General features: G+C 39.7%; 1 protein-coding gene across 1 annotated transcript; it reads left to right on the top strand.

Moving 5' to 3' along the window:
- Positions 1-75,145: 75,145 nt before the first annotated feature.
- Positions 75,146-277,805, top strand: LOC146316127 (polypeptide N-acetylgalactosaminyltransferase 18-like). The gene is made up of 11 exons (XM_084734930.1): positions 75,146-75,641; positions 180,159-180,366; positions 180,485-180,651; positions 194,676-194,862; positions 213,413-213,610; positions 218,954-219,068; positions 226,986-227,171; positions 230,303-230,440; positions 241,219-241,314; positions 257,074-257,238; positions 275,330-277,805. The coding sequence occupies exons 1-11, from the start codon at positions 75,398-75,400 to the stop codon at positions 275,474-275,476; spliced, it is 1,851 nt and encodes a 616-aa protein (XP_084591056.1). The 5' UTR covers positions 75,146-75,397; the 3' UTR covers positions 275,477-277,805.
- Positions 277,806-284,728: the final 6,923 nt, after the last annotated feature.

Below are 284,728 nucleotides of genomic sequence, written 5' to 3'. Positions count from 1 at the left end.
GAGGACTGAAACACCTTGTTTGCCTCATCTTGAATATATCTTATACTCATGTATTAGGCCTGTGTGGGACCAGTGATATTTGAAAACTGGTCTGTGACAAATATTGTGAATTTTATAATAGTGGCAGACACTGTCTCTTTCAAATCAGCTGTTCCAAGAGACAGTTAACGAAAGACACTAGTGGTCCATAGACTACCTGCAACTGAACTAAATATGCAAGAGTTGTCTTACCTGTCACTGTTCATGACACAGGGCGTTTATTCTCTGCTGGACGTGCTCCTTTAAAACAAAACTAGGGGAATAAATTAAGAGTATAGCCACTTTTCCTGGCACCACTACTCCACTGTTCATGCTGGAGAAAAAGAGGCTGTCTGACTTGATTAAAGCTTCCTGCCATAGCAGATGGCCACTGACTGTCATCTCTACAGGTATTATAGAGAATATTATAGGAAAGAATAAAGTGAGCCCTTTTCTGGAAGTTTTTATTTTCCCATCATAGCAAGTTTCACAATGAAAAATGATATTTTAAAGCTGATATGTAAGATGATGGAGAAATGTTAAAGATAAACAAAAATGATCAAACTTTGAATGAAGTGGGCCTAGGAATAATGATCATATCAACACAAAGTCTAACTTGTTTGTTTGTTTTTTTGAGATTTTAACTACATTTTGTGACCTTCCTCAGCAGCTGCAGTTGTTCAGTTCTCATGGCATGTCCTTGTCCTGTGGCATAATCCATATCTCAAAAAAAAATATATACTGGTCAGCTTCTCTTCGGTTCATTTTCTTCCCTTGTAATCAGCTTAGTTTATCAGTGATGATGGTTTTTAGTGTCTATAGTGTAGTTTACATTCACCTACACCAGACATATGATTCTGAGCTAGGATTTCTTTGTTCAAAACCTCTGTGTGAAGCTCACTGTTCATCACATCTGCCTTATATTGTCACTTTTGCTTCATTTGCATGCATGCAGACTGTTTTGTACACCGGTCCAACAGGGCGAGCCAGTGGAGCATTAGAGATTGAACCCCGGCCTTGATCGTGCTTTCTGCTGCAGTGAGCTGCGGACCACGTGCTCCGGCCTAATGGTGATGGATCTCCTCAAGGTGTTCACTTGTTTATTATTATTTTTTATTTATTTATTTATTTGTCTGTTTATTTACTCCCAAGGGTGTGAGGCGGTGTGTGGGACTGACTTTTTGCTAAATTAATGAGATTGATTTTAACAGGCACAGCATCATCTGCATGGCTGCAGGTGAAACTTAAAGTACAGTCCCCTCTGCATAATAAAATAACAAATAGAGAAACTACAGAAGTGTATTTTGATAGACTTGACTTCTTTCCTCCCAACAGTGTCACTGCATTTCCTCACACCAATTACACTGTCTTATAAAGGTTGAGAAAGTGAAATCAGTCGAAAAGAAAATAGATTATGTGACGCAAAATAAAAGATACTCAGTGAGTCAAATGTATAAGATAGATACCAAGTCAAAAATATGAAAGTAAATTGAAATTTTGACATTATGAGATACTAATTAAAATGACTGGGATGTCTGAGTAAGATGACGGAATAAATCCCAAATCAAAATCAGTCAAGTTGCAACTCTGTCTCAAAGGCATTATGTTTATAAAGCAGTGATTTCTTCTCCAAATGACCTTATACTAAGAAAGATATTTGCTGCCTGCTTCATACACTTTGTATATTAAAACCACAATATCTTTTCCTAACCTTGGATTAGGTCTATTTGAAGTGAGGTCGTATGAGGTACCTCAGCAGCAAAACATTTTAGCCACATAAAAAAGGCTCTCTTCAAAAAAAAAAAAAAAAAAAAAAAATCAACATTAGTTTAAGTGTATGCTGTATTTAGAATATTTTCATTGATTTCTCTTGCTGTCAGACAGCCTTTTCTGGTGGGAAACCACCATTACATAACCCAAATATCTCTCTCTCTCAACCAAACTCCAGTGGCAAAATCACTAAGTCTACCTCACAGAACATGGGAGTTGCTGGTCTATCGCTGCCTTGTTTTGTTAGTTTATTGTGTTGTTGTGTGACTTTGGTGTTTTAAAAGGTTTGTTCAGACCCATAGAAGTCACACAAGAACACAAATCTAGGCAGCGATAGACCAGCACCCCCTGTGTTCTGTGAGGTAAAATTACTAATTTTGCCAATGGAGTCTGGTTGAGACTATAACTATAAAAAAGTTTAATCATGCTTTAGTTGTCATGCATGAATATTGTATTGCGAGAGTAGATTTTCGAGGAAATGGAAACAGGAGATACTTAATTAACATTATTTTAGAACTTTGGGATACTACAGTACAATAAGTAAAAAGTTTAATTAGTCAAATTAAGTCAATTCATGAGATTCTAAGTCAAAATTCTGACTTTGTTTCTATTTCATGATGTAAATCAGTCAGTTTACTGACCATTTTTAAACTGGACTCTTGGAATTAGCAGCAAGATATTTAGATATATTATAGATGCATCAGGAAATATATTTTGAGTATTATTTAAAGTAAGGAGATGTAATCTACAAATGTTTTCTGCTATAAGAATATGACTATCACCACACAACTGAATCATCATTTTGTTACATCTTATATCCCCAGACTCTACAGTCTGGTAGGGGATCAATATGGTCTTTATAACTCTATATAACTTTATATTTTACCAAAGAATCTATCATTTTGAGTCCAATGGGACGTTGTGCTGGTCAAAGAGTTCTTGAGTTACTGTGTTCACTGGAACACAACAACCCGAAAACATGGCCTCCACCCGTGCGGAGGCATAAAAATATGAGATAGTGAGTCATAATTCTGACTTAGCAGTTTGTTTGTCTTTTCTTGGCACAGATGGGCATTCATATAAAGATAATAGAAATGCAGGGGTGTAACAAAGCTTTAAAAATAGAGAGCTGACTCCATGAATCACATCCAACTGTTCATTTAAATCTCAACAGAGACAATTCAGACCTCAATGCAGTGCAGCGGAGCTCTTGTTGTTACTCACTTTATCTCACCATCAATATTGGTTTAGTTTAGTAATGCTCCACAGTCATTTGTTTGGCCTTTGCTCTACCTATACGTATTCTCCCCTCCTGATTGATTCCTCTGTGCTTTGTGTCATCCCTCTGTAGATGAATGATGTTGTTTGCCTCACTGACAACCAGTCAATACCTCATTTTGTTCCATTTTCATGTGCCTCATGCTGTGCGTGTATGTGATTGTGTGCTTTTGTGTATTTTCTGTTTCGATTTGTGTACATATTTCGGAGAGAGGGCTCATTGACACTTGCTAATTGCTCCACTGATTAGGACCTCATCCTCACACTCACTGTGTTGATTTAAACAATCTACTTGTGTGCGTATGTGCTTACGTCTGCTCCAGTACTCTTGCCTTTATGTATGTGCAGAGTTGTAGCGAGCAGCGACGCAGCACAGTGAGCGGGGCTGAGTGGGTGTTACGCTGGAATAATGATGACAAAGAGCCACCTGTCAGAGCTCAGCCTCGTTCAGAATGTCATTTCACACTGAATGGCTAATCAGGTCGACGGTGTGTGAATTGGAAAGCTGCAGAATTAAAGGCCTTTCAAACTTTTTAATGTCAAGTATTCTCTCGTAGAGGTGGGGAAGGCAGGAAAACTCACATGGGGAAAATAATATGGTATGGGACACCTGTCTGAGACAGGGAGACTTTCGAATTATTAGATTTAGTGCAGCACAAGAGGTGTGTGTTATGGAAATGAGGAAAGGAGACCAGAGTTCTGTTCTTTTGCAGATAAATGATAGGGGAAGTGCTCACTGGACCATCTTAACCAAATAACAATCAACCAGCCAGGCTGATTGGAGGGTGAAATGCCTCAAAGGATAACTTCAGCATTCTGGGAAATCTGTTTATTTTCTTTCTAAAAGCGAGCACAGAGCTAAGCACAGAGCTGGAGACAAACATGTTCACCCCATCGCATGCAGCATGTGATTTCCTGCAGCTTCCTGAAGAGCTCATCTGAGACATCATCCCAGGCACTGCAGAGCTCAAGGACGGCTTCTCAGTACGACCTGTCTGAACTCAACTTTCCAACATCCTGCAAAAGCTCTGACTGCGTCACAGCCAGTGATGCATGCATGTCAATCAATGTACGAGCAACACTATTGATGATTTACCACACAACTAGGCTTGTGAATTAACCTCTGACGGATGGAATGGCTTCAAGGACATCAGTGCAAAGGAAACATGGTCCACATACTTTTGTCTATTTATCAGTTGTATGTCTTTTGAAGAAGAAGCAGTGTAGGTGTTTTGTCCTGCCTCCTTATGTGGTGTACTTTCTGCCAGAAGGGAGATGTTGAAAAAGGTCTTGTTTGCTTGTGAGAAGGTGCAGTGTGTATACAGAGTTTTGGTACACTAGATGGATAGAGAAATGAATATTGTTTGACATGAAATTACCAGCCTCAAAAGACTAAAATTTTTATCAACTAATAAATGGATTTCGGTAGTGTCATCAGGAGGGAATGACTTATACTGTAACTGAAATTCAGAGTTCATTTTTTTAGAAGTTGTTTCAAAAACAGAAGATGTGTATGATGGTTGCTTTTATTACAATCAACAACCTTTACCTAATTGGTTAAGTTGCCTTAGGTTCAAGATTGCATCACTGTTAATACTATGATATTAGCTGTTTGTGTGGTTTTTGGAAATTGTGCAAAGGTGCTGACAGGGGAAAATAACAAAGTGTCCAGTAAATATGAAAAGTTACTCCTGTGGAAAGGCTATCATGTATTAACTTACATATATTGACTGTATAAAAAAATGACTATAGGTAAGGTTCAGGTGGAGCCTATCCATATCAACTACAAGTGCACTGCTGGTTAAAATCTATCCGCTGTTCCAGTTCCACTCATCTGATTTTTACAGAATCAACCCCATCACCGGTCATGTGTGGGGGTCGATGCAGAACCCCATCGAAAGGATGACGCAGGAGCAAAAGCAATACGAAGCCAAGAACCTTCTGAATATGTTTGACAGGTTGTCAAGTTAATTAAACTCAACTTGAAATAACCCAGAAAGAAAATAACTTTGCTAAGGCCTGCGGAATTCCCTCATTTTATTTTAGTAGTAATACCATAAATGTTTTTTTAAAAGTTCCTCTTTATGGAGCTCCCTATTATCTACTGTGGACAGTAGAGACAGATAGGTGACAAGGAATGAGTGGAATAAGAAGAAGGATAAAATTCAACAAAGGCCCCAACCTGGATTTGAACCAGGGATGTTTTGGTCCATGTCTTAAACCCGTTTTGTTTATGCAGACCAAAGTTTATTTAAATTTTTAATTGCTTGTAATGAAAGTTTTTTATTAAATTTTACTATCTACATATATATCCAAAATGTGGTCTGGCCCATGGACTATTAAGGTTTATGCAGCCTCTTGAGAACTGGATTACAGAAAAGATGCAGCTTGATATGTTAGTCTCTCCATTTTGCCTTTTATTTTGCTGTCTTGAACTGTTTTATATCCTCTGTGTGACTTGCTGTTTCAGATAGCAGCCACTAGGAGGCAGAGGCTCAACACTGCTGAGACATGTTCCTCAGCTCTGTAGTCCAGGGCCAAAAGTGTTCAGGTTTTTCTCTCCAGCTTGAACAACAACAGTACATTTCACTAACAAGTCCCTTGCACCCTCTTTGATTTCAGCTGTTGTATTGTTTGTTGGGCCACATGATGGAGTACCGCTGCTGCAATGGATTCCAATTTTCACACCCTTTACACTTCTTATGCTATTGATTTGATCAAATTAAAGCTGTGTCTCTCAAATAACGGTCCAAGGCACTCTGCCAGGGAGGTCTGTGAAAAGTTTTCTAATTTGTTTTATTCCATTTAAATTATCATTATATAAAAAAATACTGTTTTCCCAAAATACTTTACAATTGAACAAATAATATTAAATTTTTTAAATCTATTTCATAGGTTATGTTCTAATCTAAAAATCTGTAACACTCAATAAATAAATAAATATAAAATATATACACACACACACAAATGCACAAAGCTGGAATTATCAGCACCATCAATATCAGTTTGTACTTTACAAACAAATTTAGAACTGCTTCAGACCATGCATATGCACAAAATGATGACAGCCTGCCTGTGTGAGAAGATGTTGAAATGCAACTTCAACTAAATGCAGAGCATCTCAAAAATGCATTCATTTAAAAAAAAAAAAAAAAAAAAGATTTAATAGAAGTCCTGGAAGTGTTTCATGGATGATTTATCTTTCTCTATTTTCCTTGTTTTTAGGGTTTTATCATAAATGTCATGATTATCTGTTTTTATGTTAAACACTGTGTTGCATTTTATGAATTTTATGATTATGATGATTATTATTATTGGATGAAAGTCCTTGCTGGATCACTTTCCCTCATTTCTTCTCCCATTCATGGATGGATTTCCAATAATTGCGGTTAGTCTCTTGTCTTAGGCTGAGAGATCAGGTGTTTCTTCTTCTCCACCTGTTTCCTTATTTTTCTTTTGGTTGTTTTTTTTTATTTTAGCATCAAATTTAATGTCAAACCACTTCTTTTTCACCTGAGACACAGTATGTTTGTTCATGGAAACCACATGCATCACCCCGGCTGCTGCAGCCCGAGGAATTATTTTTATGAGTCGCAGTGTGCCCTTCCTGGCAGTACAGACCGAATGGGGCGAGGCAGCGCTCAGCGCTGGTAGAAACTGGTGAATCAGAGAAAAAATAAATGTTATTTCCTGGTTGTTTCACAGCGGTTGTGATCTAAACACAAATAAACACCCCCACACGCTGCAGCAACGCCTGATTCTGCCTGAATGTGAAGTTACAACGGGTTCACCGCTTTCTCCGTGATACTTTTCTATGCAAACATATTTCTTTATATAGAGAAATGGTGGTGTGGCAGCATGCCGAGTGCAGACAGCGGGCACAAGCCTGTCTTGATATCTCAAGAATGACTTGAGGGAGTTTCTTCAAACTTGGCATAAGTCCCACTTGCTCTCATGGTTAAACGATTACATTTTGATGGCCAAAGATTAAGGTCACTGTGACCACATGTTGGCCGATTGTGATATTTCAAGAATGCCTTGAGAGATTTTCTTCAAATTTGGACTAAAGGATGAACTGATTAGATTCTGGTGGTCAAACATCACAGATCAAGGTCAAGGTGACCTCGCTGAACATTTTTGGCCAGAATTCTGCACAAAATGAAGAGGCGATGACACTCAATATCCAAAAGGTTAAAAGTCAACCTCACTGTGACATCATCAGCTCTATCAGTCCTCTGTAAAAAATAGTCTCTAAAGTGAAGACAGCACGTTTCTGCATGGACAGCCTTGACAAAATGTCTTCAAACTTGGCTCAAATCACCGCTTGGACTCAAGGATGGTCTGATTACATTTTGGAGGTCAAACATCAAGGTCACTGTGACCTCATGCCTGTCCCATTATTGTGAATGCAAAATCTCAGCAACACCTGAACAAAATTTCTTCGGAGTTGGCACAAATATCCACATGGACTTATGAGTGAACTGGTCGAGGTCACAGCAACCTGAGAAAACACGTTTTTGGCTCTAACTCAATAATTCATACGCCAATTATGACAATATTGTAGGATAGGAGATAAGAGATAATTATGTGATGATGACATCCTCCTTTGTAAAAATAGTCTCCAAGTGCACGTTTCTCACTGGAAATTATTTGCTAGAATGCCTACAGTTATAACTTCTATTTTCCCAAAAAGTATGTTTAATAAAACTTATAAATTCATTCAAAATCTTCACTACATACATTATAGGAATCTAGACAGACATGGATGCAAACTGTAACTTGACTGGTTGCTGGAGACATATGAATGCCATTCTAGTTGAAGTCTGTCTCAAAACAATGTTCTCATATGCTCATTGAAACAGTTTTTGCTCGCTGTGGTCATTCCTCGTGTTCATACCAGAAATTAAAGGGAAACTTTGCTGATTTTCAACCAGATATTTACCATTACAATGTGGATAATATGCAAATGAACAATGTTTAACTTCCTCCCACGCCTGCACCCAGAGCTCCCGGCTTGTTTGCCAGTGAAATGCATCATCTGGTGGACTTTTGCCAGCTCTGAGGCTGTTGTTTGATCTACAGATTGTGCTTCCGCATCAGCGTGATCCATGGACAGTCAGATCGAGAGAGGGTCTGATCCGCACAACACCAAAACCAAAACATCATATCGAAATCAATCAAATGGCTAGATCCGCCACTGAAATACTGTCAAAAATCATACTGAAAGTTAGTGGAATCAAATAATCTTGTCTCATTAACTTTACAAGTTTTTTTTTTTCAAATGAATTAAACAAAATATTTCTAGTACTAACTTTCAAAAGGCTTCCAAACTTATAAACTACGTTCTTCAAACTTTGTTAACTTGAAATGATGAGTTGAATGAATGCGATGTGCAGACTTCAATCAGCTCTGAATGAATGGACAAGAAAAGATGGGCGTTCAGTTTTAGCATTGATGAGTCAGAGGAATTAATTGTTTCTTGGAGGAGAGGAAACACCACCTTTCGGGGGAGTTTTCATGCCAGTTAGCGACTCACGATAAGGATTTGAACAGAATGAGCACATCGATCAAATTCAAACTTAATCCTGGCAGTCGATATATATATATACCCAGTTAAACATGGTACAGGAAATTTAAAGCACCATCAAAGAATCTGAGGAGCTTTTGATGTTTAGTGTTCATGTTGTTCCCCAACTTCACTGTCATTTCCATACAGACCTATCAACAATAGTACTTCCATTTTTGACAGTTATTTTGAATTTAGGACAGGGTCTATGCCATCCTAACTTAGGAAATTCTTTAGTTTGGACGCTTCTGGAATAGCTTCATTCCTATCCTACATTAAGATGCGATATTTTCCTAAATGTAGTTAGGAAACAGGTTTCTGTAATACCAACAATCCTTAAGTATCACCCCTTTATAGTTTCTGTAATGAGCTGCCTGGTTTCCTAAAATGTACTTCCAATATAAGTTTCTCTTTCAACCTCCTGCCCTGGCAGCAGCAACAGCAGCAGCAGCAGAAGAAGAAGAAGAAGTAGAATGACCTAATGTACCTTTTTGTTTCTTTTAATTTCTCTTTTCCTGGTAGTCTTGTTTTGGTGGCTTTGTTTCTGTTTGTTAGGGATTAGTTTGGGGGTTGCTTTAGGGTAGAGGAGAGCACCCTCACCAGCCTTATCTGGGCTGAACAGAGGTGCCTTCCCTTTTCTTGTTCATTTTGGGTTATTTAGGCTCTTTTTAGGTTTTGTTCTTTTTGAATCATGGTCATCTTTTTCAGTGCATGTTTCAGTAAAATGAAATGTTTTTTTTTTTTTTTGGAATTCTTGACTTGTCTGAATACTTTTTTTTCTGTGCAAAAATTGACAAAATTCTAAGTTAATATAAGGCTCCTGCAGTCTGAGCTTTGACTATTGTTTCAATGTATATATATGGTCATGTCAGTAGAACCTAACCTTTAATGTGTGATTTCTGTGTGAATTTACACTCACACACACAAACCCATACTGCACTTCCAGTCTAGACTTAGTTATGTGCTTTAATGAGCAGCGAGGAAGATTTTTAAATCCCATTTTCCCAATCAACAAACGCGTGCATTTTCCTGAGACCAAGACGTTCACCTGTTGGCCTGTGTGTGAAATGAACTCATTCACTTTGAATCACTAATTAACCAGCCTCTTTTCACTCACTGAAGTAGAACCAGGACTTAATATCGATGGCCTCCTCTTATCCAGCTAATCAACAGTCACTTAGTGATGAAAGTGGGGAGAAATACATTCACCGACTTTGTCATTAGCAACAGCTCTAACCTTCTCACTTGTTTTATTTAACCCCTTCCTGCAATTCTCCTCTTCAAAATAAGGAGCCAATTAGCAAAGACCTTGTGTCATGACAACAAATGTGTAGCAATGGCTGGAAAATATGACTTTAAATTCATATATGACTTCAATTACTGAACAGCAGGCGCTGGTAATTAAGTCATCCATCTATTTTGGAATGACATGTCAATGGCTCTTTCTGCAGAGGAAAGAATAATGACATTACAAGATTTGCTCCACTTTAAGGATCAGATAGAAATCACTTTGTCACCCTTCCAAACATGCTGGAGAAATTACAGTGACTGTGAAAAACATGGGGGCCCGTATCTAGAGCTGATGTTTGGTTTATCCATTCTGGGCTACTGTAGAAACTAGAAACTAGTAGTGGCAGTAGTGTGAAGATGATATACTGTATAAATTGAAAGCGTCACAGGTTGCCATGACAGTGTGATACCTACAGTTTGTGCTGCTGTTATATTACAATATGTCACAGTTGTACCTTATACGGCTATGTTCATTGGTATTTCGAACACACAGCTCAGCAACTTTTCATTTTTAACACGTTGCCTCAGTTTATAATCTATATCATTCATAAAGAACTTTGTTAGGAAAAGAAAAGGTGCTTTTTTATGGCCGATTTAATCTGAAACTCAGAACATATCTTGCTCCCGCCCAGGTCATGAGTTCAGCACAAGTTACCATGGTGATCTAGCCAGGTTTAAAAGCAAGCCACCTTTGTGACACTGAAAACCCTGGTTTTGGACTCAGCATAGCTTGCTAACCCATAAATCTCACTTCGTAGTACACCCTTCAGTCACTCGTGTACAAGTCTTAAGCAAGTTCTATGTTACTGTAGTGAGAATCAAGCAAGTCAAGTCATTACTGAGGTCGAGCACATCACAAGTCAAGTCATATAAAATTTTGATGATCCTCTTCAGTGTACACACTTAAATCAGTTAAAGTTTCATGAAAGGTAAGTTTTACATCCAACGTTAATGGAAACTGTGGCCTGCTTACACCTTACAAACCTTACTGATATGTGACATTTTGTGGGAATCAATAACAAGCCTCCACAATCAACAGCAATGGAGGGTGGGATAACAAGAGTTGAGCTAGCAGCTGTGAGCTGTGTTAGCAGTAATGTGTCTGCACAGTTTCAGTTTGTAGTAATGAATGAAGTTGATGTTGTGATGTCAGAGTTCCTGATTTTTGAGCTGTCATGTGACTCAACCCCATCTCTGGCCTAAACATGGTGGTGCAGCATAGTGGTCACCTTGGAAGAGGAATGGTAGGTTCGAAAGGTAACAAAAAAGACAATTGAAAACATACTTATGAATATTATATTCAATTTCTGTAATATTCTGCCCCTAAACCAGCCTAAATCTTACACACAGGACCTTTAACATTGCTTTTCCCTTTACACTTTCATATGTTAAAATGATGTTATTTACAAGCAGCTGATGCCATCTGACTCAAATTAATGTCAAAACTTGCTGAGTCAATAGGTCAACCCGTCTCCCACATATATAAACAACATCACAAAGAATTCAAAGACATGAAAAGTAGCTTTATTGTAGATAAGCTGGCAAATATCCAGTGTAATTTCAGACTGACTGTAGGGCTTGATGCAATATTGCCTCCGTCTGAACCCTGACAGAGCACAGAGTCAAAAAGTGGTGTTGAGCTTCAAGAACAAGGTGCATTCAGCTGCCAAAAGTAGGTCAAAGTAAGAAGAAACACAAAGGACCAGAAACTGTACATGCGTGAGATTAGTGGTGGAGCAAAGCTGTAAAAGCTGGCAGGAAAGCAAATGTAGCCTTGATGCTGATTAAAGAAAGAAAATAGAAGTCGCAGACAGAGTTGTGACCAAAGAAAACTGAGTGGAGATCATTGGACAGATGGAAAATCTGACAGCGGTGCCAAAGTCTTGAAAAATTGATATATTTCTTTGCACAAGATAAAAATACATACATCTTTTGAGACTTCTGAGGCTGCATAGAGATCTGTGGCTTTCTGGGTTGACTTTCTGCACAGGGACCAAATTATAAACCAAGGATTTAATGTGTGCGTCTGAAGCATCCCACTTCCCCTCCAATATTGATGACATCCTCTCTGATCTGTCAAAAGCCAAGTGTGCAGTCTGTGATGTTAAATATTGTTTCTGGCATGTTAAATTAGCGGAGAAATCAAGCCATCTAATCACCTTCTCCACACTGTCTGGCATTCTGCGAATCAGCTTTACACCTGAGATTTATCAAAAGAAGTCGACTCAAGCGTCTGAGGGCTTACCTGACAAACTCGTATGTAATTGCAGATGACATGGTCGGCTCCAGATGATGGTGGAACATTGATGTAGTCAAGCAGGAATGATGGGAAACATTTTTTTGAAAACGCGCAGGGATAGAGCACTGAGGGCTGAGCAGTTCATGATGTGTCAGCAGGAAGTGCCCTGCATTGGACACCTGCTGACAGCACAGCACACGGCTGAGAACCAACCCCAGAAATCCTCGGCCGGCGGATGTGAAGGGAATGCAGAGAGCTGCTTGTCGAATTTGTCAAAGTTGTATGATAGATGTCTTGACAGAAGAACACTGAGAAAGCACAAAAACAAAGAGATGTTGGACTGGACTGAGATGACTGACGACAGATGACTGCTGAAGCAACAACTCTGTGGCGAGCTCGCCTGCAGCTGCTGTGGCATCTGTCACAACCTTTGGCTGTAATAACATCACACAAGGCCTGAGCAAAAGAATCACTAAATGTAATGTTTGCGGGGATAATGTATGTTGATTGATCTCAAACATCCTCATCCTGGACGGTCAGTCACTTTGTAAGTTAATGAGCATCATGCAATAACTTTTTCTATATGAAGGCCTCCTACGAACACGACACATCAGCTTCAGCAAATGCTCATAACTTAAGAAAACTGTGAAAATTATCCCCCTGTGCAGATTTGAGTGCACGTGCCTGAGACTTGTAAATTAGCATAATTTATTCCCAATAATACCATATAAGGCTATACTTCCTGCTCCATATGGAAGGAAGTGTTCATTCATGAAAATGGCATCAAAGAGAAAAAAGAAGAGTTTGATGTTCTACTTTCAGATCAATAAAGGAAAATCCATCATTTTAACAGCGTCAGCAGTGGAATTAAAAGACCTGCTAAAGCAAAGAAATGGGAAAAGTGAGTGCTGTTAATGTCGTATTACCGGAGGGTCGGACTGTCACCGAGATAAAGAAGAAATGTATGAAAATGACTTAAGAGGGGGAAAAAAATGACTTGCCACAGTCACAGTGAGGGGCGATCGATGACTGCAGCGGGAGGAGAGGGTTAAGGAGAAGTTTTCATCACGGAGAAAGACGACAGAATAAGTGAGGATGTTCGCTTGGACAGAAACTTCATAAACCTGCATGTGCAGATATATGGCCAACACACCTGAAAGCAGGTAATAATAGATCATTAAATGAATGATGAGAGGCTTTATATGTAAATTTACAATTATACTATCATTGGAAATGTAGTCAAACAGGATAATGTGGACATATTTATGAAGTGGAATTTACTTTTCAAGCTCAAAATGTCTGTAACTAATGAAATATACAGTCATTAGTGAAAAACTTTGGTTTGAATACCAGCAGACTGACTGCACACGACTCTACGACAGGTCTGGACCACTCGTAAATTGTGTTCCTATCTCAAAGGAAATTCAAAATATGAGAAAATTGGGAATGGGGAATGTTCTCTTAAATCACTTGTGGGCACCACTTAAGAGCAAATCTGTTCGTACGAGTGGTTCTTGCATGAGGCCCAATGTAAGTGCCTGTGGATGGCTGGCAAACATGTTTGGCTCAGTATGATCAGATATATACGATGTTAGCTTGCTATTTCATGTGTTTGCTTGTGCAGCACACCTGTGTGCAGAGAGCGCTGCTTTGCTGCGACTGTAAAATAATTGAATCTTCTGCACGGAGGACTGACGGCAGCTTTTTTGTCTTCTCCTGCTCTTTCATTTTATTTCATTTCTATCTGTCTCAGTTTTTCTGTGACTCAATCTGCACTGAGTGTTTGGCGATATGAGGTCATTTGGTTGCGTGCTCCTCTGTTTTTTGTTTTTTTTTTCACTCTGCGCTTCACTGGACTGTTACAGTGCGTAACCTTCGTCTGTGCTTTCTGAGCAGCTTTATTTATTCCCTGCCTTCATGCCCTCATCAAGAATGTCAGACATTCTGTTGCGTGATCGTGGCGCACAGGAAGTTCTGTAATGCATCTTTTTGTTTTTTTGTTTTTTTACAAAAGGGTTTCATTATAGCCTGCCTTTATTTAATGATTAGACTAATATTTATAAGTCTATTATTTCTATTTTCTATATATTTTTGATTTTTAAAGTCATATATTAATTAAAATAATCAGAATCTGCTATTTATTTTATTCATGCACTAAGAGTGTGTTTTGGGTATTCTTTCATATGTTCATGGGGTCCCAGTATATCTTTTAGGGGGTTCTTGACTGACAAAACATTGAGAACCTCAGCTGTATATCATACAATACTCTAAAAGCTCCAACGAAAACTTGCAAGTTGACATGGAATTGGGACTGGTCTGTCAAATCAAACAATGTGAAGGGGAAGACAAGTTAAGTACAGCCAGAGAAAATGCAGGGAGCCTCACGTGGTTTGACATGTCAAGCTGAAACAGTTTCAACTCAGATGAGCGGCTTTGGTGACTCACAGCACAATGCAAACATCAAATGTGGCCACATGGCTGCGATGCTGAACCACCTGAGTGACGCAGTGCGCACGGTCAGTGTGTAGCGACTGACACTGACAAGGTCACTGCACAATGAGTGATTTATCTGTGGTAAACAGAAACCACGTGGGTACACTGACATGTAGTTAAGGAGGGACAAAGCTCAGAGGCCTCACATTATGAGACTGTTATGTAATGCTTATGACAGCCTAAACTCTTGCTTTATTTCCTCATAAAATCAGCATTATTTCCAACTGAGCTTGCAGCCTTATATGATACATTTTTCATTTTGGGTGTTTGGTGGATTATTCTACTGACTTTTTGTTCAAAAAGCTGATAACCTATTTGCAAATTCCTGTTGTGCATTTTTTCTTCAGATCAAACAAACAAACACTGACTAATATACAGCAATTTCTTTCTGTGTTCATCAGTGTTAAGTGGTAATCATTTGGAACTGTCAGCTCATGATTAAAGAGTTGTTTGCAGAATCAGAGCTGATAATGCTCTGGGGCATAAGGTCAAGACTTAAGTGTTGAATTAACTCTGAAGAACTTTAATTAACTGTATTTAAACACTGTGCAGTGGTGGACTCAGGCTCTCTGATGGGCAGTAGCAAAAAAAAAAAAAAAAATCAAAAGGGCACCACCCGCACGTGGTGGGGCACCGGGGCAAATTGTTTTGCACTTGAGGTTAAGGTGTTCAAAGTCCTTATTTAGATGAACATTCTTTTATTGCACAAGAACTACTACAACAACTCTAACAAAAACACGAAGGGAACTTCTTTACCATGTCCACTAGAAGGGAACCATAAAGGGCACTTTAACACTGTTCTTCCACTAGAGGGACACTTCAGAGGGCATTTTACCACATTTTGTCAATTGGAAGGACATCCAAGAAGGCAATGCACCAGGTTTTAGCCACTGGAAGGGCACCAAAGAGGACACTTTACCACATTTTGCCCCCCCCCCCCCCCCCCTTTGAGTCCACCAGTGAACGAGACACAGTGACTGTCCTAATGTTGTATTCAAATGGCTGTGGGTCAAACTGGAAGACATAAATCCAAAGATCCCTGCCACCCAGCGATAGTCACACTCGACTGGGGCGTCACGGCTCAGAAACACCACTCTTTCTCGGCTGAAGTGGCGATTCGTCTATTTAATCAAAAAAACATGTGCCTCTGTAATAAATTACAATCTCCTAGCGAGGTTTAAGGGATTTGAGGCTGAGCGGCGCAGAGGCCTAACTCACACAGAGGGAGCACCCAGCGCTAAAACGAAGTGAAATGAAACGGACTGTGGCGAGCACCCAGGGCAGGCGAGGCTAAGGACATGAAGAGCGGAAGTAAGGCGAAACTCCACTCCGAAATGGAATGATTTACATCTTTGCTGACAAAAGCCTGATGGTGAAAAGGTGAGGCAAGAATAAACCCCTACCTGAAATCCTGGAGTCACAGAAAAACACTTTTTTGTCTTTTTTTTTTACTCCCACTCGCCTCTTTGCTGCTTTCCTCCTCCAACTCCTCAGTTTCACCTGCACAGACAGCACCACACATACTCTTTGCTCAAGTGACATCTCAACATAAAACGACTCCCTCCATCTGTTTCTGATTTATTTATTTATTCCCCCTCTCAGCCTCACTATTACTTTCCAATCTCTTATTTGCCGTTGTCTCTCTCCAGTTTTTCATCTCTCACCCTTTTACAAGTTGGAGTGCATGACACATAGTGCAGCTAGCAAACATTTCCTGATGGTCTCATTCTGCGTGAATGGAGCCTCATGCATTTGCAATCTGAATATTTACCATTTATGAGCATTTAGTCTACTTTGGCCCAGACGTGCTGCTATCCACCAAAATAACACGTTCGCAATGTGACAGCAGCCTATTACACCTGATGGTGCTGCTTTCTTTCCAAAGTGAAAATATTCAACATTCATTTTAAACAGTTTGCTGTGCTGTGACAAAAACAGGAATGCTGTGGGAAGTTGTAAAAGATTTATGTAGCACTTAGAGTCTTTTTTTTTGGCCCACTATGATTTTTCATCATAGCCAAGACACATTTCTTGAAGCATTTCATCCTTTTGTCAGAACTGTAAATACAAAAGCAGATGTTTAAACTATATTCACAAAACCTCAGAGTCTTCTATCAAAGCAAACTCATTTTTATCCATGCTCAAAATCAAACAGTGCTTTAAGACCATACACATAGCCAGTCAGTATATAAACACTGCTGAGCAGTTATCACACACTACATCAAAAAATGGAAAACAGTTTCCAGGGCACGTAGCTACAGAAAATACTGTGTGATTATGTGATGTGTGATGTGAAAACCCCTTTTTTAAAGGATCAAATAACTAATTAAGACACTGGAAGACACATCAGCGTGATAAGAGCTATCTAAAATGACAGAAACCACGTAAGAGAACATTTATTCGTATTCAACATGTACTTTGATGTTTTAGTTTGGCCCATGACCGATCTATTAACACAGAGGAGGAAAGATTTACGACCTATACTGCAGCCAGCCACAAAGGGGCGATCAAGATGATTTGGTTTCACTTGGAGCTCTTTTTTAACCATTTATATTCAACTTGCACTTTTGAATATGGTGATCTCAAATGGCATTTAGACTAAACCACAGGTGTGATTCAATACAGTGTTTCCCAGACCTGGTTCTAAGGGTCCATTTGCCCTGCATGTTTTAGAGCAGGCATGTCCAGGCTGTGCGGCTGTGGGTTGTTGTTCTAACCAATCAACGGCACACCTGATTCGACTAATCAGATGTTTGAAGACTGAAATCAGTCGATTAAATGAGTCGAGCCTGGTGTGCTCCAGCTTGGTAGGAATGAAAACCTGCAGCCACATGGCCGTTTATGGAATAGTTTAGACCAGGCACGGCGTTATGGGTGGGCCTAACGGGCCTGGGCCCACCCACTTGTACAACTGCCCCACTTTAAATGACTGTGAGAACATTTCTTAACTTGTATTTTTAATTATTAAAATCAGCATTTTAATGCACCCTTCAGACAAAAAAAGTTTCCATTTGAAAAAAGATAACATTTATGTAATTATTATCACATGTCAGGTCTGGACCAATCACAACGGGCCATTATTCGTCTCCCCAGATATGTTACGCTCATGCACGCACGTCACACTATGGCGGTTTTTCAGCAGAAAATGATGACCAGTGTACTGAGGAAAGCATATCATTGTTTTATTTTATACCTGCAAAGACATTTCTCATCGAAACTAGAACTTCTGGAAAATGTAGGCGATACAGGAGGTAGAGCTAAATATTCCTGCCTGACTTGATTGTCTTCAAATTACCTTCACAGCATAGACAGTTAGGTTTATGAATAAACAGTGCAGCGCACTGCACCGCACCGCACTCTCTCTTGTTAAAAGTCATTTTAGCTCACACAGTAGTCTGATCGCCAGGTCAATCAGACCAAACGAAAATGGATAAAAAGGAATTAAAATGTCAGTTTTCATAATGACTTGATCGACTTGACCCATAGCGAAAATATAGATAACAAGATATCCTGTGCCACTTGAAATAAATACAAACTTCCACTGTGAAATAATAAGCTGTCTCAGTATTGAAAATGTTTTTTAAAAATATTTTGAAAGTGTCATAATCAACTGGAAGTGCTAGTCATTTTTGTTCAAGTGAGACTACCAGTTGGAAACAGTTAACCTTTAGGTACTGTGGCCCATCCAAAACTGAAATCCTGGCACCGTGCCTGGTTTGGACATGCCTGTTTTAGAGGTTTCCCTGCTCCAACACACCTGATTCAAATGATCAACTCATCATCAAGCCACTGCAGAAGTCTCATAACAACCTTTTCATTTGATTCAGGTGTGTAGCAGCAGACAAACACCTAAAACATTTTTAAATAGCTTTTCTTTGCTGAAGAAGTTTTACAAATATAAAAACATTCATAATAGAGAGAGTCATAATTGACCTTGTTTTCAGTTTGAGGTGTCCTGGCTTATGGGGGAAAATAGAGGTATTTTTCACTGCAACATTGTGGCCACTGAGAAAAAATTGGATGCAATGCTGAGTGGCGCTGCACTATCAAGGTTCATATATTACATCTATGTTTGAACCTCAGCTTCACAGGACACGCACAGTAATGGAATATATGAGACTGTGGGTTTTTTTCAGAAGCTATTGACAGAGCTACAGCTTCAACATTTCTATGTGGAAAGGCTAGACCTCATCTTAGAGTTGACTCTAAAAAAAAAAAAAAAAAAACTGTGTGTGGGAGAGTTCTGGGGTCCTGCTCTGAGGTCTGAGTATCAGATCGGGATGATAACTCGAAGTAATTTTGAGATGCCTGATAAATCTGAGTCCAGAATCTCTTGTGCAGGCTGCTCCAGGCTGGCTGGAAGAAATTACTTTGCTTTACCTTTGTGAATAAAACATTAGTACCACTGCAGAAGAGGCTCTGTCCCTCCCTGACTGTGCCCCCCACTGCCATCATTATGTCTAATTATTATATAGGGATTGTTATAAGGCCGGTTTCTTTGCTAAGACATTCTTTCTCACATGAGGGAGATTCAAGCTGTGCATCGTGATCAGACAAAAGAAGAAGTGCAGACAAACTTTATGTTATCTCTGTGCAGGGTTTTCTAACAGAAGAGAAGTTTTTGGTCAAGTGAGTTTCAGTGCAGTTATGCAAAAGAAACTCTTGAAGTCTCGGTTTATTTAAAGCTCATACAGACTTCTTCTTAAGGTTTAACAAATCAAGAGGTCGAATTCTAAGTTTCAAATCTACCTGGGAGATTTGATTTTACAGCTGACTAAACAGTTCATCTTCATGGTTATAGTCCAAAAGATACAAGTTATACAAACACACACACAGCAAAATCTACCATCCAAAGATTCAAAGGTCATGAATATGTAGAGCTTTCTATTTCTGTGTGCAGAAAATGCCAAAAACCAGAAGAGTGCACTCAGTAGAATGCAGATCCCCACTAGCAACAGATGGTGAAGCACCTACTGCAATGCTAGATGCAACCAGCAGAGATTTGGAAACTTCTGCTAACATTATCCACGTTGTCCCAAGCTGAAACAAGATTTTGAACTGAAGCAGTTCTTGATCACTTGTGGCCCCTAGCAGAGAGTGAGAAGTCAGCTGGCAGCGGTCGTGGCAGCTGGTTTCGCGAGATCACGTGAAAATCCATCTTGTTAGGCTTCAAGTTTTTTGTTTGTGTCTGCATCAAAACTGTTGCAACCAATCAAGAAATGACTCATCTTGAACAAACAATAGCAGCTCCTGAAGAGGTTAGCATAGATACTGCTATAGCATCAGCTATGTTAGAACAGGTGAGCTTTTCTTCATTGAAAGAAGAGCAAAGATGTCTGCCTGTTTTCTGTCAAGCAAAGGACACGGCCAATATATCAAGAAGAATGATGTTGATTGATGTTTCAAAAGAGACTGAACAATTAAACAATTATTAATTAAGTTTAATTAATAAATTTGACCTTCGAGTCCAGTGAATAATTTCCAGTGAGAAACATGCTTTCTTCACTTAGAAGCTACTTTTACAGAGGAGAACAGAGGACTGATAGAGAGCTGAACACTATGATGTCACAGTGAAATTGACCTTTGACCTTTCAGATATGACATGTCATCACTCATCATTTTATCCTATTAGATTGTCACAGTTAATTGAATTATTGAGTTATGTCCAGAAAAGTGTGTAGTAAGGTCATGTGACCTTGTCCTCTGACCTTCAAAGTCTAACCAGTTTATCCATGAATCCAGGTAAACATTTGTACAGTTTGAAGAAACTCCCTCACAAGAACGAAATGACCTGGAAACATTGCATTTCTGGCCACAGCTGTTGCCAAAAAATGTGCACCAAAAAAATTAGGCTGATCAGTAAAGTAGTATTTGAGACGAGCTGCAGATCCCTTGATCACGCATGCACACACACACTCATGCACACACACATGCAAGCAACTGCATGATCCCCACCAGGCATAGTGCACCTAGTGAGCAATCTCAGGGGAGCAGATTATGTTGGGATTTGTTGCCACACTTACACACTTTGGAGGGGAATGTGGAACCAAACTTCCCCTCATCCAAATCAAATGTTTCGTACTGGAAAACTGGAACACTTCATAAAAGCTTGTCTGCATCCACCACAGTCAATCTAAAAAAAGAAGCTGTGTGTTTCAGGCTCAGGTCTGGAAAAAATATTTTGCCTTTGACATCATTGTTACCATGGTTACAGGTGCCTGTAATGACCTGTCAGGTGGAATTTACACAAAGAAGTTAAGTTGAAGGAGGGTATATTAGTTGCCTGACTGTAATTGCGTTCTTAAGCTTTAGAGCGGGGAAAGGAAACACTGGTGTAAATGGATGTGGCTAATCGTTGGACAGCACATCAAGATAAATAGTTTGGAGATCCTTCAGTTGTCATAGAGGGCAGACAGAGGGAACAGCATCTGCCTCTCTGTTCCACACCAAACACTGTGTGACCCAGTTATGAAGAGTTTTCCATATCAAGCTTGAAATGAAGAGATCAGGTATTTCTAGATGCAGGATTGTGTTATAATAACTTTCAAAAGGATCAGAAATATAACTTTTACAGAGAAGCGCCTTAGGGAAACAATTAGAGAAATATTTTGATAGAATTTTGCTTCCGGCGCTGCACTTTATTCATTTCACTGCTTGTAATATATTTTTGAGTGCAACCATGTTTTATCATACGGTAGATTAAATCTGGAGTTCATTTGCAGGTGTCATTTAATTTCTGAATATAATCACACAGTACAATCAGGGTGGGTGGGGGTCCTCCAATTGATTGTTTTTTCATTGTTTGAAAATGATCAATTTTATGTTCAAAAATGATGTCTGAAACTACACATTAACAAGACCCCAACAAATAATTAGCAAAGATAAATCTGATCTGTAATAATAAAAAAAACATATACTGACAAATGGCTACCCATGAATCTTTGTGCAAGGACTTTTGAGCTAGCTAACCTACTAAATCACTGTGCTGCACCTATCTGTAACAGTAAACTAGTTAGCTATGCATTATTGATACACAGTGACAAATTATCTGTATTATTAATGGAGCTAACTTTAGCTGTGCTATAACTGTTGCTAACTTAAAAGCTATGGGAAAGTACAACAACATCCAATGCAATATATGTAGTGGGGGTCCCTGCTCCGTTTCTATGAGCTAAGAGATGAAAACATGAAAGACCCCTGTTACAGGATGTTCCCACAAGGTCTCTACATTACGCCTACAACCGCATCATTTAACATCATGCTCAATGAAAGGAGTTTTAGGGTTGAAAGAAGAGTCGAATGACTCACCAGACGCCCCTTTTTATGTGAGTGAGCACAGAGCCTGAAGAAGAAAGCCTGGGTTAACAAAGCAAGTTGTTAACCCCCGTCATGATACCTGTTATCTCTGATCAGGGTTTTAAGTTTTGCAAAGCCAGCTCATACAAATAAAGCTTGGCTGTATTGAGCTTCCTTCATGGTACAGCTCTCTGGACTTCACCCATCTGTGTATAAAACCTTTGTTATACTCTTCTGTCTAACATCATTTGGTTCTTTTGATGCATAGTTTTAAACATGCGTCTCTTGTTTATCTCGGGCAATATGCAAATGCTTAATCCACAATTTCCTGTAGTCCATGTTTATGTGTGGCAGGTTTATACATTAATGTCCTGTTTAAACCGATGTGACCAAACCTCATCCTTGATATAATGTCCTCCTCCTCCTTTCTACTTCTATTCATTTCTCTCATTTCTCCTACTTTTCTTTAAATCAGCCCTCATTTCCTCTGTCCCATTGTTCCGTGAGATGAATATCATGTCACTATTCAACACAGGGAACAAAAAGGCTTTAAAGGTTGAAACTCAATGTTTGAAACTTTGAAATCTAATAAATTAAAGTTTTGCAAGATTGAAACTAAGTTTAGAAGGCTTGTATAATATTTTGCTAGGCTGAAAAAACAAAAACAAAAAAATCTCTGCAAACATTTTGGATTTGAGTTTCTCTTCTTCGCAGCTGCAGCACTCTTTACAGTGTTTCTCCAACACACAAATTTGTCACTGTTCTCCCACTGTATTTTCTTGCAGATGGTGATCTGAAAACTGGCGCGCATATGTTGGGGGAAAAAAAAAAAAATTGGAAACTTCTGCTGATGTACATTCACACCCACATTGCAGGCTGTTCTTTGACAGTGGAGTTTAGAACACCCATTTTCCACCGATCTGCACACACAAGCTTGCGAGTCACATGATTTTTGGCAGTGTTGTCTCGCAGAGCTGATGTAAATCTCTGAAACAGATGGTTTGGAGAAAAAAAAAAAGTTAGGCCTAGCCTTGAATTATGTTACTGCTGATCAAATATTTCCTACTGTTGCAGCTTCATATTAATATTATCATAATACTATTCATTATTTCAAAGTAGTCAGAGGAAATAAAAGGATTTTGTTAGTAAACTTAGCTTTACATATACTGTAAATACATAGTTTATAGTTTCTGTACAGTGTACAAAGACAAACCAAAACATTCTAGTGTTTAAATGTTATGAAACAGTCCTGAAAATGTACTAAGATAGTCACATCAACAATGTCTAACTGTGCTGGTGACGTTTCCTTGTCCTTGTTGTCATGTAACCTGCTGCTACATTAGTTGTAGCACTCCCCAGCTGAAAGCTTTGGTTTCCTGTTCCTGTGTAGTTCTCAGCGTCCGCCTCAAGTTGTCACATTATCAATGTGGAAATTGCCTCACACCGCAGAAGCAGTAATTATGCCTGCAGTCCACAGCAGCCCTGTTCTTCTAATGAATTAGCTCTTTTCAGGTAAATTGGGTTGTCAAAGTTAATATGAAGCAGGAGAATGGAGAGAAGCATGGTAGACAAAGAGATAAAAAGAGAGAAAGGTCCCACAGTCCCATAGGTGCATGGTTTTGGCATTGAGCCTCTGTTACCATATGTGTTTTTAAGAGTGGTGCCAGGTACAATTAGCTCAGACCTGATAGGAAAGTATTCATAAATAAAAAGTGTTCTGGGGGATTAAATTCAGTCTTAAATCTATTCATGCTCTTTTCAACAAATGCAGATTTATTCTACATATTTTATCACATCCTTTCTGTCTTAAGTGATGTTAGTATTGGACCATGAGTGAAGGCATACTGATGTTCAAAATGAAAAATAACATAAATCCAACAAATTCTGATGAAACTGGCTGTTGTGCTTTCCATAATATTGGCATATAATAGTATTAAAGCAGCGATGAACGGGATATCGCGCCCCCGTCAGTCATGTGGTGGCTGCTGCCTCATTGTGGGACACCGACTGGATTGACAAGGCTCTGAATTTTCACGTGTTTTGGACACCACAAGAAGGAGTTCAGTATCACTTCTTGTCTCCACTTGGTAATGCTACAGAACAGCCAATAATTACACATTACTTTCCTGCATATCAAGTGTAAACCATACCATTAAAGTGTCATGTAAATCAAATTATTGTTGTCACACAAGGCTTACTTCCTGTTGCCAGTATGTGGCGCTACGACTCCTAATTGGTACATGGATGTCTAGGACCAGGACTCTGATCTGACGTGAAATTTTGGGCAGTTTGGATGGACACTGATGTTACAGCGACTTGCTTTTTCATAGTGAAAAATTGAAATTTGAAGCCAGACAGCACACAATAGAAGCCCGGCAATAATTCCATCATTTTGTGAGCAACCTTGATGTGATTTTACGCTTCACACAGCATGAGGCTGTGAACAGCAGAGTACAGTGAAAGGAGTTGGTTACCTGAATAGTTGTGTGCAATGTGTGTGAGGTGTGCAACCCGTCACCTGCAGCTCTTTATGTAACAGCTCACTGTGGCTGCTCCTGACTGTTCCATTACTGCCTGCAATATTTCAAAGTGAGCCGCTGTCAGCAAATGCCGAAAACATTCGTCTCATTTCGTATGAATGATGAATGAGCGGTAAAGATAAGCTCACTGACAAAATCGTTATATTTCCTGTGACTGCTTTGAAATATAAGTCGAGTCTTATTTTTCCCCAGTTACACACTTTTAATGTGAGGCTGCAGCAGTTGCAAATATTTGGTTTGCATGAGTAGTAATGTAACACAACGCAGACCAGCTCTGTGAGACTACGCTGCCAGAAATCATGTGACTTGCAAGCTCGCAACTGAGATTTGAGCTTTCAAACTTTCAAAACTTTTTCCCCCAACATACGCAAACCGGTTTTCAGTTTTCTGAGACCATTTATAAGGTCTCAAACCTGGAAATACACTGGGAGAATGGTGACAAATCTGAAGCCAAGTTTTGTTGGAGAAAAACTTTAAAAAGAGTGCTGCAGTTACAAAGAGGGAAACTCAAATACAAAATGTTTGCAGAGATGTGACTTTTTTTTTTCAGCACAGAAAGACATTATACACATCTTCAAAACTTGGTTTCAACTTTGCACATCCTTTTTTAAAAAATGATATTCAAGCTTTTAGCCACAGCTTTTTTTTCCCCCCAGTTTGACATGGTGACATGATATTTATCCCACAGAAGAATGGGAAAGAAGAAATCAGAGAAATCAATAGCAGAAAGGAAGAAGACATTATGTCAAGGATGAGGTTTGGCTACACCAGTTTAAACAGTACATTAATGTATAAACCTGCTAGATGTAGATGTGAACGTTGTGAACTATAAGAAACAATGAAGCATTTATTTTTATATTGCCGTAGGTAAACAATTAACATCCTTAAAACTACACATCTGGACATCACAGGAATGATGAAGTCTATTTGTGCATTAATGCTCAAAAACATTTCATGCAATTAATTAACTCTTGAACATACCTGTGACTCCACTCCTCTTTCATCAAACAACTTCCTCTGAAGCCAAGGGAAGTGAATTTTTCTGTCTTCTTCTTTTTTCCATTGTATGGCAGGTGGCAACCAGCTTTAAGATGCATTACTGCCTACTACTACAGTGTATTGGAGTGTGGACCAGAGTTAACAAAACAAGACAAAAAAAAATGAATCACTCTGGAGCCAACAGTGAACATATACAGTGGCTTAGCCAAACCAAATAACACACAAGGGGAACACAAGATGGACACCAACTACAACTAATACAAGGCAGAAACTAACTAAAGCCAAATCCCCCTCTGACTTGGCAGCACATGGTTTGATCTGATGAGATGTCTTTGGGATTTAAGACTCCTCAGCCCTCAGCCACACCTTTTGCTCAACCAGGAAGAGGACCGCCCCCAACGACCATGGTAATTCAAAGAAACAAATGACTCATATAACAGAAAAGTGCTTTTCTAACCCTCCAGTGTGAGAATATGTGCGCTCCATTTAAACAGAGCAAAGCTAAAAATAAAAAAAAGCAAGTTAAAGACACAGTGTAATGTGAATTGTTTGGCGTGGTTGACTGCAAATGAAATGAACCTGTGTAGGTAACAAAGTAATGAGGTGAGAGTGTGGGTGGCTCTCACCGTGTGTGGCAGTGGTCATCACAACACTTGGCACTCTTTTTAAAGACAGATACACCTCTCACACAGAGAATGTGCATCTCCAACTGATTACAGAAATGTACACCAAAAATGGTAAAAGTGCTGGTGTTAAAATGTTTAAAGGGTCATTAATCCCCAAATCCAAAATCCATATTTTTCCTCTTATCTGATGTGGTATTTATCCTTCTGGTTTTGGTGTGAGTTGCAGAGTTTCAAAACTACTGTTCTTCTCTTGAATGTAATGAAACTAAATGCCACTTGTGGTGCTCAAAATGCCAAAAATTAAGTTTTTACAGAAATCATGACCTGATTTCTCAAGATATTCTCATTGTGCTCCCCATCAGTAACTATTAACTGTACCTGCCAGGCAAATGTAGTGGAGAAAATGTTGAGTAGAACTGTGAAGAAGCATAAAATGGATGTAATTCAAAATTCTACTGAAGTAAAGTGTTTGAGTAAATGCACTTAGTTACATGCTGGAGATGGCAGAAGCTGAATGTGTGGTGTTGGTCTTTTACACACTTAAATAGTGTCACATTGTGCAGAAAAGTGGGCAACACACCTTAAAGTACTTTATACAAACTCTTAAAGACATTTAACAACAGTCACATTTGCATCTCTTAAGGAGAAGTAATGCACAAAAAGTTTTAAGCCATAAGATGGCAATTTTCAAATTTCAAATGTAATACCATATTTTTATTAATTTTTTTCTTAAATCTTATTTTCTAATAGGTTTTAGTATTCATATTTTTCTCCTATTGTTTGAAGGTTTGGTATCAAATTTCTTTCACACTTATTGAGGTATGTTTTTTCTTTTACTTTAGTCTTTCAGCATAACAAATTGCAGCATAAAAGATAATTATCACAAAGGATTTGCACTAATTGATGTATCTTAACTCACCTTAAGTAAGAAATTTCCTTTAGGCTACAAAAAATGTTCATTCACTTCAGCAAATACAAATAAAGGCCTTTTAAAACATTAAAATGTACTGGTGTGACACCTTAACAATTTTCAATTTTCAGAAAAATTTGCATGCTGCCACTGCCGTATCAAAAGAATCTGGTACTTGCTCGTCAAATGTATTTGAATAAAATTCTGTCACAGAAAATGTATGCAATTAAAATACAAGTAATTTGAAAATACCCAAACAGAATTTATACAAGCTGATTTCATCACAACTCAGGTAGTCTCAACAAGCGTCTGATCTTATAACCTTCCTTCAACATCGTAGACTTGAAGTTGCTAATCAGTATATCTTGCAGGTGGGAGGCTGCGACTTCAGGGGTGCATGATGGGTGATTTAAGGTATTAAGTATATTAACCAGTTCTACAGCACAGGTGTTCGCTAATTGCTCTCTTCTTCTGTTATATTTTAGTGTCATTCAGTAAACTGGCCTTGGAATCCTGTAGCTTGAGAGCAGAAGCCAAAGATAAAGGTATGTAATCAAAATATGATCAGATATCGCACATGTTGTTTCTCGACATGGGAAACGTCACAATACAGCGTTTTATCGAGGTCATAAAGTTTCCTGGTCGCAGCAGAAAACATGTCATTTCCTGTTGCCAGAAGATGGTGCTGTGAGAATGACTGAATATTGTGATGTAGATGTGTTCAGGCCAGGACTCTTATGAAATGTGAAGTATGGGGCAGTAGACAGTGGACTGTACACTGAAGGTGCAGAAACTTCCTGTCTCAATGAAATTCAATGTCACGGACGCACCCTTTAACGGATGCTAAATCTTTTAGTAACTTCTGATCACAAAGTAGTGTAGATAGCACACAGCAATTTTGAAGTCAATCTGATTAAGTCTAGGTTTCAAAATGTCTGACTTCCTGTTGGGTTTCCTGTTTTGTACGTCATGATTCACACGTCTACCTGTTTTCATGCATGTTGGTGAAATGTTCTGTCGTGGCTGCTGTTTAAGGAGTGTGACCAAGTCATTTACATACCCCAATAAAATGTGGTGAGTTTTGTGAAAGTTTCTGCTCACATCCACATTTTGGTCTAAGTTTCAAATTTGTAGCACATAAGGATGATTTGTTATGAATTTAGATGATTGCTGTAGCGCCACTACCAGGAATATTACCCTGCAAAGCCAGTTGAGGAAGTTTGGCAGAGGACTGGACCTATGTGCAAAGTTTGGTTTATTTTCATGCATGAGAAGGCAGATTAACTAGGAATAATAATAGGGACTGGCAGCCTTGCCAGTATTCAAAAGCAAGGAAATGTCTGTTTTTTTTCTTTGTGTGTGTGTGTAAATGTTGTGCAGACATCCTGACATGACATTTAAGAGTGAAGGACCATACATGCAATTAATAAAGCAACTCCAGTCCTATAGCTCAGTTTCCAAAATGGCAAATTCAGTTTTCTGATGCTTATATTTAGCTCCTCCAAATTTGCTTAAAAACCTGTATTGTTCAACAGAAAGGTGAGTGCATTGTGCAATAAGGGTTCAAAAACAGTATATGGCAGAGTCACAGAATTCAAAAGCTCATTATAAAACTCAGCTTTTCCAGGTTGCGTTAAAGATGCTATCTTGCACCCTGTTGCCCTAAACCAGGTAATCCTCTCTGTCTGTGGACAATCTCTGTTAATCTCTGCACTGCTGTATGGATGTGTGTACCCAAAGCTTTTCTTAAGCTTCCCACTGCAGATAAGTCCAGAGAGAAAACTTGGTGGAATGAAAATCGTGTCGGTTCTATTATCATATTTTTATCACATCCTCCAGGTTTAAATCCCAGCACTGCTCAAGTCTTGGCTCACGGGAAACTTCACAGCAACAGTTGGAAACATGGAGAACAAGAGCTGAACTGGGCTGCTGAAGATTGCCTCTGACAAGCTGGAGTCAGTGCAGGGAGAGACTAGAAAGTACTCTGTGTGCTCACCTCTGTAGAGGCTGCAGTACCCTCTGAATTTATTTCTGCAAATAGAAAATGCTTTAAAGTTCAATTCAGCATCAAAACATGTAATGATAATCATGCTCACATTTTAGGGAATACTTCAATCCTGATCATATTAGAGATTTGTCCACAGAGGAAATGTACCCTGTTTCAAGTGAATCACAATTATTGCCATTTTATTTAGTTATCTATTTTTTTGTAATTAGTATTTTATTGAATTTTTTATTGAATAAACATTGTCACATTTTGGTCAACAATTTAAACAACTGCAGTATGTATAAAATAAGGAACTAAAACACTAATACCAAACTGAATTTATAGAAGCATTCAATAAGATAAATAAATGTGTAATAAATAAATGAAATTGAAAAAAAGTGTATATAAAAAATAAATCAAAAACCAAATATCAGATAAATAAAATCCTTCCTACATTTGTATGCACCATGATCTAATTCACAATCGTCAGAGTAATTCTCAGAGCCATTAAAGCGATAGTTCACCCAAAAATTAAATTTCACTCAATATCTCCTCACCCCTGTGCTGATGTGAGGATGGGTGAAGATCTCTGGTTCACAAAACACTCCCGGAGCTTCAGTGGAAAACAGCATCGCAGCCAAATCCAGTAAAATTGAAGTGAATGGTGACCAGCTATAAAATGTAAAAAAAGATCACAAAACCCCCACAAAATGTCTCCATACTGCTCGTGTGGTGTAATCCAAGTGTCTGTAAGCCACCACATTAAAATCTGATGCAAAAAGACACAATTTATTCCATGTTTTAATTTCATTTTTGGGTGAACTATGGCTTTAAGTGTGTTAATATTTGCATGGTGTGGTTGCTACTTCAAGGTGTGTCCACATTCACAGCATACTCCAAGTAGTCTCTCCACTTTTCCATTTATTTCTCAGTCCTGTCCTTACAGCTGAAAGATATTTGTTCAAATGCTGACACTTTTGCCAACTCTGGAACCGTTCCTGAGAGGAGGGCTCATCTGGGTTCCTCCAGCGTCTCATTAGAATTTGCTTTCCCACCATGATGCTGGTCTGAATAAAGGCCTTGGCTCCATGGTTAGATGTTATTTGTGGGCCACTGAGAACATAAAGTCTTGGACAGAAGTCAAAGTTGGTTCGAGTAATGTTTTTTTTTTTTTTATACGATCATGAACCTTTCACCAACAGCTCTGAATCATGGGACATTCCCAAAGTAGATGAATAAGTGTTCCTTCAGAGCATTTGATTTTAAATCATCATGAATATCACTTTAGCATCACCTTTAAGTAAAATGTTGTTGACATGTGCTTATGTCATTTATATTTGGTTACAATTGCACATTTAAGTTCATATTTTATAGTCAAGATGAAATGAAAAATCCTGTTTTAACAGTTTGAGCTCAAACCTCAGTATATGCCCCAAAAAAAAAACAAAAAACATTCCTTGTATTTTTATATCAAAATCATGAAAAATACGATAATTTCTTCTCTCTGTACAACAATATAATACAGGTGGATACGTAAGCAACTAACCAATTTCAACCAATCATATCATGACACCCACCTGTCAATCAATCTCCAGCTTTCAGTGGAGCAGAGCACCAAAGTGGATTCAGTAGTTAGTTAACATGCAACAGGTCCCTCTCCTCACCAAGATACCTTGGTTACCAACCTGCTGGATAGAATTTATTCACCTTGGTGAACGTGATGTCTGTGATATCAGATTATGATCAAGGTATTTTACAGTGGACTGCTTCAGCAGCTAGCTAATATTTGCTACATGCAGCATATGATGGCCTTGGTTAGTTACGGATTAAAATTAAAGTTACTGTACAAAAGGACATCTTTATTCACTGATTTGAGTGAAACTGAATCATATTTTATACAGCAAGTGCTTTCTGGTTTTCACCCTGATGTCCTTTGGCTGCTCAGCTTCAACTCTGAGTCAGAGTTTCTGAAATCATTTGCTGAGTTTCCTGGGGCCGGTTGCACCAACAGGTGTAATGCTGGTCTTAATTTGGGTCTTAAACTTGGCATTCTAGGCCTAACCTCTCAGTCACGCCAGTTGCACCATCCAGGCTTAAGCTGCCTTCTTGCAGACTTTTTGAGTCTAGGCTGATTAACACAGAAAGCAATGCAGGTGGGAAATTAATCACATTCAGTCAGACATAACATCAGACCAGAGAATTAAACACCATTTGCAGAAGTTACATGAATGCCCAAATAATTAAGGCTTTGTCACGGACAGCATTTCACAAAGTTCAGAAAGTTTCTCCTCACTTTTTTCTCCTCTAATTTTTGAAGTTAGTCTGGGGATATTGCAATTTTACTACTTATTACACTTCTGTGCAAAATAATGTTTTATTTGCGCAAGATGGCAGTGCTCGTATTTGCAATATTTTGGCTTCAGTTTTGTTCAGTGGGAGGAAGTGGAGCCGCAGCATCCGTCTTTTATTTATGCCAATAGTCCAGACCAGATAACATGCAATATGAGATAAGTTAATATAACTTTGTACTGTAGCCAGAAATGTGAATCATGTTGCTTTGGGTGTGCCTGATGGAGCTCTCCAAGTCTGTTTATGTATATGAGAGTGTGTTTTGAGCATTTTGATGTTTAATTAATTAGTTGCTCAGCAGACAGCTGTTATCAGAGAACTGCTCATGTTTTCTATATTCAATATAATAACCAGACTGCACACATTCATTTTAGATACAACTGTCTAAACACCTGAAGGATACTGAGCTGTGACTGCAGTGTAGTGTGACTGTAAGGATGATTGATTGAATGACTGGTGATGAAGATAGTGTACGCTTGGTAATCTGATAAAAAAAAAAAAAAGAACATCAGCAGAGCAAGCTGTCATTTCAAATAAAGACAGCAAGTGACAGAATTATCATGTATTATTTCCAGCACCAATATCCAGCGTTATATTAAGCCTGGTGATGCTTGTTTCCAATCTCAGCTCAGCCAGTGACATTTTGTCGGTCCATTAATGAGGCAATGTGGAAACTGACAACACAACTGTCAGTGTTAACTGAACTCTGATAATGATGGGTGTAAAAACCACCAGTGTGTTGATGGGAGACGATATGAGTTAGAGCTTTCTCACCAGCCCCAGAACACATCAGCTCCATGAGTTGTCAAACAACTTTCCTATCAACGCATGTCTGCTGAAAATAATTATGTCTGTATATCAACATGAATCAGCATTGCAACATTTGCTATGTATGACCTGTAGGTATCTTTAAAATCTAATTAAAAGTGTGTCGTGCTGAAGCTCAGAGCTAATGTCAGTGTGCTAACATGCTCCCAATGATGATGTTAATATCCTGATGTTTGGCAGGTGTGATTTATCATGTTCACCATCTTAGTTTAACACAGGACTTTCACCAAGGACTTGCATCATGTGACCTGCAACTTGCAACCCAAAACTTTTCCTAAACCTAACTAGGTTTGGTGCCAAAATCTAACTGAACGGCGACTTTTTTATAGTATAGTCGGTAGCTATAGATATTTCAGTCTGGACAAAAGTGACTTGACTTATTCTTGTAGGCTACTAGGTGGAGCAGAGGGTCACAACCACACTACGCCAATGCTGGGGCAGCGATTTTGCGGTTTCTGTAGCCTGTGGGTTTTACAGGGTGGAGTTGCTAACACAATGCCCAACCCTCCTCCTTTATCTGGGCTTGGGACCAGCAAGTTGGCCCAAAAGGGACACATTGGTGGAGTTAACTGGACAAAAGTGGTACACTTTGAATCTTATTTTATCTGAAAAGCTGGTCATCTGTTCCATGGTTTTTATCCTCATGCGTTATCCTCCATATCCTCATGGGTCAGTCTGGATACTAGTAACCAAGATCCAGGGCCTTTCATCTTGGTTGGATTCAAATTAAATGACTAGTACTGCTACTCCTTATGATCGCTGGAGTTTGATAATTGGTGGAGCATCGTGCTGCTGTCAGTGTTCTGTTAAGTAGTTCTGTTCAGGATGACTGCATTTTGAAGCAGGTCTATTTGAATCTTGGGCTATTTTTTGGATCTCTTCTCTTTTTCAGAATTAATTGACTCACATTGGGTTTTCCACAGGTTGGTTTTAGATCGGGTCCAAAATTGTGAAAGAACATAAGAACTCTATAATTCTTAAAGTGATATCCCAGTCTTGGGCTATACTGGTTGGTTTCTGTAGCCTGGAACCTCTCTGTTCATTTTCGTTTTCTAAGGAGCATTTTCTACAATATGTGCAGGCCAAAATGTCTCTGGATTGCATGGACCTAGAATCAATCAGAGCAGTAAGATGTGTGACCTAGCAGTGTTTGGTCTGTTTCCAGGAGGGTCACATTATGGCTGCCACCTGATTACAACCTTTCTTGTTTTGCAGCTGAAAAATACACAAAAATATGCTTCTGAAAATGTTTTACATGTGAATTAGGTAATGTAGTAACAGAATCTTAAACAATAGAGATTAGAAATCGAAGCTGAAATAGCCTGCAGTTCTTCCTTACATACAGTCACATCACCAGATGCAGGAAGAACAAAAAAAATTGCAGCATTAGAACTTTATTGTTTCAGTTGACTGCATTTATCATCAACACTGACTGGACATCCACATGAAAAGTGTCATAGTTTCCCTTTAAAGATCCAATGAGGTTGGCTATTGTAGCCTTCTCTGCATTGGATGGATACAGGAACAGGAGACATTTACAATGCAGATAAAGTTTAAGGGCTCCTCAGTAATCCCTCCAGAGGGTTAACCTTCAAGAATTCAACTTGACTATAATTAACAAGGGAAAACAAGGTGAAAAGTATGGCTATAAAGAAAAAAACACCAATTTCCAAGCCAGACATGACTGTTGATTGTCTAAGACAGAAACTTCAGCAGAATGAGATATCACTAGAGCCTAAAATAGAAAAGCTTTGAAGATGATCAATACAATTTTAAACTGAATTCTACTGCTAACAGGTCACCAGGGTGGAGATGTTAACACAGGATGATGTGTTCTCTGCTTTTTAGCATCACTTAAAATCCCACTTTAGCTGCTGAATTTAGTAAAAGCTGGAGGCGTTAGAGGCACATTCGAGTGAGGCAGGAATAGAAAGCAGCGAGGAGATCAAATCCAGATGACCTTCTCCAGATCAGCAGAGGGTAGAAGCGCCTTCATTTTAGGGATGTTTCTCAGTTGAAGGGAGGCTGAAGGAGACAGCCCAACCCTTCTGAACCATCTGTCAGAAAGGAGCCTCACTGTCAAAACTCCTGACATCCCGTGTGGCTCAGCAGCTGAAGATGAAATGAATGACATGACAATGTTTTTATATATATATAAGTAGAAAAACTTTTTGAGAGATAACATTTTTTTTTCACTTGAATTTTAAAGAGTGACACCTCTTACAGCTCATACTTCCATCGCAGTGGGTTCCTGTCACGATGCAGTGATTACATCTGTCCTGCAGGAGCGTCTAAAGCTGAGGATCCAGTTTGCTGTGTGTGTGGGTGTGTGTGTGTGTGTGACTGTGCAAACACACCCTGTGTGAGAGGCCATTTATTAATTACTAAGTGGCCTCAAATAGGAACTCCTGCCAAATTCTGGATCCACGGGAGCAAATTAGCAGCTCTGACAGCAACACAGTCAATTCCTGACCTAACAAAGGCGTCTTTTATTCTTCCTGTTGTGATGGCAGTGTCCTATGGCTTTCGTTTTTCCTCTCCATAAACTGCAAGTGCCTCGGGATTTGAGCACACATTGGATGGGCTTCCATGCCTTTCTCTATTAAAAGCCAGACCAGATTGTCAGCAATCAAAGCCTTTACTGTTTTGCAGCTTTGTTAGCTACAATGTATTCCAAGATGTTCACAGAGATTTGTATCCTGCCTTTGTTATTAGGCTTCATCATGAGAGGCTCAGAATTAGACAAAGTAAACTTTGTGCAATGCATGAAAACAGACTGACAGAGCCTTGTTTGCATTAGGCACAAGAATCAGACATGTTAGCAACATGCCTCTATAGATGGTGATGCAGCCTGTCAGTTCACTATTTTAGTCCAGACTGAAATACCTCAACTATAGAATGGATTGCCATGAAATTTTGCACAAATGTTCATCTCCAGAGGATGAATCCTACCGACTTTGATCACTCCCGGGTTTTTCGCAGTGTCTGTCAGTCTGTCCCATTCTTGTGAGTGTCAAGAGCGCCTTAAGGGAATTTCTTCAAGCTTGGCGCAAATGTCTCCTTGAATTAATGCAATAGCCCAGGAAGACGTACATGAAATTTCTTCAAACCAGTTTCTATGTGAAGACAGCATGTTTCTCACTGGAAACTATTCACTAGAACCATACATGACAATATAGTGATAACTTCCATTTTACCAAAAAATATACATAATATTTATTGTTAATAAATTATTAAATTGGATCTAAACTCCAACTTGGCTGGCAGAGGCATACAAACATGAGGCACTAATTCTAGTAATATCTTGAAAAGTGTTGGGGGGGGGGTTCCTGTCAAAATTCCCTAAGATATTCAATTTACAATAAGATGAATTTTGATGATTTTGAACCACTGACATTATGGTCTGGTCAAATGCACAACATGCTACTGTGATTACTGCAAGGTCAAACAGTCACTGACCCCCTCTGAGCCGAACCACACAGATTATACTGAATCTTCTGCCAGTAAATGAAGTTATGTACTAGATGACATTGCTAACAGTTGCCTCATTAAACCCTCACTGGGTGACACATCACCTCTGCTCCTTCTCCCAGGAACATTGGAGAAAGGGACGGAGGAGAAATATGTAAAACCATTAAAAGCATAAAAAAATGAGCACTGCAGTCCAAATAGCAGGTTGAAGCCATATTAAATAGGTTGAATTACTATTTAATGTGAATTTATGGTTGAAGTGAGTTGTTTCGCACCACCCCTCCTCCTCCACAGATTTACTCAGGCACGTTGCCTGCAGGCTACAGGGACACTGAACCTACACAAGTGCATGACAAGCACATTATACTTTGACAATGACAAGTGACAACGAGTCCTACTCTGTAAGTTAATCAGCTGTTTACAACTGTCAGTCAATGTAATGTTACGTCTGTTATCCTGAAAACAAAAGCTCACTGCTCTGAGTGACTGCCTGTCTTACTGTGTCCCAGACTCCATTAGCATATTGCTCAATTTAACTGTTACAAACATCTACTTCTTTTAAAAGATAATTGCTGACTTGTTTCGATCCATAAACAGACACGTACTCATTCAGCAAACATTCAGCATTAATTTTAACTCTCACAAATTTGAAACGGGCAAACAAAAACAGTTGCTCTGCAACAACATGCTGGCTGGCTGTAGAGAAGCTACTTAGCATGTCTCCTTAATTTCTGATGACCTATGGTCATTTTATGATTTAGTGCAGTAAATATGACATATTTCTCCTTTAATGTTAAATAAAAATTCAATAATTTCTGCATTGTACTGCAGTTCAGGAGGTGTGAAGTTATGAACTCAAAATGAGAAGTGACACATGTCTAGCCTTCATATATCTAGTTTTAAGTAGTTTTAAGTTTGTCTCACAGGGATAACTCTTACCTAGCCCTACAATAGTATCGTTCTGTTGGGTAGATGTGTTTTTTAATGTCAAAGAAAAGTATCTTTTATGTCTTGGCTGTATGGTAGAGATTTACTGTGTATGATAGTATATATAGTGAGGTTAAACCTTTACTGTTGACTCCAGGACATTAGCTTTTAACTGCGCCCTGTTTCCTGGCTCTTCTCAGTCCATTAAGCTGGTCACTGTGACTGAAGTGGCCATTTCAGAGAGACGGTTCAGATCCATTATCTCCGTGGCAGGTAACCCTACTGCAGATAGATAAACATCCAAATGAAACTGGGGTTACAACCTGCAAATACAATAAGTTGTAGAATATACTATGGTGGCAGGGCAGGGTGTAATGACAGTTGTTTTCCTTTTGCGCTGCTGTCTTGTTTGGACTCATTTTCTCCTGCTTTAAAAACGGTAAGCAGGGTCTTTTGTATCCTCGAAAGCAACGGACATGACTGAAATATTACTACAGTCCAAACCAGACCCATTTTAGACAGCTACAGGCCGACAGCCCAAATCACTGCAATATTCTGCATATTCTGCATTCATATAATTAATTACTTGGTCTTTTCGATGTGAGCTGGTGGACTGAACAGTCTTTAAAAACTTATTAAACAAACTCATTGAATATAAATATATTAATATGAATAAACACTTCTCTAGGGCTGCACGATTTTGTAAAACAGTTGAATTGTGATTATTTTGACTGAAATTGCAATATGATGAGTGGAAAATTTTCATATTCAGTTAAAAAAAAATCTATTCAAATCATGATGATGTGACATTTATTGAGGTCTGTACCAAACATGTTTTGTTTTTTCATTTGAAGAAGAGGATTTTTAGGCCAGGTCATGTATGCAGCACTATAGTACCTTTTTATAATGCTGTTTTCTCATACATTTTTGTGATCTGGATATTGTGCATGGCCATATTGTGATCAATTGTGCAGCCCTACACTCTTCACAACAAAGAGGATGGGGATGCCATTATTCTTGTGAGTATTCTTAAATAAAAAACAAGCGGTGTTGTGGTCTTTAAATGTAAAGGTTATTTGAGAAAGGAGCTGCTTCACCCATGAGAGGATTTGTCTTGATTGGGAGAAACACTTTAGTTTTCTCTCTTCAGGAGGAAGCCACAAATATCGTGGTGCATAATTTTGCGGTTTAAGATTACAACATAATGATTTTGCAACAAAATTAGGGACATCTACACAACACATTTATTTCAGCTTTCCCTGGCTTTGCCATACAGGTTTTGTGACGGATGTGTAAAGCATGACATATTCAGTCCGCACCTACATTAATACATGTGTCAGCTTTATCGACCTCAGACTGATATATAGCCTGAGGATAAATAGAACCCAATAGCAGCACAGGGGGACAAAACTTGACGGTAAACTTAACTGATAACTCAGAAATTGCTGAATGCATTGTGGGTGCAGTGCTACAACTAAAACACAATGGAGCTTTAACTCGGGGCACGGTTATCTTTTTTCATTTATTCTTGAACATGGCACCTGCTCCAAGTCAAGGAGGCCATGTGCTCTTCCGCTCCTTTTAAACCTGAAATATATTTCTGACATATAGCATCTGGAAGGGCTCCAGATGTGGATGGATTCAGATGGAGTGCTTCCTCCTCTCATCTTTCTCTCTCTGCTCAACAACTCTGAGTCAGGATCACGCCCTGACTATAAATCCTCACTCAAGTCAAGGACGGCGCTGTAATTAACACAAAGATTGGAAATGTGCGGGGAAAAAACAAGAGGGCCTGCGTGCTTGTGTGCGCGCGTGTGCGTCGAAGCATCACAGCAAAATAAGAACTGTCACATAAATAGTCTCTGAGGATGAATAGATTGTCGTAAAATGTGACGTACGAAGAATAAACACTCTGCTCAATGCCAGAGGTTGGATGCTGCGGCGGCTGGAAAATCCTTCACGCTGGTTTATGGTGTTTTGTTCTGCGGGATAATTCTTCCGACATATTGTCATCATTTCTGAAACTCGTCGGCTCATATGTATTTACCAGGCATCGCCCCGCAGCTATTAGAACTAAAGACTGATGTCCTTTTGGAAAAATGGTGAGCAGAAAAAAGCGGCAATGTCCTTAAATGGGGTCGTCTGCCTCGAGAAATAAAGGGAGCGGTCTTGCCAGGCTGCGTCAGGTTCTTGAACATTTCATTTTGATCTATTGTTTATGGTTTTTAGTAATTGCATTGACACGGCATGCTTACAATGACAGAATAAATGGCTCTTACCCTGCTGAATTGGCAGCAAAGGCCATTTCAAGTTTTACTAATAGTTTCCAGAGAGCCTGGTTATATTTCACTGAGGATTCCCTACTGCTTTACAAAGTTTATCCAGAACACTCAACAGCCATCTCCCATGTTACGATCTTTCCATATTAGATACACACATACATACAGTATACACATACTGATCAATATGTATACCGTATAGTGTATTCAAGGAGTAATTCAGCATATAACAGGTTGTTGTAATCTCTGCTGAAGGTGGGTCGAGCCATAATGAGAATTTTCAGAGGTCACCAGACTCCATTTACCATAGGTGGCAAAAGTACACACATTCTGTACTCTAATAGCCAAGTACAGATATGTTTGTAAGTAACTTCTTTACTCAAGTAAAAGTGAAAAAGTACAGATTCTGAAATGTACTCAAAGTATAAAAGTCAAAAGTAGTCCTCTGAAGTCTTTTTATGTATTGTTGCATTGTTTTCATCTCATGTCTTTTATGTCATTTATGCAGGGGTGAAAGTAACTAATTACAAATACTCGAGTCACTGTAACTAAGTAGTCCGTTTGGGAACTTGTACTTTTATGAGTAGATTTTCATGTCTGTACTTGTACTTAAGCATTAATTACATCATGTAATCTACTTAGTTCATTTTAAAATCATAACTGAGTACTGAGCACAAGTTGAATTAATGTGCAAACCTTTCATCTGCATTTTTGTAGTTTTTCATCTTCATGTAGTTGGTGGGAATTGCAAAGCAACATGTTTGAAATTTCTCTTGAATTTTTCTGCAAATTACCCCCAAATTTTAAGGTAAGAATAATTTGCAAGTATTGTTTTTATGCTAGTAGGTGGTAATTACCATTTCATATTTTTGAACTTTATTTGAAATTAACAGCAAATATAATATGTTACTTGATAATTATAACATTATTACCGTGAAATTTGGGGTTGTCTGAGCATAATTTCTAAGAAATTTCAAATATATTACTGGGTAATTACCACCTATTTACCATGAAACTGTGTGACCAAAGTGGCTAATACTAGTTTTTGAGACAAGTACTTTGCACTTTCACTTAAGTATTTTTCTAAAAACGAGCACTTGAGTACAGATTTTCAGTACTCTTTCCACCACTGCATTTATGCCATTTCTGTCTTGTTGCATCTTTTACATTGATTTCATCTTGTTATGTCTTTTACACTTTTCTTCTTAAATTAAAACTAAAGTAATGAGCCCGTTTTGAAAATGTAGCCATTCAAACTATAGACATTTGTGTTAAAATGTAGGAAGTAAAAGTAAAAACTTGTCAGAAAAAGAAATACTTGAGTAAAGTACAGACACCTGAAAAACCTACAGCAAGAGTATTTGTACTCAGTTACTTTTCATCTCTGCAATTTACTAATGAGAATAGAGAGCATGCACTGATGTCACTTTCCAAACCAGAACATGCCTCCTCAGGTACAAAACATCTTGCAACATGGATGCCTTTAGTAGGGAAAACAGCAAATATGGAAGTAAAATAAATGATTATTTGCTTAAATTAAAGGCAACTGAACTCAACAATGTTTCTCAAATCTTGATGTCCAGAAAATACACAAAGCAAAACCTGAAAGCATACAGAAGCCTTGGAAAAGTGGGATTTGTTGGTGAATAAATTGAAGTGTCATCACTTCACCGACACCTAAAGATATTCTGGTTGTATGGTGACTGGTCAGTAAAATTATTTTTAAGTTTCATGTGGAAAACTGTAAGCTAAGCCTGCTTTCTTCATAGCTAACACTGAACTTAAGAATGTTATATTTATGCAGGTAAAACACAGCCAGAGAATGAATGAGCTCCTACTGTACATGTATGGCAGGACTTGGAGAGACATGTTTGCATGCAGCAGTTTCTCAGCATGGTAGGTTTCTGTGTAAACTTCAGATGATTTGCATTTAATGAGGACAAACATTCGTAAACCCTTTCCATTTTTTAACAAGCAGAGAACATAATTTAATACCTATTATCACCAATGTGTAAAACTGTATGCAAACAAGTATTCTGACATGGAAATATTTGGTAATGAATGCATTAATGAGTTTCATTAATGACCTCATTAGCATGGCTGGTTATGCTGAATATATCATGTTGATTACTCAGGCAGCTCAGGTGACTCTTTACAGTTCTTGTTGCTAAATGTCAGATTATTGTCATTTTTGGCAATATGAACAGCATGAGGCTGCTTGTATTAACTTAATATGATATGAATTGAAATAGCTTATTTTCCTCACACTCAACACAGAGATGAACCTGGCTCACTTTGGCTGCAACGTGATGTCATCTGGCACGGCGCCGCATGGGACATTCACCTCTATGAAAGCCATCATTTTTGGTATATTACTTCGTAGAATGAACTCTGCAGTTTACCTCACGATCATTATGACAAAAGATAAAATAGTTGCCACCACGATAACTTTCCAGAACAGTAAAATCCTGTCTCTAGCTAGTCCAACCTGATCTGATGAGCCTTTAAAGGTACAGTGCAGCACTCCAGAGCCACATGCAGCTCTTTTGCCCCTTTCCAGTGGCTCCCTGTGGCTTTAAAAGCAATGAAAAACTTTTGTTTTTAACATTTTAAATTTTTCTCCAGTTGTAAAAATATGTAGCTAATACACAGAGTTAAGATTTTTTCTTCTAAATTGTGCCTGTGGCTAGTCTTGAGCCTCTTGATATGTAGCTATGGATGCCCAATCCAATTTAAAAAAATAAAAGAAATAACCAAAATAAAACAGAATTTAATAGTTGCAGCTCCAGACAGATTTCTTTTTCTTTTTGGACAAATATGGCTCTTTTGAGAGTAAAGTGGTAAAGTGTGTAAAATCATGAGCTCTATTAGCAGAATGTGTCAGAAATTGAATATATTATTCATAAGCATGTTTTCATTTGTGTATGACCACCTGGAAATAAGAACTGTGTTTTCATTAACTTCTAAAGCTTTATATCCAGAGACCGCAATTGCTCTGTTCACTGGAGGCTGCCATTTTGTACCACCATATTCCTACAGTAGCCCAGAATGGACAAACGCTGGCTCAAGAAACGGCCTTTCATGTTGTGAGTTCAGTGGCCACCACAAGGTGTTTGCAAGATATAGACTACAATTTATTTAACACGTATTATTTGGCTGCAAATTACACACAAAAAACTGTCAAGTGGTCTTTGGTGCTGATGGAGTCTGAAGTTTGTTTGGTCCTTATTGATGTCCTCTTTGAGAAACCAACAAAATGATGTTGACTCATTTGAAAGTATGAAGAAAATTTGTCCTCAAAAGACAACGACTCTCATAACAAAGCGCTGGACTCTCCTTACTCATATTCTCCTGGTTTTGTTTTTGTTTCTCTGCACAGTGTACAGCAGTAACAGGTCAAATCTGGGACAGACACAGCTGGAGTGTGCAGCGTGAGCTTGCTGCTACTGTTTACAGCCTGTTTTTGCGGTCATCAGGGTGGATGGTGACATTGTTATTGTTATAGTTATTGTTGCTGATGTGGATGGCCCTTAAAACTGTACTTAATTAAAGTAAGAGTTTTTGTGTTTGTACAGAAGGTTCAGCTTAAACATTTTTTTTACTAAGTTCTCCAAAATGTTATTTGAAAGATTATCCACCCACAGTCAAACAATTTCTTTTGTAGGTCACTTGCTCAGTTAACTCTTCGTTAAGCCCCACTTCCAAACAGCAACTGTCCAATTACAGCTTAGCAACTGTAACTTGGGCGCTGCAGACTTTGCATTTCTGTACATGTTGAAGCGGTGCGCATGAGGCTGTGAGAAGTGTGGAGAAAGGATTAAACTTTGTCTTTGTCTGCATAGTGAATGTATGCTAGTTTACTAGCTGCAGTAACCTCACCTACAGCCAAATGTGTTCCATTACACTGTATTTGCATTTGTTATGTGCTGGGTTTTGAGGATGATGATGCAGGCTGGTGCAGAATGAAAGCGGGCTGACAATGATGTCTCTCACTATGGCTTTGCTGTCTCAGGACTAAGCTAGGTTAGCTTAGCTCTTATCCCGGCTCTCTTCCTGGAGTGATCACAGTATGGCTGGTCTGGCTGGTATGCTACACTAGTCCCTGCACTTCCTTCTCCCACGTTAATGAGTGTATTTCTGTCATCGGTCATGTCTATACCTGTCGTATTTCACCATTCAACCAAGTTTGCTGAGATAAGTATGCTAGCCTCAGCCTCAGTCTTTTAGGAGAAATGTTATATCATGTGCAGTTTTTTCTTACTTCTCTAAAGAATCACAAACAGGCAAAACATTATTCCCAGTTTCGATATATCTACTATTATCACTGTAAACTGCATATGTGCAGTGTGGGAATGGAGAGCTTGTTTTTCTTGCATTAAATGCCAGATCTAGATCAGTAAGAGCTTATTGTGACACCTGAAAAGTGGCTTGTAGATTTGATAATGTCAATGACTGAGAAAAAGCTAATGGATATAGTCTCATCTGCATAAAAATGATATGTAGAGTGCTTTGCATGTTTTTGTCTGCACATGAATGTATGACCATTTGTTCTTAGTTTTAATTCTTCCCTGACGCAGTATAAAATTAAAACTTGCGATGTAGAAATAACGGCACAACCTTAAGGCAATGCCTGACATTCTGAGACCCCACGAGGACAGCAAATTTAGGAGGACTGAAACACTAAATACCTATAAAGTGTGTCCTCCTCCAGTGTCTTGGTCAAGCCTTTGGCCTCTGAAGAGTGTATCCCACCCATCCAGCCCTCCTGCTTCAAACCACTGACCCCTGCAGTGTCCTTGTAGTAGTCAATATGTCTGACTGAGCTGTCTTTTTGCCTTGTTTGTCCCCTGCAGACCTATTTTAATCCACTGGCTGTTCTCTCAGTGCTTACAGTGGAGAGGACACGATGCTGACACACTGATGAAGTACGTGCGCACAATCAGGGAGAGTTTAAACTGTAAAGAAACACACATTGTCGCACATTCAGATCCCGTCAGACGCTACATGGGAGGAGGACAGGAGGAAACAATGTGGACGCTTCATATTGATGTCACTGCGTCATTTCTGAAAAAGCAAAACTTTTTTGCAAAAGCAAACATTTTGGTGAAACCACTTCCCTTCAACATGGCTTGTAGTTCTCCAGAACGCCTTCAATCAAACTTAATTTTGGCAATATTATATTAGTTTTTGCAGGAGTTCATGCAAAATAAACTATTTACATGACAAAAATCACCTCCAAAGAAACAGCTGGTAATAGGCGCAGCTAGTTGCTGATATATTTGTCCAGTAGCTAAATCTGCAATTGTGGAAAGATCATCCTCCACTGAGTAAGCATGTATGGGTCTGCCAGCCTGGTTTCAACTTTTTCAAGTAACACTTGTGGTCCTACAGAGTGAGTGACTGCACATATTCAGAAGAACTCATATTTACTTCGGTCATTGGTAGCTAGTGTTAGCTAATGTGTTTGGGGAATTGTTTTGCCTCTATCTAAGCTCTGCCCACAAAAATAATCATACTTTTTTATCAACACAACAGGGGTACAAAGGTACAAATCTGATAAGTGTCTTACAAGTATGATAATTACACCTGGCAGGACAGTGAGTCACAGAAAGTTGTGCTGTTGCATAATGTAACTTTTCAAATGTGTGATAAGTGATAAGATTTTACATTATTTGCCTCGGTACTAAGTACAAACAGCCAGTACAGAATATTTGGCCACAATTGTCAAACCTGCATATATTTAATTGTGTGTGTATGAGATTCGTAAGTGAAACTTTCTCTCCTGCTCTCTCCTTGTAATTAAATAGAAGTCTTCTAATTACAGAACCAGCAGCTCATGATCCCATGTGCATGAGTGCAGCCCACAGATGCACCCGCCTGCACACACACACACACACACACACACAAAGATTTTTCACTGCCATGGGTTACAACACACTCATTTGAAGGACTCAGTCGATAAAATCAGCGACCTTCAAATTTTATTGTGTGTGTGTGTGTGTGTGTGTGTGTGTGTGTGTGTGTGTGTGTGTGTGTGTGTGTGTGTGTGTGTGTGTGTGTGTGTGTACACATGCGTGCTCTGACAGATTTCAGGATCTGAGTGCCAGAATTGGTTGAAGTGGCTCTCTCTGTCTCTTTGGCTCTGAATGTGCCAGGATGAAATCTACTACACAGAGCTTGCATGGTGCCTGGGCATCTCCATCAGGTCACGGTACATTCTGGGTATTTCAGAGGCTAATTCTGTATAATTGCTGGCAGCTGGTGTTTGTGTAGGTATGGGAGCAAATGATACAGGTGTTCTTTTTGGTCACACTTTTCTGCAGGTGTTCAAATGAAACTGCAGGACTTAAAAGAGGAGGTCATATTGAAGAAGGATGTTTGCTGAAATAACTCAACATTAATGCTGTATTTACAAGAATTTACTATCAATAATGAATTGCTAACAGTGTTTAACAAACTATATAATATTTGTACAGATTTCATATTTGTTTCAGTGTTGTGATTTTCTGATGGTATGACTTAACATAAAATTTAAGCCTGTTATGACTCCCAATCATTGACATAAGTAAAGATGGACACTGTGTCTCCAGTTCCTCCCACTGTGCAAAAACTAAGCCAAAATATCCCAGATATGAGTGCACCAATCTTGCACTGGAGCACAGGGCTGGGTTGGGCTGTGGTATCGAGGTCCCACCCATACACGCGGCAGACTGTGTCACAAGCAGGGACCAGCGTTCAATCAGGCATTTTATGGCATCAAATAACTAATTAAAAGCAAACTGACTGAAAAAAAAATTAACACATGAATAAACATCAGCATGATAAGAACTACTTTAAATGACAGAAACTGTCTTTGGAAAAAACTGTTTTAGTTTGCCCCATGATCTATCTACTAAAATTGAGGGGGTGGATTTATGACCTTTACTGCATCCAGCCACCAGGGGGCAATCAAGATGTTTTTGCTTTGGGGAGTTGTCACATTGTCTATCACCTCCATCAAACACTTACTTTTTCGCCATTTATACTAAGCCACCCAACTTGACGACACAGGTCAGGTGGCGTAGTATAAATAGTGAAAAAGTCAGCGTATGATGGAGGTGGGGTGGGTAAAGCAAACCCTGGGCTTTCACTTAGGAGATCACTCGAGTGCAGTTTAGCATTTTTTCTTGGTTACGTTTTGGGAATATAAACTGAATGCTGATAAAAAGCACTAATCAGATTTGCTACAGCCACAGACAGAGAGTTATAATCCAACATAGGATGAAATGCACAAATGCACATTGGCTAATAAGCTTTAAAGATTGCAATAATGTTGCTTTTCAAAATTCATGGTACACTCGAAACATAAACAAGGGAAAGAGAGGAAATAATCCAGAGGATAATGCTGCTGATTACAAGACTTCACAGGTTATCAGAATTGTGTTACATCACATTTAGACCTCAGCCGTCTCCATCCTGCTGGCGCTCTCAAATTAATTTAGCTTCTCCCTTCTTTTCTTTTTACATCAAGTGTCATTTACCAAATCAGATGTGGCTTCTTCCTCTTCCTTCTTTCATACTTTCATTCTTTGATTGATTGTCTGTCTCACTGTTGCAACATCTACTCTCACTTTGAGTTTCCGACAAGATGGGTACTGGATTTTCCTTTTATTCTTTGGCAGCACCAATTTTCCTCTCAGATGAGATGATGTGAGAGTAATTGCACATTTTCTTCTTCTCTGTATGTGAATGTAATGCTTCGTTGGAATAGGTGGCAAGAAGGCTTGATTGCCTTAAATCTCTTCAAACAAGTCCCTCTTATATAAAAAGTTACCCTGATTAACATTCAGAGAAACTTAATTTCTAGCACAACCCCGAACAACAGACACACAGAGGGAAATTAGGAATGAACTGTCCATTCTGAAGCCCATTAGTTACAAATCCTGTACACTTTAATTGAATGTCATTGACCATTTTCGAAAGCATAGAAGCATTGAAACTGACTGCCTGTGAGGTGGGTAAAATGCTTCTCCATTTATCCTCCGCTAAACCCCTGATCACTGTTGTTGCCTTAATTTCTTGTTCAGACTGTTTATTCAGTGATGTGTTAACACGTTCAAATTTAGCTAGGCTAAAAATCCTGCCCTGTCCTGCCCCCTGCGCTCATGGTATAGAGTGGGTTACACATATCAGCTGGGCACAAATGCAGCATAATGACAGAATTGCCAGGGGCAAAACAAACAGAAAAGATTCTCAAGTGTGGAGGCAGATCTCCTGGTTTGAGAAGTGAAAGCACGAGAGCACACAAAATATGAAGGGTGGCCAATCAGCAGCTCCTGAGACAGGTTGAACTTCCTGAGCTGGCGCAGGAGGTACAACCTTTGCTGGGCATTTTTGATGATTGTGTCAATGTTTGACATCCACTTTAGGTCCCGTGAGTTTGTGGCGGTGTTGCCAGGATGTAGTGCAGTCCCATGTTGACTTCATCATCCTCTGACCTTTTGCCAAATAAGCAAACTGCAGGGGTCCAGCAGGGGGATGGTATGTGATGTCTTTAAAGGTAAATTAGTGAACTGAAGCAATAAAATCCTGAGTGTGTGCTATAGTGAGTAAGAAACTTGAGTTGTGCAGCAGTGTCTACTTGTGCCAGGGTGGACTGCGGTTGAGCTTGTGACTCCCATGCCCATGTTTCCGTGTTATCATCACGCTAGCCTATTACTTTGTTGGCATAGCATTAAATGACAAAAATACTTACAAGCCCTGGCCAACTTGTAGTTCTTTCTTACATCCAGTGACATCACTTAATGTAAGAAAGAACATAAGGATTTTGCAGCAGAAGAACTGTTTTCTTTTTTTAATATAGCACACACTTAAACTGACGACATTTACCAATAAAATTTACGGGACATCACATAAAAAGTGGCTAATTCTCCCTTTAAAGTTGGCTAGCACCAGTGTCTTGATGGATGCCATGACTACAGACCTCAGGCCAACAGGTCTCTGGTCATTTAATCCTGTGATAGAGGGTTTCTTGGGGACCAGGAAGAATGTGGAGTGTTTAAAGCAGGAGGGGATTTGACACGGCTTCGGTGATCTGTGGACGATGTGGGTGAAGGTGGGGGCCAACTGGTCAGCACAGACTTTCAGACAGGAGTTTGACAGACTGTCAGGGCCTGGTGCCTACCTGATCTTCTGAGCTGACACACATCATCGTAACAGGTCCTGAGTGAAGGTGGGGGGAGGGGGAGGTTTCTTGTGATCTCTGAGTCGATGCTGGTGTGTATGAAGGATGGCTTGTCAAGCCTACAGTGAAACACATGGATGTCATCAGCCAGTTGATGAGTGTCCACACTGATGCAGGGCCATCGGCTGAAAACTTGTTTTCCAGCTTTTCAACATTTATACTACTACGTTTTCATTTTAGAAAGCCATTTTAAAACAAAGACGCTCTGACCAGGTGAGTGTGGCCACATAATAACTCTTAAATCATACAACCATTCATTTACACTGGTTATGTGTATCCCTTTGGACAAAAATGATGAAGCAGGATAACGTATCTGCACTCTAAAAAAGAATACACTAGCTTAACTTTAAAAAATTAAGGTAACAATTTGCATGGACCATTTTAAGTAATTCCAACTCAGCCACAATTGAGTAAATCCCATGAGACTTTTATAGTTAGACCAACTCAATTTAGTTTAGTATGACCAATGCGATTTGCTTTGTCTTCTACAAGCGTAGTTAAGTTGAATCAACTTTGGCGCCATCAACTGCTCATATTACTTCATTTAAATTTTTCAAGGTTATGCAAATTGTTACCTTCTTTTATTTGAATGTTAGTTACTTATTTCAAGTCAGTAAGAATAAATTACACTTAACAATTCCAGTTTTATGTTTATTTCAAAACCAGTGATCCACTTCCAAAATGTTTATACCATCATCTGTGCACAAAACAAACATATCAATGCTTAAAAATAAATAAATATAACTATAATGTTTTTAGTGCAGGATTTTATTTTTTAAAGACCTCTGGGCTCGCTTTCAGCTTAAGGAATATCTTTTGAAGCACTTCAAAAGTCTTCTCTTGAGTAGCTTCTCTTTTAGTAATCCTCCTGGTTAATGTTAATGTTGTAACATTGTTAATAGCATTGTGTCTTTTTTTTCTCCTCCATCATTATATTTTCAGTGTCCATTTGTGTCTACAGACAGTGGCTGAACACACAAACAGCAGGTTCACCAAAGCCAGCAGCTAACATATACTAGCAAAGTTTCAAACATTGGTGCAACAAAACAAATTTACTATTTACATACACTTGCACATTTATGACTGAAACAGCTTGTCAGGAGAGTCCAGATGCATTAGTAGTTTTGCGGAGATCTCCCTTGTCACTCAGGTGAGACAACACGCATGCTAACTTTGTAAGTAGCAGTTAGCAAGCTCCATTAGCCATGTCATAATGTCTGCACAGCAGCTGTCAGTGGCTCAGAACAGCTAGAATCAGACCCAGTAAGTCCAAGAGTAAGGACAAACTGTAGATCAGTTGTTGGTCAGTTGTCCACCTTTAGCACAAAATGGGTGAATGTCTCTTTTCTTAGTAAAACACCAGAAGCGGTAATGTTAGATGATGGTCACTGGATGCCTTGGCTGTTGAATCCATAAAGTCCTGTATGGGGTACTCGAGGAACAATTCAAAAGGCAGGTGAAGATCAGTTACGAACTTGACATCCAGAGACTTAAACTTTTAGAGCAACAGCCAACCTCCCAGAGTGTGTGAGGACCGCAGTGTGATGTGTGGATGTGGTTGACATGTTGTGAGTGGGTGCCTGCCTTATCGTTTCCAAAAGTCTCCTTTTCTGCTCTTCCAGACTGAAACGCCGCATTAGAGTTTTCAAAACTGAAACGGGGCCAGCGGCTTTTCCAAACATCTCTGTTTTAGGTGTCCTAAAATACTGGGTTAGCGTGGACACGGGGTGGAAATGTAGCAAAACTGATTTAAAATGAAAATGTAGTAGTGTAGAAGTAGCCACAGTGTGTTTCTGGCCAAGTTGTACAGTCGACTCTTAATGATTCTCAACATTTATTATGTCCAACACTCAACGTTTTAGTGAATGTTGCTGCAGACGTCTGTATTTTATGGAGTGGAATGGCAGCTGAATGGTCATGCAACATGGCTGTGTGGCTGAAATGCCCCCTCTATTTCCCCTTTTCCTGTCTTCCTCTTCATTCTCAAGCTGTCCAATAAAGGTGTGCCAAATGCCCCAAAACAAATTGATAGTATTGTGCATTGTAATCTTAATCCAGTGGTAAAATGGGGGTCTTCCTGGCAAGCTGAGTAAAAGGTGAAAAAACTGCTGCAAATCAGCGAGCTTTCTCACGGGCTACTGACGGGGCTGAGAATGTGGTTTCTCGCAGCTCACACTTGTCCAATTCCCATTACAGTCAGGTTGACGGGAGATGATAGCTAACATTTTCCACTTGTCAGGTTAATGACACATGTGAGTGTGCAGGTGCATTCCAATTAGAAATAGGCTACAACCAGAACAAGCAAGGGAAAGACTTGACAGAGTTCTTACAAGATGGTGTCATTTTTTTTGTGTATTGTCTCTGGTGGAACTATGAAAAAGCACAAACAAGCAGTTTAAAAATCACTACAACAAAGCAACTGCTAATGGTAGCTAATTAGCAGAGCTTGAAAATGTTCATTGTTTTAACTTTTTGTACCCATCAGCCTACAATAAAAGGTAGTCCTTGGTCAAACAATGTACCCTAGCCACCTGTTTACATTTTGTATTTGTTCCTATGATACTTTTTATTTTTTGGTTACATTTCTTTGCACTAAATAATAATAATAATAATAATAATAATAATAATAATAATAATAATAATAATAAGTTTCAAAGTAGTGTTTTTAAGTGTCCGTGAAAAATTAGCTCATGTACAATAAAGTAAGAACCCTGCTATGAAACAAGTTTCTGTGCTCCCAAAATGAATATTCAATAGTCAGTCTTTTATTATGATCATCCAGTTAAATTTTTATAAGGAAAGTTGCAAAAAGGTTTGTGAATGCTGTTAATTATAATTCTTAAAAAGGCTGAAAATCAGAATCAAAATCATTATTGGCAGGTCACACCCTTAAAAAATCGGAAATCGGAATCGGCCTAGAAAATTAGAATTGGTGCACCTCTAGTGGTTTGGAGTCTAGCTGCTCTTCTGCATCGCTGCCTATTTAACATTTCATGTTCATGTTTAGTGATATAGGAGTCATGTCAAATTATGGCTAATGAAAACCCAACACTTCCTGATTTTGCTGCTTCATAATAAATTCTAAATAAATCTCTATTGTGAAGAATTTATAGGAAATAATGTGTTTATCCACTGTTTTACAGCCGCTTGGCACAAGATAAGTTTGTTCTCAGTTAAAAGACACTGTCAATCCAAGTCAAGCCCAGTCAGCTTGTGTGTATGGAAAAGAAATCTTGGTGGTTCTTGACAAGATTGAGGAATGCCTGGATTTGGCTTCAAAAGGGTCCGAAAATTTGCCAAATCAAGCAAGAAAGTCGCTAAGTTGTTATGCTCGCAGGTTGCTAAAAATACACCACCATGACTTCAGTGAGAAAGTGTTACTACTTTTTCATTTTGAAAGTTGTTGGTTTTTCAATGGAAACAGATGTTAAAAAAATCTGGAGTGGTATTTTGAATTTACTGAGCTTACTGTACTCTAGTGAACTCTGTAATTACATCGTTGAAGATTGTGCACAAACCCACACTTGAATAAACAGATAAGCATCTTCAGGATGGTCAGTTTGGCTGCTTATTAATAGACTTTTTGGCACCTGGGGGCTAGTGGAACAACCTCTAACTGCAACATTTACACATTACCACCTTGTAAACTTGTTATGGTGTTAGCCAACATTTGCATTTATTTGCAGTTATGTTCTGCCTGATCAGTAGCAAAGTCAGGCTGTCTGACAGGCAGGGCGAAAATACATTTAAATGCATGGATGCATTTGTAGTGAAACATTTATATCCCTGGTTTAGATTAAAATTGTTCTGTTTTGTGAATTAAAGTGCAAGAACTACCACACCTATAATAAAAACAACAGGGAACCACTGACTATTTAATCATTTAGAGGCACGTAGATAAAAACTAATTTTCTAGCATGTAGTCCAGTCTATAGGACACTGTATGGTGTTTTCTCCACTGGAAGGAAACTACATTTTGTTGAAAGGCCCTTAAGATGGCAGCTTATCATGTTTTCTCCTCTAGAAGAGCACCCTAAAGGACACTTCGCCATGTTTTCATGCTAGTTTGTATGCACAGTAAATAAAGACTATCATACCATCGCTGTGAATCTAATGGTTTTATTAATTAGCATTCAGTGTGTGCTCTGTAGATTAATTACTGTAATCCTCATTGTCATTGTCTTAATGTAAACACTCACCTCTACGCTTCAGCTGTAGGATGTGCAGGATTTAGAGGAGTTTTTTGGTCTGATTCCGTTGTTTCAGTGCATGTGTATCTGTGCGTTTGTGATAGTTTCCTGACGGTGATGTGACAGAACAATAAAAGAGGCAAAGAAGAGTTTTAGGGGGCTAGAAAAGACAGATGGGATGAGAGAGAAAGAGAGTTATACAGTTAACTCAGTCAACCTTTGTATGAGGCTCTAAAGTGCGTCTCCTCTGACTCATAACAGCTGCCAGAGTCAGAGCCGAGGGGACCAAACAAAGGACTCTCAGGTGTCTGGCTGAGAATGAAGATGGAAAAAGAAAAGAGTTGCGTATTCATGGGTATGTGAGTGACACAGCGATAGAGAGGTACAGTAGAGAGACAGGAAAAGGAGTCCCATGGGCAACATTTCTCACAAAGCGTGAGGGCAGTAAGGAGGAGGTTGGGGTTGGGTGAGACAGTTGGTCTGCAGGGAGAGTGTGAGCAGAGGAAAGGCAAAGCCAGAGGGACTTACAGCGAGCTCAGCCAATTGTGACACATTCAGAATGAAATTCATTATCCTGAATACCGTCATGCAAATGAAGGACAGGTCACCTGGGGCTCTCGGCAGCGTACATTTGAGATTCTGCACTCGAGAGACATGACTCGACATTCCCGACGGGTCTGCTCTGAGCATAATTTACTGAAGGGTATGTTAACATGGGGCCGTGACCACTTTCCCCTACATTTTTCACTCTGACTACATAATGTATATGTGAGGCTTTTTGTGAATATTTCTTGACCTGGTATGATGTTACGAGGGCTGCCCCCGACTTTCCTATAGGTGACCAGTAGATGTCAGTTAAAGCCAGTAGTCAACTAATCATCACATATTTATGATATTAATTTAATTATCTAAATATATCACCCATTCTTGAGAATTGCGACAAAACATGTCCTACCAAAAAACACTTATAAATTAAATTAAAATAGGGATAGTGCATATTAATGGTGAAAATGTATTTATGGATTTAAGGATTTATATAAACATAATATATGTAATTGATGAAATGTTTTGGTCTGCTTTATTTTTATTTTATGTTTTTTTTTTATGTAAGAACTTCCTCTGGGCCTGAACACACTCCTGTCCCTGTCAAGAATTTACAACTTTTTGTCGAATGTGTTAAAAATCTAAAACTAACAATACCTACTGATAACATAGGTATAATAATGTGCTATCATAATCATAAAGTTGTCTCCCAGATTATCATCAACTCTGACAGATCTTTTTTACAAAAAGATTATTTAATCAACTACTAGCTATACCCTAAGGACCTTTCATTCAGTTCATTTAATAATATTCTGATAAGCTGTGTCTCAACCATAATGTCTGTAGCCCTTAAATCTAAGCTAAATAAGAATTGTGGTTTAAAACTTTTAATTTTGATTAGCATTAAGAAAACTCTTTCCATCTGAGAGAGTTAACATCTACATTTAATGAAAAATTAAGTCAGTGGGAGGTTGCAAGGTTTAAGTGACAGTTTTTTAAAATATATTGTATTTTCCCAGCATAATTGAAGGGTAAAAACCTAAAATACAGCTTTGAAAGTTTCTGAACAACCAGCAAAGAAACTGAATACTTCATCATCATTTATTTCAACACACTATATAATCTCACATAAGTCTTGTTGTTTAAAACGTGAATAAATAATTTCCAACTTCACTAAAACATATACTGGCAGCCCCGCTTCACTCCTGTCCCTGTCTGAACCTGCCGCTGTCCCTGGAGTCAGGATCCAGTCAGAGTCACTGTGAGGTTAAATCACCTCCGGTGCAGAATTCCCAGTCGCAGTCTCCAATTTTTCTTATGAGCTCCGGTGAGCAAAATTCTGTTCCTGGGTGGGAACCACTGAGGGATTGTGTTCACAGTCAAAGATGAAAATGAGGGGAGTGTGAACTTCTGACATGTACATCCTCCTGCTGCAGCGCATGGCTGGCAGGCGGTGTCACAGTGCATCGTGGAGGTAGCACATTTCTGTTTGCAGCCCCTCCAGGTTAGTGGTGAAGCTGGCAATGACGATGCTCATCAGTGTGATATTCAAGACCATCCAAACCGAGGCCAGATCATGACCAAAACCAGAGTATATCAAGATGAAGACTTTGAGCGATTAAGACCAAGTCAAGATAAAGTTCTGCATGTGCTTACGTTGCTCTCTGCTGCTAAACTGTGACCTTGAAACATTATTTGTTTTTATGTTTTTGTGACAAAATTAAAATGCTCAGCTTCAGTGGATATCAAAATTTAGTCAAGCTTGACACTCTATTACAATAAAGGGCTACCCAGAAGGCAGCAGTGTATTTTAAAATCTAAAAAAAATCATTTATTTATTTTCTGTTTTAATTTACCTCCAAAAACTGATTCAGTATCAGACTTTGACTAGAGTTCTAAACTAGTTCAGTTCCAAAATACATATTTGACCAGTTTTTGATGCACATTACAGAAAAAGTGTCAACATTTGTTCTGATCACAGACGTCCACTGTTGGCAGGATCATAATGACACAAGTTCCCTCTTGGATTGCAGGAAGGGATTATCACAGTCAAGCATGGATGAATAAAAGAAAGAAGCAAAGTTATAACTACTTGAGGGAAAAAAATAAGCAGTAAAGAAAATAATAAAAATAAGTTAAGATTTTATTGAATCGTGATTTGTTTGTTTTTTATTTCCAGTTACTTTTTGACATAAGGATAATAAGATGTACACTGTTACTGAAGCAGCTTTGTCTTCTTGTTTTCACAACACAAATCTCTCCGGACTCATGGAAAAGATGGAAGAGACAATCCATTGTGGGTTTTTATAGACCATGTTGGTTTTTGTTGGTGATAGATGTGCAGGGTGGGAGGATACTTCACTGTATCTAATTAAAATGACATACAGTAAAAAGAGGCCTTGAATCATGCCTTTTCCTTCTGTGTTTTGACAGCTGAATAGAGAACAAGATTAAAATTTCCCAACAATATATTTTGAAATTCCCTCTTTTTTGTCACAGATTTGTCTGCGTATGCGGCTCTATCTACAATAGCAGGCACCATATTTTTCCTTGCACAAAAGCTTCTCTGAATCAGAATGAGAGAATGACTTATTTTACTGCCAAGTGAGAAATATTATAATTGCGAAGGGGATTCAGGTATAGAATTTTTGCAGGGTGGTGGTATCAGCAAATGTAAAGAGGCAGAACACACCAGCATAGAGTATTTGCCAACAAACTATTTTACATAAACACCAACAGAAATTCAGGAGGACTGTGGACATTAATAGCGATGCCATGAAACAACAGCATTCTGAGCAATATAGAGTCGCTTTGATATTATAAGCATTGACAAACTTTGCCACTTAAAATAAATTGGATGGACTGTCAGGAATGCAGCAACAGTTGTGGGTTTCCCCTCAGTCCCTCGGCTGGGCTGTGGATGCATCGTGGCAGAGTCTTAGCAGGACTGCTCGAGTATGTTGACAGCTCTTGGGAGGAAGTGGATTATGGTCCTGTTGCATCTCCCACGGAGATGTTTCTTGAACAGGATCCCTAGGTGTGCTGTGACGGCAATCCTGCCAGTCATCAGTATTTCGCCACCCCTTCATGGAGAGCATTTGACAGCCAATCACCTGCTCAGTGGTGCAGACAATATGCTTTGGCTTGTGAAGAAGCAGAAAACCAGCCTTTGATGGAAGATGCTGCTGCTTTTGTTGATGGACTATGAGAAGTTGGATTCTTACTGCCTGGTATATTTTTAGCTTCAGCCACCTCAGGGTGAAGATGCTATGCTGAGCTGCTTCTTGAATAAAAAGGTCATCGTGTTAAATGGCATTCAGCAACTTCTTATACTTAAAGGACAAAATATGTTACTTATCTTGACCTTTTGGCAAGACATGCCCAACTTACTCTGTAGTTCCCCTCAGCTCACTGTGGTATTTTAGAGTCCTTTAGCTCTTTGTTTTAGTGTAAAACTTGAAAGTTTTTGTTCATTCCCATAGCATTATTTTAAGCAACAAGTAGGTTTTTTTTAAAGTGAAAAAGCTCTTTTAAAAAACCTGACTGTACGCTACCTTCCCAGCGCCAACAGCAACAAGCTCCTACACTAGCTGGTGAGCATAATGGATAATTTAGGTTTACATTTGCTTCCCCATGAGATCACATGTGATTGTGTTCCCTCAGGCACGACAATCTTGATAACATCCTGTAGTGTGTGATGTTCTAATCTTGTAGTGTGCATGTTTTAGACTTGAGAGAAAGACCAGTAAAGTGTCTCCCAATGTGCGTGATGCAACCCGATTTCAAAATCAGCTAGGATTTTAAAACTTCTGTAGTAAGCAGTGCTGGGCAAGTTACTTAAATCTAGTAATGAGTTACAATTAGTAGTTACTTTTCTCAAAAGTTAATTTAATTATTTTACTAATTACTGCATTATAAGAGCAATTAGTTACTTGAGAAAGAAAGTTTTGTGTCAATTTTAAATGTCTGCTTTAATTCTCTTATTAATTCACACATAACTATATTATTTTAGTGAAGTTATAGTAATTTAGTGACAACTGTCATTGTACCAATTATCACTCACAGTAGTTATTAATACTCCTGACCACCAGAGGGCAGCAACAACTAATGTCTACCTTTAAGCAACACCTAGGATTTAGTTGAAGAAGACCAACAGGACGCTGGATATGTTAACCAAGCGTTGTCACAGTAGTTATTACATAATTATACGATGAACAGTTTTTTTTATACTATGATGAAAAACAAGCTCACATTGCCTGAACTGACTTATGCTACTATATGGTCAGGTGGTGTTACATCATATTGCAGGGAATAGGCAACTATGTCTGCTGTCCTCTGCAGTTTCAGATAAGACAAAAGTAACAAATAATGAGCCCATTTAAATTTCAAAAACTTTAATTGCGTAATTATTTTGAGAAGAATATTGAGTTACATGTCTAGCTACTACCAAAACTAGTGGTTTGAGAAATGTCATTCCCAGCCCCGGTAGTGAGCTCAGCGTTAATTAGAAGCCAAAAAGATTTGACTTATTTTAGAAATTAGCAGAGTTTAGGAAATCTGGGGCTAAGCCCAGCACTGCAACCAATTTTTTTTTTTACCTCCATGTGCAGCGAAATAACAATTTGTTTTTGCTTCAGTGCACACCAAAATTTTTTGTGCCTCTATTGAAATGTCTTAATTACTGAAATCGGACAAATGGCACTGGAGAACACGTTAACACACATAAATTAACACTTATTAATGATGCAAACTAAATACATTTACAACAAGTTCTGTACTTATTTTGTACTTTACTGGTAGTTTATGCTTCTACACTATATCCCAGAGGCAAATACTGATTTTTTTAATCCACAAAACCAAAACATGCTGTTTTCTGACTTTTTAGAGACACTTGGTTCTCACAGGACACTGATGCTACAGACATCTGATGGTCCTATAGACTATGATGCATTGTTTTAGATTAAACTAGCCAACAGTGGTCTGTAATGTAGTTAAAATGAGCTCCACCTGAAACATCTACAGCAGTAAATAGCAGTAACATTAATGTCCAGAAACATTAATCCAGACATAATAACACTGATAGGGAAATTTTCCTGCAATATGAATGACTTTAAGTAGATTTATCTGATAATATTTCCTTACTTTAGCTTCAGTAAGGTTTTGTGAATGCAGGACTTTTACTTGTAGTAAAGTATTTTTATAGTGTGATATTAGTAGTTTTGCTTAAGCAAAGGATCTGAATACTTTTTACACTCCTGGCCACCTCGGAGGAGCAACATCATGTCCATATATTGTCTGGACAGAAAGACAAACTGGTCTCCACAGAGGCTGCTGCAGGAAAGTGTGCACGCGCATGTGAACTCATGTTCACGCACGACACGGTTATCTTCTCTGAGCTACAGATTATAAACGCCGCTGCACGTTGATGCTCATCAAATCTGATAAACAGTTGTATTTCATTTTCACTTCTGTCAGACACAAAGTCACAGAGCAGCCCTGGATGTGTCTGTAAGCAGGACACAGACAGACAGACTGCAGCTCATCTAACATCAGACAGACAGAGGGAGGAGCGTCATGCACTGCAAACTATCACATCCAATTAATGTTACTGTGAATGAACAATATCAAACTTGGAGCTGAGGAAACAAGTTTACCTGATTCACTCTCGGGATGTTATTTTGTCTTTAGTTCTCCTTCATCCTCTCATCAGTGTTATGAACACTGACACCTGCTTTGATATAAGGGGGAACGGGGCCCTTGGGTACCGTGCGGGTCTTACGTAACTTGCATACTGTGCATATAGAGCCGACTGGCTCTGATTATGTGTTATATTAAGTGTTACACCTGCAGTTTCACTTGAAATATCACCTGTCTGCGGTTCACTGGCGGCTCCTGCTGCTCCTGATGTACCACTTTCTGTGGAAGTTGGTGCCAGTGGATTTTTGACAGAAGTGCAGATGTCCATACTTGATGAAAGGTGCGGAGTGAGAATGAAACACTTCTTCTTCAGGGCAGGCTACGTGCTACATGCCCATTGGCAGCATATTACTGCCTCTCTGTTAGACTCCAGTACTGCACATTGACACGCGCAGAGAGACGACACGCGGGTGAAGTCAGAGAGCGACTGAGAGAAAGTACTCATATTTTCAAAACATAAATGATATGTGAATTTTGAGAAAACATTCAGGGCTGGATCCTCAGTAGCCACCCCTTCAATCTGCCTCTGGTCATCAGATGTCATCATATCTGTAGTATGGAGCATGTTTAAATGTTAAATGTTATTTTTTTTGTGATGAGAGCTTAGAGCATGTTGAGGTGTTAAGCAAGCAAAATCAAAGGAAGTTGGAAAAGAAGTCCCTGTGGTGCTCTGCCCTAAAGCATCCTATTTCAAAAACTCTATTTTTGCTCTCAGCTGTCAAAGGGTGCAGGAATGATGTGGCAGCCGGTTAATGGAGAGCTACGAAGCTGGTCTTACAGTCTGTCTGTTCGGGTGCATTGTACAGCAGTTGAGAAAAAGTGGTGACGACAGCAGTACTAATGGAGGCCTGATTCATAATAGGTGAAAGGCGATGATGGCCACCACTGTGCCGCTAGTCACATTACATCCACTGCAGCCAGCACATCAGAGCAGATTTAGAGGCGAGGATGAATGGGCAGAGGAGGGGGACAGGTAAGCAGGCTTTAGCTTTAGTGGGGAGAAGCATGAAGGATGACACACACATACTAATGCACATTCAGAAAGCTATAATTCCCTGCTCGCCACACACCACCGCAGCACATACACTCAGATAAATGTATACGGGTACACATTCATGGTGTGACAGGCGTGAAAGCCAGCTGTCTCTAATGGGTTCTAGTGGAATAAACCTTTTCTGCACAACAGTGCCGGGGGGGAAAAGAGAAGAGATACAAATGCTCGAGTTACTGTAAGTATTTGCTATGGGTACTTGTACTTTTATGAGTCTGCAACTTTACTTGTACTATGCATTACACTATGTAATCTTCTTAGTCAGTCCCTCCAGGATTTCGCAGGCCTTTTGGGGGGATTGTTGTTCCCTAAAATGCCTGATTACATGGCAGCTTTACTAAAAACTTGGTGCAATGCTTTTAGGCTTTTTTTTCAGAGAAATTGCAGGACCAAGAGAAGTTTTGGAGCTTGGGAGACCCCTAGTGGGGTCAGAACCCTCACGTTGGGAACCAGTGATATAGCATCTTTAGCCTGTATAGATACACATTAAAGGAGATCAACCAAGACTGCATTAACCAGCACACCTGAAGAGAACAGCACAGGCTGACACAGCATCAACTCTATTTTATATTAAGTGCAAGCACATGTTAGCATTTTAGTACTGAAGATGATGACCATGTGAAACAGTAGCACACCTGCGAATTGTCAATATGCTAGCATTTTTATTGTGGGCATGTCTGCATGCTGACTTTAGCATTTAGCTGAAAACACCACTGTGTCTTAAGTACAGCTTTTCAGAATCACCATCCTGGCTGTACACTTTGTTAGGATGTGTGTCTGTTTTCTGCACCTTTGTGTTTGCATGTGCATAAGAATGTAGTGAAACAAAAACATTTACATAAGAGTGGCATCAATGTTCTCGTCTAAACACAAAGTTCTGCTGTCAGGGCCTCTGTCTCACATTAAAGCAAAAACAAAAGACCTTGTTTTATGACCTCCTGAGGTAGTGTGGGGTCAGGGAAGATGTTGTCTTCAATGTTAAACAAGTACCGTTGCCAATTAAAATCTATTTGATGTAACTCAGGCAGATGTCATGATCATGGATGGCAGTGGCGGACTGAAGGGCGAGGGCGAAAGTTGTGATGCATTTTTGTCACATTTTGTCCACTGGAAGGGAATCCTACAGGGCACTTTATCATGCTGTCTTGGACAATGAGCCACTCTCGATGGCACTTTATCACATTTTGTCCACTGGAAGGGCACCCTGAAGGGAACTTTATCATATTTTCTTGCACATTAGGCCACCACCAGTGAGTGACTGAAAACGAGCAGGTGTCTGTATCATACATGCAAGCCTCCATCACAAAAATGTGGTGCAGAGATGCATTTGGATCATGTGGAGCAATAAGAGCAGAAGATGCACAAATATTACTTTAAAATGTCCTTGAACAATATCCCCATTACTCAAAACGCATAAACAACTGGATGTAATCATCCATGAAATGGTTGCATGCGGTGGAATCTATTTCCATGCCACTGCACAATTACTTCAGTTCAAGTCTATAAAAACATCACCTCAACAAATGGGCTTTGACTTTTAAAATAACACATTATATTAATATATTATTATATAAAATAATAATTCACTGAAGTTCCTTTTCTAAAACTCCCAGTTTAATGGGTAAACAAGTTCTATATTCTGGAAAAGTAATACATTTAAAGCTTTGAGAAAATCATTTGAATGAGGGGCATTAGTCTATTGAATAAACAACTATAAAATCATATCAGTTAATTATGAAACAGTGGGCTCCTGAACACAAAAATGTAAAAGTTCTCTGTTGTCACTGTTGGGTTGTTATGTCTCTTTGTGGTCTCTTTGTGGTTGTATTGCATCTCTGAAGTTGTTTTACATTTCTATGTGGTCTTTTTGTATTTCTTTGTGGTCATTTTGCCTTACTTCATAGTCATTTTGTGTCTCTTTGTGGTTGTATTGCATCTCTTTGAAGTTGCTTTATATCACTATGTGGTCTTTTTGTATTTCTTTGTGGTCATTTTGCGTTAGTTTATAGTCATTTTGGGTCACTGTGATTGTTTTGTCTGTGATCATTTTGTGTCTCTGTGTGGCTGTGTTGCATCTCCTGTCGGGTTTGAGCACAGATCTCAAGCTCTTGTGGGTGGGGGGCACCTCTCTGACACTCGTCTGATTTCAGTAAGAAGAATCTGGATCAATGCAAAAGATACAAAGAGAATTATATATATCATTTAGGCAATATGATTATGTTTTCAATGAGATGAAAAAAATTCCACTTTTCACGACTGCTTTCTCTCTGTCTCTCTGCCAAGACGTCAAATATAGCAAAAGATCAACATCATTCAGCACCAATACAAATCAAGAGCTCTCCATTTCATCAGACCCCCTGACTGACTGTAGAACTTTCAGCTCCACAAATTACTCGATGGTATCTGGCAGAGGCTCAGCGCTTATAAAACAAAGTTCCCTGCAATTCCTGAGGGTCCAATTTTTGGAAAGGCCTCCACATTAACAAAGTACAGCTGTCATCACTTATGATAAATGTGCTTTGGCAGATTCTCTTCGATTTATTGAAAGATATTTCAATTTGAAGTTGAAATTGTGAAAAAAAAAAATAGGCAGATTATTTCAGCGCTGAATTTAATTTGGGAGTCGTTAATCACCCGAACAGGACTCAGAACATTTCATTTAATATATTTAACATCAAGCAGTAACCGTTTAAAAGATTTATGGAAAAACTTGGCTGTATCTCTCTGACTGTTTGGAAATGACGATGTACTGAGATGAACAGACTGATTAATTATTAATAAATTCAAGCCCTAATGGTCATGGACCCCTTATCTCTGTGGCTGGCTGACACTCATTAGCATAGGTCGTCATGTCGACTAGTTTTAATCAGGGTTAAAAGCTTATATATTTGTTCTGCAGCCTTTTTATTGAAGCATAATGAGCTACCCTCCCTGCATTCTCCTTTAATCAGACATCAACATGGTCAAATGATTAAAATGGCTTCAGCCTTCTAGACAGACAGCTCCTCTACACGTATTACTGTGTTTTACTGTACTGATAAACCACAACTCGGCAGGCGTCCACAGCACTACATTCCACATTCACTCATGAGAAGGAGAATACCTGATAACACATATCAAAGCACTGACCACTTGGGGCTGCCTTCATGAGCAGCACAGTGCAATCCTGTCTCATGAAACATCAGAACATCAAAAAGATCAGGCTCAACTCTTTGTACAGCCAGTGGTCATCTCACAGCTGGACTACGGTAACCTTAAACCTCAGCTCGCACCACTTCTTAATATCCTCATCCTTCTCCACTGCTCACATAAAATTCAAGTTACTTTGTTTATTCTGCTGTCCAGTGGCGCCGCCATTACTGTGGTGGCACGTCATGCCTGTCACTCTCGGTGTCTGCTGGTCGTGCATTAGAAGGGAACCCAAAATTTGCAAGATTTTTCATGGCTTGAACTAAAATGATCATGACCGCTGTTACCTGCTGACAGTGACAAAATGGAAAATTGGACTGAAGGTGTGAGACAGTGGCCCTCAGTAAGTGATGAATAATGGCATCTTTAATTTCAGTAGTTACACGTTGGTTGTGACAATACCTAAGAATGGATAATGGTGAAATGGAGGGGAAAAAAGAACAAACCACGTCTACCACATTAATTAAATTAAAAAATATTTGAATTCATATTTTTTATAGGTATTCAAGTATTTGGGTTTTCAAGATTTTCAGTCCTTTCAAGTCCTTTCTGTTCATACTCTTGATCCACTTTTGAGTGTATGTGTCTGGTGTAGGACTGCGGCACTCATAACCGCTTGATTCCACCAAGCACGGCACGTCTGCGCCACAAATGTAATCTGTCCTCCACACGGCTGTAATAAATATTTTGTTTCAGTAAACTGGCCAGCGCCACCAAAATTAAAAGTTGTTTTGCCACTGTGTGAGCTGTACTGGTCAAAATGTTAAGACGTGTTCACCACGGTTGTTCAGCTGATCTAAAAACATTCAGCCTCATTTCAAAAGGGTAATAAACTGAGTTTACTTGTGTTTACCCTCAGCTACGCCTGTGGTTACATGAACTGTGAACAGAAAATTTACCTTTGATCTTCATATACAGAAAACTTGCCACAAAGTGACGTCCATGTGGTTCCTCATTCATTAGTGTCATTAGGGACATCGTTTGCTAATTTAGGTATAGATATTTATGGAATATACATGTATGTATGACAGGTTTTGATAGTTGAATGGATCATTTTGCATGTGATAGCTCAAACAATGAAAGAATGTTTAGACGTGATAAGTTTGACAATTTCACTGAGAATCTACTCAGGGGTTTTGATCAGCAAGCCATGTGCAAGTGGGTAGTGTGAAAAATTGTAGTCTTAGTGGTCTTAATCTTTTACACACACGTGCCAAGACATGTGCAATTTGCTTGAATGACTGAGAAGTTCCAATCTGTTGTGAGCAACAAACTAACTGTTCAGAAATTTGAACCAAATCTTTTAAAAAAAAACAAAAAAACAGAATTCTCATTTCAGAGTTGAGCCAAAGTGAAAGCTGCCATTTTTACAGTAATGAAGAATAATGTATCACATCAACCCCATGCAACAAAACATGAGATTTGTATGTTTTTTACATGTGTAATTCAAGCCTAATTTAACAAGTGCTTTTTTATATCCATCATGCAGGAATCACTGATCTGTTCTCAATGACATTTTCTTCTGAATGGATAGAAAGGTGACTCAGGATCAATCTGGAGTAAACAGTCTTTATCTGAAACTCTGAAGCAGGACTCTAAGATCACCTCCTCTATTCAGCTTGACTTTCCAGAAATAATGATGTAAACAAGCTGTTTCAATCTTCTTCACTCTTACAGACAGCCTCAATAAACCTGTGCCAGCCAAAGGACTCTATCAAATATTACTTGACATCTGGTGCTGCCCTGAGGCCTTTGACAACTTGGCCCTGAGACCTCCACTTTCATTCCAGCGTCTTCTAGCCTCGTCCTCCTCCACAGGTAGCGACACTGTCATTTAGAAGCAAAAGCTTCTTTATCTCCGCTAAATGTAAAGTGCAGTAGGTTACAAAGAAAAAAGAGTCTTGTTAGTGCAGTGGTGCTGCAGGTGATGAAAGATCTTTTTTCTAAAAGTGCTTTTTGATAAAACAGCTGCTTCATTAAAAACTCAAAGATGTGCTCGTGCTGTGTAAAACACTCCTGCTTTTATCTTCATTTAACATTAAGCCTGCTTTGCACAGCAAGTCTTAAAAGATAAGCCAAAAAAGAAAAAGTTAAGTACCGCTACTTAAAATAAGTATTGGCATATCCGACTATCCTCCAACCTTACGCCATTCATCTGAGCTGATTGTGCTATTAGCTTGCAGTGCAGGGGGCTGCGGCTCTCATCCTTTCTGTCAGAGCAAACACTTGTCAACACAGAGGGCTTTTCAATTGATCCACCCACAAACTGATTTAATGAAGCCCTTGTTGCAGCCAGGCATGGCCCCACATAATCAGCGTTGTCTGAGGAACTTGGGAGAGATGGCGTCCGCCGATATCAGACTGAGATGTTACGCTAAAATGACAAGGATATTTTGGCAGCGCTCCCCTGGCGGCCTTCTTAAAGTCTTCTCGTGCTGAAGTGTGTCATGTCACCAGAGATCCACATGTAAGCTGCACTTGCCGTGAGCTTAGTTTCAGAATGCTTTAGCAGTCATTTCTTCTCTTACAAATTACAGCTTAAAACACAATCCTATTAGACGGGAGATACTGAATCCACATGAATCAAATTCCCCAGGTAGGTGGGAGGATCTGCATGATTTTTCTCGAAAAGCTAATTTGAAATCTCTTAACTGCTGCATAATCAACCGACAGAGCTCAAGGGCACTAACACATATAGGAATGCACCCAGAAAAGCACCCTCTCTCATGAGTCTGAACTTTGCAGGCATGTTTAGCACTATGCTAGTAATTTACATACTCCAATCAAGTAGTCCATTTCCTAAGTGAAGTGTTTCCATGCATATTTTTTGTATTCAAGTATTGGTAACTTGTAGAGGTTGAACCATAGAACAGTGTTTTTTTTTACTTTATCTGAGACTAACATATCAGATTAATGATGGGTGGGAATGTGAACACATTTTAAGCTTAATTTTTTGACAGGCAGACACTAAGGAGCAGAGTAGACTCATTGCGGCTGTTGCGGGATCCTTTCTCGCCACTTTTAATTCATGTATGCGCCCTTTCACCACCGTCTGTGATGTGAAAACATCACATTTTCACACAGTCAGAGAAAGCAAAAGCATGCATCAGCTTGTAGTTCAGTTATAAAATCAGCTGATCTACGGAGGTTGCTGCAGCCGCTGTCCGGCACCCCCTGGTCTGGATGGTACGCGCTCTGTTGCACCATGAATTAAAGGATTATTCCATCCAAAACAGGGTTGGTAATTGTTGGAACAGTGAAAAGATAAACCAAGACATTTTGTTTATTTTGTTTCTGCCAAGTCTGAATGAAGCTGATGAAGTCTGATTATGGAGTTTGGTGAGAATAATTACACAGCTGTTTCTGGTTAAACAAAACGAATGTTACTCTTGAAAAATAGCTCTCTCACTGCTGTGATCCTTTCCATAACGTTGTCAGACACTTAAAATGATAATAATTTCCTAATTTCCTTGTCGATTAAACACAAAATATAATTTAGACTAGTTGACTTGTCTGACACTAAGAATACAGCTTTAAAAAAACAGTTAAAATTTAGCATGATTTAGTAAAATATAATGTTAAACACTGCCTGAAAAAATACTGTGCGTATTGAGAGCCATTTGAAGTTGTTAATCACAGTCTATACTCACCAAATCTTGTTTTAAATGCCACAGAAACTTGTGCCACTTTGCATTATGCAATTCAAACCTTACACATTAACATACAAAACATGACAACTACTCACTAAATGATTCCCCTTTTCAGCAGCAGCTGCTCTGCTTGCAGGTTAATGTCCGTGTCTGTGCTTAATGTGGTCACATTGCTCCAGTCGAGTGATTACATATCACTTTATTCTGTCATTTTTTAGATTAAAATGCTGCCAAATCATGCAGATTTTACAACATCTGTCCGACTTTGCTGATATAAACATCGGGGCATACGCACTTATGGCAAGAGAGGCTGCTGTCTGATGGGGCTGCAGCCCCGACTATTGGCAGGCAGCTGTGTAACAGTTAACAGGCATTGTGCATGAATGAAATGTTGATAAATAGTTTAAATGACTAGTATTTCTGGTGCCGACTAGCGAGGGTGACGATGTTTAGTCATATAGTCAACTAATTGCACACATCCCTAGTCTGAGCCTGTCAGTGGCAAAAACAAGCACAAGTAAACAGGCAAGCGTCACCTGTCCTGTGCCCTCCGTAGTGCGGCGGTGGGGCTGTGGCACACAGCACGTGACCCGCGCTCCTCTTCTCCACTTCGATCACAGTTAGTTTCGTGGTTTGTGGTGAATTAGAGACTCAGTAAAGTTTACAGCCTGTCATGCTGTTGCCCTGCTCTGTGTACCATGTCGCAGCTTCAAAGCAAGTTCTGAAACTTTTTTACCAACCACTCGTTTCACCTTCTCTCATCAGTTCACTACCAGCACGTTGTCACCAGGATTTTTTAATAAGTGCAACATGTAATGTAAAAATACTCTATATCTGTGATTCGCCTTATTTATAACTCCTCACTGAAATGTTATCCCTGTGCTTTTTTGGAAGCTCCTTTCTGTTATATCTCATAACTGCACAATGCACACTAAGTAACAAAGGAAATGAAAGCTCAACTGAAAGAATCTCAGGGGCAACCCTACAGTGTGGGTGCAGGTCTCTAAATTAAAATCAGTAATTGGTCCTGGTGGGTGGCGGGTGGATGATTTATGCGGTATCGGCCCGATCCTTGCATCTCTAATGACTGTTACAAAATCCCACGGCACACCAGTGGGCCTTGGCACACCGTTTGGGAACCACTGCCATAGAGAATCTGATAGGCATTGACCACAACAATCCCCCTTATTTGTTTTACAGAGCTGAGTGGCTTCATTGTCCCCAGGGAACTGATAAGTTGCCACTCCCATATTTTAGACGATATTTGCATTAAGTTTAAAATTCTAGTAGGACTGTACACACTAAACTCCTATATCAGCCTAAATGAGTATGTAATTGTAAAGCTGATGTTTTGATGCCTGTTTTTGTCATCTGTGATGTGAAAACATCAAGTGTGCATCCTCCTGCGCATAGTTCAGGTTTTGAATCTGTTCATTTAATGCTCAGTGATGTGACATGGGAAAGTTGAGGAACAACCTGCCTCCTGTACTCGTCTCTAGATGACAACCTAAACACGATTACTCACACTGGTTTTAGTTGCCTCAAGAAAGGGAATGACAGTTGTTCTCTACTCCAAATGGAAATAGCTGATTTTGTTGTGTGATGCCTGATTTACCTCAGATTGTGTTACAAGTCTGCGTTATCGTAGCCAGGTTGTGGTAAGCAGAAGATTTCTGGAGTCTGTGTAAGGGGGAGGAATAATCTGATAGATTATGTATTTCGCAGTTGTAGTCTCTTGACACTTTAAACCTGATTAGACTAGAGTATATGCAAAGTTCAGGTATCAGAATTGGTATTGGAAAAGGAAAAACAGTACTGGAACATCTCTACTGAGATGGGCATTGCAAAATGTGTTCTGTATCCAGAATTGTTCATTATGTCAAGCTGACTGGACTCTGAACACGAGTAAAACAGATTTCATTCTGGCCCAAAGACTCTTACTGTGGGAGACTGAACACTGAATATATCTAGTGAAAATGAATGATGCTTTTGAGGAAACACTGCAAACTAGAATAGTTCACTCAGTCAAGTGCAAATCCCCACCAGGCAACCCAAAAGAAGAATATTTAAAGATGACTGTTCTGTAATCACCAACATCACGATTAGTAATTTGATTTTTTTCTCAGTAACTCTAACGGATTACAATGACACTTATTTTATAATTTGATTACCTGTAACCAGTTACTTCCAAATACTGCTGACTTGTGATGACTTGTGACCCGTACCAGTCAGCAGTCAACATAGGTTAGGTTAAAGGGTTTTCAAGGATTTTCAGAAATTGTGAATCACCGCAACCATGAGAGGTCCTTCAGGATACAATCATGATTGCGTACAAAAACTATTAGGCTGATTGATCCAGTAGTATGTGAGATTACCTGCAGATAAGCTCTAGCCCTGTTGATCGCACACACACACACACGAATGATCACTGAGGTAATATTAAAGCAAACTGTTGCTGAAAAGGAATCACATGCTGTATTCACTTTCTAGTGTTTTCAACTTTTACAGCTGTGTTGCAGCATAATCTGTTCATCAGGGACCACACAGGAGACCTGTAACACCTATTCCATTTTTTATTGCAGTATCCAGCTTGCACTGTGGTAAGTAGTGCACCCCCACTAATTTCAGATGCGCCCTTTATTCTGGGACTTGGCCCGTCTAAAAACACAACGTACACCACCTGCTGAAAACAGCTGCCTGCTGTGGTCGAATATGACACTATAAGAGCGATGAGTAACCAGAGCGGTAAAGTTGTGTGCTGGACAGATAAACAATGTGCTGAAAGTCACTATGAAGTTTGGTAAAACTGCCAGGAGACAGAGATTCAGGTGATAATTCTCTGTGGGTTTATGGCTACAAGCATATTGACAAATTGGGCCTCATGTAAGAAATTTCTGTATTCTTATCTTAAACTTCTCTTATATTTTTCATACACAGAGCTCGCATAAACACACTATGTCCAATAATATCATATAAGGTTATTCTTCCTGCCTAATATGTTGGGAAGTGTTCATTCATGAAAATGACATCCAAGAAGAAAAAAGAACTTTACAAGTTTGCAGATTGAAGTCCTGCTTTTAGAGATTCATAAAGGAAAGTTTGTCATTTTAACAGTGTCAGCAGTTCATAAGAAACCTGCCAAGCCAAAAAAAACGGGAAAAAACGTGTGCCATTAATGCCGTGTCACCTGAGGGTCGGACTGTCTGAAGGAATGTCTCGATATGAAAATGGCTTCAAAGGGAAAAAAATCCAACCTCACCACTGCGAGTTGATGATGACTGCAACAGGGGGAGGAGATCAAGGGGAAGTTTCCATCATGAAGACAGAGGAGAGAATAAGTGAGGATGTTCTTGTGGACAGCGACTTCATAAACCTGCACGTGAAAATATACATCCAACACGCCCGACAGGAGGTAAAAATACATCATTAAATTATAGATGAAAGGCTTTAAGTGTAAATTTACAATTATATTATGATTTGAAATGTGGTCAAACAGGATAATGTGGACATATTAGGCGTAATTTATTTTTTAAAAATTAATGAAATTCAGTCATTAGTGGAAAACTTCAGTTTGAACAATAGCAGACTAACTGCCCGACTCTATGACAGGTGTGGACATTATAAATCGTATTCATATGTGAAAGAAAATTCAAAAAACGATCACTTGTACATCCCACTGAAGAACAAGTCTGTTCATATGAGTGCCCCAATGCCAGTTCACAATTTCTTATTATAAAAATGTTATGTAAAAAAAAAAGTAGCTGGTTAAACTCATGGCCACAGTTTCAGGCTTGTGAGAGGCAAGAGAAAGCCAGACATTATTTTTTATAAAACTGAGCCCTCAGATCTTTGATATTCTGTCTGAAGCTGCTCATCAGGTTCACTTCCACAACTGTGTGCATATGTTAACAACAATGATCATCCGTCTTTAAAATAAACTGTCTCCCCATCCTGCTCATATGAAAAAAAAATCAATGACTGTTTTGCCTCCTTTTTGGGCCAAAATGAGTGAACAGAAAGATGGGATGAGACAGACAGACTGACAGATGGACAGACAGTCAGTTAGACAAGATTGAAAGCAGCATAGAGCAGAGAGCCTTAATATTTCAGATCTAATGCATTATTTATACCCCAGGCAAGTCGGCTGAATCTGTTAGAGTGCTCTTGGGTGAATGGAGAGTTTTCGATTCCGCGCCACGTGTGTGTACGTGTGTATCTGCGTAAGTGTGTGTGTGTGTGTGTGTGATTGGCCAAGCAGTGGATGAAAGACAAAGATGAAAGCGGCAGCCTGGAGGCTCTAACTGCGAGATCCATCTGTTGGTGGTGTGAAACTCTGAAGTTACTTTAGCTTTCAGGTAGACACTCTAGGTGGCCAGCGATCAGAGGTGTGTGTGTGTGTGTGTGTGTGTGTGTGTGTGTGTGTGTGTGTGTGTGTGTGTGTGTGTGTGTGTGTGTGTGTGTGTGTGTGTGTGTGTGTGTTCATAAGAAGTCAAGGAGGCGGGGAAGTGATGCAGATGAGATCCTTTTGGACAAACCACCTGCTAGCAGCAAAGTCATGAAGACGTACCGCTTACTTACTGAACAGCATACAAATGCATGCTCAGATGTTCTTTCTCTAATTCCCAGGGTGTAAAATTACCTTTGCATTGGTGGCTCGAAGATGGATGATTGTTGAGTCTCACTCCCAAGTCATCAGATACTTGTGAGTGAGACAAACAGTGAGACCAAATGACCAATCTCATGTCTTCTTTCTGTCAGGGGCTGGATTTTCTAAAGCCTGAAAACAGATCCAAAAGGAGGAGCACAAGTCTGGTTTTCTCTCAGACCAGGTGAATTGCATTATGCTGAAAGGCTGATTCAGAACTTTTTCACAGTGGCACCAAAAATAAACTGCCTACCCCAGCTTTAAGGGGACAGTTCACCCCAAAATCAAAAATACATATTTTTCCTCTGACCTGTAGTACAGGTCGGTGGTATACTGGTGACATGCTACGCTGGCCCATGACACAGATTTTGCTATATGCTAAATGTTTTAGCATATTACAATTAACATGCTGTACTGTGGCATGCAAGTAAAGGGCTACGCACTAGGGATTATTATTCTTCATGAAAATGAGACATTTTCTACCCCTGCACCTTAAGGTAAAACCTCAGCTACAGTCAAAACACACTGGTCATATTTCAAGCAACACTAAATGTAACAATGAGAAATGTGGGTTCCCGACCTGACCTTTAGTGTGTTGTCTGGTGGTTTTAATAATTGTTGAGGCAGAGGTGCGCCATTTATGTTAATCAACTTTAGAATGAACACAGTATAACCTGAAGCTGCCAGGTGTACTGCCTGTGATCTGTCGCTGTCCGACTGGACGGCCTCATGAAAATGATATTTTACAACGAAAATCCTTAAAGCAGGTCATTTGGTGTTTTCACAGTCCTTCTATTAACCTGAGACAGATTCCATATTCTGTTTGCGTTCAGAGCCAACAGGTGTGCGAGTCCAGCAGAAAGATGGCACCGTGCGCATCAGATATAATCTGCCTTGGGAAGATTTTGACTGTATTTCTTCACTGCTCTGAGAGAGGTGCATTTCGCCACAGCCTACTATTGGAAGGTAAATCCATCATATACGGCTACTTCTGCGACTAGGCTAACCCAAAAGTGTTTGGCATAAAATATAATTCCTGTGTTCCTGTATGGGTTGGACTTCCACTTGTAATTTTATCTGAGATTTTAAATGTGGCAGCAAACAACTTGTTCTGGTATATTTTATCCCTCATGCACAGGGTGCGGGGATGATATGGACATACAGGGACAGTCAAGAGAAATCCTGTGGTTGTTAAGCCTGATGAATAACAAGAGCAGTAGGCTGATGTGGGACATTGCATTACTTTTTGTGGAACTTCATACTGCAGCAACTCAGCCGGTTCTGCAGGGTGTGATGAAGTCGGAGCCCAGAGGCCAAACTCAAATTATGTTCTGCTGCTGAATTAACATTCAAAAATGTGAGTTGTCTGACTGAAATATAGTTTGGGTTTTCTGCCAAATAAATGCAGTTGAGATTCCTAATCCAGCCCTCGTCTAACTCTGAGAATGAATCGCATTACATGTAGGCCGACTAATTAACCTACAATATGGGGCAGACTCACAAAAGGACTGTACCTCATTTACATTTCTATTTGGAGCCAATAAAAACATCTGTTTTTTTTATTACGTATAATCATGTTTTCAGCTTATATCCTTTATTATTTTTGTAATACTGTACTGTTTTGTAATGCTGTCACTGTGAAAATCAAACCAAAAAATGTAGCTTCTGGTGCAATTTATCCTCCATACTGTCTTGGTGTGAGTAACAGAGTTTTAGAGATATCGGCTGTGGAGATGTCTGACTTCTCTCCAATATAATTGGACTAAAGTAGCATTATAGTCCAGGAGAAAAATATATACTTTTTGTTTTGGGCTGAACTGTTCCTTTAATAACTAAAAATGCTTTAAGCATTTGCTGTTTCCTACTTAAATCTTGACATTTTAATAGAACAATAATTTCCACGTGGCCACCAGAACATAAGAAGTGGACTTAGCTAATGTGATAATTATAGCAAACATAACATAATGTGGGTCCTGCTTAATGAACACATCAGCTACTCTCGAGCAGTTATTACCACTGTCACCACTCAAACCTGGCACAAGTGCCAGACATGAGGCTGCTGAGGAGAGGCAATTTTTGCAATTAGCCCTTCCTTGATTCCATTAAAAATTAACAATTTATATGTCGGGTAAATGCAAGAGACATTACAGCAAGTTATAATAAGAAGATTCAGATGTGTTTTATGTAGGGCTCCAAAACTAATTTGCAACCCATGTGTCTGTTTAAGCTTTTCTACATGAAATGGTCATGACATAAAATAAGAATTCATTAGTGAAGTTGAGCACATAATAAATAACATCAAAATATCAAAAAATACTTTTGAAATTAAATGATGTTGTAGCCTACAAGAAATTGACTAAAATACCCCACAAATCTGGGATTATAAAAGTTGATTAAATAAATTTAAAATAAATTTTAGAACGTTCAGTGTCCTCCATTAGATTTCATGACAGAGCCTTTTTATGTTTTGCTTTCCTTTACCCTAATTTAATGTTTCACACTTTTTGGGAGTGTTGCTGGTATATTTATCTTTCTTCTTTTCCTTGTTCATTATCATTATCATTATTATTATTAATTTTTTTGTATCTCATTTCATTTATTTATTTATTTTTATTGCTCGTAGGTGTGAATGTGAGTGTGAGTGGTTGTCTGTCTCTATGTGTCAGTCCTGTGATGAACTGGCGACTTGTCCAGGGTGAACCCCGCCTCTCGCCCAGTGTCAGCTGGGATAGACTCCGGCAACCTGCGACCCTTCTGGAATAAGCGGTTACAGAAAATGAATGAATGAATGAATGAATGATTCTTGACCAGATGTTAGATTAACCCCCAATTTGAGAGGATTTTGTCTTGATGAGTAAGTTTTAATTTTTAATTTGGAAGATAAAAAATTACTCTTCATCAATCAATGATCAAAGAGTCACTGTAAATCCTAATAAATCAAAATGATCAGTGGTGTTTCTTCACTTGTTGTTCCAGCCTCCAAAAAACAAGTTCAAATATTCTATTACTCTTTTTGCTGGGGACCGCATACAGCCCACTCAAGGACCCATGTTTGTCCCTGAACCCGAGATTGAAAACCAATCTAGTATGTAACATTTAGGGGCTTTTTCGTTTTGTTTTTTGTTTTAATTATTAAAAGGGACCTATCACCCCAAATCAAAAATACATGGTGTTCCCCTGGCCTGCATTGCTATTGCATCTAGATTTTTTTGAGTGAGTTGCCAAAATTTATTTGGTATCTCCACTGTAGAGATGTCTGCCTCCTCTCCAGTATAACAGGATTAAATGGCACTTGGCTTGTGGTTATCACAAAATACATTTGAAAAATTAAAAAACAGTGTCTCTTTCCAGAAATCATGACACAGTTAGTCAAGATAATCCACAAACTTTGTTGTGAGCAGTTTCATGTAAAACTGCTTACAACAAGGTGTGCATCAACTTGAGCAATCAGGATGTGATTTCTGGACAAACACAACGGTTTTGAATTTTTTTTTTTTTCAAATGTATTTTTTGCGGTGCTTTTGCAGGACGTGTGGCATCTAGTTCCATTATAGAGGAGAGAATGCCAAAATCTCTACAGTTGATAATTTCAAAAGTAGGTAACTCACAGCAAAACAGTTCAGATGGATAAACAGCACTACATGTATATTTGATTTGGGGGTGAACTGTCCCTGTGAAACAGAGCAGAACACGGATAATCTCTCTATTTCCCCGTGGTCCCTTACAGGTTCTGTTTCTGCTGAACCACAACTGAATCCACAACACTTGAATACACTCGCATAACTCCACTTGTTCACGTCGTACACGCACGTTTCACGCACGGCACGCAAACGCCACAGTCCGCTGTTTGCATAAACGCACCTGTTTCCTTTCAATTACCTCTCCGCGCGTTCCTGGTCGATGCACTCCAGCCCCTTTGAGTTGCCCTCCCCCCCTGCACCCTCCTCCGGGTAATCTCGCTGTGAGGGGGCCGGCAGAAGCTCGCAGAGACCCGCCTCCTCCCCTCCTATTGGGCTGTGTGAGGACGGGAGGCTGGCGGGGGGGTTGCAGCGCTGCGTCTGACAGCTTTGCAGCGGCGGAGCGCAGCTTGACTCGCCGGCTGCTCAGCGGGGACTCTGCTTCTTACTGTTATCATCCGAAATATTATTTTTACGGCTTTGTGAAGCTTTGAAAGCCTCCGGAGGTTCCAGCAATGCCTCAGCCGGGACGCGAGAGCGCAGAGGCGGACTGACTCCAAAGCATCCATCGCGTTTGGACACATTTCTCGAGTGCGTCTACTCCTCCTCCTCACTCCTCCACCTGCCTGCGCGTCGGGAACCAGAAGCCCATGGAGGGATGTCGCGATGCTGTGCACAAGGAGAACTAAAACTTTGGTGTCGACATGTGTGATCCTGAGCGGAATGACCAACATCGTGTGCCTCCTGTACGTCGGCTGGATCACCAACTATGTGGCCAACGGGGGTCCCAAAGTTGCGGAGAGCGGCGGCGAGGTGGACAGAAAGTTGGAGGAGGACAGTAAAGGGGAAACGCTGAGGATTATCGAGAGGCTGGACCGCCTGGAGAGCGTCGTCAACGAGCACATCAAAGGTCAGAAACAGAATCAGCTGCGTGGTGTTGGAGTCAAAGTTGGGAATCATCAAAGTGTCCGAATCAGAGTTGTATTACGATTGATGGTGCGAAACAGCATCCACAGACACGCAGGATCAAAGATCACATACACCACAACCCACTGTGGGAATATTAAACATATCTATATTAATAAAATAGTCCATTAATATAAAAAAATATCCCAACAATTTCAGTAATCGATTAATTCTAAATGTTGATTGCTTCCAGGTCTCAAAAGCGAGTTTTTGCTGTTTTCCTCTATCATTCATTGCCAGTTGTTGGTTACACAAAACAAACTATTTGAAGTTGTTACCAAGGGCTCTGTGAAGCTGTGATGGGAATTTTACACAATTTCCTGACATTTTTTCCTGATAAAAGTTTAATCAATTCCAAAATAATTAACAGATTAAAAGATTCTGAAAATATTAATTAGTTCATTAACCGTTCCTGAATTATTTATCCTTTAGTTACAGTAACTGTGAGCCCTGACAGTTCTGTAATTAGTTCACTTCAGTTATAGTGGTGTAAAGTCTGCTTTTTGAGACTGTGTGGCACTCTGCTTCTGGTTCTCAAAGCACTAAAGAAATACATTTGAAAAATTCTTAACCAGTGTCTCTTTCCTGAAATTATGACCTGGTTACTCAAGGTGATCCACAGACGATGTTGTGAGCAGTTTCATGTAGGAACTACTTTCTCTCTGGTGGAAAAACACCAGCTCTGTTAGATTCTAAAGTAGATTTGACTGCAGAAAGAAAGTTGTTCCTACATGAAACTGCTCTCAAAAAAATCTGTGGTTTATCTTGAGTAACATGATTTTTGTAAAGAGATACTTTTGAATTTGTCAAATGTATTTTGTGTGTGTGTGTTTTGAGCAGCACAAGCATTTCACTCCATTATATTGGAGAGAAGGCAAACATCTCCACAGTCAATATCACTAACAACAAACAAAACAAATTAGTTAAGAGCCATTTATTCTTTAATTCCCTTTTAAATGGAAATGTTTGCAAATCCTGTTGGAGAGGTTATTTCTTTGTGGAGCTGTGTGGAATCTGATAATTTGCCTTAAATGACGTCACTTGACTACAATTTGAAAATGATAAAAAAAAAAAAAAAAAATGGGGGGTGTGGGGTGCAGCGTGTTTAGACGAGGGCTAGGTGCAGTTCAAATTTAAATCTGGACCCTGGAATCTGGAACTGTAACCAGTATGTAACCTAGATAAATCCAAACTTCTCCATTTCAACATTATTTATTTTGAATACATAAATAAAATCCCTCCCTCTTCGGTCTCAAACACCTCCATACATCTTGGAGCCTGTCAGTCTGTCACCAGGGCGATGCTGTTGTTAATGTCAAAGAGGAAGCACATGTTATTTCCTCCCTGCCACATGGCTGTCCTTGTTACCACCACTGTGCTTCATACTGTGATATTTCCCCTTTGATAGCCTGCAAAGTTTCATACTAAGGTTTAAGACATTCTACTGAATCTCATGCACTGTTGTAACGTACTAAATGTCATGCTGGTAAGGAGTTTTACACACAGCCAGTGGCTCAGTGTTGGCTAACACTAGTAAAAATGCTAAGCCAACCAAGACATTATCACAGTAAAAAGTCCATTTATCTTTCAACTGAAGATGTGATGCAGTTTTGTTGTCCACGTACTGTTAAGTTACACTGGTTAGATGCCGACTGTAGGCGTACTGATGTTAGCTGCAGCTGCTGTGAGGGACTTTCAGACTATGAAAATGGTACAATCTTTACACTGTGTTTGTGTTTGTTGTGTTGCCCTGATCGGCTTTGCATTTAACATTTAATAACAGCAGTGTCAACTTTTGAAAAGTGTAACCACACTTGCGGCCGCTTTCGTCTCGCTATTTACCTCACTCACGAAACTGAGCAATTGATTTAACATGAGCAAGGTAGTTCGTTGTACCGACAAAATTTGGTCCATCCCCTTATAAGTACTGTTGTTGTCAGGATTTGACAGGGGAGAAAAATAAAGTGGAATAAAGAAGAGGATATTTTATCATTTGCATCAATTTTGATCCATTGTGAGTTGACAGTGTGGGAGAGCAATGCTAAATAGTTGGAGCGTGCTTTCAAAAATGACTTAAATTATTTTTTAATCGTTTGTCAAAATATTTGCAGATCAATTTTTCTGTTTGCATGAATCAACTTATCTTTTCTACACCACATAAAGCCCCTTATTCACTGCACAAAAGAGCATTTTAATGTTTTCCATGAGAGCCAAAAGTTTCCATAAGGTAAGGAAGAGAAGATCACTGTGCACGCTACACAGCTCATAATGCTAAATTTTGATTTTGAGTGATGTCTAAAGTGAATACAGCAACAAATTCATTGACAGTTCATGTCCCATTTTGATGTACTATTTGTTGTTGCATCATCACTTCATTTAGAGCTCTCTCTGGCCAACTCTTTAAGTCCAGCCTAAATTCAGAAATCAGATTAGGTCATTTGCTTAAAAACACTTTTCAGGTCAGAGCCGGGCAAAGTTTTTCATGTCAATCAAAATGTGCAAACTTCTTCCTCCAGACACCGGAGAGGCACTCCTGTTGCTGCGTTTACTATCAGTTGGAGAGGTCTGTGTTGTTCATTGATAAAATATTTCAGTGATACACACAGGGGACTCATAGTATTCCCCCTGGGTTCTCCGTGTTTTAATTATCCTCCTCAGAGCTGTACATCAGTAAGGCAACACACATTAAGAAGTGGGACAAACTCTTCCTTTATCCTCTGCTAAATGGGACAGCACACCACTCACTAACCGAACGTGGGATTTAGGAAAAAATATGCACTCCGTCGCATGATTAAGACTGGAGTGTTCTTCGGAGAGAGCTCCTCTGTAATGCCCGATAGAGAACGCCGTTCATGGCAAAGATAAGAGCCGTAATTTATCAAACATCTCAGACAAAGACTGTTGATCCAGGATTAATTTTCTGTTTCAGATGAGCTTGTTGAGAACACGGTGCTAATCAGAGAGACAGAATTAATACTGATGAGAGGGGGAACATTATTTCAGATGCAGAGATACATTACTGCGGACACTTATAGACACATATGTACATTTAAAGATAATGGGGAAAAAAATCATATATTTCAATATATATATTTCAGTGCCCAAACACTCTTAAATACGTCCTGTAAATAAGAATCACTATAAACCAGTGCTGATGCTTGACATAATTCAATACTTGAGCAGTAATGTGATACAAAGTATTGTTAATGTATGCAAATGAATGGACCTTTCATTCATCAAACAGACAGCAGCAGGGCTGTGAATGATATTTGCCTTGCATGTACTTATTAAACCTCTAGTTGTAATTAATTTAAGTTTCTGTACGCGCCCAACTTTTAAGATGGAAAATAATCTGCATTTTTACAAATTCCATTGTGAATTGATGCTGGTTAGAGAGCAGCTGAGCCAACCAGTTGTTGCTTTCATGCACTTTAAGTTCTTACATTCCTTAGAGCTGTGCCACACTTAAAATTGTGTGCGTTGAATCGGGTTTGGCTGCTCAATACAAAGATTTGTTATTTTTCTGCAGTTCAGTGCCACTCTAAATTCCTCTATCAGCTTACGTGAGTATGTTTAAAAGAAAGAGTTCCTTCTGCCCATAGTTCAGGTATAAAATCTCAGTGCAGTGTGGAGCGCCTCTCCTGGGCGGCTGACAGTGTATCAGCCACTGCAGCGCAACATCTGTGCTCCGTTTCTGTCACTCTTCCCCACTTCCATCACAGTTAGTTTTGTGGGGATTTAGAAACTTTGTTTGCAAAGTTTACAGCTTGTCATGCTGTTTGTTGCATTGCTCTGTGTGCCATTGTCGCATGTTTATAATTCCTCATCGAATGCTATCCATGCTTTTTTGTGTATGTTTCTGTCTGTTACTGAGTGACGAGGGGGAAAAAATCGAGTGCCGAACCTGAGGAATCTCAGTCGACTGAGGGATCTCCAACTAATGAATTGAATCCTTGACTTTCAGGCATAGTGTTATTTCTGTCAGTGGCTCTCAACCTTTTTGGATTCACAACCCCTCCAGAATAATTAGGCTGGTGTTTGCAAGTCCCCTCCATCTGCCTCAGACCATTCACAAATTACTGTAGAACACATGAAAGCTACCAAACTCCATCTTTTTTAGATTTTGTCTCATGTTGAATGCCATTAGTGAGAGCTCCTAGCTGGGTCTCCCTCTGCACTGCTACAGTATGTTTGGTTTTATTCTCCACAACCATCTGGTAACCCCCAGAAATAATCTCGTGGCACCCTTGGCAGTCCTGCCCCCCAGGTTGAGAACCACTGCTTTATATCACTGTTTCAATTTCCCAGGTAAAAAGGGTACAATAAATGCAAACATGATCAAAAGCAGCTGTTAGGTTGAAGTGTTGGCATACAACAGGGGGCACTCTGTTTCCACTCTGGACAGGGACTGTAAGGTTGTACTGCTGGTCTAAGACAATGCAAACTTTTACACACATGTGTGTGTGCATATTGACACAATCATCAATATTTTGTAATGCAGCACTGTGGCTCCTCCCAGCTGTTCAAAGTGCAGCTCCTCTTTGTGCAGAGAGATGTTAGTATGATACAAAGCACACTCATCATTAACATGGAGCATGGCAGACTGATGGTGTACTGAACTGTTCAGAAGTGCTAATAGAATCTGCATAGGCTCCAGGGTTACAGCGGGTGAGTAAATTTAGCCGCCGGAGTGCTTGGCACACTCCTCTCCTCCACTCCGCTCGCTCGGTCCTCGGAGCCGGTGCCAGATTACATTATCAGCCAGGGGCTGATGTGTTTATGTGTTTATGCTTTGTCACTGATACAAAAAGAGCAGACTGTGGAACTGACATGCAGGTTTGAATGAGGATAATACAACGTTAGGTAGGCACAGAAGATCTAAAGTGTACTTGATTTTGAGAAGAACCCCTTTCATTCACTGGTCAGCCTCCAGTTCAGTACTGGAGGCTGATGCAGTAGGTTTGTAAGATCAGAATGCGTGTTACATGAGTTCACTGCTAATACTCTGAAAAATTAAATGCTCTTGTTCTCTATAAGAAAAAACAATAGTGTTGTCACAATTCAATGCATTAGCTCTATGTTCTGTCACTTTGAGTTCATTCTGGCCCGACTGCCAAAACAGATGATAAATTATGTAAAGTGAACTCATTGTTAAAAAGTAGTTTTTAGGACTGCCCCCAACTAAAGATTTTCCTAGTGGACCAGTAGTCATCAGTTCAGCCTGTTAGTTGACTAGTTGACTAGTTTATTTAAACAGAGTAGGGCTGGACAATATATCTATATTATATCATCTTGTGATAAGAGACTAGATATCAGGATAGATTTGGGGTATCATTATATTATGATATGGCACAAGTGTTGTCTTTTCCTGGCTTTAAATGCTTCATTACAGCAAAGTGAATTTTCTGAACTAACCAGACTGATAAGTTGCTCTGTTATTTGCCTTTACCCACATTACATCAATATTATTAACCTTGACCATTGTGATAGTTTTTTGGGTTTTTTTTAGCTGTATCGCCCGGAACTACAACAGAGTATAACCTCACAAAAGTTTCATTGTTCAAAACACTTGTATTAATTAAACGTCCAACATGACAGCATGGCAAACTCATTAACAAATTAACTTGTTGCATTACTGAGGCTGTGTCCCAGTCTAGCAGGACGGCTAACTGAGCTAACCAGCTAATGCTAGCTGCAGCACAGTCATGCACCAGTGACTTCAGTGTTACAAGAGAAAAGGTCCATGTTGCAACAAATCCCCAGGCCTGACAGTGACGTGCAGCACCAAATGGAGTTTGAGTTTCTTTTTTCTGTGACTGATGGATAAATGGAGACATGGTTGACGATCTCTGGTTGATGAAGTGTTTAGTCAGGTATTAGGGGGCAGCCCTAGTTATTTCATCAATCAGGTTTAATTGTAGATTGTTTCATTATAGTGTATAGTTTATTTTAAAATTCACTTTTTCAAAAGCCCGTTTTTATTTTATGACACTTTAATTGTATAATGTCGCTTTCCATGAGAATGGAGTTGTCACCAATCCCAGCCTCTCAGCTAAATCACAGGCCCTCAGCCTCTTTTAGGAGCTTTGACCATTTCCAAGGAGCTAGCTTCTGTTGACTACAGTGTTCTTGTTCTTCAGAGGTGCATCTTTCTCTGAGGAACATCATAAGAACCAGAATGGTGCAGAGGTAATCTGAATTTACAAGCTGCAACAAGCTGCTGCCATTTCAGCTGCTGCCGCGTCATAACTGATTACACAAATCTGCTTGTATATTTAGCTTGCTGGCTACAAAAAACTTTTCCGGTTGAAGCAGTGGCATAAGGTAAATATGATGGGCCCCAGTTACAGGTTATGAAGCATACACACATGCACAGACACACAAACTATCAGAACCATGGACAGCGCTCTGACAGTCAAAGTCATCACATGATTAAATAGAGACTTGACATTGGACAATTCATATTATTCAACAGTTATTGCATATCTGTATATGAAGAATAAGAAATAATTTGTTTAATTTAATAGTTTTTTAAAATGTTTCTTTATAGTTTTCTTTTTATAGTTTATGTATAATTTTGTTATTGACTGCAACTGACTGTTTTACACTATTTTTCACACACAGTGGGTTTGCCTTTTTGAGAGCAAATTCAACCATTTTTAATTCAACGTCTTCTTTGAATGATATTTCTGAGCTAGCAATCTGAATTGGAGCCCTACACAGGACAAAAACACTAGCCCTTGACTCAGCCTTTGCCCAACACATTGTTAAAGGTCTTGCTCTCTTTCTACTGCCCCCCCCCCCCCCCCCCCCCCACGGGCCCTAGTGCACCAGCTGCACTGTCTATATTTATGTCCCAGAGTCTCAGATAAGGTAAGGGGAAACATATCTTGCGAAGAACACGAAAAACAGCAGAATTAAAATTTCACATTCGTGTAGCTTGTCTATCAGTCACATACTCACTCTGTGAAATAACATTTCAAAATAAGTGATTTCTTAAAATATCTCACCATTTTTAAAAAAAAATATATATATTGACTTTATTTATTCATATGATTGTGTATTTCATTTCCTAACTATTGAAAAGGTTTGTGCTACATGTGGAGTATCATATCCAAATTCAGTTTTAGGGTGGATTTTCCATTTAGTTAGCTAAGCAGAAATGAGAAGTCCTGGCTCTGCTGGAGGTGTCAGGTGGCCCCTCTGGCTGGTGCCATGTTACATCGCTGGCTATGCTGAGGCAGAGGCTCAGTGAGGACGAGATTCAGGTCATGAAACAGTGCATATTTTAACACATTTATTTACAGACATTCATTTCCACACTGCAGCGCTGCTTAGATGTGAGATATACTTGATTAGAAGCTTGAGAATAAGCACAAAGTGGATTGTTGGCCACAACTCTCATTTTCTGTCCCTCTTATGCATCTTTGGAGGATCTGCTTCTTCACATGTGATGCTGTGTTTTGATCCGTGTTCTGCATTGTTTGTTTCTATCCTGCCAAGTACAGGTCTTATTTTTAGTAGTCTCTTTATGAGTCAACGCAAGTTGATCCATGTTGACAGTGCGCTGAAGAGGAGGAGGAGGAGAAGGAGGAGGAGGCGGAGGAGGAGCAGGAGGAGTGTGCAGGGTGGACTTCTTAGACTGTGTTTGTGTTGCATGGTGTGTCATCAAAGATGCATGGCGGTGGTGTGAGATCTGATGTGGATGTCACCGTCTGCCTATGGAGCCCGCGTGTCGTTTCGTGAAGAATTTCATCACTGTAAGCATCCTGACATTAGTCACACACTGTAACACACAGGTGCACCTGCGTGTTTGCACAAAGAATTTTTGCTTTTTTGGCTCCGTGCTCTGGATTTTCCCTCCCAGTTGCTCTCTAAGATGTCTGAGGATAATCCAAAATAATGCAATTAAAAGGAAGAGCAAGAAAAGAGAGGAAACACTGATGCAGGTGGACATTCAAAACTACTGGATGATCCCTGGAGGTGGAGAGGTTATATATTAAATCAAGAGCGACTTATGTTCCTGTGATAGTCAGTGACATCCGCCCCCATCCCTCACTTGCGTCTCCACTCGCACTACTGAAATTCAAAGTAAAGGTGCCAGGGAGGGTGTTATAATTTAAAGAGAAATTCACGTCTCTATTCTTGTTTTCGTCTGTCAGATGGAGGCGGTGCGACGCTCACAATTCCAGAAGTGTTACTTTCTTCAGATTAAAGCTTGATGGCTTCGCGGCACCTCCTCCGTGTGGTTGAATCACTCCGATCCTTGGCAGCAGTGTGCAGATTATTAAGTTATGTTTCAGGGGAGTTTTCTGAAGCATGATCCAAAATGAGCTTCTTTCCTCACCTGCCCAGAACTGATGACCCAGAAAAAGTCAAATTTTACAGGACAAAACTATTGAAATATCTCAACTAACAGTTTGATACACCATTTTAAGCAGGTTCTAAGGAGGCACAGAAAGTAAACTCCTTTGTGTGTGTTTCCACCTTTTCTTACATAAACTGGTTTAAAAGTGACTGCATCATTTGAGATACTATTTTGCACACAAGGAAACAACAGTCTTTGTGTTTTTCTTTGTATTTAACTGTTGCATGACCTGAGCTGAGCTCTGCCTCCTGACCTCCCAGTTGCACCCTGTCAGAGCTCTGCTCCATCCCCTTCAGTATCACAGCATTTGCCCGCTCTCACACTTTTGGCCTGAGACATCTTCTTTCAGACACAACAACAAACATATGCATAATGTAGGCCCCTTTTCTTTGACTTTAATAAAGGAGCAATAGGTAAGACGCTCACGTTCAAAAAACATAACACATAAACGGTATATTAAATAGGTTGAATCCCTATTTAATATACCGTTGTTTCCTTCTGCCCCTTTCTCCTCAGGCAGGTTTTCTGCAGGCTGCAGGGGCACAAGACAAGTGCAACATTATACTTTGACAATAACAAGCAATGGCAATTCCTACACTGTAAGCTGATCAGCTGTTTATGACTACCAATTGTCTGTCAGTGTAAAATATAAACCCATTATCCTGAAGACAAAAGCCCACTGGTCTGAAAATACACAGTTGGGAGTTCAGTGAATGTTTGTCTTACTGCTTGCTAGAGCCAGTAACATACTGCTCAATTTAACTGTTACAAATATCTGCTCCTTCTAAAAGATTATTAATGATTTCTTTCCTCTCATAAACAGACACTCATTCATTTGACATTTGACTTTCTGCTTTAATTTCAACTAAAACTAGAGGACGTCACTGAGCAGAGTGTAGATCCCCACCAGGTGACAGATTGTGAAGCACCTACTGCAATCCCGCCACTGCCAAATGCAACCATCAGAGATTTGCAAAGTTCCTCAGACAGTCACATAACTCCCATGTACGTTGTCCCTTGCTGAAATGAGATTTGAGACTGGCACAGTCGTTGATTACTTGTGGCCCCTAGTGACCGGTTAAGACCAGTGAGAAGTCAGCTGTCAGTGGTCGTATAAAACAGAGCACTCACAAAATAGAATTACTGCGTTGTAGTTGTATGTCTCCACCACTTAGTCAAGTTTTAGTTTACACCCACATCTGTCCAGACTCATATAATCTATGTAGTGAAGACTACACTGAATTTAATAAAAAGGTATTAAATGTATTTTCTTAGCAAAATGGAAGTTATCATTTTGATTCCAGTGAATAATTTCCAGTGATAAACATGCTGTCTACCCTTAGAGACTGTTTACAGAGGAGTACAGAGCTGAACATAATGATGTGACAGTGCAGGTGACCTTTGACCTCATGGAAATAAAATGTCATCACCTCATCATTTCATCCTATTAGACATGTCTATGAAATTTTGTCATACATAGTGTCTGAATTATTGAGCCGTGGCCACAAATGTGTTTAGTGAGGTCACAGTGACCTTCGACCACCAAAATCTAATTACTTCATCCTTGAGTCCAAGTAGTCAATTGTGAAGAGTTTGAGTAAGTGTCTTTAAAGCGATAGTTCACCCAAAAATGAAACTTCACTCAGTATCTCCTCACCCCTGTGCTGATGTGAAGATCTCCAGTTCACAAAACACTCCTGAAGATTCAGCAGAAAACAGCGTTGCAGCCAAATTCAGTATAATTGAAGTGAATGGTGACCAGTTTTAAAATGTAAAAAAAGAACACAGGCATTCTTGAGATATCCCATTCACAAGAAAGGGATGACGTGAAAATATAATGCCTGTGGCCACAGCTGTTGTAGAGGCGTAACCTTTTTTTTTCAGGATTTTTCAAAAATTGTGAATGACCGAGGCCCTTCAGCATGCAGTCATAAATGTGCAGTCCAGTTGTATGAGACTTAGTTTTGGACAGGCTGTAGGTTCGTTGGATGTGCTTACTCCTGGCGTGGAAAATAATAAACTATCAAACACAAACAAAAACAGATGTTCCAGGAGAAAACATGCTGGCTGCAGTTTTCAAATCGGCATGTTTTCTTAATCTCTGATGACATATCATGTTCATTGTATGATTTCATCCAGTAAATATATTACATGTTGTTCCTTTAAATATCTGTGGCCATTACACAGCAGCAGAATCGATTCGGGTGTCTCCAAATTGCTGTGGGCAATTTATGCATGCGGCACAGCAGTGGCTACTTCATTAATTATACCAATCTTCTGATGTGCCACTGCGATCTTAAGGTAGTCTTATTAACCTAAATGTTTTTTCTGCATAACAAACAGGTAAGCTGTTGCACACAGGGGCCGTGCTCAGGAGGAGTCCATCATCATCAAAGCTGTCAGTGTATTCTCATTTATTTATTTTTTTGTTACAAAAATACACTGCCACTACTGCAGGTATTTTGTTCTAACTCTTCCAGGTCACCGTTAAAGTGGAAATAGACAACATCATTATGAAGTTAATGTTGATTGCACAGTGTAATGGCTATAGAATAATTACACCATCCACGTTTAGATTGCTTTCCTTTAAGCCTCACTTTCACGATGCAGTTTGTCTGCCACCGGGCATGATATTTTCTGGGAAAATGAAGCCTTGATTCAAACGAACAAACTTTTCCCCTGTTTTCTTCGACAACAGCAGGGGCTGTTGTCGCTTGTTTGTGTGAAACAATAACTATGCAGTGCACATCATCACAATAGATTTTACCTGTTCAATAGAACATTGTGACGATGTCAATGTCAGTCTTCTTTCTTCACTCAGAGACACAGAGAGTAATCTGCTTGTCTTTGCAGCAGGGGTGCAAACAATAACACCACTCGGAAACGCTTTGGGAAAGAAAGTTCAGAATTTGTCTCCTTCCACTTTAGCTTATTTTAGCTTTGCCCTCTGCACCGCCTGTTATCTGTAACTGCCGGCGATCCCCGTGTGTTCCTTGTGAGGGATCCACAGCTTCTTATAGAAAATGAAATGCTGTTCAGGTTTCTGTATTTTGGTTGTTTTTTGCCCCCAAGCTGCAAGAAACCGCTGCCTCTTTTGTTAAGATAGGCAGAGCTCTACAGGGTGATCCACAGAATGAGAGGCTCAGACTGGGAGAAAGGCACTGTTTGGCTTTTATTGACTCAATGTACAGTGTTGTATGGTGGCCAATAGGGGAAAAGCAAAAGGTAAGAACCCAGTGTGCTCATGACCTTTACTGATTTGTCCATCTGCAGCAAGACACATTTCAGCAACTTGGTTGTAATTCCAGCCTAACCTGTCAGGATTCTTTTATCTCCCGCAATCCTACAATATCAGAGAATGTGGATTTATTGCAAACACAGTCAAATATAAAACCATGACAGTGTGATACAGCAGTAAATAGACAGGTATGCACATTTTAGATAAGTACAACACACTGAGAAATGTAATAGCTGCTGCTCAGCAAAAGTCCACAGAGATGTGTATCAGACTGAGTCAGAGCACTGCAGGAGTGGGAGAGATTCTCCACATTAATGAGACACAGGATGGATCAAGCTGCTTGTCACGTCACTATTGCTTTCATCAGCCAATACACCTCCATGGATGACTATCGTCTTTTACCAAACCACACAATGCTGTCCTCTTTACAGTATACAGGGTTTTTTTTCCTTCTCCTAAAGCAAGAAATACAAGATAAAAGCCTTGAGGTCAAGATGAAATCAGGCAGGAGTTTGCATCTCTGCTGCACTGAAGCCAAACTAGAAAGCAGCTCTGTTTGTTTTCCAGGGACGTGGCTCAGAACTGTTAGCGCCTCGTAGAAATGAAACTCTTTTGGCCGAAACGGTGTGTGGAATTGAGTTTGAGGTCTCAGCAGCTGCAAGTTAAAAAACTGTTATGTCATTCCGTCACATGTGGCGACTCGTACTCAATAAGCTTGAGATTCATTTCTTGCTTCAGGAGACAATACAAACAACAGTATCAGTTGCATCAATAGATACTATTAATTTAAATCGGATCACCGGAGACTGTGTACACTTTAAATAAACTTTGATTTAATATTAAGAAAACTCATTATCTTTTATTTGTATATCAGAGACTATCCCTGCTTCTTTTTGAAAGTATTCCATAGAGATTTTTTAAACATGTCAATACATTTCCAACTGCTTCTACACAAGTGTGTACTGCTTTTCCTTTGTTTTTTTTAAACCTTTAATTGTATGTAATTATGCACAAACACAAAGAATAGTACCTAGGGTTGTATCGATAGAGATACCAGCATCTGAAAATTCCTATGACACAGTCTAAAATGCTGGTATTGGTATCGGCAAGTGCATAGTAAGAGTTTGTGCACTGATTTGATAACACATAAATTATAAACCCCAGAACTAAGTTGTGTCCCGTTTACATTTGAAGCAATTTGGTAATTTTTTCTGTGCTTTATTCTCTCTGTAATAACAAAAATGTAAATGTAAAATTATATATACATTTTTTTACATTTTACACACCACACAAGATAAAATCTCTTCCTACCTCCTGTCTCACCTCTCGTACCTATTCATACAACCTGCAGCCTGTCAGTCTGTTGGAAGAAGCTCCTTCCTATTATGTTGTTGTTGTTACTACTGCAATGCTTTCATACTGTTATATTTCCTAGTTAGCAGTCTGCAGTTCACGAGTAGTGGTTCCATACTAAGGTCTCAAAAATACTACTAAATCTCACACACTGTTGTAGCATGCTACATAGCATGTTGCTAAGTAATTTTGGATGGAGCGTTAGCTGCAGCTGCTGATGGGCACTTGGTTCTCAGGCTATGAAAATCTGTGTGCACTCTTAAGCTTTTAGGTATGCCGTGTTTTGTGTTTGGTTAGACGTGTTGTCTTGGCCAGCTTTGCATTTCACATTACATATATAGCAGCGTGTTTTGTCTGCATTGAGTTTTGAAAAGTACAACCTCAGTGTGATCACTGTTGGCTCACCATTACCCTGACTGTCACTCCCTCTCTCTTTTTCTACATACTCTCTATTACGCTCTCAACCAGACACACTCCCGGGTACCTGAGTGTGAATCAGTACTCAGTGATACCAACATTATTTGGCTGGCACCCTAAAATAGTACTGAGTTCGACACCCAACCCTAATCAAAATGGGACCCTGCTACTTCTCAGGATGGTGAAGTCAAGTTCTATGGCATTAAGTCTCTGTGTCTGTTCATGTTTTACAAAGGATTTAACCTGAGAAAGGCAATGATAGCGATCATATCACATCCATACAGAGATTTTGTGGGATACATTTGTTGAATGTTAATAATATAATGCTTTGGAAAGGAATTGGTACTCAGTATCAGCGATTAGTCCAAGTTCAGGCATGGGAAGCAGTATAAGGAAGGAAAAAATGGTACTGGAACATCTCTAATAGTATCATAGTTTACGGGCTGTACGATTTGATCTTGGATATATACATCAGAAACTTATCAATAGAAGCCACACTATCAGCCTCTTGGCATTTTGGCTACACAGACACATTTTGTAACTCTACACAGGTATCTTCTGTGCAAAAATATACATTAAATGTATCCAAAAAGGCTTCATGAAAACAGCTGGCAGCACAAACACCGCCATTCCTCAGTTGCTTTCATTATTCATCTCAATTTTAGGCTATTAGTCATCACAAATGTACTCAAACTCCAGCCACATGGCACCTGCTTTTTAAAATATCTTTTTAGTCGTCCATGTTAAACACATGACAAGTCCATAAGTGCAGGTACGTTGGTTGAAAATGCAAAGCAGGCCTCTAGGCCCTTCGATGGTCCTGTGAGAGGTGCAAGGAGCGTGGTTCATTAAAAAAGCAAACTGTGCTTATGGCGGTCAATATCCACCCTGTCACTTTACACACATGAACACACACACAGGAGATTCATAATGGACTTAACCGTCACCACGGAGACCCTGTGCAGTGGTTTAGGGGTTTGACCTGACTCACATGTGCAGACTGAAATATCTCATATCTCATATATATGCACGCAGACACGAGACATGACATCTCCTCTAAATCTAAAACGCAGGAAAGTGCAAGCTGCTAATCCAGCCACTCATGCATACACTTGTCTCATCCCATAAATAAGAAGTGTGCAAGGAGCTAAGTGTATGTGTTCTTATACATGTCTTTCTGAAGCAATGTGCTTTGAAATCTGTGTTTGTGCTCACACAACCTCTCCTCCGGTCTTTGCCTGGCTGCATACATGTCACCCATTGCAGGAGACAACTTTCTTACGGTGGCAGGCTGCATGACGGAGTCTGTTCATATTTTACACACGACGTGTCGAACACGAAATCTAACACTTAGTGAAGTTGCCACTGTCACTCACCGTCTTCTAAATCCCACGGTATATTTCCCTGAGGCTGTATCATGACACCGCAGGGAGACTTTTCTAGGTGCTGCCCCACAGCTAAATTCTTTCAGTGAGGCTTGGGGAAAGACTATCACAGCCTGTAAACCTCAAGTTGTCATCTAGCAGTTGCAGAAGATGCATGACACACATGTGTTGTCAGGTCTCTTCTTAAAGTCGCATTAGAAATACAGGCATGGATTGTTACAGGAAAATAGACAAGAATGTCCTAATTGTAGTGAATAAAGCATGAAGAGTTCTTGCCAGATTGTAGATTTAACTTGCAGCAGACACATTACCAAGTTGAATTATTTCTTGTTTTTGTACTTACCTAGGGAGTTGGGTGCATAGTCAACACTTAATCTGTGTTTTCTTCTCATTTTTCTTTTAATTTTGCTGTGTGGTGGCAAAAGGACCTGGTTTGTTATGACAGGTTATGATCAGTAGACAGGTTTCCATTAAAACACAAATTATAGCATTTTATTTTCAGAAAATCTGTGAAAATATTGGTTTATTGAAATAAGCAGTGGAACTAATATAGTGCTGCAGGGGTGACATATTTTTGTAGGCCAAACCTGCAAGTTAGCATTGCTCTGCTTCCACAGAAAGCCAATGGGATTTTGGATTAGTGCAGAAAATACATTTATAATACTTACACATTTTGTTCAACCAGATAATCTTCACAATTGAACACCACTTCTATGATTTTTTAAGTGTAAATGGAATCGCTAGAAGTAAAAAGCTAATTTTAGGCTATAAACCAACTACAGCACAGTCGAATGAGTTCAATGTCGCCACTAAGTGACTGCTGTTCGACTCATTTTGCCACTTGTTAGCCTTGTTAACCTTCCTTAAGACACAAAGAAGCTTCAAAATCCACAAATGGGGTGTTTGCTGATTTATTTTATGCTGAACAAAGCGTGGAAATTTCTTAAGCTTGTTCTAACCAGAGACCTTATTTGAGGCTTCTAACCAAAAGAAGCCATTAAAAAAAATCCATTGACTTTGAGAGGAGGAAACTGGAATCCATAGTCCACAAGATGTCCAACTGGACCAAAACCCACTGCTCCAAAAAATACATAGTCCCTGCAGCAACACACTAACCCCTGAAGCTGCCTTCAGGTGGTGACAGGCTCTTGGCTCACCATGAGGTACGGTTCAGACTTGCAGAGGCAAAGCACAGTGCTAAATGTCATGTCTGCCTGGCATACATAAAAAACTAAGGTAATTTTAGCATTAGATCTAGCAAAATTCAGAATATGCATATATGCACCAATGCCAATACCAGCATCGGGTATTGGTCTGATACTGCCATGTATCGATAGGTCACCTGCTACATTGGCACATTGTTTTTTCCTTATATTAATGGATATTATTTTTAAAGAACAAATATACAGCAGTTATGAATAGGGATGGGCACGATTAGTCAGCTACATGATTGAACGTCACCACCCTTGCTAGTCAGCACCAGAAATACTCGTCAGTTCATTCATGCACAATGCCAGTTAACTGTTGCCTATAAGGCGTTATCCTGCCACCCACCGCTGATCTGGGCTGTGGCCCCATCAGACGGCAGCCCCTCTCGCTATACACTGTAAGCACGTTTGCCCTGATAGCCCAAGCAACCCCAGATGATTTTATCAGCAAAGTCGGACATATGACAGCTCGTAAAACCAGTGTGGTTTGGCAGTGCTTTAATCCAGAAAATGGAAATAATGTTGACAGAATAAACTGGTATATAATTTCTCGACTAGAGCGACACGTGACCACATTCAGCACAGACATGGATATTAACCTGCAAGCAGAGCAGCTGCTGCTGTTAGCACTGCTAATCTTAGCCACACTGTGAAGCAGGCTGGCAGCTAACGTCATGTCCGGGTCTGTGACAGACACTATGATCTTCTTCGGTCTGAATAGGTGAAGCATTTAGTGAGAAGTTGTCATGTTTTGTAGGCTAATGTGTAATGTGTTTCTATTGCACAGTGCAAAGTGGCATACATGTCAGCAGCATTTAAAATACGATTTTCTGATTGTAAACTTGATTAACAGCTTCAAATGGTTCTCAATAACACAGTATGTTTTCGGACAGTGTTTATTATTATCAATTAATAAATTGTGCACAATTTTAACTGCTTTCTGAGTGTTTCTTAGTGTGAGACTAGTCAACTAATCTAAATTAATTTTTATGTTTAATCAACAGGGAAATCTGTTGCCAGGAACATCCCTAGTTATGAATCGTTGGGTTATAGACATAATAGAATATTTCATATTTCTACTGTCAGGTATCAGTGATTCAGTGTTTACAATTCTTAAACCTTCTTCATAGATTACAAAACTGACAAAAAAACCCACGAGTAGTCAGTAGAAATATTTAGGGCAGGAAGGAAAAGTAAAGAAAAACACTTTTTTCAGACCCACACTTCATAAAGTTACACACATTTTAAAATGACCAGTATTTCAATCACAAGCTATGATTGTTTTCTGTTCACTAGATGTAGAACTTGCAACCTAATTCATCATCCACTGCCCCCTGCCGTTCCTAATTCGGCCACAGTTACCGTCTTTCCATTCCTGCTGACATCATTGGAGATTGACTTTTAGCTCCCCAGACTGGAGCCGGGCCTTCACTTCTGCTGCCCTGCAGCTAAATACCGGCTTCCAGTTCTCGGGGAGGACCTTCACACACAGCCAGATTTCCCTCCACGCTGGGATAAAGTCGTCACAGAGAGCCCAGGGAAAGGCAGGCAACGTTCTGAGCCCTAACAAATGTTTTCCAAGTCACACTGATGGAAACTTGGTGAAACATACCCTGAGGCTTCTCCTCAAGCTCTCTGTGGGTTAGCTCATCTTTTCACTCCATTATTTGACATTTCAACTTTGTTAAAAAAAAAAGAGTCTTTTTTGTTGTTTTCTTTTAAATGTGAAGCATTTTCATGGCATTTATAAAAATGCTCCAATCTTATCTGCTTACATCACATCTTGGTCATGGTCGGGTCACACCGCAGAATTTATAACAGCTATTGTTTGCAGCGATTTTTCATTTAAAATTTTGATCCATTTTGAACTTTGATGGATTCTATTAAAACCAAAAGAAAAGTGAAGAAGTGCAAATACATCATTTTGAATAAACTGTGTGAACCTTTTAATGAACAATCTTTTAAGTGATGGTTAGAATGCAGTTAGGAAACTCATAAACTCAGAGAGCTTTAGATGTACAGTCATCATGAACAACATGACAGTGACAAGTAAGCCTAGCAGGCTAACTATAAATATAGTTGCATTGTTTCTTAATATATAACATTCCTGCATTAAAATACTAGATAATACATTTTGCTGAGTTATGTACTGACATGGTCCAAAATGTGTAAGGTGCAAGGTCCAACAGTGCATTCCCTGTAGCCACTAGTTGCTATAGACGAATCTGGGGATGCCTTTGTGTGTTTCGGCATCTAGCCACGGTGCCATTACTGCTTGGCACATCATGCGATGTCACTTGGCATCTGTCAGTCGTGTCTAGAAGGGAATCCAAGCTTTGAGAAACTCTCACGAGATTTTCTCATGGTTAAGGTTAAAACGGTAACTCTTATGAGATCTTTTGCTGGTTTTGGGTCCCCTTCTAGACACTGTGTCTGTTGGTGCCTGCTCACAGTGACAGTGTGGATAACTGGATTGCTGATGTTATACAGTGGCTCTCAGTTATTGGTGCCAGCACCTTTTTGGATGGCGATATTAACGCTGAATGTTGGTTAGGAGAAAATAAAAATAGATCATGGAGAAACAGGAAAAACAGACCACCTCCACCACATTTAGGGGAAGTACTGTGGAATATATGTTACTGTACTAGCTAGCTAAAAATCTGAATAACAGTACAGCACAGGTACTTCCTGACTTTGTTGACATCATTGTCAGACGTAACACTACATAAAAAGTAGGGGTGGGGAAAAATGTGGACGGGAAGATTCTGAATCGATTCATAAATTTCAAAAATCAATTTCTAAATGTCAATTAACATGAAGCTGATGGAGCGAAAAGGGCAGAATTCAGCTGCGAGGGCAGCGCAGCACCTACACGGTCTACAGCACGCACACATAAGAATTATCAGCAGTTAACAGGGAGAGATGTTCTTCATCTTCATCATCTCAAAATCCAGCAGTTGCAGTCATGTTTTGATTTAGTGTCTAGTGACGCACGCCGCGGCATTAAACAACTTCGACCAACTCTGCGTTGAAGAAAAAATTCGCCGCTCAGTCTATTTCACTGTGAAAACTCTGTACTTGCTCTGCATGTTGGACAGCGATGTGTTTCCTCAGAGCTGACGGTGCAGCAGAGAGGCTGCTCTTCACGGCTGGAGACATAACATGAATAAAACCACACACAGCGAAACGCTCCACCTCCCCCTCATATTATTATATTATTGTCATGCAGGCATGGGACTGTAGGATTCTTTCAAATTGATTAATTCATTCATTAATGCAGTTAACTTTTTTAAATAAAAGGCTGCAGACCATTTAATTGCCAGTAATTTTTTATATTATATTTCAGGGAAGCTGGAGCAAGAGACTGGAAATTGTGCCCCTTTTTCTATTAGTCAAAACTAGATTCTGAATCAGACAAAAGACCCCCCTTAAATGTAATATATGCATCACATTACTTCTAGACTACTTCTTGAATTCTGGAGACGATGGCTGAATGTGAGGAGCCACAGAAAAGTACAATCCAACTGGCACCCTCTGGCTTAAAAGTTTAAAATTTTGATAAATCAATGACAAGTACAAGATAAAAGTTGAAAAAAGTTCACATGGGATACTTAGGAAATGTCAGAACATTAGTGAACGTGACTAAACATAATGTGAAACAACTTAAATACATTTGAACATTGCTGGAAATGGGATAACAAATACACAATTCAATAAAATATATAACAGGTCTAGCATTTTTACATAAAAATCTTACATTTTATAGTTTTCAAGTCGCATTAGGCAATATTATATCATTATAATTTTGGTTGAAATAACAAATTTTTATCATTGCATGTCACTAATTGAATTTAATGTGTCTGTCAGCACCAGTTAGTGTTTGCTAACATGTAAGAAGCTAATCACAGCAGAAATATTCTGCTTCAAGCCCAGCAAAATGCATGTGTGCCTGTTTGCTGTGTCATTTGATGGGAGGGGCTTAATGGAGTCATACAAGGCAGCAGAGAGAGAGGGCTGGGTTGGAGCTGGAAGGTTTCGTGTTGCGTGCTGCAGCTTTAATTGAAATTGAAAACTGTAGTTTAGGCCTATTTGCTGAAATAAAAAAATCCGATGTCACGTGTAAGGCACCCAGCTGAAGTGACAGCTTGAAACTTTAGAGTGAAATCCAGACAGAGCAGCAGCAGCAGTAAGCAGCGCTCCATCAGCTCATGCAGAGTTGCAGGGCTGATGTGAGACAACAAGGATAAAGTGACAAGTGTCTACAGCCACCGAGTCTCTAACATGGCCTGCAGAGCACATTCTCTGCTCTTGTCCTGAAGATTTGTTTTGAGAAGGTTCATTTTTCTGTTTCTCAAGCAACAGGGGTCTGTTGGACAAGAAATGTACCATGACAGAAATCTGCCTCTGGTCAGTAGTCACCTCTGGTGTATGAATGTGAGACTGATGTCTCTTCGCCTCAGGCTGAACTGCACAGAAAGAGGGCCTTGCTGCTGACTCTGGAAGGCGAAAACACATTGAAACCATGAAAAGATTCGAACTTCTTCTTTGTGAATCTGTGAAATTTATGTTTTTATCTTCAGCTTCTGTACTTACAGCTCTTTTCTGTTGTTGTGTTCAGGCTCTTCACTTTCCTGCCAGAGCTGTGGCTTTTCTTTAGAAATTATTTCAATAAAGAAGTTCAGGTTTCTTGCCCTTCTGTTTATCTGAAAAAGAACATTTCTAGAGCGAGTCGAGTGTGATATAGAGAAGTGAAAATTAAATGAAAATGTGGGAAACAGAATCTAATAATTAAACATAAGCTAACATTAGTTATCACATATCTATTGCAGGCTAGATGTGGATCTGCGTGCGAGCAGCATTAAGGAGCAATTGTAAATCTAAATTGAGTACCTTTGCTTAGTTTTATTCAGATTTTTATTTAGAGAGGAAACTATCTCAATCATCATCAAGTGCTTTTGTGTATTCGGATGTTAGCACCTTAAACAAATGATTTGAAGATTGTCTGACATTAGATAATGCTGATTGACATCACTGCTGGTACATATAATGAATTAATGATAATACAGATGCTGTAAATTTAAGCTCGACACATTCTTTTCAAGGATCCACTTCAAGATGCCTATTGAGGGAAATGTTTTACAGTTGATTTACAGTTGTGTTGGTTTAAAGTTAAACCTCATCATATGATCTTTGTTTGCATACATGCAGATGAAAAATGTGACATGGAGATGGAGATTAATTTTTTAGTTTCTGTGTTTTGTTTTTTTGGGGGTTTTTTTGTAAATTATTTTAGCCAAGGCAGTGCCATCAAATGCCATCTGCATTGAGCCATATTTCCAAGGTCAAGTAGGAATTTTGATGCTTACCTCACACATATCCTTGAAATTGCTATTCATTGGCTAACATGACCCTGACCACAGAAATCGTGAACATTTTAACGGTCTAGGTCCATAATCGAGCACTACACAGTTCTCAGTCTCTTAACATGTTTTCAGCAACTATGTTCTAACATGTATAATATATTTTTCCTTTACACAGATTTTAATTGCTAATGTTAGCCTGACTTAATGTTAGCCTGATTTAATGATAGCTGGAATGATTCAGCAAGTTTACAAAAACATAAACATTACAATTTCTATCTGACAAAATACATTAGTTGATCAAAAAATTTAATTTTGACTTACATGAGATTTACCTTCTTCTCAAGTCACCAAGAGAAAATGGCAGCTCAACTGCAAGGGGAAAAAGGAGGAAAAGACGTGGGCATCATGACATCTGATGAATAATACTAAGAGAAACCTAACTGATGCACTGTTACTGAAATAATAGCAGGTTAAGGGAATGGGTTGTAATTTCAAGCCGTTAAAGTCCACAAAAGTAGTCTGACATCAATAGAGCTGAGTGAGACTCATTCAAAACATATTATTTCATCTGCTACTCAAGCACTTGATGCACACTGAGGCAAAATCCCTCTTTTTTGGTATCAATTAGTGTCAGAGAGGAGGAGAACAGATATTTGCTTCTATGACATTGTCACAGATTGCACTGAACAATTTGTCACTGTCACTCAGTGTCTGTCAGCCAGCAGCAGGAGACGCGTCTGCTCTTCAATCCCTTCAGGCTTAGTGTAAACTCCTGTGTAGGAGTGTGGACACAACTCCCCGATGCTTTTGTTTTGTGCAGTGGCTCTGTTGGAGTGATAGTGGACTGATTGATTTGTTGTGATACGCTGCTTCCTGCATGCCAGTCACAACCAAGGCATGGTGGAATGACGGTGGCTTGTCAGAACGCAGGGTTTACCAGCGGATGAATCTGTCTGTGCTACTCGCCGTTGCCTCGGGTCCCCTGAATCTGTCGTGTTGGCTCTCAGTGATATGAAGCATGCTGACTGCACTCCTGCACACAGCAGGAAGATATATGGCCATTAGCCTCCAGCTAAATAGCTGCAGGTCACACGCAGGATCGCATCTTGAAGGGAAAAGGATATCATCAAGGCCAGGGGAGGAAACCCTAAATCATTTGGTTGTTTAGCTCTTAGTCTGCTCACATTCGCACAAGTTGTACAGGACAAGTCTCAGCCCTGAGGCTTTTCTCTACCAGCACAGGTTACTTTTTGTCCTGTTGAGATGACCTGGACTCTGTTGATCACACAGCAGCTTTGTGAGATTACACCTATTTGTTGATGCTGTACCTGAAATTACACAAGTTAAAAAATACACATTTTATAAATTACTATTTGTCATACATTCACTTCAAGGATATTTATTAGCATAACCCAACATATACGTGTACAGTAAAATGAAAGTTGTAGTTCTAAAACTACAAAAAAAATTAAAAATAGATACTCTGATTTCCTGTTGCTTGTCCTGCCTGAATCCCATCGCATCCATTTCAATTTCCTGACTAAACATTAGCCAAGAGCAGCCTTAAGTCAAAGCTGGGTCAGCATGACTCATGTCTTCACTCTCCTCAGCTCCTGGGGTGGTCTTACAACTGATCTGAAAGCTGCTGTGTGCATTTTTGATTGTCCTTTTCCAGTGCCTATGAGTGTATTTCTGTCATAGGTGATGCATATTCCAGCGAATAAGTAAAAAAAATAAAAGAATATGGTCACGAGTACTGTTGACGTCATTAAGAGATAGAGTCTGTGCAGTAGTGATCGCGGTTGGAGCCGTGGTATGACTGACTCAACTGCGGGCAGGGTTCAATTGTCAATCATGATGTGAAACATGAATCAGAAAACGGAACACTTGAACGAACATAAGAACTACCAGAAATGATCTTTAGTGAAAAATTTGCTTGTTTGTACTTTGATTTCTTAGCTTGGCCCATGTCCCATCTGCCAACATGGAGGGGGTGGGATTTATGACCTATCCTGCAGCCAGCCACTAGGGGGTGATTATAAAAAATTATTTAAAATTATTATTTAAAATTAGAAGCAAGTTTTAGGGTGTGTTGAATTGCTCTTTAAAGCAGTATTGATGAAATCCTAAAAAGCTTTAAAACCATGTTGATTTTTGTTGCACTTTGTCTAAATTTAACCACCATATGATAATGTTCTTTGCTTTTGCATTTTTAAAACTAGTCATCCAGGTGAAACACTCCTATTTCTTATGATAACTACACATACTCACAAAGGTCGTTGCTGAGATCTGGGAATGTGGTAATGTTTCCGAAACGACAAGAAAAGCAGCGATCATAAACAATCAAATGAGGTTTTGAACAAAAGAAAACTTTCTTTCCTTAATTCACAGCTCTATCAAGAACATCACAGATTATGGTGAAGTTGGTTATAGTCCTTTTTATAATAATAGTAATAGAACAACAAAATTATAAATCCTATGTAAATTGCTGCCTTAATAATGCACCAGCCCTATAATTATGCAAATCACTCACTGCTGTTACAAAACCTTTATTGCTATGAGTCATTTTGCTGACAATAGAAAAATGAAAGTGAAAAACAACTCAGCAACACTAGCTGACTAACTATTCCACCAGTGTGTTTTGGCACAGTAGATGAATGAAGCTGTCTTGCTTAGTTTTTTCACATTTGGTTCTTTGCCACTTAAGCAGCTAGTTAAATGGTGAAGTTCTAACAGCATGCTCCTAATAAGAGATAAACACAAATGAGAGAGAGAGATAGGGAATGACATGCAACAGAGGTCTCTGGTTGGACACGAATCTAAGACTTTGTGGCTCATTGCTGGTGTCTTAAGGTCAGACTACAAATGCCAAAGCTATGGGGGTTGTCTGGTCGGGGCCACAAGGGGTGTGTGAGCCTGGAGGGGATCATGCAGTCGCTTGCATGTGTGCATGCATGCATGTTCGCATGACCACTGAACCTTAAGCTTATCCACAGCTAATAGTACTGGACAATCATGCCTGTATGCTTTGTGATTCACAGTTTCGAAAACCTTCAAAACCCTTTTGTTAAGGCTCCACACTGGCAACAGCCGTGACAGTACGTCTCTGGGTCATCCCATACTTGTGAAAACGACATCTCAAGAGTGCGAATTGAGGGAATTTCCCCAGAGTTGATACAAATGTTCACCTGGACTCGTATATGACGTGATTTTTTGAGATCAAAGGTCACCGTAACCTCACAAAACAAGTTTTGGCCGTAACTCAAGAATTATGACAAGCTAATTATGACAAAATTTCACACAAGTGGTGTTGAAGAGCAACTACTAACATGTAACTATTTACACATACACATGCACAACCTTGTAGCTAATCATTGCTATGTCTGAATGTGGTGCATCAGTCACTTTCTGCCACCAAAATCCAATAGGGCCATCAGTCAGGCAATAATAAACATGTAGTTTATCCAGTCCAAAGTAAAAGGTCTCTGTGTCATAAAGAATTATTACTGACATGCTAGGTGTTCTCACTTAAAGTCTGACCTCCAAATGACCTGGCTGTAATATCTGACTGAATGATTGCATGTTTTGTGCCCATACAGATTTCTTCACTGCAGTAATGTTGCTGTTACCTTGTGAGTGGAATTCATGCATAACTGATAGACAATGCCCTAAACCATAAATATATGAGGCCTAAGTTGTAACAAACCAAAACTATCAGTTTTCATTACTTTCATTTCATGCCTCTGCACCAGTGATAGCCATGGCCAGAGGCATTATGCTTTCTTTTGCCTGTCCGTCCTGTTCTTGTGAACACAATATCTGAAGAACTCTTGAGGAAATTTCTTCAAATTTGGTTCAAAGATACATTTGGACCCAGGGAGGAACTGATTAGATTTTGTTGGTCAAAGTCACTGTTACCTCTAGTTTGTCCCTTTGTCGTGAACATATCTCAGCAACTCTTTGAGGAAATTTGTTCAAACTTGGCATAAATGTTCGTCTGGACTCAAGGATGATTTTGTTGTTCAGAGGTCAAGGTCACTGTGATCTCTCGTGAACGTGACATCTCAAGAACACCTTGAGGGAATTTCTAAAAATTTGGAAAAAACAACCATGTGGACCTGAACTGATAAGAATTTGAAACGTCAAGGTCACTGCGACCTCACAAAACATGCTATTGGCCACAACTCAAGAATTCATATGTTAATTCTAACAAAATTACACCCACGTCTAATATGTTAAAATTATGAAGTGATGATATATCTAAAAGGTCAAAGGTCATCTTCACTGTGACATCATGATGTTCTGCAGCAGTCCTCTGTAAAAGTCTGTAAGTGAAGATTGCATGTTTCTCACTGGAAATTATTCATTGTGATCACACATATATAGAGATTATTTCTGTTTTGCCAAAAATACACTCAATATATTTTATTAAATTCTTCCAACATCTTTACTGCATACTGTTTGGACAAATATAGATGCAAAGGGCAACTTGACTGGTTGGCAGGAGCAAACAACCACGAGTGGGGTAATTCAAGTTATTGTTGTGCTATAATCGCAGGCCTGTTTACCTCACTGATTATTTGTTATTGCTTATATTAATTGATCATAGGATTTATGTAAAATTTGTATGATAAAAATATCTCTTGTTGAGACTAAACCCCAAGGTACAATTTGTTAAAATAAGGAGATTGTAAACCTGTGTAAATTATGAGTCACTGCAGTGGAAAATCTGGGAAATGATGTAGAAAACCTTGTAAGACTCAAAATGAGCATTAGCAAACACAATTAACTCCTGGCCCTGACCCAGATTTGAATGGCATTGATTTTCTCAATAATCAAAGAAAATCTGAAGATGCACCTGAGCTCAACCCACGCCACCGTTCCACTGCACTACCACCACCACTTTTGTGTGGGATAATCTCCCCCAAAGAGAAGAACTGTAAGACACATAGATTGGCTCTACATGGCACAAATGCACAAGGCATTTTTTCCAGGCTGAAGATACTTCCCTTTTCCTTTGGGAAGATTATCTTAGATGTGTGAGTTTGCCACCCACTGTTGCTCTTTGCCATCTGAGGCCTGCAGCAACTCGCAGTTGCCCAAAGGCCGTTTAGCAACCCCTCCCTCCCTTCAGATCCTCCCAGCTTCTCTGTACCATCAAGTTTCAAAGAAGCGTTTGATTATTGAATGCCTTTGGTCTGAAGGATATCCTACATCCCAATCTTTCAATGCACTGCTTATATCTTTATGCTGGCTTGGGCCTGAGCCTATTGGAGGAGGCTGAGGATTTCTGCAGGACAGAATGATGCTCCACAGATTTTCAATATGAATTCAGAGCTCCCTCACTTATTAAAACAGCTCTGTCCTATAAAGTCAAACTGCTGTGACCACTTTTTATATTTTAAAAGTAAAACACTGTTACTGGGTTTTAATTTTTAACATCTACATTAAAAGATCTAATGTAGGATTTTTTTTTGTAGCAATAATAATACACTGTTGACAGAGAGGATTTATTCATTGCTCTTTGTATTAAAGACAGGAAAAGCCCTGCTCTTAATGAAATGTATTTGCATACAAGAATAGGCAGTGACTTTTATGAATGTGCTTGTTTAAATTACTGTGTGTGTAATTGTCAGGGATGTGTATCTCCCCTGGCGTGTGTGTGTGTATCTGATTAAATTTATCTAACAAGACTTACAATCTACAGCCAGGCTACTGCTCACAATTTGCTAACATCAACACAACGACCACTACCTACCTACTTATTTTAGTCTGTTTGCATGCTAACATTTCCTAATTAGCACCAAATACAAGGTACAGATGAAGCCGGGAAAGTCAATACTTGCAGGTTTTTGGTGAAAAGATTAAGTTTTTTTTTTTTTAAAAAAAGTATACATTTTGACCAGAGGATAGCGCTAGATGATAGCGATGTTCCTGGTGACTAATTTGCCTGTTCATTTAACTGAAATTTTAATTTAGAACCAGTCAACTATTCTAAAACTGATCAAACTGAAAAATCAGCATAATTTATAACATGAAAAGGTTAAGCATGTGTATTAAGAGCCATTTGAAGCCATCAATCCTGTTCTTCAATAACCAACTCATATTTTAAATGCCTCTAATATTTATGGCAGTACAGTATGTGCTTTACATTATGAGCATTGTAATTTGTCCTACAAAACATAACTCACAAATATAACTCAGTAAAAGCATTATCTTTTCAGACTAAGCAGGATTACATGCTCTGCATGCACAGTGTGGCTAACGTTAGCGGTAATAGCACCAGCATACTGCTCTCCTTGCATGTTAACGTCCACACACCTGCAATGAATGTGGTTACGTATTGTTCTGGTTGAGTGGTTATATGCTAGTTTATTCTGACACAGTTTACGTGCCAGAAGGCGAAGCTCTCAATCTACTAGTCAATCTTCGTTCCTACACTCACCTATGGTCATGAAGCATGGGTCATGACCCAAAGAATGAGATCGCGGTTACAAGCGGCTGAAATGGGTTTTCTCAGGAGGGTGGCTGGTATCTCCCTTAGGGATAAGGTGAGAAGCTCAGTCATCCGTGAGGAACTCGGAGTAGAGCTGCTGCTCCTTTGTGTAGAAAGGAGCTGGTTGAGGTGGTTCCGGCATCTTGGAAGGATGCCACCTGGTTGCCTCCCCGGGGAGGTGTTTCTGGCACGTCCAGCTGGGAGGAGGCCACGGGGCAGACTGAGGACTAGGTGGAGGGATTATATCTCTGCCTTGGCCTGGGAATGCCTCGGGATCATCCAGTCAGAGCTGGCAAATTTAGCCGGGTAAAGGGATGTCTGGGGTCCCCTGCTGGATCTATTACCTCTACAACCTGATTTCAGATAAGTGGTTGAGGATGGATGGATGGATGGATGAACCAAGTAGTACTTCTGCTGCCAACTAGCAAATGTAGCATTATTGGGATCATGAAAGTTGTTACTATTCATGCTGTGGGAACAGTAATGTACCAAATTTCATAACAATCCATTCAGTATTATATACGTCATGGTGGCGTTTGGCGAAAAGTTAGGGGGTCATCAGTCATAATCCTCTTGGGACATAAATGTCTGTATGAAATGGAGATACATCACTACAGACTTATGTCATGGACGGACTGACCAACATTATTTAGCCATTCACTAACTTTTAGTTTACCTCCTGGTGATACAGCCCACTGATTATGCGCAGTAGTGTTCCCCCTTGCCCTGACCTGCAAGGTCCCACTCAGAGAGTCATAACTAACCCTGTTTGCAGTTCCAAGTGTCCTGTAAACAGTTTTATAGACATTTTTTTTATAATGGTGGCTGGTGGGGAATTTTTCACTGCAACACTGAGAGTGGCCACTGGAACAAATTGGCAGCAAAGCTAAGCAGCAGTGCCCTCCCTAGTTCTACTGTAAGTCTCTGGTGTGAACAGCTGTGTGTAAATGAAAGAGCACACGACCTCCGTAACCAGCGTTGGGAGCAGTTGGAAAGAGAATCTGCAGCTAACGCAAACGCAACTTTTGCTCCCCCAAAGTAAACTCACACAAGATGTGTGGTGTCTGTGGCAGATTTTATGATGCTGTTACATGTACTGAAGACTGCAAATGTGGTGTAAAGATTTTAGGCGGCATTATACACAGTGGTCCAACTGTCCAGTTATTTTACTGAAAATCAAACAAGCAGGTATGCATTTGGGGAACATAGCAACCTAGCTAGTACAACGACACAGTGTATAATGGGATAAGAGTGTTAGGTGGAAAGATTGTTTCTTGAAAGCCGTATTGATTTTTCTGTGAATTTTATGTAGAATTTGGATTGCTGGTTGTTTATCTCTGACTCTTTTTATTGCTTTTCTGATATGTATTGATTAAATTTTACACCCCTGTAGGCCTAATTACCTTTGTGGGGATCACGCTCCTGTATCTGTATCATGCCATCACATTCAAGTCCAAAAAATGATTAATTGAGTAAAGTTTAATTGAAACTTCAATTTTATTTATGTATATTCTGTGATAAATGTTATTTAGCTATTCATTCTGTGTAATTTACCAGTGGTAATTCATTTATTTTTCTAGTGTCTGTGTTTTTAGGTAACCTGTGTTTAGTGGTTCTCCCACAGGTGTTGACTCGCTCACTGTGCTCCAGTGAAGTGTTTTGTGCCCGCAGGCCGTTCTGTTCCGATGTGGAGAGCTTTTGGTGCTACAAAGCAGCTGCATTTCAGCCAGACAAATGGCAGACTGCTGGGAAAGCGGGGCCAGGGAACTCTTTTAGTTCAGCCTTTTTCAGCATATCTGGCCTCGCTATACCGGGTCCTTTCTTGACAGAAGCATTTCTCTGAATATCTTCTGTTTTGTCCTGATCACGTCTGAGCCTGGGTCTGGAAGTTGTTGGCGCCTGCAAGGATTCTGATGATTCCAGGTGCACATTCTGCATCAGATTTTAATGAGGAAACACTCATTTTCATGAAACTACAGTAACTCCTCAGTACTTGAGGTTATGAAGCTCATCTAAATACCACTGAAGAGTTATGTGCAGCCATCGAAACATTTTATAATTAGTGCATTAATTAGCTTAATGAATGACCCTCGTTACTGTAGCTGGTTATGCTCAGTATATCATGGTGATTATAATGGCATATTAGACAGCCTGAGTGCTTCTTGTTTAGAGAGGACACACAGAGAGCAAGTCACGGAGCTTTCCCAGCAACTCATTTTATCTGCTACATTCACACCTCAAGAGTCAAGTCCATATTTATATTCTCCCAAAATCAACAACAACAGCACAACACTTGTGCCTCATTTAATTGATAAGGAAGAGCTCCACAAAAAAAAATAATCAAGGTTCCTGTACATTTTCCTTTTCAAAAATTTCCAGACTTCTCTGAAGACTTTTTATTTGACATCTGAATAGAAATAACTAAATGGTTATTATATAAATAAATGGTTTTAAAATCCAACATTTATATTACTTGTTGACTATGCATGCTGTAACTAGGGCAGCACAAGTAATCAAAATATTATCAGAATCACAATATGGCCAAATGCATTATTCAAATCACAGAATCTTTTTTGTGAAAGTAAAAATGTGTGAGAAAACAGAATTATAATAATGAAGTACTGTGGTGCTGCAGAGATGCTCTGGCCTCAAAATATTGTTCTCCAGATGTAAGAAAATATGTTTGTTTGGTACAGACACATCATCACAATTCCTTTTTTTTTCCAGTAAAAAAGAAGATTGTAAAGAAAAAATGATCATCCCCACTTATCATATTGCATATCCCAATTTCAGTCAAAGTAATTGCAATATGACTTTTTTACAACATCATGCAGCCCCAAACTGCCAAAAGACTTTCACTGCATGACTCATAAATATATGTATGTGCAATTCTAAGATATCGCAGCATTTTCATTTGAAATTATTTGGTTGTGGATGTCTTGGTTTGGTGCAGTTATGAGACACTTGGGGCAGAGCTGTTTTGCAGGCTGTGACATACAGGCATAGAAGGAGCTCTGTGTAGGAGTCACACACTAGGTTTGGACAGTATAAAGGATTTATGGTATATCAGGGTATTAAGAATTCCCAACCATATGATTTTTAATACTGTCATTAACACAGACACTCCTCTTTCTGTTCCGCTGAGCTGAAAAACACAGTGTCTGAGGGATGAAGTTACAGGACCAACGAGTAAAAAAGAAGAAAAATGCCTCTCCCCCTGTTTAGGAGTATTTTTGGTTTAGTCCTGATGATAAAGGTAGGCTGACAAAGACCTCAGACTACTATTTAATGTATTGTAGTGAATATGTAACTCTAGCAAGCGTGAGAGCGGGTGAGTGGCAGACTAATTACTGTCTGTGGTGGCAGAGAGCGACAGTGATTGCGTTCTGAGCTCAGGAAAAGGTGAGCAGTGAAGTTGTTTAGGAAGTGCAGCCTGCAGTGGAGTGAAGTCGCGCTGAGCTCTTTTACTCGAGTTAAAATACAAATACCGCCATAATACTGTAAACCTGGGTAAAATGTCAGGAAGATATGCTTTAGAAAACAGAATAAGGACTGGGAAAACAGTTTATCCAAACTCCCTTTTTGTTTTTTCACCTGGAAATGCCTAAAATCAAAGCCAGGAGCTGTTTAATGGATTAAAACAGAGGCGTCACAGTTTGAAACTGTGGGCCTCTTCTCAGACAAAGCTTGGAGAAAATTCTTTCTCATACCCTTTAGTTTTTTTGCTCAGTTTTGTTCAATTTTAGATGCCCATATCAATATGATCCCATAGACTCTGAACAATTTAACTGAGATAACCTAAACTACTGTATGTCTTTAACCCAATCACACACGGAGGTTATTCTGTCTGATCTAATGAACTAATATAATATTTCCTTCACTTCCATTCACTGACCCACCCCTCGTGGAGGCCCACCTCCCACTGAAAGCTGCTGGGTTAAAAATTGAGGAGAAACATGCAGTAGTAGCAACAGAGAGAACCCTCTACAAAGGCGGACAGAAATGCATTACCTATTGCATATACTAATTAGACAGTTGTAAGTGATGAGTAGGATCTTGAAGTCTATTCTGTATTTAACCGCAGTCACTGAGGGGATGCCAGGATTGGAGTGAAGTGAGAGATCTGTGGTTTGTTATGGTTGGCAGCCTGGCCGCAGAATTTGGTACAAGTTGTAAACGGGACAGAGCTGCTTGGCTCAGACAGGAGCTTAGAGCATTACAGTAATCAAGACTTGAGAAAAAGAGGGTATGGATTAGTTCTAGGTCTCTTATGGATAGCACTGATTTGATTTTTGTAAATCAGAAATTGGAGTTGAAAGAAGCAGATTGGTAACAGTTTTTTTTGTGTGTGTGTGTGTGTGCAGGAGGAAAAGTGTAGCTTTGTCCTCTAAACAAATGTAAAGTAGTTTCTCTAATTAGTAAAAACCTTTTAAAACCTCATGGGGTCCTTGAGCAGGACTGGACAGAACTTTCTCATTACTTGCACTCTTAGATATAAAGGTGCTAAATAGAACCATAAAAGGTTCTTTGGCTTGTACCCATAGGAGAATCCTTTGTGGTTCCTGGTAGAACCTTTTATAAAGGCTTTATAAAAGAGTTCTACTAAAAACCCAACATAAAGGTTCACTCCCAGAACCATCTATGAAAGGTTTCACCCAGAACCCCCAATGAGAGATTCTAAAGAGAACCCTGCTGTGGTGTAATGGTTCCACCCAGAACCATCTAGAGTTTCTATCTAAGGGTGCTAATAAGAACACACCCAGGGGGTTTTACGGAAAAGCTTTTTTGTTGCAAGGGTTTTATTCAGAACACACTCAGGGGGTTCTACAGGGAATGTTTTTATGTTCCAAAGTTTTTATTTAGAACCCACATAGGGGGTTCAACCAAGAACTCTTCTATATTATGGTTAAAAGAACCCTCTATAAAAGAGTTCTTCATGGGTTTCAACAATCCTTGAAGAACTCTGTCTTCCAAAGATGATACTTTGGATGAACCCTTAGTCTTACACGGAAACCCTTTCTTCAAAAAACAGGTTCTTCATAAGCAAATGCCTCTGGGAAGAACCTCAGCCTTTTATGAAGAACCCTTTTGAAAGCCTGATTTTTCAGAGAGCACTGTGCTAACTGACTACATCACCGCAAAACGAAAATGTGACTGTTTTGCACGTCATTACAATGTTGTGTATTACGGTGTCTGGTCTGGTGCACGCAGGCCCTTTCAGGGAACACATACTGAGCGTGCTTGATTCTGCAGCCAAAAAAGTTTCCAATCTTCCTTCCCAGAGCTGAATAACAAATGATCTTGAAGTACCTGAGCGTACAGATTGCTGCCACTTTTACAGGAAAATGCACGTCTCGATCAGTGGGGATGATTGGATCTAATGGAACTGAAATGAAGTGAGGTGTGTCTATGTAAAAACTATTGTTGCTGCGGCAAATGCTGCTTCGCCCATTTGAGCCTGACAGTCACTTGAAGGGACACAATGCAATCTCTCTGCACACATGGATTTGGAATTGCTGCAACTTTCCGAGGTGAAGTGAAATTGAATTCTCCTGAAGGTGAATGGCGCAGAAGAGGTCACAGCACAACACTGAATAGGTTTGCTTACTCTGAGTAGATCGCCTATTTTACAAAGTCGTATTTGGCATATGAAACAAGCGTGAAAACACTTGTCCCTTTTTACCTGTTGAGAGCATTTCTGTCCGTCTCCCCTTAATGGCAACCTGCAGCAGTCTGACGGAATGAAATGGCAGCGGAGATTGCAGAAATATTTCAGTGATGGGAAAATCTCAGCAGCAATCATCGTCAAAACCGCCGCGGCTTTCAAATAGAATGATGAAAGAGAAGAGGAAAGGGAAATGGAAGAGGGAAGACATGAGGGACATCGGAAGGAATAAACCGATTGAGAGGAACAGGGAAGAGAGGAGGCGGTGCAGGCAGGAGTGGTAGTGTGTCTGTAGAGGGCAGGGAGGGTGTGTGTGTGTGTGTGTGTGTGCTGGAGTGATCGAGACAGGAGATAAAGCGAATAGAAGGAGAATGAAGAAACTGAAAGAAGGAGAGAGTGGGAGAAAGAGTTTCAATCTGTCCCTGGAGAATTACCTTTCTTGTTGATGCTCAGGCTCGGAGATAATCAGGTGTTGCAATTCCACTTCCCCATGGATCCCAAGAGCAGATTACAGAACAATAAGCCCCTCTCTCTCGCACACACACTTCTCCTCACACAGACACACACTCTCACCCTCAAAATCTGAGTAAACAGTGTTGTTTTCCCTCCTTTTGTCCATATAATAATAATAATGTCTCTGAATCCCCAGGGAGTGTGTGAAAGAGGTCAGTCTATCTGTGTGTGTGTGTGTGTGTGTGTGTGTGTGTGTGTGTGTGTGTGTGTGTGTGTGTGTGTGTGTGTGTGTGTATACACAATATAGTGTTAGCTAGTTAATTAGCTTAACACTTAAGATAAATCAGTAAATTAATTAAAATATAAAGGCAAAAAACAGAACAACCCTAAACTGTTTAATTTACAGAGCATTGACAAAAGGTTACCCATGAATCCTTGAGCAAAAATGTGAACTAGCTAACCTACTAAATCACTGTGCGACACCTATCTGTAATAACCAACTGGTTAGCTACGTAGTTTTGAAACATACTGGACAATTAGCTGTATTAATCACCCAAGTGTACAGACACTGTTGTGAGCTATAATTGATCTTTTTGTAACTTTAAGAGCAAGAGGCTCTGACGTAACCTTCATTCATTCATTCATTGTCCCTAACCGCGTATCCTTGATGGGTCGCCAGGGCGCTGGAAGCTCTCCCAGCTGATGTTGTGCGAGAGGTGAGGTACACCCTAGTCGCCAGTTCATCGTAAGGCTGATACACGAAGACAGACAACCATTCACAATCACATTCACACGCACGGGAAATTTAGAGTCACCAATTAACGTAATTATTGCATGTCTTTGGTCTGGAGGAAGCCAGTGTACGCAGGGAGAACCCACGCAGACACGAGCAAACTACACTCTGACATAACCTCAGAAACAACCAGCAAAAGAGCAGAGGTTGAAGCATACACACCTAACATTAGCTGTAGCAGCTGACAGTAAGAGCAAACGAGAAAAGACCCCAAAATCTTCAATATAATATGTAGTATGGGATCCTTGCTCCATCTCTCTATCAGCTAAGAGGTCCACGGCATGAAAAACGTTGAAAACCCCTGAACTAGACAGTACAACATCATGAACAACCGAGAGAGAGGTGCTACAAGAACTTTATAGCTGTAATAGATTTGACATCGGCAGTGATTTCTGCACCAACAATCTCTGTTTCCATTTCCTTTTCTATGAGCTGTCACAGACTGTGTGTGCAAACTCATATTTTAAAAATAACATTTGAAATTAAAGGTTTCTCAACATAACATAAGGGTGAGGAATTCACAACATAACAAATAAAATATTTCGTTTCTGATGGTAGGAAAAATACTAACTTTACCTTTTAAGAAAAATCTAAAAATTCAGGGTAATAGCTGAAAGCAGCTGCTCTTATCATTAAACTCAATCATGAAATAAAACACTCACACATCAACACAACACAAAATGAGGAGATAAAAAGCCGACGCTGCCAACAAAATTTAAATGATGGTTTAATGGTCACAGAAGACACTTTCAGTTTCATTTCCATGTGCTCAGTAATGTCACTGCTCCTACTATTATTAATATGAACTAAAAACTGTTTTTATAAACAGGCAGGACAGAGGAAACTCTTTTTACACAATTCTGATGGAAATCAGGATTTGTCAGGACAGCTGCTTTACTCTGAGAAATTTCACCTTATGAATTACAAATGTGTGAGACCTTTCGATAGAAGAACATAGAACATTAATTAACATTAGATTCTGATGCGCCTGACCATGCCTAATTTTAAGACCAACACACTCAAAGGTGCAGAGATTGGCACAAGTGCTCTACACTTTTGTCCAAAGTAAGGTCCTATGGAGCACACTGAACGGGGTGTGACGTCACCTCTCCATACAGTATGATTGCTTATGTGAAGCTAATGTGAATGCATACCTGCCGTACAGATGTGTGTGTGTGTGTATGTATGTGGGGGAGGGTGTGTGTGTTTGCAGCAGCAACAGGAGAGAGGAGTCAATCAGTGTTTTGTGTCTTCAGGGAGAAAAATTCTGCCTGCTCAGCCAAGAAGACCACACACACACACACACACAGAGAGAGAGAGAGAGAGAGAGAGAGAGAGAGAGAGAGAGAGAGAGAGAGAGAGAGAGAGAGAGAGAGGGAGAGAGAGGGAGAGAGAGGGAGAGACTCCTCCATACTTCCCCCTGGCTGCCTACGAGATGTGAACAGCAGGGTGTCTTTTTGCAACTGTAATGCATGTGTATGAACATCCATGCATGTAATGTGTGTGTGTGTGTGTGTGTGTGTGTGGTTCAAGCACAATAGAAGTAATTTTCCCTGAACTCTTTTTGCACACTGTATTTTATTCCAGGTTAGAAAACTGCATTGCTTAAGCTCAGTAATGAACTGCTGTTGCTTTAATGTTTGGCTCTGTGCCTTGAGGAAACTCTCTGCCTCGTCTTTGTTTTCTTGCTGCCTTAATAGACCGGATAAACACTACACAATTTCCTGAATCCTCTTTGAAGCAATTATTTGAAAAATGTGCAATCCATGCCTTCTGTTGAAGCTTGGGTTAGAGCAAGAAAAGGATTCACAAACTTTCCAACCAGCTTTTCTTCTGAAGGAGCAATATGTGGCAAATATGTGTCCAAAACTGAGTACTGTGGTCCAAACAGTCAACTGGTAATCAATAATCAATTGGTTTGATTTTTTAGTCAAAATATTCTGATTTCTGCTTCTTAAAGGACCAGTGTGTAATAATTACAGGAATTTATGTACATAAATGAGATATATTATATATAAGTATGTTATTTATTATTATCAATCAACATAAACTCATAATCTATATGTTCCTGTTACTTTAGAAATAGCCATTTATAGTTCCATATGGTCGGGTCGACTTACAGAGATCATCATCCTGCGCTGTCTACGGCAGCACAGAGCGGACAAACTGCACTAACAGTGAGTCTTGGGAAGCCCGTGGCGACCTTACGTAGACGCCGCAGCATAAACACGGAAGCAGACGGGGAGGATAGACGCGGGTGATTGCTGGCAGACCATTTAGCGTTGTGGCACAGTTTTGACAAATGGAGGATCATACATACACTGTACCAGAACAAAAAGCAGCGGACAGTGAATCCCCTTCATCCAAGAAGCGGAGACGCAAAGAAAGTAAACGCAAGCATGACAGGAAACGGCAAAAACACGAATCAACATCGGCATAGCGTTTACACGATGGAAATCGCTGATGGAGGACAAACGTTTTCACAGTGACGCCGAGGTTGCCTGTTTTCTGCTGGACAGGTAATTCATCCTACACACATAATTGTAGTTTGTTGTGAGATAACTTTCGCTCGCCATTTTGTCTGCTGATGGCCACCGTACTCTTGGTGAGAGAGGGGCGGTGTCGGGGTAAATCCTCTTAGTTGCAATCTAAGGTTTGAACGCTAGATGCCACTGGAAATCACACACTTCTCCTTTAAATGTGAATATTTTCAAGTTTCTTTACTCCTTTATGACAATAAACTGAATATCTTTGGGTTGTGGGCAAAACAAGACATTTGAGGACGTCACTTTGGGCTTTGGGAAATAGTGATCAACATTTTTCACTATTTTCTGACAGTCTGTGGACTTAACAACAAGAGAAAATAATTAACAAAATAATTGATTATGAAGGCTGCAGGAACACTGCAGGAGTGCAGGATGCATGCAAGATCAAAAATTGTTCTTGCGTGCGTCCTTGCATTGATCTGTCAGTGTAGCTGACAGACAACTGCCAGTTATCCTGACAACAAAAGCCCACTTCTGTGAAAACACAAACTCTGGAGTTGGACTTAAGTGATGGTTCACCGTACACCCTGCCAGACTCCATTAACATATTGCTCAATTGAACAGTTAACATCTTAGGAGACAGAAACACATAAACATCTCGTCGTTCGAAAAGATTCTGAATGATTTCTTATGCCTCATACACAGACTCACATTCAGTGAACATTCAGCATTAATTTGAGCTCTAGTTAATGTGAAACGGACAAACAATAACACAAGTAAGAGACCGCAATAAAAATCAAAGGTGGACACTGCGAGTGTAGTTTTGTTGTCAGAGGCTAATATTTCAGCTTAACATGTTTCTTTGATCTCTGATGACCTATCATTGCTATTTTATGATTTACTACAAAAAATATATTACAGATTTCTCCTTTAAAAAGATTTTTGGAGCTTTTTGCGTATTGAGTACCTTTTCTTTTTCTTTTCTGTTTGACTTAAATGTGGCGTATGTGCATTTTCTTGAAAGGTGCATGACAACAATCAATATTTGATTAAATGTAAGATGCAATATGCACATTTTTTCTCAGTTCAAGTATTATTCAAACAATTCTAGCTGCACATTAGTCATGAGAAACAATATTAACAAACAGAATAATAAAATAATTAGGCTCTCACTCGAAATGGCTGCTCTTGTCCTCATGTCCTTGTTCAACTAAAGAATCTGTCAAACAAACAATGTCAAACGGGGCACAAGTACTGCCATTTCTGGACTAACAAGGCAGACCAAATCAACAAAACACAAAAGATACATTGTCACTTCATTCTTAACAATGATTACTCATTTAATAATTAATCAATTAACAGCCCTGACTCCTATGTAATATAATGAATTTGCAGATATTGATTGGTTGATTTTGATTGCATTGAAAGTTTGACACAATCTTTCAAGGTGAACGTTTACTACGTGAGCAGGACAGGGAAGGCCAGAGAGAGACGGACAGAGACACTGATTTATACACAGGATGACACAGTTAAATTCTTGGTGTCTGAGCCAACTGAGCCACCATGACACACTCTAACTGGATCTATGAGTTTTGTGGCTTAACTTGGATTTCACCTCGTAAAACTTCCAGCTCTGCAGGGCTTCACCGCTCTATATCATCCAAGCGCCTGACGGATATTAAAATTTGCAAATATAATGCAGAAAACACACAAAATCACTTTATTGTCTTAGGTTACCTCACTTTAAGTTAAAGGTGCAACAATAAATATTTTATTTTATTAAAAGTGGATCAAATGATTTTGTGTAATGTAAAAGGAGTTACTGAGAACACAACTGTTTACTTCACAGCCCACTACTATATAGGGTTGCAAATTTTATATATGTGTAAATGAGCAAGTATTATCTAACATGTTAGCCATAACAGTAGAGATGAAACCATTAGTGGTTGCACAATAGACCACAGCAAAATTACAGGGAGGTTATATTGTTACCAATTAAGATTTTAATTATCATAAATACTGTGTTTGATTACCGCACTTTGAAAAACCTGAGGTGAATACTGTCCAGCATCAACCAAAGATAACAGTCTCTCACATGCTGGCGGAGAATGCAACACGGGTTTGTTTTGCCCCTGTAAAAAACATTGCAAAGGACACAACGCCATTTCAGAAAACTGAGAGGTTTTAACAGAAAATTTGGTGAAATGATTTCAGCGTGTATCAGAGATCTTTTTCAGCAGATTTTAATGTGGGTATCGTTCAAAAATGTTCAATATCAGTACTGGTTCATGAAAAATTCTTTCTTTGATACCAATTCTATTAATTCCTTTTTAACAGGAAGAAAAGGAAAAGCTTCTTTTACTCTGGGCACTTTATTCAACCTGGATAACTGGACTGAAATTAAGAAACTAATGGAACATCTGTACAGTACTGGACTATATAATATAAATAAATGTCAAAAGTCCTTAGGTATCGAAATTTGGTATCAAATAATGAGGCGTTTTTCAACACTTAATAGTATGGAAGCAATTCTATTGGCACCGTAAAAGTATTGAAGTTTGATCCGCACACTTTAACAGTACCACAATAAAAATAATAACCATGGTAATCATTATAACGGTGGTCACTATAATCCTGATATGAAATTTTTATACTGTTTTATCTTTTCATAACAGCAATACAACATTAACAACTGAATCTTTCTGTGTTATTGTACTATCCTGATAAAGGCCATGAGGCTTAAATGACTTAAATGTAGACCACAGGCTTTCCAGCTGATTTCAGGACTCTATTTCTTCCACAGTTATGAAAGGTCAGTTTTTAAACAGAACTCATAGTCCACAATCTCTAATATTCGCGTCTAAGAATAATTTGAACGTGCTGAAACACAGCTGCCTCCGTACAAACTCAAACAGTGTCGTGAAATTGCACTTGTCAGCGGGCTGAAATATGGAACGTGTTCATAAAAAAGAAAGATGGCTAAGTCACCATCTCAATCATCTCCCCAGATGGTGCTGCCTTTTTCCCCTAAAGAGATCCTCAAGACCGATCAATGCAAGGAGACCATCCATCTCTCCATCTTTTCACCTGCCGTGCCTGCTGCTTTAAGGTCGAACCCTCCCGATGCTAATCTGTCAGGCTCCCCGCCCGTCTGGCTGCCTGTTGTTGGAATCTGCTGCGGCTTCTATTTCCTCCACCTGACAGACAGTAGATTGTGTGGAGCCGCAGTGGTTTATGCGTATGAAATTGGCCTGTTATGGATGGGAATATGATTTAAAGGGGCATTTTAGGTCATTCGAGTCTTTCAGATTTAATAAAGTGCCAGAGGAGGAAACTTAAGTCATATGATTCAGCTGTGCAAACTGTACTAACGGAGATCTCTTTGAGGTGAATGGCCAATCCACAGCTCTCATATACTTTACAGCTTAGCAAATGAAGGAAAGGCAAAGAATGATACGTTTTTATGATCAGTTTCCTCAAGATTTTCATCTCACTCTTAACAAAACGGAAGGAAAAAAAAACACTAGTCGTTCCTGTCGAGTGGTTTTCTTAATGATAGGCTCTGGTTTTCTCTTTGTCTGCCAGACTAGGACAAATCTCTGCCACATCCACATTCTTCACACTTCAAATCAGTGCTGAAATCCGCTGTGACTGGAAAACAGAATTTCCAAGGACATCTTCTTGTCAGGTTTTCGGCATCTGTGCAGATGCCTCGAAACATCACATCAACATGCACGCGCCGTCATTTCTATAAGAGCCAATATCACTAACCCTGTGTGGAACCTAATCAGGCAGAGAGAATGAGGGTGACGGACAGGGACAATAGGACCACAGCACAGGCAGGATCAGTGTTCTTATTAAAGAGGCATTATAGGGTAATAGCTTAACTTTAAGCTAAGTCACATACAGGGATAGAAAGTACTTTTAAGACGTGGCTAGACGCATTCTCAAAAAGTTGCAGGAAGCAGGAAGACAGATCCTACTTATTGCCACATATCTTGTAAAACATGCTCATCAGCTTTCTTTCTGAGACTGCGTTAAGAAGATTGATACCTCATGTCTGTGTGTTAGGCACAGATGTGGAGTCAAGACATGTCTTTATGCTAAGCCTAGCTTAGTGTAAAGACTGGAGGCGGTGGGAACAGCTAGCCTCACTCAGTTCAAAGCGCAAAAAATGCACCCTGCGCCTCTAAAGCTGACATATGTGCGTATCCTGATTGTTTAAGCTGTACACGAACAGATATGTGTGATTTTAGGAACAGTCACATCTCTGTTTCTTAAGGAACAACAGTTTTTTCCAGATGTGTCGCACATCTGTGCAGTGTCTGAGGCTATAACACTGCTTGCCAGACGTGATCAGCGAGCATAGGTTTTGGTTTTGCTTTCTGTGCAGGCACAATGCCACCAACCCCAATAACTTGCAACCATAAATTCTATAAAACCACAAATTTTACATTTACATCGACTGTGTGTAGGGATAAATAAAGGAGGCACATTGTGTTTAATGAGCTCTATATTACTTGGTAGATGTAATTTTTTTTAACATTGGAATAGTCATAGTCTCTGCATTTATGTTAAGCAAGGTTAACCACCTCCTGACTGTCTGTACAAATAAAACTACATAAAAATACATTGTAAGTCTAATCTTGTGTCTCTGTGTTCCTTCTGACCATTAGCTTGTGGGAGTGGAATCTCGTTGATCAATATCTTGGGTCAGAGGTGTGTTTGAATCTCAATGAGCAAAAACTTAAAGCAGAAAGTTTGAATGTTAAACTATTCCTTTGACGTCTCTCCTGCTGTGAGTGTGTTCCTGATTTAAAATTTAACAACCAACATAAACAATGTGCAACAAAAGGACAGACAGTCAATGTGTACTGCGTGGAGGGTGAGGAAGTCATGAAGTTCCACTCCATTACAAACACAACATTTTAACAATATGTTATTACAGTATGAGACAAATTCATAATTTACTTGTAGAATCAATAGAATTTGTCCAAACTGTTTGTTGACCCACCTCAAAGATATTTGATTCTCATTCTCAGGACGTCAAATAGAAATGTTAAGCTCTGAGCAGCATTGGGTAAAGCATCCTGAGCAAAGCAAACTAATGAGAAAATAAGAATGTACGGGCGGTAGGCGGGGTCTCTGCGGATGCAGGTACGGCCACACACTTCTGGTGCGTGGTGGTGGATTTTTTTTTATGAGTTTGCATTGTTTTGTAAGGAAATCCCACATATTCAATTTTATATTTTATAGCCTTAAAATGTCAGATTTTATGTAATAATTTTACACAGGTCTTCTATTTCAGGCTTTTGTATTTTCTTTTTCTTTAAGGTTTACATAAAAATGACTGAATGAAGAATTTCCTCAAGGCAGGGTGATGATGAATTGACCTAAGATTCAGCAAACGATAAATAAGATCAGCTGGATGGATTTTTATATTTACGGGCGCATTATTTTGAACAAACCGTGAGCGCATCTTGCACAATCCCAGTCTAGTCAGCCTGACGCTAATCACTCTCTCCAAACCAGAGGAAATGAGAAGCTAAATCCTGCTTAGTGACACATTTCCTTTTGTAGAGGAAATATGATCTCCTGTATGAAATTCTCCTTGGAAATCTGAATCCTCTTAATGTTCTTTTTATACCTCACACATTGATTTCTGAGTCATGCACCTTTAATTCCTATATCGGTGTCTTTTTTTCAAACAGCGTTTTGAGGTCACATGTACTATAAAAGGCTTTCAAGAGAGGCCGCCATAGTATCATTGCGAGACCTTGATTTGTCACTGTCCAATATGAATATCTTACTCTAACTAGAGTGGTTAGCTCTGTGGCCACATGGCAGGAATATCTCGTGGTTGGTATCAAGCAGTTCTATATTTTTGCTAATGTAACGTAGTCAACACTCTATAATCGTATATACTAAAGAATGGTACCTCTTTTTGGATATATGAATTCCTCATAGAGAACTCTTTCAAGTGTTTAAGTTCTGTAGGTAATTTTTGTTGAATTGGTTGAAATTTTCTTTCCCAAATGCAATGAATAAATCAAATGTTCTTACCAAAAAAACAAAAAACGTCCAGTACCTGTGGCTGTTGCAGGCCTGTAATAAGTAGGGGTGGGGAAAACATTCAATTCTTAGATGTATCGCGATGTGGACGTGGAAGATTTTGAATCGAAAATAGATTTTCTAAATGTCAACATGATGTTGACAGAGCAAAAAAGGCAGAAGCTGCGCAGCACCTGGACCATCTGCAGCACGCACACTCGAGAGTTGTCAGCAGTTAACAGGGAGATGTACTTCATCATCTCAAAAAGTGGCGGTTACAATCATATTTGCGAGACAAAGGTGGTGTATTGTGACTATTAGCCGTCGCCCAGAGATGTTGCGTCGTTCACGGAGCGGAGCAGCGATCAGCTGTAACAAACGAGAGCGGCTGAGCGACACACACTGTGGCATTTAACAACTTCAGCAACTCTGTGGTGAAGAAATTCGCTCTCTGCTCGGTCTGTACCTGCTCTGCATGTTGGACACTGAGGTTTTTCTTCAGAGCTGACGGTGCAGCAGAGAAGCTGCTCTCCACTGCTGGACACGCAATGTGAATTACACCACACACAGCCAAACACTCCGCCTCCCCCTCATTTTGTTATTGTCATACAGGCAGGGGACTGTAGGATTCTTTCACATTGATTAATTCTTGCATTAAAGCATTTAACTTTTTTTTTAACACAAAAGGCTGCAGACATTTAATTGCCAGTTATGTTTCATATTTTATTTCAGGAAGGCTTACCTTCCCGTCTGTCTATGAACCTGCCTACTTGCGTACACTCTGGCCGTGCAGTCTGCAGATCTTCCACAGTCTTCTGCAAGGCAGGTTTATTGTTAAAGCTATAGCGAGCTAGTTGCACAAGAATAGTAGACAGTGCAGCCAAAATTTCCCAATTCTAACATGCTGGCCTGACAGCTGTGTGTACTAACAACTGCCATGTTTGCCACTGCAATAATGATTCATTTACGTATTTTCTCTCATGTGAATGAGACATGAGGTGGAACTTGCATTGTCACATTTGGCTGCATCAGTTTGCATTTCCATCACCACTTATAAACTGCCAAGCTGTGCCAAGTTGCACCAGAGACAGACCTTCTCTGGAGTTGGGCCAGAGCACACCCGACCTGCCTCACAGCATGTTGACTGTAGTCATACCATGATGACCTCTGCTCTCCCCCTCGACCAAGCAAGTTGCAAAACTCAACTCGTGTGTTCAGCTCTCAGGGCTTTTATAGCTTTTAACTGAATCTCTGTGGTTTGAAGTTTAGTTTTTCTCATGTATTGCTGTACATGCTTTATTTTACTGTTACATGATCACTTTTGGCTGTATAGGAGTCATATTAAGTTACTGCTAATGAAACCCAACACTTCGTTTTTGTGCTGATTAATAGTAAAATCTATTAAATAAATATAAAAAAACTCCATAACATTTAGTGTAAAGAATTTATGCCATTTTACAGCTGTTCTACTCAATTTCAGCATGTTCTCAGTTAAAAGTGGGCAGCCCTGTTGTAAAAGGTATGCAGACACGTTCTGTGGGTCCAGGTGAGTCAAACCAAGCCAGCACATGTATATGGAAAAGGGGTAAGGTGGTTGGATACAGTTAGTGACGCATCCTCCAGAAGTAGTCAGGCATTGTGCGTTCATGTTTTTTGGGAGAGTGGCTTTGGAGGGAGGCCTGGAGGGAAGGGATGAGATTTTGTTGTTTTTTTTCAGTCTGATACTCATTCAAAGGATCGGATACAATAGTAAAAGTAGTACCAGCGAACATGACATTGTCAGGGACCACAGAATATAGTTGTTACTCTCTGAACTCAAGGTCCACTCATTTGCTAATTCAGTAAAGTTGGCTCTGTTGTTACAGAAATCATGTGACAACTGAGCCTACTCAGTGACACCTGATCCAACTTGATGAAGCCCTTGAGATGTGGTTGAAAGCTCTGGAAAACCAAAACTCAGTTCCTTATTGCATATATAATTGGACTTTGAAGCAGTAATCAGCAATATTTTGATTAATAAATGTGATTAACTTGCACATTTTTCTCTGTATCTGTAACAGATTATAATTACATTTATTTAGTCATTTAATTACATGTAACTACTTATATGTAACTTGAAATTTAGGGTTATGGGTCCAGTAATGTGTGAGATTAGCTGCAGACAAGCTCCAGCTCTGCTGATCACACACACACACACACACACACACACACACACACACACACATACAACTGATCAGGCATAATAATCAGAGTGAGGTTTGCTTCTTACAGAGCTTTTTTTTCATTTAAATGTATACAAAATGATGTGAGTCCATTCACAGCAGCTTCATGTTGTATTCCAAGATGTTAAAGCTTTATGTGTAGCACACTCAAAAGACAGTTGATGCACTAAATAAGTTGCAAACTCGTTTGTGTCCGGCTTCTTCTACTGTTTAATCAGAGCAGACCTTGTTAGGACTGCCAGCAGCAGCAGGAAGTGCAGCTTCCCTTAAGCAACGCTGACAGCAGACTTAAAGACTTAAAGCTCCCATGATGTAATACATTCATAATCAAAATGTTCCGACCAATAACACGTAGAGCGTTTCTGATATTCTTATTGCAGTGAGAATACATTCTGAATACATTCTGATCTAGAAAGATCTGGGTGAAGAGTTGGAACAATCAAAAAACGAAAGCTATTTATATCATATCAAGAAATCTATGAATATTTAACTAGTTCTTGGTATAAAAGTTTGGGAAAATCCAACACATTCACCACTGGGGTGAATTTTAAATTAATGACTTTCCATCTCTGTCGGTGTTGTGCTCAAATTTCTGCTTTGTCATTAGCAGCTTCTGCCTCCCTGCACACTGTAAGCAAAACATTTCTTATAAATTTTTGAATGAATTTTAATGAAACAGCAGTGGCTTGTAATTATTGTATAATAATAGCCAGTGCTTGCTAACAGTAATAATAATAGTAATAATAAATGCATAGAGTTACCATAAAGGTTCAAGCCTCAAGTCTTCTTGTCTGCAGTGTGTGTCTGCACTCTGCTGCGTGGGCTGATCCTGCTTCTGATGGATTTTTCCCTATTAAAATGTAACAAGATAGTTTAAAAGGTAATTAGTTTTACCCTGTTGGTCATCCATGATAGAGTCTTGTTCTTGATGTTCATGTGTTTATATTGCACAGTTTATAATGTGTTCCCCTCATACACCGTCACGGGTCACTGCTCGAGCTCATCTGCATGTTGTTTAGTGTGCCTCTGAAATGGATTTCACACTGTGAAGACAGCAAGATAATAATGTGACATGCACGACTTGGGGGATGCTAATGTTGTTTGATCTGCTGAAGTGTGTCGTTGCACTGTATCTTGTTTCCATACAAATTATTATCCATGCTGGGTAATGTATATTGCATTGTCAGTGATACGCTCTGGATTTCATGCTCGGGTGAAATTCACACCGTAATGACAAATGAGATGTGTTTTTTTTTTTTTGTTCCTTAACAAAACAAGTGAGATGTAGAAGAACTGCATCATGGGCTGTGTCCGTCCTTGTAGTTTCCTGATTGCTTTCACACTGAAGTGATAGAATAATTATGTTTTTTTAACATCTTAAAGTTGGCAAGTGAGTGTCAGACCGATTCTCATTCGTAAGTTGTTTTTTTTTTACACTTTCTGGCCCAGAGGAAAATCCACGGCCCTGAAAAAACTGACTTTTTTGACATTTCTCAATGCATTATTAATGCTAAGGCTTGATCCCAAGGTCAAGGGAGATATCTGCAACCAGTTACAGTGAAAATAAAAAAAAGAAGGAAGGAAGGAAAGGCAACATTGTTAGTGTAAGGTCTCGGTAATAAAACCAAGGCCGCCTACAGCATATGGGTCCAGTACAAAAGGATGAAAATCCACAACACAACAGAGGACCACTTATGCAACAGGATAACAATAATGTTTCATAGCACTTAAACGTAACAGTGTAACAGTATTCTTCTTTACTCACAGCTGTCAAGCTGTCATTTTCCACTCGTGCTGCTACTCATACTTTTCAGAGTGGTGAAGGAACGTGGCATATTGGTGCAGTACTTATAGCTAGCTGGCGTGCTCTGGCATAAACAGTGAACATGTGCTGACACATACACCACAAGGACAGGCTGGTGACACCATTGTGTTCAACACATTGTGACTGAATAAGCCAGTCATGTTATTTGCTGAAATTTTATCCATTTAGACTAGTGTTGCCCCCTGAAAGTCCAAAATTTGAATCATCAGACCCCTAAGTCAACTGAGATTCTTCCAGTCGAGCAGTGTTTTTTTTTTTTTTTCCTCAGTCAGTCAGTTTGCATTACAGTAACAAGATAAAACAGATAGAAGCTTACAAACATGCACAGGGAGAACATTTCAATGAGAAATTAGCTGGCACACAGGGGAAAAAAACCCTTGAGACAACATTTGCTGGTGGTGAACAAGTCTGACTCAACCTGTGAAGATACCTTTTCTTTTGCAGTGATGTAGAAATTTTAATGCCAGAACTTGCCTGCCAACGTGCAAAAGTTCCACCAAAACAAGTTCTCCCTCGAGAAGTTCTCGCCGCCACTGCATCCTGGGCTTTGTGCCTCCCAAGCTGTTTGTGATTGGTTTAAAGAAATGCAAACATGGCTATAGGAGGGAAAAAAACACCCTGTTTTTCCCCCCAGTAGCAGAATGTGTATGCGTGGAGCCAGACCTTCCTCCAGCGCTAAGTGCCGTGGAGAAAGGTCTGGTTATGTGAGACTAGGTTAACTGATGAGAGAAGGTGGCACGAGTGGTTGGTTAACAGGTTTCAGCTCTTGTTTTTTAGCTGTGTCATTGCACACAGAGCAACAGTGTGATGTAAATTTAACAAACCCAGTCTCAAAGTCAATACAAACCACAAAACCTAACTGAGATGGAAGCAGAGAAAAGTGATAGAAATGGTGCGCAGATGATGCGCTGCCAGCCACTTTACCAGATCACACCGCAGAGCACGCAGGTGTTTGTTTGCTTGTTTTGCCACCAACAGGCTTAGATTGTTATTCTTAGTATTGGACAACATTATAAAAAGGACTTCAACAGTGAGAGACGTTTTTCTAATTTTGTTTAACCAGAAACAGCTGTTTTATTCTCTGCTTTGCCCAAACTCACCAGACTTCCTTTGCTGTAATTTAACACCATCATTGTCAGCTTCATTCAGACTTGACAGAAAACAAAATAAGACTAACCAAAAATATTTTGGTTCGTCTTTCCACTGTTCCAACAATCGCCAGCTCTAGTTTAGTCCAAATAAACTAAAATAAATAATTCACGGCATGAAGAAGCGCAGCGTGTGCAGGGCAGGTGATGCCACAGAGGGTGTGCTGTGGTTTTATAAATGAACTATAGTATAATTTCTCTGACTTTATGAGAAGCTGAAAAATTTTTTACATCAAAGACGATGAACAAAGGAGTTAAAACATGTCCTACTGGTAAAACATGCTCATATAGGCTTATATAGGATTTTAGCGGTGCACATTGTACTGAATGAAAAAAAAAGTCAAATATTTGTATAAGGACAGAATCCCCAGAGTACCACAGGGAACATGTACTGCAGTGTGTTCACATGTTTAAAACCCCCTGAATGCCTGAATCTTCAAGTCTCATTGGTGTATATGAGTTCATACCTTGTTATATTTTGCGTTGCTTTTCTTTTTTTTTTTTTTTTGGTCATGACATGTGTTCAGGCAGCATGGGGGAGTGTGACAGACCCTGACAACTCTATAATGAACTGTCTGAGCATGTCAGGCTCGCCACATCACTATCTCCTTCTAAATCAATTCTCAAAACTATTTTTTGTCGCCCGGCCATACATTATTTTTGTATGTTGATGCCTAAACCTTCAATTTGTTTTATGTAAATGTTTACCTTAATGGCTTGTGTTATGCCTTCTTTTTTTACAGCATGCAATTAATATAGGTTTCTGCCTGCTTTGATGACATTTATATATCTGTTCTGGTAATTTGGAGGGGGGGTTTGTCTAAATGATATAGAGACAGCTGAGATAGATAAAGGAAAGGGTGAATAGAGAGGGGGTGACATGCAAAAGGCAGGATAAAGCACTAAACCTCTTCCTTTAAAAGAGAACAGGCTTATAGTAAGACTAAAGCATCAGGAAATGCTGATCCCACAGCCAGGTCAACACCCATACACCCAGCACCCTGTTGTTGTTGTTGTTGTCATGAGATCTGTATCTTTAAAAAAAAAAAAAAAAAACACTTTGAAAATTTTGCATGTTGAGGTGCGATGAAAAGCTGAAGTGTCAGCATGCTGTGATTTATTTGGTAAATGTCATATTACGACAGTGATGCACTTTAAATTCTTTCAAGATTTTTATTCAGATGATGAAAAATACCATAAACTCTTACAGAATGTTGCCAAGGCTGTTTATTTATCCTTCATACACATTCTGTTTCTGTGTTACATTAAATTTGTGAACTAAGCTTAGTGGGACGCTTCAGATGACAGGCAGTTTGGGGAAATGTTGTGCTTCTAGTAATGCTACTGTTAGCAATACGAGCTGTGTGGCTTCATGGATGGCTACTCTGATCTTTAAGTTCCGGGTCCATCAGACTGAAATATCTCATTGACTATTGCATAGATTGGCTTGAAATGCTTTACGGTCATTGCAGGATCATTGACTTTGATGAGTCCCTTACTTTTCCACTAGTGCGAAATCAAATGATATTTTTCGTTTTAGTGGAAAGTCTTGACAACTGTTGGATGGACCGGCATGAAGTCTGGAACAGATATTCATGGGTGAATTGCAATCAGGGTTCAAATTACACAGTGACATTCAGAGGAGCCCTATTTTTGCGGTGGAGACCACTACTAAAACATGTCATATGCATGCGCATACATGGAAGTGTGTGGCAGCAAGGTCCGTTGCGAAAAACATTCTACTATTACTCCTTCAGACAGTTAATACTGTCAATAACATTTCATAGAGGCTAAATAACAAAAATATGAATCTACTGTTTCAGAATCAAAGAATGCACAACAGTCCTGGTGGCACACACATCAAACAGCGCACACATCATTGTGTTAATTAGTGAAGATAAATGTTTGGAAATTCTAATGTTATGAGTGAATAAACATGCAACATCCAGGCACAGCATATTTTCACTTTTGCTATTTTATTTCAGGAACATCATGTTTTAGAGTTCCCCTCAAATGTTCCAAAGTAGACTTTCAGGGGAGCGCAAGCCTTTTTCAGAGGAGCTGAGCTCCCCTCCACAGCGTTAAGTCAGTGCTGAACAGCGGCCTGGCTGCACACATCATTCTGCTAAAAACGCTCTCGCTTGTTTGTTTTGCAATCATAATCATCTTGGGTGGTGCAGCGCTGTTTGCTGTAAATCCCAAAGTCAAATCAAATCATGACCTTAAGAATGAACGCCAAATCAAATAGTGGATCTGGAGAATTGTTATACAAAAAGGTGTGAAAGGTCCGTATCCACACTGCTGTAATATAAGCTATGATGAACTGGCACAGGTTGTCCAAGCGCAGTCTCTCTGTCTTTTCCTCTCCATGTGGTTGTCATGCATTAGTTCTGTGTGGTCAACTGTGTAGCTGCTGTGGCTGCTTTGACATACAGTATCTTGATGTTTGCTGTAGTGTAAAACTTTAATTGTTGTAAATTGTTGTCAATAATTGTTAGATATAAGTTGGCCTGGCCAGCCAGATTAATGCAAAAAACATGAACATCCTTCACCATTTAGTCTGAAGTTAGTATATAGTCTGTTAGTATGACCTTTATTAGCATCACCAGCTGTGACTGACTTAAAGCATTCCTGGTAGAAGGCTCCATCCATCCATCTATCCATCCACCCATGCATCCATTTCATTTTCTTCCACTTACTTGGAGTCCGGTCATGGTGACATAAGGCTGAGCAGGGTCCTCCAGATGTCCCTGTCCTCAGCAGCACTTTCCAGCTCCTTCTGGGGGATCTCAAGATATTCCCAGGCCAGATAGGATGGGTAATCCCTCTGGCGAGTATTTGGTGTACCCCTGGAGTTGGATGTGCCTGAAAACTTCCAAAGTAAGCCATCCAAGAAACATCTTAATCAGATGCACCTCGGCTAGCTCCTTTCAGTGGGAAGGAGCAGCGGCTCTACTCCGAGCTGTCTCCAGCTCTCTAAGCCCCTAAACCTATCAGCTAAGCCCAGCCATCCAAGGGAGGAAACTCATTTCAGCGTTTGTATCCGCAATCTCAACCTTTCAGTCATTACCCAAAGCTCTTGACCACAGGTGAGGGTTGGGATAGACCGGTAAATTGAACGGTTTGCCATCTGGCTCAGCTCCTTCTTCTCCACAATTGTCCAGTGCAGGCGCATTACTGCTGACGCCCCAGCAATCTGGTTGTCAATCTCACAATCTGTTTTCCTGTCACTCATGAACAAGATCCTAAGAGAAGGTTCTGTTTCAAATTAAATAAAAAAAAAACAACTCCATTGAAACTTCTGGACTATGACCTTGCACAACACTAGCCGTGCCTAAGCCTCACAGAGCCACTAGCATGACTAGCATAACAACATTTTTCTTTTTCAACTCTGTTTTTGTCTCAGTTGCTTAGATAAAAACGGTTTTCACCAATTCACTTTTTTGCCCAGTCAAGTTCTTGATGAATAAATCATCATCGACAAAATACTGTTCATTTAACATTTTACATCAGCCAAATTTAAACCAATGCTGTGATGATTAATTTTGACCATTATATAATATTTACAACCTCATTACCATTTCACCTTAAATCTTTGGTGACATCTAAAGGAGCCTTATTCAGTATGTGTGGAGTTGTACTTTGGTTCCTGGGAGTCCACTGACTGAAGCCAGGGGCCAAAACTGATGAATGCCAAGAACAGATGAGAGTGATGTAAGTTTATTTGCCAACTGGACGGAGATCTGGTATGTGAGAATGAATGGGAGCCCCAAGATTCATTCTGTGAATAGCACATCACGTTCAAACAGCACTATGATCTGCAGTGCAGCCCTGGTTGAAGTAAATGGAGAAAATGAACAGCTGTGTGTCTTAATTGACGGAGCAACATCAAACACACAGTGCATCTCAGACTGCGAGCACACTCCACTGCGCTTTGGAGACTTTCAGAAGTTTGTTTTCTCCAAAACACCTTGTGAAGAACTTTTTGCAGTAGTATTGACTTGGCATTCTTGGATTTGATAGCCTCCTGTGGGCTCCTGTAGTTTCTCAGCTCAGAGTGTTTTTTTTAATCTCAGTCCCGCTATGCAGACAGACTGACATCCTCCTGTTGCATCCAAATGTATGACTTGTTTCACCCATCCAAGATTTCACAAGGAATACAAAGCAAATACAAACTTTTTTTGATATGAGATGCACACAATAATTTGTACTGTGAGCAAACTGTGAAGCTTTTTTAATGTCTGCAGGTGTAACGGCATAAAATGTCAAGTGAAGCTTTATGAATTTATGTTCGGGGGCTGTGGGGTACATGCACACGCAGCAGCTCATCGGCACTTTCCATGTGCTCGCGAATCAATGTTAGAATAAACAACCAACAACTGAATGATACTTGTGTGGAAATAATATTCCAGCAGGATAAACAATATGATCATATCATCAATAATACTTTACCAATAACAGCTGGTACTCAGCGGAACCTCAGCGGAAAGAAAAACAATTTTTTATGATGGCAAAAGTTTTTGCTAGGGACCTGTAACAGCAACATACAATACAGTCACATCTTAAGTCAGCTAAGTAGCTAGCTAAAAATTGATTTAGATTGGCTAGCTAATTAGCTAGCTAACATTAGCTATCAGATGATTGTTGTGAATTATCCAGCTAGTTAGCTAACATCTTGCTAACATGAGCTAAGATGTGACTACATGGTATATATGTTGCCTTTGCAGGTCCCCCTGCAACATAACCATCTTCAAAATTTAGTTTTCTTTCCAACATTGACGAGCCTAGCGCATAGCATATCTAAATACAGGAAATAAAAAAGGAGGAGGTTGACTGAGATTCCACTGGGTGCCAAGGTTGTTCAACTGGAGCATAGACCAAAAAAGGGTGGGACTAAGGATAGGTCAATTCTTACAGGTGTCCTCATTGTAACTTTACACCTCTTACAATTATTACTCTGTTGAGTATTGTGCCAACACCTTTTGCTACCGCAGCTCCCTCCACCACCGCAACCTGCTCTGTATCTATTATTTTACATTGTAAAATGATCTAACATTAAATATTCATGTATGTTTCTGGAGGGGTGATTAGTTCCTTGTTGCTGCTCACATTCTTTGAACCTGTAATTAGATACCTGCAGTGCACAGTGCTGTATATGGGCGAAGTTCACTTTTATGAAACTGTCTCATTACAGGGTTTAATAAGCAAAATTATTTTTCAGCTCCAGGGAACAAGAAAAGAGACTCCACTCACCTGTAAATCACTTACATGAAACTATCTGATTGTGGGTTTTTGTTCTGTATTTCCAAGCAAAAGCTATTAGTCTGTCTCCTCTGTCAAACCAAGTCACACTGTGAAACATGGCCCGACATGCACAAATATCGATCTGCAAAGCCAGCGGCAGACAAACTGTTTCTCTTCATATTAAACCAGCTCTAAGTACACGATAAAAGAGTGCCCTTTCTGCAGTTGATAGTTTCTTCTTTTTAGGGCCTGGCCAGTGCAGTAAATAGCCTAGTACACTTGATAGAGAAACTCTGTCCATACTCAGAGCCCGGGTGCTTATAAATAACTGGATGCAAATAATTATGTCCTCTGTGCTAGAAGGGATGTTTAATCCCTCCTGCAATACTGAACATTTTCCACCCATCACTTTAGTGATTCATGCAGTTCACCAGATGACAACTCCTCCTCAACTCCTCTCACCACTGCTCTCTGCAGTCCTGTTGACTGTTTCCTGCCCTGACTGCATGAGCAGATCAGAATTATGCTTTACAAACATCAGCTGTTTCTCAACCAGATGGAGTTGCACTCAGTTGATTAATATGGCATTGTGTTTATTTCAATACTATTGAACAAATTCTCCCAATAATAACACTCAAATATTCAAGTTTATCTAAAGGAGAAAAGTAAATTATTGAAACAAAAGATTGTAGATCAGCAAAACTTTGTTTAGGGCAGCTGCCTTGGAATTCTGAGTTTGGTCAACATTTTTTACAGTGTTGTGCTATTTAATCATCTATGTTTGGTTGTGAGTTGCCGGGTTTTGGAGATATTAGCTGTAGAGATGTCTGCCTTCTCTCCAGTATAATTGAAGTAGATGGCACTCAGCTGGTGGTGCTCAAAGAGCCCCAAAAAATACATTTGAAAAATTAAACAGCGATGTCTCTTTCCAGAAATCATGACCCAGTTACTCAACATAATCCACAGACCTTGTTGTGAGAAATTTCATGAAGGAACTATTTTCTTTCTACCAAACTACACCCTCTGGCTGAAGAATATTCTTGCATGACTGGCTAACAAGAAAGGACTCAGAAAAGGACTGATATAAGATGCTCTGATGTTTCAGTTCTCTGAGGGAGATCTTTTTTATTCTTTTATCAATATCTGCATTGTACGTAAGAGCAGAACAGTAAGATGTCTGATATGAATCCTTTTTATTTTGACTTATTTTTTATTGCCATTGCAATGTCACTGTCCACTCTACAGGGAAGCACATGAAAAAATATCAAAGCAAAGAGGTAAAAAAGCACCATGGAAAAAAACAGCTGTCTAATGAAAACCCCCAATTCAAGTCATATATGAATTAGGAACAGACAGCTAATATTCATTCAATGCATGGAGGAAGAAGTAAACTAGAGAGAAGCTGCTGTCACAAGGTTTTTGCATGACTGCAGTGGTTTCCAGTGCACTACACAGGACATGGTTCACCTACACTATTTAATCATCCACACAAGTTGGGCCTAATCAATTTACAATAATTTGCTTTGAAACTGGGAAATGGGCTGTAATCCCTTGACCATCCAAAGAACAGCAGTGAAGAGGGCCTCTGGGTCGTAACGTCCCGCACAGCGGTGATTTGCTTCTTCCTGGTTGCACGGCGTTAAGGATCGTGATGCTGCTTGTTAAATCCATCCATCCAACACTTGAACCTTAATGTGTTTGAAAGGCCTCTGATCTTTCCTCTAGAGCCACGGTGAAACAAGAGTTTCCACTTGTACACGTGATATATCAGAATCTACTGGATCTGTTGCAGTGAAATTTATTACTGTGAGAATATTATCTGAGAGACCTGACAGCTTCTGTTTGAGCCCTTTCCCCCTGCTGCCTCTCAGACCTCCAGACTTCCATTGCACATGTTTTATCCACACTACTGGTTTTGCTCTGAAATGGCAAAATTGTCTACATTTGATTTGTTAGTTTGCTATGATCACCTACAGGGACCACTAGCAGAGCTTAGGACTTACTTGTAGTGTAGTGTATACTGGAGATAGGTCTTCAGTTGTTTCTATTTTGTCATATTTTAGGGCAGTGATATTGGATATTGTTATCACTGGGCTGACTGACATGTTGTGATATGAGCATTGTTCGACTGATTGACATGATGTTGCAGCTGTGGATGTGATGGATAGCGTTATTTGTGCCATCAGTGTTGTGCATTTTATACTGAGCACTGCATATTGTCGACTCTGTAGCAGCCATGGCTGTGCACTTTTGGTGCTCTGATTTGCATATATTTTCTTGACTCGTCGTAATAATCTACTTTGAGTACATACTGATCCCCTCATTACATTGCCACAAGTCACATGTGATCTCAGCCCCTATGTCCCTTTGATTTCTTGATTGCATCCTTCCATTTATCTGAAAATAAAAACAGCAACATGGCTTATGTTTTTTTTTCTTTTTTTACTGGAAAGTGCTGATGAGGTGCAGGATTTTTTTTTTCAGCTCTTAGTAGTGCAGCACCAACTGAGCTACCAGGCAACATACTTAATCATTTTTTTGACATACTTAATGGTATGGTAAGCTGCAGTGTTTATTAACTGACTGTTACCTATGCTTTACTTTTACTGACAGATTGACAGGTGACTGCTAACCTTTTCCTCTGATCTGCTGGCAGCACAGTCACTCTGAGTCTGCTGCTCACTTGCAAGCTGCTCACACATTACGCACTGCCTCATTCCTTAAAGGAACCCTTATAACAGTCTTCTTCTTCTTTTCCTTTCGGCTGTTCCCTTCAGGGGTCACCACAGCGGATCACCTGCCTCCATCTAACCCTATCCTCTGCATCATCTTCTCTCACACCAACTAACTTCATGTGTTCTTATATCCATAAATCTCCTCTTCAGTCTTCCTCCTGCCTGGCAGTTCCAACCCTAGCGTCCTTCTACCGACATATTCACTATCCCTCCTCTGTACATGTCCAGACCATCTCAGTTTGGCCTCTCTGACTTTATCTCCAAAACATCTAACATGTGCTGTCCCTCTGATGTACTCATTCCTGATCCAGTCCATCCTCGTCACTCCCAAAGAGATCCTCAACATTTTAACCTCTGCTACCTCCAGCTCCGCCTCCTGTCCTTTCCTCAGTGCCAGGAATGCTTATAACAGTATCCTTCAATAAAGCCAAACAAAATGTATTTATTTGGACAGTCACAGTAAGCCGCCATCCTGTGGGAGTATGTTGCTTTTTTGCTGCGGTAAGAAAAAATCCATACCATCACAGCCCTACATGTCCCCTGCCTCCCCTCTCCAGTGGAAACCCCACCTGTGCTTTACCCATCCTACTCCTGCTCCTGTCGCAGATGAAGGTGTTGATGTGGGTATCATGAGCGATGATTTGAAAAACTAATTTAAAGTTTGAAATCACATGTTGCTGTGCTGGAGATGAAATCACTGAGGGATGCTGTTCTGTGTCTCCAACCTTAGCTCTGAGCTGATGTGGCACAAAGATCTGTTCATGAATATGTGTGTGTGAGAGAGAGAGAGTGGGTGTTGGACCATTCACCCATCTGTGCATTCCAGATTACTGACTGTAATCTTAATCCCTCTGCAGATAAGCAAATACTGACCCAGTATCTCCCTCTACCCCCCTCTCTGTCTGCATTTTTCATTCATGTTTTCTCATCGCTACAGTGCTGTCATTGTCATGGTCTGAGAGCACTGCAGTGAAGTGAGTGCTCACAAACTCCCAGCCCAGACAGTACTGTACGTATACACACACACACACACACACACACACACACACACACACACACGCACACACACACTGAGCAAAAACCAACTTTCCTAAGCAATCATCCATTTTTGCAGCAGTTTCCAGAGAATTAAATGATACTTGATTTTCCAGCGCACTTCGGGCGAGTGGCAAACTTTGCTCATGCCCTGAAATGTGACCCAACTCAAAATTTTAAGTGAGGAGAAATTCACTTCATTAAGTGGCGCCGAGGTCATTTAGAAGCAGAAATGAGCCTGTAAAAGCCTCAGGACAGATGGGGAGAGGAGACGCTGCTTCCTTCCACCAGTTTCTTTTTTTAGGCTTGTAGCTCACTCACACACTCATCATATGCTGCGGCCTTCACATTTACCAGATGTCAAACCAGTCTGACATCTGGCACACATGGGAGATTTTAGAGCATCGTGCTAGACCGAGCTCTCCACTACTGTCGTCAGAACACCAAATGAGGGAATATTTTATCTTAAGCTGCTTCTGAGTAAGGACTCTGTGTGTGTGAGTAAAAAATTTAAAAATGTTCATGAAAGTGTCGGTATGGTAAAATCAGGAGCGGGGAAAAGGGATTTATTATGTAAACAGAAATATTTAACAAATTTCTTGCCTCTAAGTATAGCTGCAAAGCATAGCCAAATCTGCATCTGGAAGAACGGTTCCAATGAAAACATCATGTCTGGTCAAGGATAAAACTGCGAAATATTAACTTAACTTAATATTAACCTAACCCACCCTGATATTCCCTCAGAATCACCTAGTCCTGCCTGTTTTTGTGGTTTTTAATGTGGCACATTCAACCCTGATTGAAAACTTAGTGTGATGACCCTGCTGTCCAGCTCGGGGTGAGTTGTTGATTTGTATGGATGAGAAGGAATTAAATTGCTCTTCTCATCTCAACTTTTCTCAAATTGACTTCAGATGGAACAGCTACGTGCTCTAACTGCAGCTTCGAAACAAATTGAATCTATAAAGAAGAAAGAAGCCAACCTTCCTGCCTGAAAATGACACCGGTATTTGTCGATCCTGCAAAATCACATATTAAATTGAACAATGTGTCCATTGCTACTATTTAAAATGACTCCCTACCACAATATCTGTATATGGCAACAGCTGTATAGTTGCTGTGACTAGAATAACAATATACGGTAACAATAGTATGTAACATAAATATAAGTTATTATCCCAAATGTTTCCAGCAACGTTCAAACCTATGTATTATCTCATTTTCAGCTTTCATGGTAGTCTGGTTAGGTTTAGGAACAAAAGCTACAAAGATTTAGGAAAACATCATGGTTTATGGTTAAAATCGACCCTTTGCCAATGTTAGAAAGGTTTAGTAGTAGTAGCCAGTCACAGCACAGTAGAGTGGAAGTAGGCAGAACAGTCTTGGGGGAGGAGGGGGAGTAATGCACGTCAGATGCATCAGGGGGTAAGGAATGAAGTCAGCACATGTGACTAAGTGTAACATGAATAAAAATTTAATATTACCTTGTCCAGGAACATGACTTCTGCCTGAGTCATGTCAGATAGATTTTCATCAGCTATGGTGGTTGTTTAAAAGTGAATATAACAACTCCCATGATCCCACACCACTTCACAACATCATTAAACTACCTCTGTTTTGTTTGTTTTAATGTGAGAAAAATTCTAGCAGCAAATTTACATATAGTACATCTAAAGCAACAAACACAGAAAACTTTCACCCACTCTGCAGTTCCCCTCATCTATAGAGAGCATTTTAGTATCTTTCAGCTCAATGTTTTTGTCTTCTAGCCCACAATTCTGCTCTCATTAACCTCACTTCCACCAGCCACCTGCAGACTGACAAAATTAGCAAGTAGCTGTTGAACACAGTGGAGCATTTGGCAACCGTATGGTGACAAGAAGACTAAGCCAATTAAATTGTCTGGCACACAACTCCCTGTTAGAACCACAACATGTGTTTTAGAGACAACACAACGTACAACTTGTTAATTAGTTAGAAGTGTTTGTCGGCAGATTTTTCCACCTAGCTGGCTAGTTGTTTCCCTCCTTTCTAATCTTTATGCTAAGGCTTTATGCTAAGCTAAGCTAAATGTCGAGTGGTGAAAGTGTGTATTTCCCAAACACACTCCAAGAGAAGCGGAGAGGGCCACCAGCACAGAAGCTAAGCGATGAACTGCTGCAAACAAACTCACAGCTTGAGGCAGTGGTAGACCAACAACAACTGTGTTCTGCGAGGTAAAATTACTGATTTCACCAATGGAGTTTGGCCGGTTGAGCGATATTTGGTTAATGATGGTTTCCTGTTGGAAAAGGCTGTCTGACAGCAAGGTAAAGTGGAGAAAATATTTTAAGTATAGTATACACTTAAACTGATATAGATTTTTTTAAAGTTGCTAAAATTATTGATCATTGCTGGTCTGTCATGTGGGCGCCCCTCTCCACTACTCATAAACTGGAGGCATGTCGACTGACATCTACTGTAGGTAATACACTAACTATCGATAAGTACCTCATACAACCCTGCTTTAAATATTTCAAACTGTCCCCTTAAGCTAGTGAGAGTTGTTTGCATCAAACTGTAGTACATGTATAAAAAGTAAACGCTTATTAAGCTTTGATTAATGTTGATGTCAATTTTGGAATCAACTGCCATTTTGTTAGAGGCTGACCCTATTAATTTAAGAGTGCTTTTACTCTAAAAATACCTTGTTTTATTGTGAGACTGATTTCTGATTGTTCTTTACAATTACAATGTGTTTGTTGTGTTGCCTCTTTTCACTACAGTTTACAGCAAATAATTTTCTCTGCAGCTCAGAGTATTTACATACTAGTAGAAAGTGAAGAAAATAATTAAGGAGAAAATGTGCTGATTAACATTTGTCTCATTAATACTGCTACATTCCCATTTTTGGGCTTGTTTTTAATGATAGAAACTGAAAATAATGAGCACTAAGTTAACTGGGCTTTTAGCACTTACCTTCGGAGCAGTGGCAGGACAGATGGCTCCTGCTAGTTGCACAAAGATAATGTTGCTGCAATTTAAGCGCATTAACACTAATTAGCAACAAATGATGCAGCTAGATTAGATAGATGTTCATTCTAATACAACCCAGCAGCAGAGGCTGTCATTAAGGCAACTTTATTTGCTCACCTTCATAGCAGATAAGATGTCTCCTGGGTTAAGAGTTGGCATGTTTATCAGTCAAAATGTACAGAAGCATTGTTGCGCAAACCAAGTAACAAAACAGTGTCCCTGTCGAGCACAATCCACTGAAACAGGATTAAAAAGAAAATAAAATGTAGGGGAGACCGGGAAGTGTTGTTACACTGTGTTAGTTGTAACAGTTGTCAGTTTGACCAATCAGAAAAGTGCTGCGTTGATGTTATCAATATCGTACCGTCTGATTTCCTTTGGCATGTCATGTCAGTATAGTGGATTTTACAAAGAAAAAGTTGATTTTCAGGTAAGAGTGTAAGTTTTTTATCAAGATTATTTTTTGCCTAATGTTCATTGTATTGTATAGATACAATGGGCTGACTTACATAACCTAAAGTAGCAGTTTCTCTAATTTAATTTCATGCTTTGAATTCATTCTTCCTTCAAGCTGTCATGCTAAAACATTTAGTTGTGTAATGGTCACCCAAGGTAGGGACAACTGTAACACATTTTGCAAACTCAAGGCCAAAGTAAGCGTGGGTCAAGGGTGTACATTGTCAGTTCTGTGCCTACAAAGCCTGCGCCCCAGAGAGTAACCATGTACTGTGACAGTAATTAAACCCTCACGTGACACATGCACATTCAGTGCTACAGTCCACACATATATAGTGTTTTTTTGTTTTTTTGTTACTTTTAATTGTTCACTTTATTCAAAAATGTTTATTTTTTGAGCAAATTTTCTGTCATTGTTACCTCTGTCCCCAGCTGGTGTTACAACGCACCCCAGTAGTGGGGTAGGTTGTAACAACCATTCTCTGCATGTTTAACACACATAATCTGTGATTGTTCAGGAAACATCTGATGGAGTTTATTTATTGCAGACAAATATGGGTACCATGTATCAAAGTTTGAGAGATGTAGCATGCACAACCACTGAGTTACTGACACAAAAAGTGTTACTACCATCCCCGGTCTCCCCTACTGTATGGATATCCCATCTGCTGCTGTACACTCTGACCCATCTGCCTTATTGTCTTTAGGCTCCTGAGATGTGGTTGTTTTTTTAGATGAAATGTTTTTTGTGCAGACAACACCTCTACTCATACATGTTTAGCTCCCAGGTTGTTTCTGCCTGAGTAGCTCTCATGCTGCTTTATGAGCGAATGTTTCAGCTTCTTTCCAGGCTTTTAGAGGCAGCTGAGAGACAAATTTGGAAGAAGACCGTGTCAAGCACAGCAGAGCAAACACTCAGAAACCACTCAGCAACCAAGGCGAAACCCCAAGGTTGTGTCAGAGAGATGAAATGTCGATTTTCATTTACAGAAAATATGAATGATGTGTCCGAGCTGTCCTTTCTTCAAATAAAGTCAAGAAGCAGAGACACTCTTATAATGATTTATCGCTCTGTTCCTGGCAGGGACTGTAAACCAACACTGGATTACTGTTGCTGTACACATATACAGTACACACGCACACACACCTGTACAAATACAATCCTCAGATGCACACACAGACGTCCTCATAGAGAAACAAAAATAGTCACAGACACACACACTGCAATTACTTGCTGGATCTCAAACACGTGTAGTCTGCATAAATAAGCATTCTCTGTATACCACCTGTCTTTAGTGATCTAACTGCAAATACATCACTGCCGTTGTGTGTGTCTGTGTATGTGTGTGTAGACAAATCTAATGTGGTTTCTGACTGGATAACAAGTGAACACAAAGGAGAATGTGTGTATGCTTCCTTTACATTTCCACACATTATTTTGGCTATACGCTGACAAAAAACTATCTGCTTTTGTTATGTTATATTTTATCTGCAGACCCTCACTTACACAAACAAAAACAGGGTGTATTTTATCACAATCGCTGTACAATGTTCTCTGGTTGTTGCTCCCGCATAAATTCTTGGGTGGCCTTTGTGTCCCCTTTGTGTTGTGCAGACCACTCAGTTCCTCTTCAGATCCCAACAATTCTCTCAGTGTCTGCCCCAAGGTTGTTGTCTAGACTATATATAGGACCGCATGAATCAGCAGCACAAAGCTACATTTTGGTTTTCAGCTGCAGTTTGTGGGAATGTTGGTGTCCAGTAGGCCTGCCTCTAAACACAGGAGAAGAACTTGAGCTGAACGCCCCATTAACACTCGGTATAAAAGTAATCAGCATCTGGATATTTTGCGAAGATCTGCAGCTTAGAGATAAAGATAGCCAGTGAGTATAACATGGTAAGGAAAGACACACAGTAATGCAAGTGAAAATGCACAATGCTTTACATTTGCAACATAATCAGACTGACCCAACCACCCTTGGAGGCTGTCTGGCTGGAGCTGTGTGAGATCTCAGCCAGATGGAAATTTGCACCTCCTTATCAGAATCTGAAGAAAGAAAATGTTGGAAAAAAAGAAAAGATAGAACCTGCACAGCAAAACTGTTTGGGAGGCCTCTCAAGACACAGCTAAGATTCACGTAAGACAGTTGGTTAACACACATCACCAGTGCACAAGCTGGCTAGCAGTAGTGCTAAAAATGACATAAAAGACAAAATGACAAAAATGATGTAACACAAGGAAAACAACAAAACAAAACAGGACAAAAATAATGTATAAGATGCAACAAGACACATATGACATAATAAGACATGTAAGACCACATTTCCCATAAACCCTGTTGCCTCCTGTCTTCTCTTTTTTGTCACTTAAATTGCTTTGGAAAGAACAAAACTGTGGAATCAGTCTGCCAATCAGAGCTTCTAAATGTTTGCACTAAAATCTTAATAATTAGTGGAAAACACACCTTTAATCACAATCAGCCATCTCTCCAGAAATTACAGTTTAACTTTTATGTCTATTCATCTAACCCCCACCCCTCCACTCTGTCTCCTCCCTCCCTCCACCCCGCCGCAGGGGGTTGTGGGTCGCCATCTGCCCAGGCCAGGTTGTTCTCTGCTGGGCTTGCTCCGCTTCCTTCAGGGCTCCATCTCTGGAGAAGGGGCAAAAGAGGTTAATTAGCCATAATAGCTACCTCCAGCACAGATGAGCTGAAGTTAACACCATCCAGGCACTCTGCTGCTGTGGACAGATTTGCTGAAGATATGGACAGCGAGCTACACACAGCTTTCTGATTGTGTCAAGTTCAGTTATTGCTACACTTTCATGGCTAATACACCTTTAGTGAGAAATTGAAATGAAAGAAATTCTAACCCCTTAATGCTGAATTAGATGTGCACTCACATATGATGTGGGTACCTGCTTATTATATACTGCAGACATACTGTATACGCTGAGCTTATTTATCAAGTAAAAGGCCAAAGAGGATGTTGTCACACCCACACAATGAAGCACTTGCCAACAAAAGTTCTTTTGTTTGTGAAAGTATTTTCCTCCAAAAGGCAAAGGAAACAGGTGAAAAGAAAGGCAAGACAGATAAAGCAGAAGAAGAAAGAGGAGAGGGAGGAAGAGAAGCTTCATGTTGACAACAGGCTGGCAGTGCGAGGAAGAAAGTTAAGAGGCAAGAGGGAGACTGTAGTCGGTGAGATGCGGAGCAGACAGGGTTTGTCTTGAAGGCATTACAGCTGATTGATAGAATGAGAGCTTGTCTGGCAATTCAAGGCAGGGTGTCATGTCACTGAAGAGGAACAGGAGACTGGAGAACGAGGACGCACAGGGCTCCTCAAACGCAGGAGGTGTGTGTGTGTGTGTGTGTGTGTGTGTGTGTGTGTGTGTGTGTGTGTGTGTGTGTGTGTGTGTGTGTGTGTGTGTGTGTGTGTGTTTCTTTCTCTTTGTGTGCCAGGCTGTGAATACATCTGTCTGTGTGTTGTATGTCTGTCAGTTTATCCTTCTGACTCTGTTTGTTAAGGATGGTTGAAGGTGATTAGAATCAGGGACTAATTCACAAATGTGAATTCGCCTGGGATCTCTCTATTCTGATTTCTAGGGTGTGCAAACCAAAATGCATCTGGACGCAGTTGTACAGACTTACAACCAATCAGAGCAATGCAACTTTTGATGTAGCGCTGAGTGACAAGTGCAAGTTGAGCCAGTGCTTGGTCCTTTTTCAAGCAGGAAAAATTCCAGCCTTGTCACAATCATCCTCAAAATACAGCTAAACCATACACTAAAAATGTGTTTCTAAAAAGATTTGACTTGAAATGTTCAGTGTTCAGTTCATCCTCTGACTGAGATGCACACTCAGAGACTCTGGTTCTTTCCTGCCAGTCTCTTTGTTTCCCCTCTCTTCTCTCTACATCTGGATGTAAAGTGCATCAGAATATGAGTTTATTCCTCCAGAAGCTCTGCTCATTTTTTGCACAGGTTCAAAATTTTCAACTGGTACATTCAACTTACACTTGTTACAATGTTGGCTATGACAACCTAATAGGTGCAAGTTATTTTTTGATGCCTGTAAATCATTTGATAGCTAAATAGCACATGACTAGCACTAGCTACATGTCTTTGCAAAACTATAGTGGCTCTCCAGTGTCAGTCAGAAACACCAGTAAAGTATTTTGTACACACTGTGGGTTTTATGGTTTTGCCTGTCCAGGGTTGAAGTCCCTCTGGACGTTCTGATCTGATCTGTTAGGTGTCGCGTATTGCTTCAGTTTCCAGTATCAATTTAGTATCAAGTATCGTGATACTGAAATTGGTATCAGTGGCAGAGTTTTGGTGTTGTGACAACAGTATGCCAGCGTAAACAAAACATGAACTTGCAGATTTGTCTGGTTCCCAGGCTCAGTCAGAGCATCTGAAAGAACAAACTGCCTGTGAACGATGAGCAGCAGTAGCAGCAGTAGACAGACGGTAGCTCCAGAGTGATGCTGATAAATTCATGACAGCCTGAATGTCACTACCATCTGAAATGTCATTATCAACAGATGACTTTATCTTCTCTGACTCTGAGTGTTGTCGAGCCATGTTTTCTTCTGTGAGGATGCAGCAGGTAATAACTAACGACCACATTTTCCACCTCATTGAAAGGTCCTTTGTCTTCTGGAAGCAAGTTTGACATAAACACTCAAGTTTCACTAACTGTACAGAGCTTTTCAGGTTCGGTAAGGTCACCTAGCAGCCTCAGATGTAGGCGTACAGATGCTTCATCCATGTTGCTTGGAAACTAAATGTAGCTCAGGCCTGCCTCAGTTAACACTGCTGCCTTCGCTGAATCTACAGGGACTGGGGACAGCGATGAAAAATGACCTGAGTGATAATCTTCTGCAGCTGTCTGCGTTTAACTTGACTCTTAGAAAATATTTTGATTATTTTATTTATTTCAACAGTCATCAGACTGCAAAAAAGAAATGAGAGGCGCATTATGTTCATAAAGAGAAAATTAAATAAATTTCCCGCTACAAACATATATAGCAACAACAAGCAGATACTGTTGATAATGTCTTCACTGGAGCCCTTAGGGCTAAAACTGAGCCCACAACCCAGCCTGATTTACACCCCCTCTGCAGCTGATTCATACTATGAAGATTTGAGACCTGAGCCCACCCAAGACGCAAAGGCTTTATTTTCACTTAACCTAATGTCTTAATTAACATTAGCTCAATATGCCAAAGCAGCTCATGACAATCTCTGCCTCTTCCCACATGGTGCTGTGTGTTTACTTGCAACACGTGACACATACTTGGCACAGAGAGAGAGAAATTTCTCAGAAAAACTACATTTGACAACAACCAACAAGGGCTCAAACTTGACTGTCTACTATATGACAGACACAGAATATAATAGATAACAAATAATAAGACAAAGCATGTTTTCATTATTGTATGATCACCTGAAAATAAGTATTGTTGTGTATTTGTACCTTAAAACAAGCTATTTATATCTAAAGAGGAAGTGGGTTGTCTTCCATGGAGTTTGCCATGTTGTGCTGCCATGTTTGAACAGTAGTCCACAAAAAGGGCAACTGTGGCTCAGCCTTTTGCATTTTGCGCAACTATCATGCCCACCATAAGTTGTGCTGCACACTTGGAAAGGGAAAGTGAGATGAGGTGTTTTCAATTTGCAAGCTCAGTGCAAGAGGCCGCTAAACTGACACACTGGTTCTAAAGATTTAGCTGCTGCGGGGACAAATAAAATTCAGTTTCAGTAAAATTGCATATTTTTTTCCACCAGAATTATTGTATATCCATGGCAGGATGAGGAAGGCTTTGAAACATTAAGACCATCCTGTAAAACTGAATAATTGATCAGTCAAGTTAGTAAATAAAAATGTAATCATAGAGTCCTGATTACGTTCCCAAAACCTCAAACTTTGTTAGGAGCTGTGGGGTAGCAGAACCTGCGTTCCTGTCAGTTTGCATGAAAGTCGCTGTGTGGATGTTAATAAAAATGTGGGTAAAGGTGAATAATAGAACAGCAGTCTGCTAAATTCAGAAAAGTACTTGACCTTCCCCTAATGCAGCCTTTAAAACCAGAAAAAGACAACACTTATACACACATATGATGTAACAATATTCAAAATCTAAATAAAAATAATAAGTTTACTTAGGTTACTTGTAACCTTTAGAAATGACTAAGTTGCCTGGAGAACATTGTTTTAAAGTCTGGAGCCTTCATCACGTTGAGCTCATGTTAATGTGAAAACCTTTCAGAGTCACCAGATTGGTGAGAGCCGGAGGCTTTATGGGTCAGGGGGGATTACATCTGCACTCTGTTCTCTCCTCTTTCCTCACTGCTTCATCCCCCTCACTACCCTCTTTCACTGCCCACTCATCCCTTCATCCCTTATTCAGTTATCCTTTCTCTCACCTAATCTCTTTCCCTTCCTTTCCTCACCTCTCTCTGTTTCTTCAGTGTCGTCTCCTCCTCCTTCCTCCTTCCTTCTGCAGTCTTTGGCGCGCTGCCTCGCTCATGCCACCAGTAGGTCAGGGCTGACAGATGGCTGGATAGCGAGGGCCGAGGCTGTAAGACACTGGGCAGAATGAAACAGGAAGGGCCCCATACATTATCAGGACTCAAGGCTGTGTCTCATTTCTAACCTTTATTTTCCCGGAGCAGGCTGACAGAGAACACTCTTTATGTTTGACCAAAACCGGGTGCTTCTTTGCTTTAGAAGTGCCGTGACATTTTGAATTCCTTCTGGCTCTGCCTCTTCAGCAGGGCACTTGTAACATTCTGGGAAGGTGAAGCACCATCAGAGGAACTTATGTTTTTTTTTTTTTGTTGTTTTTATTTTTTTTTCCTTCCCTAGAGTCTGACAAATGTCTGCTGAGGAAACAGACCCTAATTCAAAATGTCATCACATCCTATGAAACAAGATTGTTGCAGTGATGTGGCCTTGGTTCTCACTACTCCCTCTGACAAAATATATTCCTTGTTAGTCAAAGTAACAATTCATAGGACCTCTGTCAGCAGAAAATAACTTTTTTTTTACAAGTTAAGTTACAAGTTTTTCTCAATTTCCTGCTCTAATTGAGAGAAACATCTTTGATGGGATGTGCCCACATGGTAAGATTCCTCCATTGACCCGATTACATTTACAAACACCAATCCCCTAAAAATGATGCCATTTAAAATGTAAACACACAAAGACAAGATATTTAAAGTCTGAGTTTTTGTTATAACAGATTATACATGGTTGAAAATAGTTGCTGAAAATTTGAGCGTTAAACTGTTGTTCACAATTTCTGTGTTTGGGCAGACCTGAAATGTGGCTTAATGACATGCCAGAACCATGGTCCCCCAATGCTATAGAAGCCCCACAAACCGGCACATGAACGACACTGCCTCCACCTCCTTTCTCTCTCCCTAACAGTCAGTTACGAACATACCTTCAGCGACTCACTCAGTCCAAATCAGTCCTGTTCAGCTCACTTCAGTTCCAACAATCAAAACCATCCTGTCACCGTCCTCTGGCTCTGGTGACTCAAACATGTCTGGACAGCTGCTAGACAGAGCGTCCATGTTTCAGGTCATTTTGAGGTCGCAGTGGTGTTTAACAGTGAGACAGCAGAGCGGACACACCCCACCGCCCTGACCTGTCTCCTATTGAAAATATGAGGCGCATTACAAGGCAAGAAACAATTGAGACCCTGGACTGTTCTGCACCTGAAATAGTACAGTACATCAAATAAGAATATAAAAGAATTTTGCTTTTAAAACTTCATCATTTAGTATCCTCATTTCCCAAAAACTTCCAAGTGTTGTTCAAAGAAAAGATGACACATCACAGTAGCAAACATGCTCCTTTCTCAGCTTCTCTGGAAGCTGCTGCAGGCTTCGAATCCAGAGTGAGTGTGTATTTACAAAAAACAAAGTTAATCAGTTTGAAAATGAAATATCTAGTTTTGTTGCATATAGTTTGAAAATGACTTGCAAATCATTGCATTCTGTTTCTATGTTCATTTTACACAGAATCCCAGCTCTTTTGGAAATGGGGTTTGTAGATGCAGTGGCTGCTATATGTTGCCTCCGGTCTCATTGACTTAAGATTAATGGCAGCACAGCCTCGTGTCACCATTTATGAGCCTATATATCATTCTTTGGCACCGATAATAGAGTTACTGTATGAATGTTCAACCAGCTGCATACCATGAATGAACCTAACACCATATACAGTGTACTGGCAAATAACAATATTGAGCTTCATTATCCTGATTTTCTAGTGGCTTTGAAACCATGCAGTCTGCATTTGGAGCCCTAATTATTACTTGAAAAACATTGCTCTATTGCCTGCTCTTGCCCTATCTTCCATTACCCTACCCATCAGCCACTCTGAGCTGAAGGCACAGCAGCCCAGTCAGGCAGTCATAATCCCGGCCAAACTCCAGCCTCAATCTTTTCCCCCAGACCCAATCTGTCCTCTTCATGCACAGCACCAGCAGCAACGCTCACATGCAGAGCAGCCCAGTTACAGCAAGGAAAAATTAAGAGGAAAATTAACAAACTTCCTGTTACAAATAAAATGTTTAGTTCACAAGCAATGAAAACACATCTTTGCTGGGTGTAGTACAGTCAGTGCTGCTGCCGCAGCCTTAATTAGTCTCGTACTCACGACAGTTCATGAAATAGTCACGAAAATGTAATATAGTAGTTTTGTGCACATGGATGTGGATTTTCTCATTATGTTCTCATTCTGCAGTCAAGTTAGCAATAATAAATATGCAACATTGGGCTACACTTTCAAAATAACTCTTGCTAAGAAACATTTTAGGTGCTAGTTCTGTCTCTTGGCCTGTCTTGATCCAGTTTGAAATTCTAATCAAGGATGTCTATATATTATTTAACAATATTTTTTACAAATAATGAAATTATTACTATATGAATATTTTTTCTCTTCCCTGTTTTGGCTATTTCACCTACCACTTTACATACTCTGATTTAATTACATGTATGTGTGTGTGTGTGTGTGTGTGTAGGGGCGGTTATGTATATTATTATGTATGTCACTAATTGTGTGGTGTTGTATGGGTGTATATATACAACAGTACTTGTGTAGATGGTCTAATGTTTTAGGTGATAGTCGGAGTTTGGTTAGGTCTAGGTAACAAAACAACTTAGGTTTATGTCATGTAAAAGACTGTGTTTGGGTTAAAACAACTACTTCATTAAAACAATCAATGTTGAATATTGGACTCACATGGGAACCAAAGCCCAGCCTCCTGAAAGTCATGCTGACTGTCACAAAAACACTAACAATTGGTGTCTGTGTACACAAATCTATAGATTACATTTTGTGACTATTTTACAAGCTGTCATAATACTGGGCTGGGTATGGCCAGTCCCTTATAGTGTATAATTTTAGCTAGTAAGTTTTATTTCTATACTTTATATACCGTTTTTAAAGAGCAGACATAGCCACAGTGTCCACAGTCAAATATTCACTCTCTTTTTAGTTCAGTTTTTGTCTCCCCTAATTATTTCGAAAAATGCCACTACTCTCAAATACTGGCCCAGGCCTTTATTTACCTGGATGGCAAAAAGCGCCAGGCCTCTATTTTGAACAGGTTTATGTTAGAGACAGGTTTGCAGTAATTGTAGCACAGGGGTAATTAGGGATAAATATTTATGTATTTGTGGAAAATATGCAGGGAAGTGGGCTATTGCGTTTCATTTAGGGAAATTAAAAGGTGAAACTGAGAACAGCGGTGTGGTGAGTTGGAGGCAGATTCCAGACAGTTTCAGTTTGTTATTACATTAGTTATCAATAAGGATCTATCATCTGTTTCTTGTTGTAACACAATCTCCAGTCTTTAGTGTAGCCCATACACTTCAGGCTACATGATCAACTTAAGTTTTCAGAACACACTGACATTTGTGTCCATAGTCCCTCTCTCTCTACCTGCAGTCACAATTTGTTTTAATCAGCTGACACTCTCTCAGGAGTGAACGTTGCTAGCGGTCATGTTCATTAATGGTCAAAGTGGTCCATTCAGTTCACCGTTCATAAAAATATGAGCATGTTCATTGAACGCTGCTCTATGGTGCAGATACCGAGTTAAAAGTGTGCCGAGTTAAAAGTGTCCATATCCATACAAAATGTCTTCTTTCATTTGCAATTGTGCAGTTAGTTCTTCCAGACCATAACACCCTTAAGATATACAAATCATCCCCTATATTATACCTATTGATACTGGATTAATTTGATTGGTAGTTTGAAGATTATTGAATACCGATACCTACTTCTACACCCAACCCTGTCCGCTCCATCAGTCTATATCCACACTGACACGCAAGAGCTGGAGATGGTCAGGAATTGAAATATTTACGTTTTGTGATAAATATAGATTTTTATTTCCTCTCTGAGAGTTGAGGTTAGTCAAAACCATTCCCAGTTAAAGCACCAGCAGGCTAACGTTGACTATGCTAAAATAATGCTAAAATAATCTAAAGCTCTCATGACAGTAGTGGGAACAGCAGAGTCGAGTGATGATTCTCCGTGGTACTGTGGGCATTACATATAGATATTTGATTCATATTTAATATATGATTAATGTAACTTTAAAGCTGGTTCATATAATCAATTCATGACAAGCAAATGAGTCTCCTTGTTGCCATAAATAAATCAACAACCAAAGTATTCTTATCACTAGCTAGCAACCCCTGTCCCCTGTGCCAATAAATAAGCAAAATGACATCAGCTGTAAGACATGGGAAATGAGGGTCGCCGTGCCATCTTCTTAGTGCTTCGAACAAATTTCCTGATGTTGTAGGCCATTATAATTTTCAGTCTAATGAATCCTGAACGTCAGAGCACCAGGTTGTAGCTGCAGGAGATGCACCCCGCCCTGGAAATATGCTGATGGTGCCAGGACTGGGAACATAAATATACCACCAGGCCTGTCAGGACTGCTGCGAGAGAGAAGGCAGTGTTTGAGTTTACAGATGTGGAAGGTTCGGATGTCCCCCGCCTCATTTGCCATGATGTGCGGCATCACGGAGCCTGTAATGCCATCCCACTCACACACACACACACACCTACTGTACTGTACATCACTCGTTATGAGAGTTACACTTGTCTTAATTAAGTCAGGGAGGTGCGGGGGGAGGGATATCATGTCGACAGCAGCCAATTCATAACACTGTGTGAGACTGAAGCTCTGCAGATGGTGAAAACTTCCACGGTTGATTGTGGGAGTGAGCAGCGCTTCTGAGCAGGTTTCTTTTAATTGGAATCAGAGCTTAGCCAAGTTTTTCTGACTCAGCCCTGATCCAGGTTACTTAAGTAAGCAGGGTAAGAAGCAGCTTCTCCGTGGATGTAAACACAATTCTCCTGGTAGCAAATGAACTTAACACAACTACCGCCTAAAAGGATTGAATTAGTGTCAGTTTCAGTGGAGTTTTTGTATGCTTAAATTGCTGCGTTGATCCATTTTGTTCTCAAACAATGTTTAAAAAGCCCTTTTCAACGAGTATAAATCCCTCCACACCCCCTCCAGGTCCTCCTTGCTCTGTAAAAGGATGCACTCTCTTATGTAAAACCTCAGTCTTTTTCACAGGCATCAAAAACAACATAGTGCAGTTTGCTAAGAGTTGGTACACACAAATTACAAAACGCACACACAAATACAGGTTTTTGATACTAAACTTCACTGACATAATGCATTCCCTAGAGCCAAACCCTACACATCACAACTGAAATTCTTCAAACTTGGCACAAATGACCACTTGGACTCAAGAATTAACTGGTTTAAATTTTGGTGGTGAAAGATCAGGAGTCCACCAGCAGGTGTACAGAATAAACTGTAACTTCTCGCTGAGAGGTAAATGCTGTCTTTGTCCAAAGACAAAGTCCAATTTTCTCTGAATATTCCATAGAATCAGTGGTGGACAGTAATAAAGTGCATTTACTTGAGTACTGTACTTAAGTTTGTTTTTTTGTTTTAAATAACTGTGCTTTACTTCAGTATTTGTTTTTTGGAAACTTCTGACTTTCACTCCACTACATTTCAAAGACAAATATTGTACTTTTGACTCCACTATATTTCTAGGTAGGTTGTCGTTACTCGTTACTTTTAGGCTAAGCGTAGCTTTAAAGTCAGCTGTTGCTGCTTTGTCTTTTCTAAAATGCAATTATCCACATGCTGTGTTCCTCACAGAAGGAAACCGATTGCAGTACCCGCTGTCAACTGGGATTGATGTAAAAGCTCTCCATCTTCCATGCAAACAAAACTCAGTAATGGTGACGGCAGGAGAACAACAAAATTAAATCTCAAGATGCTATTATAATTAGAAAAAGAAAAATAATTCCAGGTAGGAGTTTAATGTTGGATTGTTTTTTTATCCGGGTGAAAAGTACCACATAATTAATATATATACTGCCCCTGAAGCCAGAAAGAAATCTCAGTTATTTAACAGACTTGAATAAATCTTTACAGTTGGCTTCAATCTGCTTTTATGCAGTGATTTTAATACAGTTACATCAGAAAATGACAACAGCTGTCCTTTTTGGTTTTGATTACATTTCTATGCTGAAGTGTTTATAGGTGTTTCTATAGGCTTTGTGTAGCAGAGTGATTCTACAAGCAGGTCAATGCATCAATAGATGGTTTCAGAGAGTTACAAGCTTCTGTAAATGCATCATGAAAACAATACAGCATGTATTAATATAAAAAAAATGTACTTTGTAGTCTATACTTTTGAATTCTTAATTTTGAAAGCAAGTACTCAAGTACTTTAACTTGAGTAAAATTTTGACAGAGCAACTTTCACTTGTAGTTGAGTAATATTTGATCTTTGAGTATCTGTACTTTGACTCAAGTACTGGGGTTGAGTATTGTGTCCACCACTGCATAGAATACACTCTGCACAGGATCAGTAGAACAGAAGAAGTTGTATGGGGCAAAAAAAAAAAAACAACAGGGCAGAGACAAGTGAGACAATATGTGTTTTTCTTCTTATTTTTATGGACGACCTTTTAATATTTAAATAATCTCCAGCCACTTTTAACACCTCCAAATCTCTGCCTGTAGTCTTGTGACCAGAGCAAAGGCCTAAAGCAGCCCCAGTCTGGTCCCATTTCTAAATAAACTGACCCTCCCCAACTGAGACCCTTCTCCCCTCAGAGACCAGCAGTAAATTAATAATATATAAATCCTTCTGGAAGTTTGGGGAGTTGTATGTGTATGTATGTTTGTGTGTGTGTGTGTGTGTGAGCCATGGGTATTGACTGTCCAGTCACATCCAGTCCTCCTGCTATTGGTGCTGCTGAGGTCGTGTGTGTGTGTGTGCTCCCCGCAGGTCAACACATTATCTAAATGATTTAATATCACTGCAGCCGCCCCGACCCTCTCCTGTCATTGTGCTGTGGAGCACGGAGACTAAGCACTCTACGATGAATACTGAATACTTAATAGTATTTTTCATTGCTGTAGTAACAAAGGTTTAATGTATTACACGGATCATCAGCTCATTCGCTGTTTAGTTTTATATTTAATATCTGTAGTTTTGTGGGAATATCAGTGACAAAAGTTGCATTCAGCTCTGTAAAGTATGTTTGGGAAGTCTTATTGGACTTAGGTTCAAATGTGAGGATTTTATTTTAGTCTGTTCCACCAGTGTCAGAGTGCGATATATGTTCATGATAAATGAACATGAACCTATACAACCCTGAGCTCAAGATGGGCATCAGAGAGAGTCTGATTTTTCATTTCCAAATTACTTTGTGGAACAAAAAGTGAGTGTATCTGAGACCCGAGGGAATAACTGTGAATGCTCTCAGTCTTCTGCCCCCTCTTTCCTTATTCATTATATTCTACTTTGTATTGATTCAACATCACAGAGCAGTGACTGGGACAAGCACTTGTGTTTGCTGTTGGGTCTGAACACTCAGGTATAAAATTGAATATACTGTGGAACAGGGAGTGTACTTGTTTAAACACTGGGAGATTAATTAAAGGTACAACAACATTTCCTACTCGCAAACGTCTGAAAATGTCTCCAAAAAACGCATATCTGCAGATTTTTTAATTGTGGCTAAATATGCTAAAAATAGGCGATTTACACTTTTCCCATTAGACCCGTTTGTCTAGTGTGTTCTTTGTTTTTATTTATTTATTTATTTATTTATTTATTTATTATGTGCGCTGAGACTCAGCTCGTGTGTGTGCAGGAAAGCAGAACGAAAGAGGTTTTTAAGTGTTTGTTCAGCTTGGTATTTTTGTAGCTTCGAACCCAGGGCTGGCTCTAGCCATTTTGGCGCCCTAGACAAGATTAGGTTTTGGTGCCCCCCCCAACACCATGCCTTATACCCACTTATTCTACAAAAGAAATATTAACACAAACATGAATGTCCACACTAGTTTCAAGACAAAAACATAAATTTTATCATGAGAAATTAAAAGTATTTCTCAAACAAACAAATTGCATATTAAAGAATGAATATATTGTTAAATTTAGCAACTATGTTTAACTATTGGTAAGGTGTTGATGCTTAATAATAATTCTAATAACATATTAGTGTGTTATCAATTATCACAAATAATTGGCTGAATGATGTCTCTTCTCCAGCTGCCGGGTGCTTCTGTATCTTTCCTGAGAGCATCTGGACAGTTACAGAATAGATATTAGTCTATTTTAAGTACAATCATGTTGCAGCAGAGTTGAACAAACAACTGCTGCAGCCTGTTGCACCAGCTGTGTGTAAGTTCAAACTTAGCCTTGTTATAAGTTCTGATTTATGCATAACTAAAATAAAAGGGAGAAAAGTTACAGCATGACTCTCAGCAACAACTAAATATGTATGGCCCTGGGGCAGGTGTAAGACATAAAATGTCACTGATATTGTTCAGGGAGTGCAGCTATTGTAGTGTCATTATCTAGCTTTATTGCTGCTTAGCCAGCAAACTACTGCAAATGAAACATCTACACATCATTTTAATGTAAACATAAGAATATACCTTTGTATTTGGCTCTTTTCCTCCTGCGCTTTTGTCTGTTTTCTTACTTGCTCACCTGATGGCTGGACATTTCATTGTGAAATAAATTGTGAAAGTTCTTTCCCTCTTGACGTCTGTCCATCAGTCAGTCCACCAATCTGGACGTGGGCTGTCTGAGATGCGCATTTACTCATCACTCCTCAGAGCAGGTCAGGGCAGATGAAAAATTGTGAGGAACAGAGTAGCAAAGTATACTCCTTTATTTCTTTTTTATTTGTTCATTTGTTATCTCAAACCAGAAAATTAGGAAGGAAGGGAGGAGGAAGGGAGAAAGGGTGGAGTTTAGTTTCTCTCCTGTGTCGCTGTTTGTACTTTTGTACAGGTATCTGCTTTATTTTACTGTGTCATGTTCACTTTCAGCTGGATAAGAGTTGTGTTAAGTTACTGCTGATAAAAACACAAAAGGGTTAGGGTTTTTTCTGTCCAGTGTGAAAGGGGCTATACAAGAATCCCATAATGCAGTGAAGATTTTGCAGTTGTAGTTTATATTCCAGAAATTTTCTACATTGAGTAGAAGTACATCAGACTGAACAGTCAACTCATTACACTTCATTCCCATATTCATTCTGACATTGGCTGCACTCTAACCAATTTCCCTGGGGGAAGGGGTGTTCGATTTTCTCTCACCAATCATTAGAGACTAATCTATTACTCTAATGTTGACACTGGTGAACTTTGTTTTTGCCCTAACAGTTCATGATTTTATTTCAGGAAGCGCAATATGGATTTTTTCAGATGGTACTGGTAACCAATAATTGCCTGCTTCACATGGCTTATAGCAATAACGAATAATTTCATATTTTTGCCATTTAAAAAGACATTAGTATAACCTGTAGTTTATGCACACCTCAAGTTAAGAAAAGCTTAGATGTAGTGAGCAAAAATAATATTTCACCACTATGACAACAAAACCGAAGAACAGTTCTGACCCTTCAAATTTCTAGCAAAGTTCATTAAAAAAAAACTTTGCAAACATACTTTGGCTTTTATAGAGCATTTCACCCAAGAATTCTTGCAAAATCCATTGACATAATTCATCAGATCAGAAATGATTACAGCCAATATTTAACAGCTAAAACACACAGATACTGATATACTTGTGATGGGCCAATATTGGGCTGATATTTATCATGCACCCACAGTTTTTCAGAGCGCAGTTGCCCTGCCCACCCTGAATAATATTTTATTCATATTATGTTCTTCATGTTCAGATGTTTCAGAGAGATTTTATTTTGAAGTTACTCTGTTTCTGCTTCCTTGTTGCACCACTCATTCTCTGCAATGTTTCCGTTGTCTATAGTGCAGAAGTCACTGATGACTTCAGGTTTCAGGTTGGATTTTCTCTATGTATTTCATGATGTTTCACTGTCTAGTCGATGTTAAGTACTGCACCGCTGTAATATCAGAATTAATGATTTCTTGCAACTCATAAGACACTTATTTATCCAATGAATATTCAGCGTTAATTTGACAAACAGTAGCAGATATTACAGAACGGGCTGATAATTTCAAAGAAGAACATGTTCGCTTCCACTTAGACTGTGTCCTTAATCTCTAATGATATATCATGGTCATTTTATGATTTAGTACAGTCAGTGTCTTACATATTTCTCCATTAAGTTTTTGTGTAAGCATTTTGATACATCTACTTTGGCTTTCTGAAATCTCAGGAATTTCAGAAATCTTGCTCTTGTGTGTGTTTTAAATTAATATTGTATGCAATCAAGTACATTAGTTGCAACCACGGATGTCAGAATACAAAAAAGCAAGGTTGAGAGATTCTTCTGGGTAATGAGAGTTGTGTTGGTGGAGTTTAAGAAGCCCTTTTATCTTAAAGTAGAATTCAATTGAGGACTCATTTTTATAAAGTGTAAGTGCCGGACTTGCTGGATGACTCTGAATTGTGCTTAAGTATGAGAAAATATTCATTCCTCACATAACAGAATTGTATATGCGTGACAGAAATGGAAATTAACATGAAGAAATACCAAGGACGGGGCTTCATTGTCATCAGTGTTACATACAGCTCAGAGTGCCACCACTGTAAATACAGAAATGTTGAGATTACTCACAGGTCAAATGATTCATTTGGTAGCTGTAGAATACAGTGACTGAGAGCACAGATGAACAGAGAGGAGAGTGCTACTTAACAGAAACTCAAATTTGTGAAAGCTTTACAACCCCTCCGTTCGTCACATGATGCCATGCATTGGGAACAGCAGACTTATCCTCATGGTTTTGGGTTTTTTTTAGTGATTTCGAGGGAAAAAACAATATAATGCCCTTCTCCGTTTTGCTGAACACAATCACAGCTACTGAACAAAACATATTTGGAGGCAGCTCTTTTCATTTAACAAAGTCACAGAAGTAAAAGATTTGGACGACCTTCAGTTGGAAGTAGACAATAAGGCAAGAAAAAGATTAGAAGTATATAATTTTGGACAACCCAGTTTTGATCTGAAGAGAGGAGAAAGGCAAGTACTGAGATACACTGCCCTCTACTTATAATAGTCAATCCTGCACACACATTACTCATAGCTGTTGCTTTATCTCTTCTACCAAAGTATTTAAGTCATTAGTGTCCAGCAGTGGCAGAAAGTAAGTGGGTACTCAAGTATTATACTGAAGAACAACAGTGAATTACTCGTACTTTATTTGAGCATTTTCAGTTCCTGCTGCTTTTACTCTACTTTGTAGAATGAGATGAATAATCCAAACTATAATCAACAAATGAATTATGATGTATTATTCAACTACCCAGCAATATAATGTCTAAAGTATTTAAAATCAGCTAAAATATTTAAGTTATGAACACATGAATGCATTAAGTCCAATAATATCACATATATTTGACTCAGATGGGTCATTCTACACAATGAGTAGAACCATGATAAATCAATTTAAAATGCAGACTAACATATATAGTAAAGCAATTATGTATATCTTGTATTGCCTATAATAGTCTAATGGTGACTGCATTTTTGCGTCATCTACAATTTATGTGATTTTTAAATTCAGTTAAATTAAAGAAGTTTTACTAAATGATGCCAGACCTGTGGAGCTGAGAGTATAACACCGATCCATCTGTCTGCCTCTAACACTCCTGCAGTGTAGTTCATACACTTAACTGAGACACCACAGAATTATAGAGAAACACCCGGCTTCACCATCAAAGACAGATTTTATATCAGCCTTCCACTCCTAACACTTTCACTCGTCGTGACCTCTCTCCCTCTCGCGCCCTGCTGAGAGAAGAACCCTTTGTGCATCCATGAGGCTGTTATGGCGTCTCCTCTGGCGTGTGATGCACCAATACACAGTGGCAGCCAGTGCTTATCATAGAGCTTTGAATGCGTCATAGTTGTGGTGGGTTTGGTAATTTTTAACAGGGGAGATGAATCAGACTCCCTACCCAACTTAATACTCCCTAGAATCCTAACCCTAAATAGTCATGTCTCCTGAAAGTATTTTGTTACAGATGTTACTCTGTCAGGTTTACATTCAGCAGCACAGATGCTACTGAATGGTCATAGAAATATTATCAAGATATCAAGATTATTTATTATCATCATGTAACACAGGGTTGCATGACAAAATTGTTGTAGAGAGTTTCAGTTCCTTCATGATACACACAAACAACCTATAATTACATTCAGATAATTAATCACATTCAGAGTAGAATTGATTCAAATATAAAACCAAATAAAATAAATTGATTGATTAATACATCTAGGAAGTAAATTCTGTAGTGCACTTTTTGAATTTGTGTCAGGTTAAATCTAAACAGTAGCAACAAGATGGTGATGATAATGCAGGCGACATCTTCACATTAAAAGTGCGACATCTGGAAAACGTGTCCATCAACTTTGACTGCGCTTGTGCTCGAAGCATCATCAGTGTAAACACAGGGTCTTTAATCCAAACGCCATGCTTCTTTTTCTAATGCCTACCAGTGTATTTCTGTCACAGTGATATGTGTTTTAGGAATAAAGCCGAAAAACAACAGATTAACAGAGTAAAAGTAGTGAAGTTTGAAGGAGCTCACAGTTGGATTACTACAGGCAGCAGTGTGCCTCTATGATCCTCTCGCTCTTCCACCACTACACATTGCTTCTTGTCACTTTGATCATGAGGTCACACTACTCTCTGTTTTCTCTATTTATATAGGCCACGATATGTTATAATAATAATAATATAGAGATTTAGATCTGAGACCGACAGAAGGCCAGGAATGAGAGAAAAAATTACAAATGCGTCTGCTACTTCAGCACCAGGGACAGCGCCATGGATTTGTCAGCACACAGCACACTCAGACTGATATTTCAGAACCATGGTCGTGCTACTGGGGGATGAGGAGGGTGAATGGCAGGTTAACAAGGGGGATGTATTTTCTTCATTTTGCTTATCCTAATGGATATGTAGGTAATGAAAGTACAGTAAGACATTGTTATAATGAAAATAGCATTGGTCCATAGTGCTTTTCCACACTGTGCCTTCATTTCTGACTGTGTTGAGATGGAACACAAAGTGAGCTGATGCACAGACACTGTGTGACTTTAAAATGCTTCAACTTGAGAAAGGAAACTGTGCTTATCTAAAACGTTTATGAATGTGTGTCATGTATATGTACAGACACAAGAGGAGACATGAGAGACTTTTGTGATGGTGAACTGGATTGGATTGAACTGTTTTGGGGTTGTGAGTTAAATAAAATGAACTCTTTACTGAGTGGATTGAACTGGCTTTTAATGCTGCCATGTCCTCAGATCTTAGTTGTTTTCTGAGTACAATGTTAATATTTCAGATAGGAATCATCTTTTGAAGGAGAACTCCTCTGTTCGCCCGTTTCACATTAGTTAGAGCTCAAATTAATGCTGAATTTTTGCCGAATGAGTGAGTAGGAGTCTGTTTATGAGTCATAAGGAATCATTAATAATCTTTTAGAGTAGGAGTAGATTTAGTAGAGTTTATACCAGTTAAATTGAGCATTATGTTAATGGGGTCTGGCAGGCAGCAAGACAGGAAGTCACTGAACTCCAGCTCCAGAGTGCGTTTTTTCAGAGCAGTGGGCTTTTGTTTTCAGGATAGCAGACTTTGACAAAACTACTGATAATTGATTATAAACAGCTGATCACTTTACAGCATAGGACTCGTCATCACTTGTTATTATCAAATTACAATGCTGCATGTGTCTTGCACCCCTGCAGTGTTCCTGCAGCCTGCCTGAGCCTCCTCCAGTCTTGGGAGGAGGGGGCGGGAGGGGGAAACAACTTGCTTCAACCATAGATTGCATTTTTAATATATCATCTATGGCTCCAACTTATTGTTTGGACTGCTTTAGTCATTTTTGGGTGTGCAGCTGTTACATATAGCTCCTTTAACAAATGTGTTCCAACATAGAGATGAATAAATTATCCTTCTGTTACATTTCATCTTATTAATTTGGTTAGGCTCTGGTATGCAGCCTCTCAGAATCCACCAAATTTCAGGAAATTAACTTCCTGAATAACAAATTTTTCAAATTAAAATTCAGCCACTGAATACCAGGATAATTATTTAGTTAGCAGCAAACACAGAGGCAACTTTTTTACATTTCTAACAGACATAGCAGGGCTCGTGCACTGCAACTATAAATCAATTTGGTCGGTTTTAAAAGCAGAGAAACACTGGGAAACAGTGTCAATGCATTCAAAGTGAATTCAGTGGAGACATGGTGTCTTACATTCACATGCTCTGAACGAAGTCTGTCTGCTTGTTTCTGTTGCTTCAGCCAAGGACACTGTGCTGCCTGGAGCGTTTTCCCCTCACCAGCCCACAGCTCCCTCCTCGTCCCGCTGTCTCGCACACACACACACAATCACAAACACAACACGCACACAGAGCAGAGTACCGGTCCACTGACCCGCAGTGGCTGTCAGATATTCCCTGCTGTCTCTCATGCAGATGAATCAGAGCGAGAGAGAATGAGGAAGGACAGGGACAAGTGACAAGACTATTTGAGTAGACAAGACTTGGTTTTTGTTTTTTTTGGTTATTTTGAATGGCTTGAACAAAAACTGCTGTGGGTGCTGAGGGAAATATGTAGTCTCTGCGGAAAGTCTGTGATAAACAATGTTTAGACAGAAGTATAACTCAGACCGGTGATCAGAGCGGAAGACGAACAGCCAGCCGAACTGAGGAACAGCCTGGAGGGTGAGCCGTGACAGGAAGGAAAGAAGAAAAGAAAATAGTTATTCAGGTGTAATGAAATGTGTGCAGTAATGAGGAGATTTTGTTTTCTGAAGGCCAGTAGCAGTCACCTTGTCATTGTGCATTATATCCCTGCCTAACATTACCCTTTTAGCGACCACTTACAGCGCAGAGGGACACAGCGCAAGCAAACAGAATGTCCTTCACATACTCTGCATCCCCTTCATGCCCTCAGCTCAAAGAAATAACACCATGATTCAGCAGCAGCCAGCACATGAGACGTCGCTGGCTGTCTTTCTATTACATTTGATGAAAGCCTCCTTCGTCCGTGCATCACTTTTAATGCTGAAATGTAAGAGATGTTTTTTAACAGACAGGCTAGACCTTGGACTTGCGCACAGCTCTGCATTTTGAAAAGCCTCGACAGGACTTGTTTGGATGCCCTGGCAGCTAATGTCACAGCTTGTGTGCGGCTGAAAACTGAAGCAGCCATCGTCTGCGCCACATGAGAAAACTTACTCAGAGCACCAAACAGAAGAGTGATATTCAGATCACAGCAGGCACAGATCATTGTGATGTTACAATGCCCAGAACCCACCATGGCATTTTCATTGAAAGCTAAAAGAAAAGAAAAAATAAGGCTCTGCAAATGTCAAAGGGGCATAGAGTGCTCTATAACCTTTATCCAACTCTGTCGGCAAACAGTGGGACGTGCAACAACATTAAAATTCTTCCCTCTGCACAAGTGCCTTCGATGCACCTTGACCTGCAGCGGCTTGTTATTGACACAGATTTTAAAAAGTCATATGCGTGCCTCAGAGTATGCCAGCTAATGAGAACAGAAAGCCCAGAGGAACATATCCTAAATACTGCAGCACTACTTTGTCATCAGACTTAAGAGCAAAGATTCCAGCTGTGCAGCTCCAGCAGCAGTTTATCACATCAGAATCCAACACTAAATGCACTAGTTTAATGCAGTTCCTTTTTAATCCTGAATCAAATCCAGTTTGTAAGATTACAGAGATTTATTAGAAGAACATGGCAAAAATTCTATATGATATTCATAGTATGTTTTCATTAGTGTATGGTCAGACTTACACTGACTAACACTGATAAAAGCCTTGACTTTGACTTGGTATTCGTGACTTGAGACTTGACTTAAACAAGCTTAATTTATTGAGATGATATGCATGAAAGTTTAACAGTGAGATTCTAACTACTACTACTCTAACACAGGTGAGACATGGCTGAGGAGATATTGTTTCAGAGTTGCTATGCTGTTGGTCATGTTGAACTGCAGAAACACACACACTACATGCAATCATAGAGTGATGTTACAAATGTGTTACTTTTCTTTTTTATTTTAGAGGCATTTTGATTGCAAATACAGCCACTGAATACATGCAAGTGTAAACAGATGTACATGAATTTGACCTGGGCAACGCAAACTGAGAAGAGTGGCCGTATCAGTTGAAGGAAATATTACCCTTTTTCCATACAGTTTTGCTGGCTTTTGCTTGAGTCAGTTTGGCTCAGCATGTCCGCCCAGCACGGCAGGGATTTGCATCTCCATTACAACAGGGCTACCCGCTGGAAGGCATGTCTTTAACTTAAAACAAGCTCAGCTTGAGCTGAGCATCTGTAAAATGGCAAATAAACACTTTATTCCCAATAAATCTGGGGTTCGTCACAGGTTAGTTGCACCGCATCCTGCTTGGATGTGGTTTCACACGCACCTTGGCCCTATTCCGGAGATGATCCATCTCGGCACAGCTTGACGTATCATAAGGGGTAATGGAAATGCAAATCAGCACAGCATGGTTTAGCCGAAAGTGCCAGTGGAAAAGCCCTTAAAATTGATCCTGAAGTTTTATGACAATGTACAATGGAACTGATCTGAATGTAAATAAAGGGCCAAGCTCAGCTGTCACACAAACACATCACAGACAAACTACACACAGAAATGGTTTGTGTATAGCTTGTTAGCTAGCAACAGTGAAGATCTGTAGAAAGTACACATTAGCTTGGAATCTGAGTTTATTCGCCCTAAATAAAAAAAAGTGGGGGGAAAATGACTAAGTCACACCCCTTAAACAGCAGCATCAACCGCATGTTTCAGCGACGTTCATGAAAATTGGCACACACATGTATCCCACCCAAACGCACAAAAAAGCCTCATGGACCCATAGGCCAAACCCTACAGGAAGTCTGCGATTTTTGACGTTTTCCACGTGTTGTATTTCAACACACTCCTCCCACAGAAATGTTCCAATTGACTTCAAAATTGGTATGTACCATCTAGACAATTGTGTGATCAAAATTTATTAAAAGATTTGGTAAGTGCTAAACGGTGTGGCTGAGGCGTGGCGTCAAGCTTGATGCCTTGCCATGAAACATGAAATTGCTATAACTTTGCTGTAAATGGTCCGATCTGCACCAAACATCACATGTATGATAAAAGTCCCAGTCTGACATATCTACATGACAATCAGAAGACACAGTCATAGCGCCATCTAGTGGAGGCAGGAAGTGGCATCGAATTCCTTAAGGTGATGTCTTACAGCCATGACAGTTCAGAGTGTCTTTGCCTGGGACGAGTCATTTGGATATTTTTGTCAACCTGGAGCCAAATCCAAAAATGGAACCAGCAATTCAGACCCCAGCCTTAGCTGTCCCTCATTCTGAGCAGCATCATCTTTTACTGGAAATGCCGATAAGCAGCGGAGAATCCAGTCCAGTCAGAAGTTTTTGTTCTTAAACTAAGCGAGCTCGGAGCCAGATCACAGATATTGATCAGCCCCCTATAGATTTAATATGGTCATTTTGTGCCAGCGGGAAATGAGCAGCTTAACTTACAGCCGTCAAGCTTTTTATTACTTCCCAGGAATTATGTCATATACTGCTTTAGATTTATATGCGTGTGTGTGGCAGCTGAAATGAGAGTAGGTGTGACTCATGTTGGCACCTTATGAGTATGATTAGCATGACTATGAGACGCTGTGATGGATATTAGCTCGGAGCTGAACACACAGACCTCGTGAGCGCACACAGAGAGCCTCGCTGGATGTTTACGTGATTGATCTGCAAAGTCAAAGGAGAAGTATTTTCATTTAGCAGCAAATGGCATGCCTGTTTGTGGAAGGGATATTAATTTCATCTCATAGACTCAAACTCCTGACTGTGCATTGTGCCTCAGCACAATAATATCCAAGAAGTGGGTATATAGAATTATTTCATCCAAGTAAATCAGTATCAGAGTCAGAAAGTGCTGCCAGTAGGTTGCTGGTTACTCTCAGGCTGCACAAATCAGTGGGGCGGCATTTGGATGCATTTCCTACAGAAGAGCCTTTAACACAGTTAGTTTGGGATCTCATGTCCTGTTGTCAGACATCTATGTGAGAATTTTAGTCTCACCCTGGAGCTCTGACTTATTTTACTAAATTAGAGCTCTTATTATGCGAGAACCGACCAGGGATAAGCCCATTGCGGGTTTAATAAACCAGGACATGTGGTGCAGTTTGAGAAGACAGATGAATACTTACAGCAGAAATTCATTTTGGCACATTCTTTTGGACAAAAGGGCAAGTTGGCCAAATGAACAAAGTGCTGTGTTGGCTTCAACAATGAGCAGAGGCACACTGACTGAACTATGTTGATTTTTTTTCTTCAGCTCGCTGGCACCATTGCCAACTTTGTAGAAGCTAGGTAGCTATCACAATCTTAAAAAAGTAGTGAAGCGGTGCAAAATAACATCAATATGAACCCCAAAGCAAAGCACTGTCTGATTGGAACTTTTTGTCATTGGCTGCATATCAAACATTTCACACCTAATCTGCAAGTGTGCATACTTTGTGAGATTAATTCAATTAAGCTTTGTTTTTAAAAAGTATTACCTATTCCTCAAAGCAGCTAACTATGACACTTCATCCTACATCAGAACATAAGCAATCACCATAATTATTCTCTTATGTGGTATCCTCATCTTCTGTAATGTTGTCTGCCATGCTTAAGATTTTAAACCACCGTGACTCCAGGGATTTTAATGTCCACCGGTTGGTCCACCACTTTGGTCTCAGCACTTATCAAACTGGTTTCCATGAAATTCACTAATGGCTCTGAGAGTTTTAGTGACTTTTTCTCTAGGGCCACTATGAAGCTGACATTTAGTTTTTTTTTTAGTGAAATGTCTCAACAACTTTTTGATGGACCAGGGTTCAACATCAAGGTTTTTTTCACTCACCCCATCGGGCAAGTGCAGAAATCTACTTGCCCTAAAGTTGATTTTTACTGTCCCCTGCACAGAGTGATTTATTTATTAGCAACAAAGACTAAAGCTGTCAATGTCATTTTCAATCTAGAGCTGCAACATCTGTAACATGTCATTGTCATCCCAGTATTTCAAAGTTGAAGGTGATGTCTTTAAATATTTCATGTTTTGTCAGTCTCAAACCCAAAAGATATCAGTTTAATATGATAATAAACTAAGGAAAGAGGGAAATATCCATTTTTGACAGGCTGAAAATGTACTTGAACGATTAATCTGTCATCAAAATAGTTTATAACTTAAACTCTTTCATACTATTTTATAGTCTTTGTACCATCCTTTATGCCCTGTCAGGCATGTGAGCTGCCAGACTTACTTGCCTGACCTTGGTATTTTAGTTGCCCCTGGCAAGCAGGCAGTCCTTATTGTTGAGCCCCGTTCATTGTCACATTCATGTCTTTCTTAGGATAAATGGTAATAACATTTATGATCCCTCAACTTTTCATATCGCCTCATTTTTGTACACGTCCATGGCTGTATGCTGAAGGACCTCTGTAATTCACAATTTTGGAAAAACCTTAAAAAAGCCTTCTTTTGAAGCCTCCACGATGGTGACAGCAATAGCCAGAGGCATGATGTTTTTGGGTCAGCCCATTCTTGATATTCAACACAATATCTCAGGAACGCCTTTAGGATATTTCTTCAAACTTGGCACAAACGTCCATTGGGACTCAAGCGTGAACTGCTTAGATTTTGGTGGTCAATGGGCAAGGTCACTGTGACCTCACAAAACACACCTTTGGACTTAACTCAAGAATCCATGTGGCAATTAAGACAAACTCAATCAAAATGTCGATGATTACAAAGGGGTTGCATCCAAATATTTTTCTCTGGTTGCCTGGCAGACATCTGCTTATTATAATTATTATTATGAGTAGTAGCAGTAGTAGTAATAGTATGAGTAGGGTAACGAGAGGCTAAAACTGATCCAGTCAGCTTGTCATGTTCCTAAATACGATCACATGTGCTGCACGCAGTACTGAGACACAGCCCTCATTTCCCATCAGGAGTAGTTTATTTGCTATTTTATGTTCCAAAATGCTTTGCTGAGTTTGTGAGTGTTTTTCTGTTCAGAAGATGGTTGCTTATGTTGGTAATTGTCATTTTTGTGATTATATATAGTTTTAGCCATTAGTGAGGTGCGTGCGTTTTTTCACACCAGCTGTATATGTCTCCCACGTTTATTGCTAAGATAGAATTATCACCAAGGCTGTTTACTGTCTCTCATATTGCGCTGCTTAGCACAATATTTATAACCTGCAAGCAATTAGTACTCCTAGCGCTGCAAGTGGAAATTGCTAAGGGGCTATGTATAACTGTTGTGGGATGCTACAGGCCTCTTTCAGCCACACTTGCTGCGCCTCAGCGTCTAAGAATCTTTTGTCTATACTCAACTTCAGTGAGATTTTCACTGGTGATTGAAACTAGGACAGGCCTAACTCAGTATCTGATCATTTTGATTCTTTGTGATTCTTTGAACCTTACACAGTTGATTAAGCCCCCTATTCAAATCCAAAATTTCCTAAGAAAATCGCTCTGATTTCATTGCACAGCTTTAAATCCATCTTGAAAGATCTTGAGACAGAAATGTTGGTGTGTCATTGCTTAAACTGGTACTGTTAGATAAATGGCCTATCCTGCTTTTTTATCCCGTGGGATGTTATGTATTGTAATGCTGTCTGTTTTGTTTGTCTGTTCTTATTTTGTGCCGCAGCCTGTCTTGGCCAGGACTCCCTTGCGAGAGATTTTTAATCTCAGTGGGACTCTTCCTGGTGAAATAAAGGTTAAAAAAAAACATCAGAGAATCCAATCCAAATATGTATGCGGATCAGTGACGTGAGTCAGATATCCGATGAATGAAATCCATTCATATTTACCTCTAATACTAATACTGGATCAGATCGGTCCCATCTGTAGCAAATGTTAGTACCTCAGCACTGTTATCATGAGCTTGTTAGTGTACCCTTGTTAGCATTTAGCTGAAAGCACAGCCTCAGATAGCCACTGGCATGTCTAGCCTATATCTCTTTTATTTCACCAAATCCCCAGTTACATAACTCCAGGATCTTAGAGATGCATAAACGTAACTGCTCATCCATTCTTATTAAATCAGCAGCATCATTCCTCCTTCTGTCAATGCTGGAGTGCCATTGGATCCATGCCGTGGAAGTCAGAGCGTTTGGGGCCAAAGTTCTATTTAGTTGAACTGGCAGTACATTGAAAAACTTGTTATGCGCTGTGTCAGAATGTCTATGAGTTGTAAGCAGTTTCAACAAAGAGTGAAACAAAGATCTCCCTGGTGGCCTCGGACTTTAAGGCACTGACTGTGAACTGCAGCATCCCCGGTCTCAGTCTGACTAGTGACCTTTGTAAGATTACGTAATTCTCCATCTCTGTCTCTTTTCCATTAGCTGCTGTCATCTCTCAACTATCGACTCACTAAACAGCAAAATATGCAAAAGAAAAAATGATATATATATACATTTATATTACATACGCAATATAATGTAATTTAAAAATTTGATACATTTACTTTTGTGAAATAAAGTCACCTGGATTGTCTGTAATTTCTAAAATCCTCCTCAGTCACCCTGTAATTGGCTGTGCTGCCTTGTGAAGTAACATCTCTGTTTCCTCCTGTGGTTCTCTGCCTTTGTTTTCATGCTGTATCTGTGCCTTGTGGTCAGCTCTTTCAGTACGAATGGTTTCAGGGGCTCGGCCGGCTGAGCTTTTTAGATGATTCCTGCACCTTTGTGACACTCAAACAACTCCTAAATCCTCTGATTCCCCCGACCGACTTTGATGCTCTTTGCCTTTGTTGTTGCTGCCGTTCTCTGAGTTTGTGTCGCCTCCATTCCCACTTTCCCCCGGTTACAAACACCTCTTTAACCTTCACGAACCTGGTATGGACGTTAAATGAACCGACAATACTAAACCGTAGTGTGGTCTGTGTGTGGTGATGTGCTCGAGCCCAGACAGCTTAAGTCTTTACTGAACAGAGAACAGACATGATGTGGCTTGTAATGAAAGGTTTTAAATACTCTCCTCTTCCTCTTCCTCTCTCTTCACAACAAACCTGCTCGTCTCCTGCTGTGCACTAATTGGCTTCCTCAAGTACCAGTAACAGGTTTTTTCCTCCCAGTGTCTCCGGGGTCTTTTTTTAGATAACATGCGTGCCCTTCTGTTCCTCTGATTATGCCCCCAGAAGTCAAGCATATTGTGTTGTTAAAGCAAACAGGCCGCCGCAAATGCAAATCTCTTGTTGGGAGGAAAAAACCTTTCCAATCTGTTTTGATGCATATTTTAAATGTCTGCATAGCAGCATATGCTGATGTATATTTCAAGTGAGAGACGCCTGAAAGCATTGTTCTGAGGAAAGTCATTCATTTGCATAAATATGGCATTTCTCTGGATCTAATTTATTTATTCCTTTGAACCAGAAGTATTATCTTGTAAGAGGTCACAGAGGAGAACATATAAGGTATTTTATTTTGTATTCCCAGAACTGTTTTTATCACCGGCTCTCTTCTTCTGAACATATTGTGACTTTGTTCACCTTTACTGGATTTAAATGTGTAACTTTAACATTTAATTAAGTTTTAAATCCGTGGATTGCTATCACTGACCATGTGTCTGATTTGTTCTGCAATTCAAACAGGTTTAGTTTTGTGCCCAAAATTAGTTGCCTTATTAGAGTGTGGATGAGATCAATGCAGCTATACAAGTTGTTGGAAGTCCATTTACAGAAATTGCAGCTATTCAATTTAAGTTAAATGTTGCTAGCAACCACTAGTGCATTTTCTTTGTTGATCACAAATGGTAATGGGATGGATATTTCAAAATGCACCAGTTGGTTAAGACAAAACAAGTAAAGGAGGATTTTAAACAAACAAAAAAAAAAATAATAATTTTAAAATAATTTTACGGCTTTATTTCACACTGGTGACCTGCTTATTTTACATTATCCTGCTTGTTACATGTTTATGTACCAAAAAAATCATCAACATCAATTATAAATTATTTTATTGTTCTCCCAGAGTCTATGATCAGAACAGTTTATCACAGCACTCTGTTCTTCATTACAGTCTGTTATGCATGGCAATGGTCTGCTCAGGAAATAATGGACCTTAGAGTGATGTAACTGACCAATCAGAATTGAGTATTTAGCAAAGCCGTGTAAGAGAAAAAATAACAGCAGCATTAAGTCTCATATTTCTGTTATCTTAGCAGTGCCTTCATTCCCCGCACCCTGCACCTGAAAACCACCTTCTCCCAGCTTTCCAAAGCTGCTGCACTAGCGGTGTAAACACCAACACTCCTGCAGAGCCCTGAGCTTTAAGCCCAGGAAGTTCGGCTATGAGCTAAGTAGCTGACATTTAGCATACATTTACTCCAGTGTTCATTAGGGTTAGGCAGATATAAAAATGCTCAGACCAGTTTGATATTAAACCAAATACCAGACTTGACCAGTAATACCAACTCTTACCAAGAGAGCCAATGAACAAGGCTGGTTTGTGTGGAGTTGCAAGTCAATAAGTTTACTGCAACATGTTCCTGTGAATGTTTCACAACACAAAACTTGTTGTGTTGACTTCCTTCCTCATTCTCTGACATTTATAATGTATGCTGTGTTTTCCCATACTTACAGCAACTAGCAGCTAGTAAGAACCATCATCATGCTTAATTACAGATTTCTTTTGGTTTGACCACTGTTGGAAACAAGGGCCCAACAGATACTGGAATTTTGGGGCTGATGCTGGTGAGTGAGTGATTCCAAAATCAATATGTCAGCTGTTCTTGATACAGAATATGCTATGAAGTATATAGAATTTATACTGTGCATAAACCAAACACTTGTGACCAAGCGGATATTTAAAAAAACAACAAAAAACAAAAAAAAGTTCACATCTGTGCGTATCAACAATGTGCCATATGGATATATAACAATATAGCTGTGGTGGGCTAATATCTGGGCAATAATATCTGCTGACTTATGTATCGTTCGGGCTCTGCTGGAAACATTTAAGATGATGGAAGTACAAAACTCAACAAAATCTATAACCGTTCTAGCATTTTTAGAGATCTTAATGCAGGAATGTTTGATATTATAGCTTTTAAATGCTCCTCATTTGTGCATGTTTTGCAGTTGCCATTTCATCCTTAAAGAGTCGCTGCTTTTTTTCTGAGAAGAAAGAGCAAACTGCGCAGAACGAGGTCAAAGAACTTCATATCATTTGTGTCTGATAAGAAAATCTTGTTTCTTTTTTGTTTTTTTTTACATCCCTTTTTCCAAGAAATGCCTTTTACAGAGCCTACATTGTCCCGCTCATCTGCTCGTATGAGACAATGAAACCTTATCTGTAGTGCTGTAATGTAATTAGTGGAGCAGTGGAGCCGTCTGTTGCTGCAGAGAGCCATATGGACTTACAGGAAGGCCCACTCAATCTGTATCGATTTCTGGAAGTGGACCACTTGGAGAATCAAGCAGTTAAGCTGCGATCGAGACATAGATTACCCTCCCATCATGTATGCTCCCTGTGGTGTGTGTGCGCTTTTTCGATGCATGTATCTCGTGTGCACGAGTGTGTGTGTGGGCATATGTGTGAGCATCTCCTGAGAGCCGTGATGGATAATGTTTTTGGGCGAGCTGCAGAGGGAAACGATCCATTGTCTTCACACACACACACACACAGACAGACAGGCAAGAAGAAGGAATGACAGTCACTGTTGAGGCCATCACACTATGACGACAGCTAGATGGAGAGAAAATGATGGCTGATAGTTTTTAAAGGTTGTTAGTGTGGTAAAGGAGGGAAATGGCCTGATAATGGAATCTGCCGGCCTGATCTTTAATCTGCAACCTGTCAAGCTTTGTGTTGGAGAGACAGAAAAGAGACAGAGAGAGGCGCGGGGAGAAAACACTCTGCATTATTCCACTCCGTAAACAACGAGGTGAGGGTTATCAAAGCGAGGGAGTACAAATTTAGATAAGTCTGCTTGCACAAGGAAATTGCAGACAGAAATTTCACTGCTCTTTGTTCGTCCAGAGAAGTTAACAGCAGAATAACCGCTGTCAGACCTGCACTTCATCGCATGAACGTGGCAGCAATTTTACATGTCAGCCTCATGTTTGAATGAGCCACCGCAAGTCACTTTTTCCCTGAAAGTCTCAACTTGGTCAGACTGAGTTACATTTCTGTAACATTTCTGATGTGAATATCGTCAATATAATATCGAGGCTACAGCAGCACAACATTAAATAAACCGAAATGATTTAAGGGACTGTAGGTATTACAAAACTCAAGGTATTAAATTGTTATAATCCACGACACTATACGTATCAACATATTAATAAAAACAAAGAAAATGACAACTTTTAAAAAGATGTGCACAGCAGTTTCCAATGTATGATTCTTCTTTCTTTGTTAAATAAAATAAAATAAAAGTGCATTAATTATCTTTGGCAATGAATGTTTGAATTATATGTACAGTTGCAAAACAAAAACATAAAGACTTTTTTGTATCTTTATATTTGATATATTATTACATCCCTTTGTAATACTTTGTCATGCATACTCATTTCTTATGTACAAAAAATCAGTTTAATAAATCAGATGATAAAGTAAACGGCCATTTTTAAGTTGTAGATCAGTTAGATGAGGTCAGATCAGTCAGTATTTTTGGTGGTGGTGCAGGACAAAACAGTGCACAAAATCATCAAAACATCAATCTCCTCAACATATGTATATATTTTAAAAATCCCTGTCCCTCACCACACCAAGAGCATAACTTTAAATACTTACATGTTTGCTTTTTTGTCTGCATGTCCACAGATTTTCAACACAGTCTTAGTCTTAGTAATGTCAAAACAATATATTTTCCCTACTGTTACCTTAATGGGACCCCCACCACCACCTAAACAAAACAGAATATTTTGTTTATAACATTTACTTTATTTTTCAGCTCAGTCTGAAAGCCTCTCCTGTGTTTTGCTCTCACTTTCTCTCCTCTCGTCTGCTCTTTGCTTCACTGGAGGCAGGGCTTCATATTACACACAGAGCAGAGAGACAGGTGAAGTAAAACATTACTTTAGCTGAACTTGTTACATTACAGTAAGTGCAATAAAAGCTTCCCACAATAATGACTTTGTTAACATAATCAGTCTAAAACCAAACATGGACAGACATCGACGCCAGAGCAAATTGAGTCAAGGCTAGCAAGCTAGTGGGCTAGTGGCCAAATACGTGTATCTTTCATATTGTATCGACTTCTGTGGTGTCAGCAGTTAGCATGCTAGCTAACGCTGATATCTGTTTCTGTGTATATTGCATTGATAAAGCACGATAAACTTAATTCATGGATATTACAACTCCTATTAATTCTCTTCGTCTTGAATGCGGTAGATAATGATGCTCTAAGTTTTGAAACTACAGTTCCCATAATTTGGGGCTTTTGGTGGAAAATCTTATGGATGTACAGATGTGTCATGGATTAAGAGTTATAAGGAGCGTCTTTTTTCTTTAATTTTGCATTTATTTCCTTTTATTCACATACGATTCACATTTATGGACATCTGAGATAATCATATCCCCAGAAGCTGTGAATTTTAAAAAAAGGCATGTTGTCAAAGTGTTCAGATTTCATTGAGTTTGGACTCTTCTTCTATATTCTATTTGATAAATGATGAATGACAAAGTGTTAAGGGATCCATAAATTATATTAATTTATAATTGCCATTATGCAGATATTCAATGGTAAAATAATTTTAAATGCCTGTGGTTTTACAAGGAGTTAAGTTCTTGACAAATACAGTGTATCCATCCGCCCAGTTTCTCTGTGTGGGCATCTCTGGCACACAGTCACTGCACCCACCATTTGTTCACCAAGATATAGTTCTAGTAAGAAGCTTCCACTAAAATCACTGATTAAACATTTAACATTTCTCTTTTTGTACAGGTTAAACAAACAAGATACGCTTCATTCATTAATGGTGGCTGACTTTATGCTAAGCTAGTCTGAACCTGAATCCAGACTTTAATAGATATATGGAGCTAGCAAAGTTATAATTCAACATCTAAAAATGGCTCGTTCACCACAGCTCTGGTCCTTATGTGTCTCTCTGGTTAGACTGTAAGCACAGATTTGACTTGTCCAGGTGTGATCCATTAAACACATTATTCCTACCTGAGGGGAGAGGACGAAGACACAAATCACCATCTGCTCGCTGCTTGATTAAATTAATCATGTGTGAACTTTTGCAGAAGGCTGCAGGCCGCCATCTCTCTCTGTCTGTCACACAGACTCTCTGTCTCTTGTCAGTATGTGTGTGTCATTGTAAGAAGCAGCCGCACAAAACTTGCAAAAACTAGTTTCCCTTACTTGGGGGATGTGCAGATGGGCTCTCTTTTTGCCCCAGCTGGGAGCAGCACAACATTTTGCAAATGACTCTTGTGCGAGCACGCTCGTGGCAACGCAATCAAACGCACTGCAAACAATTGGAAAAGGCACTTTTTGTGAGTCATCGCTCGCTGTGATATGAAAAGAAGCTGTTGTGTGATTTGAAGGGGCTCGCAGTGAGTACAAAAGGCAAATGAATTGCCTTGTTTTCCCTTTTGCCTCTTTAAATATTGGAACACAAAAAGCTTTCGGAGGGAGATAATGTTGCAGGGCTTGCAGAGCAAATGAGATTCTCTCCACGAAAACAAATTCTTTCAAATCCTCGGGTGTGAGTGGGTGTGTGTTTGTGTTACAAGTGCAAAGCCTGCTGGGACAGGTTCCTGCGAAGCAGCAGCTGCAGCAAGTGTTTCAATGCGGGGCCGATGTGCAACTCGAAAGTAGATGGAGGAGGCGCAGAGGTCTAATTGAGTGTTTTTACATCCACGCACGGTGTTTTGCAAATCAGGCTCATGTCCCGTTTAAGGTCTTGATCAATTTAAGCTGTTTATGTGCATCTTTATATCCTACACACAAATCAATAGGCCTGAATAAACAGAAGATCTTCTATTTACTGTGTGATTTAATCCTGAGGATAAAAACAAACACTAGATGGGTGATGTAAACACTCAGCTTTCACTCCATCACAATAAGAGCTGATTGCAAACAGGATATAAATTCCAATTCCTCAATTCGCAGCAACAACATTAAATTTCCCTGAATCAACACACTCAAAGATCGGTGTCTCATATGGATGTAAGGATGTGGCTGTGAGGCTTTGAAAATGAGGCCAGCATCATTACAAAAAGGTGAAAAGGTTTCGAAAAAGAATGAGCAGACGCTGGAAGCATCTGTTACGCTGAATCACGGACAGCAGAGCAGGAATTCTTGCTCCCTAAACAAGATCCAGCACTGAATCACCATCACATTCTCCCAGCAGTTCCCCCTCCACACCAACAGGCGTGTGTTCGCATGTTAATAATGTCGACTCTGTCCTCAGATGACATCTCATCTCTGTCACCAGTACTACCTTTAATGTGTGTCTGACTTATGTGACAAACCTGAGAATCTGCATCTTCTATTCAGACTGTCTGGAGGTTTGATTTTGTGCAGAGTTCAGTTTAGACTTCATTATTATTTTGGTTTCTCTTTTTCCCTCCAACTGCCTTTTACTTCCTGCTGAAAAAATTGTCACCCAACACTTCATTTCCCTATCTACCAGTCGACCGTCAATCACAGCTCAGCTGACAGCCGAGCTGCGGAGCTCCTCTTGATCTGTTACCTGGCGAGCAGTTGGTATGCAGGGGGGCGGTCAGGTTTTACATCAATCCAAACAAGCATTCACTTTTTAGATGTAAATCAAAACCAAATTTTCCGGCAGAAAAGTGTTTGTGTCTTGTTGTTAAAACGGTGCAGGTTCCTGAAGCTGTAGCCACAGCTTTCAGCTCAGCTTTTATTTACACAAGGATTCAAACAGCAGGACTGCAGGAGTTGTGACTGTAACTGTGGTTGCAGATATAACTGGAAGACACCTCAACTTTTTTAGGGATATTCAAGAACATTCAACCCTGCTTTACCTGATGAGCTGCCATATTACAGGTTTCACATATCATGTTACATCATTATGAAGATTCCTCCAGTCTGAGAAAGGCCTTAGAAATTTAGAAATTCGTGTTCTTCCTTAAGCCTCAAACTACAATTTATTACACATTAAAAATACACTGGTGACGGGGTGTTGCATAATGTTTGCCTGCAGTGAAAACTGTGCTGGCATGACCTGTAAGTATATTTAAAACAGCTATAACCAACATTTTTGTGATCACAATGTTTAATGTGAGAGGAGTCGGTTGTAGCGATGAGCCTACAGGCAATTATCACCAGACTCTGCAACTCGCATCAGCTGTTTTTTGTTTGTTTTTCTTTGTTTGTTTCACAGTGAAGAAGCGCTAAAAACTAGGACTTGGACATTATGCTTGTGTTACACACACAAGTATTGCAGTTTGACATTAGTCATATTTCCAAAAACAATGCATGTCACCTGTCAGTCAGTTATACATTCAGTATATATCAGCATCATTGCTGTAATATTGACATTGACATTATGTTCCATAAGGAAGCATCCAGGTATTAATAATGCTGGGAAAAAAAATGTTATGTGTTGAGGAAATTAGCTCCAGATGTGAGGAAAGCAACCTGATTGAGGGCCTGTTTCAGCTTAGGGGGTGTTTCAGCATGCTTTGCCAGATTATAGTTTCTTTAATGCTGTTTTCTAATTATTTCATCATAATTTGGTAATCAAGAGGGTTCTGATTTGTTGATTGAAAGATTTTTCTAATTTTTCTTGTATTTGTTTATGTTCATTACTGAGATTTAGACAGGTTGTCTTTTTTTCCCTTAAATTATTCCATCTCTTCCAGAATGGATTTTGATGAATGCACTTACATTTTTCTTAATTTTTGATCATCATGTTGTTTCTTCGTATTGTTGTCTGTTTGTATTCTCTCAGTGTTTCAACATCGGTTTGTCTCAGGTCTGTGTTTTGTTGCTTACAGTGTTTTAGATTGGACTTTTCTCTCAGTTTTTGTCTGACAATTTTGCAGTCCTTGTTGTACCACTCTCCCTTTTTCAGTCTCTGTTCAGATGCAGAGCTGTTCGTAGTAAGACCTGCTTTGCTGGCTGATTTATTGTAAATATAATTTATTTCTGTAGCAGTCATGTTTAATTGATTTGGTTGAAATAATACAGAGAGGAAATTGTGAATTAGATCAGTGACTACATTTTCAAATCCAACTTCACCATCAGGAGTCCATTTATATTGATTATTAATTCTGTTGGTTCAGGTTCTGTTAATGTCTTGTGTACACTTGATTACACATTTGATTCAGTCTCTCACTGTATTTTTCTGTCTTCGCTTGACTCACACTGAGCTCCCTCTAGAAAAGCCTGTGGTCTGAAGTATGAGCGTGGTGTGCGTATTGTCACCACACATTTTGTTTTCATACATACCAGTACAGATGTAAGAAATATGCATCACTCATTTTTATTTCCACTGTTGTCCCTGGTCTTTTTACAGTTCGCCAAATTTTACTAACTAAAGGTGGAAGTCCATGTCTGTCAAAAGACACAAAAAAAAAAGACAAGAAAACAAAATGGAAAAAGAACAAAAAAAAAAAACCTTAGATCCTTCGAAAATGCATTCTGAATTATATGGAAGATAAAAGATGACTACATTAACCATTAACTGGAAGACTATGGACAATATAAATGCGAAATCATGTCTATAAACCTTTGAAAGTTTGGAACAAATTTCTAATTGCATGTTTAATCTCACATGGAAATTCTGGAATCAAATCAATTTACTAATGTACAACAACGTCACCTGCCCTAATTAATAAGAACATAAGCACCACTATTGCAGATCTGTTTCTTTTATGCTGATATAAGTCCTGATGCAGGTTACTGTGCACCTCAACAGACACAGGCCTCAGTTCAAGATGTACATGTGGATCAGATTTGTGTGTATGTATCCATATGCTATTGTACTTTTATAAATAGTGAAGGCCTATGTGTTTGTATGTGCTATGCATACATTCATATGCATGAGTATTTATGTGTACAGGCAAGTGTATGCATTTATGCATATGTATGGGTATACGTTTGGATATGAGTATGAGTATGTATGTTGTGTATTTATAACCGTGTGCCACTACTAAACAAGTACAATGTGTTGGTAACCTGAGATCAGCTTTCAAGCAAGAACAGTAGCATATTGAACATACTTTCATCTTATCTTTTTTTTTCCCCAAAAAAATATTTTTTGGTTTAGCTGACCAATATATATAAAGCTTTGAGTTTTGTAAAACAGCTTTTCACTGAGCTTTGAAATATTTTTTAAAATAAAAACATTTCTAAGTAACAAATGGTGGCTATATTGTATATTATTTCAAAGGCTTCAGTAGGTTCAGGCGGTATCTATTTTTTCATACCTTCCTGACATTTTACCAGGGATATGGTATTATGGCAGTATATGTGTAAAACTTACGTCAAATGTCTCAACTCAACTGTACTCCACTGTACTGTTACACTTCTTTACCGTAGGTGGAGCTAATTGTCAAAATGATGCTTCTCCTGTAGTTGGGAAACAACTGACGCAGAAGCTCTACTTTGGTCCTGAGAGGCTGCAGCTTTTATTCAGCGAGAAACTCAAACTCTAACTGTACCTTTACTGCTAGAACAACAACTCCCTGCTCTGCTCAGTGCATATTCACCGTTACTCTCTGCCACTGTAGACAGTAATTTGTCAGCCTCACTCTGCTCTGATATTCCAAATTACTCCCAGAGCAGAGACTTTTGTCTATTTTACTGGCTAGTCCTGTAGCTTTATCCTGCATTTGATGCCAAGTTTTCACGGCACAGCTGTGCTGCTGTGTCCACCAGTAGAGAGACTGCCTGTAGAGAGACTGACTGTGGCACATGCTGGGCGCTACAATAAATCACCTCCATACACGATTTAGATAGCAATTTAAAAGAAAGAGGAGTGATGGTATTTTTGACGGTATTGAAAATCATGCTGTCTGGATTTCTTAATACCCTGCTGTACCGTAATACCTTTATACTGTCCAAGCCTGGGCTTCACATTTCAGCTTTAATTTGTTTTTCTTATAGTGTTCTACATGTTAAATTTGTAAATTTCTCTCTCACTAGAGGAGATGAAGTTGGATTTTTGAGCAAAATGCATTTACAGGTCCTCATGTGTCTGATGAAGGGCTGGAGGGCAAAACGTCACATGTGGTGATACAATTAAAAACACTATAAGGAGCAACTTCGATTGCACAGACTTATTTTTATATTTATGCTAGTGTGGAATGGCCCTGCTCTCAGTGCTTGACTGAAGCAGATCTTGACTCTGACTGCAGCCCTGTGACAGTGGTGCGCTGGCGGGGGTTGAGATCTGGCCCGCAGCGTCCTGCCTGCTGAGCCAACAGCACGCCAATTCTGCATAAAGTGACTGGAGGACAAGGTGAGACACTTTGTCAGCCAGCAGAGGAGCCCATTCCTAATCCATTAGGTTGTGGGGAGTCCGGCTCTGATACCTTGTGTATGTGTGCGTGTGTGTGTGTGTGTGTGTGTGTGTGTGTGTGTGTGTGTGTGTGTGTGTGTGTGTGTGTGTGTGTGTGTGTGTGTATGTGTGTGTGGACGAGGGAGCTGTCTCTGTGTCTGAGCCAATAAAAGAGTGTGTGTCTGCGAGCTGATGTGACGGAGCTCAGGGTCGCCTAGTTTACAGATGCCCAGGGATGAATACCTTCTGTCACTGCCCCTTTACTCTCTTGTTCTCCTCATCACTCTCTCTGCCTCTCCTCCTTCCCATCACTCTGTCATAGCTCGCTCCGCATCCTGCCGACACTTTTATTTTGTCACTCTCTGGACTCCTCCAGCTTCACCTCATCTCTCTCGCTCATGTCATCACTATTCTTCCCTTTTTCTCGCTTTTATACTCTCTGTTGAATTTTATGAGTCTGAGGGAGCTGATACATTTTTTTTTATTGTACATCTTAATGTTTTTAAAGCCTATTTTCAATTTTGCAAATATGCATTTCATTTTTTGGGGAAAGGAAAAAATCGCAGAATTTATTTCCAGAATTGTCCTCCTCACTCTCTCTGTCTGAACCGTTCATGTCTGTACCTGTGCCTTATATGTGTGTCTTTTTGTGTGTGTGCTCAATGTGTAATCACAGCTGAGCAGACATTGACAGGCAGCCAAGTTCCTATCCCCAACAAGGGTATCACAGGACAAATTTCCACTGTTTACCGTCACAAAGCAGTTCTGGATGCTGCCAAAATGAATGGTGACAGCTACTTGTAGGGGTTGACCTCTGACCCCCATTTGTGTGTGTGTACTACCAGCTGGTCATCAGGTTAGGATAGAAGGGCATAAAACTTATTGCAAAAATAGATTAATGTGGAGCTGTGGCAAAAACTGAGCCCATTTGCACATTTACAGTAGCTAAATGAGAAATCTGTAATATATTTATAGTAAAAAGCCAAAAAATGACCATGATGTGTCATCGGAAATGAAGGACACATGCTAAGTTGAATTGCTTGGTACTCTAACAGCAAAGCTACAGCTGCAGTATCCCCGAATGAAATTTATATTCTGTGCCAGAATGACTGGTTTTGTTTGCCCATTTCATGTTAATTAGAATTAAAGATTAATGCAGAATGTTCGCCAAATGACTAAGTCTCTGTTTGAGTCATAAGAAAGCATTGATAAATTTCAGAAGGAGTAGATGTTTATGACGGTTAAATTGAACAGTATGTTGGTGTAGAGTGGCAGGCAGAAGGCAGGTGGTCACTGAACTCCCAACTCCAGAGTGTTTATTTTTGAAGCAGTGGGCTTTTGTGTTCTGAATAACAGACTTAGCTTTACATTGACAGATATTTGACAGATACAAACAACTGATCAGCTTTCAGAGTAAGACTTGTCTTCACTTGTTATTGTCAATTTACAATGATGAGCTTGTCTTGCACTCCTGCAGTGTTCCTGCAGCCTGCCTGACCTTCACCTACTCTGGGGCAGGTGGAAACAGCTTGTTTCAACCATAAATTCTGTAGCGTCTATAGCTCTATAGATCAGTTTGTCTCGCATTTTGGTCTAGAGCAATCTATCTTGACATGTACAGGCCAGGCTGACATCTGAGGCTGAACTATAATGACCCTCAAATGACCCCTGACCTAACACCACCATCAGCCCAAAATGTCAATTTGTAAGTAATAGTTCTGTAACTGTATGGATTTTTTCTAAGCGTTTTGTGGAGCTTTATTGAAGGATACAGAAGTGTATGTCATACCAGTCTCATGACTGCACAAGGAATAGGAATCGAGAACCAGAACTGTTAAGAACCAGTTCCAAATTGTCCAGTCGATCAGGATTGTATGCTTCTGCACCTATCAGTTTCTATTTTTAGTTGCACATTGCAAAAACCGACGTTAAACTCAGGTCAACATCTTCACATTAAAAGTTCAACACCTGGGAAACATTGTCCATCAGCTTTGACTGTATTTGTGCATGAAGCATCATCAATGTAAACACAGAGTCCTCCTCCCCTCGTCCTGCTGGAGTCTTGTCTGTTTCATCCTGTCAGCTCAGAGCAGGGTCTGCCCATTGAGTGCAACAGCTTGATCCGGGGATGTTGTTGTGCAGGTCTCCGTAAGATGTGGCACAAAAAGTCGGCCAGGCTGAGTCCCATTTTGTCTGTTTCATTTTCCGGACTGGACATTTGCCAGGAGCAGCCTCAAATCCAAGCTGGGTTAGCATGGCTCTTGTCCTCGTACTCCACTCCTCATGGGGTGGTCCTCGGTGGTGCATCCACCTGATCTGACTGTGTGTGCTGTATGCATTCTCTCAAGTTCCACTGCTCTTTTCCAATGTCTATGAGTGTATTTCTGTCAATAACTGATATAAAGAGAAAAGCAGCAATGTTTGAATCAACTGCTAGCTGCAGCATCTACATGCATTGCTGTTGCCAGACTGTATGCTGCCATGCATACAGTATCTATAATGTCAAATCCATCTGATATGTGCTTAATTATTTGCTCATTAGTTGTAATTAGATTTCCCCTGACAGTCCACAGTGAAGCATACATGCATGCAAACCACAAATTAAGACACACATGGACGTAGCATACACTATTGTAACTACTGTGTACACTACACACACACACACACACACAAACAAACACACATACCCTGACTTTTCCTACAGAGGTAAGCTTTGCCCTCCAGCCATGCTGGAAAGGGTAGCTGGGCTCTACTAAATTAATAATGAAATATATTGTACACAGTGCAGGGCAGGACACAACACCGCCCCTCTGTTTGTCTGTTCTCTGCTTGAACATCAAGACACCTAACACAGGTGTAGTCGCCCTGTGATGTGTCTGCCCTTTTCTCTCTTGAAGATTTGGCCACACTGAGAAACCTTTCAAAGTACAGGGACTCATTCCTGCTGTTCTCCAGTGTTAAAAAGCACAATGCATTAACTAAAAGCATCATTGAATATAAAAAGCTTTTTCAACACCATTCCTCTTTCTGTCAGATATCAACTCAAAAAGGGTTCCCAAGCAACTTAAAACTCCTCAGAACTTAAGGTGTGACAAAATGTATTTAAGGGCAAGATAAGTGTACCACAAAATCATTTACAGTGCTTTCAGGGTGCTTATTATGTGGCTATAAGGGAGGTGGCATTTCACCCACGAGAGCATTAAGTATGTTATTTCCAAACGTGAAGTAGTGCTCTTCAAACTAATGAAAAACCCATTCTGCTCAGGAGGGAGAGAAGGTGAAGTGGATTCAGCAGGCCTGTTTGGAGGAGAGAAAAAGGAAAGTGATGTTGGACGGACTTGAGTCAGAATCTTAAAGGAACACTGAAATTTTAGTTTTGCTTTCAGGAGCCAGTCTATAGATACATACAGTATATCCTTGGAATTTGTTTTGATTTGTGTACTCACGTGGACAAAATTGTTATTACTGAAATCAAGACATTTATGTTTTAAAAAAAATTCTGCAGTGATAACACTCACTACAAAAAGAAAAAAACGCTCTTTGTTTACACGCTTTGCATCTTTTCACTACCTGGACACATGGGACAGGAATTTTAGCATGCCTCAGTCTCATGAATATTTCATTCTTTCAGTTGATCCCCGTCTTCTAGTGACTCGGACAAACAACAGACCACTGCATTTACATTCTGCTGCTACTTTGCCCCAAATCTGCCACACAGTGAGAGCCGGTGACAGGGAGGCCGCTGAGCATCATTCTACATCCCTGGGTTTACATCATGAGGAGCTAGAATGAGTCCAGCCTCTTGATCTGTTTTGCGTCCTATAATTCACATAAAATATAAATATTTAAACTCATCGAGTTTGTTTTCTGTTGTTTGCAAATGTTTTTTTTTTTGTTACCTAACAGGCCTTGAGCATGTTTTCTGCTCTTACTGTTTTACACTATGCATGGGAAGCGGCTGGTGCCGCTCACGAAGCACACAACAGTGAGCTGCAGTGCTGATTAAAAAAAATGTTTCCTTGGGCATGTTGGAGGATTTGTGTCCACCTCTGCAGAAATAGATCAGCGCAGCTGCCAGAATGAGTTACTTGTAATGACAATGAAAATCCCTGTTACCGCGCATCACATTTGTGTTCATCCTTTCCCTCCGTGCTGCTGAAATTATTCTTTCAGCCCTCAGCAAGCGGCTTTTCTTTGATAGCCACACAGCATGCTTAGCGCTCGGCCGCAGTCATTTTTCCTGCAAAGCTCCATGAATAGAGTTGAAGGAAGTTCATTTGTCATTCAGTTTTTCCACAGCGTAACATCAGTTATCTGTCGCAGCATCTGGTTGCACAGCAGTTAGTGATGGGTCAAGGAGAAAACTGTTGGACAAGAAGTGAAAATATTTCCTCAAAAAAACAGTTTGTCTGAAGTTCAGCAATGTCTCTCCCTCTCTGTCCACAGACGCCCCACAGAAGGACAGTGAGGACACTGCATCTGCTTCAGACACGGCCTCGGACTCTGCCTCCTCGCTGTTCGACCACTGGGGTCACGACTTGGGCCCAGAGAGTCGAAGGGTCGCCCTCAAGAAGTTCCGTTACTATGGCTACAATGGTTACCTTAGCGACCGCATCTCCCTCACCCGGCCAATCACAGATTTACGACCGGACGGGTCAGTCAGTTGATTGATGTGTTGTTCACTGATTTATTGATCCGTATGGACTTCGCCTTTAACAGAATGATGTTACTTAATTAGCTTCTCATTTTCTCTATTCACCCCCCCTCACCAGGTGCAGAAACATGTCATATTCATCAGATCTTCCTCAGCTCAGCGTCATCTTCATCTTTGTCAACGAGGCCTTGTCAGTGCTGCTGCGCTCCGTCCACACAGCCATCCAGAGGACTCCGCCACACCTGCTCAAAGAGATCATACTGGTGGACGACCACAGCAACAGCTGTAAGAATCAGAGAACTTTCTCTTCATTTCACTTAATGTGAACAAGCACAGAGGTTAGCCTCATTTGTACCTCCGTCCATCCATAGGGAGCCATCAGTGTGGTGTCGGCCATTTTTATATCTCTCTTGGCAGCAACTTTTCTCCTTGAAAACAATCACCTTAACCACAGGTTTTCAGGGGTAAAATTATAGTATTATCAATATACAATCAATATATATTTGGCTATTGATTGATTCTCTGCAAAATCTTTCACTCTGACTTTGATCTGTTGGGGTCCTTAGAGGACGTGTTTCAAAGAGAAACGTATACTATATAGAATATAATACTATATAGAAATCTTAAACTAGATCCTTGCTTGTGTTGTTTCAGCTCTCAGATGTATGTCACTTTGAATAAAAGTTAATTGTAAATAGTAAAATGACCATGATGGGTTATCAAAGATCAGGGAAACATGTTAAGTTGAAATACCCACTTCTCTGACAACAACGATGCAGCTGTGGGTCCGCTTTTAATTTTTTTAATTCTGGGATGGAATAATAGATTTGGTTTGCCTGTTTCACAATAGAGTTCAAATTAATGCTGAATGTTCGCTGAAAGAGTCTGTGTCTGTTTATGAGTTGAAAGAAATCTGCTTCCAGTCCAGGCGACTGCAACCTTTGCTATCAAAAGAGACGCTTTTGTCCCCCAAAAAAATCTGTCTGGAGCCACAACTATTAAATTCTCTAGAGTTTCTTAAGAATCTTTTCAGGAAAGCAAAATTAAGAGGAAAAGGTACAAAGCTGTAGATGCAGGCTATGATGCATATCTTAGTCGAAATGCTTTTTTTTTTTTTTTTAGTCAGTGTATAAGCTACACATTTTTTATAGTTGGAGAATGTGAGAGTCATTTTAGACCTACAAAAATGAGAAGTGAAAATTAACATGTTAGAATAAGAACTGTTATTCATGAAGGCAAGAGAAGACCTGTGTTGGCCGATATGCCCTTTTTGTCATGTAAAATGAAGACATTTTAATTTTGTACAAACCTTACAGTGTGCTTTGGATTGTTTTTGAGGTATACTTGCATTTTTTTTTGTATGTTTCTTTTACTGAGACTGTTTGACCCATGCAGTGTGGCCTTCAGCAGAAAAATAAGAAACATTTCATTTCCGTTTCATTTTTTCTCAGATGCACGGGGAACCGCTGGAGAGGGGCAGGTTGGTGACCCCTGCTCCAGTCTCTGTGCTAAGCTAACTGCCTCCCGGCTCTAGCTCCATACCGAACGCACAGACACAACAGTGTTATCAGTTTTCTTACCTCGCTCTTTTCCCAAGAATACACCAAATGTGTGTTCCAGCATGTCAGAGAGTTCTTTAAAGATCCTTACCAGACATGTTTTAACAAATATAAATTGCTCTATTAGAAAATAATTTGTAACTGATGTTGATTTTTTTAAAAAAGGCTTAATTATCCTGTTAAGGTATAATGACACCTACACCCTCTTCTTCATTCAAAATCCAGAACTTATATGCATAAAGTAATAAGTAATAAAGTAACTGATCAAGTGCCACACTTTTTTAGCATTTGTTGATGTGTGTAAACTGCCCTAACTGTTCATGTTTTGTTCCTTGAGGTACAATCAATAACACCTTCTCACTTTTAGGTCATCTCTTGTTTTTGTACAGACTCAGAAACAAAACTGATTAAATTAAACACCTCATTATTTTTAATTTATTCCAACTTTTCAGTGTCGTTTACTGCCTGATTGGCACATACTGTCATTGCTCTTTCTTACAGCATGTACCACCCAACCACAGTCATGGAAGTAGACCCCTTGAGTGGGACTTAATTGCTTTGAATTCGTGTTTGTGGAGCCCTGGTGATATTGAGGTTACTGCAAAGGCGGGACAGGTCTACTGAGGGTGGGACTTAAGACTTGAAACATATGCAGTACAATTTATTGACTTGCAATGAGCTTAAAATACTGTAGCACTGAAAATACCACACTCCAGCAGCAGCAATTTGTAATATTACTTTAAAATATTCATTGTATTTATTCTGTTTTCCTCATACGATAACTGTGTAATATTATAGTAAGTGCGTCCTGTTCAGAGTCTCTAATGTACCACAGAACACAAACTCATACACTTCAGTACCAAAGAATGCACATACCACAGATCTGAATTTATCAAAAAAACAAAATTTTACTCTGTAGTAACAAAAGATACCATCTTCACTGTCAACAATTTGACGACAGTATTAAGATCAGCAGTACGTTGGCTCGTTCCTCACACTCAGACAGCAGCCACAAATCCTCCACAGTTAACTAGCTGTCACTCTGCCAAACAAACAGACAGTTTCTTTTTACATAGTTCTGTGTGTTTCTCAAAGATGCCTGGTTCAACTCCATGATAATGAGTCATTGAATTAACTCCAAAAAAAGAAATAAACATTCAGGCTAATGTCAAGTTTTAAATGTCCATCTGTCTGTTTCATACTGGTAAACCTGCCAATAACTCTGAAAAAGTTTCAAAAACACATGAGATTTGAAAAAAAAAAAAAAAAAAAAGCTTCTCCGCCTTAACATGTCTGTGCACCAGATTTTTGTTGTCCTGCCATTTTTGCAGTAGTTTTCTGATTATTATCTGAAACAAAATGAATGTTTAAGAATATTTATTCAAATTGGACACAAATCTATCTGTATATTCTGAGATATTCCTGTAAAATTTACTCATTGATGAACTAAATTAAGTAGTCAGGAGACCGTTTCAAGGCGTACCCGACAGATAACACTGTAGGAACGCAACAGTGCCACCAGAAATGTGCAGGACAGTGACAGATGCACATGAACTGTGCCTCGTCTGGAAAGTAGACGAGATCAGGCGGCTGCAGCAGGAGGTGGAGACGAGCTGCAGTCAAGTCGGACAATTTCCAGCTGCCTACAGAGAACATATAGGAAGTGACACTGCCATCCTGTTAGATCACCTGTAGGTTACCTGTCACTTGCAGACCACATTCATAGCTGAAAAAATAAAGTGTGTTCTTGATTGCTGATGAAGTTGGAACAGAAGAGATCCCCCTACTGGTACATGATCCTGTTTTTGTGACTGCTTTGTAAAGCACTTTGTAACAGCTTGTTTGATAAGTCATATATATGTAAAATATACCTAACAGATTAAAACTTCATTACACAACATAAGATTAATACATCCAGTGTTAAATATTACAATTACACAGAAAATGTGTATCTTATACATTTGGTGTTTGTTGTCAAAACTAATCAATCAGTGTCTGTCAGCTCATCAATGAGGTGACAGCCAGGCGTTTGCAGTCATGCGGCCGCCTTGATCTTGTGAGGTTATCGTTGCTCATGTGTGCACAATGTAATAGCAAGTCGTGATCAAGTTGGACCCAAATCTAATCAGCATGCATCATGCAGCGGTCGATTCTGTGCAGGCCTGGTTCATATCGAACGAGCCTATGCATACAAATGGGACATACTTCTTCCTCATAACATGACAGCTTGAACTGTGACCCTCTTGGTCATACACCCATCGCAAAGAATTGTGGGCCAGAATAGCCAGAAAAACATGCAGGCTTGTATACTGCAAAATGCAATTGGATGCAGCAGGACATCCTGGTATTTTTGGCATACTGCATTTTACATACATTTTTCTGGCATATTACATACAATAGTATGTGTTCTGGAATGCACAGCTAATGTTTCTATATATACTTCACCCTATGAAACCCACTTCGGGGTTACTCTTAAAATGAGAACTTTATGTTAAAGGGGATGGAGCAAGTGAACCCAGACTGGGATACGATAGAAAAACATTTATTGTGAAGAGATGGGGGAAAGGGGAATGCAAAGCTGAAGCTTAGGCAGATAGCTGGAAAACTGGGCCTGGAGCTAGAAGCTGAGAAGAGCAGGGGTGCAGGGCAGATAAACAAGGCTGATGAGACAAGGGGACATGAACCAGAGGCAGGGTTTGACAAGAAAACAGGCAACATCAAGAAAACAGGATATATGCATAAAATTGATTTAAAGCACGGACTGACTGAGCAGAGGCTACGACCTGACAGTGCGGAAGTGGCTCAGTGTTTGATTATTGAGATGAGATGCAGCTGGTGACGCTTTGCTTTGACTCCAGCATACCTGTCTCCACTCACAGACACATACAAGGAGGGAGACACTCAGGGAGTGGCAGCAGGTTAGGGAAATACAGCATTGTGATACTGTGAGCAGCCACTGCAGTAAACGGTACAAATGAAGCAGAGTTATGAAGTGAGTGGACTGACACAGTAATATCCATTACATAGCGATATTAACTAAAGTTTGCAAACATTAGTCACTTTTAAGACCCAGTGTGCGAAGATTTTTTGCGATTTATTGGCAGAATATAGCAGAAATTGAACATAATATTCATAAGTATGCTTTCATTTGTGTATAATGTGTATAATCAATAATCTACAGTAGCCCAGAATAGACAAACCAAACGCTGTCTCTGGATACTTTCTTATTTTTTAGCGAGTTTCACAGCAAAGTCCTGCACGGGCCCAGTTTTGCAAACCTGCCAGCACTTGCAAAGCTTTGATCCAGAACGGACCCGTTACCCGCTATTATCTCAAAGTCAAATCTGCATCTTTATTTTACTGACAGGACAACCCTCAAGTGACATTGCATTAACATTATCATTTTTCCCCCATTCCTCAGCTTTAGCAGGTCTCTTAATTCCTCTGCTGTCACTGTTAGAATGACAGACTTTCCCTTATTGATCCCTGAAAGCAGGACTTCAAGCTCTGAACTCAAAGTTCTTTTTTTTTATTACTCTTTGATGCCATTTTGACATAGGAGCAGAACGTGTTGCCTTATATGTTATTATTCTGGTTTTAATTATGCTAATTTGAAAATGCACTCATGAAAATACACTAAAGTACACGAAGGGGCATTTGCTGGATCTGACGTGGCACACATGTGCCCACCGTACCAAAAAAAGGACAGAAAGTTAAGAGTATAAAAATGTTCTTGCATGAGACTCAATGTGTTGTAACTTCTCTGAAAAGTTACATAGTGTCACTTTAAATTAAAACCAGGGGCCACATTACACAAACTTCTAAAAGTCTGAAATTACTGTCAGTTTAGGATGACATTTAGGATTTTTGGTGTTACAGAAACCTGTTTCCTATCTGCATTTAGGAAAACATCGTATCTTATCTCAGGAAAGGAATTTAGCTATTACAGAATCATCATAACTGAAGAATTTCCAAAGTTAGGAATTAAGTTACGATGGCATAGACCCTCTCCTAAATTCAAAACAACTGTCAGAAATGGCGTTCCATCCATCCATTCAAATCCTTATAGTGGGTCGATGATTGGCAAAAAAAATCTTACCAAAACGTCCCAGAAAGTTGTTGAAACGTTGAAATCTTTTCAAGCCAGCCAGTGACAAATTAGATGAGACAACTGTGGACAAAGGCAGTCCTGTATATATTTTAAAGACAGTTACAGGCATGACAGGACGGCTGCTGATTGAAGAATCAAGTTTACCACTTTAGTAAGGATGTCCTTTGTTAAGGTAAGAGGTCTGAGAGAGGATAGAGCACAGCCGTGAGTTTAGGAATTTGGTTCTTTAATAGGAAGCAGGGGTCGCGTTAACCGAATATTTTCCGTTATTGACCAGTTTTTTTAAAATGGTGACGGAAAAATCTGAAGGTCATCTGTCATTTTGACAGGCTGCAATTCACAGCCCTGACCACTTGGTGGCGAGTGAGCATATTAATTAGCTATTAGGTACGTTCGAGATGAACTGCGCCTCGCCTGGAGAGTAGACAAGATCAGGCGGCCGCAGCAGGAGGTGGAGACAAAAAGCTGCAGTCAAGTCGGACAGTTTTCAACAGACTTACGAGAGAGTAGAGGAAGAGACACAAACATCCTGTTAGATCACCTGTAGGTTACCTGTAGTCTGCAGATCATGATCATAGCTGAAGAAATAAAGTGTGTTCTTGATCGTTGATTGAAGTTAAAATAGAAGAGATCCTCCTTTTGACACATGTAACATCTGTTCTTTTATCTGCCTTGTAAAGCACTAAACTGTTCTTTTGATAATTCATATATAACCTTTATTATTATCAGACACAAAATATCTGACAGATTAAAACTTCATTGCACAACAGAAGACTGATATGCAGCATTAAATATTACAATTACACAGAAAATTAGTATTTTATACAACACGTGTTGTTTGTTGTCAAAATTATGAGCCAATCAGAGCCTGTCAGCTTGTCAATCAGGTGACAGCCAGGCGTTTGCAGTCGGTGGAGAGCAGCTGCGGCATCTGGCTCTACAAACTGCGGATGCCTCGATCTCGTGAGGTTATTGTTGCCCAAACGTGCAAGTCGGGATCAAGTCGGACACAAATCTCACGCATGCACTATGCGGCGATCACCGCTGATCAATTCTGCGCAGGCCTGGATCATCTCGAACACACCTAGTGTCACAGCAGCTGAGTGTCAGCAGCTGAAGTTTCTTCAAAAAGCCCAATAACGATGATGGTGTTGATAAAAGAAGTACAGTGTGGATTCTCTGTTCAGCTTCTTTGGACTGAATATTAATTAAAAATGAATCTAAATTAAATGCTATTGAATATGTAATTATTATCATTTTAAAAATTAAAGTGACAGGTAAAAATAGATTATGACGGGATTTTTATGACCCTGTCAGTCAAAATGACAGACAATGAAAAAGTCTAGCGCAACCTCTGATAGGAAGATAAGATTTTTTCCTATCTTCAAGTTAAAGAAAGAACAAGCACTTAGGATTTTTTCTTTCTGTAACGAGGCCACTGATTGCTCTGCCGTGTCCACAAATGATGAACTCTGGCACTAATCAGTAGAACAAATCTCTTCCTCTTTAAACCAGAAGGACTAACCTGCTGTTTACTGACAAGACTGCAGCCAAATGAAGAGTTCATTTACTTCACACCAATTTGATTAAGAGTTGTTCCTCACATTACGGGGCAAAGATCTAGAGTTGAATCATTACAGTAAGTGCTGACTCCTCTAGGTGAGATACAGCCTTGACTGTCTATATTTTACATCCCACTTAGTTTATATTCTGCTTTGGATGGTGCGCAAAGATCAGGGCATGTGCAGGCATTAGCTGCGTCGCCGCTGTATGAAAACAGATTTAAACGTATTACGGCTGTCGCAGGCGAGGCACGGGTGCAACATGTCTGCTGGAAGGCCGGTGTTAATAATTGCATCACGTACTGTGGAACATATTTCACTTCTGCCAAATCTATAATTACCATTAAGAGAGATCTGTCTGCGAGTGTCGCCTACTGATTTTATGGGTCTCTCACTGCTCCTCTGTTCTTCAATAATACACTATATCAGAGTTTAGTTATGGTAGCTGCACAGGGTTGAATGCTGATTAGTGGAGCAACCAGGGGATAAATAGATTCAACATTTACCTCAAATTATTCCCTCCTAATGTATTACAACTATTTGAGTTAACAGTTCTCTGGGAAACATGATTTAATGCTTTCGCTTGGCAGTGAATAACAATTGCATGGTGGTAATTCATAATGAAGATAATTGATGGAAGATGACTCTGGAAGTGAAAGTGCATGATCATTACTGTAGCTTATTGATTGTACATGGTGCAATTATGACAAATGAAGGTCAACTAAGGCGAGATGGAGGCAAAAGTGGAAATGCAGTCACACTCATTATGCGTTCCCACCAGAATAGTAAATTAGCAGAGACATCAGGGTTGTATTCATAAAGTCCCAAAGTGCTGATCAAAGATCACAGAGCCGTGCAAACCTCCATTAAAGTCACAATGACATTACTTTAAATCACTTTGTCTGCTGGTAGCCAAATCTCCTAGTCATAACTTATAACAATTAAACAATTTATTCACCATTAGTGCAGCAAGTAATGATTATTTCCACCATCATTTTATCTAACAAATATCTTTTTAATGAGTCAATTAATTATTTGGTCTGTAAAATATCAGACAGCAACAAAAAAACAGCTCATGTTTGCAGCTCGGTACAGTACAGCATGTGGGACATCAGTCAGCCCCGCTGTTTTGGTCAAGACTGAAGTATCTTTAAATTATTGGATGAATTGCTATTAAAATGTGTAGATAATGGGTCTCATGCATGAATCGTTAATATGCAAAGATTTTATCTTAAATTGTTTGTGTGAACAAACAATTTTATTATCTGCAAGACAAAAAACAGAACATTGCCAGGACAGAACAGACAAACAAAACATTAACAGTAAGCAAGAGAGCAAAAAAAAAAAAAATACTCCAAGCGCACTTGAGACAGTAAGATGTTGGAGATGTGTTAAGTTTTAGTTTAAATAACTGCATTTAAAAGAGAATAAAATGGATGGTGATAGGAAGATACATAGAATAATCATTTATGTACGTGAGAGAGAGAGAGAGAGAAATAAATAAAGGAGGGCGGCACATGTGTCTGGTCGGTCATGTCATGTCATAAGAGCAATAGTATAATAATAACCATAAAAACATTGAGTAGCAGTAATTAGCAGTCTTAAAAGACAAAAAAAATGACACTCATTGTTCATTACAACAGCAACAGAAAGTCAACAACAGACACAACGCATAAATTAAGTAATAATAATAATAATAATAATAATAATAATAATAATAATAATAATAAGGGGAACAAGAAAAAGAAGAAGAAGAAAAAGGGAGAGGTTACAGATGTGGAAATAATGGAGAGACCAAACACAGTTGTCAGCTTCTCTGTTTTTACTATTTATAGGTTTGTGTTTGAGAAGAATAAACATCTTATTTACTTCTATGACCTGAAGACAACAGGATTGTGGACAGTATTGTCTCAGACACACAATTCAACAGATACTGAAATTGAATGGCTGCAGAATTCAGATTTGAGAAGAATCTATCTCTTAATCTTCCTCAGCTCCACATAAGTTCAGACACTAGAACTCCAATGATTGATCGATTGATTGGTAAGTGCGTGTGCAGATTTAGGTGATACTATAGGTGTTCTGTGTACGGTTGGTTCTCAGGCAAGAGGGGAAACAGAATCAGGATTGTGAGAAATTAATGAAGGATGACCAGGTGGATTCGATGCAGTGTTTTTTAGCTGGAGAGGGATAGATATTCAGTGGAGACGTTATCTAGAAGTAGTTTTTTCCAATGTGCAATGTGCATGTTGTTCCTGGATTTCCATTTTGTGAGGATAGTCTTCTTGGCAATAGAGCCACAGGGAATAATTTATTGTTATACATTTTAGATTCAATACTAAACAGACAGAAGTATTTATTAGAAGTATAATTATGATTTCAAATCACATTCACATTTCACATTCTAACTTGCAGATAAAGGATCAATGAGTCAGGCAGATCAGACAACATATTCAGCTGAACAGCCCCTCTGTACCTGCACTCTCACTACTACAAGGGATGGAGAGTGGAAACAGGTTAGATTTGCTCCACTCCTTAATGTTGGGCGAGAAAACAAGCCAACGCCTCTCGTAGAAAAGTTTATATGGATGGTGAAAATTAGTTTCCTTTTTCATTACCACTGTGGTGGTTCAAATTTATTTACAAAACGGTGATCTAATTAGTTGTCAAAGTGAAGTTGTACGCTGGTAGTTGTGATTCTTTCAGTCTACTTTCCACTGAGGATCTTCTAACTATGTTCCCTGGTCAGACTGAGCCCAGCAGTTCTTATAGGAAGCTGTTTTAATGGGCAGAAGGCAAACAGCACTCCTGTTGTTCAGACAGCGAGCCACATTTCAGTAAAAACATATTTCACAGCATAGACCGGACGTCTGGAAATTAATTGGGTAACCTAAGGTGCGTTTGATTTAATGACTGGATTTTTTTTGTGTTTGGAGGTAATCTCATATGTACGTGTAACACAATAAGGTGCTCTTCAAATACTCCCCACTCCAGTTTTAAATGAGCCCATCTTTCTTCCAGGTCAGCAGCAAACTGTGGCTCATTAAAGGAAAACAGAGAGACTAGAGAATCCAGGCTGATGGTAATAATGAATAGAGAGGGGAAGGCAACAGCCGTAGCCTGCGGGCAGGATTACAACACAGAGAAATCACAACGAGAGATGAAGATGTTCGCTGCTCCACTGTGGGCAGTCTGTTCAAGTGTGTGTGTGTGTCAATCCGTCTTTGTGTGTGTGTCTGTCTACCTGAATGTGTGCCAGGCATATGAAAGAAGGAAGGAAGTAAGTTAGGAAGGAAGGAAAGAAAGAAAATAACCAAAACAATGCATCTTGTTACAGCAAAGTAAAAATAAATTTCACATTATGCATCATTTTGTTCTGACCAAGTACCTCAATGACTGCTGATGTAGAGCACAACAGCATTATGACTTTTAACCACATGTATCGTTCCGCTTTACATGTGTTCTAATAACCGTTACATTAACGTTAGAATGACTAACAGGTAGAGACGGGACAAAAAGGAGGCATCTTGTACTGTAATAATTTGGGGCTTATTACTGTGGGATCACTGTCACACACTTTAAAATGGACTTAATGAACTGACAAAGTACGTGGAGTAGGACACTAGCACCGTAGTTTGAACAGCTGCAGACCTAACAGAGAAAATACCCACGCTGACATGCATATGTATTGATTTGTATAAATATAGACTATATATGAGTCATAGATTACAAGATTGCTTCCTGAACAAATTTCAGGATATGGATATGATCAGGAGATGGATTTGTCTGTGGTTTAGCATGTGAAAATATATTTTTATATATATTTTTATATATTTTTATATTCATCTATTTCAAAATTTTGTAGTTGATCGAAAAAATGAATCGTACCAAGTGGACTAAAACCAACCTTTTTTATTTGGGACTCACCAGGGTAAGTCACCAAAATATCAGTGTGGACATTTAGAATGTTGCAAGGACCGGCACAAAATAGCAAAAGCTAACATTAGTGTCCAATATTTTTTTTTATTTATTGCCACACTAGTAGCAGAGCTATATCAATGGCAGTGTTGGTTCAACCTTGTGTTCAATTACCAGCGACATGGCAACAAAACGGCCTGACATTGCTCGCTACATTGTCACCAAGTGGCCAGTTTTTGGTGTCAGTGAACACTTGTCAGTGAACAAATAAAATATAAAACCGGTAACTGGTGAATTGCAAGAATAAGTTAGTTTTCCACTGTTAACACAGCACAGCAATTGTGGGGAGACGCATCACACCTCAAGTGTCAGGCATCAGTTTCTGGCTTCATGTCATCAGTTACCATTGACAATAACTTGTCCGTGCAGACTCACACAAAGTAGCTAGCAAGTTAACATTGGCCAAACGTGGCCAGCTTTCATCCGTTTTTTACACGGCATAGGAATTTTTGGGAGATGAGAAGCAAAAGTGGCAAAACAAAAACATATGATTGGTTGATGTGTGCCGCACAGCAAGAAAGTCCTGAGTTCGAATCCCCCAGCTGGCTGGGGCAGGGCCTTTCTGTGCAGAGTTTGCATGTTCTCCTCGTGTCTGCGTGGGTTCTCTCCGGGTTCTCCGGCTTCCTCCCACAGTCCAAAGACATGCATGCTAGGTTAATTGGTGACTCTAAATTGCCTGTGGGTGTGAATGTGAGTGTGAGTGGTTGTCTGTCTATGTGTCAGCCCTGCGATGAACTGGCGACTTGTCTAGGGTGAACCCTGCCTCTCGCCTAATGTCAGCTGGGATAGGCTGCAGCATCTCGTGACCCTTCGGGAATAAGCAGAATGAATGAATGGTTGATTTATCACTACATCTCTGGAACACTGAAAAAAGTAGAGCTGGCTTCATGTTGCTGGCTTCCACTGAAAATGACTTTCAGCCTGATGCTTTGTCACTGGTAGTGTGAACATACTGTAAGTTGACTGGTAAGTTGATTGTTTCATGTCTTTGGTTGAGACTTTAACTTATGTCTTGAAGCAAAGCTGTGTGGAAGCACAGCCTCACAGAGCTGCTAACATGGCTGTAGACTCTTCGGGTTTTTTGTTGTCCTTCTCTTTTAATCCTTTTAATCTTTGCTTTTTTTCTGTTGTTTTTAATTAATTTTATGTAAATTTGTGCTGACAAGATATCCTATAATATAAAATGTCTTGCACAGCCTTGCACAGCTTGCTTTTGGCAGCTTCTCCTGTCTTCAATAATTAAATGTTTTCAGTCTTAGAAGTCTGACTTAAAAAAAAAAAAAAAAAGTTTTTTCAACCTTGATTTTAAGTTGCGTGGCTTTGTAGCGTACCATTATTCATGAAAGTTAGGATAACATTTTACTAACCAACAGGAGTGATCAGGCAGGATTTAAACAAGACACAACACTTTGGTCCAAAAGCACCTGCGTTCATCTACCGCTGTGGTAGCGTCTACTCCTCTGGCTTCAGGCTTTTCACCAGATTTTGAAACCTGGCTGCAGGGGTATGCTCCCTTTCATCTTCAAGAGCCTTAGTGAGGCCATCCACTGATTTTTGGCTTGGCTCACAGTTGCTGTTCATATTCATCCCAAAGGTGTTGGATCAGGCTGAGGCTCTGGCTCTGTATAAGCTAGTTCTTCCACAAAAAAAGAGGGGGGAAACTATGTAACTTTGTGCATTAGTGTCATTCTAAAACAGGTAAGAGGCTCCCCAAAAACTGTTGGAAGCACACTGTTGTCCAGAATATCACTGGATGCTGTATTGCACTCTCACAAAGTTGAGAATAGATGCATTTAAAAAGAATTATTGCACGGGCCAGGATATCCTGACTTCTATTATTGGTCAAGCTCCAAAAACACTTGATCCTCCATTTCAATTTTCACTGGCTGTTTGTTCTTCCACACTCCCACATCTTTCATATGACTGGCCAAGTGCATTTGTGATGCCAGTTTTGTGTTAAGAATTTGTATTACTGAAGCTGAGACAACTCCTATGACATCATCAAGGTTATTTTCTCAGACTTTGAAAAGGTTTTTCCAGGGGCTTTTTTCCTGCAGGCAGCTGCCTCCATTTCAAAACTACTGTGGTGTCTGTGTTCACGTCCATTTGGGAGTATAATCCAGGCTTCACTCACACTCACCCTGAGTCTGCAGTTGCTTCCACAGAGCAGAGGAAATATGTGCCTGAAAGTCTGAGCACACATTAAATTTTATGTTACATATATGAAGAAAAATGGGCCCATTTGTTGGGATATTATTACTGTTAATGGTAATTCTGACACACTCACAGGTGTTAATTGGAATTTGCATTATGTGTTAGCATTGAGCTAACGGACTGAGCGCTCATGGTTTATATATAAAAAAAACAGATTCAGCTTTTACAACACTGATTCATGATTTGTTACAAAATAGAATCACAATACTTATGAGAAGCCATTTTTCCCTCCCACCCCTGCTAAAAAGTAGTATTCCCCATGACAGGTAAAATGTGCATCATGTGTAAAATTGGCAGGGTGCAGCAAGATTATGGATACAAATTTGGAAGAAAAAATTAAGGTTAAAGTTAAAATCTTACACAGACTATCCATTGTAAACATCTGCTTACTGATTCCACAGATCTTTACCTCTTTGTTCAACCTCTTCCTGCAGTCTGATGCTACATCACTCCCTGCTGCTCAGCTGCTCCTGCACCAGCATTTCTAGCATTTGGATTTATGTAAATTCAGCATTTTTGTCAGCATTTAATATTGGCCTATGTTCATTTAATTGTTGTATATTTCAGGCTTTGCCAAGGTTTTAATGAAATGTAAATGTGTTTCATTGTTGCAAGATATGGATAATACCTTAATGAATGTCCAGGCCTGAAGGAAATCAGTGACTTTGAATGTATGTTTTCGACAGAATTTAGTCTAAAAGTGTTAACTCCTTTTAAATATCAGTATATGTGCCACATATTCAGTCAGAGTGTGTTTCCTTAGTGTTATTTCAGGAGCTGTGGGACTTTCCATGGAGCTTTGTCGATAGATCAATGCTGCAACAGGCTTCAGTGAGCTTGCTTTAACATCCAAGTGTACTTTTGTGTGTGTCCCTCTCTGTCCAGTGGAGCTGAAAGAGCACCTGCAGAGTTTTGTGGAGGAGACCAACGCTCAGCACGGCCCAGGCTTCATCAAGGTGGTCCGCCACGACAAGCAGGAGGGACTGATCAGGTCCAGAGTCAGTGGATGGAGGGCGGCCTCTGCTCCAGTCGTCGCTCTGTTTGATGCACACGTGGAGTTCAACACCGGGTGGTGAGCTGCTTCACTTTATATTACGTGCTGTTACTACAGCAACATCTGCTGTTAAAGTCATTTCAAGCAGTTACACAACCAGAAGTATTCATTTACGTGCTCAGGTTCACCTGATGACAGGAGGAGAAATCTAGATGTCTCACACCTTGATGTGAAAGATAAGTCGAGTCACCAGATTCTATATTTTTCTTACTGTTAACAAATCTCATGAAAAGATCAAAACCAACAATGAATGTTTTGTACTATAGTAAAGTGCGTTTATCCAAAGCCTGATACATCTTATTAATAACGTTGTCACCACAGTCAGAAATTATTGAGAATAACATGTTGATTTGGTCTTTTAATGGTATTAGTGGACAGTAATAGAAATATAGAATATCGCCAGCCCTATCATTTAAAACATGGTTTCTCAAACTGTGGCCTACAGGCCAGTGGCGGCCCTCGGAAATATTTTTTGCGACCCTGAACATGACATGAAATGTATGCATTATGTAATAATTCGGGCTGCCACCGTCTAAAGATTTTCCTCATCAACCAGTAGTTGTCAATTCAGGCCATTAATCAGCTAGTCAAAAAATGTTCATGATATTAGTTTGATTATTGAAATATATTTTGGAGGGCACAAAGTGAGCCGTCTGTTAAATGATAACAGCAAAAGCGGTGATGATTCTTAATGCATCGGAACAAAAAGCAAAGTATAACTCAGTATTATCACTCTAACCTTGTTCAAAACACAGTAATGCATAATTTCCAACTTCACAAAAACAAATGCTCATGATCTTAGACAACAGATGATGTATACTTACAAACTAACTTGCTACATTACAAACTCACTTCTCAGTCACTTCATTCCTCCTGTCCCTGCCAGAATCCGCTGTATCTTCATCGTCCCCAGAGTCAGAGTCCTGTCAGAGCTGTTAAATCAGTGTCCCAGACTAATAGGACTGTTGACTGAGCTAACTGGCTAATGGCAGTTAGCAGCAGTGCACTGGTGACTTCAGTGCTGCAAGAAAAAAGGTCCATGTTGCAACAGTGCCCCAAGGCAAACAGCAAGGCTAAGCTCCATCCGTCTGTCCATTGTCCGTAACCGCTTAACCTTGACAGGTCGTGGTGGGGACCGGAGCCTGTCCCAGCTGACATTGTGCCAGAGGCGGGGTTCACCCTGGACAAGTCACCTCTCACTGACTAACTGTTCATTCAGCTGTTAGGGGGCAACCCTAATTTTAATCATCGGCACAATATTTTAACTTTCAACTCAATTTAATGCAATACTCGGCCGCTGTGTCAAGCTGCGCCCCCCTAACAAACATGTGGCAGGTTAGGAACGACATCTTGTGGAAAGCTACTGGTTGCATGGCAACGAGTGGCACCTCACAGGTGTCAGGGGAATCAATCATCAATGCCGGTGCTGTGTTTCAGTGTAAAACTTGGCAGTTTAATGTGAAGTGAGATGGAAAATCCACCACAGAAACAACGCTTTATGGCTGAGGAAAAAAGAATCAACCCTTACTCTGTCTGGCCTCGGGGAGCAGATAAAATGATCCGCCCTATCTGCAAACAGGGGAATTAGGTGCTCAAGGAATTTAATGTTAAACTCCATAATGATGTTATTGTCATGGATTTTTCTGTGTGGCTCTGAAGCATTTGCTGGCTCCTTAAATTGACAGTCTTGTAAAATATGAGAACCCCCACTTCAAAAGAATACTACATATACATCCCCCATCTTCCTCTTCTGCTCTTTTGTTTCCTCTTAGTCTCATCTATTATGTTGTTGTTTTCAGCTGGTAGTATTATGTTGCTATGTTATTATGTGCCTTTAGAGGTGTGTGTATGTAACCGTTTGACAATAGTAACAATAAAACACCCCCTGTAGACTTCCCATACTTCTCAACAATTCCTGTAACATAATTCACTGTCTTCACTATTGATCTGTATGTTCAGTTTGTTCTAAATTATCCATCCTTCCTTCACAATATACCTAAATTCACCACTTCTGTGTTGCTTTATTGCCTCCTCTCACGATTTAACGCAGAAGCATCAACTGTTGGGAACAAATTGAACATGTCACTTTGTTCCCAACAAATAACACACTGGCAGAGAAGTGGATTTTGCTGCTGGAGTGATTTGAGATATGATGATTTTGTTGTGTTTTTAAAATGTTGTACACGAACCCCTGGATCTCTACAGTTTGGGTTTTCTCTTTCGAGTTTCAATCTATCTCCTCCAGTCAGTCCAGACGGGGTTAAACCAGCCACCAAAATGTCATTTATGCAAATAGGTAGAATATATCACATCTCAAGGAAGGGATTGGATGTTGCGCACTGCTGCAATTGTGTTGTACATGAATTCCTCCGCGTCGTGTGCAGCTGTAACCAGCTACATGATAGAGCCTGCTGTGAACGCTGGAACAAAGAAAAAGAGAGAAGCACTGAGGAAAGAATGAGATGCTGAATGTTAGCATTTGTTCAGCAGCCACTTTCATTGAAAGGTTGCTGATTAAATCAGAAAAGAGGTATCATTTCACTGTGTGGGCATTTGTTTTTCCTCAAGACACATCAGTTTATCAGACACAGCAGCAGTAAAGAATTTAAACAGTGAATGGCACAAAACTATCTATTTATATTCAATATTCCCAGGCTTTTTGAGTACTGTTGAGAACTGGTGTAGCTGTAACCCATTTTCTTGTGTATTTATAATTCAAACAGGTGCAAACCTGCAGCTACAAAGAGCCACAGAGGCAGCTGTGGCATATTTATTAATATTTTGGGTCACAGAATAAGTTGATTATGCGAGAGGCTGGCAATAATGTGATTTAATTCAAGACTCCTTGGTGTATAAAAGAAAAGTAAAGGTGGTCAGAGTCCTGCACAGATCCAGTTTTGCAAACTTGCCCCCTCTGGCACCTGCAAAGCTAAGATCCAAATCCGACCTGTTACCCTCAATTATCTCTCAGTCAAATCCACACCCGCCCGGAACTGTGAATATTTGCCCCACAACCCAACCTGCACCCGTGATTAAACACACATACACAATCACTTTTCATTTGTGTTCTCATTTGGCGCAGCACTCATGCTCCTGCAGCTGTGTTTCCGTAGTGACGGTGAGCCTGGGTTACAGCTACCAAAAGCTAATGCTTTTTGAAACTTTTTTGCAAGCATCAAAGCCACTCATAATGTTATTATCACATTCTCTGATCACAGCATAATCCTCCCAAACATCTGACTTGGCCGTTGACAATATTTTGTCCACAATTTGGTATCCTCCACTGGCTAATTTTGCCTTTATATCATCAGTTTTAGCCTGCAGCTAGCCTCTATCAATGTCAGATCACACAGTGATAGTGATAGTCCCATTGTTTGGCAGGATGTGGGATCCAAAATTGTGTCACAAACTTTCACAATAAAGTCCTACTGGCTGATTAGGCTTGATATTACAGTTTTAATGTTAAAAATATACTGCAATCATTTTCATTTTTGATTTCACCAGGGAAAAAACATATTATTGCATTGCATGTATTATATTATGGTTCTCGCCTGCTGCCCGGCCACAATTATTTGATTGTTACCTGTACCTGTACCTGTGAATTTATATGAAAATATATTTTACCTGTTACAAAACATTATTGCAAATCACCTAGTGGGTTCCCAACCTGGTGCAGGACTCTAGGGGTGGCTAAGATATTTTGTTAAGTAGTTGAGGTTATTGTGGTCCAGTAAGGCCTAATTAAAGCTGCAGTTCTGTGGTTGTTCTATTTGACTGTCTCTCAGTGGGGTAACAGCCAGCCTAACAAAATCCCTCTGAATCCATGGGTGAATGGATCTTCATTAAACTGAGGTCTAGACACTCTGACAGCATTTAAAGGTGATATCAACATCTTGATTTTTAACATTTGATAATAAATATGGACACCACTTCCAAGGTTTCCGAAAATATAGAATCCATTTCTTTTTTAATGTTTAAATTGACAGTTCACCCCAAAATTAAAAATACATATTTTTCCCCTGACCTTTAGTGCTATCTATCCATCTAGATTGTTTTTTTCCGAGTTATCAGCCATAGAGATGTCTGCCGTCTCTCCAGTATAATGGATCTCAACTTGTGCTGCTGAATGCACCAAAAAATACATTATGAAAAATTCAAAACCGGAAATCATGACCCAATTACTCAAGATAATCCACAGACCTTGTTGTGAGCAGTTTCATGTAGGAACTATTTCCTTTCTATCAGAAAAAATGTAGTACTGGAGAAAGAAAGAAATTCCTACATGAAACTGCTCACAACAAGAGATCAGAAAAAAACAACTGGGTCACGATTTCTAGAAAGAGACCTTGTTGTTGCATTTTTCAAATGTGGTTTGTTTGTGCCTTGAGCACCACAAGCCGAGTGCCATTTAGTCCTATTATATTGGAGAGAAGGCAGATATCTCTGCAGCCAATATTTCCAAAACACTCCAACTCACACAAAAACTATCTAGATGGATAAACAGCACTACACGAACGAGGAAATGTGTGCATTTTTGACTTTGAAGAGGTGAACTGTCCCTTTAAAATAAAATTAAGCCTCAGTTTTATTGTATTTTACAGTCTTGTGCTCCTGTGGGTTCACATTGCACCTTAAACAGCAAAATAACACCCCCCTTTAGCTTAAACAGGATCCCTTTACAAATTGAAAAAGCGCATTTGAACCCTGACACACACACACACACCCCCAGAGTACAGCACGCCGGCTGACACATCCCTCACACTGACAGATCTTTGCTCCAGTGCTCCTCTGCCTCTCCCACTCTCTATATCCAAACGCTTTAGCATTTTCTGATGTTTTGATGCCGAGATATAACATTTGACGGTCACCCATGAACCATTGTTGCACTCTCGTTTTCACGTTTACGTTACACTGGCGAGAGCCAAAGCTTCTTTTACACAGGCCAGAATTGAAAGCAATAAAAGTGACTGCTGTCCCTCCCAAGTTTCCACCTTCTCTGACTACCAAGGTGGATGTAGGCGGACTTGTTTGAACTGCTAGTTTAACATTAGCTCAGTGAGGCTTCAGAAAAGGTGGAGGATGACTGAATAGGGTGTGTGAATGTGTGTGTGGGGATCATAAATTGGCCCCAAACACTGATCAACAGTGTAAACAACTAACTTATTTGTGCAGTATTTCTCATACCACTACTACTCTTAGAGTCTTGCATACTGTCTGCGGTGCTAATAGTTAATGACTGTATGTCAGGAATGGTGGTGGTGTGGGTTGAATGTGGTGTGCAGAGTGTTCCCAGGTGCATCACAATATTTTCACAGATTTTTTTTTTTTCATGAGGACAGAATTACCTCTGTTCCTCTGGAAAAATGGCTGTTATAATTAACACTATACTCACTCAAAAAAAGCAGATTTAGTGTTAACACGCCAAAGAAATCCTATCAAGAAGTGCAAACTAAAAGTGGCAGCTAGCAGGAATACTGACGTGTCAGTAATAGACTGTTAGGATGCTGGCATCACTGTACATTTTTTATAAGTAAAAATATAATGAGAGAAATTGACAAACAAACCCATTTTGAAGATTTAAAAAAAAATTCATTGACTGATCAACTTTACTATACACAAGGAGATGTTGCTTTATAATGCAATACTAACAATGGAGCCTTGTATATAAAGTAAATAACAAAGATTGTGACCAAAAAGTAATTTTCTGCAATGTTCCCTCTATCTTTCATCTCTAAAAGAGCCCTCACTTTACAGGACAAGTTGGTTTATAGTCATCTATCATCAACCCCCCCCCCCCCCCCTGGCTTAACCAGCCTATGGTGGTAATTGTTACCATTGTTGTAATATCTCTAAAAGAGACATGTGTTCACCAATAAGACGTACAAAATATACCATTTTACCAACTACAACACTTTCTTCCTGGTATACCACTTTTAATGCCCTTGTGGATTATTCTATGTGGGTAGAACAAAAAGGAGATTTAAAGACAGACTTGGGGAGCATGAAACAGCCATTCGCACATAAATCCAAACTACCCTACTGCTGTTCATTACAACCAAGCTGGAGCCCTTCTTCTTTGAAAGCTGTCGCTCTTGGTGACAGACTAAAAATACTCCTCCAACAAGAAACATTTTGTATCATTAAACTAAATGCTACTAAACTTCAGGGACTGAACGATGAGGTGGACTTTTCACCGTTTCTCCAGAATCCTTTGGTCTTTCACGTTGGTATTATCCCCAGTAGTGCAAACTTCACCAGACACTTATTTAAACATTATGTGATGATGAATGGATATTTAAAATGCTTTTTTAAGTCAGTAATTTATTCTTACTCACTTGAGTTTATCTAATATTCTTCAGTCTTGGCGACATTGAATATATCTGTTTTGCCATACATATGTCATGCAATATATTCCAGTATAAGTTTAATTATATGTATGTAGGTGATCATATAATGTCCATTATTCACGTTTGAGTTTCAGAAAATTCCCTTTTTGGTGTAAAAGCACTGTAAGTCGTTGCTTTACTGTGAGTTTTTTTCTGTATTTATGCTCATTTTTATTATTATTTTCTCTATATATTGTTATTTAAAGTTTTGCTTGTTTTTTTGTTGAAAATTAAATTAATCCATTGATGGTAAGTTGATTTCATATATTTTGAGGCATAGGTAATTGTTGTCTTTTGCAGAATTTGATGGATTTTCACTGAATTAGAATACCACCCATGACTGGCATTTCAATTCAGACTGATTATGGGTTTGTCAGATCCTGATGAAAACACAGTCGATTCACGCAGGTCTGTTTGTTTGCCTTTGCTTGAAGATGAAATCTATTTATAGTGCCATTTCACCAGAAGACAGACTGCCTTAGATTTTTTTTTCTCTGCATAACTCATAGGACTCCCTGGATTTTGTCTTTTTTCTAAATTAAATAAACTCAGAGACAGAATACAGCACTGAGGAGCACTAGTGACCGTCAGGTCCAACAACTGCTCATCACTTGTGTCAGAAAATCTACGACTCGGGACATGAGATCAGAAAAAACTGTAACTTGATCACCTCTGGCTGCGTAATATGCAGCAGGCGTTGCGAGGGGGGGGATGCCATGCCCCTTGTTAGCAAAAAAGACCAAATAGCATCTCCCTTGTCCACAGCAGAGAGAATGCAGGGGCTCTGAAACATCAGTAGTCTAACTGTGCTGTGTAGTGATAAATCCATGGAGCTGTCTGTGGTGCTGAAGTTTTTCTCTCAGTCTCACTCTTCTGTCTGTTTCTATCTTAGATCCATAATTCTGTAAACTGTGTACAGTAAATACTCAATTATATATTATATTGTCGCCTATATTGGTAGAGTAGTGTCACCTTCATGATCAAAGTGACAAGTAGTAGTAGTGATGTCATGGAAGAGCAAGACGATCAAAGAGAACCACACTTGTCCTTGTAGAATTTCTATATTTCTATAATATTCTTATGCTCTTTCAGTAGTATATGTGCTGCTGAAAATACACCTCCATACCAAGCCTCTGGAACAAAACAACTTTAGAAGAGACACAACAGCGTATATAGTTTTTAACTATAGGCTTAAGTTTAGGAGTTAGGTGTTGGGTTAGGACAGGGACACTCAACATGCACCCAGCAGGCCAAATGTGGCCCCTGATGGAGTGGTGTTCCTTCTATTCCCGATGAAAACAAATTGATTCAATGAAGAATTGACTGATGAATTTGGCTGTATTGTACCACCTCATGCCAGTCCTAAACCACTGTGTTTAATTTGCCATCATGAGTCAAAACCTGCTGGCTTCAGTGCAATATTCCTGCCTGGTAATGCGGCAAGAGAAACCGACTCATCATTTTATCTGATAAATAACATTATTGTTTGTTTATTGGCCCCCGAAAGGTCTATCATATGTTGTGTTGTATTCCCACAAGCAGAAAGGGTGAGATGGCTGAAGACAGAGTATCTGATAAAAGTGTAGTGAAATCCTCACATGTTGGGAAAGATGCTGAAAGATGCTGTTCGAAGAATTGCAAATAAGAACAGAGTGCTTTAATAGTTCACGGCGCAGGTTTGTACAGTACGTCCAGGTCACATCTGCTGTTATTCTGTTCTGTGGGATTTCAGCTACTTCGCCTTGGAGTGGGCTCAGGTGTGTGTTTTGTTTTGTTTTTTTGTTCAGACGTTCAGACGTTCAGAAAGTGAAGCTCAGACAAAATTATCAAATGGAGCTTATTAGAGTAAATGATTTATACTGGCTTTGGAGCGTCATACTTTCTAAATGGTTTTTATTTTGTTTGTGGCACCATCATCGTCACTGAAAATAATCCATAACATGAAATGTCAATAACACTGCGGTGTGTTGTGTGTTTTTTTTTTAATGACGTTGCACAGCAACATAATAATAATATCAAGCTGATGTTGTGTTGAACAGTTCTGAGTCAGGCCCATTTTTGATGAATTTATTTACTCTTTCACTGGACTCTGAAGAGTAATTACTGTTCAAAATTACAGTGGACAATCCAATCTGCTGGGGAGTGTTTCAACAGGGACAGCACACTGTGACTCATAATCAATCCTGCACTCACTGAGACACATCTGATGTTTATGTCAGTGACAGCTACATTACCTTGTCGATTTGTTGTTGTTGTTGTTGTTGTTGTCGACAGTTTTTTTTCTGTCAATTAAAGAAATACACCAATTTAAGTTGTTTGCCTTGTAATCAATGTGTTTAAGTTTATTTATTCATACAGAGCAGCGACTGCTGGGAGCCAGGACGTCTGCAGGGTAATCTCTTGGAAAAATGTTTGTTACTGAAAATGAGAGGACTACTGAGTATTTGTCTGACTTCCTTAATGTTGTTTTCGCTCTTAACAGTCTCCGCCAGCATTAGAAACATGAAGGAGAAAACACAAGCAGCTAGGGACGGTTCTTGCAGTCCCCACATGGTATCTCCCAAGGGCCACTTATTGCTGTTTGTGCGTATTATGTGACCTTTTACAACAAGTCGTCACAACTTCTTACATTACTTTATGCTGTTTTACAAGGTTCATTATTAGAAGGTGGCAGGGGTGGAAACAACTCATTTCAAATACTCAGACTACTGTAATAATGTTGTTTCTTGTGTACTTCTACTTTTATGAGTATATTTTCGAGTCTGTGCTTTTACTCATACTTGTGCATATCCATTACATCATTGGTTCCCAAACTGGGGTTCAGGCTTCCCCTAGTGGGGCGCCAAAGATCACAAGGCATCCAAAACAGCAGTCATGGGTTTGAAAAGGTGACCGTGACCACTGACTGGAACAGCACAGGAGTTGGGAGTAGGAATGATGATTAACTATTAACTGATTAATTGCGTTAAGAATTTAACAGATAAAAAATGTAATAATTGCTAATTAATCAATAGTGAATGGCAGTAATTGTCCCTCATGTGATTTTGTTTTGTCGAGCAGAGCCATTTGTTGAATTTCAACTTAAAATAAGAAATATTATGAAAATGAGAAAGACAGTTTTAAAAAGTATGTGTTTTGTATGATATTAAAATTAATTAACATATTAGCATTTTCAACTGTTGGTTCAGGAAAATGTACATTTACAACCCTAGTTGGAAGTAATTTAGACTGAGGATGGAGAGACAAACACTTTTGATTGAATAGCAGCTACTGATAATGAATTAAATATGAACTGTAAAAAAAAAACATTCTCTGAGTAGTTTTTAAGAAGTATACTTTGTACCTTTGCTGAACTATTTTTCTTATACCAGTACTTTTCCTTGAGTAATACTGTAGCAAATTAACAGTACTTGTACTTGAGTACAAATTTTCGGTACTATTTCCAGCACTGGAAGGTAGATCAGCTCAATGTATATGAATTATTAATGTTAAAATACCCGCTGCTCCCAGCAGTTTTTCAAGAGGACAAACTGTCAAACCAAACTCCATTCTTTATGGTAGGGCCATATTTTTTCACAGTAAAAACTTCAATTACTCCATCTCCAAGACTTTGATCTACAGGCAAAGTCATCATTCACCCAGTAACATCATTAACTAAACTGTGATGAAGTGTTTGCCACAGACGTGCTGTACACAAATTGACTGTCCTGGCACGGCCAGATGAAAGTGACATATCCACTTCATACCACTGATCAGAATAGATTGGAGGGGACATAAACAAAACCATCAAAAGGTTTGTGTTAATGTGTCAGTTAGTTCAAACTAGAATTGGGTCTTATTAAATATATTTGCTCAATTACATCATTTATGTTGAAATAATTTATTGCGGAGGACAACGTCATGTTTTTTAGAAGTTTGGGTGAACACGTCCCTGTATGGTTTGACTGGCCATGGCCAGAGAAGCAAGGAAGGAAAGAAGGAATGAACCAAAGAAGGAAGGAAAGACCCAAGGAAACAAGGAAGGAAGCAAGAAAGGAAAGAATGAAGGAAACAAGGAAGGAATCAAAGAATGAAGGCAATGAGGAAGGAACCAAGGAAACAACAAAAGAAACAAGAAATCAAGGAACAAGGACAAAAGGAAACAAGAAAGGGAACAGTACTACTAAGTTGTATAAATAATGGGAGCAGTATTTAATTACTGCCCTCATTAGAATAGCTGGTCATGTTTAATCTATTGCAGTGATGAGGCTGCCGAGGGTCAGAACACATTATCGTAACTTTCAACTTTCCTGACAGAAATCAAGTGCTGCTTTCGTTTGAACACAAGGTGAATGACAGTCTCTTTGAGCCGCCAACACTTCATCACTTCACAGTCCCCTCTTGAGCGCACTTGGACACAACGCACCGCACCGTGTTCCTGTTAATCATTCTGACAGCTTGAAAAATATCACACACACAGAAAGGTACACAAGTGCAGAGGCAGGTAACATGTTTTTTGGTGTGCTGCTTGCTTTCACAGTCTCCACGACTTACATTCATCCTACTCAAAACAGCTACTTGCCTAACTCATACCCTAACCCTAACTCTGAGGCAGCTGTCAATCAGATGTGAGATGACACGCCCACACACTCCTGAAAAATGATCTAAATGGCACAGTTAGTTTTCTTTGTGCTTAATGAGACACTAAACTTTGAAATCATATATGGGTTTTTAGTATTTCCAGTCTCGTTTTCAGTGGCTTTAACCTAAACCTAACCTCACCGTAACCCTAGTCTTGCATAGCCAGACCTCTCTTCACAGCTCTCAATGCTGTAGAAAGGTCTGGCTTTACATACACATTCTGCTATAAGGGAAAAAACACCCTGCCTTGTTTGCATTCCTTTAAACTAATCGCAAACATCTTGGGTGGAGCTAAGCCATTCATTCATACCATTAGTCTACCATCAGCATCCTAGGCGCTAATTCGCCATTTTCAGCGTGTAGGTTGCAGCTCGGAGATTTGTTGAGCAAGCGACCAATGGCAGACTTACGCCAGCAGCATGCATCCTAACCCTAACCTAAATCGTCACCCTAAAGTTTAATGATTTACATTATGGGGACTTCCGTTTTGTCCCCATAAGGAAGGCAGGTCCCCACAACGTGAATGTGTAAACAGATTTATGTCCCCACAACATCTGTAATACATATCTGCACAGTCACACACATACACACACACACACGTACTTCATTATAATGTGTGAATTGTATCCAGAATAACATTTATTGCTGCTGTCCAGATAGGACAAGAGACACTTACAAGGTTCTCCACTCCTCCACCCACTCCAACCCTATACGCCCTCCCCTCTCTCTTTCTCACACACACACACACACACACACACACACACACACACACACACACACACACACAAACTGAACCCACACAAACCTCCCACATATTGCCACAGAAGGAGTATTGGTCTATGACTAATGAAATCATTTTTGGCAGAGATACAAAAGAGCTCAGCTGGAGATAAACACTTTTTTTTTTTGTCTACTCCCCCCCCTCTCCTTTTTAAGCACACACACATTTGCAACATTTATTGGTCTTGGTCTGGTGCTACATTGCTGTGATAAGTTGATGTTGTGTTTGTGCCAGTGTTATTAGCGCTCTCTGTAACACATCTGATTTCACACGTAGTAATCAACAAATTGTGTACATGCCTCGCAGTTCCTTCTTTTCCTTTCTTTCTTCTTGTTGTTGCTTTCTTCTCTCCCTTTCCTTTGTCTTCTCCCACTAACACTTTCCTCTTAATCCTCCTCCCTTCATGCGCCTTCCTGTGCTCTGGAACTCGCCCACACACATTTTTTTTTTTTTTTCATAGAAATTGAGAAATTACTGCATAATTACCAACAAAGGGCTGACTCCTCGATCTACATAATTGTCTCTGCCATACATTGCAATTATCTGCAATGTTGCCTATTTTGAGTCAAAAACAAGTAATTATAGGGTGTCTTGTGTTTCAGAGATTCTCTCACTGTAATCACAATAATTCTCAATCATCACTATCTACCGTATACATGCTGTGCTAGTCATCTCCATGTACATGGAGAACGCCTAGAATAACATAATTACATGATTAGATATACATGTCAGAGTGTAGGGATCTGCAGGAAGAATTTACTGAGTGCTCTTAAAAAGTTACCTAAAAAACTTTATTCTCATCTCTCATTAAGATTTCCTACTCAATTTTGCCAGCAATGGAAGCAGAAGCAAACAATACTTCAGATTGTAGTAACACAATCACCTTTTTTCAAAAATAAATCTGGCATTTTTAAGATTATCCAGTTCACCGCTTGCATGATGTAGTGTGATGTATATTTGCTTTATGGACCACCTACGACTTAGCTTCCGCTGTCAAATCTTCAGTATACATTTATCACCACAAGAGTGTTTTTTCATCCACAAGTTATTAAAATGCTTCGCTTTTTACAGATCGATTTGTTAATAGTTCACTGTTTGTCTTGTTTGTAGAGTTTGTTTAGCTGACCAAAATGCATCATACTATGAAAGTGAACATGCTGTTTGTGTTAAATTCTGAACTTATTCCACCTATTTGTCAGCTGTTTTGAGCTGGGAAAGGGAGGGAGACCAGCGGACACTTTTTACAGCACTGACACTGTGCTGCGTGCGCTAAGCGGACACGGACACGGACACGGCACTGCTTGGTCTATAAAACACAAAGCCAGCTTAAAGGTGAGCCCTCTGGATTTCTGTGTAAAAAAGGGCCTCAGTGGAGCCGACTGCCCTATTCATAAACTTCACCGTGGTTTTCATCATGTTAAACAGCCAGCTAGGCTAGCTAACTGGCTAACCTCACAATTTAAAAACACCTATGTGATAATCAAAATGATCAAAAATAATAATTTAACTCTAATACACACTATATAGAAAGTGAATGATAAAATGTTAAAAAATATGTACGAATCGAACTGTAAAAAATTAAGTATTTTAACAACTTGGGGATGAAAAAGCACTCTGGTGACTATAAACTACATTGTGCAAGTGGAGAATACCAGCATGCAAGGCAAAGTAAATCTGAGAAGTCACATGATGATTAAAGCTGAACTAATAAATGTTTTAAGGGATTCATTTCAGAAGTGAGGGGGCAAAAAGGTATAATGACGTGATAATAATGATGTGTTTAGAAGAAAAACTCTTTTTTTCTTGTACAAGGACTTTAATTAGGTTAACATCTGAAAGTGCTATTTCATGTAATATAGAGCCTTCAATCATAATCAATAAGGCTGCTTATATAGTTTTTCATTGTGATCTGTGCTTTCAGCAGTGAGTGACAGATAAACACACACAAAGGGTAACCATTTACTGTACACCGCCATTAGAAACATTAGAGTATAATTAGCTGATAATTAGCCCAATCAGCCACTGTCAGTAATCATTATGTCCATTATTAAACCATTAATCAAATAATTTACAGCAGTCAGCATTATTAGACATTAGACAGCCTTATACTTAAGTTCCTACTTAAGTTTCTAAAGTAATAAATCTTTGCTTTTTTCACATGAAATTTTCATCAGTCAACCAGGTTTTGAAAATGAATCTGTTGTTAACAGTCTAATGATTTTTCACTTACCTGCATTAGGATGAAAATGTCTGACACATTTAGTCAAACTAGTGAAAAAATGCAAGGTTTATTTTATTTATTTCACTGCAGCAGTTTCAGTTTCAGGTTCTTTTTTGTGTCATGTGGCCTTTTTTTGATAGTGAAGGTGTAACAACAAAGGTAACTGACTGATAACACATCCTCACCAGGATACCTCGAATAGGAGTGACTTTGATAAATGTCCACTTTTTTAGTTTTAGGGACACCAACACTGTGACAGTCAGAGATTACACTTCCTCTAAGATCTCCCACATTTAAGCGTTCAGCTGTGAGAAAAGTGATTTCAGGTTGGCAGAAAGTCTCCCTGTGTGAACTCTTTAAACTTTACCTTGACTAGTGGAGATTGCTTTGATGTGGAGGTCACACTAATTGGGTTTCTACCCAGTTATAATTTTTCCTCCATTAACAAAATTTCAGGGCTTTCTGGGTGGTCTCACTGTATGTATTTGCTGCATGTAATTCAGTGTTGATGTATGTGTGTATATAAAACTGTGCAAAGTAAGCCAGAGGCGAGGTTCACCTCTTAACGAACAATCAGTGCACAGGATGAAAGAGTCCCTCCCCCTCTCTGATGTCGGGATTTTGTGATGCTATTATCTCTGTGGGGCCAAACTGATAAAACATGAATGATTGTGAGGTACACTGCCTCGCTCGTTTTTTCTCTCTCGTAGGACAGTCAAGGGTAGCTTGCATTTAAACGGCAGCCTTTGGCTGTTTTTCCCACAAGACGAAGAATGTAAAGATTTTATTTTTCTCTCCCCAGACAGCCAACATGCCTCCTCTGGATCAATAATGTCATTTTTAACCAGACGAATAGCTGTTTTCTTCAGCAATGATGTAAATTCTCTTTTCATTTTCATTAACCAGATGTGGGATTTTTATTTTTCATTAGACAGCAAAGAGGTTTCATTTTGTCAGGTTTTTATATCTGGCCTATAAAAGACAACCCTGAGGATTACATTGGCATTTTGATTGGTGTGCACATTTCTTTCACAGTGCTTTTGTTCAATCCTGAATGTTTGTCTTGCTTTATAGGCCATGTTTTTTCCAAGAGTAATAGGACTCCACATGTACCCAATATTTTCAGCCAAAATTTGGAGAGTTTGGGTTATTCTACTTGAATAACCAAATAACTAAATTATGCCACATTCTGTTCTTCCATTCGCTAACCAGAATTTGGCAACATCAGAATTGTAATCTGTTGAGAGTTGGTGTGTTGGCCATGCGGTCCATCTTCATTTGGCTAGCGAGTATGAACCACCACCCATTGCCTTGTGGACTACCGTTTGGAAGCCTCAAGTTAGGCGTTACGGGAGTTGTCATCTTTTTATGCAATCAGAGGATGCACAGCACTGATGAGTGCATGAAGCTGGTGGGTGACGCACTGCAACTTGGGCAGTACTTTGTTTTGGCTCGTCCATTCGGCAGGAAACGACGGCATCTTTCCTGGCTTCAAAGCCTCTTGTGTTACAGCCAAACAGTCACTGAAATATGTTTCTGAAAACACTTTAGGCAAGAAATGGGCAATGTAGCAACAAAATTATGATCCATACTTGGTCAATACTTTCTCATCTGAAAAGTTTGATTTCAGTTTCAGGAGGCGCTGTTGGAAATGGAACATACAATAGCAGCCGTCTGCTGCAATCTTTCTGATATTACAGCTAAACAGTCCACTAAAACATGTTTCTAGAAACAGTTTAGCAAGAAATAGGTAATACAGTAACTGAACCTTGATCTGTATTTGATCAGCACTACTTCATTTGGCATTTTGAACTGAGTTTTTTTTTTTTATCCCTGTGTGTTGCACTGGATGGACTCGCTGAGAAGGACTTGTCAATCACATCATAGCCCCGCCCTAAAGCATACCCTGCTTTATCAGCTATTTTATGCATAATGGGACAATAATTTACAAAATGAACATCATTCTGTATAGAAGAAGACTTGAAAGTAGCAATTAAATCAAATGAGAAGAAGCCTCATTTTGACATAAGAGTAGATACAGTCTACTTCTTTTTGCAACCAGTGGAGTCACCCCCTGTTGGCCATTAGAGAGAATGCAGGTTTAAGACGCTTTCACTTAGCTGACTAATCCGGCTAACATTTAAAAGGTTCAATGATTAAAGACCTCCGCTCATAAATATGTCTTTTTTTTGTTTATGTCTAGAAAATAAGTATACTGACCTGTATATGTGCAAAGTTTGCCATAGAAACATTTTTCGCTCTCCTCCAGTGAAGGAGGAGATGTCAACCAGACATCAAAGTTCAAACAAACAGCATATCTTCTTGCATATAGCTGTTATCTGTGGTTGAACGTCAAACCACCTGCTCAACCTCTTTGATATGAAGTGCTCCTCTCCACTGCCCCCTCCGCCTCCAGCAACACCTCTGTATCAACAGCACCCCTGTGATTACTGACCAAGCTGCCGACAAGCGTCTGAGATCTTAAGAGCCGTCATACGTGCAAGGCCATCATCACAGCCCTGCAGCTTTGCCTTCAACATCCACCGAATCCAATATTACCTGATCAAGGGCTGTGTCTAGTTTGTAGTCCTGGCTCTAGTCATCCCCTATTTGGCGAGAGAGGGGCTCTCTGTTGGCCCTCTCAACTCGCTGTGCTTCAGCCAACCTCGCACTCATCAGCAGTGAATTCTAACCATTTCCTGTACTTTCTCTCGAATTAAATGCAAAACCCTGGGAATGGCTTACAAGGCTAAGTAGGTGCACTGTGATCTCTCCAGGACTTTCCAAGCCAGCTAGCCTCTGTAATTCTGGTGTGCCTTCCCTGAGGAGCCCTAGCCAGCACTTCTTCAGACCTTGATTCAGCTCCATCCTGACTCTTCACTGGTGGATTGACCTTCTTAATCCAGTTGGGAGTGCAGACTCACTCACCGGCTTCCAGTATGGCCTGACAATCGCTCACACTTTATTTCATTCCCTCCCTTTTTCTACCTTCTTTCAGCTGATCTTGCTTGTTGTACATGTTTTGTTGCCTTTTTCTTGTTGTATTCAATACTTTCTTGCCTTGTTGTCTTAGTTTTGATGAGAGAAAATTCTTAGTAAAAAGAGTAAAAGTTTTTTTTTTTTTTTTCTCTGGCCCAAATTAAAACCATCAAAGCAGGCAGATGCACAGTCTCCACCATATCTCCGGCTTATAAAGCAAACAGTTGCCAACTCACACATCCAGTGGACACAGACCAACAATAAGATTCATGATAAATATAAGAGACAAAAGGAGAATTATAGTCTTATTTTGGTCATTGTACATTGCACTGTAAATATTTATCTCTGCTGGGTGTTGTGTGTGTGTGTGAATGTGTAAGAGACATATAGCTTGTCTAATCCCTCTAACTACTGCACCATTCTGCCTAACAGTTTTTGTGCATATTTAAGGACATCTCATGACTGTGGAAATTCATAATTTTTGAAAAACCTTGAAAAATCTACATAAAACGTATGTGTAACTTTTACAGACTGCTGACTCCTCACATCTCTTCAGGAGTGGTAAATTACTAATCAAAATGTTGGTGATTTTAAAGGGGGTTACATTCCAATATTCTGTTGGCTGGTGTAGATGTGCACTCTACTGACTCTAGTTACATCTGTTATCCATGATATGCACTGATAGATAAACCAAGGAATCATGTCTGCCATGTGTTACTGTTCATTTAGGTTGAGATCAAAATTGGCCTTGATGTCAGGAAGGCGGAACAAAATCCCTTCAAATGCATTAAAACTAAAGTAATGAGCCCATTTAGAAAATGTACAAAATAGAAATGTAGAAAGCAAGTAAAGCACAGACACCTTAAAACTCTATTTAAAGGTACAGTTCACCCCAGAATCAAAAATACACAACACATCAATCTAGATAGTTTTGGTGTGAGTTGCAGAGTTTTGGAGATATCAGCAGTAGATGTCTACTTTCTCTCCAGTATGATGGCACTAAATTTGACTTGGCTTTTGGTGCCCAAAGCTCTACTTGAACTACTTTAGAATCTACCACAACTACTTTTTCTTACTTCTTTTCTGAGCTGCTGCTCAGTCTAATGTCGCTCTCTCTCTTTCCCTTTTTCTCTGTACTCTGAGATACTCTCACCTAGACGCTCTCCTAGGTATTGAAATTTGGCGCTGGTTGATTTAATGCGAGTTGGTACTCAGTAATACTGACAAAAATTCAGATGGTATCATCCCTAGTATACTGCAACAGCTGGTCGCGGCAGAATTCACGCTTTTGCTAATATTTTCATAAATATTAAAGTAATAGAGTATTACTTATTTCAAGCCAAGTTTTCAGGGGCTTTAGTCATTTTTATTGGATTATCAGTGTATCAAGTTGATATGTCTGGGAAATACATTAAATACATTTAATTTGTGTCAGTGTACATGTAAACAATTTTGCACAAATTATTACTTATCATAGTTTTTTTTTTTTTTTGTAAAGCATTGCAGAGCTGGGAACCAACATTGACTTTCACATTAATGTGTTGTCTCCTATTGTTCCCCCTGTGCTCTGTCGTCCCACAGGGCAGAACCTATTCTGCAGCGCATAAAGGAGGACCGGACCCGGGTGGTGTCTCCCTCCTTTGACAACATCAAATACGACACGTTTGAGATCGAGGAGTACCCGCTGTCTGCCCAGGGCTTTGACTGGGAGCTGTGGTGTCGATACCTCAACCCACCGAAGTCCTGGTGGACCCAGCGCAACCACACAGCCCCTATCAGGTAAACAACCGAAGAGCTCAAAGCTTTTGTTTTTGGCTCAACAAGAGGACAAGGATTTCTAAAATCTTTGAAAAAGGGAGAAGCGTGTTAATCATTAAAGAAGCGAGACACCCCCAAATAATCTACCAGAGCAGTATTAATTTTTAATAAGTTGACTCAAAGCACATTGCAGTAGATTTGATAAGATCAGGTACTAAGCTCATTATTTTTACATTATAATTTCTTAAACACTAATCCCCATGAAGAATTATTACGTATGTAGCCACTATCTAACCCATGTAAAACCTGAGGGATCCAGCACAACCCAAAGCACATTAAATGTAACACATAAAACCTGGAGTCTCATCAGAAGCAGTGGGCACAGATTTTTTGAAAAAAGCAGGTAATTTTCATCACCACTATCACAGCACATTTGAGGCAGCCTACAGCGTGCGTAGTCATTGTACATACTCTGAAATTGATATAATGATCCAGCTTTTAAAAAGCACTGGCCAGGAAAGCACTGCCGATATGACAGATAAAGACACACTGCAGAGGCCACAACAGAAAAACGGCCCGGCAATGAGAACAAAATTGCCCACTCACCAATATCTGCAAGAGGATAATAAGTTGTGGTTCGTTGCAAGCAAATCAATGATGCAGCGTTTATAGATTTGGACAAAGACAAGAGGACATATTGTGCTCAATATTGTAATGGAGGAAGATGAATTTCCCCTATTGTTTATTTCTTTATCTTAAGTACTTTTTCTCAGGTGTAATTTGTCACTGGCTTTGCTCACAAGGACCAGGTACTGTCATTGTTTAATCACTTTTAAGGCAGCTTTTTCTAAGCAGTTATGAATTTTTGAAGTAAATATGTGTATCCATGCATTTCATTTTACTTTTCCTGGTTAATTAAGTAAAAAAAAACTAAGATAGATTCATAGGAAATATACACCACGAGTCTATCATCAACTAAGTCCTGCATTATTGGTTATTATCTGACCAGAGGGGCTTGTGTCAAAATCTATTTTTAAAGGTTAACATTGGCATTTTTCAACTCTGACCCTATTTTCCAATGTCTTTGTGTCTAAGTAACTGATAGGGACAACAATTTTTCATAATTGGTCCAGTATTGACCCTTCGCTAAGCCCCTTCTGCAAACTACCCAGTCACTGAGTAGCAACCATACCCAGGGAGCCGCAGGCCTTTCAAGCTTTGCATTTCTCTCCAAGTAGAGTGGACCTCTAAGACAAGTGATACTCTGTGTCTCATGAGTCTGGAGGGTGGCGTCTTTTTTATCTTCTTTCAAAAACATAAAACACAAGAGCACATGTGGGGAATGGATTAAACTGCAAATGGGAGCATGTCTGGCTAATGAATGTTAGCTTTTTAGCTGCAGTTATGTTAGCTCCAGCCAAACTTGTATTAGATGCAACTGCATTAACCAAATCATGGCTCATTCCCAGGGGATATATTGTAATTTGTCATGGGGCGTGTGAGGAGGCGGGTGTGGGCTGGTGTGCAATCAAAGGGGGCCGGTGGCGGCTCGCTGGTCTGGCTGGGTGACGTTTTCAAGGTCTGCTCCACTGCCCTGCGCTTCCTTTTCCTGTACTGACTGTATTTCTGCCATCTTTCGTATACATATATGTTCTGTATTTCATCATCCGACCAATGTTTGCTGGGGTGTAGCTTTAGATTTGGTCTTTTAGGGTTTACCACAGTTAATCATTGTTGGAACAGTGGAAAGATGAACCAAGACATTTTTGGATGACTTTGCAGGCAGTTGCAGCGGTCACACAAATACTGGACCAATTTCAAATTGTCGTCCCAATTAGTCACTTAGACACAAAATTGTGGGAAAAGGGGTCCAGGTTGAAAAATATTAAATTTACCGTTAAATACCTTTATTATTTTACGATTACCTGAACATTGTTTTTACATGAAACTTGTTTCTGAAAATAGTTGCAAACAAACAACCTGGTAATATTATAACATAGAAGTACTCTGGTCTCCTGGCAAAGACTGAAGCTGTCATGTGTAGTCCGATGTGTGCCAGGAGTCAAGTGGAACTTGGAGGTGATCTGCTCATAGCTTGCTGTAGCTAATATCCCACAACAATATTATAATATATAAGAGTTTTTCATTCGCTGTATGCATGAAAACCTGTAATAGATGTGGAAATTTAACAGCACAAAGCCAAAAGCCTCCCCAGGATCTGTACGGTAAAGCAAAGATACTGTGTGAGGTGAATTTGGGGTCATAGTCCTTGGAGTTATATAACTCATTCCAAATATCACTCTGCTTAGAAGTCTTATAGAGATGTTAGAAAAAATAAGTGTTAGAACTTGCCTCAGAATCATCACAGTATCAAAGCTGTACATCCTTGGGTATACTGCAAACATGAAGTGCTAATAGCTGATTCAGCAAATCTTTAATGGTGTCAGTTTGCAAAAAATGTAGAAGGACAAGCAGATCTTCCCTGAGAGATCCAAATTACATCTCTCTGAATGGGATTTAAATTACAGGAGGAGGACCAGCGCAGGTGATTCTAAATCACCCACCACCCCTAGAGACATAAATTCAGTCCAAATGGAGCTTCACACATTTAAATCTCTCCAGGTCCGCTAACCCCAGTTGTGACTTGTGATTTGTTGAAAGAGGAATGATATGCAGCAAAGGGAGCCTGCACAGTAGTGATCAGGGTTGGAGCAGCAGTATCGAGGTCCCGCCCGTACACCCAGCCGACTCAGTCAAGAGCAGGGTTCAGCTGTCAATCCTCACATGACTTTTCATAGCATCAAATGACTAATGAGAAAACAAATTGGGCTGGATTTATGACCTATACTACAGCCAGCCAACAGGAGATGATTGAGATATTTTGGCTTCAGTTTTGGGGCTCTGTCATGTTGTCCATCTCTTTTATGTCAGTGTCTGCAACCAACTGAATTCCACTTGTCTCACACTCCCCTTCCACGCATCGAGCAGATGGCCGTGAAAAATGTGAAAGTCTCTCTAGAGCCAGTGTTTGTGTTAGGGTCAAAAGTCAACTTCACTATGACATAATGTTCATCTCTCTATCAGTAAAAATATTATCTAAGTGAAGACAGCATGTTTCCCACTGAATTATACATATAAGTATAGTGATTTCTTCCATTTTGCCAAAAAAAATACACTTTATAGCTTTTTGGATTTTTAGAAATATTAAAGTTACAGGTCAATATAGTGATAAGTTCCATATTAAATTCCTTCAAAGTCTTCACTATGTACATTATATGAGTCTGTACAGACATGGATGTAACCTGTAACTTGACTAGTTGGTAGGGACAACTGCAGGGCAATAATTCAATTTAGTGACTGCTCTGTTTTGTACGACCATTAACAGCTGACATCTCACTCCTCTTAACTGGCCACTAGGGGTGATCAACAACTGCTTCAGTTTGAAATCTTGTTTCAACAACATATGTCAGGGTCATGTTAATGTTGGTGGATGTTACAACCCCCAAGTTGGGCAAGGGGATGAGGGGTGTAACAATAAATAAATGTACCTGGGTGGCAAAAGAAGAAGGGAGAACTGAGACAAAGGTGTAAACAAAGGTTCTTTTATTACCAAATTAAGTGTCAAATTAAGTCAGCAAATGAAGTAAAACAAAATGATTAACTTAATTTACTAAATTAAACAGTAACAATACACACACAAAAGACAGCGAGTGTCCTTGCTAGCTGGAGTGGCTAACAAAAACACATAGACACGGAAGACACCGCTGGCGGAGCTAGCAAAGCACATGGGGGTGCCCAAACGAGTGCCCTTGCTAACTGTGGAGGTTGACAAGGCACTTGGTACACAAAGACATGTGACTTTACTAGCTGAGAGCACTAGCAAAGCACTTGTCACACAACTGCCACGAGTAGTCTAGCCTGCCACTGCAGGACTAGACTGCAGACTTGCAGACCTCAGTCTGCCGAATGGTCCACTGGCCCTGACTGGCTGCACTCTCCAGGCTTTTAACCACAACCCACAGTACAAAGCACAACTAGCACATGGGAAGTGTAGCACGTTGTCATGTACATACAACAGAAACAAGACTAGCCTCACAACAACAAACCTCCCCAGATCCTGCTCAACCAAAACTTCACCCACCTATCTTCTAGTACAACAATACACACACACTGTGGCACGTAACAGTGGAACTCTGCAAATCTCTGCTGGTTGCACCTGACAGTTGTGGTGGGATTGCAGGAGGTGCTTCACCATTTGTGCCCTGGTAAGGATCTGCGCTCTACTAAGTGCACTGTTCTTTTTTGTTCGTGACATCTCTTTTGAAGCAAAGAATGTGTGTTCATTTGATGACTCTTGATGTAGTTTGCTGGCTTCATAGCTTTTCATCTCATCTACTCAATATAGTTTGCTATAAAAGTGATATTGTTGCAAATGAACAGTATAAAATACACTTATTCTCTGATACTTGATATACTAAAGTCTGTGAGGACAAAGGTACTTTTTCTCCTAAAAACATTATTTATTTTACAGCATAGCTGCTGAAAAGATGTGAAACACTGACAACTATGTAATATGGTCTCTAGAGTTAGACTGTTGTTCATGATTTCTGAACTGCAGCATGGCTGCTGGATTTTGAGACCCAATTTTAGCATAATTAGTCAATCAGATCTGACTGGGTGGTTAATAACACATGCTTCTGTGGTATGAAAAAACTCCACAAAAGACCACACATTTATTGTCGCTTTGTATCTTTAATTGTGATTTCATTGTGTTGTGATGTAAAGAAAAGAATTTGTTCAGAGCCTGTAATGCGAGGGCCTCATTTCTGTTAGCATTTTGAGTTTCAGAGTTTCTGGCTGTGTGCCAGTCTGTGTATCCACAGGGAAGAAAAATTCACCCCAACAAGCTGTTTTTGCAGCGGTGCTGTATTTCATATTGATAAGAGGAGATGTGTGGGACTGACAGCATGAATACTAATAGGAGTTATTTTTCACTCCTGTTGATTCATTTTGATGTTGATGAAAGATCTGGTTGCTTTCCCCACGCTGATTTCCTCAAAATATCCTGGATTTCTTGTGTTGGGTGAGAGCATCGATTTGACAGCTGGATCATTTGTAAGTATAATGTACAGCAAAGGTTTATCATGAAAGGGGCCTTGTGAGGAGCATTAAATGTGCAGCACACTCGAACAATCGATCTTCAGCACTTTGATGCCCAGTGTGGGGCTAATTGTAGGTTAAGACGCTGCTTGTGTGTGTGTCTTGAAGAATATTTTTCATTTAAACCCACTAATTGCTGTAAATTGTTCTGCCTCTTTCTTTTCTCTTACCTCCACTCTTTCCTCCCCTCACTCTCCATTTTAGGAGCCCTGCTCTGATTGGCTGCTTTGTGGTCGACAGGAAGTATTTTGAGGAGATCGGACTGCTAGACGAGGGCATGGAAATTTACGGCGGGGAGAACGTGGAGCTCGGCATCAGGGTGAGTCGCCTTGAGAACCTGTATCTTATGAGCCGCACAACCATGGCAACCATATGCCAACACCAAACCACCTCAACATACAGCCTTCAATATGTACTAAAAATATCTGTAACACCGTGTGATTTGTGCTGTTCCCTTCCAAATGGAAATATCCTAAATAGCAGACATGTCCAGCATAGAGAAAAGGAAGAATGACCTTTCTTTTGACAGAATGGGGTCTTTATCAGTCATTCACATTATTCATTCAGTCTGACTCAAGCAAAATGAGTAGATTACTAATGATGTAACAACTGCCAGATAACATTGTGATTTGTTGTAATTAAATTGCAAGGGAACCTGACATTTATTACATTATGATAAATATAATTTATCTATTATGTTGCAGTTTCTTGCAGCTTTAACAGGTTTTAAATCATTTTCAGGGAGCTTAACCACAGTTATAGTGTTAACAGCTACTGCAGGGATTTCATCTCTAATCTGGTCTCCAGAGGCTGAGGGCTCAGAGACAACACCGTCCTCTCGAGGCTGCAAATCACTCCCAAGAGGATGCGACTGTCGGAACAGCTTCGAGACTGAATGGACATGGGAGACATCACGAGGGATCTGTTGACTCAGGCTTAGTGCAGAGTGATTTACAGTGTAGTTTCACTGAAGTGCAGGTTTGATTATCAGCTCAGGCCAGAGTGACGCAGATCTGTGCAACCGGGTTGAGAACACATCACACTTCGGAAAATGTATAAATTCCCTCAGGCTTGACCATGTCGGGTTAAGATTTAGTGGACAATCAATGCGAGGAGAGCCTGTGGAGAAGATGGCTGAGTGATTATTGTAATGTGTCCTTCATCCTCAAGAAGAAATCACAAACTACAGTGGAGCACTGTCAGTGCTGCCGCCACACACCAGCTTCCCTCTACTCCATCCCTCTAATCTTTACCAATGAAACAAATTCTCACTGGAAGGCCGGCACAGTATAGATCCATAGATCTGTGTACATGGAGACAAATTGTCAGTATTTTTCTTTATCGTCAGCATGACTTTTGAAGTTATAAGGATGAACATAGTATAGAGAGGGAAACTCTGTGCAGGGAGGAGAACAGGGTGGGGTGAAACAGCGGGAAGTCGGGGTGGGTGGATCAATCCCAAAATATCGATACCTCCGATGCTACATCTTGTTCTTGAAGATCGATTCTAGCGTCACCAGGCTCAATACCAAAGGAGGGATCAGTTTCAATGTTCAGCTCAGAGTTCAGAGCAGAACTGTGTGTGTGCAAAAAACGTTCACTTGTTTGGTGCATGTGCTCTTTGCTTTTCCAGTGTTGTTGTCTGTCCTGTGCAGTCAAACAACAGACGCATCATGCCCGCGCAGCGTGACGCGGCGCTCACCCCGACTGCCTCAGTCCAACGCATTTAGAGTTATTTCACTGCTGTGTGTATTGCAGGAAGGCTGTTTCCTACATATGTGTTCAAACACAACAGAACGCCATGAGAAAAAACTTTTTAGCTGCATCAGAAATGAAGGCAGGAGGAGGAGGAGAGAAAAGCCTCAGCATCCAGAACCTCGACACAGAGACAGAGTTGATTGGCAGAGTTTTTCAGAGGGGCTTGAGAAGGAATATCCAGATTTATAGCGCTCAAATTAGTATTTTAGTCGAACTGGATCTTCAGCATTACTTAATGTTACACTGTCAAATTGTTATTGCTCATCATTAGTGTTACCTTAGCAGACCAGTTGAATATATAGTCAGATATTCAAACAATATATTCACTCCTTTAATGGAATGCAAAAAAAATTACCTCAAAGCTGAAATACAAAATTGGCTGAATATAATAACCTTTTAGTGTAACTTAAAGGATTACTATATTGCTAAAGCAGAGGCAGCATTGTAGACAGAGGTCTGCGCAGTCATTAAAAACATTGCATGTGGACAAAGAATTCTTTTCGCTAACTGATGGCAAATATCATTTCCAACACTTTAGAGTCATCCGTACAGACCATATCTGTAAGCTTTCAGAAAACGTGTACAAATATGAAGGAAATTAATGTACAGTAGGCCCCATCCATATCTATACATGTATGTATGTATAACATTTAGCCAAAATGAACTTTCATATTACGAACAGGTGAAAAAATGCTTTGCTATGTGAACAAAGAAGTTTGCCAGGAGTTACTTTTTTTTCATCTGTGAAAACAGGTGGGAGAAAACAGGCAGATGATTTTCTTTTCTTCAGGATCATATTTTATTTCTCCATTAACTCTTGGTTTTTTTTTTTGTTCTTTTTATTTATTTCCTTACGTCTCCTACGGCTTACATAAGAATGATATTCTTGCTGTTTTTTTTTTTACCATTTCTCTACTGTAGCACAACACTACCAGAGTAAACAGTGACGTCATAAAAAGAATCATAGCCTTGCATGGATTCCATATTCATGCATCAGTTAGAAAATGATCCACCCCCTATGTCAGATTACATGGTGATTGTTTAGGGAACGTTGTGTTTAGGGAAAATGGTAACTAAACAGCTGAACAAGCAGGCTATCAATCACTGTCTTTGGTGGCGGATGTTACATCCTTGGAGAGAGTGGTTGACTGCATCCCGCAGTTGTCTCAGTAATTTTATGCCATCCACCCCCCCTTAATGCAGATTGCCCTCCACAGTTTTGCGTGTGTGTGTGACACTCTAATGTAGGCTTAAGCAGGAATCAGTTTGTGTTAGTCATGTTGCAGTGACAGCAGGAGGCGTCTGGGTTCAGCATCAGCTCAAACAAGCAGAAGATGCTCATAATATGAATGATGGCACTCTAAATATTCCCTTTAAAATGGGTTTGACCTGATATCATAAACATTATATGATGTCATGAATATAAATTACTAAATCTGCCAAAGGCTTAAAGTGTCCTGTTGTTTCGGCACATTGCGGGTCATTGACAGTAATGTAGCTCATAAAAAGCTTTTGTGCACAGCTCGGCCTTGACTTTCTCCATAGGAGGCTTGAAAGTCAGACCTCTACACTCAAGTATTATGCATCCGATAATGGCTTTCTCCTTAGCTCCTCGCAGCGCGGTGACCATGAGTTCTCCTGTCGCATCCAGAGAGGTTATCCTCCGTAATAGAGCTCTTCTGCTGTATAATTCTTCAGTATAAGCCCCTACTGTAACGACAAATTGCTTGAACACCTGATGACATTAGCACAGGGGAGACTTGGACGGCGTATTCAGTGTAGCATAAGCAGCAAGGCCACGAACAGCCGGTCTCTCCATGGGAGGAGATCTCGCCACTGCCACCGTGACCCTGGAGCACCGTGTTTTTCTGACCCACATCATATGCTTCCTCCAGCTGTCGGCAGCTCTGCCCACGTTACGCTTTAGCCTGTTTGCTGAAAGAGGGCCAAGAGTCACGCACAGTGCTGCAAATCAGTTGCCCTCTGCAGCAATGACAACAAACACTGAACTGAAATGAACCCGTTTTGGTGGGGAGAAACTACAAAGCCACTGTTGAGCTTGTTGTGTGGTTGTTGGCATGCAGCCTAGAGCTGGACAGATTTGTCCCCATAGGAGGTAAATGATGGATGGGTGTGTGGATAGATGGATGGATGGATGGATGGATGGATGGATGGATGGATGGATGGATGGATGGATAGATAGATAGATAGATAGATAGATAGATAGATAGATAGATAGATAGATAGATAGATAGATAGAGAGAGAGATAGAGAGATAGAGAGATAGATAGAACTCCTGACATTCATACCTTACAAAAAATGTTTGCTTGACCCAGGTGAAGGCATGGTAGACATGCATGAGCACATTAATAGGATGGTACCACCTCAGCCTCATTTTGAGCCAGGAAAAACCCTGCCCAGGTGGATAGATGGACAGGTAGGTGGGTGGTTGGGTGGATATGTGAGGTTTTTGAATGATTGAAAGGCAACAAAAGCCTAGCGAGACCATCAGTCAGACTACTGACATTTCTTTTCCACAGCAAATACTTCCAGTGCCACAGGGGTATTTGAAGTCAGAACTTGACATCAAATATGGGCCCAAACAAGCCCGCCTAGACACACACAAACACACCATCAGTGTCAGTTATTTCATACCACAGAGTTTTGACTATAAACACATCAAGAATGACAAGAAAAAGTCAATATTTCCACTTTTTGCTAAAGTAGCAGACTGCACTGCAAAAGAGCCCTTTGCAGATCAATGATTATGTAAATCAGCAGTGATATTTTGACAGAATCAGTGCTGTATACGTGTCTCAAGGGCATTCCTCTTACTCTAACTAATTCATCATGCTTGAGTTCAACCCAAGGTTTAAGTTAGAAACCAGCAGGTTTGTTCTATTTCTATCTCCCTCGTGCCAAACACAGGCGCCTTTTGTTATCAGCGATGTGATTTTTTTTTTTTTCTCACAGTTTCTGCACAAGCACTCCGTATCTCTGGCCTGCATGCTCCCATTGTGATAAAGATTACTTTTATGAAGCTTCATCTGCGCTGTGGCGTAATATTTTGCATATTTAGTGCTCATTGTCTCACGCCGTCTTTTTTTTTTTATCACAACGGGCGGTCGTCTTCAGCGTGATTCATAATTCACAACTCCATTTGTTGTTGCCTTTTGCCTCTCATTTTCTCATTAAAACTTTTAAAAACACAAGTCCGCGAGCGAGATTTGTTCCGCGTTAAACCAAAGAAGACAGACTGAGAGACAATTAGGGATGTAAATGTGCTGCGTTTTGTCTGGGTGACACACATACAAATCAGCCCGACACAAGTTCCAGGCCCACAGACGCACATAAACTGCAACTGCTCAACATCACAATGATATTCTGTGATGTTTTCGGGGTAATAGTTGGCACGTGACCCTGTTTTATCCCACAGGAGAAGGGTTTTTATTTAGAGGGAAGATAGCCAAACAAAAAAAAAGAAAAGGCTTTTGGAAAGGATGCCTCAAGAAGGACGAGGAGAGGCTGTTATTCTTCTCTTTCTCTCTATACCTCCCACTTCATCTCCTTCACTTTTATCCCCTCACCTTCTCTGTTTTATGTTTCACACTCTTCCTGAATCTCTCCTCTTTCTTTTCACTGTCCGCATTTCTTCTCGTCTCCGTCTCTATCTTCTTCTGCACACCCACTCACTCAGACATAGATTGTTATGCTCGAAGAATAGCTCTTATACTCTAACCCCGTGTTGTAAATCCTTTATAGAGAACGTTGAGGTATTTCTGAGGGAAGCGTGTATTATCTCAGAATTTGGCTGTAGTTTGGGCTCCTGCCTGGGCGCCGGGCCAGTGCTACAGTTTTACTGTTGTTCTGCAGTAGCTCTTCGCTTTGCAAGGATACAGAGAAGGAGGCTGGCCGGCAGGAGGGATTATAGCACCAACACACAAACAAAGTGAAGGACTGGAATAGAGAACAGGCATTTCTATTTAAATCTGCATTCTCCAGTGCTTGTTTTCTCAGTAAACAGTACACTAAACTCCTAAGGTGCCTGCTGCAAAATTTTAGCAGTGATGGAAATTAGTATTGGCTGACTTCATGAAAGTCAGAAATGTGTGTTCCTGCTGCGAAAGCATCGGTTGACGAAATATTTCAGTGGAAAAAGAGAAAAGGCTATGTTTTCTGAAGAAAATGTACATCAGCGTACTGCTGAAAATTTGTAATTGAAACATTTTAAATAAGTTGGAACACCATTAGAAAATGCAAAAAGTTTAACTGGCAGTTATTCACAAATGGGAGTAAAAGCAAATACTTTGTTACTGAATTTAAGTAGATTTTTCACATACTTGAATATTTATTTTTCTGACAACTTTTTATTTTATCATTTCAAAACAGGCTTGTTGCTATAGTTTTAATACATTTAAGAGGAATTATTGATTATTTTGCACCAACCTAAATGGACGTAACAGCAACACAGAAAATACAATTCCTTGGTGTAATCATCAGTGCAAATTATGCACAATAGACATAACAAGGTAAATACGATGTAATAGACATTACAAGACAAGAACAATGTAAAAGATGTAACAAGATGAAAATGACTTAAAGACATAAGAGCAAAATAATGCAAAAGACATAAGACAAAAACAGCATAACAAGAGGTAAAAAGATGTGAGACAAAAGAGACAGAGTTTTGTTAGCCTGTACTTTTTCACTTTTTCTTTTTCTTGATCTTGAATCATTTCTTCTACCTTTATCAGTGTTTTTTTTTTTTTTTACCACAAGGGTCTGTACTTCTACTTGAGTAAAGAATTTGTGTACTTTTGTAATTATTTAAATGGAGAATTGAAAGAAGTGTATTCACTAAATAAATGTGTTGTATTAAGTTGAAATTAAAGTGCTAAAAGGAGTTGAAGATTCTGCTGGCTTTCAAGTACTTCAAAAAGTGAAATCAAAGTTTCATAAATTAAAATTAAAGCTAAGAATTTGGAGTTGAAAAAAGTTGAAATACTATTTTCATTATTTTAAAGATGCTTAGAAGGATGTGTTGGATTTAAGCCCTTTTTTCCGTACACATGGTGGCTCAGTTTGGCTCAGTTTGGCTCAGTCAAACATCAGCCCAGGGATTTGCCATTTCCATTACAACAAGGCTACCCACTAGAGGATGTGTCTTTTAATTGATGACACTCTTGTCTTTAGTCAAGCAGCTGTAAAATGGTGGGTAAACACAGTTCATTTACTATAAATTCTTTGCATTAATTTCATCAGCAGTAACTTAACATGACTTCTACACAGCTGGAAGTGAACATGAAACAATAAAATAAAACATATACTTAAAAATACAAACAGCAACACAGGAGAGAAAGTAAACATTATACCACAGAGATTCAGTTAGAAGCTACAAAATACTGTGAACAGTGAACACAGACAGTTCTTAAAACTTTCTCTCTGGTCTCCTGCACAGAGATGAGTAGAGTCTTGCAACACATTTTTTTAGGGGAAACGGGGGTCATCATGGGTTGGTCTCAGTCAGCGAGATGTCAGTGCAATCTGCTTGGAGGTGGGTTGGCATGCGTCGACCCTACTCTGGAGATGTTCGAACTCAGATGCGACTCAGGACAATTAAACTGGTAATGCAAACGCAAATCAGCATGGCATAGTTTGACTCTGCGTGGCCAAATGTGACAATGGCAAAGCCCTGTAAGTGGCATCTAGCTGTGAGGTTGCTGATTGCAACCACCTCAGTACCCTTTCCCTTTCCAAATGTGTAGGAGAACCTATGGTGTCCCTCAGGTGCCTTTACACCATCAAATTCAAGCTGCCACTTTAATGTAAAAACATTGTTCTTTATGGACTTCTGTAGAAACATGGCTGTGCAGCTGTCATTTGAAGAATAACAGATGGAACAGCAGTTTAAGATTAAGAAATGAATGCAGGTAAATTATCAGTTGTAGCATAAGTGGTGTAAACACCTGAAATTTCAGTATGATAAATCATTTTAAGATTTTTTTATGCTCTCATATGGTATTCATTTACCTCCAACATACCCATGTCTTTATACCTGTACTACAGTACAACTAAAATGAACATAGACCTAATATAGTTACAACTGTCAAAACATCCCAGAAGGCTGCACACTTGCATTGCATTCATGGTGAACCAAATCTCAGTATTTATGCCATATTCTGTAAGCCTGTCATGATGCTAGGTAGGCCTGTGAAGACATATTTGACAGCATCCATTGTCACCAAACTGCAAACCGGTAAACATAGTGAGCACCTGGGTGGGCTTTCTCAGTGTGCTCCTGTGATACCTTTCTATTCACACTAATTCTATCAAGCAGCGGAGTCGCAGCAGGATTTAATCCCCTGTCTAGAGAATAAGGGTTTAACTGGCTTGTACCTGGCAGGTACTGATAATATCCATACCTTTATTCTGGAGGTCTCTGCAGTCACTAATGTGTGTGCATTTCTGTGTGACAAAGGTGTGGCAGTGTGGCGGCAGCGTTGAGGTCCTGCCCTGCTCCAGGATTGCACACATCGAGCGCGCCCACAAACCCTACACAGAGAACCTGACCGCCCACGTGCGCCGTAACGCTCTGAGGGTGGCTGAGGTCTGGATGGATCAGTACAAGAGTCACGTCTACATGGCCTGGAACGTTCCACTACAGGTAAACACACAGCCCACATGTGCGTGTTGACAGGTTGATGCTGTGCTTGTTCTCTGTGTGTGTGTAGGGGGGGTGTGTGGGCGTAATTGCATACATGCTTATTTGTGTTCAGAAGCGTTGTCACAAATATCCTAGCAACCATGACTAGTGCCATCATTTAGGTCAGCTGGAGAGTAATTTGTGCAGAAGTAAGTTTGACTACTTACATGGGTACAAATCACATTATTAAAGGAAAACTTCACAATCAAAAATACATATTTTTCCACTGGCCTCTATTTATCCACCTAGATTGTTTTGGTGTGAGCTGCAGGATTTGAAGATTCAAAACCAGTGTCTCTTTCCAAAAATCATGACCCCATTTCTCAAGATAATCCACAGATTTTGTTGTGAGCAGTTTCATATAGGAAGTACTTTCTTAGAGAGTAGAGACACTGGTTTTAATTTTTCAAATGTATTTTTTGGTGCTTTGAGCACCCCAAGCCAAGTGCAATTTATTCCCATTATATTGGAAAGAAGGCAGAGTTGACATCTCCAAAACTCTGCAACTCACAGCAAAAACAATTTAGATGGATATACTCCTTTGAATGCACTACAAGCCGGGGGAAAATATGTATTTTTTAAGGGTGAACTGTCCCTATAAGGTCAAGCAAAACTGTCTGAGACAAAAGAATGGAAGCTTAAGGCTAGTGTGTGGGGATTCTTGATGTGATTGTAATCTTTTAAATAAAAAAAAATCTGCACAAAGATCTCTTGCTGAAATTTGGTACAGTCTGTTGCTTTTTGGCCCTTCGTTGTCAGTGTTCCATATGTCCCCTTGCTGTCTGCCAGTGTCTTTTCGATGGGGGTCGCCAGAGTCAGAAATGACTGAAAAGATGAACACCGCCTTTCCACACCCACTGTACAAAAATGAAGCCATAATGTCACAGATACAAGCGGTGCCATCTTGCACTGGTGATGTGATTTGGAGCCAGAATCTGCACAGCAGTGATCAGGGTTCGTGTTCCCCACCGTAAAGCCAAGTGTCTCAGTGGCGAGCAGAGTTCAGCTCTCAATCATGATGTGAAAGCTGCTTTTCATAGCATCAAATGACTAATTTAAAGCATCAAATTATATGATGTGTTCTTTTTTAAGAGGGTGGGGTTTATGACCTATAATGCAGCCAGCCACCTTCACTTTTCGGGACCTGTCATGTTATTCATCTCTATATATGTCAAAGGTTACATTCTACAAAAGTTGACCTGTGCAACAACCTGTGCAAGCTACTGATTTCAAACATTTATTCAACACACTTGTATATACAGTATTTGTATATATGCATCTTTATTAGGTTCACTTAAACAATCGCATATTATATTCCATTTCTGATATATTCTGCCAACAAGACTTCATAAATACACAAACAAATAAACACACTGGACCATTAACTCCTCTATGAGAGTGTCAAAAAACATTATAGACATGATAAGAGTACTTTTTATGGCAAAAAATGAACTGCATTAGATTGTACAGGTGTACTTGTAGATGAATCTGTGTGTGAAAAAAACCTACACACAACACTACATCACACTGTGCAATCAACTGCATTTTTCTTGTCTTACAAGCATTACCACTCTCCCTTGACCCGTCTCCTCTGTCCTTTCTTATAATAATATAATCACCTAAATACAATAGGATGAGCAGACCTGGTGGAGGTCATTTTATATAATTTAATAACACTCTTTATGTCTTCTTTCTCTCTCTGTATCTTCTTCGCTGATTACTTCACTGGTCCTCCTTTCAGTCCTGTATGTTTCCAGTTCTTCGCTATTAACCATGTCTGTTCAGTGGGACATAAATATACCTTGTAGAAACACAGCTACTGATGGACCTGTTGGTTATTTTTTTCTATTAATCAGTAAATTTTGCGTCCTATGAAATGTTTTATCATTGTTCCATTGTTCGGCTTCTCTTCACTTAAGTTATTATTTTGAGCTCATACATTAACCCTCTAATACTCTGGCTACATTGAAAAGGTAACGTATGCAGAGTGTTCGTGCTTCTGGCTATGCACCATGGAGATCCACTCTATAAGCGTAAAATTAGGCCAGTCTTCTTTATATTATTTACCTTTTACAAAAAACTGGGTTATAAAGTACCTGTGAAACTATTAGTATACAAATGACTCCAGCTTATTGGCAGTCTGGTTTTGAGACTATTATTATTTCTTGTTTCCTGCCACCTGCATGCTTTAAATAGAGCTGACAAGAGAGATTGAAATAGCAGACTGAATGACAGGGGAATGATAAAAGTAAATCCAAAAAAATAAAAATTGAGCAATCTGAGCTTAGTGACCTAACTCCCTGGTGATTACTGTGTTGGCATTTATTTTGTTTTGACAGTTGTATTAACTTTATCCCTTACATAGACACAAACTGAAAAAAATGAAATTTCACAGCTGGGGCCAAAAATGACAGAAGACAAATATGCTCACACCAAAGCATGTGATAGGCCCATTAGTCCACAGTGACAGTGTCATGTTTTGCCTTGCCTAGGCATTAAAAGTGCACATGTTCTGACGCTGCAGCCACTGTGGTCAGCAAAAACACATATGTGTCATCCGGTTAAAAAATAAAGGTTGCTAAAAAACATTTAAGGTGACATCACAGTTTCACTTAAGCACTAAAACTATTTGGTTAGATTGAGGAAAACATGATCTGGGTTAAAACTTCCTCCATGTCTTTCAAACAATCATTTCTGACTATTTTGTCCAGTGCTAGAATTAAACCCTGTTTCCTTGTGTCTTGTCCATCCACTCACCCGATCTTACCTCCCTTTGTTAACTTTTTTACTATTCATAGTACAATTGTTTGTGGTTCCAGTCAATATTTTTAATAAATGTATGTGCTTTTCACATCCAGGTGAGACAAAATATCCAGACAGTATCCTCTGGTGCAGCCATTTCCAGAATTAAGAATGCCATGGCCCAATTTGAAATCTGAAAATCTTCTGCAGCCCTCACAGAGAATTCAGGCCCCAAGTTACATTTTTGATTTCTTGCAGTATTGGAGATGAGTTAAAACTTATTGTGCTTGATGTTTGAGTATAAGTGCAAAATGCAAACTTAGATGTGCTTTGTTTATTTTCATCTCTAGAACTCAGGAATTGACATCGGGGACATTTCAGAGAGAAAAGCCTTGCGATCCAGACTCCAGTGCCGACCGTTCAGCTGGTTCCTCTCCAACATCTATCCTGAACTCCGATCCTACGGCGACACAGTCGCTTACGGCGTGGTGAGTTCAACTTCTCCCTCAGTTCTCAGTATTCCTAAACATTTCCTATCTGCAACCGCGATTTGAGTGAAGTCATTCATCGTTTCTGCCTAAAAATAGGTTTGTTAATTAAATTACACTGCTTTTCATTAGATATACAGGAGGAGCCCACAGGAAAAAGTCCACAGTTTGGATCCCAGCCTGCAGTTTGAGAAACACAACACCGTACACTTCCTCACTCAGTCCCCACTGGTTCCTACACACAGAAACCCTCAAAGCACAACATAAAGTATTCAGGAATATTTGAATTCATTATGAAATAAGAACAAGACACTCCTTTAGCTTTATCAAAATTTAATTTGTCTTTGTTGTGGCAGCTTTCCAGCAAGGAGTTTTAAAAATGTGTGAATATGTTTTAATTTCTCTTTTCTCTTGTCACTTTCCAGCCAAGAGGCAACAATATTTAGAAAGGCCCTTAATGATACGCTCCCACAATTAAGTCCATTTTATTGAGATAAAGGAACAAAAGTGTATTTGTATTTTACTGTCATATTTTTGAATGTTGTGATTGCCCTTTTTTTTAAGGTTGGTACTCTTTTTCTAACTTTGTATGAATATATTTTTTTCCCTCAGGCTGTTAATTGTAGAGTGAGTCATAGGGATTTTTTGTTATAGGTTTCATTTTTCAACCTCAACTCTTAACAGCATATTATAATCTTATAAAGTTGTTATGGGGAACGTGTTAGCGAGCCATTGCCAATTTGCACACCCAGTAGGCACAAAGCAGTATTAGCACATTCAGGCTCATGTTTGTGTCAACCTGATGAGCAGCTTTTGAGGGAAAATATCTGGTTCCTCAGCTGCTAAATACTCCACAATGTTAGCAGTTAGTCACTAACTATGTCTGGCTCCTGTTTGTTGCTGTTCAGTGGGTCTATCAGAGCTTTTTCCCTTGTCAACTGTTGCTTTCTGCGGCTGGGAATGTGGTGAGACTGAACCAAAACAGTATAATAACTGCAGTAAATACAAAATAGCAAGCTAAAAGACACCGAAACACTACAGAGGGCTTGGAAAGGCAAGAAAGATTTTTCTCTACCAGCAATAATATTATTTACTTATAGTCATGTGTTCCATTGTTAATATGAAAATATTGATTAGAGCAGCTTTAAGATATTTTATTGCACAACCATTTCCAGGATTATCTATAATAATTTCCAACCAGAAACTGATAGAAATGAGTCAGACAAAACTAGTTTGACTAAAATGTCACTGATGCAGCATAAACACCTCCACCTCCTAACTATATATTTCCATTAAAACCTAACTTTTCCCAAGGCCTGGGCAATATAACGATAGCGATATATATCAGCAATAGACACATCTTCAACAGCATTAAGAAAGCAGTTTGATAAAATCTTTGATATTTTCATTTTATTGCATTAAATGCGACCAACCATGAAAGCACATAATGAATATGCCCCAGCTCATAAACAGTCTGTCACATCCTTTGATAATGGAGTGTGCTGTGAGTGACATTATTAACCATCAACACATCCACATGAAAAGTTGTGACTATTTCTTTAATTTGTCCTTTAACACTGATACTAAATATTGGAACTACAGTTTGAAGTCTGTTTTTTACTATTTTGTTCTCTCAGGCCTTACCCTAATTTAACTTGGAGATGAGGCATGATGGGAAATTCATTTTGCTTATGTGTTATTCCAAGTGTTTTTATGCGTGGCCAGATAGTTACAGTTGTTCAGTACCAGTCATGTGATAAGCACTGAAATAGTTCTGAAATAGCACTGACACCTTCTCATTTCCACTAAACTTAACTTTTCCAAGTGTTTGAAGCCATAAAACTCTAACTTTTCCATTAATGCTGAGGCTAATTGCACGCACAACATGGGATATATGCTTCTCTGCTGTAAGAGCTCACTTCAAATCACAGCAGCGGGGTACTGAAAGGGTGAACCTCTTTACACCACTTAATTTCTGCATGGCTATTCCTCTCTTCAGCTAACGGCTGTGGGAGGATTTTGCATAATTGAAAAAAGAATGTAATCTGTTGAAAGCTGAACAGAATTATCCCACCACTCTGACTGCTCCTGCTCACAGAGGAAGAAAAATGAATACTTCCTTGCTGAGTCCGAGTTCCCATTGATTAATTTCATTTTTGATTGTGATTTTTGATTACGGCTTCTTTTTAACCTTTTATCATGCAGATATAGTTTGAGTTATTGAATCTTTTGCAAGTTTGAATGCAGTCTGAGCTAGTAGAGTGCACTCTAAAGTCCAGATCACCACCAGGCAACAGATTGTGAAGCACCTGCTGCAATGCCACCACGCCTCCCAGATGCAGCCACGGCAGATTTGCAAAGTTCCGCTGACATTAACATGAGATAACATACATTGTCCCGAGCTGAAACAAGATTTGAAACTGAAGTAGTTGTTGATGGCCCCTAGTGGCCAGTTAAGAAGAGTGAGAAGTCAGCTGTCAATGGTCGAATAAAACAGAGCTGTCAAAAAAACAGAATGACTGCCTCATAGTTGTATGTCTCCACCAACCAGTCAAGTTAAAACAAATAATAAAAGGTATATAAAAGTGTTGTTTCTTGTTTTCATGTTTTTAGCAAAATGAAGGATATAATTATACCAGATAGATTCCAGTGGAATATTTCCAGGTAGAAACGTGCTGTCTTCACACAGAGACTGTTTTTACAGAGGACAGAGGACTGATGGTGAGTCAGCTGACCTTTGATTGTTTGGATATAAAATGTCATCACCCTATCGTTTTATCTTATTAGATATTTGTGTGTAATTTTGTCATAATTAGCATATGTCATCTTGAGTTATGACCAAACATGTGTTTAGTGAGGTCACCATGACTCTTTGAGTTCAAGTGAACATTTGTGTCACATTTGAAGAAACTTGCTGAAGACGTTCTTGAGGTATAGAGTCCACGATAACAGAACGGACATGAGCTCAGCGTGACCTTGAACTTTGACCTTTTACTACCAAAATGTAATCAGTTCATCTTTGAGTCCAAATGAACATTTGTGTCATGTTTGAAGAAATTTCCTCAGGGCGTTTTTTTGAGATGTCACATTCACAAGAACGGGATGACTTGAAAATATAATGCCTCCGACCATAAAAACATAAAGACATAAAAGTCATTTTAAAAAAGGGTTTTTCAAGAACTCTGAATCACAGAGGGCGTTCGGCATACAGTCGTGAATACGCACAAAATAAGTTGGGCTAATTGGTTCAGTAATATTCAAGATCAGCTGTGGACAAGATGTAGGTCCAGGCATCACACACACACACACACACACACACACACACTCAGAGGCAATTACATGATCCCCTCCCAGCTTTCCCCCTAGTGGAGATAACAGTATATATTTAATTCAGGTTTTGACTCTATGACTTCAGGTCACTAAAAAGAAAAAAAAAAGGTATGAATCGATGAGCGGGGAAAAAAAACAAAGGCCGGTGTGGTTCTCCTCCGTAACAGCAGCAACTGAGACTGAGCTCTGAAAACAGCCTCTGTGCCACCTCTTGTGTTTGTTGTTCAATAAACACTTCAATCACAGTGCGAGCTGGATGGAGTTATTTGTTGACACTACTGAGCATGTGCGGGGGCTCCGCTTTGAGCGTGTGAGATGAAAGCATTGCCACAGCGACATCTGAGAGATGTAGATATGAAGTTTACATATTTGACAAAAACAAACTCTCACAGGAGATAGTAGTTGGAGAGAGTACAACAAGTGTTCTGGTGTGATGCCATCTGTGAATGCTGTTTATACACTCATCTCTTATTTGACATGAAACAGAAGCTGGATGCTTACACAAGGTAAATATTGAACAAAGAGGAGATATTATTATAGATTTGTCAAGCTGTTTTAATTGAAACCCGCTCACACAGTGTGATTCATCAGTTTGTGCAGATCGATCGGGTTGGTTGATGTTTTCAAGTAGGCGGTTCCAGCAATGCTACTGTCCATCCTAAATACAAAAGAGAAAGTGTTTGATTTATTAATTCATTCAATAGGTCAATTATACACGTTGACGTTGTATACACGGTGGTGCAGTGGTTAGCACTGTAGCCTCACAGCAAGAAGGTTCTGAGTTTGAATCCCCGGGCCGGCTGGGGGCCTGGGGACCTTGTGGCTGGGGCAGGGCACTTGTGTGCGGAGTTTGCATGATCTCCTTGTGTCCGTGTGGTACGCAGTTAATTGAGAACTCTAAATTCTCCATAGTTGTAAATGTAAGCGTGAATGGTTGTCTGTCTCTATGTGTCAGCCCTGCGATGAACTGGCGACTTGTCCAGGCTGCACCCCGCCTCTCGCCCAGTGTCACCTGGGATAGGCTCCAGCTCTCCCGCGACTCGTTAGGGTAAGCGGTTATGGACAATGGATGGATGGACATTTTGACTTGAGTTCAATTCAACACAGTACAAAGACAAGATATTTAAGGTTCTAACTGATAACCCTTTTTAACTGTTTTGTTTAAATATACTTGCATTCAGAGTTTGATGCCTGCAATATTTTTTTTTTAAAGTTAGCACCGGGGTAACAAAAGACTGGGAAAGCTCTGGAATGTTCAGAAAACATCTGTTTGGAAGGACCAATCAGATTGTTGCCAGCACTCATCATAAATCAGTGTATTCATTTTTAATGACCTCTCATGGCCCACCTGCAATACCCTAAAGGCCCACCAGGGGGCCACGGCCCACACTTTGGGAGCCACTGCACAATCTGAATGAATGATTAATGACTTTGACGGTTATGTTCTGGCCCTCAAGACACTCTGGTTAAGCATTAGGTAAAGGTTGTTGTTAAATATTGAAAAGGTTACTTGAAGCACAGGAGGAGGCATGTTTACTTTATTAATATGTAACTAATCTGTCACTAAGTTTAAACTTAAAAAAAAGTGCGTTTGTTGGCTAAACCCAACCACATGCATTATTCAGGAGGCAAACGCTGACCTCCAGTGACAATGTCCTGCACTTCGTGTTACCACTACCCACAATGACCACCTCCCTACGACTTCACTGGAAAACTAAAGCAATTCTTCACTCTGATAAATGTTGCCACAGAACATAATCCAAACAGCAATTACCTTTCCCTCAAAGTCTATTTGGCAAAAGAAATTAGCAGTATACTAGTGTAATTTCTTGGAGACAGGGCTGCAATGGGAGCCACAGCCCTGGATGTTTCGGGACGGCATTCACCTTGCGTTGTGCCCTTGAGCAATGAACTAAACCCCTCCTAACTCGAGAGCTGTGTAGCTGAGCCTGACCTCTGACCTGTTTGTGAAATGGCCCAGGAGGAAAGATAAATTTCCAGAACCCAAATACCAAATTAATTAATTCTGAAATAATTAAACCACTGTAGTAAGTGTGACAGGAACGTGAGATATTGTTAAGCAGGAAGCTCAGCTCGGCCATCAGTGGTGGATGCAGAAAACCCCACAGGACTGTGTGTGATGTGACTGCAGAGGAACACGGAGAGGCGGAGGGAGGCAGCAGGTGAACTGAGGTAGAGATGTAGTCGGTGTTCTACCCTAAACTGAGAGTGGCATGACTGGGCACTATTCAGCAGACGGAGGGGAAAAAATGCTTTTGTGAGCTGCACTGTATGTGAAAGAGATGAGTAGAAAATAAAGGCCTCCCGTTCACTCATCATAAACTCCAAATAAACTCCAGATATTGCACCTTTGGGCCTTTGAGTTTAGTATGAGTCTGGGATGCAGCCAATAAACCTTTTCATTCATTTTTAGATATAAATGTTTGTATTTTGCTAACATTTATCAGGAATGGTAAAGCAGAACTTGGCTCGGACCACGGAGCTTGAATAGATAAACAGGCATTTCTATTCAAATCACCACTTTTTAAAGGTCACTTGAATGGCATGACTTAAGATGGCCACCACAGAATGCTTACCATGCTGTGGAAGAAAAGCGTGGGACTCAGAAAGCTAAACTATTACCACAACAGATCCCAAACATTTCAAAGTAACATTAAAAAAGTCGCATTCAAATAAGTGTTGACACAGAAATAACAGCAGTATTCACAACCCTATACTTCAGCTGCTATTAAAGATGCATTAATGAATAGTTTTTCCTTGGCGCTTTTTGTGACAAATCCACAGAGAATTATCACCCAACTCTAAAGCTTGACTGACCTTTTTAGCCTCTTTGATTTCATGGTTGCGGCTTTACAGCAAATTTACCACTGCTCTCATCACCTTGTTTCCAGCAACAGCAAACAACTGTTTCCAGGGGGAAAAAAGTTCTGCTAAACCCATTTTATGCTACCTGCCCAGCACCAAGACTCGCCCTCTCACCAAGGACATATATCTGCAGATTTGTTTGCTCTTACTTTTGATTTTATGCAACTTTCTAAATGCCAGAGACAAACTGTTGTTGCAAAATAGAACACAAGCAAATCTTCACACACTAAAAATGTTATCTGGACTAACTCTCACAGTTATTCCAGTGAAGAAAGAGTAGTGTAGAAGAAAATTGCAGTGGTTCTCAAAAGTATTTCACTTTGCAAGCATGGAGAACCAGTGCATCATCATTTTTCATAACAGACTTCTTCCCATTCATCTCAAGCAGCGTCTGACACCCGACCCTCTCTTCAAACTGCTTGACACGACCGACAGACAGAGACATTGATGGAAAAGACTCTGCTGTTGGCCACACAGAAACAAGATTCTTTACAGTATGTGCCTGCCACAATGCATCTGAATCAGACTGTTAGGAAGGAGAGGCTTCTGGTTTCTCCAAGCTGAAAATCTTAATGTTTGTTGTAGTCTAGGACAAGTCCATCTATTTGTTACTGGGAGACAAAAAAATCATTTAAATGGTCCTTTACAAGATGCTGTAAGTTTGATTTGGATGGCAGAACTTTGCAGCTGTTGGTTTGTGGTCTTTGTTAATGATTTTTTGTTATCATCAGTCATTCGCAGATATCCTAAGACTGGTCAGGTCTAAGTAGGTTTGGTTCTGTTGGTTGGGAGTGTGCTGCATTTATTAAAGAGACAGTTCACCCCCAAATCAAATATACATATTTTTACCCTGGACTGCAGTGCTATTTATCCATCTAGATTTGTCTGCCTTCTCCACAGTATAATGGCACTTAGCTTGTAGGGCTCAAAGCAACAACAACAAAAAAAACATGCTTGAAAAATTCAAAACCAGTGTCTCTTTCCAAAAATCATGACCTGGTTACTCATGATAATCCACAGACCTTGTTGTGAGCAGTTTCATGTAGGAACTACTTTCTTTCCAGTAGAAAAGAAAGTAGTTCCAGCAGATTCTAAAGTAGTCTGTCTTACATGAATCTGCTCACAACAAAACTATCTAGATGGATAAATAGCTCTCCAGGCCAGGGGGGAAATGTATATTTTTTATATTGGGGTGAACTGTCCCTTTAAGTTATTTGCTTCAAGTTGACTTTTAAACAGCTGTCCAGGGACTAGAAATGAAAAATAGCCTCTTGGCTAACTCCTGCACATTTACAGCAATGTTTAGTAATATGTACTGTCCCCGTTCAAATAACAGATTGAAAAAAACATAAATATAACAAATCTGAGAATGAGGAAACATCACGGCTGTGGCTCAGGAGGTAGAACAAGTCTTCCACTAATCAGAAGATTGGTGGTTCAGTCCTCCAGTCCACATGTCAAAGTGTCCCTGGGCAAGATACTGAACCCCAAATTGCCCCCGATGGCTGTTCCATCGGTGCGTGACTGTGTTTCTGTGAGCGAAAGGGTGAATGTGACATGTTGCTGTAAAAGTCCCTTGAGCAGTTGGACAGGTGATGTGCTTTACCATTTTGCATCACCCAATAGACAAAGCACTCAATAGAACCACATTGAAATCAACCAGAGCTTTCCTTTAAAATGTGTATGGACGACCGTTTCTCGTAAATGTTTGAAGGAACAAGGACAAACTGAGGTATATTGATTGTCCTTCCTTAATTAACACATATTGTACAATTAGTCTTTAATTCTCTGTGGACTATAGCCAAATTATAGGAGTGACCTGCGATCCAAAAAGTGCAGCGGCTTTTCCTTCTTGAAATATTACTCTGCAGCTGCCAAAAAGGAAGGTGAAGGGTAGTGTAAAGTGTTTGTATGACTTTCTCCTGGCAAGCAGTAATTAGCCTACGGTGGTTCCATTTGTCTTCACTTTAGCCACACAACTAGAGCCGTGTAGTGTACCACTCTGTCATAATGGAGTAATTAATAATGTAGAGACAGAGAGAGAAAGACAGACAGGGAGGAGAGAGAGAGAGGGGTGCAGGGAGAAAGAGAAAGACTTGCTGCTTCCTGCACAAAGTATGTAAGAAGAGTCTGAAATCACATTTATACATGACACCAGATACGTGTGTTTGTTGGCTTAAAGGAATATTTAAACATTTTATGCTCTATCTCTTTCAGTCTTGTGTCTGTGTAGGAAGAACAGAAGTGGTGTGAAGAGCTGTGTTTAGCCTAGCTTAGCGAAAAGACTAGAAACAGCTTGCCTGGCTGTGATCCTAACATTGTTGTGTCTACATTGTTGGGCCGTCCCCTGATAGTCGAAGATTCAAATCTTCAGTCGACTGAGATTCTTCCACTCAAGTATTCCTTTTTTTGTCAGTCAGTGTGCATTACAGTGACAGGATAAACAGATATAAGTTTACAAAAATGCACAGCGAGAACATTTTAAAGAGGAAATCTAAGGGAATCATAAATATATTTTTATATTAGCAATCATACTTTTAAAAAAAGTCCTTGTGACAACATGTGCTGGTTTTAAATTTCTTGGTGATGAGAGGAGGTGAAATGAGTGGTTGGTAAACAAGTTTGAATTTGTTTTTTAGCTGCATCATTGCACACCGAGTAATGCAACAGCATGACAGGCTGTAAATTTTACAACCCTAGTCTCAAAATCACCACAAGCCACAAAACTATCTGTGAAGGAAGCAGGTGACGCACCGTCAGCCACCAGCAGAGCGTGTAGGGCAGGTGATGTTTGCTGTTTGTTTATGCTTGTTTTTGCCACTGACATGCTCAGAGTGTCTGACAACATTATGGAAGGGATGACTGTATTGAGAGACCATGTTTTTAAAGAGTAAGATACGTTTTGTTTAACCAGAAATGTTAATTATTCTGGCCACACCCACCAGACTCCCTTCATTAAACATCATCATCGTCAGCTTCATTCAGACCCAACAGAAACAAAATAAAACTTACCAAAACTAATGACCAACCCTGTTTTGGTCAAAATGAACATTGATTTTACATGAGAAGGAGCATGGAGCATGCAGGGCAGGTGATGCTGGACAGTGGAGAGATTCTCTGTGAAGCGCTGATTTCATAACTGAACTACAGGAGGATGCACACTTTTACTGTACAAAAATCTGTTTTCAGACGTGAAAAAAGACATTAAAATGTGAGTCTCACTGGTAAAACATACTCATGTAGGCTGAGTATGATGCACTGTACTGTAAAAATAACATTTTAAAAAAGGATGACTCATCAAGTATTCATATTAGATGGTTAAATCTGATTCAACAGAAAAAAAAAAAACACATTAGTCAGGACAGCTCTAGTGCATTGTTTATGTATGGGTTAAACAAAAGTCGGAATTGGTACCAAACTGGACTTTCAAGGGTACTGACTGAATTACATCAGTACGACTGATTTGCATTAAATCAATCTGTGCCCATTTTGTGAATGCCTCTGAGTGAGAGAGTATTCCAGAGTATAGAGAAAATAGAGAAAGAGAGAGAGACGTTAGAGTGGGCAGCAGCGTGTTCAAGTCACACTGAATGAGTAGAGCGGTTAAACTTTTCAAAACTGCAGAAACTTCAACACTCGCTGCAATATTTGTAATGTGACAAGCAAAGCTGGCCATTGTAACGCATCTGACCAAACACGAAATACTGTATATCTAAAAGCTAAAGAGTGTACCATTTTTCATAACGTGAAAGCCAAGCCACCACAGCAGCTGCAGCTAGCGTTAGCACGCCTGTAGCTACCGCCTAAATAGCACAAGTCAACTCTCCATGGACAACAAACCTTGTGACTGTTTTTGTGGTGAAACAACAACTTTGACATCTTCAGGTGAATAATTATCTCATTGGATAAGTTGGTAAGACACTATTTAGCCCACTATAACAGTGTGTGAGACTTATTAGTACATCTGAAACCTCAGTATGAAACCACCGTTTGTGAATTGCAAACTGTTAATGGATTAATATTACAAGCACTTCAGTAGTAACAACAGCAGCATTTTAAGCTGCTTGTATAGCTGTTTCTCTCTATGGTGAAACAGCTGGCTCTAGCTCCTTACTGAACACACAGACTAATATCAATTTTCTCATTGCGCTCTAAGAAGGAAAGCCAATAAGAGAATTTTAAAAAATATTAAACTGTTACTCCAAAGAAATCTAAATAAAGTCTGTAAATCTAAGAAAACAACCACAGAGGTTTTATTGAGGTCCCTCCCGAGAGACAAACAAAATAAGCCTGAAGGTGAGCTGTCTTTTTCTGTCCCATGTTTTTGTGATAAAATCAAAGGCTGCAGAGCTCTGACAGCCTGAGTTAAGCGAGGAGAGCGGTTTGTTTAATAGTGCTGCAAATTTAATGACAGAATGTGTGAGAGAGAGGAGTCTTTCTTGTATCCCTTTTTCTTTTGTCACATCGTAGGCGTATATTTATATTATTGGAGTTACGTTACTTCCCTCTGTCATTGTCTCCACCTCTTTCTCACCTGTTTCGTCTCTGTCTTATTGTTCCAGTTGAAGAACAGTCTCAGAGACAACCTGTGTTTGGACCAGGGACCTGACACTGAGAATGTCCCCATCATGTACCTCTGTCATGGTATGACACCGCAGGTCAGTGGGCTTTCATTCTAATCTATTATGTACTGTCTTGTCTGTTTTGTTCACCTTCTTCAAACACTTAAACCCCCCCAAAAAAAGAAATTGATCACACAGAGAGATCTTAGAAGAGGTTGTCAGCAATAGATAGGCTAATTGGACTCGTTCACAGTCTTTGTTATTTTAATTGAGGGATTTAGAGAGAGCAACTCTTGCATAAAGTTGCATTATAAGCAGAGATGAGTGAGCGATATCGCTTTATTCTCTGCACAAAAAGGCTATGTAAGAATACTTTCAGCATTTTGTCCTACTTTTACACAGCTATTCACAAAATATTATGAAGTTATGGATATCATTATTAAGACTGCATGAAAGATTTTGTGTTTGTGGCCACTTGGGGGCAGTGTGTGTCCATCTGATGTATGGAAGCACAATATTCACTCTGCTTTGGTCTCCATAAACCCCAGAGGGAAATCACTGGCTCTTTAGCTGTTAGACGCTCCACTATTCTATGTTCTGCAGCTAGTTGCTACCTCAGTCTGTCTGTTGTTTGGTCATGGGCAGGTAGGTACAGTCAGCTCCTCCGTCAGGGGGGTCAGAGGGTACAGATCACCCTGACCCAAAGCCCGGGGCTGAGGCAAAGGTCTATGGTTGACTGTTAAATAGCTTTAAATGTTGTTTTAATTACGTAACCTGATACCCCACCTCTTCTGTTATTGTGAAAAATGGCGCAGTCAAAACACATGGCCAGTCCATATGTGTCGCTAATGTAAAGGGAACTGACTAGCTGAGTCAAAATGTCTTACCAAAAATCAGGGGCTACTAGGCAGAAAAGTATGACGTAAGTGTGAGTCTATTTTTCTTCGGGTAGATGTGCAAAAAGACACTTTTAATGTTATTTTCAGATGCCCCGAATGCCAGATGCCAGAATAATTGCTTAAGAGTCTACCTCACATGCTGACATTTAAGATGACAGAAATAATATTTTAAAAAGATTTAGTAACTTGAAAGTGAGTCACTAGTCTCATGAGTCACAGAACTCCACACTAACATGTCCAATTGTGAAACAAAACGAAACTAAGTTTTACAGGTGGTTTATGGTAAGTAGGGCACCTCCAATTTGGTAAGACATGTCTTGTCATGGCCAGACTATGAGTTCTTTTATTGGTTTAAATATTCATTCTTCTCTGAGGAGAGTTGCGGTGAAGGGGAGTGGTCACGAATTCATCCATTGCATTGGATTCAACTTTGGTGAGCTCTGAGATGGACGAATCACAGACTGAACCAACAGTAAAGTGATGGCCACTCCCCTGTATTTACTAACGTGTGCCTGGGCTTTACTAGTGCAAAAACCAGGCAGACTAGCAGATAATATATTAACTAGCACATTCACTGAACCAAATAAAAAAAAACACCTTTGTATTGCAACCTGCTAGTGCTGGAGTGGGTGTGGATGAGGGGTGTAGTTTGGAAATCTCTGTCCCCCTGTCCATAATTCCTCGTGACTGGCCTGGGTACAGTTGGTTTTATAGAAGCCTTTTTGCTGAAAACAGGCTGCCCGCTGCTAGCAGAGTTGTGGGCCAGAAAACCAATACAGTGTTCTAAAGGATGCTAAAGGAACTGCAAGAAGAACTACATAGTAAATAGTAAATCTCTGTGGGTTCAACCCTACAAGTAGCTACTTTGGGACCATACAACAACCGCTGTTGATGTAAAAATAGTGTTAGTGCAGCTTTAAACATTCCCAAGTCAAGAGGAAATTGCAATGTTTGTAGTTGGTGTTAATAAAGTAGAGTAGTTTGGAGAAATTATAGTGACTCTCTGCATATAGGGGAATCAGTAATGTTGAGCTATGGGGGGCTGTAATTTACATAAATGGAAAAGTCACATTTCCATAATGAGTAAGCTGCCTAATTAGAGCTGAGATCTAGTGTAGAAGGAAATGCAACAAAGAGCTAATATATCACCATGCTATAATAATGCTGATTTTTCATGTGTTGTTTTGCTTGTAGAGTGAAACTTTTCAGCCTTCGCAGCTGAAATATCTGAAAAGTAATCCTCGAGTCACTGAGGCCAATCAACCACTCTATCAGCCTTCTGCAGATTTAAGTCCATTTAATTCCAAGGAGCAGTAAAGGCTGCACTTATTGCCCCTTTAATGGAGGCACTGAAAAACACTTTAAACACCAAGGGAGTGTGACTGTGTATTTCCACTTTTAACCGCCTTGAAATGCACTGTAGCTTGACAAAATTAAAAATTTATATTTTACTGTCTGCATTATACCCCGGCTGCCATAAAGAGGCTCGCATAATCAGAACTAGACTCCACTACGCACCCTGCCCGGCATCTAGAAGAGCTTTCTGAGGACACTCCGAGCCTCGCCTCCATTGTCAGGAGAGTTAATAGCTTTGACCGGCGCCTCGACGTCGGAAACATCCAACTTTCTATCTGGGTCATACTCAGCAATACAGCATCAGCTGCTGAAACAGCTGTGTTGGCGTTTCTCTGTGTCTCTCCTGTCTTTTTGCCTTTCACATTTCCTCTCTCCAGGAGACAGCATAATCAGCAGGTGCTGATAAAGACGCTGAGTTGTATTAGTACATTTTTATCTTCCTCACTGTCTTTTATTTATTTATTTAAACATGAATTGATATAGGCAAGGCCACAATGAGGGGTCATGAGCTTATTCTGTTCACCTAAAAGAGCTTAATTCTGACACTGCTAGTTTAGCTTAAACAAGCAATAGGTAGCAATTGTGCGTCTATAAATGAGTGCTGCAGTACCAACAGTGAGTTGGAGCGAGTTGTTTCCTGCTTCACCCCACTCCCACGCCTCCCCAGACTCGAGGAAGCTCAGGCTGGCTGCAGGAACACTGCAGGAGTGCAAGATGAGCCTAACATTGTAATTTGATCATCACAAACAATGATGAGTCCTACACTGTTTATAACTGTCAGTTGTCTGTCAATGTAAAGTTAAGCCTGTTATCTTGACAACAAAAACACACTTCTTTGATAATACACACTCTGGAATTGGAGTTGAGTGATTGCCTGCCAGACTCCATTAACATATTGCTCAGTTTAACTATTATAAACACCTACGCCTTCAAAAAGATTATTGATGATTTCTTAAAACTCCTAAACAGATACTTATTCATTCAGTGAACATTCTGCATTCATTTGGATGGAAGTTTCAACAATACGCCTGTGGCGTTGTTGTCAGAGTAGCAATGCTATCATTTCATAGCATTTTTCCTTAATCTCTAATGACGTATCATGGTCATTTTATGAGTCATTACAGTAAATATATTACAGATTTCTCCTTTAAACTGGCTGCAAAGCTTGAGAGACACTTTGTGAAAAGTTTTCACATTCACAACATGAATTGGGCAGACAGGATGGAAAGATCGCAGGTAAATGTATTCAGCCCGTGACAGAGCAGACTGTCTTCAGTCCCAGCCAGCGCTGCCTGAAATGAGGCCTGTGGGCCCATTTTATTCCCGTCCTCTGGGATGGAGAATAATGCAGTATTATTCATCAGACTGACATGATGCTAATTTGCTCAGATGTGAGGGGTTGTGTCTTAAAACTCACATATTTAGACACAAGCAAGTTCAAAGCCTTGCATGTGCTGCTCCAGTCACTGGTAATGAACAGATATTTAGCTGCACTGAAGTTAGTTATTTTGAGATATTGAAGGCAAAGCAAATGAACAGATAATTTGTTCGCTCATATTTGTGGAGGAATTTAAGCTCACCAAAAAAGAAAAATGACTTCTAGCAAGCCGTAATTTACCCACTGCACTGTAACATGTTTCCAGATAACAGAGGTATTCTGGGGCTTTACTGGGATAAGTCAAGGTAGCAGCAGAATATAATTACACAGTACAGGATCAGCAAGGGGAACTAATCACTTTATAGACTGGAGATATTTGGGCTTTTAGAGGTGCATATACATACATTACGCTGCACATAAAATGAAATGGAAGTTAATATCTATCCTGTACCTGCTGCAGTAATCACAGAGGGATTAGAGAATGTTAGTGTATAATGGATAAATCCATAATCTTTGCTGTTAATGGATATTCTTACACACATTTATGCATAAATGACCTCTCCATGCTATAGCCAAATGAAATTTCAGGCCTCAGTGACTAAACATACCCAAATTGACACATGGTAAAATGTAACAAAATGTATTACCACTGACAAAACTAGTAAGTTGATTTAGAAATCATTGGTGAATTCCAAAAAGATCCCAAGTTTAAGGCATGAGTGATAGGAGGCCTGATGATCATTTGACCATCAAAATGTCATCAGCTCATCCTTGACTCCAAGTTGACACTTGTGCCAAGTTTGAAGAAATTTCCTCCAGTTGTTCCTGAGATATCGTGTTCACAAGAAGGGGATGGATTTGAGGTCAGCATGACCTTCACCTTTGAGAGAGTCTAGTCACTTCATCTTTGGATCCAATGGATGTTTGTAACAGGCCTCAGTGACTAACCCTGCTCAAAGTGACACATGGTAAAACTTAACTAGACATGTTGTCGGTGTTGAAATCACTGGTGAGCGCCAAGAAGATGCCATGTTTAAGAGTTCTGAGACATCAGCGATAGGAGGCCTGAGGATGCAGAGCAAAAACCAGCAGGAACCGTCTCATAGCTAACATCAAAGACTCAAATATTCCTCTGGTCTTCTATCATGCCTTTATCACTTTTCATTCTTTATTCTTTATTCATGCGGAGTATCTTTTGTAATGTTATTCCCCCCAGTCCTTCTTATTCCCCATTCAGATCCTTTTATTCTGATTCATCCAATCCTTTAGATTACCTCTGAGTCCTCTCCTTTCTGAACAGAATCACTCTATTTCTGTGTGTGTGTTTTTGCTTGTGTGTGTGTGTGTGTGTGTGTGTGTGTGTGTGTGTGTGTGTGTGTGTGTGTGTGTGTGTGTCTGATGGGATGGATGGATATGGCTCTGAATACCTGATGAACTGTTGAATGTCAACGATGCATAACGTTCCTCAATTTCCTTCTCAGCCACTTGACACAGATGAGGGAGGGAAGCCTGGAAGGGTACGCAGAGGAGGATGAGAAAGACGGAGACGGGGGACAGACAGACACATTTGATCAAACGGAGAGTGAGAGATATAACAGAGGGGATTTCATTGGCAAGTGTTCAGTTAAGCACCTCTTTTCATATGGCAGTAAATGACCACAACAGTCAACCTCATGCCACCTTCATGTCAATTCAGTTTTACAGTAGGTGGAAGCTGCCCACTGGACAAATGTTCATCTGCGGGTCCTGGTGGTTATTATAAGTGTAACTCTGGGCCAAACCACACATACAGAGCACAGATCTTTTAGTCATTGACAGTCAGTAAACAATCTGGACCATGCGCCGAACCACTGGTCAGTAATGACTGGTGTTCTGGCAATGGATGACCCCACAAACCCCATAAGAGCGCCAACTATCACGTCTTCCTGTTCCAGAACAGATATGGACAGCAGTCAGCACAGCAGCTTGCAATTTTTTATGCAGTGCAATTTGAACTGAAAATGATAGGTCTTCAGTTTAATGTCGTAGAGCATCGGTTCTTAACCGAGCATCCCGAGAACCTCATATTTTCATTTCACTGACTAGAAGTTAGCCCAATGTGAGAAGGGATAAAGACAATTCTAATCTTAGTTTACACTCTGCACGGTTAATCTGCCAATCTACATTATATATCTTATTAGATGGGGATCCTGAGACCACATCTTATTTAACACAGGTCTTTGGCCCGATTTGTATCAGTCTGGGGGTCCTTGACACCAATAATACTGAGAACCGCTGAGAAGCATTCATTCTCTTTCCTCAGCTCATTAAGTTTTTCCGCCATTTCAGCTGTCAGATGCACTCTCACACTACAATCCTTTTTCCTAATGATTCGTCTTCTTCTTTTGTTTATTTATTAAAATCCCTCCCATAGGTATCTTTAGCAGGATAAAACTCTTGTGTCAACTGTAAAGTTTTTAATTGGTCTTCACTTTTGATCACCAATGCAGAGGTATTGATAAGAAAATTCACACTACAGGAGTGTAGTCTTGATTCTACACTTGCCAACTGGTTTTGAAGATCGCTGACAAAAGCCCCCAGATCAGAGGCGAACTGGTGCACATTCCTGTGAGTGATGATCGCTGGGAGACACAATTTGAGAGCTTGGAGAGAACTCGCCGATGCCTCGCAGGCACCTCAAAGTTATCAAGCAGGTTTGAAATCTGGTCATGTCGTGTCAGGGATGACTCGGGGGTTGTGGGGGCCATAAAACGAGCTGCAGCCGATGAGAGCAGCAGAGGCTGAGGGAGGAGAGGAGTCAGAAAGGAGTGACAGAGAAGGAGGGATGGAAGAGCATAGAGCAGCAGCTAGAAAAGCCCAAACACAGAAAAGGAAAGAGTAAAAAGTAGCAGTTCTAAAATTAGAATGTAGTTCAAACTAGCTCTATGTCCAGCAGTGTGGATGCAGCACTGTGATCACAGTCACTTCTAGTGTGTGGTTTCATGACAAAACGCAGTTTGGAGAGCAGATCTTGAACTGTGTGACCCCTTGTCCCTTATCAATCATAGAGTAATAGAGCAGTGTGCAAACCAAACCAACCTTCAAGATTCACGATCAGAAGGCAGACTGTGAACAGTGCAACAAACTGACAAGTCATACAGCGTGACTTTTTTCATCACAGCAGTTAACTTATTGGTGCAGTCCAGTTAGTTATTATTTGTTAATATTCCATGCAAAGGTATCTCTAGAAAAGTATTTTCATTGTTCTCAAAAAGTTGTGTTATCTCTGTCCATAATAAGCGATCAGTGCATCGCACCAGCAGCATTTCTGCCCCTCGCCTGCACACACATCCTCAACCGCTCACGAAGAGGAAACACGTCTCCTCATCACATTAGGTAATTTCCGAAAATTAATGTGGTTGGTGATTCAGGGGCGAATTTTCAGGCTAATGCAAGAGTTGTGGATGACAATATTTATTCAACAAAACTGAGAAATTGCCTTGGAAACTAAGCAGGTAATAGAAATCTGATCTGTGCCTCAATATTGGTGTGGCCTTGCTAAGAAGATTGGTTTGTGGCTGGATCAATAAAGTCTGAAAATTAGACCTTTGAGGCTATTTACCAGGGCAGCATTCATGAGTGTGTGTGTGTGTGTGTGTGTGTGTGTGTGTGTGTGTGTGTGTGTGTGTGTGTGTGTGTGTGTGCGTGTGTGTGTGCGTGTCTGTGTGTGTGTGTGTTCATGTCATTCTTGTATTTCTGTCTTTGTGAGGACCTGTTTGACTCTTGCAAAGTGAGAACAATCTCACCAGTCCTCACTTCTTTATGAGGTTATTTTAGGTCTTGAGCGCACGGTCAAGGCGTGTCATGCTGATATGCCGTAAAAGATTAAAGCTGTGGATTAAATGTACTGAATGAGACTTTTCTCAAGTATAGTAATATAAATGCGTGAGCATGTGCACAGGCGTGTCCGTGTGTGGGTGGGTGCGTGGGTGTCGACACAGCAGAAACAAGCAGGATATTGAACTTGTAAGTAAGTTTAGGAAGAAATGAACAAGCTAAAGGAAATCTTGTAGCAGAATTGGTTGTTTGTGAGAGGCTGTGGGGAAAACAACAGACAAGTCTTGATAAAGAGAAACCAAGTAGCAGAACAAGTTTAATCAAAGATTAAACTTTTGCCGCTTGGGGAAGAGAAAAAGCTTTTCTCCAACAGTGAATGTTCACACTTTAAAGAGACTTAAGGAGACATTGATTTATAATTTTGGGGGAAGACGGCAGTGTATTAATGATTTAAAATAGAGTTATTACACCAGGGAGTTCATACCAAGAAAATGCAAACCAATTACCAGACTTTAAAAACTTTTGACAAACAGTACGTGTGTTTGTCAAAGAAACCCAATTACTGGACTCTCTCAAACTTTAACCTTTGCTAGAATTGATCTGTGAGGACGTGTTTGCCTGTGACTATTCAACAGCAAGAAAGAAGAAAACATTCACAACCTCCCTGTGGGATCAAATGCCATGTTACTTTTTTGCAGAATCGCCTCCCAATGTGTGAATTTACAGCAAGCTTTTACTTTCATTAGAAAAAGAATGCAAAAGGCATCGCAAGTGGCACTGCCGGATCATTTCTGGGGTCATTAAAAGGTAGTGGTTGGAAAATGGAGATATTGAAATGGTTGATGTTGCACTGAAGTAATCCATTTTCAAAAATGGCTGTGTCAGTAAGCCTATTAAAACTGGCACCGATCTGATCAGTGTACAATACCATAATGAGTTTGAGCTTTCTCTCAACTTTATTAGCTTGTAATTTGGGACACAGTACAACAGAACTTTACTGTAAACTAAATTGTATTGTTTTCCACTGTTAGACCCTGATTAAACTTTATTACTTTTATACTTCATATACAAGTTTGCTTCTCAACCGCTGCCTCATGCTTCCTGTCCCCACCTGAACTCACTGTTTCATTGTCCCTGAAGTCAAAATCCGGTCGGAGCTGCTGTAATGTTAATCCGCTCAGGTGACATGTTCCCCGTCAACCCGACTGCAATGATCTCGGAGGCTGTGTGCCTATAGGGCTGCTAACTTAGTTAACTTGCTAATGGCAGCTGCAGTACAGTTAGTGCACCAGAAAAAGGTTAGTGTTGCAACAGTCCCTGTGGCCTAATGGCAAGATAATAAATGAAAACTTGTTCAACTAAAACTCTTGGCACCAACTGACAGCTAAGTCGACTATTAGGGGGCAGCCCTACTAAAAAGTATAGGTTCCCAGTGGACCCCTAGTTTTTATTGGAGGATAATTAGTCATACATTACAGCAGAAATGCACTTCTAACTTAAGTATTTTGTTTCCCACTGTTGGACCCTTATTATACTTTTTTAGAGTGTAATTTGGGACACAGTACAACAGAACTGTACTGTAAACTAAAGTGCATTGTTTCCCACTGTCACCATTTGACAAAATATTCCTCATCATCTATGATTTAATTGGTGGATCTCATTCATTGTTAATGGGGAAGTAGCAGATATGTGATTTTACTTTAGGTTACAGTTCTGCTGTAATGTGTCTCTAACTACCTTGTCTAATAAATGGTCTAGTACTGTCTGATAAAGAACATATTATAATTACTAGTTTTTGTCCAATTTGATACAAAGACAACTTGTTGTCTCATTAGTGTAAGTGTAAGTAAGTGTGACTGGAAGTTTTTTGTAGTTCATTATCTATATCAGCTTTTCTCTAGTTAACCTCATTGTCGGCGCCCTCTTAACACTCGTCCTCTACCTCTTTCTGCTCCACTCACCTGGATGAACCTCTTCATTACGTCCTGAGAATACTTTGCAGCTGTTGTGCGCTGTGCCTGTGTCTATGTTTGTGTTGTCTTCTCGCCACCAGAGCAGATGGCTGAGGGAAACACCAGTGATTATCCTGTCTAACTACATCCCGAGCTGTCAGTAATAAGATCACCAGAAGCCCCAGTTAGATTGCTTAGTCATTATCATACTGACAAAAAGACGTCGAGGTAGCAAACAAACGGGTCTGTAGGAGCTCAGCGCCGTCAGAGGGCAGTTGTGTCGTTATCTTTGGAAGATCGACAGAAAAGCGCTGTGAGTTCACAAGGCTTTGCAATGTTCTTTTTAAAAATGATGGCATTCATATTTTTAGAAGTTAATTTTTAATATGTGCTATGATTCTCACAATTATTCATCTTCTTGTTTCAGATATATAACTGAAGGTATCAATAAATAATACACTGGGTTAAGATTTAAAATTCACTATATAGAGAAATATAAAATAACTTTTCCTTAATGTTTTCATTTTGATTTTCAGCTCCTTACATTTTCTTAGTACATTTTTAATCATTTTTCTACCCTCTACTCTCCCCACACATTTCCTATTTTTCAGAAAAATTTCCCATTTTATGATAGTGTGCTATAATAGAAGTGTCTGTGCATGTCCAGAGGACCAGATGATCAAGGGTTTCATTTATAATCACTGGTAATTATGGAGCAGAGCAATGAGAGGATAATATGGCTAGCTTGTTTAACTGAGAGCACTGATGGCTAAAGTCCTGCACTGGTCCACTTTTGCAAACCTGCACTCACAAAGCTGAGTATGTGAACTGAACTGAATTATCTCAATGGCAAATCTGGACATGTCCAAAACCCCTAATTCAAGTCCTGCGACCCGACCTGCACCTGTGATTAAACTCATACGCAATCACTCAATTGTGTTCTCAACTGGCGCTAGCTTGTGGTTATCAAAAGCTAATACTTCTTGGCACTAATTACAAGCAGCAAAGCAACTGACACCTGTATTCTAACAGTCTGTGATGCTACCAAATTTTTCCCAAATGCGCAACTTGGTGTTCAACAATATATTATCCACAGTTTGGATTTCTCTACTTGCTATTTTTGCCTTTATGTTGTCCATTTTAGCCTACATTGTTGTCAGAGGATCAGACCGTAATGCCTCATTATTTGGCAGGATGTGGGGTCAAACGTCATGATGGAGCCTTTCACAATAAAATCCTGGCAGCTGATTAGACTTGATATTATTAGCAGATTGTCAAAGATACTCATTTCTGATTTTTCCAGGGAAAAAACATATTGTATGTGTTATATATTTTTCTCACCTGCTGACTGTCTACAGTTTGTTCATTTTTGCCCATATACCTGTAAATTTATGTAAATATTTTACCCCAAGGTAACCAAGCTGGTGCCAAACACGCTTAGCGCTAGCTAGCTAGCTACCTGGCTGAAGCTAACTTTCATCAGGCGGTGCAAATAATGTTAATCAGCGATGTGCTTCATACTGATTGGAGATTAAGGAAAAAGTATGAAGCCTTTCAACTATTTACTTCTTATTTACTTAAATGTATCAACTGTCCTTTTTTTATATTCTTTTTTTCATAGTTTTGTTTTGACTCCTCTTGACTTAACCTTTTACTGCCTTTTGTACACTAATTATTGAAGAATTAGATCAACATGACAGAACAATATTTAGGTGGTGAAAAAAACATGAAGTATCTGTGGTGCTGTGCTGTACATTGATGATAAACACCTTTTGTCACTATATCTGAAATGTGTCGCGGTGCAGCACTTGAAATGACGGCACAAAGTTTTTGTGTTTGACTTCACAAAGATTTCGCTGAGATCGAAATGTCATCTTCTCAGACATTAAACACCAGAATATCAGCCAAGCTTATGGGCTTTCCTCTGTCCACGTTTTGTAAATGTGTACATCTGTCAGGAGAGATTGCTATCTGTCCAACACGGCACCATGCTAATCCTTCTATTAGAGGTTTTAAGAAGCCGTGACAGGAGAGGAGATAGCATTAAAGCCCTCTGTTGGCAGCTGAGCATCAATCTATTGACAGATGCAAGTTTAATCGCTCTTATTAGCGCACATGCACATACACAGGGAAAGCAATCCTCAGTCGGAAGCGTTCACACATCCTCGCCCCACTCACGCACATCTGCACGCGAACACACACGTCTGTGCTGTTGCCTCTCTCGGGGTGTTTTTAAACAGCAGCTTAAAAGCCCTGTGGCTGGTTCACAGTGTGATAATGGCTCCTGTCAAGAAATGTCCTGTTCCTGTAAGACAGTCATTATTCTCATCAATTACCTCCTCAGAGCTTCCACACACTCCTCTGCCAACGCACAGTGTGTGTGTGTGTGTGTGTGTGTGTGTGTGTGTGTGTGTGTGTGTGTGTGTGTGTCTTTTGGTGAGTGGTGATTTTGCTCTGAGCACTGCTGTGTCTGTGCTTAGTCTTTCGTTACATCCTCAACTCTTCCTGCCTGTTTGGATTTCATGTCAACCTTGATCCTTCTCATTTGCTTTACTCATGTCAGGTTCTCTGTGATTCTTTGTCTCATCTTCTTACCGTTCTGTCAGACTCTGCGAAACGCACGTCTCACTTTACCGTTTGAATTTTTCAACTACAAAAGGTGTGTTTGATTTACCTCAGCAGACATTTTGCAGGCTTCAAAACTGGGACAACATTTGCATTCATTTCCATGTCCTTGTGTTTTCTGTTGCTGTTTTTTTTTTTTTTTTCAGGTATTCAGAGTTCCCTCAGCTAATACTGTATTTAGTGAGGATCTACTTTTCCCATCCCTGACCTCTCTCCTCCCTCTTTCCTCACTTGCCACTGAATATTTCCTCCCATCTTTTTTTTTATTCCTTTCTGTTTTTCATCCTAATTAGATCAGTTACAGGTGGTCTGTTTATTTCTCACTACATTAAAAGTGAGAATGTTGTTTAGAGACCTGGCAAATTTTGCAGGTGAGGTAAAAAAAATACACTTAACATTCAGAAATTAACCTACTTAGAGTATCCCTGCTAATGACCAAACTCTGAATGTAGGCTACTGCTTGGCATTTGCAAAGGTGCATAATTATAAAATACTTAAGTATGCGCTGTGTATTTGGTGGCAAGAGTAAGGAAAGTTTATGATATTAATTTATTAAGACCTACAAGCATCTTTTTACTTGTGTAAAATCTGTAACTACAGCACATGATCCAACTTATCTTTAGATATACGTTTTCCATTTGCACAAACTAACCTTGGACAAACTAGTTTCAGCTTTTGTACACCTTTTAAAGCTTAAATGAACAAATTGCTCACAAACTACATACATTCTTCCCTCTTGGAGATTTTGCAGCTTCTTAATGTAATGTAGGGCTGCATGATTAATTGAATATTAATGTTGATCACGATTTTGACTTGCCACAATTAAATGAACAAGATCAACTGCAATATTGATGTTTAAAATGCGTGCTCCACTCGTAGAAAACTCAGCAGCATATCAAATCTGGCACTTCCTGAAGTAACAACCAGCCAGCCAGCAGCAGAAGCCTGTGCACAAATTTCCTGGATGCCACGGCTGGGGCCCAGAGAGGAAGTGTACAATACAAGAAAGAGCAGATGGGGAAAACAAAAAGCAAATGTCTGGAGCAGAAGGCGAAGAGCTAGTCCCTTGAAACAGATAGTCCAGATTTAGGGAAAGAGATGTTAAGTAAAAACAAATCACATGCAAAGAGTGCATTAGACTTGTGTTTTGGCCTCAAAGCTGCACCACAAACTTCCAGGAACATTTGTATTTTGATGTTTGTATTATCAGCAAGAATGCAGCACAGGTGAGCAGTGTCCTGTTTAATTAAATATCAAAACGCACTAAAAATATTTTGTTACTAAAATTAAGTAATAATTCTGATAGATAATCATGATCTGAAAATCATTTTGGCCATAATCATGCAGCTCTAGTCCAACAAGCCATATTATTCCTGTAATTGTTTTATTCAGTGTATGTGTTACTCGGTGGGTGGTTGTCTAACTTTGTATGACAGGTGTTTGGTTGTCTGACTATAAATGTTTGTTTTGTTCTTAGGTTTCTGCTGAAAGAGAGATCCTTAAAGCATTTATGATATAAAAGAAAACACTGCAAAAGTGCCCTCTTGGATGTTCTCATGGCAGATAAACGCGATAAAGGGCCGTTCCGGGAGATAAAACTTGGTGCATTGCCATATAGGCTTCCCTACATGCTAGAAAATTAGTTAGCCTCAACAATATATGTCTCTAAATGCTTAAATAGTTAATAGCTCTGTGTGTGTGCGTGTGTGTGTGTGTGTGTGTGTGTGTGTGTGTGTGTGTGTGTGTGTGTGTGTGTGTGTGTGTGTTTATTACAGAGGTTTAGTTGCCCAAGCTGTTCCTAATTGCATCAGGACATTAAATACCAAGGTTTTGGGTTGGTAAAACATCTTGAGCACAGCAAAGCCATTAGAAACAAATAAGGAAAAGAGAGCAGAGTCTCTGCAGATACACACTGCTGGACCATAAGTGATGATTGAAAGGGATTATATAATATGAGTCTATACACTTTTTTTTTATTAAAATGTTGAAAATTATATCTTTAAATCTGTCCCTCAGACAGCCTGAGTCATCCACTGTCTGAATATATATCCTTGGTATAAAAGCAATATGGATAAATATGATGAAATGGAATATGCAACATTTTCCTAAACAAACACAGGCTCATATAAACATAATCTCTTTCAGTAGAAGTGTGTGGTTGTGGCTGCATCTACAGAGACCTTGCCTTCTACCTGTCTCTGCTGCAAACAGCTCAGACAAGTCCTACTGATTCTACATTTAAAGACAAGAATTTAAAAAAAAAAATAGGGAATAGAAAAGGAAGTGCAAATTGCAAGTTGTGATGCAACACATTAATGAAAACACAAGATATCAGTTAAGTTTTAAATTCCAAACAATGCAAAAAAGTGCAAATGGGTGCATCTGTGTCACTATATTACAAATGATACTAATTATTCATTCATTATCCATAACTGCTTGTCCTCGAAGGGTGTGGCTGGAGCCTATCCCAGCTGATATTGGGTGAGAGGTGGGGTACATCCTGGACAGGTTGCCAGTTTATCACAGGGCGCACACATAGAAATAGACAACCACACACGCTCACATTCACGACTACAGGCAATTTGGAGTCACTGGTTAACATGCATGTCTTTGTACTGTGGGAGGAGGTCGGAGTATCCAGAAAGAAGCCATGCGAAAATGGGAAGAACATGCAAACTCCTATAAAATATGAATGTAAATGAAAAATCACTGTATGAACTCTATGAAAAGATGTCCAACTGCAAGTGGAGAATGGGATAAAGTGCACGCTATAAAGTTTGAGGTACAGTGATTCTAAGCTGCAAACATACTGCAAACAAGCTGTGTGGAGTTCCTAGAAAGCAGTTCCTCTGTAGAGTTAGTTTGATGTTGCTGAAATTAGTTTGTATATACTTACGAGTGAAATTAGAGCCTCTCTGTTAATAGATTTTGTGAATTGTACAATGCGCAGAATTTGATAAGATCAAACAAGAGAAAGGATTCTTTGCCCCCTTTTACACTGAATAAATATCCAACTAACATCTGGCCTTTGTCTTCAATGGGAAAAGGTACAACTGACATTCACGCCCAGGTCAGATTACTGCAGTCATCAAGGGTATTTATGTGCTTCAGGTCCAAGTGGCTGATGAAAAAATGACATCTGCGTAGTCGTGCTAATTTATGCCCGTTTTTGGTAGCGACAATAAAGAACAGTCACCTCCATCACAAACTTCTGTTTTGCTCCTTTTTTCATACATGGCTTGACTTGGTTTCATTTGGTGCATCAGCCCACCCCAGCGGAGCATCTTTAAAAGTGTGGATAAACATTTTATTTCCTATAAATTCTTCACAATAAAAGTTCCATGTTATTTTGTTATCTAAAAGCTTTTATTATGAAGCAGCAAAGTCAGGAAATGTTGGGTTTTCATCAGCAGTAACTTAACATGACTTCTATCCAGCTGAAAGTGAACACGAAACAGTAAAATAAAGCAGATACTTGAAAGTACAAACAGAAACACAGGAGAGAGACTACACTTCAAACCACAGAAGTTCAGTTAGAAACTACAGAGAGCTGAACGTACAGACACAGAGTGCCTTTCTCTCTACTCTCCTGCACAGAAATTAGTTGAGTGTTGGCTTTCCAGTGCAAAATAAAGGAAATGCAGTGGGAAATTCTCTTATTTTTAGCTTCTTTGGTTGCTTTTAAGAAACACACATATGTGCGCTAATTTTGGTTTAAAAACTGTATTACTTTCAGCTACTAAGGCTGGATGGAGGCTCTTGAAGGCCTCCGTCAAACATTTTTGAAGTTCCCTTCCTCCTTAGTCTTTGTTTTTTCGTTTCCCAGCAGAATGTCTACTACACCAGCTCCCAGCAACTACACTTGGGAGTGCTGAGTCCGACGATCGATGACGACGACAACAAGTGTCTGGTGGACGTGAACAGCAGACCCAGGCTGCTGGAGTGCAGCTACGCAGCCAACAAACACATGAAGCTCACATGGACATTCACTCAGGTATGCCGCACTCATACAGCCACAGCTGTACCATGCACCATGCAGTCTTTGCAACCAGACCACAAGAAAGACATAATAGACTCTAGCTGTGCGTATGTTTTACCCTTTTCAACCCCTCTGCTTAGATGCACCTTTGATCTCCTTGGTTTGCTAATTGGTATTCTGTATGTAGCCGTAACCTCCTGCTGTTTCTTGTCTGCCGGACCAAAGCTCTGTGGTTCCAGAGTGCGTTTTTACAATTCATTTGAGCAGCATTCGTTTCCTCTTCTGGTTTTGTTAGAGCATGGATCGTTCTCATGCTATTTTATGCAACAGCCATTTTAAAAGCCCATCTACTTCAGTTGGATAATGAGCTTTCACACATCCACAGTTTCTGACTTTTAACAACCCTCTGTCTTATTTTTAATCTTCACACTTTTAATGTTGTCTTAAAATGTGACAGATAAGTAGAGGAAGCTGGATAATTAGTATAAAGAAGACACTACTGTACTCATGCCCAAGGCATCCCTGGTCTGTGTGTGTGCGCATTTGTACACTTGTGCATGTGTGTTTGCGTGTGTGTCTGCTGTTTTTGTGCCAGACATTAGACTGAATAAGAGGCTTAGTTAACTATCATTCACATCGTTCCTCTCTCCTTCTTTCCCACCTATCGTCCAGTGTCCTCGGAGAACAATACCTCGCCATCTCTCAGCTCTCCTGTTCCCTCAGTATCTGTAGCTTCTGGGCACACTGGCAGGGGGAATGTGCCTCTAATTAGCATTGTCCAGAATCAGAAATCTCACTTTTAACTTGTGTCAGAAGTCAAAGAGATGAAACCCATTAGAAGGATCCCCTTTGGGGGGGTTGAAAAGAGAAGCCCATTTTCTTTCTTAAAAAGTTTGGTGGAGAAGTCAAATAAGGCCTGAGATTGAACTGCCGGCGTCTCGAACAGAGCACGAAAAATGTTAGATGTATCAAAGATTCAAAAGGGAGGGAGAGGAGTGAAATGAAATATGGCAAGTTCGACATTTGATCACATTTCTCAGGTCAATCTTGTTCCCTATCAGTGAAAAAGGATTAAAAGTTAAAGTCAGTGAGTCGACACAGTGTGCATACCAAGCATGGGATTGAACCCTGGTTCACCCTGTGCTTTTTAAATTTTAGTTCACTTTGACAGGATTCATTGGCATAGTGCATTAACATATATACACAGACACCAAGTTTGGCATTATTATTATACTATGCGAGGATGACATCATTTGCGGTTGATTAGTGATCAATCTACCTTCTTCCCCTCCCTCACCTGTTCTCTCCGCTGTGGGAAACTCACACAGAGAGTCTCTCTTTTAATATATAAGCCTACTTATGCAGTCCTTCAGTACCACTTTGGTTTCGATCGTTTCAATAGACTCTTTAACAACAATAGTCATTAACAACAAGCCTCCTCCACATACAGCAAAACAAAATGCGAGCTGTGTTTTTATGCAACTTTGTAAAACATCCTGCCGTCGAAGAAATTCAACCAATCAGACACAGACGGGGAGAGAAAAACAGAGGGAGGTGAGGTGGGCGAGCCGCGGTGAAACCCGAGGTGTGAGATTGTGAGGAGAAGAGAAAGGAGGAGAAAAAAAGAATTAAAGTAGTTTGTGACTAAACATTAAAATAAGGTGCAGAAGTAAGCAGAACTGCAGCAATTGTTTGCAGGTACGGTTATTAACCCACCAGACAAATTAAAAATAAATGATGATTTTAAATAATGAAAAATTCTGCCGTTTTCTCTGCTCTGAAACACTGGAGCTGCTCTGTGAGCGGTGCTCTGCTGTCTCAGTATCAAACACCACTGCGACCTGAAACATGGATGCTCTGTCCGACAACTTAACTGGACAAGTTTCAGCCACCAAACCAGAGGACAGCAACCTGTCAACTCATTGGAGAAAAAACTCTTTCCTCTCTGTCTGCATTAGGATGGCATTTTTTTTCTTCAGCGTCAGGTTGTTGGAACTCAGCCTGACAGAGTGACTAAAGATACGTTTGTGACTGACTGACTTAAACAACAGTTTAACTTTGTTTTCACGTTTTCAGCAGCTACTTTATAACATATATACTGTGTTTAGAGGAAAATGTAGTTTACATAGACCTGAATGTTCTGTTTAGTTGTAATGCGAGAAAATTTGTGGCCAGGCAGGACGCCATTATCTCCTCCAGCGAGCCAAAACCAAGCACCACCTAAGTCACAGTGTGTCACCCTCCAGCTCCACAGTCCTGTCAGTAGTGTGCATGGTCTGGTTGCAAAAAACAAACAAGATGACAACCCACAGAATGACAAACTCAAGGCTTCAGTAGTCCACAAACTAATGGATGACGTCAGGGCTGGTTCACAGACAAAAAACAAATCACTGAGCTAAAATAGACTCCATCACCTGAGGGGGAATGCAGAGTTGGATGATACAGTAATTCTCTGTGGGTTTGTCATCGGTAGCAACACCTTTTACATTACACATTTGACCAATCAAACAAATTGAACTAGTGCAGCTGTGTAATATACACAGTACATACACTGTATTTTACATTTTGTAGCCGTTCAGAGGGTCTTGAGTCCTCCATCTACCAGTGCTACATTATTATTGTTGTTTAACCGAGCAAATAATTAAAGACATGTACACTGTTATAATGGCTAATGGCTATTTGGCACATCCACTGATTTATGTTAGGGATTGCAGAGGTGTCATATGTAATCTTAGTTATGCTAATCAGGATGCTAGCAGCTGAAGAACACATCAACAGTGATCAGATCAAACAACACATTAGTACGTGCATTGTTTTACAATGCGCTTCGTTACATGCATTAGTATCAGTACTAGTTTAATAATTTTCATGATAACCATAAACCCTGTTACTGGTAGCAGGATGAACACTAATGTAGATTAGCCTTTGCAATGACCTAACAGTTATGGTTATTTGTAACATTTAACAACAAGGACGGTTTCAAAATAAATTAAATGCCAAAGTACTAGTTGTAATTATGTCAATCATAGCATCAGAAAGACAGAAAGGGCTGTGCCTGAACTCGGATCAATAAAAAAACAATATGATTCCAGTCAAAAACAGCAGAAATTAGGGCCATAAAGAGTGTAGGTTGTGGAGCTGACACACAGATGGAGGCAGATGGAGATGAGAGAAGGAGGCAAAAAAAAAAGATGAAACCAAAGAAGAAAGGTGCAGAGATACAGACAGAAGGAATAGAGCGATGAGAGCTGGGATGATGAGAGGAGGGCAGGGTGAGAGAATAAAAGAAGAGAGCAACAGAGGAGTGTTAAAGAAAAGGAAAGAGATGGAGAGAGGCAGCGCTGGAGAGCAGTGAAGCGAACAAGAGGAGAGACGGAGGGAGGCAGCGTTTCATGTGAAGCAGTCAGTCAGTATTTGTGAATTATTGATAAGTAGATCCTTTACAATATTGAACTGAGCTTGACCCTGAGGGAACAACCATCAATAGAGAGAACGAGAGAAGAAGAGTGGAAGAAGGAAAGAGAGAAAGCAAAAGAAATTGCCTCACAAAAATCTGCCTGAGAGCAAGGAGGGTTTTCTTATATAGCAGGTGGTGTTTTCTGACATCTTTTTTTTTTTTTTTTGTTGGCCTGCTTTTATTTGTCCCTTGATGGACGCCACTTATCTCAAGGTAGCCTAATAAAAAAGTCTCATTTGGCAAATGCTGAGCACCATTGGCACCATTCATTAGACCTGCTACAGAGCTCAACACGAGACCAAAGAGCAGGCGTCTTTATAAGGCTTACTGAGCAAAGATTGTTTGCTTGCAGATGCGATCAAAGTTGAAACATCAAGAGAAGCAGCACTTCTTAGTAATGATCACAATACACTGTATGAATCCAAACTGAGAAGTGAGCAGCAGCACTGAAAATAACTGTAATAGTTATTTGATGTAGCTTACATGCTTTATGCTGCTGTTTTTTGTGTGTGTATCATTTAAACAGGCTTGAAAAGTAAGAGGTTTCCATAATCCACTGTGTTTGAGAGATAGTGTCACTGATGTTGGATCATGTTCAATTCATCATAATCAGTAATTCATAACTGTTCCCTGCCGAGCAGCTACTATCTAGGAAATTGTGAACACCAATATGAAACAGCAGCTCATGTTTTCTTTACGCTCTGCACACACACTGCTGCTGTGGCTTGAGAATAACGTTTTGGGAAGTTTTAATTGGAGTTATTGGAACTGAAAATATTACTTTCTGCTCGTGCAGTGTGATATGAAAGAACCTTTTTGGGTTTAAATATTTAGGAGGTACATAACTGTTTTGCCATCTGGTTTGTCAAAACTTTGAAGTTCAGTATCTTAGAAGTGCATTCTCTGCAGAATAAACCTCGTGTTTCCCCAACCTCATGATTTCTTAAAGTTTGCCAATTACCTTTTGTAAGAGGCATTTTGCAAGGCTGTCAGCTGAGCACAGCACACAGTTTACATAATTCATATGTGTATTAATCATACAAGTCAATAAAATATCCAGGGAAGAACATATTTGCAGTAGGTAAGAGGAGATCAATGAACACGTATGGTCCCAGGGGCCACATTTAAAGGGCAACTACATTCATAAAAAAGAAGGAAAAGCTGGTGTGCTCAGTGTGTCGTTTGAACTTTTGGTGGGACAAGGTGCTCTTTGGTGGGAGCAAAATTGAAAAAGATGAGCTGCCTTATCCAATGAGTGGTGGAGTGGTCTGTCTGGCTGGTCCAAAACACTTTGTACAGGGAATACCTGCATTCATTTTCGGGTTTTTGAGGTTTCTGTGTCATTCTGTACCTTCCCAGTAGTGTTTCTCAGGTACACAATAGGATTTTGGGTCAAAATGCCATTTGTCCAAGCCATTCTAAAAACTTTTTCCAACATAATGTAATGCAGGTTTCTGCATGATGACGTTACCTCCTCTTGGCCGGACCTGCAGCTCAGAGCGCCGGGGGGATATTAATGTTTACACTGTGGGAAACTGAAAAAGGCTCAGAACTGGGACTGAACACTGTCTCTGAGATGGACAGGGACCAGTTCAACAACAGGGAATACTGTACAGACCTCGTATACAATATCTCCAATCATGAATCTGATTCCGCGGACCAAGGAAATAGCAAGCGAGGACAGGAGAGCCATGGTTTTACCTGACTGTTGATCTGTTTTCAAATTCACTGTCATACCGTTACCATGGACCATGTACAATTAACTAGTGCTGAAATATTAATAAATTATGGACTAAAATATGTCCAACAACAAAATTATATTCAGATGGGGGGGGGGGTCTGCATTCTTTGCAACAGATCTCCAAAAGGGCTCACAAGATAGACTATCAGCTTGAGCAATGATTTGATTGGTATGATGTCAGCTGATTTTGGGAGTCACGGGGAATCACCTCCTGTGTACACAAGTCATGACATTATTATTTTAAGTACTATAGTATCATCATATATTGTTGTGCATAATATTGTGTAATATTAATATAATCTTGTTGGACTATACATAATACATGTTGCATAAGGAGGACCATCACATGAAATTATTATTTTTTGCTTTATATATTATATATTAAATACGTTTTTGTTGGAATATACATTTTTCACAAAACATGTACTGTGTGCAGAAACCTTCCTGTGTGCAGCTCCTTGGTGCTGAAAGGTTAGTCAAGTCAAATTCTGTAGCAGCTCCTCAACAATGACAAAGACTCTGAGGTAGATTTCATTTGTTTACTCTCCACCCACCTGATGCTGTAGTTAACAGCCTGTGGAACACATATATTATATGTACATATAAAATTATTCAGAGTGAACATTTGAAATGAGTTTAAGTGAGACAATGACTATTTATGCTATGATCACATAAGCTAATGAGAACCAAACCTATCTAGCATTTTGCCATTAAGTAAAACACTGGAAGGTTTGGTGAAGACGGCTCCTCCACTTTGAACATACTTACCAACCTTGAGACTACAAAATAGTAACGATTTGGAAACCAAAGCAAATGATCTGAGATTGTCCCCCAGAAAACTATGATTTTATAGTAAGCGTAGTTTGTGGTATAGTATGATATCTGGTTATTTAGTTTCCTGCATTCAGGGAACTTTTAAAGAAATTGACAAACAGATGCCTGCATATGACATATAACTAACACTTATTGGCTAGAAAACACAAATTATTAGCCTACAATAAAACAGAAACTGAATGTTTTGCAAATGTTTTTCTAAGGTTATATTATTTGGATGCTCTAAGAAAAAAAATAAAACTTTCCGTGAGACACAGGAATTCTTCTAACCAGGAAGTTTGAAATTTGAGTAGCTCTTTCTCTTTGTGCTCTCCTTTTCTCTCTTCATCTCTCACCTACTGAGGAGGAGGTGCGAGCATGGATGTGTTAGGGAGAAGTGGATGCAGCGGGCGTGAGCGGCTTTCTTCAGCATCACAAAGCAACATTCACTGCAGCTACATTACTGTCAAGGTGCAAACAGCAGACTTTTAGAGTCATGGGGCTGATTCACGCTGTACATTGGCAGAAACAGACTGTGATAAATGTGAACTGTGACCCCAGGAGGAAACCAGGAGGATAAGGGGGGGGGGGGGGGGGGGGGGGTTGACCTTGTAGGATCCTTACATAGCAAAAGCGCCCGGATGACGCAGTGTTGTTGTGGGTGTGTATTTTCATCCACATGATTTAACAAATCTCTCATTTCTTCAGTTTAATAAATAATGGCATCAGTTACATCAGTGTATCTTATATATGTCTGTCTAAAATCAGTTCTCATATCATTTTAATATCATTTCAGTGCATTCGACCAGTGCGCAGCTGTGTAGTTCACACAGTAGAGTTCATTTCTGTTTTAAATCAAGTCCCTAGAAAAGTACTAAAGGGAACATTTGATCCCTTCCCTAACAATACTGGCACAAACATGTTATGTGTGTTAAATATAGACTTAATAATTTTCTTTGACAAAAACTTGTTTGGACCACAACTTGGCTGTGTTTTGCAGTGTAGTTGTGTTATGAACTGTAGAGGGAGAAACATACTTGTAGATATTAGTCATTCAAAATTGAATTATGGTAAATAGAGGCAATCTGTGATGCATCAGTTAGCAGGGAGCGGAGGTGCTTCACCGCTGCTGCGCCACTTGTGTAGAAATGAAATGGGTGTATTTCAGCATGAAAATCTCATCGAGTTCAGCCTTGATATGAATTACATTTGCACGAGCTCTTCATGTTCGGTGCATCCGGTCTTCTGTGCCTTTTGTCTTCGTGCCGTGTTTGTACTTACCACATCCTCTGAGGTGAATGACTTTGTGATTGAGCGTCTGGTTGACAGATTGCCTGACTTGCCAGCCAACCCGCTGACTGGCTGTCTGATGGCTTTCTGGCTGACTGGCTGTCTGACCGACTGATTAACTAGTGTTCCCGCCTTAATAGCGGGGAATCAATAGTGTGGTCCAACTCTGCACTCTGCAGAATGACAGACGGGCTCACTACTGAATTGAAGACATGGCGCTGGACAAATGCCAAATATTTGTCTGCGTGTGTATATGCATATATACGAGTGTGTAGGTGTATGTGTTTAAGATTGCAGGAACAAGAGTGTGTGTGTGCTTGTATATGCTTCTGTACACTTAGTCTGAGCCGTACTCCTCGGGGAAGCCAAGGGGTAGAGCACAGACTTTTAAGTACATTTGTTGGAAGTCGCTCAGGAGGTTGAACACTGCAAGAAAGCCAATTGACTGGTTTTCAGCAGAGGAGGTACGAAAGATCATTGTGATTACTTTAATGGATCTTAAGTTCTTCTGCTGAACCGTGTACGGTAGGAGCCGTCAGTGGAGTCCACTATGATGAGTCCCTACTGCTATAATGTCCCATTAGCAGCCCACTGCAGCAGGCAGCGGAAAGGCTGAAAATGTCAAACCAGCACTGCAAAACTTTATATGCTATATTTGACAGCAAAGAATGTGGAGGATTGGCCTTTGTTGTGCAGTGCAGTAAAATAAAGACGTGAAGGCCACGAGACGTGCATGCATGGAATGCTTGGAATTGAATCTTCTAGAAGAGCTTTTCAAAATATACTTAAAGTCTGGTCCACACTTTTCTCTACACCTGCATTTAAGGATCGGAATGTCAGATTTAGGGAGATCCATGGGAAGAAAATAGTTTTACAAGACAAGAAAGTCGCTGACGTTGGTTGTGTCCAACCATAATCGCTCTCTTTATAGCTCTTTTTCAGTCATCAAAAAGCAAATATTTGGTTCTTTAGCTGCTTCATGCTAAATGCTTTGCACACAGAGATGCTCTGAAGATGAATCGTCATTACACCACCTTTGTTTTACAGTTCTATCACTAGCTCTACTGCTGGCTCAAAGATAGAACACTTTATACATTCAGGTGAGTCGGAATAACAGCACAACATTCCAGCTTTAAGGAGGTTGTGTAAAAGCACCTGGCTAACGGTTGCCTGGCTGAAAAAAAGACCCAGATGAGAGCCTTAAGAACGAATCCAAACAGAACAGTTGTGGGCGGGAAACCAAAACATCGAATGAAAAGACACTAAAGGGCTCCATAGAGCTGAGTCGGGTGATAATTCCCTGCGAGTTTGTCGCTATGAGCCAGCATTTTCACTTTACACGCAGTCATTTGATCCACTGTTATTATAAAAACATTCATTCGAGCAGCTTTAATGTGTCTTGTCTTGTTATGCAGGCAAGCAGACCCACATGCGAGTTGTCTTACAATGAAACATTTATCTCTAGAAAGGCTCAGTATTCTCATAATGAGCTGGGTTTTCTGCAGCAGAGACGGACCTCCTCTACTAAATTAATGACTGCCTCCTTTGTCATATCACATGAATACACCTTTTTAAAACATTTGAAGTCCTCAGGGGAAAAGAGCTATTTTATACAGCACATCTGACGAATTTTACTTTTTTAAGACTTTGACCTAGTAACTAAATTGATCGCAAAAGTTGACATAATATCAGGATGTGTCAGGATCAGCAGAAGAGAGTGACTGATTGATGAGGAGGCATCAACAGTAACCGCCTGCGTTCATTTTCTGGTCTTTGTGATAATTAGTAACTACTCCTCCAAAAACTTTAAATTATTTACAGACTTCATAGTGGACAGCGTGGAGGGTAATGTGTTTGAGTACTCAGATGCACTGCAGTGAGTGTTGTAATTCAAGTACTCAGTTACTGCGTTATGTTTTAAAATAGGCAGTCTGTTACCTTTAGCATTTTACAGTATTTTCAGAGGGTGACTTTTTTCATTTGAGAGGACAGACAGCCTATACCAAGGGTCAGCAACCTGCAGCTCTTCAGTGGCTCCCTGTAGCTGGAAATTAAAACCTTTTTTTTTAACATTTTGATTTTCATTTATCAGTATTGCAGGTCTGAATTGATTCCTTTAATCCCCAATAGACCTTTTTCATAGCTGCCATATTGAAATGAAATATAGGGTAAACGCAGGGATTATCAATGATACTAACTACGGTCTCATTCCATTTAGTGTAGCAGAGCCTCGCCAGTGAGCCACCATGCACAACCCTGACTCTGTTTGACCTGAATGGAACAGTACCTTATTTAGTATCATTTGTAACACCTATGTTTACACTGCTATTTCATGTCTCTAAAGGCTGCCCTGAAAAAAATATAGATATTGTACAAATATGTTGCTCTTACACCAAATAAAAATAAAATATTTTAATATTTCTTCAACTAAAATGTGCATTATTGCCTATGTCTATGGCTAAGTGCCTTTTCCTCCAGATTTTGCCAGTGGTTACTCTTCAGTTTCCCTAGACTATAGGTGCCAAATCCAAACAAAGAAATATCTCAGAGGAAATAGAGAATTTAATAAGTGTGGCTCAGACAACTTTTTTTTCTTTTTTGAAAAATGGCTCTTTTGATTGTAAAAATTGCTGACCCCTGGCCTATACGGTCTTGGCAGACACTCAAATCACAGAGTGTCTGAGGTCAGACCTTGAGGTGGATGTCTGACAAATTGGCCATGATCAAGTCTTTCTACGAGCAAATACTCCAACACCATTCAGACTAGAGCGCCCGCAGAGAGGCTTTTTAGCTTTGGAAGTCTCATTAGAGCTGTAGTTCACAAACTTTTTCTGGCACCCTCCCTCTTCAGAAGCCAGACGAATTTCACACCCCTCCTCCCCACAATTATCATCAATCATTAACAATATTGATGACTGAAAAAGGATCATAGTTAAATTGATTCAATTGATTGTTTTTTTCCATTTGGGGGCAGCACAAAAAGCAGCACAACAAGCTGTACACATTATTTTAGAAACCCCAGTAGCTTATGTGAAGTCTTCCCAGATGCAGATGAAGAAGATGTAAAATTCAAAGAAGCAAATGCTAAAACAAAAGCAATCATCAACTAACGCACGACAAACCACTGTACAATCAATATTTAACAACAATAAACAGATGGTTTTAATTGTTGAGAGCCTCTTTTGAATGTTAAAGAGCATCTCTCATCTCTTCATCTCCCTAGAAAAGATCATTTTCTTGCTGATTGGATTTTGAGAAGCATCATATTCTACATGTCTCACAAAAGGCAATTTTGATCTTCAAGAATCAAAAAGGATTCCTAACCGAGCGTGGTCTAGTATTTCACTGATTACCCTGGGATCAATACAAACACAGGTTAACTGTTATAAATCCAAACCCACCCTCTGTCCTCTGTCGTGTGTGTGTGAGATCATGCGTATGTGTGTACGTGCTGCACATGTGAGCGTGAATCAGTGTGGACAGTTTGTTCTATAAAAGTGATCACACCTACGCGTGCCGGCCAGCCGACACGTGGACAAAGTGCTCGGTGCAGAGGCAGCTGTGCACACAGACAAGCAAGCTGAGAGAATCAATATTTTTTCAGTGAGCAGAAAGCCTCAAGGAGAACGCAGCCATGTTACTGTTTACACATGTCCGCACTTTTATTGTATTTGTAGTGTCATCAGCCAGCCTCACGCAGAATGCACTACACTCAGTCCTCCTCTCAGGCTTCCACTGATGGTCACTCTTCTGTGTGTGTGCGTGTGTGTATGTGTGTGTGTGTGTGTTAATGTGAGAGATAAAGCATATTGATTTTAAAGCAAAGCAGCCCTCCTGAAGCACACGGGGAGTTTGATGCAAATGGGTTTAGTCTTCTCTCTGCCGGGGCTCAGACTCATTAAAACATATTACTGTTCTTGCCATATAACTAAGGACCTAGTTTGGGTGCCAGCATATTGTTCAAGAAACTAAGACAACACACACACACACACACACTCACAATGAAGAGGCAGGAACTCATATTAAATGATGAGTTTTTAAAAAAGCTTCTTATTCAAAGTGACATTATTTGGAAGAAATACAGTGTGCACACAAACACACACACACACACAGATACTACACAAACACACACACAGATACTACACAAACACACACACACAGATACTACACAAACACACATATTTTACATTTCTTCCACATCTTCCTCTGTCTCTCTCAATTCAGATCACTTCAATATTGGCACGAGTATTAAATCAGCACTATTGCCAAAACATCTAAATACCATTGAATGAAATAATACAATATGCTGTGTGTGTGTATAAGTGACATCAAACAGCTATTGAAAGATAACTTGGGCAGAATGGATTAACACTAGAAACATTAGCTTCTTTACAGTGACACAGTTTTTAGTTTGTTCTAGTTTATTTGTCATGTGATAGAGTGGACATTAAATCACAATGTTGAAACAATAATGTCCAACACTTATTTCCAGCCATGACAATAAAGACTACATCATCATCAGGGACGCTACTAGGTTGGAATCAACAGAAGCACCACAATACCATATTATCACCATACTCAAGTCACAATATGATTTTATTGGAATTTTATACATTATTTGTTTCAATATATTGTGATTGATTGCCTTATTTCAACTGTGAATTATAAGGAAAACTTTCAACTTCTGTTTTATCTAACAAGAAAAAGACGTTGTCAGTCTGTTCATCTCAATTCAGTCATTTTTATTGCAGCAAAATGGGATTGTGAGGCAGACAGACTGACCAACAAATCCCACTCAGCACCATCAAGTGGACTGAAAAGCAACTGATTATATCATTATAGAAATGTGTAATGCCTGGTACTTTGTACTTGGCATTATCAGTAGAGAATACCAGCAGTGACAGGCTTACTGGACTGTAACTGTGTTATGTAGGTCACATGACACAATTCATGTGATGTTATACACGTGGTTCATGTTGTAAAATGATGGCAGTTTAGGTTTAGACACAAAAACTGCGTGGTTAGGGTTAAGAAAAAATTGTGGCAACCATGTTAAGTATGTCACGTGACAGAGGTGGCGTCACTTCCGCAACGGAAGCGATGCAACACACATCACGTCTCACGTACTCAAAACTTAAAATAACTCTTTTGTTTACTTTTTGTTCCAGACAGGAATCAAACCCCAGTTTCCTGGGTGAAAGTCCAGTGTTTGTTTAAGCCATCCATCCACCCCTCTCCCTCCAAATGTGGACTTTCTTACTTGTTATACTTCTCCTGTCATACTTATTATATCCACTAACAACAAACAGGCATATCAGTCAGAATAAGCTGCTTCCACTTTCGACCAATGTGCATGTTTTCCTGGTACTGTCATGTAAAATATCATGATACTTTGCCGTATTGATTTTTTTCCCCTACTCTGAGCTGCTACTAACAATTTTTGGTCATTATTAATTAATCTACATACTTTTTTCTCAATTAATCAATCATAGTAAATGTCAAAAAATACTGACACATTCTAATTTCCCAGAGCCCATTCTGACATGCTCAAATCGCCAACAGATATTCAGTTTACAATGATAGAAAAGAGAGAAAAGCAGCAAAGCCTCACATTAGAGAAGCTGCAATCAGTTTGACATTTAAAAAAAATAAATATTAAACTGACAAATGAATTAATAAGATACATGCAGATTATAACTAAAATGACACATTTACAGCTTCAAGTTCCTCATCACCCATAATTTGACCTACTTTTTAAAATTCTGGTGGTTAAATATGACTTAAATATGAACAACTAGATCACATGACTACTTCTCTGTGAAAGAGTTTGCTTGACTCTATACAGTCCCCTGCGGTTTTTCAGAGCCATTTCACACATTGTTTTTGGTTCTCCAGCCTGCAACTGTTCTGTTTTGGTTCATTCTCAGAATTCTAATCAACCTTGTTTTCAGTAGCAGCAGGCAGCTGTTTGCTGGTGAAGACAGTGCAACATTTAGATGCTAAAGAACCCAATATTTTCCTCAGGAGTCAATGCTGCATCTCTCTACCCCTTCCCTGTCTGCTCTTCAGAACAAAAGGGACAGTTAATATTGATAATATAATTATAAGGTGGACACAATCCAAGCTCCAAATGAATGCCTGTGCTGCTCTGTATCTGCTGGATGTGTAAGAAGCAACTTTTGGTTGTTGATGAGGTGTTCATTCAGTCTCATCCTGAAGGCAAGAACACCACCTGATGTGATGTCTCCAGTGACAGCAGAGGGACGGCTGTTTCGTGTTGTGCTGTCAAGGAACTACGAGTCATGGCGAGTGACAAGCCATGACTTGATGGTTCAGAGAGGTGGAGGATTACTCCATGATACTTCTGACCCGGGTTTTGTAAACGTTGGCCTTGCCTCTAGGATAAAGGTTGATGTCAAACTTCCACAATGCTCCGAGACGTTGTCCAGCATGTTTGCATGTTGGACAGATGGCTGGTCAAATTAAGTTTTCTGCAGGAAGAAAGTACAACAAAAAAGAAAAAAGAAGGTCCACAGATTGTGAAGCTCCCAATGGACAACTTCTATTCTCTGTTACAAGGCAACATTTCAATCTAAAAGATCTTCTTCAGGCAAATGTGGCAAGAGACAAAGAGTCTTTTCTAACAGAGGTGGCAATCAACCAAATCCATTATCGCCTGCTGAACAACAAAAAACAGGAACAATAAATATAAACACTCCAAGACGGCAACTGAATATAAAAGAAGCACCTCAGGAAGCAGAGACATTGGAAATTCACAGGTTTTATTAAATATATATTTTACAGTGTAGCAAAATATTAAAAACTTTAACCTGGCAGAAATATATGTAGGGAAATATCTAATAATTAATCCATTATCAATTATCAAGTAATAGTAGTAGTAGTCCAAGTGTGGACAAAAAATTCAGCAGTTGCAAAAACAGTCTACATTAATGAAAAAAAAGTCTCCCGGTCGGGTCTCCACACATACAGTGTGGTGTTGGTCTGTGTGACAGAAAAGGACAACTTGTCAACAACAAAGCTGTCTCAATTTTTCATTAGGTGAGTTAGACAGCACAATCTAATAAAGAAAAATGTAGAAAAAAAATTGAAACGTGTAAAAAATAAAAAAATTTAGAGTATTTTTAGAAGAATTTGGGGTTGTGGTACTACAAAAAATATCCACAAAATAGAGGGTTTTTAATGAGTGTATACTGTTGTGAGTGTAGAAGTTTTCTTGTCCACACTTGGACTTAAGTCCCTGATAAGTCTAAGTGGATTCATCATTAGATATTTCCCTAAATAAGTTTCTGCATGGTTAGGCTCTTTAATATTTTGCAAGACCATAAAATATGTTTCTGTTTCCTGAGGTGTGCTATTATGCACATTTGGTCGCTTTGTTGTGGTGTTTATATTTATTGTCCCCTGTGTTTTTTTTGTTGTTCAGCTGGTGATAATGATTTTGGTTGATTGCCACCTCTGTTAGAAAACACCGTTTGTCTCTTGTCACATTTGCCTGAGGAAGATCTTGTAAATAGAAACACTGCCTTGTAACAGAGAATGAAAGTTGTCCACTGGGAGCTGAACAGTGTGTGGACCTACTTTCTTTTTTCCTGCACTAAGTAATTTTTTATCCTGCACCTCTATATATATATTTTCCTGGATGTATGCACACTTGTTCCTCTAATGGAGTTTTCTGTCAACAAACAGTCCAAGAACTTCCATCTGCTCACTGAGCTGGATTTTAGTGGTCTCAAAGAAGAGATCAGACTTCTGGACAAGACCATTTCTTTGCACTTCTTGCACTCGAAGGTGGTTTTAGGGTGATAACACGTCAGTTTTGCATTTCCGTTTTGTTTTTGCTGCCCCAAGTGGTCAAAGAAATAATTGCAGGCTTAAAAAACGAGAGTTTCTGCTACCGCTTAAGGATGCATGACACTTGGTGCCTGATGCAGTGTAGACTCCTGCCCTCTGTCCACTGTATTAAACTGGTCCTAATTTGCGATTACAGGCTGTGAAAATCAAAACACAAGGTCAAATATGTACTGACCGCGCCTGGCAGATGATATGCCTCTGCAGCTTTGCTGTAAACCGGCTCATAATTTTTACAGCAAACTTCCAGCAGGTGGAAGGATGCATGTTGTAAAAGATCCAGGGACTCAAACTTCACTTCAAAAGGTTGTTGGATGTTAAACTACAGAAAATACAGACTAGAAACTGTAGTGTAGTGCATCTAAAAATGTCTGTTCTTTCATGCTTTCTTGTGTGGCTGTATTTGGATATACAGATATATTCCATGTATACATTCATTTTCCCACTGAGGTTCAAACTGAGGTTCCTCCGATCCCCGAGGACTCAAAGTGTGTTTGTGTCGTATTCATGCAACATTCAGTTGTACTCACAGTCTGTAAAACTTCTACATTAGTGCACTGCTTGAGTGAAAGAGTGGATGGTAAAAACCATTAGACTTGTTTTAGTTATTTTAATTAAGAAATGAATGGTGGATTATTTTAAGAGTAATTAAACACTGCATTTTAGCCTAATCCCATTTCTTATGCATATCTGAAAATTGACTAAGTGAGGTGGGTAAATTTGTCAGTTAGCACAGCACCACCAGTCGACTTGCTAACAGTCTCACTGAAAGCTACATCTACCATCCACCAGTTGGCGGTTGCCTACTTAGGCCAGACCAACTCAGAAAGGAGATTCCATTAAAATAATATACCAATGTACAAATGAAAAAATATCATTTGTAAAGTTACTCATATAGATTTTTTTATTTTGCTTTACTGTTTCAGACACATTTTCTCTCAGTTGTTCCTTGGACACAGGTTACCAACCATGGCTAACATTTCGCTCCTCTTTCCTCCTACCTTTAAGCTGATTTAGACATCCAGATGGTCCACACCTTAAATTAAATCTGTGTGGCTTTCACTGAGTAGTTGTTCATCCTTTTTTTTTAGGTGTTGTTGGTGGGTACATAAATGACCCTTGCTCCAAGATCATAAAGAAATGAGAAATTAGGGGATGAAATGAGGAGAGTATCCAGTGTCTGTATTGTGATGTATTTCCGAGTGAAACAGGATGGCCAGGACATAAATTTGAACTGAAAAGTGGCTGCATCTTAAACTGATGTTCTATTCTGCTGCTAGCTACTGCAGCTAACCAATGAATCTTAGCTCTCTCCCACCAAGAGTTGAAGATGGATGCTGGGTGGACGTGCACGTAGATGTGCCTGTGTAAGCACACGTCATATTTTGTTTTACAGGATAATCCGATACGATCCGTTAGTCTAAAATATTACATAGATTGCTTAGTTAAACTTTGACCAACATGTCATAAAGAGAGGAGTGTTTCAAGTAACCTTAATGAAATTTATTTTAAATTTAAATGTTTGAATGCCCAGTCAAAAATGCTGCAAATTCGTACTGTGAAAAAGTTTAAATAAAAGGAAGCAGCAGTGTAACAGTCACTGTGTGGAAGAATATTTGTTAGACTGTGTGAGTATGATGTCTTTTAGATGGCTATGTTAAGCAAAGTGTATCCATTAACAGGTATTAATACATTAAAGGTATTATTAACAGCTTAGTTGTTTAACAGATGGTGAAAAAATGGTATCGGATTGGTATCAATATTGGCAGATACTCAAGGATGCAGTATCACTGCACACTTTTTGTAAACTAAATGATATTACTGTGCTGTGGTGAAACACAAGGGCTGGTGTTAACACTGATATTTCTGAAAAAATTCATAAAAATCTGCATTTTATTTGTTCATTCATGGCTTTAAAATGGCTCAAAACTCCTAAATCACCCTGAACCTTGCAATGCCAATCCTGAGATAGCTCATTTGGGACTGCTCTCCATCATGTAATTTTCTTTTAAAAAATGAAAGTTAACGTCCTCTAATCAGAGTTGGGCAGCCCACCTCCCCCAGCGCTCATCTTTAAAATATGTGCTGAGCGAGACTCATCATTCACAGGAGTTTACACTATTTTTTGCTAACCTACTTTGTATTTTTAAATCCTGGTGCTTTTGACGGCTGTTGAAGCACCACTGGACCGCCTTCATTCCCTTGATGAAGATAGCATGATAAATAGCAGGGCCACAGCTCTGTGCTGGCACTGCTCCACAGACACACACCCCAGAGAGCCTCTCCCCTCTCTCAGCCCAAGTGGATATCTAAAACTTTTTCAAAAAAGGGCCACAACGTGCTTTTAGTGACTGTAAAAGCTTTAGCGTTTCTCTGTGTTTCCTGTGACTCTCCGCAGACACAGAGACTCTGACAGCAGCTGCTCACGGTCGACGAGCTCTGACTACTATCTTTAATTGCTTCACTGCACAGAGTTTAGTCTATCTCTCTGAGCGGGTGTCTCATTACCTACCTACCTACGCAGCCACGGAGCTGCACCTCATGCCACTTTTTTGGCATTTTTCAAAATTATGCGGTGGAGGGAATTAGGCACAAACCTTGGGGTTTAGCTACACTTTAAATAGGTGCACAATAAGCAAGAGAATGTGATCTAAAAGGGTTAAAAGGGCATCTTTCACTTCATATCGGCTTTAAGCAAAGCTTCACTGTTGCTGTCTACCTACACTTTAATATTGCCTTAATTCAAACTGCAAACTGGGATCCAGAAGTTTCAGTGTTCATGATGGATTCAATGTCTGTAAATAATGGATTAGGCAGACAGCAACACCTAATGGAGCGCCATCTTTCACCTGTCTCATCCACTATTTTTCAATAACAGCTTCACCTTGTTGTGCTCACGTAATGTAAATCTCACTCACTTCTCTCTTTCCTCTCAGGGTGGCTCCATCCAGAACATCGAGTCTCAGCGTTGTCTGGAGCTGGTGGAAAACAGACAGTCAGAGTTCACCTTCCAACTGGCTATTCAGGATTGCACCGATCAGAAATGGACCATCACTAACATTCTGACTGTCCTGCCACAGTGAACATCTTTGTAGTGATGGACTTACCTAGTAAACAAGGGAGTTCAAGTGAGGAACTCCTCCTCTTCAAATGAAAAAAAAAAATAAACTGACCCAGACCCGAGATCGACCGTCAGAGTTCTGGTGCACATAAAAAGAATTAGAGTCCAGTTAGAAAAGGACTAACATGCTGACCTAGGCAGCAAACTAAGTGTCCAAAAAATGAGCTTCAATAGCGGACCTATTTTTAACGAGAATCTGCACAGGAAAAGATGTGCTGCTTCAATCAGACACGGACCATCAGTAACCTAATAACCGTTTTATACCAATGACCTGAGAGAAGAGACACTCACAGATGGTGCCGGGGCTCTTAAAACTTCCCACTCTGCAATCGAAATGAGAAATATAGTCGCTTGTTCCAGGGGACAGGCTCATGAAATCATGTAAGCACTCTGGTTATTGCAGGAGCAAGCCTATGATGTATTTTGGGTCCCCATCCGCAGTTTAAGATAGGGCCAGTTCTCCCTGAGTCTCATCGCACAATCACCATAACAAATTGAGTGAGCGCGGTTTCAATATGTTTGTGTGCAGAGGGAGGCATGCAAGGTGAGTGACTGCACTCATTCCAGAAAAAAATGAGCAATCGTGCAACGCAAACTAGCTGATTCGTTGCACAAATTATGTCGTGGAGGCAGGTTTTGATTTATTACCGTTACACACTTCTTTACTGAGAGTGCAGGCAGGATAGATGCTGTAGATTCCCTCAGTATCTCAAAAAAGTGAGGAGGTGCAATGGGGAATAACCATCGAGTGATTTAAACTGGCGTTGTGATAGAAACTCTATCCTTCAGAAGTTTCAGAGTGTGCTTTGGAATTAATTTGCTCAGAAGCAGAGCTGTCAATCACGCTGGCAGGCGCCATATTTGTGGGTTCAGAGACAGAGCAGGAGATTCATCCGGAAAAGAAGATTTTAGAAACCCTAACTCCTATAACACCAGCACTCTGGCTCGTGCAGCATCAGTGATGGTAAAAAAAAATGTCAGGGTGAGAGAAGATTGAAGCACAGCTCAGGAGCCCCATCCCAGGTCTGTTTTCAAGGCAAGAACATCAATCCGCTGAAAGCAGACAAAGAGCTGTCAAACAAAGTTCACAGGGGGCTGATCTAACAGATATGAATACTCCATCCACAGTGGTATTATTTTGGACTATTTAAACATTTCATGTTCGAGTTCACCAAACATATATAAATGTAACACTTTTGTTTTTGCTCACATTTTACATGAGTTGAAGTTTTAAAAAAAACATGTATTTCTCTCAAATTTTGTTCACAAATTTGCTGAAATCCAAATATTTCTCATTTGCAAAGATAATCCATCTGCCTTACAGGTGGGGCATAAAGAGATGCTGATTAAACAGCAGGGTTATTCCCTAGGTGTGCAGTGGACTCAACAAAAGGCCACTTGAAAATGTGCAGTTTGATCTTGAACAAAGACATGTATTAGACACTGAGCTATGACTGTTTCACATAGAGCTTTGTTTTTTTCTCTCAAGGGGGAAAAGTCATGCCATGCCCTACTCTACCTCCAGGATTGGGTACCACACTGCAGCGCTGATATGGCAGCGGCTCCTATATGACAATTACACACTAAACCAAATCACAGCGCAGATTATGGTGCCTCATTCTGGTGCCACAAGCCTCAGCTGTCCTTCGAAAAAGTTGTCCTCTGGTATGGACATTACAGACACATTACCAAATGTGACTAGCTAACATTATGGTAACACTCACTCTTCATGGCTCTGGCTGCAAGTGAAGTTAGAATTCTGTTAGGTCGTATTCCAGCAGCGAGCGAGACATGCAACAAATGTTTTAAAACAATTGTGTAAAAGGTGGGAAGCACCTGACGCACTGGATACAATTGTAAGCACAGTTGCACCATGCTTCAATTTTTGTGTGACCCCATGCCGAACACATCAGCCGGCACTGTGGTCGCCCCTGACCCCAAAGACGGAGAGCATAGATATAAAACTCTGGCTGCTGATGATGATGACAGCAGCTTCTCCACAAATCGACAAATATCATCATATATCTGCAAATGAATTGCTGAAGTTTGAAGCTGGAGTTTGGAAAATACCAACTCAAAGTTTTTGCTGTTATTACTACTGTAACTGTTATTTAATGTGACGTTATTGAAGTTCAGTTTGGTTTTTAATTTATGTGAATGTGTTCTGTAAATTTTGTATTTATGTGAAGTAGTTATGTTAAGTGTTTTGTTTATTTATATCATCAAGTATACTTTAAACTGTTAAAAGATTATATATTGTTCAGTATTAAGTGCAATTTTTCTTAGCAATGAAAAAAAACGTTCTTTTATCTTGTCAATCATCATTTTTGCTTCATATTGGAAAAAAACAACCCTAATGCCTCTACTTGTCTAGTTCTCATTGCTTGCGTTGGTTGGGTTGGTTAGGCTTAGTCATAAGGAGTGATTGGTAAGGGTTAGTGTAGGGATATCGGGGTAAGCCAATCAGAGGGAGAGTAGGTCATGACTTCACCCTCCTGTGAGGAAATTGATATCTGTAGCCCTATGTGAAGTACCCATATTTCAGTGCCTAACAAATTTTTTTGTGGGTTTTTTTTCATGATCAAACTGTGCGTTTTAAAGTGGCCTTTTACTGTGATTGGTCCAAGGCACACCTGTGTAGTAATCATGCTGTTTAATCAGCATCTCTATAGGCTACACCTGCCAGATGGATGGATTATATTAACAAAGGAGAAATATTCACTAACGTGGCTTTTAACAAATTTGTGAACAAGTAAACCTTTTGAGTTTTATTTTTCAATAAAAGTGCTGCATCTGTATTTTTGTTGAGCGTATACTCAAAGTTAACCTTCCATAACAGTATGTGTTACAGTAGGTGTAATAAAACACACACAACCAAAGATGTCAGTTTAACAGCTTGTATACACCCACACAGTCCTGAGAAGATGTCTAATCAGGCAAAATAACTGAACAAGCCTGCATGGGTGTGAGATGGATGTGCAGGAGCTTTAGAGGAGTGAAAACAGAAGGTCACATATTTATTGTCCTATTTCAGGTGTCTCCACTTTCAGAGTCCTCCCTTTTGAATTTTAAGACCTGAGGCTTATAATGTCAGTAAGAAGAAGTTCCTGCTACACTGATGATGATGATCCATGACCCTTGTTGAATAATGATCATGTAACTAAGTGCGTTTACAAAGGAAAACTATGAGAACGTCATTCCGACATCTAACAATGAGCATGAGACATAAATACTGCTGCCTGTCCTTGTCCACAGCCTCAACATGTTGTTCATCAGTACATGTAAGATGTTACAATCAATTACACACAATATGATTTAGGAATTGAAGTTATATTAATATACTCGTGTTAACCATTTACTGGTAATATTTTAAAGTCAATTTAAAGGTTATTTCTGGGTCATTACAACCTGGATCTTAGTTTTGTTTTGACCATCATTTCTATCAGTAATAGTAACTCAACACAACTTTATTTATGCATCTTTCATGCACTAGCCTAACGTGCCTCACATAGCAAAAGATAAACAAAGAAAGATAAACAGTAAATAACAGAAAAAGGAATTTTGGCAAGATTAAAAATGGCCAACAATAAAATGCTCAAAATCAATAAACAAAAGTCAATAGAATGGCAAAAAAATGTGAAAGCAAATGCTGCTGATGATGAAAACTGAAAAACTAAGGATATAACATTACTCCAAATTAAAAGGTAAATTAAAAAGACAGGTCAGTACCAAGAGAAATTCCACAGTTGAGGAGCATCTAAACAGAAGCAACTCTCACCAGTACTTTTCTGGAACATTTAAAAGAAAAACAGTGGAGGACCTGGCCCTGACAGACATTTACACACAACGCATTCAAAGCCAAACAGCAAAGGTTGCAACAGACTGCTTTTAATGTTTCTCATCATCTGGTCAGTCATATTTCCTGCCCCGTCAGATTTATTTTTGGCGACGTCACCATGTTCCCTGATCTCACCAGTGACTTTAGTAGGTGAAATGTTAGCATGTGTGTGATAGAAACATTGGCCAAAACTATGGCTAAGGCCCAACTTGTCATAAACCAAATTTCCCTTCAAAGTTCCCATTAAATGGCTGCTGAAGTGCTTCTTGGTTACATGTTTCCTGTAAAAAAAGAAGGAGTTGATTGACATTGATTGGCATTTACTGCAACCTTGCAGCTCTAGCAGCCTACGCATGTAACACTAGCTGACTCTTCCTGGACTTCTTGATGACAGGGAATAGGCTGCAGCACCAAGCTGATTTTCTTGCTGGGTTTCGTTCCCAGCACCCCGGGGCTGAGTCGCAGTTAACCAAGCAGAAATTAGTAGTTAGCTAACTTACTTTAGCAAGTAAAGCTTCTTTTTTCTTAATCAGGAAACTCTGTGATTGACCTCAGTACAGTATTCCCTGATGGTTTTGGAGGCTGTGTTCATCTCAGTGACTGGCTGGGTTCACTGGGAGGCTGCTGAGTCTGGTTTTGTCGCCCACTAATAGCAGCTAGGTTACCATAAGCTACTTTAGCAACAAGTAAGCTAAAGCCATTTGCTAATTGGAAATAACAGGGTTGAAGCTGAGCAGCCGGAGGACATTGGTGGGAAAACCCACCAATGAATAAATTTATAAAGTTGTGCTTTTATATAGTGAGGCTTGTTCCCCAGAAGCATTCCAGTCTGCTGGGGAAGGCTTGTATTCTCCCTCCATGCTCCACTATGTCATAAGCAAGAAAGCATTTCACTGGATGCAAATACACCCCTGAGTGCAGGATGAGTCAGCAACAGTTTTGAACTATTTTCTGGTTGTTTTCCAACTCTGAAATTCCATTAAGACACCCAAGGATACTTTAAGATACTTTAAGAATCACAACTCATAAACTCTAGTGACTTGGAAATTGCATCTGTTTTAATGCATAGTTGTGTGCTAGAGCGGAGATTTCTGACAAAATGAGATGCTGAGGATAAACAGTTTGGGGGAAAGACCTCCCAGTGACACTTTGATGAATCCTCTCATTTCAGGAGGAGGCACAGGTACAGCCTACTAGCCTTCAGTCCTCCGAAGGACACGTCCTCTCATGATGCAGCCCCTGAAATTGGACCCATACTGTTCATTCTCCACCTACACAGCTGTTGTTCAGGTCCAGCCTCTTCTGTGTGGGTTGCTAAAAAAGCTATACTGGTAAATACAGGACATCACTACTGATTTATGCAGAAGTAGAATCAGATGATAAGTAACATAACAGAACAAGCGGATGTTATATCATCCATAACAGATGGATGGTATTTACAGTGGACAAGCATCAAATGAGTGAATTCTCCTTTAAAATTCTGCTGCTGTGTCCTTGGACCAGTAAATACACTGGTGTATATGTTTGTGTGTGTGTGTGTGTGTCCTATTATTTGTTTTGTTCTATAAATGCTTCGTTCCCTTAAAGCTCTTTGTGTTCATCAGGTAATAATTCAACTAGGTGGGCTGTGAGCAGGTAAACTGGCATTTTTAACACATCTCAACTCTGCAGCTAACCATAGGGAGCATGCAAACAAAATTGTGAACAAACAAAGACGAGCAAATTCTTCTCTTCTCCCCATTCAGTTCATCCCAGGAAACCCAAACACATGTAACTAGTCAATATTAGACATGCATGTGGGTCTAACTTATGGAGTTTAAGTTGTGCCTCAATTCTGAGGAACAATTTCAGTACATAAATATAGACTGGGCATTAGTGACTGAGATATATGAGATAAGTGTCTGGATGTATGTTGTATGTATGAGTAAATTTTGCTTTTGCTGATTTGACTCTTGCATATACTACTCCTATATTTGGCTCTACATTTACAGAGCTCCAAAAGTTACACACTGTCACAAAGCTTTTAATTAAATATAACTGCTTTGCAATCAATCTTCCAATTATTCAAAGCCCCAGCCTTCAACAATCTCTATCAATAATTCAACACAAAAACAGGATGAATCTATCCATTATTAATCTGGCTATTATGTATTCTAACGTTTTCTTTTTCAATCGCAGCCCAATGAGGTAACAATAATAACACAGTGCTAAAGCAGTGGTAACTTGTGGAGGACTGGATATGTGTGTCTTCTATCGGCTACTGTGTAGCATCCGTTACCAAACCTTCTGTTGACCTTCTGTTCTTTTTGTGGCTCAGGTTTCTGGATCCTGAAATCTTTAAAGTATCTCAATTTTTGGGAAGCTGTTAATATATCGAGTCATGAAAATGTCCAAGCTATTTTATTAGTGTATTTAAACCGGATATTTATAAGTACCAACAGTAAAAAATGATCATGGCAAAACTTGTCCTGTGTGACTGTCTCTTTTCTCCTCTGCTAACAATGAATATTATAATATGAGTGCTGGGTTAGCATGCTTAAACATATCATCCATCCACACATAGTGGATTAGAAATTAGCAAAAACAATAATGTTGCATATTAATGGAAAGTGCTTTTACATAGTAATACCACAATTTAAAAATACTCAATTATAGCTAAATATCGTGTCTTTAAAATTTGACATATAAAAGTGCTCATTCTTAGTTAAATGTAAATCTGAGCAGCAAGCTATAAACACAATATTAACATATTAAAGGTGTGTGTTTAAGACATTTACTTCCACAAGAGGTCGCAACTGTGAAACTAGGCAGTGCTGATCAAGCTCAAGATGTTACTACATTTCCTATTTTTCTTTTAAAATGTTTCTAGAAACCATTTAGCCATAATACAAGATATACTGTGTCCAGGCAGCCACCATTTTGGGTCTTACTCAGATGAAACTGTAAAACTAGGCAGTGCTGTTTAGTTGTAAGAAAGGGACTTACATGCACTAACACAGACACACAGCCATCCTGCATCAGAGAAGCTGGGATTACAACACACACACACACACACACACACACACAGAGAGAGTGTGACTTCGTTCTCTGCTTGGGCAAACATTACTCCACTATGTCCTTACATAACAAATAGTTATTTATATCTAGTGAGTGGTAGTGAGTGAGTAGAGGGCAGAGTCTCAGATAGAGCCACCACCAAATGTTGCTGATTATACCTTTAAAAATGTAATAAATTCACTGGGGGCTGTTTCACATATTAGCTCTAACAGGAGCAGCTGCAGCTGTAAGTGTGACTTTTCAAGCTGCCATGTTAAACCACCATGTTTCTTCAGTAGCCCAGAATGGAAAAACCAAACACCGGCTCTAGACAGGTTCCATTTTTCGCGACTTTTGTGGCCGTCGTAGGTTCTCATATATTCATGGAAAGGGAAGGCGAGGCAAGGTATTTGCAATCTGCAGCCTTGATCTCAAAACTATTACTTCCCCATCACAAGACTCCACAATATACTGATTGATTCTGTCATCAGAATATTTATCATGATGATTTTAAACATTTTAGTATCCTCTGTTGAGGCTTTCACTATTTTCAACTGCAGCAGACACTGACTAAAGGCAAATAATTAAGTAAATACATATTTTATAGAATGTAAAGCCCTGATGCTCTATTATTCCCTTGATTGTTCTCTTTACAGTCATCATATGTGATCTGAAAAAATCTATTAATAATAGAAAGATTACATAAATGTCATCCAGTAAAACAAATGAATGAAATTTCTAATTCAACCACCTCTGTTGTAGTCTCACCACCTAACAAGTGAGGAAATGACTCTTCAGATTAAATATATTTTTAAGCAGGTGAAGACAGAAAATATTGTACAGTGCATCAAATCGAAACTGAACCTAAAGAAATTGTTTAAGTCATATCCAACCTGTGTCCTTACAGAGCCATTTGCCTGCGTCTACTAAATTTTATATTAGCTTCGAAGATACAGGTCACCAAACAGGAGCACAGGCATTTTCCTGAGTGTCTGTGTCTCTGCTGAACTTGGAGTTTGGTATCATGAAACATGTATGAGATGGCACTCTCTGAGCACCGCTAACATCAATCCCAGTAATGCTGCTGTTTACTCTCCCACTGTCTCATAAAAGCCATCATTTGCATGCACACTCACACACATACAGAGATGCACACATCTCACATTTTATGTCACCGTTTTACGACGAGGAAATGAAACAGAAGTGGATTCTAACTATGATTCATGATTTCCGAGGTGCTGACAGTGTTGGGGGCAAAGCATTCTGTGTAATGGATTTACAGTAATCTCATTATAAAGAGGTGGATATGTTCAACCATGTTACAGATTAAACTACACACATAGTTTCTAATAACTATAACTCATTTTAATGCTATTGTTATATACTTGGGGGCAACAAAAACACCAAATACTCATGTTTGATTTTTTTTCATCTGATATTTTATAGACATTTTTGTTTAAGTGAAAAACCTTCTGAACTAATAAAATATTTCTATAACAAATGTATTTGTACTATACATCTAGAAGCAACTGACTTCACTACTGATACTGTTGACATTTCTTCCTAAACACACCTACAGAAAAAGTCCATAAAGTCATGTAATAAAACTGTCTAATGTTGATTCCCTCTAATTTAGTGTCATCTAGTGGTGAGCTTACAGATTGCGAGCCCTTCTCACTGTCACCCTCCCCTTCCAAGAATGTAGAAGAACCTACTGGAGATGTGAAACACACTCAAAACATAAAAGGCCGATTCGAGAGCCAGCATTTGGTTTGTCTATTCTGGGCTATTGTAGAAACATGGCAGTGCTACATGGCAGCCTCCATGCAAGATGACCCACTGCCTCTGAAGATTTAAATGGCTCATTAGAAGGCAATAAAAACACAATTATTCTCATTTTCAAGTGATTGCCATATTCTGCCAATAAATATATGTACATTTTACACACTGGACCTTTAAGACTTGACTCTCTAAAGACTTGATACTTCTACTTCTAGTTTTAAACTGGTAAAACCCCACAATTTAATGGCCGTGATCATCAAATAGTCTACAAACATCAAACTTGACGTTGTACCCAACTTTATTAGATCCATGTCGCACAGTCTGTAGGAGCCATTAAATTGACTTGAGACTTGCTTTCACAGGACCTGGGAACTGATCAACACGAGACACACCCTGGATTTGTTCCAAAAGACTTCTACACAGCTCTATTTGAATGTCTCTTTTACTGCTGAAATTTCACAGAATATGTGTGTGACTCACTTGGCTTTAAAAAGCCACTAGCCCTGAAGAAAATGCCAGTGGAGGATTTTAGCGTCTCATGATGGTCTGAATGCTCGA

This window comes from Lutjanus erythropterus, chromosome 13 (assembly GCF_056507025.1).
Source record: "Lutjanus erythropterus isolate fLutEry1 chromosome 13, fLutEry1.hap2, whole genome shotgun sequence".
NCBI lineage: Eukaryota > Metazoa > Chordata > Actinopteri > Lutjaniformes > Lutjanidae > Lutjanus > Lutjanus erythropterus.
The sequence above is the reverse complement of the archived record's forward strand: the minus strand, read 5'-3'. Positions and strand labels throughout refer to the sequence as shown.

Bases quoted from the DNA above. Each gene is read 5' to 3' on its own strand.
- LOC146316127 (XM_084734930.1), top strand. From the start codon at position 75,398: ATGCTGTGCACAAGGAGAACTAAAACTTTGGTGTCGACATGTGTGATC. The intron at 213,611-218,953 runs GTAAACAACCGA...TCTCCATTTTAG, and splicing joins AACCACACAGCCCCTATCAG to GAGCCCTGCTCTGATTGGCT. The intron at 230,441-241,218 runs GTGAGTTCAACT...TTATTGTTCCAG, and splicing joins ACACAGTCGCTTACGGCGTG to TTGAAGAACAGTCTCAGAGA.